Below are 272095 nucleotides of genomic sequence, written 5' to 3'. Positions count from 1 at the left end.
TTTTCATTTTACGGGTATACCCCCCCGTATCGAATTTTTCACCAAAAATTGATTTTTTTCGAATTTGAATTAACTATACCAGCGGCTTGTTCCCATCACCTACAACACGAAAACACCGGGTTATAATGAGTTTCGATAAAAAACTAAGGGAATTATAGCACTTTGAAAATGCGAAAAATCGATTTTCTTTAAACCCAAAAATTGCTATCGAAACCCCTATCAGCGGCTTATTCCCATCACCTACATTACGAAAACACCGGGTTATAACGAAATTCGACCAGAACAAGTGGAAATATAGCTCTTTGAAAATTCGGAAAAAAGTCAATTTTTTACCCCGTTTTTGAGCCCAAAAATGGGCCACAAAAATGCAAGATCTCAGCTAATATGGGAGCTACGACCTTGCAAATGGCCTTGTTGGATTCAGAAGGACGAAACTAAGACAAAACCGTTGGAGTTTTCCCGATAGCTTCCATAGAAGCCGAGATATAGACCTTCAAAGTTTGGGTTTTTTCATTTTACGGGTATACCCCCCCGTATCGAATTTTTCACCAAAAATTGATTTTTTTCGAATTTGAATTAACTATACCAGCGGCTTGTTCCCATCACCTACAACACGAAAACACCGGGTTATAATGAGTTTCGATAAAAACTAAGGGAATTATAGCACTTTGAAAATGCGAAAAATCGATTTTCTTTAAACCCAAAAATAGCTATAGAAACCCCTATCAGCGGCTTATTCCCATCACCTACATTACGAAAACTCCGGGTTATAACGAAATTCGACCAGAACAAGTGGAAATATAGCTCTTTGAAAATTCGGAAAAAAGTCAATTTTTTACCCCGTTTTTGAGCCCAAAAATGGGCCACAAAAATGCAAGATCTCAGCTAATATGGCAGCTACGATCTTGCGGATGGCCTCGTTGGATTCAGAAGGACGAAACTAAGAGAAAACCGTTGGAATTTTCCCGATAGCTCCCATAGAGGCCGAGATATAGACCTTCAAAGTTTGGGTTTTTTCATTTTACGGGTATACCCCCCCGTATCGAATTTTTCACCAAAAATTGATTTTTTTCGAATTTGAATTAACTATACCAGCGGCTTGTTCCCATCACCTACAACACGAAAACACCGGGTTATAATGAGTTTCGATAAAAACTAAGGGAATTATAGCACTTTGAAAATGCGAAAAATCGATTTTCTTTAAACCCAAAAATTGCTATCGAAACCCATATCAGCGGCTTATTCCCATCACCTACATTACGAAAACACCGGGTTATAACGAAATTCGACCAGAACAAGTGGAAATATAGCTCTTTGAAAATTCGGAAAAAAGTCAATTTTTTACCCCGTTTTTGAGCCCAAAAATGGGCCACAAAAATGCAAGATCTCAGCTAATATGGGAGCTACGACCTTGCGGATGGCCTCGTTGGATTCAGAAGGACGAAACTAAGAGAAAACCGTTGGAATTTTCCCGATAGCTCCCATAGAGGCCGAGATATAGACCTTCAAAGTTTGGGTTTTTTCATTTTACGGGTATACCCCCCCGTATCGAATTTTTCACCAAAAATTGATTTTTTTCGAATTTGAATTAACTATACCAGCGGCTTGTTCCCATCACCTACAACACGAAAACACCGGGTTATAATGAGTTTCGATAAAAACTAAGGGAATTATAGCACTTTGAAAATGCGAAAAATCGATTTTCTTTAAACCCCAAAATAACTTTAGAAACCCCTATCAGCGGCTTATTCCCATCACCTACATTACGAAAACACCGGGTTATAACGAAATTCGACCAGAACAAGTGGAAATATAGCTCTTTGAAAATTCGGAAAAGAGTCAATTTTTTACCCCGTTTTTGAGCCCAAAAATGGGCCACAAAAATGCAAGATCTCAGCTAATATGGGAGCTACGACCTTGCGGATGGCCTCGTTGGATTCAGAAGGACGAAACTAAGACAAAACCGTTGGAATTTTCCCGATAGCTTCCATAGAAGCCGAGATATAGACCTTCAAAGTTTGGGTTTTTTCATTTTACGGGTATACCCCCCCGTATCGAATTTTTCACCAAAAATTGATTTTTTTCGAATTTGAATTAACTATACCAGCGGCTTGTTCCCATCACCTACAACACGAAAACACCGGGTTATAATGAGTTTCGATAAAAACTAAGGGAATTATAGCACTTTGAAAATGCGAAAAATCGATTTTCTTTAAACCCAAAAATTGCTATCGAAACCCCTATCAGCGGCTTATTCCCATCACCTACATTACGAAAACACCGGGTTATAACGAAATTCGACCAGAACAAGTGGAAATATAGCTCTTTGAAAATTCGGAAAAAAGTCAATTTTTTACCCCGTTTTTGAGCCCAAAAATGGGCCACAAAACACATCTCGTGAGAGTAGCTAATATGGGAGCTACGAACTTGCGGATGGCCTCGTTGGATTCAGAAGGACGAAACTAAGACAAAACCGTTGGAATTTTCCCGATAGCTCCCATAGAAGCCGAGATATAGACCTTCAAAGTTTGGGTTTTTTCATTTTACGGGTATACCCCCCCGTATCGAATTTTTCACCAAAAATTGATTTTTTTCGAATTTGAATTAACTCTACCAGCGGCTTGTTCCCATCACCTACAACACGAAAACACCGGGTTATAATGAGTTTCGATAAAAACCAAGGGAATTATAGCACTTTGAAAATGCGAAAAATCGATTTTCTTTAAACCCAAAAATTGCTATAGAAACCCCTATCAGCGGCTTATTCCCATCACCTACATTAGGAAAACACCGGGTTATAACGCAATTCGACCAGAACAAGTGGAAATATAGCTCTTTAAAAATTCGGAAAAAAGTCAATTTTTTACCCCCGTTTTTGAGCCCAAAAATGGGCCACAAAAATGCAAGATCTCAGCTAATATGGGAGCTACGAACTTGCGGATGGCCTCGTTGGATTCAGAAGGACGAAACTAAGACAAAACCGTTGGAATTTTCCCGATAGCTCCCATAGAAGCCGAGATATAGACCTTCAAAGTTTGGGTTTTTTCATTTTACGGGTATACCCCCACGTATCGAATTTTTCACCAAAAATTGATTTTTTTCGAATTTGAATTAACTATACCAGCGGCTTGTTCCCATCACCTACAACACGAAAACACCGGGTTATAATGAGTTTCGATAAAAACCAAGGGAATTATAGCACTTTGAAAATGCGAAAAATCGATTTTCTTTAAACCCAAAAATTGCATATAGAAACCCCTATCAGCGGCTTATTCCCATCACCTACATTACGAAAACACCGGGTTATAACGAAATTCGACTAGAACAAGTGGAAATATGGCTCTTTGAAAATTCGGAAAAAAGTCAATTTTTTACCCCGTTTTTGAGCCCAAAAATGGGCCACAAAAATGCAAGATCTCAGCTAATATGGGAGCTACGAACTTGCGGATGGCCTCGTTGGATTCAGAAGGACGAAACTAAGACAAAACCGTTGGAATTTTCCCGATAGCTCCCATAGAAGCCGAGATATAGACCTTCAAAGTTTGGGTTTTTTCATTTTACGGGTATACCCCCCCGTATCGAATTTTTCACCAAAAATTGATTTTTTTCGAATTTGAATTAACTGTGCCAGCGGCTTGTTCCCATCACCTACAACACGAAAACACCGGGTTATAATGAGTTTCGATAAAAACCAAGGGAATTATAGCACTTTGAAAATGCGAAAAATCGATTTTCTTTAAACCCAAAAATTGCTATAGAAACCCCTATCAGCGGCTTATTCCCATCACCTACATTAGGAAAACACCGTGTTATAACGCAATTCGACCAGAACAAGTGGAAATATAGCTCTTTGAAAATTCGGAAAAAAGTCAATTTTTTACCCCGTTTTTGAGCCCAAAAATGGGCCACAAAAATGCAAGATCTCAGCTAATATGGGAGCTACGAACTTGCGGATGGCCTCGTTGGATTCAGAAGGACGAAACTAAGACAAAACCGTTGGAATTTTCCCGATAGCTCCCATAGAAGCCGAGATATAGACCTTCAAAGTTTGGGTTTTTTCATTTTACGGGTATACCCCCCCGTATCGAATTTTTCACCAAAAATTGATTTTTTTCGAATTTGAATTAACTATACCAGCGGCTTGTTCCCATCACCTACAACACGAAAACACCGGGTTATAATGAGTTTCGATAAAAACCAAGGGAATTATAGCACTTTGAAAATGCGAAAAATCGATTTTCTTTAAACCCAAAAATTGCTATAGAAACCCCTATCAGCGGCTTATTCCCATCACCTACATTACGAAAACACCGGGTTATAACGAAATTCGACTAGAACAAGTGGAAATATGGCTCTTTGAAAATTCGGAAAAAAGTCAATTTTTTACCCCGTTTTTGAGCCCAAAAATGGGCCACAAAAATGCAAGATCTCAGCTAATATGGGAGCTACGAACTTGCGGATGGCCTCGTTGGATTCAGAAGGACGAAACTAAGACAAAACCGTTGGAATTTTCCCGATAGCTCCCATAGAAGCCGAGATATAGACCTTCAAAGTTTGGGTTTTTTCATTTTACGGGTATACCCCCCCGTATCGAATTTTTCACCAAAAATTGATTTTTTTCGAATTTGAATTAACTATACCAGCGGCTTGTTCCCATCACCTACAACACGAAAACACCGGGTTATAATGAGTTTCGATAAAAACCAAGGGAATTATAGCACTTTGAAAATGCGAAAAATCGATTTTCTTTAAACCCAAAAATTGATATAGAAACCCCTATCAGCGGCTTATTCCCATCACCTACATTAGGAAAACACCGGGTTATAACGCAATTCGACCAGAACAAGTGGAGATATAGCTCTTTGAAAATTCGGAAAAAAGTCAATTTTTTACCCCGTTTTTGAGCCCAAAAATGAGCCACAAAAATGCAAGATCTCAGCTAATATGGGAGCTACGAACTTGCGGATGGCCTCGTTGGATTCAGAAGGACGAAACTAAGACAAAACCGTTGGAATTTTCCCGATAGCTCCCATAGAAGCCGAGATATAGACCTTCAAAGTTTGGGTTTTTTCATTTTACGGGTATACCCCCCCGTATCGAATTTTTCACCAAAAATTGATTTTTTTCGAATTTGAATTAACTATACCAGCGGCTTGTTCCCATCACCTACAACACGAAAACACCGGGTTATAATGAGTTTCGATAAAAACCAAGGGAATTATAGCACTTTGAAAATGCGAAAAATCGATTTTCTTTAAACCCAAAAATTGCTATAGAAACCCCTATCAGCGGCTTATTCCCATCACCTACATTACGAAAACACCGGGTTATAACGAAATTCGACTAGAACAAGTGGAAATATGGCTCTTTGAAAATTCGGAAAAAAGTCAATTTTTTACCCCGTTTTTGAGCCCAAAAATGGGCCACAAAAATGCAAGATCTCAGCTAATATGGGAGCTACGAACTTGCGGATGGCCTCGTTGGATTCAGAAGGACGAAACTAAGACAAAACCGTTGGAATTTTCCCGATAGCTCCCATAGAAGCCGAGATATAGACCTTCAAAGTTTGGGTTTTTTCATTTTACGGGTATACCCCCCCGTATCGAATTTTTCACCAAAAATTGATTTTTTTCGAATTTGAATTAACTATACCAGCGGCTTGTTCCCATCACCTACAACACGAAAACACCGGGTTATAATGAGTTTCGATAAAAACCAAGGGAATTATAGCACTTTGAAAATGCGAAAAATCGATTTTCTTTAAACCCAAAAATTGATATAGAAACCCCTATCAGCGGCTTATTCCCATCACCTACATTAGGAAAACACCGGGTTATAACGCAATTCGACCAGAACAAGTGGAGATATAGCTCTTTGAAAATTCGGAAAAAAGTCAATTTTTTACCCCGTTTTTGAGCCCAAAAATGAGCCACAAAAATGCAAGATCTCAGCTAATATGGGAGCTACGAACTTGCGGATGGCCTCGTTGGATTCAGAAGGACGAAACTAAGACAAAACCGTTGGAATTTTCCCGATAGCTCCCATAGAAGCCGAGATATAGACCTTCAAAGTTTGGGTTTTTTCATTTTACGGGTATACCCCCCCGTATCGAATTTTTCACCAAAAATTGATTTTTTTCGAATTTGAATTAACTCTACCAGCGGCTTGTTCCCATCACCTACAACACGAAAACACCGGGTTATAATGAGTTTCGATAAAAACCAAGGGAATAATAGCACTTTGAAAATGCGAAAAATCGATTTTCTTTAAACCCAAAAATTGCTATAGAAACCCCTATCAGCGGCTTATTCCCATCACCTACATTAGGAAAACACCGGGTTATAACGCAATTCGACCAGAACAAGTGGAAATATAGCTCTTTGAAAATTCGGAAAAAAGTCAATTTTTTACCCCGTTTTTGAGCCCAAAAATGAGCCACAAAAATGCAAGATCTCAGCTAATATGGGAGCTACGAACTTGCGGATGGCCTCGTTGGATTCAGAAGGACGAAACTAAGACAAAACCGTTGGAATTTTCCCGATAGCTCCCATAGAAGCCGAGATATAGACCTTCAAAGTTTGGGTTTTTTCATTTTACGGGTATACCCCCCCGTATCGAATTTTTCACCAAAAATTGATTTTTTTCGAATTTGAATTAACTGTGCCAGCGGCTTGTTCCCATCACCTACAACACGAAAACACCGGATTATAATGAGTTTCGATAAAAACCAAGGGAATTATAGCACTTTGAAAATGCGAAAAATCGATTTTCTTTAAACCCAAAAATTGCTATAGAAACCCCTATCAGCGGCTTATTCCCATCACCTACATTACGAAAACACCGGGTTATAACGAAATTCGACTAGAACAAGTGGAAATATAGCTCTTTGAAAATTCGGAAAAAAGTCAATTTTTTACCCCGTTTTTGAGCCCAAAAATGAGCCACAAAAATGCAAGATCTCAGCTAATATGGGAGCTACGAACTTGCGGATGGCCTCGTTGGATTCAGAAGGACGAAACTAAGACAAAACCGTTGGAATTTTCCCGATAGCTCCCATAGAAGCCGAGATATAGACCTTCAAAGTTTGGGTTTTTTCATTTTACGGGTATACCCCCCCGTATCGAATTTTTCACCAAAAATTGATTTTTTTCGAATTTGAATTAACTATACCAGCGGCTTGTTCCCATCACCTACAACACGAAAACACCGGGTTATAATGAGTTTCGATAAAAACCAAGGGAATTATAGCACTTTGAAAATGCGAAAAATCGATTTTCTTTAAACCCAAAAATTGATATAGAAACCCCTATCAGCGGCTTATTCCCATCACCTACATTACGAAAACACCGGGTTATAACGAAATTCGACTAGAACAAGTGGAAATATAGCTCTTTGAAAATTCGGAAAAAAGTCAATTTTTTACCCCGTTTTTGAGCCCAAAAATGGGCCACAAAAATGCAAGATCTCAGCTAATATGGGAGCTACGAACTTGCGGATGGCCTCGTTCGATTCAGAAGGACGAAACTAAGACAAAACCGTTGGAATTTTCCCGATAGCTCCCATAGAAGCCGAGATATAGACCTTCAAAGTTTGGGTTTTTTCATTTTACGGGTATACCCCCCCGTATCGAATTTTTCACCAAAAATTGATTTTTTTCGAATTTGAATTAACTCTACCAGCGGCTTGTTCCCATCACCTACAACACGAAAACACCGGGTTATAATGAGTTTCGATAAAAACCAAGGGAATTATAGCACTTTGAAAATGCGAAAAATCGATTTTCTTTAAACCCAAAAATTGCTATAGAAACCCCTATCAGCGGCTTATTCCCATCACCTACATTAGGAAAACACCGGGTTATAACGCAATTCGACCAGAACAAGTGGAAATATAGCTCTTTAAAAATTCGGAAAAAAGTCAATTTTTTACCCCGTTTTTGAGCCCAAAAATGAGCCACAAAAATGCAAGATCTCAGCTAATATGGGAGCTACGAACTTGCGGATGGCCTCGTTGGATTCAGAAGGACGAAACTAAGACAAAACCGTTGGAATTTTCCCGATAGCTCCCATAGAAGCCGAGATATAGACCTTCAAAATTTGGGTTTTTTCATTTTACGGGTATACCCCCCCGTATCGAATTTTTCACCAAAAATTGATTTTTTTAGAATTTGAATTAACTATACCAGCGGCTTGTTCCCATCACCTACAACACGAAAACACCGAGTTATAATGAGTTTCGATAAAAACCAAGGGAGTTATAGCACTTTGAAAATGCGAAAAATCGATTTTCTTTAAACCCAAAATTTGCTATAGAAACCCCTATCAGCGGCTTATTCCCATCACCTACATTAGGAAAACACCGGGTTATAACGAAATTCGACAAGAACAAGTGGAAATATAGCTCTTTGAAAATTCGGAAAAAAGTCAATTTTTTACCCCGTTTTTGAGCCCAAAAATGGGCCACAAAAATGCAAGATCTCAGCTAATATGGGAGCTACGCACTTGCGGATGGCCTCGTTGGATTCAGAAGGACGAAACTAAGACAAAACCGTTGGAATTTTCCCGATAGCTCCCATAGAAGCCGAGATATAGACCTTCAAAGTTTGGGTTTTTTCATTTTACGGGTATACCCCCCCGTATCGAATTTTTCACCAAAAATTGATTTTTTTCGAATTTGAATTAACTATACCAGCGGCTTGTTCCCATCACCTACAACACGAAAACACCGGGTTATAATAAGTTTCGATAAAAACCAAGGGAATTATAGCACTTTGAAAATGCGAAAAATCGATTTTCTTTAAACCCAAAAATTGCTATAGAAACCCCTATCAGCGGCTTATTCCCATCACCTACATTACGAAAACACCGGGTTATAACGAAATTCGACTAGAACAAGTGGAAATATAGCTCTTTGAAAATTCGGAAAAAAGTCAATTTTTTACCCCGTTTTTGAGCCCAAAAATGGGCCACAAAAATGCAAGATCTCAGCTAATATGGGAGCTACGAACTTGCGGATGGCCTCGTTGGATTCAGAAGGACGAAACTAAGACAAAACCGTTGGAATCTTCCCGACAGCTCCCATAGAAGCCGAGATATAGACCTTCAAAGTTTGGGTTTTTTCATTTTACGGGTATACCCCCCCGTATCGAATTTTTCACCAAAAATTGATTTTTTTCGAATTTGAATTAACTATACCAGCGGCTTGTTCCCATCACCTACAACACGAAAACACCGAGTTATAATGAGTTTCGATAAAAACCAAGGGAATTATAGCACTTTGAAAATGCGAAAAATCGATTTTCTTTAAACCCAAAAATTGCTATAGAAACCCCTATCAGCGGCTTATTCCCATCACCTACATTACGAAAACACCGGGTTATAACGAAATTCGACTAGAACAAGTGGAAATATAGCTCTTTGAAAATTCAGAAAAAAATCAATTTTTTACCCCGTTTTTGAGCCCAAAAATGGGCCACAAAAATGCAAGATCTCAGCTAATATGGGAGCTACGAACTTGCGGATGGCCTCGTTGGATTCAGAAGGACGAAACTATGACAAAACCGTTGGAATTTTCCCGATAGCTCCCATAGAAGCCGAGATATAGACCTTCAAAATTTGGGTTTTTTCATTTTACGGGTATACCCCCCCGTATCGAATTTTTCACCAAAAATTGATTTTTTTAGAATTTGAATTAACTATACCAGCGGCTTGTTCCCATCACCTACAACACGAAAACACCGAGTTATAATGAGTTTCGATAAAAACCAAGGGAATTATGGCACTTTGAAAATGCGAAAAATCGATTTTCTTTAAACCCAAAAATTGCTATAGAAACCCCTATCAGCGGCTTATTCCCATCACCTACATTACGAAAACACCGGGTTATAACGAAATTCGACTAGATCAAGTGGAAATATAGCTCTTTGAAAATTCGGAAAAAAGTCAATTTTTTACCCCGTTTTTGAGCCCAAAAATGGGCCACAAAAATGCAAGATCTCAGCTAATATGAGAGCTACGAACTTGCGGATGGCCTCGTTGGATTCAGAAGGACGAAATTAAGACAAAACCGTTGGAATTTACCCGATAGCTCCCATAGAAGCCGAGATATAGACCTTCAAAGTTTGGGTTTTTTCATTTTACGGGTATACCCCCCCGTATCGAATTTTTCACCAAAAATTGATTTTTTTCGAATTTGAATTAACTATACCAGCGGCTTGTTCCCATCATCTACAACACGAAAACACCGGGTTATAATGAGTTTCGATAAAAACCAAGGGAGTTATAGCACTTTGAAAATGCGAAAAATCGATTTTCTTTAAACCCAAAATTTGCTATAGAAACCCCTATCAGCGGCTTATTCCCATCACCTACATTACGAAAACACCGGGTTCTAACGAAATTCGACAAGAACAAGTGGAAATAAAGCTCTTTGAAAATTCGGAAAAAAGTCAATTTTTTACCCCGTTTTTGAGCCCAAAAATGGGCCACAAAAATGCAAGATCTCAGCTAATATGGGAGCTACGAACTTGCGGATGGCCTCGTTGGATTCAGAAGGACGAAACTATGACAAAACCGTTGGAATTTTCCCGATAGCTCCCATAGAAGCCGAGATATAGACCTTCAAAGTTTGGGTTTTTTCATTTTACGGGTATACCCCCCCGTATCGAATTTTTCACCAAAAATTGATTTTTTTCGAATTTGAATTAACTATACCAGCGGCTTGTTCCCATCACCTACAACACGAAAACACCGGGTTATAATGAGTTTCGATAAAAACCAAGGGAATTATAGCACTTTGAATATGCGAAAAATCGATTTTCTTTAAACCCAAAAATTGCTATAGAAACCCCTATCAGCGGCTTATTCCCATCACCTACATTAGGAAAACACCGGGTTATAACGCAATTCGACCAGAACAAGTGGAAATATAGCTCTTTAAAAATTCGGAAAAAAGTCAATTTTTTACCCCGTTTTTGAGCCCAAAAATGGGCCACAAAAATGCAAGATCTCAGCTAATATGGGAGCTACGAACTTGCGGATGGCCTCGTTGGATTCAGAAGGACGAAACTAAGACAAAACCGTTGGAATTTTCCCGATAGCTCCCATAGAAGCCGAGATATAGACCTTCAAAGTTTGGGTTTTTTCATTTTACGGGTATACCCCCCCGTATCGAATTTTTCACCAAAAATTGATTTTTTTCGAATTTGTATTAACTATACCAGCGGCTTGTTCCCATCACCTACAACACGAAAACACCGGGTTATAATGAGTTTCGATGAAAACCAAGGGAATTTTAGCACTTTGAAAATGCGAAAAATCGATTTTCTTTAAACACAAAAATTGCTATAGAAACCCCTTTTAGCGGCTTATTCCCATCACCTACATTACGAAAACACCGGGTTATAACGAAATTCGATTAGAACAAGTGGAAATATAGCTCTTTGAAAATTCGGAAAAAAGTCAATTTTTTACCCCGTTTTTGAGCCCAAAAATGGGCCACAAAAATGCAAGATCTCAGCTAATATGGGAGCTATGAACTTGCGGATGGCCTCGTTGGATTCAGAAGGACGAAACTAAGACAAAACCGTTGGAATTTTCCCGATAGCTCCCATAGAAGCCGAGATATAGACCTTCAAAGTTTGGGTTTTTTCATTTTACGGGTATACCCCCCCGTATCGAATTTTTCACCAAAAATTGATTTTTTTCGAATTTGAATTAACTATACCAGCGGCTTGTTCCCATCACCTACAACACGAAAACACCGGGTTATAATGAAATTCGATAAAAACCAAGGGAATTATAGCACTTTGAAAATGCGAAAAATCGATTTTCTTTAAACCCAAAATTTGCTATAGAAACCCCTATCAGCGGCTTATTCCCATCACCTACATTACGAAAACACCGGGTTATAACGAAATTCGACTAGAACAAGTGGAAATATAGCTCTTTGAAAATTCGGAAAAAAGTCAATTTTTTACCCCGTTTTTGAGCCCAAAAATGGGCCACAAAAATGCAAGATCTCAGCTAATATGGGAGCTACGAACTTGCGGATGGCCTCGTTGGATTCAGAAGGACGAAACTAAGACAAAACCGTTGGAATTTTCCCGATAGCTCCCATAGAAGCCGAGATATAGACCTTCAAAATTTGGGTTTTTTTCATTTTACGGGTATACCCCCCCGTATCGAATTTTTCACCAAAAATTGATTTTTTTAGAATTTGAATTAACTATACCAGCGGCTTGTTCCCATCACCTACAACACGAAAACACCGGGTTATAATGAGTTTCGATAAAAACCAAGGGAGTTATAGCACTTTGAAAATGCGAAAAATCGATTTTCTTTAAACCCAAAAATTGCTATAGAAACCCCTATCAGCGGCTTATTCCCATCACCTACATTAGGAAAACACCGGGTTATAACGCAATTCGACCAGAACAAGTGGAAATATAGCTCTTTGAAAATTCGGAAAAAAGTCAATTTTTTACCCCGTTTTTGAGCCCAAAAATGGGCTACAAAAATGCAAGATCTCAGCTAATATGGGAGCTACGAACTTGCGGATGGCCTCGTTGGATTCAGAAGGACGAAACTAAGACAAAACCGTTGGAATTTTCCCGATAGCTCCCATAGAAGCCGAGATATAGACCTTCAAAGTTTGGGTTTTTTCATTTTACGGGTATACCCCCCCGTATCGAATTTTTCACCAAAAATTGATTTTTTTCGAATTTGAATTAACTATACCAGCGGCTTGTTCCCATCACCTACAACACGAAAACACCGGGTTATAATAAGTTTCGATAAAAACCAAGGGAATTATAGCAATTTGAAAATGCGAAAAATCGATTTTCTTTAAACCCAAAAATTGCTATAGAAACCCCTATCAGCGGCTTATTCCCATCACCTACATTACGAAAACACCGGGTTATAACGAAATTCGACTAGAACAAGTGGAAATATAGCTCTTTGAAAATTCGGAAAAAAGTCAATTTTTTACCCCGTTTTTGAGCCCAAAAATGGGCCACAAAAATGCAAGATCTCAGCTAATATGGGAGCTACGAACTTGCGGATGGCCTCGTTGGATTCAGAAGGACGAAACTAAGACAAAACCGTTGGAATTTTCCCGATAGCTCCCATAGAAGCCGAGATATAGACCTTCAAAGTTTGGGTTTTTTCATTTTACGGGTATACCCCCCCGTATCGAATTTTTCACCAAAAATTGATTTTTTTCGAATTTGAATTAACTATACCAGCGGCTTGTTCCCATCACCTACAACACGAAAACACCGGGTTATAATAAGTTTCGATAAAAACCAAGGGAATTATAGCACTTTGAAAATGGGAAAAATCGATTTTCTTTAAACCCAAAAATTGCTATAGAAACCCCTATCAGCGGCTTATTCCCATCACCTACATTACGAAAACACCGGGTTATAACGAAATTCGACTAGAACAAGTGGAAATATAGCTCTTTGAAAATTCGGAAAAAAGTCAATTTTTTACCCCGTTTTTGAGCCCAAAAATGGGCCACAAAAATGCAAGATCTCAGCTAATATGGGAGCTACGAACTTGCGGATGGCCTCGTTGGATTCAGAAGGACGAAACTAAGACAAAACCGTTGGAATTTTCCCGATAGCTCCCATAGAAGCCGAGATATAGACCTTCAAAGTTTGGGTTTTTTCATTTTACGGGTATACCCCCCCGTATCGAATTTTTCACCAAAAATTGATTTTTTTCGAATTTGAATTAACTATACCAGCGGCTTGTTCCCATCACCTACAACACGAAAACACCGGGTTATAATGAGTTTCGATAAAAACCAAGGGAATTATAGCACTTTGAAAATGCGAAAAATCGATTTTCTTTAAACCCAAAAATTGCTATAGAAACCCCTATCAGCGGCTTATTCCCATCACCTACATTAGGAAAACACCGGGTTATAACGCAATTCGACCAGAACAAGTGGAAATATAGCTCTTTGAAAATTCGGAAAAAAGTCAATTTTTTACCCCGTTTTTGAGCCCAAAAATGGGCCACAAAAATGCAAGATCTCAGCTAATATGAGAGCTACGAACTTGCGGATGGCCTCGTTGGATTCAGAAGGACGAAACTAAGACAAAACCGTTGGAATTTTCTCGATAGCTCCCATAGAAGCCGAGATATAGACCTTCAAAGTTTGGGTTTTTTCATTTTACGGGTATACCCCCCCGTATCGAATTTTTCACCAAAAATTGATTTTTTTCGAATTTGAATTAACTATACCAGCGGCTTGTTCCCATCACCTACAACACGAAAACACCGGGTTATAATGAGTTTCGATAAAAACCAAGGGAATTATAGCACTTTGAAAATGCGAAAAATCGATTTTCTTTAAATCCAAAAATTGCTATAGAAACTTCTATCAGCGGCTTATTCCCTTCACCTACATTACGAAAACACCGGGTTATAACGCAATTCGACCAGAACAAGTGGAAATATAGCTCTTTGAAAATTCGGAAAAAAGTCAATTTTTTGCCCCGTTTTTGAGCCTAAAAATGACCCACAAAAATGCAAGATCTCATCTATTATGGGAGCTACGAACTTGCCGATGGTCTCGTTGGATTCAGAAGGACGAAACTAAGACAAAACCGTTGGAATTTTCCCGATAGCTCCCATAGAAGCCGAGATATAGACCTTTAAAGTTTGGGTTTTTTCATTTTACGGGTATACCCCCCCGTATCGAATTTTTCACCAAAAATTGATTTTTTTAGAATTTGAATTAACTATCCCAGCGGCTTGTTCCCATCACCTACAACACGAAAACACCGGGTTATAATGAGTTTCGATACAAACTAAGGGAATTATAGCACTTTGAAAATGCGAAAAATCGATTTTCTTAAAACCCAAAAATTACTATAGAAACCCCTATCAGCAGCTCATCACCTACATTACGAAAACACTGGGTTATAACGAAATTCGACCAGAACAAGTGGAAATATAGCTCTTTGAAAATTCGGAAAAAAGTCAATTTTTTACCCCGTTTTTGAGCCTAAAAATGGGCCAGAAAAATGCAAGATCTCAGCTAATATGGGAGCTACGAACTTGCGGATGGCCTCGTTGGATTCAGAAGGACGAAACTAAGACAAAACCGTTGGAATTTTCCCGATGGCTCCCATAGAAGCCGAGATATAGACCTTCAAAGTTTGGGTTTTTTCATTTTACGGGTATACCCCCCGTATCGAATTTTTCACCAAAAATTGATTTTTTTCGAATTTGAATTAACTATATCAGCGGCTTGTTCCCATCACCTACAACACGAAAACACCGGGTTATAATGAGTTTCGATAAAAACCAAGGGAATTATAGCACTTTGAAAATGCGAAAAATCGATTTTCTTTAAACCCAAAAATTGCTAAAGAAACCCCTATCAGCGGCTTATTCCCATCACCTACATTAGGAAAACACCGGGTTATAACGCAATTCGACCAGAACAAGTGGAAATATAGCTCTTTGAAAATTCGGAAAAAAGTCAATCTTTTACCCCGTTTTTGAGCCCAAAAATGGGCCACAAAAATGCAAGATCTCAGCTAATATAGGAGCTACGAACTTGCGGATGGCCTCGTTGGATTCAGAAGGACGAAACTAAGACAAAACCGTTGGAATTTTCCCGGTAGCTCCTTTAGAAGCCGAGATATCAGCCTTCAAAGTTTGGGTTATTTCATTTTTCGCTTTTTTTTTCAAATTCGAACTAATCATACCAGCGGATTGTTCTCATCAAGTAGATCACGAAAATACCGGGTTATAAGGGAGTCCGAGCAGAACTAAAAAATCGAGTATTTCTTTGACCTCGTTTTTGAGGCCAAAAATGAACATCAAAAATGCCATATATCGGCTATCGTAAAAACTACGACCTTGCGGATAGTCTCGTTGAATTCAGAATGACGAAGCTAAGACAAAACTGTTGGAATTTTGCCGATAGCTCCTTTAGAAGCCGAGATATCAGCCTTCAAAGTTTGGGTTTTTTCATTTTTCGGGTTTCCCTCCCCGTTTGGATTTTTTTCATAATTTTTTTTTTTCCGAATTCAAACTAACTGTACCAGCGGATTGTTCTCATCAAGTAGATCACGAAAATACCGGGTTATAAGGGAATCCGAGCAGAACTAAATAATCGAGTATTTTTTCGTCCTCGTTATTAAGGCCAAAAATGGGCATCAACAATGCCATATCTCGGCTATCGTAAAAACTACGACCTTGCGGATAGTCTCGTTGAATTCAGAATGACGAAACTAAGACGAAAACGTTGGAATTTTCCCGATAGCTCCTTTACAAGCCGAGATATCAGCCTTCAAACTTTGGGTTTTTTCATTTTTCGGGTATACCCCCCCGTTTGGATTTTTTTCATAAAATTTTTTTTTTTTCGAATTTGAGCTAACGATACCAGCGGATTGTTCTCATCAAGTAGATTACGAAAATAACAGGTTATAAGGGAATTCGAGTAGAACTAAAAAATCGAGTATTTTTTCGACCTCGTTTTTGAGGCCAAAAATGGGCATCAAAAATGCCTTATCTCGGCTATCGTAAAAACTACCACATTGCGGATGGTCTCGTTGAATTCGGAATGATGAAACTAAGACAAAACCGTCGGGATTTTGCCGATAGCTCCTTTAGAAGCCGAGATATCAGCCTTCAAAGTTTGTGTTATTTCATTTTTCGGGTATACCACACAAAAGGTGATCCTGTCGTGTATCGCCCAGAGCGATGGTTTTCAAGAAAATTAAAGACAAGGACTTTACTCTGAATAATCAACATAAACTTATAAATGTTGTCCTGACAAAATTAATCAAGTAGTTAATAAATAATTAATTAAAAAAAATTTCTATGGGTTTCTAAAAATAAAGAAATATTATTTATTTTAAACACATAACTAGTGAATATTTAGATATGTGATTGTCTTTAACTATGTTTTACCCTTTTAGGCAATAATCTTAGCAGTAAAAAAGTTTCTTTATATATGTATAATCATAAGTTATAAAATAAATGACGTAATATTCAATCTTTTCCTGTTTTATCAGAAAAAATGTATAAGGAGATAACATTATCGTAAAGAAGACATGTATTTCATATGGAAAAGATTAGAAAAATCTTTGATGTTTGCGTAACATTTATATTCATTTAAATAATTTTTAATGAATAGTAAATAGTGGACTATTTTACAACCTCCTGCTTGTAAAAAGAAAAACAAAACTGCTGGATTTCATCAAATGTTCAGCAGAAGTAAAATCTGACAGGGTAATAAAATAGAATCATAAAGCACAATTCATATAATTAAACCATAAACGCTTATCGTAATATATGTGTAGCCAGGGCATTGTCTTTTTATGTGTTGATCGTAAATAGTAACCTTAAGAATAAAAAAATGTTGAAAGAGATACATGTTTAAGATAAAACTGAACGGTAAAAGAAAAAATATATTTGTATACACTGAAAAAAGTACGTTTTTATATATCAAAGACATAAAATCTTGTACAGTTCTTATGACAGCATCGACAAGGAGTTGCCGTACTCCTAGATAGCGTCTAAACTATGGCACATAGAGCAAAAAAGTAAAGTTGTAGAATTGCCAAGATTCTACAAACCAAAAATATATTTTCATATCTAGGGTGGGTCACAAAAGAGTTATAGAATAAGTATTCTTTAATGGAATGCCCTGAATATTATTTTAGAAAAGGATTAGGCATGAAGAGATCTTTACTTTGATAGCTTTTTTTTAAATTTGCATGCGGCGTTGCCAGGTAATAATTTTTTTATGTTTTGGATAGTTCGTTTAAAAAATTATGACTAAATACAGATTCCACCTAGACTTGCGATTTTTGTACCATAGTTAGTCCTGCCAGTCTTTACCAGGAATCTTATAAATTTTATAAGTGTAAGCTCTTTTTATAACTAATAATTTTGTAAAATAATATACAGGGATTTTATTTAAAAAAAAAACATTCTTTATGATATATTTTTTTGTGATCTACCCTGTATATGTAAATATATTTTTAGTTTGTCAATTTTTGGCAATCCTACAAATTTTCTAAAGAAATTTTTACTCTGCCTCGTATGGTTTAGATGCTAACTTTTTCGTCTTCCTTGCTGACGCATCCTGTATATTCAAAAGATTTTAAAAGGAAGTTTGAACCATAACCAATCAATGTTATTAAAGAAGCCCGAGTAGAAATTCCTAATAGTTTCTCAGACGGAGAAATTAATATCAGGGACTGAATAACGAAAATGTCTTAGAAATGAAAATATCTGCTTTAGACTCTACAAAGAAATCTGGAATATTGACGATATTAAAAGACTTTAATTACAGATTTATTTTAGCAGTTATTTTAGAAGTTCGTGGAATAGAAAACCGTAAATAAATATCCAATATATATAGTTTGCCGAACCAGTTAGAGGAATTGTTTTTGATGTTATTTTTAGAATAAATGTGTACCCTATTTATTAGCCTTCTATAATTTGAAGTTCAGCGATAAATAGTAAAAACATTGTTTTTTGAGCTTATATATGCGAATCTCTTCAAAAAGTATATTCTTTTATTGGTTTTTATTCAAACATAATTAATTTAACAGTTAAACTAAAAAAAGGTTTGTTAACCAGCAACCAATAAAAAGAAAATCAAAATATATTTCACTTATCGGTACAAGGATTTAAAATTATTTTTCAAGTCAGCATTCAACCCAAAAATATCTAGTTTTTTTTAAACAATATCAGACAGCCGTTTGCACTGCGCTCTAAATTGGGGAGATCTAATACAATCAGTAATTATACAATTTTTAATATAACGGAATTGAACCTATTTTTTATGTGTTAATTTTCTAAGATCGGAAATAAACCACTTCGGAAAATAATAATTATAATATTTATAAGGCACAAAAAAAGCAATACTTGTGGAAACTATTTCATAAAATAAACATACGGCCAAATCAATGTCCTAACTAAAACAATCCCGTCAGCGAATGATAGCCAGAGAGTTGTTAAGCTCTACAAGAAAAAAATTATTTTAACAGTCATTTTAGAAGCTCGTCGAATAGCAAACCGTAAATAAAGATCCAATAAATATAGTATGTATTTAGTTTTCACATCTGACCACATACAAAAATTCATCATACATCAGATCATTCCCTTAAACCTTATCCAATTTAAAATTTATGCTACATCTTAATCCACATGATGGACGCTAGACTCAACAAGAGGATCTCTGTTTTTTAAAATGTTTAACTCCCTAACATTAAAATGTGCAATATCCAATGCTAAATCGCCTCCAGGACAATAAACCATTACCCCATATTCGTCATTCTCCCATGTTGTATTTGGCAGGTTATAATCTCCATCCACATATATATTCAGTGACCCATGCTTCCACAGACCGGCTATGCAAATTATATATATTACGAGGAGACTATGTATGTATGTACACATCACCTACAATACACTATCACAAACCTCCCAACTGACTTCAGGATGTCACTGTCCTCCATCATGAAAATGCTCTATGACTGTACTCTGGTTGTTGGCAAGAACAACAACCCTGCTTTGTACTAGATTTCTGAGATCTATCACATCTGTAGACGTTGAAATCATTACATTTAATTTTATCATGACTAATATAAATATTTAAATTGCTCTCCACCATAACAACTATGGACAGCAAGAGATATTTTTCAGAACATCACACATTTCTATTTGAAGGCCTCAGTTACCTTTACCAGACGTTTTTTCATTTTCTAATTCCTTTTTGGCATCCTTATATGTTTCAGCATTTTAGTTTGATCCCTTAAGATACTGTTATTAGAGTTTCGAAATTTATTACTTGATTTTATTGCCGCGAGTTTCACTCTATTAGTATTAGGTTTGTTCTAGCATCAATTTCATACAGTTGGAAACTATCGGAAGCATGCGCATTTTCCTGATGGCGTTCAAACACACAAATCGCTCGTTTGAAACTTAGTCGAGCGTTCTAGGAAATGTAAATTTTGATTTGGAAACTGGCTGGAAACTGTCAAAAGAGTTTGCGGATTTTGCTCGGATTTTCAGTTTGTGACTTGCGCAGTAGATTTGTGTATGTTTTTTTTCTTGTTTGAGTTTATCATAAACTTGGGTGAATTTGCTATAAAAGGAAAAAACTTAAAAAGAGAATAGAAAATCGGTGAATATACAATATAGGGTACTTTATGTTCGTTCAAGTGCAATTTATAAAAGGTTAAATATAGACATTTTTATCATTAATGGTTAATGAATTAATATTTTATTTAAAATCAAATTGTTGTCTTTTAATCTATAATCTATGACGATATGATTAATCTATAATGTCAGACTCATCAAGTTTGGATACGGATAACATTCTTTTTGATTTCGACTTGGTAGATGATGATGATTATGAGTTTTTTTTCCATTATGCAAAGCGGTCCAAAAATGCAGGTTATGTTGATGTTACTATCCCCCTTTACAATGATATAGAATTTATTGAGCATTTTTGACTTACTAGAGAATTAAGTCATGTTATTGCTCAAAAATGTTAAATTTTTGTTTCTATTCTAATGTTTCGTTCTAGCAAAAAACCGTTTGCTACCAGTTTGCGGATTGAACATGCGCACTAAAGTAGTACAATGAACTGGTGTTAAACCATCCAAAACTATACGCCAGAACAAACCTATTATATATTACTTTGACTGACCGAGGTATATTTACAATTGTAGATTTTCCAACCCAAAGTTGTGTATTATAGTGGTGCTGCTGCAAACTAATAAATGGAAAACCCAGTAAACCCTATTTTTTATCGTGATTAATAAAATCAGACAGTATGTTAGAGTTGGACTTTATAAACCATGAGATTTTTGCGCTCTATTTAGGCGTTCTTGTACTTTATAAAAAACAGTAATAGCTGGGGACCGAGCGGATTTGCCATTCTCCAGTAATATAATTTTTACCTCAAGATTAAAATTTCCTCCTTCATCTGGACCAACTTTTTCACAAAAATAGGAACACATTTGAAAGCATCACGGCATCTATTGCAAAAATACATACCTGCCCTCTTTTGCAGAAAAACTGTCCGTATTTCGGATGTAGACAAGCCAGAGCATCTTTCAGCAGTATGATTGTATTTGAGACTTGTAACTAATGCATGCCATTATTTGCTTTTCAAACCTTGTATACAAATAAGGTACCTGCAGGTAATAAGGCCTGTCGGGTAATAAGGCCTATATTCAAAAAAACCGCTTTAAATTAATCGCAAATCGATTGCGTTGGGTCCGCGTCTCTTATTGGTCCATTTACAAACGACATTCGAACGGACTACCCGCGAGCATACGTTAAAATACAAATATGCCTAGCCAATGAGAGCGCTTCGGCATCCGCGAGGGCGTGGTATGCGAACCGCCAAATTCAAAATAGGAAATTTTCAATGTATGTAGAGTTTTTCTATTCATATTTATATTTAATAAGGTTTTTATGATGCGTATAAATTTTAGATGAAGAAAAGTGCAATATGCATTAAAAACATTTAATAAGAAGATATTTTAGCTATTATTAGTAAATGGATTATTGATTTTTTTTAATATTTACAGCGTGTGATCAATTATCATTTTAAAAATATTTTATACATACTTGCCAAATTTGGTTTTTATAGCAAATTATCTCTTTTATTGACGAAATTTGTTAATCATTTGATATAGCGATACGTGTAAGCGCCATGTATGAATTATTTAATTATTATTGTTAGTTAAATATTAAAAATAGGGTGATACGAAATTGAATTGGTGTGTAGAGCTGATAAATTAATTGGTTAATAGGTGGATGAGTGGATAAATAAAAAAGTTAGAAAATTAAAATAAATGGCAATTAAATTTTTTAATAATATATGGTGAACATTTTAAAGTTCGCATTTTTACATACCTCTATGTCATAATTCTAATATGCATCTTATTAATATAATAATTGTCAATAGTTATTTGAAAGTATATTATTTTAATTATTTTAAATTGTCCACTACCACTATCACAATACATATTCTATACATTATACTTTAGTGGTTGATATAAAGTATATATTATATGGTTGGAAAAGCTGGATAAAGGGTAAATATGACTAAAAAGTCAAAGTATAAGAACAGAAAACAAAAAAAAAACATAGAAATTATATTTTAACTTTGTTTATTTCAAATAATAAAAATCTATAAATTTATTTGCTATTTAAATATAATAATTTATGGTATTTTTAATATCAACAACCTCAAAATTAAATGCAAGGAGGCTAAATGTATCAATCTGGTATATAGTATGTAGACTCGCACTTCTTTAGCTTGTCATCTCTGCTGATCATGTATATACAGCCCAAACCATTCAAACTTCCATTCAATAGTAACATGAAAAAAAAATTACTGCTCTGTATACATTTTAATTAATAAATATATACTCACAGAGAATCTTCCCCCTCGTTCCATGTCAATTTCAAGTTAATTTAATTAGCTTTTCTGCACCCTAAAAAATATTAAAAACATAGCAAACAAAATGTAATAGAAAATGATTAGTTGAATATTAATATACAAAATAAGCTAACATTTTAGTCTTAAAATAAAAGATATAAAAATAGTTATACAGAAACCAACACCTATGACGTCTTAAAATTTGTTTTTACAATTTGAAACCTACACCAAATTAAGCCTTACAAAACCTATACCTAGTTATGTATATGACCTCTTACATAAAATTTGTATTTACAATTTGAAACCTGCACCAAAACCTTACAAAAAATATACTTAGTTATATTATACCGATTATAACACAAAATACCATATAAAATACCACATCCTATTTTTGTTAACTTCACAGCTATACAAACATAAAAAATAGCTACAATTCAAATATTATCTAGCCATTAAATACACAAAGAAATCTAGCTTATTTTTTATTTGGATAGTACATTTGTTTTTCAATTTTTCTTTTCTTTTCAATGCCCTGAGAATTTTCTTCCTCCACTTCTTTATTTTTAAATTTGTTGATTACAGCCATAAATCTGGCAAATGCATTTTTATCTAAACTTCTGCTATAGCTACAAATTTCTTGCAATGCAATCTTAAAATAAGTATAAACGATGTAATAAAAATGTAACTTATATTTTACTCAAACTACTTCTCGATTTTCTTCAAAGTCCATTGCAGAACTATTGACTTTCATTTTTGAACTCTACTGAATAAAATGGTTTACATCCTCCTGATAATTGATTTGGCTAGTTGTGGGTTGATCAACAAACAAAACATTATCCTCTTCCTCTTCACTCACAGTTGGGGAACCTACAACAAACTCGCTCCTCTGCTTAAAAATGGCTACAGCATGTATATGTTTACAAAGTACTGGTTTGAATTTTCTGGACACTCAGATCTGTTTTTATGAAAACATATTTTACAGATGTTACAGTATCCAGTGCGACATTGCTCATCACATAGTTCATGACAAGACACAACATAGAACTTACCACTTACCGAAACACTTTGTACTTTAAATTTTCTAAATTCTAAAAATTCTACCTTACCATTCATTTTTTCGGCTTTGTTATGGGCTTCTAGTACAATTTTATGCTGATAGCTATTTGAGTTTGGTCTTGTTGACATGTTCCTTGAATGCGAATGTATGTTTGATAATGATAACTAACACTTTGTACAACCTCTGATATCGCTCCTATTGCAATTGTAAAATATGTGTTCTTCCCCATTCTTAAACTTGTCTTGGGTCTGACAAGCATAATCTACTTCCCTATTATCTTGTGCCCTCCAAGATGTGAATTCTTCAAAATTCCTAAAATTTAAAATTGATTCTTTGACAGTTATATGGTGAATATCAAGCAAATGTTTGTTTAAACAGTTAAAATATGAAAATGTTTGGATATCATTAGTACACATTGGACATAATGTGTTTTATTTGTTCCTTCCCAACAAATTCAGGGTGAAACTTTTTCCAATGCCTGTTTCTGGTAGATGTGCTTGAAAATTCCTTATCACAAACTTCACAGATTGCATTTTGTTCACTGCAAAATAAATAATTATTCAAATTAGAATAAAAAAAATTATATGTATCTTACCTTAGTGATGCCATAATTGTCTGGCAAAAAACAGACAGCAACAGATAAGTGCAAATATTGGTTTAAGTGGAAGGAAATTATGCACTAAGAAACACTGGCAAGTTTATTGAAAGGTAATGAAACTCAAACACTAACTTGCTTGTTTTTTAGCTTAAAACCATCACAGATATGGATTGTGTAGATAATGGAGTAAACACTCAACACTATACACCATGAATTTTCACTCAAATAGTCGCAAAGTTGATATAATTGTTGATAATTAAATCAATTATTAGGAAGCAAGCAAAGCAAATAAAATCTGCAATATAGGTTAAGTTAAACAAAACCAATGCCTTGATTTTCAATTTCCGTAGCTAATCGGCAACGAAATTTGACGTACGAACTTTCACGAAAGGATCAGCAGTGCTGCTCCACTCTCAATTTCTCTGATTGGCTGGGCATATTTGTATTTTAACGTATGCTCTACCCGCGTTCCTGGCTTTCGGGCGTCAGTAAGTTCCAACAAGTGGTGTCGACGGGTCGCCGCGTGTGATATTATAAGGATACAACGAACAAAAACGTAAGTATTTTTAGTATTTATAATTTATAACTGCAGATATTTTGGTTAGACTTTATGTTTTGTGATTTCAATAGTTTATTACATTAAATTTAGCCGACAGAATTTAAATAAATTTACATAATATTTCGTCATGGATGGGTAATAAGGCCTATAAAAATAAGCTATAGGCCTTATTATCCTCATGACAAATTAATGTTTTTATTAACATATTATTAAACTTCTAAACTATTCTCGTTTTATTTTCAGTGATTTTTAACATCACGCCTCCTAAAAGGGCACCTTGGTGCGAGGAGGATTTAATATCAGCAGTTCGATCTGTTCAACACGGTACTCTTGAGTTCATATAGGGCTGCGGCAAGGTTTAATATTCCCAGAAGAACCATTAGAAATCATGTTCAGAATGGAATCCTAATAAAAAGACTAGATCGTAAATCTATTTTAAAAGAAGAACAAGAAGCTGATCTCGTTAAAAGAATAATAAGATTTAGTGAAGACCTATTTCACTAAATCTTATTATTCTTTTAACGAGATCAGCTTCTTGTTCTTCTTTTAAAATAGATTTACGATCTAGTCTTTTTATTAGAGTGACTTTTTACCTGTGACTCCACGGATCCTTCGTCGAATGGTATTCAGATTCTGCGAAGATAATAAAATTGCTTATCAATTTAATACAACTTCAAAACTTGCTGGTAAAGACTGGCTAAAGGCTCTTATGAAGAAAAATCCTGTAATTTCTAAAAGAAACGCACAGTTTATGAATCCAGCTAGGGCTCAAAAACTTAATAAATTTATAGTTGATAATCATTTTTCAAAAATAGGGAAAATGTATGATGATCTTGATATAATTAATCACCCTGAAAGACTTTATAAAATGGATGAAAAGGGATGCCGCTTGACTATTCACCACCAGCCAACTGTTTTAGCTAAGAAAGGGGTAAAACGTGTTCACTTTCAATCGTCAGAACATGCAGAGCGTGTGACAATTGCAGGATGTGTCAATGCCCTTGGAATACCAATACCTCCTATGATTATTTTTAAAGGAAAGAGGCTAAAGCCAGAATTACATGATAATTTGCCACCAGGAACTCTAGTGGAAAAACCAAGTAAAGGCTACATGACTAACGAACTTTTTAAAGAATTCCTCAAGCATTTAGCCCGATACAAAAGTCCAGGAAGTTGCCTCTTAGTTCTTGATGATGCAGCTTGTCATCTTGATTTGTCAATTGTTGATGTTGGAGACTCACTTGATATAGATCTCTACTGTTTGCCATCGAATACAACTCATAAGCTTCAACCCCTCGACAAATCTGTATATAGTTCATTTGAGCATCATTGGGATAATGAGGTATTATTATTCTTGGATCAGAATCCTAACAAAAAGCTGACCAAATCACGTTTTAACATCATACTTTCAAATGTTTGGTGTAATTAATGATACATAGTAACATTATAAACGGTTTTAAGGCTACTGGTCTGTTTTTATTAAATCCCAAGGCAATTCCAGAAATAGCATTTGCTCCTTTAATTCTCTCAGACGTACCGGCACCGGATGATACCAACAAAGAAAATAGGCGTCCCCCTGAATCTCCTCAACCTGGTCCGTCTGGAATGGCATCCAACAAGTCTGGCAAAATTTTGCTATTCCAATGTTTACTCTTCTGACTCGGATTCGACTGACGACCATATCTCTCTTGCTGAATTAAAGAGACGAACAACAAAAGTCACTTCTTTTAATGAGCTTTTGCCACACCAGTAAAAACTAATGAAAAACCTAAAAAAAATCGAAAAAAAGCTCTAAACTACAAAGGGACTCGAGTCACTAGAGATCTTTTTACCGAGGAGAACAAAAGTCGTGCCGAATTGAATAAAGATATTGAAAGCTCCAGGGAAAAGTTAAGTACCGAATGGTATTGCCATGGATGTGAGGAAGACAGGCAGGCTGATATGAGGCAGTGCAGCAAATGTCTTAAATGGTACCATGAGGAATGTGTTGGCTTAACAGTCAATGACATGGATGATTTTAAGGGTCCCGATGGCTGCTAAACTTCGCCCAATTACCGAGTTGTGCCATTTTTATGTATAGGCTTTATTAAACCTCCATCGGATAATAAGGCCGGATTATTTTTTTAAGTTTGTTGAAATTAATATAACCTTATAAGCACTTTGGTGTATTAAACTAGATTTTAACATTACAGTCTTTCACTTTCTTCAATTTTTTTCTTAGCTAGGCCTTATTCCCCTCAAGTACATTACTACAATTATTATTACATAATGTGGGTACCTCCAAGATAAATATAGATAAATATACAGACTTTTCTCCACTTAAATGACCTTTTCTTAACTTCTTAACCCGCTATATTATAGCCACTCCATTTCAAGGATAGACTTCTACATACATACCAAAATAAATATTGCAGTATTTTGGCAATACTCAGGTATTTCCGCTTTCTAATAAAGGCGCAGTAATAGCCAGTAACGAAAGTAACTAGTATACACAATATTTTTTTTTTATTAATAAGCCTTAAAACTTGGAAGAAAAATAAAAAAGTGAGAGAGTAAAATTATGTTTGTTTTGATCAAGCTTTAAGCCCATAAGACTGCTGCGCGTTATCTTGATGATATCCTATAACCCATTTTACTGCCTTACCTAAAGGGCCGTCCACATGTTTTTTTTCAGTAAAACAACGCACGTCTCCATATTGCTCGTCGTACTACGAACTTTCTTCAAGAAGCAGGCGTTACTGTTCATCAGATTTAAATCCCATTAAAGATGCTTCAGATATGAGACACTTTACCATCCGTCACAGACTTTAGCACAGCTTATCTGGCAAGTTCGAGGTGCTTAGAATAAAGGGCCACAACCAGATATTGATCATCTCATTTTATCGATGCCGAGAGTATACGCGAGTGTATTCTTGCAAATGGTCCCATTTTATTTTTGATGTAAGGCTACCTCATGGTCAAAAAATTAAATTAAAAAAATTATTCCGTTTGAGTGTAAGACTGTCAGTGAGTATATAATATTGCATCTGTGATTAGATATTTATTTTAACTTACATAATATAACAAGTAAACATGTGTTACTATATCTTGTGAAAATTCTCAATTTTTAACGAAAAGTTGTTTCAAGGTTTTTCCCTTGTAAACAACTAGAAAATTTAAATAAGTTTATTGAAAATATTTAATTATTTGTAAAACACAACTAGTTATTTTCTATTTAGTACTGGTTATTTTTTTTAATAACCTACTAAATTTTAATAATTTATTGAACATGCTTTATTTCTAATCGAAAGTGAAAATTCTTAAAAATTTCAATAAGTTGTAATACCTTAGCAGTAATTTAAAAATTTTCTTGATGTATAACCAGTATATATTTTCTTCATACAGTTTTGGTTGGCCAAGTTATAGGAAGCCTTACTAATTGCATCAAAAATCTTCAATTTATAATAAAAATTACAAATAGGAGTATTTCCATCACATCATTTTTCACGTAAATAAAGGTTAAATTATTTATTAAAATCGTTTAATTATTAGTCTTGACCCTAAAAATTTTCCGGTGATTGCCTTTAGACCCAATTTAAAAAAAAATTCTTTCAGTGTACCCATAACGCAATTAGCCGCCTAATAATCACAATTGTCTCTGACACAAACCCAAACTGATTATCTGACAAACGCTCATTTGGATCAAAATTCTTTTCTGTTGCCAAATAGATTGTCACTATATGGTATTACGAAATTACCATTATGCGAGGGAGTGCAATATTAATAACCTTTTTGGATTAATCGTTTTTTTTTATTCGGTCGAGGTGCGGTGGGTCTAGCCTTGCTCTTCAAAAATACAATATCAGTGATTGTTTTAAGTGTCTAATGATGGCCATTGTAGACTAGTTTCAAAGAGTTTTTTTCTTTCTCTGTTCATGTAGATTTGTGCTGTCAATTATTGTCACTAATATAATAAAAATAACCATTTTGCTACTAAAATTGATTAATTCATCTTATAAACCAGCAAATCACTTATTCACTTTTTTGTTGTTTTTTTTTATAACTCATATATTAAACATTTATTTATTTACTTTAACTATCATAATTAATGACTTATAAAGATCCAACTAAACCCCCGGAAAAATATTCTTAAAAAGTTTTTATATAAAGCCCGCTACCTTTTTTGTTGATATAATAAAGATCTTCCGCATTGACCGGGTTATATGATTTATTTCTTTTTGTTTCATTATGTTTAAATTACTAATAATTATATAACCAACGGCTATGTTATTAATATATTTGGTTAATTATCCCGGAGAACAAGGCCTTAAACTAACTTACTGACAATTTCAATATATTATTTAATTCGTAAAAACTAATGACTGTTATTATCATATGAGAAAAATAAAGGTGTGACCACATGACCGCTGAATTTATGGCAACTTTAATGACTCATGTTTTTTAAGTCATTTTTTTAAATATGCCTAAACAAATTTATTAATAATATTCCATTTAATGCAAGTTTAGTTGCATACATTTGCAGCAGAGGTACACGTGATAACCTCGAATTCATTTTGAATTTGACTGGGAAACTTCACGTGTGTCATGATAAAACCATGCATCTGCCAGGTCACACGGATATCAATGCAAATTCCCCATCATATTTGCCTCGCTAACACTGCACCGAGGAGTGCCGCGTTTGTGTCACTGATTTTTACAACAGCGATTAAATTAATTTCTCTCTTTTTTCCGCGTATTTTCGGGATAAATTTAATCACATTTTGCTATTTAATTTAATTGGTATTGATTTTAAATGATTTAATTTAATTAAAAATTAATTTTGAAATAAATCGGTTGTTAAAAATTGATCCAAACTGAAAGAGCCTAAGCGGAAAGTCATGTATTAAACGTAATTTTTGAAAAATATTTAGACAGTAATTTAGAAAATAATGTAAAAATATAGAAAAAGGTTAATTTTTTATCTTTCAGTCTACAGTATTTTATATGCCCTAATATTAACATTTTCTTTATCTTTTAAAATACAATTTATATTTGAAAAATTTCCATAATTAAAAAGAAAAGTTTTAATGTAGATTTTTTTTAAAACATTAATTGATTTTTATATGCCCTTAAAATTATGGTTCTTCCAAAAGATGAGTTTTAAAGATTGAATTTGAAAGTAAATGCTATAAATGATTTGGCCCTAATAGGACCATCAGAGAATAGTATGCGGTACTAACAAACAGTGGAATGACAATAATATTCTGCAAACTATATTAGAAAAATAAAATTTTCAGAAGAGTAATTTCGGTATGATTAATGATATATTAAATAGATTTTAGTCTCCGATATCTTAATAATTGGTAATATTATGATGTTTTTCTTGTATAATTATATAAATGATCCTATATAAACAGCATTTGCATAGGTTTGAAATAGTGATATAGAAAAAAAAGAAAAGGTCAGTTTTCATACTTATGTATATGTATACCCATCCAACTCTAAGCCTGAAAATTAAATAATATTTTTATACAAATTTTCCAAGTTAAAAAAAGAAATTAAAATAAAATGATAATATAGAAAAGAAAGGGAAATATTTAATATTAATTCTTGTAAGCCCATCTTAGTCAAATATATCTTAAACAGTAGTAGTGTAATTTATTATTCGTCATAATTTTGTAGAGCATGCCAAAAATACACTTTCTAGAATATTAGTAATTTTGCAAAAAACCCAGTCAGGTGACAAAATGGTTATCATAAATATAAAACATATCATCTTTTAAAAATTGTATGCATATTTCAAGGGGAGCACAAACACAGATTTGCAACGTTGACTCTAAAATGTCCTACCTATGGAGAGCACAGTGTTCCCTATTAAAGAACACTGTTACATTTGCTATATGTTTTGTCACATGTAAACACTTTTTTATTTTATCTATATCTCAATAGATAAGGAGCATTTTATCGATGGAATTGTAATAAAATTTAGTAAATTTTATCCTTTTTTATAGGATATAATGATTTCATATTTAGTTTGGTACATATATGTATTTTGGTTCTATGCAAGCGGATGGATTTGAAGCAAAATCATGAAAATTTGACCCTTTAGTCATATCATAGAAATTTGTCTAAAATATTGTCAAGGTAGTTCCGATGGTGGCAGGTAGCAAATAGATGATACGAAGTCTGCTCCTTTATTTAAAGTGAATTATTTTGTAAACTATACTAACTCTATTCAGGTATATGTACAGGCTTGACTTTGTGTATAATGTCCTATACCCGAATATAAGGTATAAAAAAACCTCTCTACATAACCAGATGTGATATATTGGAGATATTTTAGCACTTACTTCTTTTGATATTACTTCACTGTCAAAAATTCAACATTTTCTAATAATAATACAACCGCTAGCTAAGATCCTGTGTTTTTGAGAGCTCCCCGCAATATTACAATTGATAATGTTTTCTTAGTTCATTCTAAGCATGTTTTGGTTTGTTACCTCTCAAGATTCTGGCACATTAAGTTTTTCCAACTTTTCAATGCATTTTATATGGACGTTTTTAATCTAATGCATTAAAATTGCATGTTATGTGCTTTAAATTTAATTGGGGCCGTAGTTTAAATTCTAAATAAGTTTGTAAATGATCTTAATAGTATTTAAAAAACATTTTGTGCATTTTAAGTGAGGGTGTGCAGCGTAATGCGAAACGTATGCGAAAAGTACAGACCAAATTTCTATACATAATATTATGCTTAAAGTTTAACATCTAAATTTTTATTTAACGTGTTTAATTGATATATTATGTTTACTTCGTCTAATAACTCAACTGCGCCTATGAGTTATGACCTGACTTTTGTTTCTTTAACTCCCGAACCAACGTTTACAATTCGAAGCATTTTTTAAAGAATATGACTCATTTAATTACGAAGAAGAAATAATTTCTATTCAAAACTTACAAGACACGTTTCTTGAAAAAAATTTGGAAGAAGCACATGCTATTAATGAAAAATTTAAAGAGACCACAAAAAAATTCTTAGTAGATTTTAAAACATTTATTCTTAAAAGATGCGATGAATCCAATCTTCTTAATTACTAGAATAATGTTTTAGTTTTAATAGGATTGGTACGCAATTTAATTCGAGCAGATCGCATGGCAGACTGGAATTTACATTTACTTACAGTCCAAGGAAAAAAGTTTTGGCGCTCTACTGAAAATAAAATTCGACTTCAATCCTTTCTGCGTTTATTTATTTTAAAAAATGGTGACCAATTCTGACCTGGCGTTCAGCTGGTTTGTAGTGCTACAAATACCGAAGCGTTTCAATCAACATCAGAGATTAAGGAAGCTGATATGAGAATAATGATTTACATAGCTCAGAAAAATCTTAAGATAATATGTATTTTGTCATCTGATACTGACATTATATCACTTTAGAAAATTTGAATCTGTTGGATTACAGGTAAAGATTTTATCGACACTATTGGTTTTAAATATTAAATTTAATCTTTATCAGGAACTATGGATAAAAGCAGAAACAGGGGCTACAAAACGAGACATCGCAATACATATTATGGCATTGCGTTGTGGCACAGAAACCTGTTTGGTACTTCCTGCACTTTACCACTTGACTGGAGCGGATTATACGAGCAAAGTTGGCACAAAACGTGCTGCTTTTCAAGCCGAACCAGAAAAGTATCTTTTGAACTTTCCACAAGGTATAATAATATATAACCACTATAATCCATAAAATTATACCACTTATTTATTTTGTTTTTAGGTTTAACCAAAAGTGAAATTGAAAGCTCTGTTCGGCATGCAAAAAAATTTTTGGTAAAAATATACCGCAAGGACAGTTCATGTAAAAATTTTAATGAACTGAGATATTCGATTTACTATCACCAAAAAAATGTTTCTTTAGAAAAGTTACCCCCAACTAGTGCAAATATTAGATTTCAATTTTAAGAGCTTTTTTTATTGTTTATAATCAAAACTTTTGTTTAAATATATTGGAACATACCACTTTGCTTGATCCACTTTGTTTTGGATACAAGATCGAGAATGGTTGCGTCTTAGCAATATTAGTAACTAACCTTTTTTCCCCGAGTGACGATCTTTTACCAAGCTGCAATTGCACGAAATGTTCGCGGCAAAATAGTTGCCGTTGTAGAGCTGCTGGGTTAGAGTGTTGTTTATTTTGTTATTGTAAAAGAGGAATAAACCAGTATAAAAATCCGTACAATAAATAAATAAAGGTAAAAAGTATATTGTGTTCAAATTATTTTAACTGCAATTATTTTTCTAAAATTTGGGCCACCCTGTATTATTAAACTTGTTTTGCTATATATTATTGTCCACTCTATTTTACAATTAAAAGACACATTAAAAGTTATATCGCAACTAAAAACTTTATATATGCCAAACCATATTTTTTGCAAAATTTTAGACTGTAATTAGGGGACCACCCTGTATAAAAACTTAATGTGCCAAATTTGGGCGTGGTAACAAACCGATTCGTAATAAGTACTCATATTACAACAATATTCTGCAAAAACATTGCGGGGAGCTCTCAAAAACACAGGATCTTACCTAGCGTATGGACTATAAATGGCTATTTATAATATAGACTTTATAATTTGATTTTTGATGAACTCGGGATACACTAGTGATATAAAAAAAATTGATTAATTTTCTTATTTAAAAATGCATATGCTTATCACATGCCATATTGTCTTTTAGAGTCACGGATCTTATATATAAAAGAAAAATTTGAACTCCTAGATTTTCTCTTACATTCCTTTGAAATTGACGGACCTAGAAATGTTAAATAGCTGGAGCTACTTTCTATTTGAGATTTACTTAAACCTTTTTTCTTGAGTCCTTTTAACTAAACCTGCAATAATTGTTTACATACTTCAAGACAAATCAAGTTGAGATAGTCCAGTAGAATCTGAGATAATAAATCAATATTAAGTAATTCTAGTATAGTAGGTAACCAATAATAATCTTAAGCTCTCACCGGTCCTTTTTTGTAAATTTATTTCTATAATATTACAATATTATAGGAAGGTCATTCTATTAGTAATGTAATCTCTTTACTGAATATACCTATGACAACCAAAGTAAATATTGTGACCTTTGACACCTGAGATAAAGGCTTGAGCAGGAGCATCACATATTATTGCTTTAACTTTAACTGAATATTGCCTATTACCATTAGTTAAACCTTTTCTTAAAATAACTATTAAATCATCAACGAGGAAAGGTAAATAATTATTATGAGTATTAGGCTTTTTCATAGCATGGTAGATACCAAGTACAAATGGATTTATAAATTTATCCAAAAATTAGCCGAAATTGGATACCTAAACTTATAGATATTGGTAAGGTATTAACATTTATATAAATCTGTATTACATCAGAAGTTTGATCTAGGATAAATAATTTTTTAATTAAAGTGAGTAAAGAAGATTCTAAACCAAAATGGTAATAAAATCGTGGTTCCATTATAATATTTTTTTTCTCACGAGAGACATGAAGATAAATTCTTGGATTAGTTGCTAGGCCAGTATCAAAAAAATATATTCCTCAAAAGTGATTTAACATGAACTATACTTATACAGAAACGTAAATCATCTTGAACCAAAATCTGTGATTTTTTATTATAACCTAACCAATAATAAACATTATTGAAAATGATTATATAAATTAATACGTTGAAGGCGAGGCGATGCTTCAGCAGGATGATGCGCTCCCTCATTAGGCAATAGCTGTCTAGAGCTATCCTGGTCGGAGAAACTCTGTTGAATGGCCCGCGCGATCCCCTGATTATTCACCTCTTGATTTTTTTCTGTGGGGTTCAGCTTTAATAGAAGAATTTCGCGAAAGGATTACATTTGGATGCCAATAAATAAGTCCTGATATGATACGAAATGTGCGATGTATCCTGCGTGACCTGTATTATTGCATGGAGGTTCATAAAGGCCATTTTCAGCATTTGTTGGACTAGTATTTGTGTGTGATTGTAACAAATTAATAGTTTGACAAAAAATTACAATTATGTTCCTAAATAGTGTATTAAATATTAAAATAGATAATAGTTTGAGAACCGCTGAAGTAAAATCCTTTAAGCAAGATATAGCCGTTAAGAGAATTGAATGACCTTTTTGTTAAGCTATGACTTGACCCACTATTCTAGTTAAAATGTTGGAGGGGTAATTTTATGCTCTGAAAACATTTCTCCCTGGTAATCTAAATTGACATGTCAGAGTTGACGTTTTCGTTTAGCCACTTTGTATATTTTTAAAATAATTATATATAATCTCTTTAGATTCTGGATATTGATAAAATCGGTATTCTAAATATTTTAAACCAATACCAAGGCTTATTGATGTTTTTTCTAATTAAAGCACTGAGGAAATAATTAAGGCCTCTCAAGAAATACGGCTTTCTCTTTAAGACCCCAACAAGTCATGATAAAAAATAACCAACTTCCTTGTTAATTTCCAAAGTAAAAAAGCAAGTCGTATATTTTACTTTGCCACAATAATACTAATAGCAAAAATCATTATTATAACAATATTAAATTTATAAGGAGAAAGGTAGGTATTAATTCAATTTACCGCCGCTTTAATATATATATATATATTTAAAAAAATCGTATTTAATCTGTTTGTATTTTACCTTGAAATTATTCTAATTTACTTTTAAAATGATAACGTGCGTTTTTGTGACCTAACCCTTTCTCGATCGGCTGATATTTATACCGGTTAAAAGTTCACTTGCGTCATGTATTGCAAAAGGGATTTTTTATTTCACAGCAATAAATCTGTCGATAACCTTTAGGTTTAATATAAAATTGTCTTACGTATGTCTTTGTCTTTAAGCAGTATGAGGATGGTACAGAAAATTAATACTTATACTTTTTTTTCAATTGTTGATTGGCCCATTTAAGTTACTTTAAAGACTTTCTGATATACAATATGTAATTAGTTAATATAATACAAGAATTAATAACAATAGTCTACTCTCTAATAGGGTTAATGCAAGTCTGTAACGTGATAATGCACGATCCATGCCTTAGAACCAATAATTTCAGTATGTATGAAGATATTAAATTACATCATTATGTGTGTTTGCAAACAGCGAAGCAAACCATACATACAGTAATATTTTTCTTTTTGATTTGAAAGAAAGTGATACGGTTTGGTTTGGAATTGGAATATGGAAGCAAATAATTTTCGAAGGGAGCTTATAGATCAATAAGAGCCGACAGGTACACTGTAAAAATTTAAAAATAAAATAAATTATACAGGTTGATTATCCTGATTTAGGATGTCTAAATTAAACTAATATTTTTGTAAAACTTAAGTCATAAACTCTTTTTTTTTGCCCTACATTACTAGGATAAAGTAAGAAGAAGAAAGAATAACGTTTAGCGTTAAAGGAATGTTAAAAAGAATCCATTTTTCTTCACAAAACTGCCTATGAATATTATAAGAATGTAGTTCTACTTAGGGTTATCCTGGTAGACAATATTGTCACTTTAGTAGCGTTTAAGTTAAGCATCGTTGTACCAAAATAAGTTAGCTCTAACCGAACTAGAAAACTTTAAGGAACTAGAAAACTTCTAGAATATGTCATGAGTTTTTTTTAAGCTTCTTAAGAGACATCCTGTTACTTTATTTTCCGGTTAAAACTATTGCAGTCACTATTTCATTGAAGCAGAAATCTACACTCATAAATTAAACATAAATGTGACATAGTTTTTTGTTAGGCAAAACAGTATGAGCAGCTTGTGAATTAATCAATTAAAGCTATTTTAAAAATATTATAATTTGTATTATTAAGATATTTTAGTGATTCACTGGAAAAATGGATATTTAAAAAAAAAAATAACTTTGAAAAGGGTATATAAAGAATATATAAATATAACTCTTTCTTCAACACTCTTAGAGAACATTCCTAAAATAAGGATATTACGCTATATATTAATATATAAAATAGTGTCAACTGGACGCAAACAGAGTTTATTATATTTTTCCTAGATTTTGATATTTTTGTATTATCTTATTCTTATAATTCAAAATAGTTGTCGTGTATTAATAAATTGCAAAAAATTATTTTAGCAATTTTAAAATCATTAAACAAAAGTTCAACATATTAAATTTTTTTTAGGTTTAAGACCTATTAAGTCGTAAATAATTAGTTAAATAATGACTTAATAATAGTAACTACTTTCCTTGTTATATTTATTTAATTGAACCTAAAGGTAATTTAAAATTTTAGAAAGTCGGATATTGATATAAATAGGTTTATGTATCAAGCATATTCTGTAAAAAAATTCTATTAAAATGAAATAACTGCATATATACTTACATCTATTTTAGATCGCCTTCGATAATATTAGTGATTGAAAAGCCATTAGTACAAAGATTTATAGAATTCTCATGGTACAAAGTTTTTAATTTTTAATTTTTTTAACAGTCTGCTCTAAGAAATGAATTTGGACAATAACTATGAGGTAATCGTTTTTCAAACAGCAAATCTTCTTATCAATTATTAATAGAGAAAAAATTGATAAGCTGTATGTTGGTATACATTTTTAGGATAAATACAGGGTGTCTCACGACGAATAGACGCGATCGATATCTCGGAAACTAATTTTTCAAAAATTTTGAAAATTTGGTAACATGGCACAGTCGATGGGGGCTACACAACTAAAATATTTTGACAGTTGTGACGTTTCCGGTTATACCGGAAGTAGGTGTCAACTTCGTTATTTTAAATGGAACACCCTGTATATTTTTACATTTTTGGCTCTTACGTGAAATTCTAAGTATATTTTGTGTATAATGTTCTATACCTAAGTGTAACCGTTTTTGACATATTCTTAATTTCATGTGAAAAACTATGTTTATAAGCCCTAACATAATTACCGATTACTCCCTTTTAGTAGCCTTTATTTAATGGTTAGTCTTGATTTTATTTTAGAGAAAGGACCACTTTAAAAGACTATTTTAATATTTGGCTAAAAAAAAGATACAGGGGGGTCAAAAACTAGCATTAAAAATTAAAATGAAAAAATCATTAAAAGTCAATTTTTTTAAATGGAAACCCCCTATTTTTATAATTTTTTCATAAAGATAATTAAAAATAAGGTTAACTTTGTATAAGGTTATCTAGTCCAAAAATTGATAGTTTCCGAAATATTGGCAGTTTAAATTTGGCCTAATATTAAAACCCGTATAGTAACACGGCTTAAGGATTGTTGATTAGTTGGGCATGACGGTTGTCATAGTAACCGCTAGAAGCGGCAGTAAGATAATGAATTATAACAGAAATGTACACTTTTTAATTAAATTACACTTTTACGAAGAAAACTTAAATAGCAAGTAACTTATAAATTTAATGCATATAATCCATTGTCTTACTGCCGCTTCTAGCGGTTACTATGACAACCGTCATGCTAATCAACAATCCTTAAGCCGTGTTACTATACGGGTTTTAATATTAGGCCAAATTTAAACTGCCACTATTTCGGAAACTATCAATTTTTGGACTAGATAACCTTATACAAACTTAACCTTATTTTTAATTATCTTTATGAAAAAATTATAAAAATAGGGGGTTTCCATTTAAAAAAATTGACTTTTAATGATTTTTTCATTTTAATTTTTAATGCTAGTTTTTGACCCCCCTGTATCTTTTTTTTAGCCAAATATTAAAATAGTCTTTTAAAGTGGTCCTTTCTCTAAAATAAAATCAAGACTAACCATTAAATAAAGGCTACTAAAAGGGAGTAATCGGTAATTATGTTAGGGCTTATAAACATAGTTTTTCACATGAAATTAAGAATATGTCAAAAACGGTTACACTTAGGTATAGAACATTATACACAAAATATACTTAGAATTTCACGTAAAAGCCAAAAATGTAAAAATATACAGGGTGTTCCATTTAAAATAACGAAGTTGACACCTACTTCCGGTATAACCGGAAACGTCACAACTGTCAAAATATTTTAGTTGTGTAGCCCCCATCGACTGTGCCATGTTACCAAATTTTCAAAATTTTTGAAAAATTAGTTTCCGAGATATCGATCGCGTCTATTCGTCGTGAGACACCCTGTATACTTAAAGACTCACATAGAATACGATCTTATGGTATGAACAAATGTTTTAAGTTTTTTCTTAATTTATTTCTTTGTATTCTTTAGCATTACGTTAAAAATCTACAACGTTCTGTTTTTTTTATTTATATTTGGTTTTTGAATAACTTTTAATAACTATATGAGGTTTTGTACCTTTGACCGATATAAACACATTTGCATTTACAATATGGAATTTTAAAGATTGCATTACTTTCTCTAGCTCCTTTGGTGCCTTTGATTTTAACTAAAAAAAAAACCTTTGATAGTGTTTTCTTTTTAAAAAGCATTGTTATTATTATCGTCAAAAAGTTCTCTCGCATTCTTTAGAGAGAATATTTGGAGGGTATTTAAAAAAACAAAATTCAAATATTTTAAATACTTTTTGAGTTGTTTAATAAATATTATTTAAAAGGACGTTATATTAAAAAAATATTTTTTCTGTGTATTTTTTAAAATATAAATTTTTTGATTGAAAGAGGGATTAGAATGATAGTTTAAAAATCTCTTTTAATTGTTGGCTTTTGGCAAAAATCTGTTTTAATTATATTTTAATAAGTTGAAATAAATAAAATGTCAAGGAAAGGCATTAAAATATTAGTCTTTATTTCAATCGGAAATTGCAATTTTTAATGAAAACTATTTAACTTGTTAGGAAAAAATTATAATTTGGTCAGCAAACACGCTAGTAAAAATAATGCCATTGACTTATCGTATGAAAAAATGCAATTTAAAGGATTTTTGCTTATTCCATGTCTTTTGCAGTTCTCAATATTGTTTTCACATCAAATAGGTGATGAAGAATTTTCCATACCTAATCAAAAAATGTCAGCAAGACTGACCATTAAAATTGAAATAATTGGTTTAAAAAACAAATTGAAAGAGCTATATAACTTCTTGCAAAGATAAAGTACATCGGTTTTCTATTGGTGCTCGGTGTCTTATTAAAATTGCAATAACAAGGTCTACTGGAATATTCGTAAATAAAGAAATAACATCTAATGATACTAACATAATATTTTGTGGTAATTGAAAATATTGGAATAAGTTAACGATTTCAAAGGAATTTTTTGTAGAGTGGCCTCTATTAAAAGAACCATCAATTACACTAGCTAAGGACTTTGTTAACTAATAATTTGAGAAATCAATAAAGCTTGCTATGTGTTTACTTACTTTTTGTTTATTTTATTCTGTATAGTGATTATAGGATCTTTATTTAGTTTTAGATAAGTATTTTGATCCAATAAAACTGTTTTACTTGTTTCGAGGTATTCATTTCTTTCCATTGTTAAAACTATGCCAGAGTATAGGATTTTGTTTGTATATTTTCCTGTGTCTTTTAGAGTCCTAAGGATAATTTCATAGAGATCGAAGCGTGTGCTAAAAAATATAAATCCATCGTCTGAAGCAATTTTTTTATCTTTATCTATACTGGCCGGCACAAAATTCCACCACCCTCAAATATTGGCCAAGTTTGATGTTTTATAATTTTTTTATTTTTTATCAGATTCTCACGATTTTACCATCAGTTTTTAGATACATTTGTTGTGATTTTTTAAAATCATTTTGTAAAGTAGCATTTTTCGATTAGGCTATATTATACAGGAGTAAAACAAACTGTTATTTTTTCTCGTAATTTCAAAAGACCCTGTAGGAAAATTATAGTGGATATGTCTGTTTACATACAGTTCCTGGTAATCTTTGATATATTCTAAACATTTCGATTTTTTATTCATTCCATTATCTCATTTTTGCTGCGAGCTGCAAATTTTTTGTTAAAACGCTAATTTGAAGCTTATTTTTAGATAATTAATGTCAAGTTTTCGGTTAAAAATTATCGACGTTGGCTAAGGACGCAATTATAATGACATAAAGTTTGACAGTGTCACTATTATAATTTGTTGTGTGTTCATATGGTATTAACTCCAGCAGACGTGGGTAGAATTGTTGCGTTAATAGAGGATGGTCGTAGCAAAAGTTATGTTGCCCGTACTCTGAGATTTCCGCGGTCTACAGTTCGAGATGCCTGGAATAGGTATTTACAGACGGGAATTTTTACTAGACGGCAAGGCTCTGGCAGGAGAATGACCACTGCAGCTGATGATCACTTTGTCACCATTAGTTCTTTAAGAGATCGAAGATTTACTGCCATGTGTCTAAAAAATGACTCGCGAATACTTCATGGAGTAAGTGTAAGTGAAAAAACGATACGTAGAAGATTAGCAGAAACTGGACTTTATTCACGAAGGCCAGCAAGATGTCCACAATTACTTCCTCGGCATCGACAACACCGACTGAGGTTTGCAAGATCGCATTTTGAGTGGACTCTAGAACAGTGGGCAAACGTACTATTCACAGATGAATCCAGAGTTTGTTTAAGGACGCCGGATGGTCGTGAGCGGGTATACAGACGTAGAAATGAAAGATATGCTGACTGCACCATTTCAGAACAAATCTCATATCGTGGCGGTTCAGTCATGATTTGGGCGGGTATTTCTACCGAAGCATGCACCAATCTTATATTTATTGAAAATGGAGCCAATTTACATTAATGCATGATAATGCTAGACCTCACGTTGCACATGTAGTGAGCGAATATCTGGATGAAGTTGGACTCCCAAGATTGGAATGGCCCTCATGTAGCCCGGATCTCAACCCAATAGAACATCTTTGGGATCAACTTAAAAGGGCCGTTCATCGTCGTCCTGTACAACCACAAACCTTGCACGACTAGCACTGATCGAAGAATATGAGGCTATTCCTCAAGAAAGAATAAGAAACCTTATTCATTCGATGCCGCGAAGGCTGCAAGCTGTTATTGCTGCGAGAGGAGAAAATATACGCTATTAAAATTGTTTTTTTTTAATTAACTTTATGATAAACCTAGTGTTTGTTTCTCCTAATAAAAATACGCTTCATATCAGCGTTTTAATAAAAAAAATGCAGCTCGCAGCAAAAATGAGATAATGGAATGAATCAAAAATCGAAATGTTTAGAATGCATCAAAGACTACAAGGAATAGTATGTAAACAGACATATCCACCTTAATTTTTCTACAGGGTCTTTTGAAATTACGAGAAAAAACAACAGTTTGTTTTACTCCTGTATAATATAGCCTAATCGAAAAATGCTACTTTACAAAATGATTTTAAAAAATCACAACAAATGTATCTAAAAACTGATGGCAAAATCGTGAGAATCTGATAAAAAATAAAAAATTTATAAAACATCAAACTTGGCCAATATTTCAGGGTGCCGGAATTTTGTGCCGGCGAGTATATATAAATATTTAGTTTTCATTTAAAAATGTAATATTTTTTATGCAACATTTAATACCAATTAAATATAAAAATATAGCCAAAGAATAAAACTATATTAGGTGTAAAGATTTTGAAATATACAATTTAAATAATTAAAAAATTGTAATTTGGAATATTAAATATTATTTAGACTTAAGGTTTTTAGGTCACTAGTAAAGAACTAATATTAATTTATTTATAAATTAACTACTAATTATTATTTTCAAATATTATATCTGCTAGCAATATTTCTAATTATTTTAAAAAACACGCAACTATCCTTACTGGTTTAAAAAAACAATTAAAATCATCATGTAGCTGCTTTTAGATCTTTGGTCTAGCAACTTACTATAAAGTTTTAAGGTCATTTAATATTGCTATTGATTGTTATTTACTATTTTGTAACAATTTTTATTTATTTAAAGTCTTGATACTTCTTTCCAATATCAAGGGTTTATAATATAATACCGCAGCAAATACTGAAGTGATTATTTTTAAAACATTAAACCTTTTTAGTATTAATAGGTAATTTTTAGGTACAGCTTACATTTATATTATGAAATACTAAATTATATAGGAGATTTCAACAAAATAGTAATATTTACATTATTAAACTTTTATAGAAGAAGCAAAACAAGTTTTACTCGTTATATACATTAAGTATAAACTTAAAGTGATAAATGTACTACTACTTTTAATTTTTCTCTTATGGTGTATTTTTTTTTAGGTAATTCAAATATTTATTAAAATTTTAAGTTTGTCTAAGAGAGTGTAAAGTGCAAAAAAGAGCAGTTTTTATTTAAATATATTTTTAAATCAAAAATAACCAAAGCTGCGGATAACTTAAGTTATTCAAATATTTTAAAACATTTATTTAAATTGCTAAAAGTGTCTTCTTATAAAAAACATTTATTGATTGAATTTTTTTGAAAAATACATTTTCTTAGTACAAATAGGTGATTTTTTTTAAGCAACATCACCAAAATAGTAATATTTACTTTAGGAAGCCTTATAGTAAAAGGAAATGTTAAATATATTGTAAAAAAATATTATTATTATTGATATAGATCTTTTATAGCTTTAGGGGTTTCAATCTTTATTTTCATTTATAATATGCTTAAAGTAATGAATGTATTAGAATTTTTAGTTTTTTTTTGCTTATGGCGTGCTTTTGTAAGTATCTTAAAAAAATGTTGAAATTTTGAGTTTAGTTTTTTTTGTGTAAGCGCAGTTTTAAATTAAGTTTTTTAAAGCGTATAAGTTATGTATCTTAAGAACAAAAAAGTCTGTGAAATCAAACTGCGGACTGCTCAACTTAATTAAATATGGTCCACGGTTTATTTAAATTAATATTAGTGCCTTATAAAAATAGGGTCTTAAAACCTTATAACTGTTTTTGTGTAAAAACATCTTTTCCTCTAATTTCATTGACTCTCAACACATTTCATAACCCTATAATTTAAAAAATCTTAAACTCAAGAAATATTTAAGATTGCAAAGGCAGGATTAACTTTAACGTAATAACTGAAAATCTCACAAAAAAAAACACTTCACTTCTCTGTATTAGAACAAAACAAAATTACATAATACATACAATGCGCTCCAGTTCATCAACAATAATAACAATTAAGAATCTTAACGCACGATGCTCGAAATAATTAATTAACGAACTCATCCAAAAAAAAATGAAAATTACACAAGCCGGCATAGCATTCACTGGGTACCGGTACTGCAAACAACGTGCTGCACAAAACAATACCCGCTGAATATTCTTATAACATGACCTAGAGAGAAAACTGTACTCGGGAGTACCACAGTCTTCGCGCGAAGTCTTTGGCTTTTGATTCAGTCGCCGTGTAGACACCAATACGCCTAGTTCTCCTACTTTCGTAGTCTTAATACGGGTTAAGTGTTTCCACTCGAGTCTCTTCAGTGCTTCCGGTGAGTACCTTGCCCTTATTTACTCATTGTCATTATCCCCCACTCGATATCCCCACTGCTCAATCATTTGGTGACATTTATAGTTGTGTTGCATTAAGAGCAATTGATGGTATTGTTAATGATGAAGGTGCTTTGCCCTTTATTTTGCTATTTACTATTGCCATTTTTTATTGCATGAATCTTTATATGGAGTCGCTCCTTATTTATAATTAAAATTTTTGCTTAGCCCTTTTTGCGTGTATATAATTAAGATTTTTAAAAGAAGATATGCAAAGAGGTAGAAGAAGAAAGTGTGCTGGTTCGGTAGGCCTGAAGCGGAAGATCGCCGGAGATATCGGTGATTATTCGACGAGAGAGAATCTGAAACTTTTACTGTCGATGAGGTCAACATCTGGTTATTGATGTGTATTTGTGCGGTTTTTTACTATTTATGTTTAATAGTCATTTATAAATAACTCTTATATATTCATGAGGATGTTTAATTTGTAATTATTTCAAGGATCACTATTGATGTTAGAGTCGAGTTTACCTTACTGGCTGAAGATATTAAGACGTATATATAATTTTTTTTTTATCTTTTTAGGATTTTTTCAATTATAAAAAGGAGAGGAAAACAAAGACATAATTATTAATTAACTAGGTATGCTTTATTTTCATTTTATTTAAAAATTAGTTTTTTTTATTAATTAGATTAACTTAGATCAACCCAACTGCTTATATACATTACTATTTCAAGTTAAAGGCACATATTTTTGAGTTTTTTGCTTAAGTAGTATACCTTATTGCAAACAAAAATTATAATATTACTATATATTATTAGAGATTGCGATAAAAGTATTCTGAAAAGATTAACATTATAAAACTTTTAATTTTTTCCCTATTCCATTTATGTGTCACTTTTAAAATCTTTTGAAAAATGCATTTTTCTTACGTAATTTATTTAATTGTATATAAAAATCATGACCTAACTACACTTTTATATGATTTCTCAGATAGGGATATGGATATAAAAAGGACAAATGTAATAAATTTTTTCTAGAGTTCGAAATTCTAGATCATATATAAGGCCAAAAGTGCCTTTTAAAATGAATATCTGATTACATAAAAATGGTACTTTCGAAGATAATTTAAAATCATTTTTTAAACTTTTAGTTTATCTGAGACCATCATCAATTTTTTTTTGACCTAAATATTTTTCTTATTTAATTACTTTAGTTGTACTATTCTATCATATAAAAGTTTCAAAATTTATCGCCTTAAGCAAAATAATTATATATTTTTTATATCATACTTTTGCCTGAAAATAAGGATTTTATAGCTTATTACGTCTTAGACAGTCCGTCCCAAAAGTTGTCTAAATTCATTGCAAAATTAGGCGATGGGTTTTTTGCAAAAACACACGAACCTTGAAAGCGTGAAAAACGAATTTTTTGTGCGTGAAGTTTATATATATATACGACGCGCACTTTTCTGCAAGTCACCTTTTTCAAGTCATCTAGATTATTTGGTCTATTAACAAATACCTTCGACTTAAGGTATCTCCACAGATAAAAGTTCATTGGTGTTAGGTCAGGCTATCTAGCAGGGATTGGATGCTCTATTCTTATGAAAATACAGGCTCACCAATAAAAAACGCTGAATGAATTGAATTTTGCTCTGTTTATAAAAATTCTCAAAGATAAGGTGCGACTTTTAATAATATTGTTCAGCCGTGTTTTTTTTCGATAACTTTATGTATAAGATATGATGGATGAAACATATGTAGAAATCTACGCGAAATTCAAAAATGAAATATAAAAAGGTGTTTTCATTCGAAAAAATTCAGTTAATGCTTGAAATGTATTTTTGAGCAACCCTGTATATACAAGCGCCAGATTTGAGCGTTTTTTCAAAAAACCAATTGCTTAAATTTAAATGAATTTAGATATACCTTTCGAGGTACACTGTACATTCTTTACTTTAGAATATTAAGGTAAATGAATTAACTAATAAAACTTACCGATCCTTATTAGAAAAAAAGTCCCTTAACTCTGTTTCAATTAATTTGCTATAATATTAGTGATGGCCCTGAAATTAAATTTTTTTTAATTAATTCTTTTATTTCCTTTTTATATATAAAAAAAATTTAATATACATTTTCAGGTAGCAAAAAAAACTTTATTTTATATAAAAGTACCTAAAAGAAACTTAAATTTCTTGGATCAGAATAAAAATATTTTCATGCAGTATTTATTTTTTATTTATTTTAACGTTAAAAAATGTGTTGCAAAGGTGATCAAAATATCTCAAAATGTCGATTTTTATGTGATAAGATATTCATTTATGAAAAAGTCGTCTATTTTAATAAAATACTGTGGAAAAGTGGTAAATTTCCTTAAACGCTTATATTAAATTTAATCAATTCGATTACTTATTTTTTTGTTTTATTTTATTATTACTTTGCTTATCTTTCCTTAAATTTTGCAACATATATATATATATATATATATATATATATATATATATATATATATATAACACAAATATTGTTTTTATAACAAAATAACTTTAATAATAATGATTATAATTAAATTTTTTTATTAAATAATTTTAATACATAACAATTATTTAAAAAAAAACATACTAATACATACAAAAAAATAAAATACCTACGTTTACTAATAATTTTATAATACAAATTTACCTTGATGCCGCAGACTAAATTTATATACAAGATTTATATTTTATTTTAGAATTTTTTCCTTAAATTAAAAATATTTAAAACGCCAGTGGGATCAGGTAATCACATGTAAAAAGTAAGTGAGGTTTTCCAGCAGAAAATACTTGATTTCCCTGTTGAATTTCTTTTTATTATTCTCTTTAGTTGTTTGAGCTCATATGGAAGTTTGTTGAAAACTAAGGGAGGATGATAAGTTATTGGCAAGAAAAAGTTACCATAAATGGAACTATGATATTCTCTTAAAGAGTAAATTTACTTAAACTTTAATTTTATTGTATAATTTGTTATTTATTTTATTATATTTATGCTATTGACATATACATTTTTTATATTTAAAATATTATTTTCATAACAAATGATTGTTAGAATATCTAAAGTCCATGTTCAACAGAATTTTTAAAACACCAGTTGGCAAATAGACGGTTTTCTTAGATTAGAATTTTAAAAATTGCGCCAAACAATAATACAATATCTTAGCATTGATTCCACCAAGGACTCATATAAAATTAGCAACAATTTTAAATCAGGTATTTCACGTAATTGAAAAAATCAGTTTTCTAATTTTCCTTTTTAAATAAGTAACGTGTTTGTCCTATTTGAGACGTTTATTCAATGTATACAATTAATATCAATGGCCAATTAATATCAATTCAGCTGCAGAGGCATTTATTAAAAATTAATAGGATTAATAGGAATTTGAATATGATTTTTATAGTAATATTCTATATTTATTTATTATTATTAAGTTTCTTGCAAGTGTTTTCATGATAAAGGAGAACAGCATCATCTATCTGATAGATAATACTGCAATTTTGGCAAACGGTACCAATGTTGTTTATATACAGTAAAAAGAGTGTATCTTGTAGTATACTATAGTCTATTGTTTTAAAAGTACCTATTGTTTCATTAATTTTTACAGCTTTACTTTTAATTTTTTAGATAATTTTTAAATTAATTAAGAGGTCTATTTCGAGTCACATCACTTTTGATATAATATGTCATGCGCGATGGTGTCAAAGGCTTTAGATAAATTTGAAAAAAGTTTTTTTGTTTATTTTAATTTTTCAAGTAGATATTATGTACCAGTTTAAAAATTGGATCTTCTATACTTTTTTAATGATTAAAGCAACAGTTTTTTACTAAAGATTTATTTATTATCAATTTTATTCTTAATGACGTTTTCTAACATGTATATATAAATGAGGCGTTCAGTTGCAAAACTGCTTAAATCCATTTTTATTCAAAAATGACATATGTGTGGCGCTGTCTTGTTTAAGACGTTTGACATAAGATGTCAAATTTATTTGGCCACAAAACTTGATAAATCCCAGAGAAATTGCCTTCGAAAAAGTAGTAACGGTAGCAAAACTTTTTTAATCCTATGTAAATAATGTTTCAAAAGTGTTTTAATCCATTAATCTGCAACGTTTTCAAAACTCTTTTCTTCCATTTACACTTATACTACAGTAATAATACGCGGAATCAAAACTGTTTTGTTACGCGAGATCTTACAGGCATGTATTCCACAAATAATATTTTTATGGTTTAGTTTTGTTTTGACTGCATTATAAATAGGTACGTTGATTTTGTTTGTGCAGTGCTTGAAAGTTAATTTGTGCTGTTTTTGTTAAAAATTTATTAATATAAAGAGTCTTACACACATTGTGATATGGAAGACTCATTTTGTGTTGCTACACCTGGTAAGAAATTGCGAAATCCATCAAACTGGAAGAAAGCAAAAGATAAAGTTCAAAGGTAATATTTTAAACAAATTTTTAATAGTTAGGTAGGTAGGTACTTAAAATATTTTTTTATTGCAGGTATAAGCCTAAAACTCTACCTAGACACCCCAAATGTCATCATAAAAAAAGTACTTTTGCCTGTGAAAACTTGTCTATGCAAGATATTCGAAGATTTCATGAAAAATTCTATGAAAATACTACGAAAATTGCGCAAGATAACTTTATTCTTAAATATACAGAACCAAATGTTCCAAAAAGACGCCGTCCAATAAAAGGAACTCGAAATAATTCCGTTTCGTTAAAATATTTTATTAAAACTTTCCAGATTTGCAGTAAGGCCTTTTTATCTATCTTGGACATTTCAAGGTTTCGGGTGCAAAATATAGCTAAAAATTATTTGATTGACACTATACCACCCAAAGAAAATAGAGGAGGGGATAGGATAATTACAAAATATGCCGAAAGAAGAGAAAATGTAAAAGCATTTATTTTAAAGTTAAAATGTGTTCTCACTACACCAGGAGTAAATCTCAACGACAGTATATGCCAAGTGCTCTATCCATAAGGCAGTTGTGGAAAATATACCGTGATAAAAACAGCAGATTGGCTGTAAAATATGACTATTTCCAGGAAGTATTTACAAGGGATTTTAATATTAGCTTCAAGAGTCCTGCCACCGATGCTTGCTCGGAATGTATAAGACTTAAAAGCTTAATTACTGCCGAAACCAACAGGGATAATAAGGCAAAGCTAATATGCATGCTACGTGTTCATAATCTAAAAGCAAAGGCATTTTATGAAGCACTTAGAAAACCTGAGGAAAATACTTTAAAATTATCCTTCGACTGTCAAAAAAATATGGTGCTGCCCCGAGTCCCGAATCAATCAGCTTACTATTCCAGGCAGCTCTATTTATACAATTTCACAGTATGTGAAGGAAATTCCAATGACAAACAGACTAAGGAAAGTATCACTTCATACACTTGGACCGAGAATGTGTTCGCTAAGGGCTCAAATGAATTATCTTCACTAGTTAATCATAAACTTTCTATGGTAGACTTGACTGATGTTACCTCAATCAAACTTTTTTGCGATGGGTGTCCTGGCCAGAACAAGAACGTAACAATGATGGGTATGCTGATGTATTAGCTGTATCACTCTAACTCTACAGTGAATTAAATTATTGTGACATTTCCTGTGGTTGGTCACTCTTTTTTACCGGCGGATCGTGTTTTCGGATGAATTGAAAAAAGAGTTAAAAAAGGAAGTTATAGTTCATCCTGATGAATATAGGAATTTTTTTTTCGAGTTTTCAACTGTGCTTGATATCAAAAAAAATTGTCAAATTTTTAACTGGAGAAAAGCTATAGAATCGGTTATAAAGCCACCTGGGCAGTGGATTTTAAGTTTGCTTCATGTAAAAGAATTTCAATTTTAAAGAAATGGAACTCAAAAGGAACTCAAGCAGTGTTCGTAAAGGGGGAAGTAAATTACAAAAGCGATTTAGGGATATACAAGTCCGTTTTAAAAAAAGGAAAAACCTTGGCTACCTTAAATTTGGAGCCTCTTCCTAAGGAATGTACAGTAATATCAGCCAAGCTTAAGGATGTAGATGCTTTATTAAAAAAACATTTTGATTTAGAGTGGAGAAACATTGAAGAAGTCGATTTAACATTTTATAAAAAAGTAATTGACAACGCTATTGAATCACTTCATGATACAGAAGTTGAAGAAGAAGAAGAAGAAGGAATGGAGCCCATGGAAGAAGACGATGGACTAAGAATTTAATTTTTAAGTTTCATTTAAAAAAAAATATTTGTTTTTAAATTATGAACTTTTACTTATTTAAAACTCCCTAAATCCTACAGATACTGAAACAAAACTTTTTAGTTCCATGGTGCCGTAGCAAAACTTGTTATATCCCTATTATTTTTGTCCATAACTACTTCTTTTAAACAAAAATTTACTACTTAGTAATAAATATTTAAATAAACAGTTGTCATAAATATGTATTTTCATTTTAAACCACAAAAATTTGTTCTTACAAGAAATCCGAAATTTTTCTCTTCTCCTGTAAAATTGGTTAGCACGGATCTAAAGAGTTTTGGAATTGGGCGCCTCAAATGTACTATACAATTTGGATTAGCAAGTTACACCAAAAGACTATAAAGGAATTGTAAATGCCTTAAAGAAAGTAACGCTCTAGCCGTTATCAATATTTTGCTTAACATTAATTGCAAACCTTCTGGAATCACTTTTTTTATCCGACAATAACATTTCCTTTATCTCCAGGCTTCAAAACATGTAACACGGAAATAAACCTTTAGGGAATCTAAGTTGTTCCCTAGTTAGGGTAGATCATAATACCTGGTCTCGTATGATGTCCATGATTTGGAAAATAGCAAAGAACACTACCAAACGGTTTGTGTATAAATATAAAGCATTCAAGTATAATTATTGTCGGCTACGTGAGAACCTGTTATTTCCTAAAGTTACATCGTACATAAAATTTGTCTAATGACAGTCTTTTGCAAAAAAAAATCGCCATTTGACGTTTCTATTTGAATTAAATCATTTGTAAGTTAAAAAATTAACTTATCTCTACTTTGGGTATTTTCGAAATTTTTTTTGCGAAATTGTCTATTACCGAAAAAGGTATTTACGCATATTTCCAGTTTTAAAAATTGGATATACTATAGAGCGTTTCTAGACCGATAGTATGCTAAAAGTTTTAAGAGTAAATTTATTATATGCATTAAAGCTTTAGCAATTTAAATACGTATGTTTTTTATAAAAAATTAATGAGATTTTGTCAGAGATGATAAAAAAAAATTGTGTGGAGGTATGTTTTATAAGCTCCCCTTCTTTTATCGGTCTTAAAAGTATATAATTTTTTATCTGGTTTACACCCACATTTTGTGCAGCAATTATTTGATATTTCATTTTGAATATTTCTACCAAGATTTGTAAAGAAATTATTAAATATTCCTATATGTTTCTTCTAATATTGACAGTTTTTCCATCGACCTTCAATACTTAACTCTTAAAGTAATTTCTTTTCAAATTCGTGACCTCATTTATTATGTTCCATATCTCATTAATTCATTAATTGAAATTTTGATTTTGGTTAGTAATTTATAATCAATATGGGTTTTTCCGTTGCTTTATTATTAGTTCTCTTGATTTTTACATTTACCAATATAATACAATTTTTTTTAATGAACGTATTTTTCTAGTACTTTTTACAGGTTATTATTAAATATATTATATATATTTAAGAAAAGCGTTAAGTACCATCGTCAGCCTCTTTAAATATTTTCAAGATAGACAAGTCTCATTTATACCTAACTAATATTACTCGAGAATAGAAAAAGATATCTGCAGCATTTAGATCTCATATTATTTAATAAAATCAGAAAATAATAATTGCATAGTGTTTCTTCAAACGTGATAAAGATTTATTTTAAAATCATGTGACTTATTTTTGTAATTTATTTTTTATTACAGTCTATTTGACTAGCAGTTATTATACCTACTTTTTTAAACCACTAAATAATATTATCAAAAGAAAATATGTCTATCACGACTAATGAAGAAACTATCGTTTCTGTCACTAAAAGTCATTCAGATTGCAAAACTGTAGCACAAGAAAAATTCCAAATAATATAGTTTTTACTTCCCGTAATAACCAGATGTAATAATTGTTACTAAACAAGATAAAATTTATGGTTGCAAAATAAAACGTTAAATGGAAACGGGCATAACAGTAATTTTCTTTTTAACCTTAACTCGGAGCGATGTGCAGGTTAAAATTTTCTTGATTCTGTCGATAAAAGAGTTATTTTCTTAGATGGTTTCGACATAATTTTATTGCCATTTCACGCTGAGGCAGTCTTTAAGATTTTATCCGTATTGTTGCCTTGTGGCGTGTAGGAAGACGTAGGTACTATAATAATATTTTAGCAGTGATGCAATCTGATTTTATGAAGTAAACTGACAAAAACACTTACTCGGAATCTATCAATAGAAGAAAAAACAATAAAATTTAAAGCAACAGTAAAAACTACTGCTAATTAAGTTGAGTTAAAACCACAACACGAACTTGAACTTTAAAATGTTAACACGAGATCTTCATTCATGCTTGAATCCGCAATGCAATATTATATTGAATATTTTATCGTAATTAGGTATAACGTGACGAATCTAGGAATATAAGTGAAAGCATCTATCAAAAAAAAAGCGTGCGTGCCCTGACCTATGGATGATGAATGTCAAGGCGAGATTTCGTTCTCTGAAATGGATTTATTGAACTCTTTGGTTAAATGATGCTTTTTTGTTGATTATTTTGTATTTAGGAGATGACAATTAGGATATTTAGAGAACCTTGAAAACGTGTTAAATAAATACTAAGTGATGTGCAAAGTATATTATTTTGAAAGTTTTAATAATACCATCATTGTGATTATTTGAACTGGTAGTCGCCAAGGGCATTGGCTGATCGGGATAACATCTAATGGCATTCATTTTCATCATGATTTCTTCTGATAGACTCTAGAATCAATAGTTAAGTTTCTATTTACTCTGGGATTAATTGGAAATGTTCCGTTTGTAATATCAGCTTCTGGTAAAGTTTAATTTTCCCTAATTTCTTAAACTATTGTGGCATGCAATTATTTATCTAGGTTTTATTTTTTTCCTTCTGCTTTAGATCACCGAAAAGATTTTCTTTGAAAACTTGTAAATTTTCGGTTGCAATTTCAGTTTTCTCCTTTTTATCTGTAACAAATATTACTAGTTTTATTAAATCGCGTTTAGAATTTTTTTTGCACTTTACGAAAAGTAATCTAGTAAATTGCTCTAATTGATTTTCTTAACAGGATACTAATTATATACACACATACAGCATAACTTAAATGGATATTATAATCATTTTTTTATAAATGCATTATTAACCAAAAAAGCTTTAAATATTCATTAAAATTCCAAACTGCAAGTTAAGTTTACATGAAAATTAAAACGTGAAAGTTAAAACCGAATCTCTTATGAATCAGGCAAAAAATAGCTAACGGTCAATTAGTTCAGTAGTTTAGAAAAAATAATATTCATCTATTAGAGGCATTTGCATTTAGTTACGTATACTTGTAAAAAAAGTGTTAAGTACCAAAGGATCATATCGACAAGGTAAAGGATCATGTGACATTTTTAAGTTTCTTGAGTAAATAACTTAAAGTTAGGTGTTTTTGAAGAAAAAATATTATATGATAAAATATTATATAATTTGTGAAAAAGATAGTAATCGAGCCCATGCACGTTATAGTGTTTTATTTCCCATGCGTAACTTACCAGACCGAAGCTACTTTTTGCTTTTATATCATAAGTTTGGATCAAATGTCACTTTTGGAGACCACTAGAACTAATAAACAATTCATATTAATATGTAAAGCACTTGATAATAATGTTTTAGCTTACTTTGAAGTTCATTCGACTAATTCAGTCAAAGATATAGTGCAAGAAAATGGATAAAGTTTGAAAAAGACTTACATCATTCTAAAAAAGCACAAACAGGCAAAAACTTTGTGCTCTATAGATACAGACTTACAGAGACACTTGCGACTGGAGATCAAGAAAGATGCATTCAGTTTTGTCAATGATTAATCAAATCAAGCTTGTTGCTAAGTATTAACGCTGAATTCTTTGGAACAGTGAATTAAATTTTATCAACAGGCGCATGTTTAATAGGAAAAACTCCCACTATTAATTGGTGTCAAAAAAATCCAACGAACTTCTATCTCTGAAATTAGCAGAGACGCTTTTTCTATTTTATCAAAATATATTGACTGGTGAGTGGTTCGTCGACTGTCATACTTCGAAATTTCCTAGATAATTTATTGGATAGACAATAGATCTACTTCCTACAGGTAAACCTTCTACTTCAGATGACCGTTTTTTATTAACTAACATATGCCTCCTTACTTATCTGACATAACGCCTACAGCCTTTTTTGCGGCTATTTAAAAGATGTTGTGTATAAGATATTTTTATATGATCTTTAACGTAATTTATACAATGAATACAATGATATTTTTCTTATCTTCCTCTCTAATGATAAGGCAATAATTACAACTAACTCCTTAACGCAAGCCATTATGACGACTTTGAAAAATAATATTTAATAATAATATGAGTAATAATAAATTTATATTTAATATTATTATAAATGAAAATTATAATTCTCCTTAGCCTAGCAAACTAGAGACATTTCAGTGACAAAATAAAAGACCAAGAGGTGTTAAAATAAAGAAGAAGAAGTAGAAAAGTAAAAAAGTTTTTTGCTTTTTATATTTTTAGTTATAATTTCACTAAAATGGAAAAACTATGTTATCGATAATATTGCAATCAAAAAAAATTTTTAACTAACACGAAATTAGAATAGCTTTAGCCAAACCTAAAATGAAATAATAGAAGAAGAATGAAAATAAAAAACTGTCCGAATAAAGAGTGCTTTGAATTGTTTTAGGGATATTCTAAGGAAATTAGTTAAGAAATAATAAAGAAGAAGCAGAAAAAGGGGAAGAAAAAGAAAAAAAATAAGGAAAAAAAAGAAGAACGAAAATAATAATCAGTTTAACCTTAGCCATTAAAGTGGCTCAATTTTAATTTAATTCTGAATTGTTAGAAATTTGATTTGTTGTACCTTAAATTTCAATATTTTTCCAATGCTGCTATAAAAGTAGATTTTTAAGAGTTTCTTTTGGCATTTTCATATTAAAGTCAAACAAAAATAAATACGTAAGGAGATTAGAGCAGACACTCATTTAGGTCATTCTTTAGGGACTACAGCTCACCTTAAAATAAAAACCTGGCCTGATAAATTAATTCGGAAACCTTTATTATTAAACTTATTTTTGCGACATTTAAACAATAGAAATAACAACATTTAATAAACAATAAATAAAAGTGTAGAGCTTTTTCTGTGTAAATTTAGCAATCATTTTCGATTTAAATCAAACGCAAAATTCTACGAATACTTTTTAGCCAGTTACCTTTTTACTAATTAAACGTATTTTATAACTCGAAGTTGATTTTAAATGAAAAATGAAAAAGGAGCGCAATGCGCGAAATAAAATAGTCACTAAAACAATTAAATATTCGTTTCGATTTTACCCGGTGGGCAATAAAATTTTATTTAAATAATTATTTTAAATTATAACCCGCTGCAACCGTTTTAAATAAATCACTGAAAATTTGTGTTTGAGCCCGATTAAAATAATATATTTTTTGATCTATTGTATTGAGCAATTTAAATTATTTTGTTCAATTTTAAAGCCAGCACTTAAATTTCTTTTGTTTATTCAATTGATTTCATCCTGTAAGCTTTTTTTTTAAATCACGCCATTTATAGTGCGTTCAAGTGTTTTCGTTCCTACTTATAATAAAGACATCAATCAAAGTTACAGAAACATAGTTAAGTAATATTACGGATTTGAAAGAGGTGCTAAAATAAAAAATAAACCTGCTAATTGTTAAATAAATACTATACTGTTAAAGTTATTTTGAACATAAAGGATGCGAGGTCATTTTGTGTACGTCAGATGGGTTTTTTAATATTATTTCTGTTTTAATTAAGTAATAAGGTAACAAAATTGTCTTTTAGTAAAAAAATATTTAAGACTATTTAAGAAGATATAAGATATCCATTTCCTTTTGTTCCATTTTAAGTTCAATTTAAATTAAAAAATATATCTGTAAAATAGAAAATAAAATGTCACTCAATGCCAATTTTCTAATAAATAAATATGCATCTTGATTTTAACAGTATTGCTACATAAAAAAAGATTTATGCCATGCACCTTTTACATTTTAATTTAAATACATAATTTTTTTTATTAAGAACGACCTTTGTGGGTACTAATGGTAAGAGAAGGCAAATAACAGAAGAGAAATGCGCAAGAAACTGCTGCTAGTTACGTAAAAACAAAAACTACAAAAGATTACTTTAGAATATACAATTTAGTTCATATCATTTTATCCACAAGCAATTTTTGGAAAAAACATGTGTACCAATGTTTCAACTATTGCACAAATTGAGAGATATTTCTAGTGATGAAGAAGAAGCTTGCATTAGAAAAATATTTTTAAAATGCCTGATTTTACATAATATTTTGCAAAGTTTTACAGCAATAGTAATACAAGTAATGAAGTAATCCCCATCAAAGTCACGTGCTTACTAACGATGTAGTGTAAAACAACGATTTAGTAAGTAAATATTTCGCCTTTAAGCATCTGTCTACGTAATGATCGATTCTCCAATCTGTATAACCATTATAAGGTATGATAGGAAGGTAAATAATATACTTCAAGTAAACGGATATTGCCAGTTGTAGTAAGTTAAAACATAACAAATCTAGATATTTGCCAACAAAATTATTAAATAAGATAAAAATACTCCAATGTAAAAACTAGTCATAAATTTTAAGATTAGCTCAAACATGCACATAAGAAACCTTATTCTCCGAACTCGTAACAGATGCTGCAGGAGGAGTTGAGAAGTGTGTGTAACTTTACGGGAGATTCTACTAACACTTTCGCCCTATCAATATACACGGGTCCTTCTAAATCAGCAATTTTGTAATTAAATCATTATTGCCAATAAACAACTTAAATAAAAATAGGGAAAAAGAAAACTTCCTAACTTGGCAATTCTACCTCCAATTGAAGAAAATGCTTCAAATTTATTCATGGAGTGGTGATCTGAAGGAATCGCTTCAATTGGGTTGGAAGGTTACTTGAAATGCTCCCAGTACCATAAGCAAGTAGGACAAGCTTTGCAAGAACTGCTTAATAACACTGGGTGCAAATGTTTGAAGGGGTGCCAAAATTCTTGTAGTTTTAGGAAGTAAGAAATGAAATGTTGCCCAATCTGCTATAATTGCAGGGGAGCGTCTTTAATAATAGACAGGATTAAATTTATGACGAAATATTTCTACCAAATTATGACGAGGATTTAGAACGTGTAAATGACGAGGACCTCAAATCGGACCAAATGCTTCAGTCAGCTTATACCTCCAAACGCAGCAAATTCAATTAACGTTGTATGTTTATATATATTTTTAATATCAAAACTTACTTTAAAGCGTTTTGTACCTTCAATTCACTTTTTTCAAATTCACTTAAAGCTGAATAAGCGTTTTTATTTTTGATATTAACTATTAATATAAATTATATAATATATACATATACCATGCTTTTCTTTGAAGTCCCCCCCCCATTTATTTTTTGAATGGGTCAAAAAAATTTTTTGAAACTTGGCATAAGTAAATTGGTCTAAAGATACTATTTTTCACGTCGAACTAGGTAGTTGTAAATTCCAAGATGGCGGCTGGGCGACATCTTGAGTAAAAATTTTAAATAGAAAGGGGGGTCGTGTGGTACCTCATTTTAAACGTCTCAATGAGAACTTTATAACCCTGACATATTAGACTCATATCTTAACTCGTTTCAAAATGGCGGCCTAATAAAAAAGTATTTTTTTTTATTTTAACGTTTTACATTTTTATGATTTTTGAATAGGTAAAAATCAGTGTACGAAAATAAATGCGTCACTATTTAATTTTGACATAAAAACGATAGTTCTAAATGTCAAAATAACACATAAGCGCCATCTTGAATAAATGCATTAAATAGAAATCTTGTGTTACCTCATTTAAAAGGTTTTATTGAGTACTTTTAATATTTATTACATGGACTCGGTGGACTCCGTTTTGACCTGTCTAAAAGTAACAGCCAAAAAAATTCACTGTTGCGATTTTATTAACGTTTTTAATAATAATATACAAATAATTTATAATTTTTGAATTTTGGATTTAAAGATTAACTTTTTGGTTTCTAAAGACTTACTGAACCGCCCTCGTATGTCACATTTCACGTTAAAGGTTATTGAACATTATTTAGACATTCCAAAAACCAAATAGCTATTAAAAAAACTCGAAAAAAAATTTTAAGATATTTTTCCTTAACCGGTAAATTACTCTTGTATCGGTGATTGTTAGATATTGTTTTGTGTGTTTGGCAGTTTGAATTTATTGTTTTTTTCAAAATGGTTAATTCTCGTCCATTGGAGGAAAAAGTAGAAGCAATTTTTATTTATGGAGCAACGCGTAATTTTCATGAGACTGAAAGGGTTTTCAACGAACGTTTTCCTGATCGTCCTATTTGCCGTAAATATTTAAGGGAACTTGTAAATAAATTTACAACTACTGGTACTGTCCAGGATAAAAAACGCCCAGGCCATATGTCTATTTCAAAAGAAAAGCAAGTCCAAATAATTGGCGAAATAATAGAAAATCTCCAACATTCTACTCCAACTGTTGCTGATATCTGTGAAGTTTCAACTTCGACGGCATGGAGAGTTTTAAAAAAAAATAAGTTTCACCCATACAAGATCCAAATGGTCCATCAACTGACTGAAGATGATCCTGACCGAAGAGTGCAATTCTGTGAAATTATGGCAGAGAGAGTAGAAAGGCAACCTACGTACGTGCGCAACATTTGTTTTAGCGACGAATGTACTTTTTTTTTAAATGTCCACAGACAAAATTGTCCATATTGGAGTGATACCAATCCACACATTTTTCGTGAAACCCGATCTCAGTATCCGCAAAAAATCAATGTATGGGCAAGAATATAAGAGAATCATATCGTAGAGCCGCTGTTTTTAGAAGAAAATTTAACAGGTGAATTGTACTTAAATATGCTGGAAAATGCTATCGATCCTCTCATAACAGAAATTGTTGAGGCTAATGTACATGAATTTGACATGGAAATTACATTTCAACAAGATGGTGCTCCTCCGCATTTTGCCAGGAATGTGAGAAATTATTTAAATGATAATTATTTTGGTCGTTGGATAGGTCGTCGGGGTCCTATTGAATGGCCAGCTCGGTCACCAGATTTAACGCCGCTAGACTTTTTTTTGTGGGGATACCTAAAGCAAAAGGTATACGAAACAGAGCCTGCCTCAATTTTTGAGCTACGACAAAGAATCACTAACATTTGTCAAAATATTGAGGCAGATGTATTTGAAAATATTCGACGTGAATTTTCAGATAGGTTATTTATGTGTCAAGAGGTACAAGGAAATCATTTCCAGCATCTTTTAAATTAAGTATTGTTTTTCTTTTGATAAAATGTTTATTTGCTAATTGTAAATTAGTATTTCATTGTATTCTATTAAAAACGTTAATAAAATCGCAACAGTGTATTTTTTTGGCTGTTACTTTTAGACAGGTCATTGAGACCTTTAAAATGAGGTACCACACGACCCCTCTTTCTATTTAAAATTTTTTCTCAAGATGTCGCCCAGCCGCCATCTTGGAATTTACAACTACCTAGTTTACAGTGAAAAATAGTATTTATAGACCAATTTACTTATGCCAAGTTTCAAAAATTTTTTTGACCCGTTCAAAAAATAAATGGGGGGGGGGGACTTCAAAGAAAAGCACTGTATAAATTTGATCAGAATTCATAATAATATAGGATTTCTAAGCATCATGTTATTATTTTATATATTACATTTCATATTGAAAAAATAAGTAAAAATGCATTCATTTTTTAAATTAAAAATATCGTTAATTTTTGTCCTGACCTATTTTTATAATAATTTGGCGAACTATTATGTATATAGATAGTACTCATTCAACGCAGAACTTCATAAATTTTAATTTACGAAAAAGTAAAATTTTCACAGTTTAGGAGTTAGTAGCAAAAGACTGGAAAAAGTCTTATCGAAAATTATTAGAATATACAAATTAATAATACAAGATCGACCTTTGAAAAACTTACGAACAACGGAAATAAAACCTCTGACATGGCAAAAGCAAGATGTAATATAATTTCAACGATCTATTAGAATTGCAGCGGATTAAGATTTGCATGAAGTTGACTACCCTGGTCAGAGGCCCCTTTCTTTAATACGGGCGATATTTTGGTAAACTTCCATATTCTAGGATTTGCTTTTAATTAAGTTAAATATGCGAGTCAGTTAAGACAGTAGGCTTATTTTCAGATATCTAGAAATGCTCGATACTAGTAGACGTTATAAGAATTCCCAAAGAGTGATGCAAGTGATGCAAATATCATCGTACAAAGTTATTGTACCATAAAGCATAAAGCTATATAAAGCCCAGAAGCTGAACGAGTCAGCAAAAATGCATATAATTTGTAATCACTCCATATTTATAGGAAGACCTCTTGAGAGAATAAAATTTATTACGATATAGATCTGATATAGGTGGCTTTTTCAAATAGGTTATTGTCCTTATAAGCCTTCAAGTCGTTTTATCAGATAAAAAACTTTTTCACGTAAGAAACGATATATGAACAAAAACATCCCTGGTCTACGTTTAACTGCTGTAGATAATTTTCATCAAATTTGCTGGTAATAATTTACACTGATTTTAGTTGACAATAATTATTGCAGTGTAGACATATCCTGCGTCCTTTTGGCGATTATATGAAAAAGTATGCCACTATGATCTACGGATGTCTGATACTTTGATGAATTAATCCTTAATTGATCCACCTTCTTTTTAAAATACTTTAAGTTTTCCAAGTACCTTTTGTCTAACTTTGTAAACTCAGACATTTTGTTAGAAGCATTCTTTTAGATGGTTAGAATATTTAAGCATGGTAAGATCTACTGTAAACATGGGCGTCTTTAATGTGCATACTAAGGGACTCAATATAATTACATTTTATATATAATAATGCAGGGAAATTGCAAAAATTTACGGGACAGACAGAAACGATTTGTTACTCATGTTCACCCATACGCACCAATAATCTCTTACCATCCGTGTCCCATAAACTTGAAAGTCTTATTAATGTCCAAGAGACTTAAAGCATCTTGCATAAAATTAATAATCAAATAAAGTTTCTTCTTAGTTTAAACAACCTGTCTGGGATCATAGAAACTTGCAAATGTAAAATACTCGATGGAGAGACTTTGTTAAAACCTTACTTTGTAAGAAGTTTTTTTAAAGGACTCGATATAGCGTGCTCTCCTACGGCTTAAGTTTGAAAGTTTATTAAACATCGGTCGACGCTAACAAGAGAGGCGGGTTCTTTTATGTTTGACAAGGAATTACTTTTTGTGCTAAAGTGTGTTATTAAAAATGTAAAGCTCACGGAAGTCGTGCGCTTGTTTTATGCGTATTTTTTTACAAAACTGATTGAAGTAGTATTTGCATAATAAAGGAATCGTGAGTTCGCTAAGAACATTTACATTGTATAGAATAATCGATATATTTTGACCTAAAAAGATTAGTTTAAAGTCTAGTAACTTTTAAACCTTATTCGATTTTTGTAATATTTTAAGTTTTTAAGATGTTTTAAGGTGATCTTCCTATTCAATTTTCTCAACCTTTTATAATCTGTAAGTATTACATTTTTCCTATATAGATGATTATAATTATATTCTTTAAAATATATAAAATCTCGATAAATGACTACAAAATTATAAAAATTGACGTTTATCTTACGTTGACTTGATTTCTTAGAATTTTTTCACACATAAATCCACTTATATTCTTTGGTTTCTTATCTGCTATTTCCCAGATTTCATCTACTTAAAATAACCGAGAAAAATCTCTATTTTATTTCTTTAAAATCTGAAAATCTTAACAACCCGAGACACGTCAAGCCATCAAGACACCGAAAAGTCTATCTTGTCCCTGCGAAATGACTACTGTACCCAATCAGCCTATAAGACGAGCAGCAGCTAAATTGTTAAAGTCTAGACGAAAAATAATTTTCCGGAAGTTGCATCGGAGAAAAACGTGACTTCTCTCCCGTATATATACGGAAAAAGGGAAAAGCTTTTGTGTTCCCGATTCTCCTCTAGCATCTATACAAGAAATGTCATCAGATTATTGCTTGATAATATGTGAATAACACGATCGCCTTTGACAGATAGAAATAAGAGGAACACAACAACATCTGGATGTCAGATAGGAATTGGAACGTGACTGGAATGAAAACTTTCGCAATGACGCAATATATTGGTTCGGATGGATTTGACAATCTTCGCTCCTTTACCCTTTTAGGGAAATTGCTTTCTGTTATTAAAAACTTAGATATTTAATATGCTTTCAGCTAAAAAGCGACTAGAAAATCATTTTACTGAGAAGAGCTTTTTCACTCGAAGTAAGCGTGATGGAGAAAAAGCTCACTTAAATTCTTTTTTTTTTCATTATTTTTTTCAAAAGAACCCAATCACGAGTGACATATAAAAATGGAACAACGACAATAACAGCGAAAAGCCAGATAGCGAATCGAGCGTGACCGGAATCAAAACGTAAAAAAATTGTCACGGACAGGTCGAAAACGTTAAAATTGGAACTGAAGCAGTTATAACGGATGTCTGGTCTTTTGGCTAATTTTTTTATTACAAATAATTACAGTTATTTCTCAATAATTCATTGTTTTATAGCTATTTTGTAAATATTTATGAAATAATAGAGGATTTGTAAGGAACTGCCTTGTCAATCAATTAAAATAATATTTTGAAAGATATATTAGTTGAATTTTTAAAAGATTTTAATTTTCTAAAGGATTCTAAATAGTTGCATGCGTTTTTAACTTACAATTTTTCGTAATAAAAAAATCATTTTAATTAAATAGCCTATAGGTCCTACACTCATTTCCAAAAATATTTAAAAAAAACCTTATAGTATTTTTCACAAATATTCGATAAACAAAACATTATAAAAAAGTTATGTAGAAAGAAGATTTCCAATATTAAATCCTGGAATATTTTATAATATTTTGAATAGTTAGAATGTCTTAACTAAAAAAAATTGCCTTAAACTCGAGTCTTTAAAATGACGTTTTTAATTACAGTTCAAAATCACCTTAAACATTATTTTTATAATAATAATTGGAATAACCACATCTGATGAGCATAATTTTATTAAATTATTTGCAATCTGCGAGAGTTTTACAGTTAAAATAATTTTATAGTTAAAATTATGGTAAAATATAATTTTTTTTCACAATATTGATAATTGAATTACATACGACAAGCACCATTTTATTGTGATTATCCATTAATATTAAGTCAAAGAAGTAAAATCATATTTTGTTTTAAGAAAATCATTGACAAAATATTGTTTTTTGCTTTTTTTATGCATTTTAATACATATTTGCAGCTTAAGATACCTGGCAATATTATTTTGTAAAAAATACATTGAATGTCGTCAAGATGGTTAATTTTTGGGTTCAAAAGCTGGTAAAATAACTCGTTTTTTTATTTCGAAAAATGTATTCGTAATCGTTCCAAAATATAATTAAATAATAGAGTGTATAGAGGCTTGCCCTGCCAGAAGCGCTTCTAGAAGTACTTTTGTACAGAGACACATGTCCTGCCGGTAGGACTTCTTTCCGCTCATAAGATTAGCCTGCAAGCAGAACAAAACGTCCTTCTGGCAGTACAGGTGCAAAATAAAACATGCAGCCTCATCATCTTAATCAGTGCATGTCTTGCTGGCAGGACTCATATTTAGGCATATTTGTACTTCCAGAAGTTCAATGTTTAAAAACGATTATTTTTATTAACTTTATCTTGATATGTAAGTACAAAATAAAAAATAAAACATTTTAAATGAAACGGTAATATTTTAATCAACTTAATATATAAGGATTTTATAAAAAAAAGGAAATAAATTTATGTTGATAGAAAATTAGGCTGTAGTTGGAAAACACATTACTGCTCGGATTCCACAAGCGCTACATTTGTAACTAGACTTCTGCTGCACATTTCTTATTCTACTGCAGATAATACACTTTCTTTGCACTCTTTGCCATTCATCTTCTTTACTCAGGGTAATGAGAGTGTGTTCTCCAGGAAGCCAATCTTATCTCGGGGGTAGCCGTGCTTCATTATGTACTTGCCGCGGAGGCAGCGGAGTTTCTACTACAGCACCTGTCAATTGGTTATTAATTAATAAGTTGTAATGCCAAAGCTGCAGTAAAATCAGAATGCTTTTTATTAAAATCTTTTTTAAAACATTTATACGCTAGAAAGGCATTTGTCTCTATAATTCCAAACATGCTAGCAAACATTTGATGCTGCCTTCTCTGAGTATTCCATGTAGTTTCTAGAGCTAAGCCGTTTTGACGAATATGGTTATGAATATCGTCTGCGCGGACTCCATCAAAATAATCCTCCACTAGCTTGATTCGCTCCACTTCTTTGATAATGGTTTTTCCGTTAGCATCTGTCCTTTTTTTTCTCGCAGGTTCACCTGGCAGAGTTGTACTGCAAGAACCTCTGAATGTGTGAACCTTCTTGTCACGCCAAGCAACACATGTTAGTTTGATGTATGGATCTGCGATCACACAGGTGGCAGCAATAGACTTGTCTTTTTCTTCTGGGCAACGTATTTTTGCGTCCTGTATTGGATAATTTCGGGTTGCTGTTTTTACGATTCCTAAAAAATTCAGGCCCCTTTTATTGAGCTCTATAGCCGTCTTGACAGAAGCAAACCACGAGTCGCCTACTACAATACGTCCAGATCCATGCCACGGACGGGTAAGTCTCAGAGTTGTCGCAGTTCCTGCGCCCAGTTCTCGTTGCCATTCCTTTTTCTGCATTGCTTCTTTTCCTTCGTTTATTTCAAGCCCTATCATGATTCCAGACTGAACATCAGCAATGGTTTTGCATTCGCAACCGACACCTTTTGGCTTTCTTTGTATTTTTATTACAGCTGGCATACCATCGCGTTCATTATGAAGTCCTTTCCCGTACCACGCAAACATCGATTCGTCGACGGTTACCTTATAGCCCGGGCTGTAAATATCATTCCATTTAGATGTTGTCATATGGAAGAACGCTCTGACTTGGTACCCGTTATCCATATTTTCTTCATTGTTAAGTTCTTCAGCAGTAGGTATTGCAAATGCTAGGCAATTGATGATTTCTTCGAATCGATGTAATCCCATCCCAAACCTTTGACCAAAAGCAGGAGCCGGAAACAAACCAGATTCGGTACTCCAATACTCTCGCTTTGTATGCTTTGTATGCAGTGAATTCAGAGTCATCACATATATAATTCCTAAAGCCTTGTACAGGTCGCCCTTGGTTACAGCTCTTTGGCGCTCCCTCAATCTTGCATTGGTACTTTGGATAATAAGATCTATATCTTCAGACGGAAAAAATGCTAGCCAAAAATCTAACTCAGTCATGTTTGGTATGTTATTAACATGTAATTGGGGCTTATATTGCGCATCTTTGAAAGCATTGATGGTCACGATTTCTCCAAAAGTCCAGGTACAGTCATGAACTGTACCTGGATTACTGAGAATAACTGGCATATACCTCTCAGATTCTGTGTCCATGGTGGATACTGCATAGTCGTCAGCTGAATCTGAATCAGATGATGCAGAGAAAGACGAAGATGACGTTTGGTGAGGCTCATCATTACAGCTGGATATCATGGCATCCGTAATTTTGCGTTTGAGTGGTGGGGCTTTTGTCTCTTATACGCCTTAAAAGAAAAATAAAACTAAAAGAATGGCAATTACGGGAAGTTAGCTATTTATGAGTGAGACACCTAATATTTACAAAATCACCTTCATACCAACCAACAAACACCAACCAACAAAGTTTTTTTCAACACTAAAATCTTAGCCATTCCCAAAAATTAAATTTGTATTTCATAAAAAGAGTATTTTAGCCTTCATTAAATTTTTCTAATTTTTAAAAAACATGTACCTGTAATCCTTACCAAAATAATATTGGCTAGCTCCCTGAATAAATAAAAAACGGGAATGTACGCCGAGATAAAATACAAATGAAATCCTGTACCCCTATTTGCTCTAAATTACAAACATATGCCACTAAAAACTTACCATTATTAGCAAGTCGCAGATGTTTGCAACTAATTTTTGTTTGGTTTCCATCTAATTTCCACTGTACTAATGCCATATTTGTTGTTTTAAACATTTTTTTCACAACGCCATAACACACTGAAGTTTGCCATTTATCCCCAAACTGTGATTTACTCCACGAATTATCATTTTTTGAATCAAAAACCGTAGCGGGTGTAAAAATACGACTGCCGACTTCCATTTTCACGCGTAACTAATTGACAAGTTTAAACTCTTTTAAAATCGGACTCAATACAGATATTGGCGTCATTCAAAAATTCGCTTGTAGGACAATCTTTTACAAATCAGAATATATGCACATTTGTCCTGCTGGTGGGACCTAAAGTCCTAATATTTAGCGATTTCTTACGTACTCAAATGTGCCTCATACGTCCTGCCGGAAGGCCGCTATACTTTTTATCATTAAGTTTCGTAATTACCATTATCATAGACCACAAAAATTGATTCTATTTAAAATATCTGATATTGTTAGATCTGGGAACAAAAATTTTAATTTAAAAGAGAAACAGATAAAATATTAATATTTATGCATTAATTAATACACTAATTAGAGCCAATTACATCCTAAATTATTATTTGTCTATAATAAAATATAATTCCGATCACGGTAAATAATGAGCCTAATTTTATTACTTTTTTTGAAAATCCTTAGAGATGAGAGTAATATTTATAATTAGGAATGGCAAAAAAGTTAATACTTTTACACATACATTTTATTCCTATTGATATAGTTCAAGCTTTCCAAAAATGTTTTTCTTCCGGTGTAGTGATGACACCGGAGACACCACAAATGACCAACAATTTTATTTCAATCCTTTATAATAGATGAGTGAGATCAAAAATTATCATATAGAAAATATGAGTCATAAAGAAAAAGTAAAACAAGTACTAAATTTAATAATTTAGAGGGCCGAGCTTTAAATTTACGCACCAATATACATTTTATCATATAAAGCTAGTAACCACTTTAATATTGATATTATGATCTTATTATAATATATGGTTTCTAAAACTGCATTTTCTCAAATTACATTCTTTTTACCTGTTACATTTAGTTGATGGTATTAACATGTATATCGTTTTTTGTAACTTTTAATTTAAATTAAAATTTTTTTTTTACAATACATGTGAAACTAAAACTCTATTAAATACATACAGAGTACCCCATTAGGCAAACTTTAATTTATGTATCACCAGAAATACTATTTTAAAGTTTAGTTGAATGATTAACATATTTAAGCTAAAAGTATTATCGGATCTAAATAAGGAAATATTAATGAACTCTTAAAATATGCAAATATTTTAAAGAATTGCAATAAAGCAACATTATAGAACATAAAAATCAGATTAAAGTAGTTAAATGTTATTTGCCAAAGTGCTTTTTTTTAATTAAGCAAATGAAGTAACGCCAGGACGTATAGCCATGTACATTTTTTAGCTTGTTTTAAAAAATAGTTAAAGTAATTTGTTTTACCTTAACGTGGAATCGATTTTTGTGGAAAATATGGTGTTTACCTTTATATTTGCTATGAAATGGAAATAAACCCAACTCAAAACAATAATTATGGACTAAATTCTCAGTGCACTTGCTATTGAAAGTATTGAAAGCCTAGATTTTAGCGACGATGATTTAGAAGATGTTCTCCTTTAGGATTTATGAGAGATTCCACAGTCTCCTTTAGGATTTACGAGAAGTATGTAATTTTAGAATCGTCCGTGAAGACTATATGCCTACGTATTTTGTATAGTGGTTACGTGAAAGAGGTGAAACTGAGCATGTCATGAAAAGGGATTAAATTGTTAAAATCTATTTTAATCGTAAATCGCAGTTTTGAATGGAAACTAATTAGCGTATTAACAAAGATAATTATACTAATGAAGTTATTATAAGATGTTAGATGAAGTTATTATATGAAGTTACGTAGTTTACTATTATTTTCTTTGGTATTAAGAAGAACATCAATTGGATCAGTAGGTATGTACGTAGTAATAATGTCATAGACGCATCGTTAAAAAAAAGTATTTTAAAATGTAATTAATCAATGATAAAGAATTGATAAAGAATAACCCATACTTATTCCAACATTTTCCTAATAACTATTTAAAAGAATGTCAACGCTGTTAAATTGAATGTTTGATTTTAATTGTGTATGTTTTACATTCCTGAGCATGATCTTATAGATATCGAAACGTCCATTAAAATATATTAATCGCTTGTATCAAATAGTTTTTTTTGACCTATATTCAACAAAAAAAAATAGCCAAGATTATAAGTTAGGTTAAAACTCACCTAATATTTAAAATTGATATAAACAATTTATTCTGATAGAAAATGTAAATATTTGTAATTTTTGTTAAACCTTGAGCCTGACTATTTACCGTTTTATTTCGGTACACAACAACAATAAGTAAACTTGTGCAATTTCTGTAATCATAAATGTAATTTTCTTTTGAATACTTCTCGTGCTTTATTTTGACATATAAACTCATTCCATATATGCTTTTTTTTTATAAGAAATTCTTCTTTATTTTTTTTACTTAATGGCTTTTATTTGAGATGTTAGACATTAGTGAAGCATTTTTAAAAACAATTTTAACGATATTTAAAATTATACACTTTATACACTATCGGACAAAAGTAGAGCAACACTTCCAGTAATATTTGCAAATACCGATTTTAAAATTATAAATGCATGATAATGTATACAAATCCACTAAGTTTTAAAATTACAAAATAGGCTATGATTACCAATGTTAACAAACATTTTCGCAATCAAAACAAATGATTTTATTTTGACGTTTAAGTTTAAATACTTCGTAGTAACGCGTCAAAAGTAAAGCAACATTCAAATAATTTGTTCAAAAGAAGGGTTTTAGCAAAAGTAAAGGGATAAAATAATTGTGTAAGGTGATTTTTATGTTTTTTTGAATATTTCTGTGTAAGATTAATCATACCGAGACAAATTCCAATTTCAAAAGACTTGAAGCAAAGAGTTGTGAATGGATTCATGGAAGGTAACAAACAAGCTGATATTTCAAGACAGTTTAAGTTACCCCGGTACACTGTGTCTAAAATAATATCATCGTATAATGAGAGGGAACATCTAGAGAAGTTGCCAAAATCGGGAAGGCCCAGGAAAACATCAGTAATGACAGACAAAAGGATTTCCCAAAATGATCCTTAGAAGTCCGCACCTCGAATTATTGCCGAAATTCCAGAAATTACGGTTGGTATACGAACAGTACAAAGAAGGTTAGTAGACGCAAAGTTATTTAGTAGACGTCCAGCTAAAAATCCGTTAGTGTCAATAATAGAGCAAAAATAAGTTGGCATTTGCACACCGGCATTTAACTGGACCGTTAATGACTGGAAAAAAGTTCTATTCAGTGATGAAACGCGCTACAAAATATTCAATTCTGATAGAATGAGGCGTGTGAGGCGACCAATCAATACAAGGTTTAATCCTAAATACGTAACACTTATAATTAAGCATGGTAAAGGTAGTGTATTTTTATGGGGTTCTTTTTTATGGAATGGGATAGGCCTTATGCACTTTATTAATGATACGATGGACCGATTTGCTTATAAGGATATCATGCAGAATGTTATGCTTTCTTATGCAAAATGGGAAATGCTATTGCGTTTTATTTTTCAACAGGACAACGATCCAAAATATTCTTCACAAGCTGTTCAACAGTGGTTTCGGGAAAATAATGTTCATGTTTTACAGTGGCCAGCACAATCCCCAGATCTTAACCCTATTGAGAATCTCTGGGAAGAAGTAGAACATCGTATTCGTACCCAAATATTTCCAAATAAACAATCTTTATTAAATAAAATTAGTGAAGTTTGGCCAATTTTTCCCGTAAATGTCATTCAGAAGTTGATTGCTTCAATGCCGCGCCGTGGTCAGCAAGTAATTAATAATAATGGATATTCTATCAATTACTAATGTATTACTTTCAATTGTTTTTGTTGGTAAATGTGTTAAATATTTTTTGTTGAACTAAAGTAAAATAAAATACTGTTAAATACAATTTGTTGCTCTACTTTTGTCGCCCCCATTCTTATCAATTTTTATAATCATTAATATTTACCGTTCTTAAAATGATTAAAAGTACACCAAAATGTACTGAAATATTACTTTCAATGTAAGGATAGTGTGACATTAAGCTTAGCCAAAAATCACAACCCAATAATTTTTTTTATTCAAACATGAATAAAATTGAACTTTGTTTGTTGCCGTTCTTCCCTTTTAAAATAAGTGTGATAATCAATAAATGGTTCTAATTATTTTCTAAGTCTAATATACCCTACTTTAACTGCACTTTAGCTGCTTTTCTTAACTTTATATGGACATTACAATATCATTCTCATGAAACCGCTAAAATCTAAGAGTAAGTATAAATAATTAAATACTGTAATATTTTATATAAAAATCTTTGTATTTTCGATAAAAAATAATCTAAGCATTTAAGACTAATTAAGTTCACATTCTAGGAACATTCACGAAAGATTTCTTATTTTAATAGAATTAAATGTATTTAATAATATATTTATGAGATACTTTAAATTCCTGGAATACTCCTATTCCTTTAATTTTGGAGTTATTAGGGTATGAGCTCAACTATAACATACGTTAAAATATTTGTAAATAATTTTTTTTTAAATATATAAGTTTTAAAGTAGCGACCAACTTTATATGTTCCTATCATGTGCATTTTTAATATCAAATTAAGAAATATTTATTAATGGTCTTATGAAAAGTTTTGATTAAAATTTAAACATTTTAAATACAATTAAAAGAGAATCTAAACAATAATTATATGTTTTTTCCCAAATCATGTAAAATCCTATAAAAAATTGCAACATTTTTGAAGAATTCATGGGCTATATTAAAAACTTTCTATACTACTAACACAAATTTCCATCTACCTACTACAAAATCGAAAGATAATAATTAATAGAGCTAATTTTTTACACATATTAAAAATTTATTGGTGCACCTGTTGCGTCTATCCTATAAAGGCATATCAGCCGGTAGACGTACATACTTAAATAATAGTTTTATTTATTGAACACTGCACTAAGTAAGAGATCTCATGCCTAGATAAAGCTCATTTGTGCCGCTCTACTACTTCTTGTCCACTAGGATGGAAAGTAATTTCAATAAGTTCGATCGTGTGCTTGTGACATGCAAAAATTTAAATGGACAAATTATAAGAAATGTCGACTGGTATTTAGATTAATGTAGTTTAATGCCTGATATGGATTACATGAAATTTATTATTTATTTTTTTCCTAAATAAGCGTTTTTTATCCTATTGCACTAATAGTTATTGTTTTTAAATAATAGCCATTCAGTTTTCACTTTAATGTTCGATCAACTTTTATTAAGTGATTTTCAGTAAAATTTAATAAAAAAAGTCACAAATATTACCGTCAAGACCCTCTGTCTTAAAGATACGTGATGATTTTACAAAAGAGGCCGTAAAGCAGCAAGGTAAATCTGAGTTAGACAGTTTACATTAATACTAAGGAGTGATGTCTTCACTTATTTTCCGATAACAACACACGCCGTATTGACGGCAGTAATAAAAAAGTGTAACGTGACGAAAATAAAAAGGAAAAACTGAACTGAGAAAATGTTAGTGTTTTCAAATCAATTTAGAGATTGCAAGTAATTTGTATTGTTGTAGCAAAAAGTGACCTACTTACCCATTTTCGAATAATATCACGTAACTTTGAAATGAGTTATTCTAAAAGCTTTAAGCCGCTAAGTCCCGCTCCTTTCCGTCGGATAATTTGAAAATAATCTCAACTTTCATAAAGTCCGAAGACTCAATTTGGTCTTTTTCTGGGTCGCCTAACTCCATAAGCCAGAAAATTGTTTTCGTCTAATTTTTCTGATAAAGTTTACGGAAATGGGGTAGTTTTGTGCAGTTTGTGCCGCTCGCTGCAGTTTTTAGTTTGGGGCGGTTTTAAATAGTCGAAACGTTTGTGCTTGACAGAAAATGCAAATGGTAATAATCATGTTACTTCTTTTTTTTTTTGGAAAAAACATGCGAAATTTTAGGATGAAACTTTTATTTAAAGTATAGTTAGTTTGTAGGTATATAAGAAAAAGAAAATCGTATAGGCATTTATACGATAATAAATTCATATTCATTTATTCATGTCAACTTGCAGGTGCCTAACACAATTCAAAAGCATATTAAAGAAAATAAAACAAATTATCGATTAAAATATTAATTTAAAGTAATACAAAGTATTACCCAATCAATACTTAAATATAAGTAAAATTAACAGACATATACTAATGCATTTAAACTGAAAAATCCTAAATCTATATTAAGTATGCCAAACTCACATGATAGATGCTCCTCATATGAACAGAATGTAAAGGCTAAAATCTGAAACATTTTATTGGGAGGTAAAAACTTTAAAAACTTTAAAAACTCTGGTACTTTCTTAAAAAACCTAATCCCCAATACTCGGGCGTACTTTGAGACCTCTTCAGTATATAATAGAATGGAACGAGATTGTGCTTGTTCTGGATGTTGTAATTATGTAGGTCTTCATGGATCCTAAAATGCCTCAGTCTACTTCTAACAAACATGAGGCATTCAATAATTCAATAATAAATAAGCATGGTACAGTCAAAACTCTTAAGGTAAAAAAAGCCTGTCTGCAGTCATCCTTGAATGATGAACCTACAAACACCCTAATTATCTTTCTCTAAAGCCCAAAGATCCTACATATATCAATAGAATGACTCCAAGCTAAAAATGCATAACTGATGTGAGTATGAGGGTTTTTAAGACTTTCAGACGCACATGTAGTCTTGAAATCTGCAATCGAATCATTGAGTGCATTAGCTGCAAAGGAAACAGGTTGTTATCAGCAAAGAGTGTATAGTTGCTTCAGTATTAGGTAGGTACAGCAAGATCATTAATATAGAGTAGAAAAAGAATGGTATCTACGACTGACCTTTGAGGAACCACTCTCACAGCCTGCCCTCAATCCTGCAGGTGTGACCTTATAAGCTTTAAAGTCTTAGGACAAAAATTATATTTTTAAAGTTTTCACAAGAGAATCCTATAATCCACACAGTCGAATGCCAAACTTAAGTCGCAAAACAATACTGTGTCATATTGAAAATCATGAAAAAATTATGTAAGATAAGATCAAGAATTTGAAGCACAATAGACCTATTTTTCCCAAAGCCAAACTGGGATTCAGTAAATAATTGTTTTTTTTTCAAGTAATTAAGTATTTATAATGCCATGGTTTTACGATCAAGTTTTAAAATCATGGGGAGTAGACATAAGAGACAGGTCTATAGTTTTCTCGCTTATAAATGTTTTCCTTTTTTAACTAGGTTTCATTACTGCTTTCTTAAGAACGGATAGAAATTTGTTTTCTTTAGAGTATACGTTAACCAATTTCGTCAGTGAACTTGTTATAAAATTTTAAACAATTTTTACTAAATCTGTATCTAATCCATAGATACTACCACTATTCTTATTCTTAAATTTATTTTAAAATAAAATAATAATAATAGTAATAAAAAAGTTTATTTTTCATCAATTTTAATAAAAACATCACAATTGTCAAAAATTAGTAATATAGTTAATATAGCACTGTCAATATAGTGAGTCTTTCAGTATGTGATATGCAAAATTCGGTAATTTCTTACTGTTGATTTTTGGGCTAATATAACTTTATCTACATTAGCTGAGTTGTACCAAAATATTAAACTGTACTGAATAAATAAAAGAGAACACAGATAAAAGAGAAGAAGGTTTGTAATTATTGCAGTTCCCTTTATTTCCTTTGTTTTTATAGATCGTGATAACTGTAGTTTTTTTAGCCTATTAGGCAACACTGATTGATCGAAACATGCATGTAGCTAATGGATAACATATTATGTCTATAAACTATCCCTAATGTGGTTGCTGGTATATCATCAATGTCCATTAAATATTTAGGTGGAAAACGTATTGGAATACCTTAAACGTCTTCCGGTGTACAAGGATTTAGATGCTTTTATTTAATTTCATGGAGAAAGCATCAGAGAAAACATTGGGTTTGATGATCTATAACTTGGCTCGAGACTTTGGTGGTATTGATTGACTTGCCTAAAGTTATTCCCAAATATTTCAGCCATGAAGAAGTTCTTTACATAAGCTTCTTTACTTAAGTTCTTAAGCTCTTTATAATATTTATTTGAAAATTGCTCATATTCTTTTTTTCCCATTATGTCTATCCAAATTCACTTAAAAAATGAACTTCTATTTCCAAATATAATTTTTAAATCAATATATATTTCAATACTCTGCTACATAAAACCATGTTTTGTAAATACTACATTTTTGCGCTTTTATTTACTTTTACCTGAAAATCTGAATAATTAGCTATACTTACATAGGAAGACTTGCAATGGTAAAATACATAAATGAAATATGAATCTTTAAGGATATCTTATTCATCTCAGTATAATATTTGTTATGAAAACCATAATTTAAGTATTAAATTCAAGCATATTTACTAACATTAAATGCCTTTCAATAATTCATTCAGGCAAATAAAATTAATTTTAGATACTTTTACGCTTAATTAAATTAAAAAAAAGGATGAGAAGAAAAAATACGAGAGTTCGCATGCATGAAAAAGACAAAAATTTAATATATCAGCTGCATGGAAGAAAATGTAAAAATTACTCTAAATACTATCAAGAATTTAGAGTATTTAGAGTAATTTTTACTCTACACTATTTTATACTACTCTATAAGAATTCCTCAGGTATTTGAAAAAAGTAAGTAAAGGTATTTTGAAATTTCTTTCATGTAACAGGAACATTTACTTAAAGGCTCTTTTTCATCTCTTTGAATAGATAAAGTCAATTTTGCTTACAAACATGTTTAAACGAACCTAAAGGAGTATAAAATATCCTTTTATTACTTCTTCTTCTTCGAGTGCTATGCAAATTCTTACCTTAGGCATTCATTATATGCTTCTATTCATTGCAGCATTTCAGAGTTCTTGAAAATTACTTTTTATCTATGATATTTCCAGCATTGTTTTCAGACACCAAATCTCAAATGCTTTTAATTAATTTATGGAACTTGCTTTTAATGTCCAGGTCTCTACATTGTACACAAGAACTGACGAGACTCGACATTTTAGTGTTCTGTGTCTTGGTTTAAAGTTTAGTTAGATTTAGGTTTAAAGTATTTTTATTTGTGAGCAATTTTTTGAGTTTAAGGAAAGTTGTTCTTGATTGTTTTATTCTACATCTCACCTCTTATTCTGGGACACTTGCTCAATATTTTTTACATTTTTCTAAATTATGCTTGATGGCTTGTAAGTCTTACTCACTACTTAAAACGTCGCTTTTCTTATATTAATTTTCAGGCCTAACACCTGCATATCTGATATTGTTGATATATCCCGTTTATTTTAATACCTATATAATAGTGTTATTTAAAACCGACTCAAAAAACACTTTTTCCGAATAAAGATTAAACAACATGGGTGATAAAACAGTGTTGTCTTACACCCTTTTTGTGTCTAACTGCTTAGTTGTTGACCAGTTGCTTATTTGAATATCTGCTTTCTAGTTCCAGTCAGGATTGCTAATTAATCGAATGTCTGCACCATCAGGACCAGACCTAGATCCTGAAGATATGCTGTTAGAAGGTCACGTTTATTTACTAAAAGAAATATAAAAATTTACTTAAAATTTAGCTGTCTAAAAAAAGTCAAAGTTAAATAGGAAAATTTGAACAAATTTCCTTAATCATCTGGAATAATTTTTTTTTCTTTTCAAGAAAGAGAGTTTGAAGTAAATATTATTTTTACTCTAAAAAGGGTGATAGAAATTGACTTGGCTTACATAAGAATAATAAAAATTAGTATAAGTGTCCAAAAAAAGAAAACAGGAAAACGTATTTTTTTACATCGAATTGGAAAGCGGAACTGTTAATAATATTTTTCAAATAAATGAGAAATTGTTTAAAATTTTTTAAATTTATTTTTAATTTCTTATTTGTCGACAATACAAGTTCTATAAAATTGTGTCCTTACAAAAACAATTAAATATGGATATTCTAATTAAGTATGTACAACTCAAAAGGTATAAACCTGCATAACTTATGTTATATTAAATGAAAGGCGAAATTAAAATTTTAGTTTTGAGAATTGCGTAATAGTTTTAAATTATATGTTTTTTTCCACCTTCGGATACTGAAGCATAATGTACAATTCAGTTAAACAGTTATAAAATAAAAATTAAAAAATTTAAAAAATAAAAATTAAATAATTAAAGTTTATGATCTATCACCTACTAAGTTTAAAAACACTATAAATATTTCTAAACAAATTAAACTATGACGCTAACCTAATTAACTTACTTAACCTTAATTATTCCTTTAATTAATAAAATCAAACTAGCTGATTTAGAGAAACAGAATTATTGTCCCGACATTAAAAAATACAGTAAATTAATTTATAGACTAGTTATTAATTGTTATTTAAATTAAAAAAAATAAAAATACCTCACACCACAAATTTCCTTGAAAACTAAAAACGATTTAGATTTAATTTTTATTATTACCAAGAATATAATTAATACAGTATCCTAGAGTGGTAATAACATACTACAATGTGATTCTTGTGACCCTTAAAAACCTTTATATAAGAATACTTTAACCTCTAAAGACCTTTAAAAACACTAAACTCTTAAAACTTAAGTAAACCCTTCTTTGCATTTGATAAATGCGTCACGATGATAGTAACCATATATTTATTCCAAAGTCTAATTTTAAAATTTTCTAACATGTTACTTCTAAGAATTAAAAAGAGAAATTATAGCTGACTGGATTTTGAGAATAAGCTTAACAATAATCCCTCTTATTTAAATAAAGCTAAAAAGACCTTACGTTTTGTTACATGGGAGACTGCACAATTATTAATTTTATAATCTTTTTTGATTGATGTTAATTTAAGTTTGCCTTTACACCATTAAATCAATTATAACGATTTTCAGGTTCTTTACCTGGACACACAATCACTGTTGACGTCTAGTTTGTTCCACCACTTTGTTTTAAGATGCACCTTCTGTAATAATTTTGAAGTCAATGTTTTTTGACCTGTCTGTCTGATTCTACGTAAAGTCACGTTGACAGTAGGATAATTCTAACCCTATTCTAATTTTCTTTTACAATAATTGGTGTGTTACTTGTAGTCTTCTGAATGTTCTTGCACTATGTGGTACTCCTGTGTATAACTAACAACTGAGTACATTTTATCTATTTATTTTTAATTTTAAAATAAGAACCACATTCGACTGAGTTTTAGTTAGCACGAATGGCTCATGCGCCGAAAGTGTTCTGCTAAGATGATAATAAACATTTTGCTCCGAATATATGTGGTTTAATTATTTCGTATTATCCTCCGAGAAACACAGCCACTTTCCTCTTTTAATGTAAAATTGAGTGTATTTTCTCATTCATGATCTTTATTTTTTATTTTCTAGTTGACTTGCCATGAAGAAGCCATTAAACAGATACATGTGTTAGCAAGTACTACTTTTTCTGTTTCTCTACTTAAGCAATATTTTATAAGAACCTATCCTTTTACCATTAAACTATTTGTGCGAACGCTAGCTTTTTAGTAATATAATATATAAATCATGGATTAACCAATTTCCATTTTTAAATTCTAAGAAGACACTTATATTACCGAATAATAAACTATGTCATTATTACCTAAAAAAAACTACGTATTTGAATTCAAATCAGCATTTGACGACTGTTTTCGTTTCTTTTTCGTAAATGAACTACGTGCCGAGCTTTCTAAACGCCCAACGAAGGTGCAATCCCGCATTTGTATTTCTTTTAAAATTTTCGCCTTAAAATTGTATGTGAACCGAAACCCAATTATACGTGTTACATATAATATTATAAACCGTAAAACAATTACTTGTGTTGTGTAAAAATTACACTTGCAAATGCCTTATTATTAATTATCAGGTAGCTTTCGTTTTTATTTTCTCAGATAATTGGGTTTAGTGATTTAGTATTCCTTATGCTATAATTGTTACGTAAACTCCGCGTAACATGGAATGTTATGAGCTTAAATGAGTTCTTTATTTGAGAGCGTAATTGTTGTAATAAGTGACCTAATGGTTTTATCTAATTTGTTTATCGAGCAATTCTATTTGTTTAGTACTTCCGTTTACAATGGATGGGGAGACGTTGCAAAATTGCTTGTTAATGTTAGGCATCTTTGTTATGTATGAAGATTAGCAGATATGTGTGAGTGATTTATTATTTCAAGCAAACATAAAAGTTATTTCACGCATTAGGTCAACAGTAAACAATCTACTTTTTACTATTTTTTATTGCCTCAATAATACCTTTATTGCCAGTGTACTATAAAACGGCAGTTGGAATAATAGCTCCCCGATGTGCAGTAAAGTCAGTTTGTAGTAAAACACGCAATTGCCACACTGATATTTTAAACCTTCCGAACGATGGTTAAATGTCTAAATTTTAAAGTATTACGGTATTTGTTGTGGGGCTAAAGATTAACTTTATAATGCTTTGGGTTCTACTTTTTTGTTTATTTTTAAAATTAATATTTTTCTTAGATTTTATCATGGATTTAATGAGTTTTATAGAAAATTTTAACAAATAGTGCAATACTCCTAATGCATTATGGTCCTGATAAAAAAAATACAAAAAATATGCATTTCTTATCCTGAGTTTTAAAAATTAAAAAGCAAAATTGACTAATCATATTTATAGTAGAGAAGTTTAACTTTTCAAGACCTAAACTTAATAACATTTCAGAAATTACAAGGCAATGAGATTTTCTTGATAAATATCTAAGGAAGATAAACAGTTATTTTTTACGTATATTTAGAAAAATGAAATTCATGGTTATTTAATTAATATGTCACGACACATGTCTAAAATTTAATAAAATTAAACCTATTAACAAGATCTAGTGTGTCTGCTATAGCTATAAACTATAATTAAATAAAATGAGATTTAAGGAATGCTCAATCTTAAATTATTCTAGGATCGCCTCTCGAAATTCCAAATTATGTAGGTAATTATTAAATTTTATTAAATTAGGTTTTATTTATGTTAACACAAAGTCTATCAAAAATTGACTATAAAAAATGCCAAATTCGAAAAGGGAATATAAGTAAACCTAAGCAAAGTCAATCACAGGTAACTCCATAGTTACTTGTGCTAGGCTTTCAGGTAAATCTGGAATTATCCAGGGTAAAGTTGTAGAGAATTTAATTTTAACCGTTTTTAAATATAAGCTGTAAAATCGATCTATGCATAAAAGATATGTACGGATTTAATGAATTTATTTTATATGTTACGATTAAAGGCTAAAATCGAAATAAATTAAATTTAAGAAAACTTAATATCGAGTTACTATATTTTTCTACAATATCCAATTAAAGGTTTTTTTGTTAATTTCAAAAATCTACTACATTGTGCCTAACTGTATTTAACGATTAACGTTTATTCAGTGTAACCAATATTTCATGTATTTTTTCAAAGTTTAAAAAATAACTATTAAATGTATATATAACGGTTAAATTTTAAAAATTAAATAAATTACACTTTTAAGTAATTTTAAAATGGAAGAAAATCGCTCAGAGGAATTTGAAACTGGGGTTTTCTGTAATTATATAGCATTAAAGTTCCATTCGGTATATCTTTAACTCTTTTTGGAATTAACATCTATGTAGTAAGATCTACTATAAAATTTATTTATATTCATAAAGTTTATTATAGAAAATCTTTTATATAGGTTAGGGCTAAGGATAAATTTAAGAAAAAGAGATTAAGAACTCCAATCTCAGTCACTTTTTAATATCTAAATCAAGTTTTTAGCTAATCTTAGAATTAACAGTGATTAGTAAATTTAGCTGGAAAATGGATATGTAGCGAGAGAACGAAGGTATAATTAATATATTATTAATATATATGTGAAAGTTTAAAATTAGGTAAAATGTAACTCAACACAGAAGCGTAATTGGGTTGAAAAAAAGTCTGAAACCTAATTAAGATTATTTTTGGTTCAATCTATTTCTTAGAAATATATTAATTATACATATTTATTGTACATGTTAGGTTAAATAACTAATTACCATTAAAAATTGTATTCTAGCCAAATTGAGTTTATGGTAATTCGTAAAGTACCTAGGTGGAGTTATATTACTTTTTCTCTTTCTCTTATATATCCTTTACTGTGTACATATTCAAGACTTACAAATTTATAGTTATATATCGTGTAGCGCGTTTACTTAAAGTTTATGCACTAAGTTAATATAGGACTGTGTTAATATCAGTACTAGGGTTAATTTGTAAAATTATTTTTTTTGTAATATAATAATGCTAATTTAGTCTAAGATTCTACCACTAAAATCGTAATACTCATAATATAAATAAGTTATATAATACCAAATTTAATTTCCTGATCTATTATTGGGATAAGTTAAATTTTTTCCATCCACTATATCCGAAAAGTTGCAACGTGGATATCTTAATCTTAAATTATATGTATTAAATTTTAATAATATTATGAAAATCATTCTAATAATCGGCCTTGTGTAATACGTCGGTTTCGATAATTTAATTATAATTTATCAAGGGAGAAAATCTTAAATTGTTGCATGCACTCGAGCAATAGCTAAATTTTAATAAACTAAATTAAAAAAGAAAGTGTAAAATATTGCAACACGAAATGCCCAATTGCGATAATTTTTTTTCATTAAAAGAAAAATAGCTGTCCATGTGCATACTGAAAAAATACAAAGCTCAGATTTAACACAGAATGTAGCTCAAAAATGTTATATTAAATATTCGAGTTTCAAGCTGAATAAAACCGCCCTCATTTTTGTATTCAAGATTACACCGTATTGAGCTCTATCCGGGCGTTATCTTTTAAAAGTGCGATAAGCAGGATTCCGACGAATTTGAATTTAAATTTTGTATTTAAATACAAAATATGGCACGGGATTCTATCCACATTTTGATCGAATGCTAAATGCAAACGAGGCTGAATCGTTTTATTTTTACGAAAACGTGAGATCGTTATAGCTCATTTTACGACTGCTCTGCGTACACTTAGTGGAAAAGTATATTTTTGTAGTTTATTTTATGAAAACATTTTGCTTGGGAAAGTAGGAAACGCCTTTATCAACTACCAAATATGGTGCATTCTGGATATATATTTGCGAAAAAAGTAGATTTTTGGAAACTTTTTAAAAGTATAATAATCTTGACAAATTCGCTCTTCCTGTATATGACCTTTTAAAAATTTAGAATTGATATTGCTAGCTACGGTTTTAATCTAAATATTTTTTTTTCACTTCCATAATAATTTCTTATTAGCAATTTTCAGTAGATCATATAATGGGAATCTAAAAAGTCTTATGGTAAATAAATATGAGATCATTTTGAATTGTGCATTTTAAATACAAGCGTATAAAATTCAGGCTACAAAGTAAACTTAAAATTACATTAAATACTTTTTATTATCCAATTAACTCATTTATTTTAATAAAATATTTTCTGTTTGTATTTACCTAATTATGTTCAATGTCACTGCAATATAAAAAATTTTAGGTTGCATTAATAATTCATATATTTTAATTATGTGATTTCAATAATCATTAAACTTGGCTCTAAAATTTAAATTTATGATGATTTGTACTTTAAAATATTTTATTAAATTAATAAATAAACAAGTTTCAGATACGTTTAGTATATGCTATCAAATAATAAAACCATAGATCTTTTGAAATTTAAAATAATTTGCACATAATTTTTCATATTACAATTTCGTATCGTATGTTACTAAGTTCGATAATTGATAAAATAAAATAGAGTTCCAAATTTATTTTATATAATATCTTTCCAATAAATTTTATTAGCTATATCTGATAGCACATAATAAAACATTATTTATTAACATCTGCCATAATGGGCCCTATTATTTATAAATAAATTATTATTTAATAACAAAGACCGCTCTCGTTTTAGAACTATGCATTTTGTGATTTATGTCGGTATTAATAAATTTCAATAGTAACTCGTATAACATAACATGCTGGTTTTGACATGTCCATATTTAAAAATAGATGGCCATAGCATAGGGGAACATGTTATGAACGAAACGTCAATAAATATTACTATCAATAATTTTGGGTCACAATACGTTCGTTTAATGGGAAACTTTATATACATATTTTTATCAATATTTAGTAAGTATGTAATAGTTTTATTACGTGCATGATATAATTTCCTAATTAAATTTTCACTTAAGTAATTAACCCACATTCAAATGACAAAGGTGTCACCAGAATTGAAATTCGTGCAATAATGTCCTAACGCTATCCTGTACTAATTTGAGATGTTTTTCGTGTAGAAAATTAATTTGACCATTTGTCATTTTGTTACAAGACAGGTGAGATACGCGTCCGTATAACGAGGATTTAGTTGCTAAAACCAAGTGGTGTGACTTGTGTGTGCGAAATAAATGAAAAAAGTGGGACAACATAGCACAGTTATTTGACAAAAATGTAAAACCAAGAAAATATTCGATTAAAAAAAAATTAAGAGAAATTCCTTGATACTTTTTTGTATTATGATAACTTATTAAGTGAATAAGTACCATAGCTTTAATAAAGGGATACTCAAAGAGTCAATTAAGAAGCTAAAAGGCTCCTAAATTATGTTCTTGATAGGCATAACACTTACTAAAATAACCTACTTTAGCTAAAATCAAAAAGAAATAAATAAGAATCTTAATTGTTCATATGAGTTATCGCTTAAATCCATAACTTAAATGGGTATAGTTTAATTTTTTTAATGTTATAATAATTAGAAAAATTAAGAAATTTTTGTGTTTATATTGCCATTTCAGAGACGTGTAGTTTTAACTACACTGACATTTATTTGTAATTATTATTGATTTTATTAAAACAACAAGTAAAAATGTATAAGTTATAAGTTATATTCTGTAATCGTTTAAAATTTAACAAAAATATATTTAATTAGCCAGTAATTAATTTATTTAATCCAAAGTTATTATATATTTGCACCTAAAAGTGAATATAGCGTCACATAATTATAAATTTAATATACTATGTTTACCATTATTCAATTTTATTTATATTTTTTATTGATAATTTTATTTAAAAGCTTCTGTTACATAGCTAAAAGATAATAATTATAATAATTACTCAGTTTTAGTTTTTTGTTTTAACATTTTCAATTATTGTAATAAATATATAATTAAATGAGTATCAGACTCATTTAAGTTGTTAAAAATTCCATTTATGTATATATTGCGTTAACTATAGCAATGATGTAATTTTGATGGAAGTAAATTAATATCCAGATTTTAAGCTATACAAATATAATTTTTTCTAATAAGCTTTTTAAGTTTAAGATTTTGAATAAATTTTAAAATATAAACATAAAGGATATCTTACTTTGTTAAAGTAAAAACTAAGTTAGTAAAATTCATTTATATGTTATTAACTAAAAATCAGTAAAAAAAAATGAAGATAATAATTAGTAATGATAAGTTTCATATACATATAAAGGAGACTAATGTTTATCTAAATTATGATACATAACTAAAAATAAAAAAAATACAGTTTATCAGTTGTTCCATATATTATTCAATGTGTATTTAAGTTAGGCATAGTGAAATTTTTATTTAATTTTTTGATTAAATATATTAATATCAGGTTTTAATTAAATTTTTGAAATACATTTTATGTTTAAAGTTAATATTTATACTGATTATGCAAACAGTAAAAAATCAGAATTTATAGGTTGAATTTGTAGCTCAGGCCTATGTTTAAAGATACAACATTGCCTATTTGAACTCATAAATATATTTTTATTTTCCCTAAATTCTTTTAAATCTAAAAGTAATATATCTTATAATCATGTTGAAATACACGTTTACTTTAATAAAAAGTTAAACTTCTTTATATTTCCAATGAAAACAAAGAAAAGTTAGTAATTAGCTAAACAACCGTCTACGTAGCACCTTGTTTATAAAATTTAAATTTGGGAAAAACGTTTAGTATTGTTTAAAAAAAGAAAAAAAATGTTTATAAACCTGCTATAAATGCAAGAAAATATGACCTATAAACCTTCAAAAGTTAACTTCCTTCCGTACATAAAAACAGCATTATATATCACACGTTTACGAGTTCCACCTTCTTTAACATCATGCTCAGCCTTATACTTTTGTATCACAGCCGGTTTAAAATTGGCAAACTTAAATTCTGCCGTCGTCCCTTTATTCTCCAACAAGTGCCATATATACCAAGTGCAATAAGTATCTGTCCGCAACACAACTGTGCTTTTTGTCACTTTTCTTAATATTAAGTCCCGTATAACGCCATGAAAATTACGAGCCTCGTACAGTAAAGTAATACGGCCTTTAAGTGACGGCAGCGAGTTTTCTTGCTCCGGATAGAGTTTCTTACTTCGTATATGAGAAGTTCGCAGTTGTTTGTTTTTAATACGTACAGTGCACTAATGAAGCAATTTTATGGTTCGCTTGTATAGTATTAAATTACAGTTTTGTAAGCCAAACTGATAATATATTAAATCATATTTAGCTGAAGTCTTATAAAATTTTTGAATAATAATATTATTAGAACTATAGAATTACATAAGTTTAAAACATTATTCACTTTAATAATAAAAAAATATATAATTCATTGGTTTTTAAGTATTTACCTTTAAGCATTATAGTTAATCATATAGCTAAATACTAATATATAGTTAAATAACAATAATAAAATAAAAAATGCACAACCTTAATAGAAAATAAATAAAGGATATATTTTTTTTAATACCAATAAGTGCATATATATAGGTGTAAATTATAAGCATTTAAATTATACATTTAAATCTTATATTATTTAAAGGAATTTAAATTAAATAATTTATTATCAAAGGTCCCACTTATCAAACCTTAAAATTAAACACATTGTTTATTAATTGCCTACCATTTTAAAATTTGCCATATATGCACCTCAGATAATTTTCGCTCTTAAGCTGAAGCATGAAACTCACTTCAACATTTTAATCGAATCTGCTATCGAATCGCAAGGGGGTAATTTCAGTTTAAGGGAATTTCCCATCAGTTTTATTTTACAGTCCCGAAGCGGGTTCGCCCGAAAACGGAAATAGTAGTTTTTAAAAGGTATATACGGGTCAACAGCCCGTTGACGACCAGAGGGAAAACATTTGAAAAATTTTAAGGAAACTACCTTAAAGTGCATTTATCAAAAAATATTTTGCTGCTCTAAAACTATATTTTTATTTCGTTTTTCGCTCTTTTAAGTCAGTGACGTCAAAATAACTTTAGCTTACGGACATATTTTTAGTTTATTAAGGCAAAACTTTACCAAACATTTTATAAATATTCACTTAAGATTAAAAACTTTTAAGAGTTGATAGAACTTGTGTGTTATATTCCTTAACCAATAATCAGGTTATTTTAAAATAGTCAACTTTAAAATTTAACAATTTTTTCTTTTTCAAAATTTGGATACTGATTTCTATACACTCATAATTACTAACCTGGTAAGTCATTATTAATAATAATAATTTGATGTCTAGATACATTGATTCAAATAAATTGCAAATAATGTTAACAGTCTTCCTAAATGTGATTTTTTTAAAAAGAAACGCTTTTTAAGGAGCCTAACTTCAATATTTTATTATACACTACACATATTTACAAACGTGTATTGTATGGAAGTCTCTTTTTCATTATTGCATAAATTTTCAAAGGGAAAATCTCATCGCTAATCTTTATAATAATGGTTTCAATCAGATGCTTTACATTAATAGGTCTACAGAAGAAGACTACAAAGACTTTAAAATTAAATTTATATGAAGCGTATGGACTTTGGAATTTGTAAATAAGTCGCAACTAAGTACGCAATTTAAGTGTCATCTGCATACTTTTGTATTTTGCAGTGTTTCTAAAATTTGACACTACATAGGATAAAAATAATTGGTCTGAAACTTGACGATTAAGGGACACGTAAATTATCCCCAAGATAGCATGATTTATTTCCATTTAAACTTACCCTTTGCTGTTGATTCATAAGGTAATTTTGAACTAATCTTATTGAATTCAGATTAAAACCAAAATATTGCAAGACTAGTAATAATACATCATGGTCTATGGTATCAATAGCATTGGAATAATCGAGTAGAACCAGAACAGTACAAGCTGCCAGTTTGCATCTAGATGAAAATACAAAATTTCCTATACTAATATTTATTAGATAACAAATATATTTTAAAATAAAGAGAGATCAAAATTTAAAAAAATGTTTTTCATTAGAACCAACAACCAACTCTTGTTTAATTGGGATTAAATATTTAGAAGCATTAGTTTCTAAATCAATGACAAGCTTAAACTTTAACTAGTTTATTGTAGTATTTCTAAATTTCTGCAAAAATATGCGTATTCTTCAAGTTACGCCTCCTCATCCGAGGTTGGATCTCATCAGAGCAATTCTTATTTTTTGAGAGCTGCTCTAAATAGTTTGTCTGATATTAGTCTTCTCTGGCTTCTTTTTTCTTTAATTTTTCCCTGCATTATGTTATGAATTAATGCATATTTACGTCTCCGTATAACATTTCCTAAGTACTCAAGTTCTTCTTTTTAGCGTATTAACTACTTCCTCCTCCTTTTAAATTCTTAGACGCAGTGCCAAGTTTGTGACTTTATCTTTTTTCATAAGCATCAAATTTATCCATTTTGATCTTTTTAAGACCTCAAGCCTTAGCTCCATAGAGCAGAATAGAAATTACGTAGTAATTAAGCAGTTAAATTGATATTCTTGCTACATAGACATTTATGTTATTTCGACGAATGATAATCTTGCTATCTCTATTCAGAATCTTATTTCAATTAACTGATTTAACGTGTCCGTTATCCAGCAACCCAGATATTTATATTTCCTTACTCTCTCTAGAGGTATATGGTCGATGATAAGGTTACGTTGGATATTCTTTCGTTTGGTTATAACCATAAACTTAGTTTTTCTTTAATTCATTTTTAGACCGTAGAAGTCTAAGTCTAGCGTAGCTGGTCGTAAGATGCTTATATCCTCTATAAAAATAATATGACCAATTAGTTTTGACGGAAGTTTGAGTAAATATTGTCAGTTCAACTTGTTTCATATAGAGTACATAAAAATCAAGATTTATTAAACTATTAATTAAAGGCAGATTTTTAAAATCCTAATTTTGAACATAAGTCATTAAAAATATATTAATTAAGTCGAATTCAATATATTTGATATTCAGTAGCTTAAAAATTTTTTTTTTATTTTTCGTTTATTTAAAATATACTAAAGGACTGAAAGCAATAAATCAAATAATAGGTGATCCCATACACAAATCTAATAAACAATTATACTGAATTAATCACGTAATATATCACATATCTTACCATTAACTTACTCCAAAGGTGTTGCCCTTGCCATCACGTGTTTCCAACTCCAGTAGGGGAGACTTGTTAGGCAGTAATTTATACATTACGGTTCAATTTTGCTAATTAGATCATTAATAATGATTAGTTTAGTAATTAATGTGCCCGGGTCGCCTCGACCGCAAACTTTTGAAATATTGGCTAGAGGTAGCATATTTTACACCTGATGCGTTGTTTCCGCTAGTTGTGGGTCATTTTCATTCGTAAATAATTTGGCAACCAACTATGTAGGCACCTTGGTGCCGAACGGTTGGTTAAGTCGGTTTTGATTAATCTTCAATCACGATTTTGTCGAGTTTACGTAATAAGCGCAGATTATATTTTTGCTTAAAATAAGCATGAAGCAGTTTAGTTACTCGCTTATTTATATTTATTAAATCTACTTAAAAAAACGGCAATTTTGTTAGTAATTTTTAAACAATTAAATTTTGTTTGAAATGCATAACTTAAATGGATATGAATAATAACGTTAAATCTTAGAGAAATGTGATACTTTGCCTATCTTTCAAAACAGTAATATAAAATATCATTGTGTAGATCAAATTTCAATAATTTTAATAGGCATTACGTAAGTAATGTGCATGCAAACTCACTAAAAATTATGCATTAAGGATTTATTTTTGATCCTAAAAGAGTTAGGTAACAGCGTTATTTTAAAAGTTTCTGTTCGATATTAAGGTTAGTGAAGTTTAACATATTTTGTATTTTGTATAAAATTACTTTTCTAATCTTGTATTTTACAAGTTCTGCTATTGCAAGACTAAGTAAAACTGAGAATCCAACAGTAATAGTGAAAAACCAGGAGTAATTTTAATACAAATATTCGTCTGCTCCACAAATCGACTATTACTGGTTTTCACAGTTTTTGTGACAAAAATTACTTAGTAGTTAGTTTAATTTAATAGTTTTGACTAACATACTTCAACTAAAAATAAAAAATAGTACCATTTTAAGGTCAGTCTTGTTCCCAATATGTTTTTTTTTGTACATCATTAGTTGCATAAACCTCACAAACACGCTACCAAGCGGTAATTAATATTATTTGCACATGTTACCACTTTCTTGACTCAATTCTTTCACCTATATTATATTTAAAATCGCAAAATATAGCAAATAAATTTAAGTTGTAGCATACCATGCCTTATAAGCATCTCCCTTTGAACTAGACTAGAGTTCCGGCTTCAACAAAATTTTCTGACTTGCGACGCAATTCGCGTTCTATTAAGCTCGACCAAATGCCTATAGCTGTAAGGGTAATGTAATGTAAGGTTCAAGTTTAAAAGGGTAAAGCATTAAACTTTGCCATATTTACAAATGGTTATTATTACGATAATAAATTCAGTTTCACTTTACTTAAGAATGATCATGCAACACGAAAGTCTGATTTCTACCACCTTTACTATTTGCGTTTGCAGTATAGTCTACCAGGAACTATTTTTTTTTAAATAATGTTTCTATATCAACTCTCTAAAAAATATATTAAAAAACAGTCATAAAATGAGAAGATACAGTAGGGATAATATTTTTTAATCAAGGAATTTCTAGAGGATTTACATTTCTCTGACCGCTGACTGCCGTGTTCTTATAGTTTCATAATAAATTAAATTTCCTAGTATGCAAAGAAATGAATTAAATATATATTCTAATGTTCTCATTTTGGAAAAAAGATAACGCATTATTTATTCATTTGTAGCTCCTAAAGAAATAAAAACATTTGGATGGAATTTGAGAAAGTGGAAGTGTTAGACAAAAACAATTAGACATACTTAACAGTAATCACCGTAAGTGAAATTCAAACAAAAAAACATCCTTTTAAATTACTTTGTACATTTACTGCAACGGTACTACAATAAGACTGTTGATTCAGATTTTTTTTTGGATGATTTCACCCAATATCTTTTGTATTGTTCAAACTTTTTATTACAACCTTATTTCATGCAGTTAAGTAAGACTCATTTAGTTTGTTTTAGTAAAACCTTTTAATGTTTTTTGTTTTTAATAATTAAACCGTTAAAAAAATTGAAATGTAATACATATGCCAGCAAATACTTTTTATTTTTCACGATCCCAATAAAAAAAATGACAACGAATTCCTTAAACTAACTGCACCCAAGATTTCAAAAATAATCAATAATGACGGTACAATTTTCCTTATACAGATTGCATCTTGTAAAAAGTAGGGCAATAATTTTTAATGTGCCATTTAATCTTGTCTTGGGTAACTAAAAAATGCACAAGAATTAATACGCCTACCCACAAAGGATAACTGGCATAATACAAATTACAATTACAAATAAGCACGATAGGCTCGATCTAATATTAATTCTAATGTACACAAGGAGAAGTGAAGAATAGTACTGTGAAATTATGGGTACTGCTTAATGTAGAGCAGACACTCCTATCTGCCTGACCTAGAACTAATTATTGCACCAAAAACACATACGTTAGTATAATAGTAACTAGAGCAGAATGTTTTAAAGATATCATCGATCGAGTTACGCTTCATTGTTTATTTTTCTTTAAATTTATAGTGTTATTTACACCTACATATAAAACAGTAGTAAACATTTCACTAGAAGTTAAAATCAATTAGTGCTAAACTACCTTGTGATTAATTAACTGTGAAATGCATTGCCTTTCTTGCAAACCAAGTTATATGATTTGTTAAGTTTGGTGTTTATGTATGGCATTTAATTATAATTTTAAATATAATCGATTAAAGCCAATGAAAAGGCTTATTATTTGGTTATGCTTCAATGGGCATATTTGTAGATTGTTTTCATTAATTTAAATATTTTATATTAGTTTGGAGAATTTAGGTCTCAGCAATATAGATCTAAATTGTTGTTTTTTATTCCTTTTTATTTTCAACAAGAAGCACAATTTTAGAAAAAAAAATTAACATTTTATATTAAATGTATTTAACGCATTTCATGCATCTGTTATTTATTAAAATAAATATTGCTTTTGCACAGAACTTTTTGGCTTAATCAAGCTGACTACTTACAAACCGGAATTAATATTCTGCGGCATTATAAATGCATAAGCAAGTTTATTGGCTTTGATGAAACTGATTAAAGTTTGGATCATGTAGGGTAAATCATTGTAGAGTAATTTCCACTGGAAATATCGAATTCTTGCTATTGCTTTAAAGACGTAAATTTTAAAATATTCATGTAAATTAAAAATAAATTAAAATAATAAAATATCTTAATTATCTCTTAATTAAAATACCCACTAAAATACTAACTTAAATCTCTTAAAGTCTTTTCAATTATTTTGCAAGTAAAGGAAAAGCCCTATCCTCTTCTTCTCCATACTATATTAACAAAACTAACATTTCGTACATTTCTGTATTTTCTGGATACAGTCATTATTGCATCAAATTATTTAAAAAAAGTGACAAAATATCATCAGCATTAAGAATGATATATCATTTGCAAAATATTTAAATATTATATATATTATTTTATATTCTTTCTGTCGGGATCAGGAAACATTTAGAAATAGTTATTTTCTAGCCTCTATTTAAACCTATTTTTTATACGTTTCTAAAAATCTTTTTTGTTACGTTAAGGTCTAATTATTTAGTTTTTAAATAAAGTAGCTTTTTTATTTTAATTAAATATAAAATATTTCTTTGCAAAAATGTTATGTCCTCAGCAAATTGAAAAATCTTAGAATATTATTATTGTTAACATAACCTATGAAGATTAAATTTATATAATTAATATATATAATAACAATATAACAATTAGTTTACTTATTTTTGATATTACAACAAGAACTTCCATCCTTTTCTATTTCCCTTCTTTTTTCCTAATGCCGTCATCTCCCTTTTTGCAATTGGCAATCATTCTGGCTATCTATATTTTGGATAATGCTGCTTAAAATCAGGATCTAGTACTTTTAATGCTACTCTCATAAGTTCCTAAGCCACAAAATCCATTTTCGTCCCATTGCTCTTCGTCCTTTCAATTTTTCCCTGTACTGCTAGTTAAAGCGGTATTTCTTGCCTCTCCAGTTTTGAAGGATAAATTATTCCAGTTTTCATGTCATTGTGTTTAGGACCTTAGTCGTTGTATAATAAGCCGAAATTTAAAGGCAAGCTTCTTGTAATGCCGACCAAAAAGTGTACATAAAGCAAGATGCAAAATATGTAGCATTTGGCTAGGCATAGTCTTAAACTTAGATTCAATTATCTACACATAAGAAGCTTTTATTTTGATAAATAAACTTCAAGCTTTTTCAATTTATGTCCAATGTCCTATTCAGTGCTAAAGCAACATCCGAGGTATACATAGTGATCAATTATTTCTATTATTTTTTGCCCAACAAATGTCAGTTTCAGTTACAACATACGTTTACAAAAAACATATATTTCAAACTTAATACATACATTTTCAACTTAATACATATATTTCCAATATTTTACTTGCTAAGTAATATAAATTTGGCCTTTTCTAAATATTATCAAATGTATGGTTTTTTACTTAAACAGAATAAACTTGTTTTTTTTCTGTATAAACTGACAATAATTTTTAGGGTGATCCAGATCAATGCTTCGAAGATTTTGTATCATTTTATAGCACTGTATTCTTTTAAAAGCCCTTTAAAAATCTATAAGACACATGTATACTGATCTAAGCATCTCTGATCTACTTGTATGCTAAAAATAGCATCTCTGGTTCCAAGACTATTTCTGAAACAAAATCCTAGTGTCGGACAGTTTTTTTAAACTTTATAGTAGATTTTGAACTTTCAGGAAAAATTTTAGTATATAATTCATGTTTATTATCATTCAAGTTTATAGTATGGTACTCTAAACTTTAATCAGTCCTGATGTGGTATTTTTCCTGACATGTATATCGTTTTAAATTAATAAGAACCTTGGTGATACTATCCTCTGCTAGTTAAAGAATATCAACACATATAGGCAGGCCCTGCAGCTTTACCATTTTTTGCTGACGGGTGGCCTGTCTATTTTTCTCTTTTAAGATATTTGTACCAGTACTTCATTCTTCCAAGCCAGTTGTTGTATGCTATTGACTGTGTCTTTAATTAGCTTGTAATTAGGACGTGTCCTGTTCATTTCCAATGTTGTTTTTAATGTTTTCTTTAGGTTGAATAAGTCATGCTTCCTCTGTATTATTTGTGTTAGTTTCCATTAGCTCTTATTTAAGTTGTTCTGAGACCATTGCTCTTATAGCTGGATCTTAAAGTTCTATAAGATCGTACCTGGGTATAATTCTTCTCTTTAACGGTATTAATTTAACGTTTATTTGAGCAACCATAAGACTGTGATCGTGATCTCAGCTCCTGGATCTAATTTTGCTGATTTAAAACTATTTTAGACTATTGAATAAGATGAAATCAATTTTATAGCTCTAACAATTTCTTAGTTTTCTGTTTTTTGGGAAATTCAAGGGCAATTAACAATATAATCACCTCATTTATTATCAATTCTCAGCTTCAAGTCTTCAAACATTGCTACTACTATTACCGGACAGATCTTGACAACAAATTCTCCTATAGTAATATTTAATTCGCGTTTTTTTAAAAATTTTAACTCATTCTGTAACTCATGATAGAAATCTTTGATATCATCATTCTTATCAGGTGTTGAAACGTATACTTAGAAAATAATAATTCTTGTTGGATCGCCCTGCCACTGAAATAAAGCGATTCGATCCGAAATTGTTAAAAAGTCAATAATCGAGTTATTCAATTTATTGGAAATAATAAAAGCGACTCCATGCCTAGAATGGAGGTTATTATTACGGCTCTAATATGGGTGACGGTTGTTACTTGTCCCAGTTCTGGCTATTTCGCTAACTTTCAAGGCGTGAATTTGCAATATTGTCATTTTTCAAGTATCGTTTGCTGGTTTTCCTGGTTGAAATAATTTTCTCACATTCCACTAGACTTTTTTATCCATAGTGATTTTACATAAGAAAAATAATAGGGTAGCTTTCTCTTGCTTTTCGTATAGTAGAACATTGATCATACCATTGCTCCAACTTTACCCACAATTATGCGACTTCTAAACCTTTCCAGTATCTTTTGGTATTAACGTTGCTGCTGCCTCGCGTTGGAAATAACCAGCTGCTATTATTCAGTGCCAGTTTTAGTCCGCCCTAGATATTTAGTTTCTTCCGGTACCACCCAGATCTAGGGCGCATTCCCCTATTCGCCACTCAAGAAGGCGGCATTTATTTTTGAGTATTTTTTCTTAGTGAAGAAACCAGCTTTCTCTTATGCTTACTGATCATAGTTCTATCAACTATTAAAAATTAACATTTGTTACATCATAAAATGGTGCCATCATCTGCATATTAAAATCTCTTCATTAAAGCCTATTAATATAAATTAATACTGCAATTAAAATAGAACAATTCTGTGTAAAACTTAATACATTAATATAAAAAAGTAATTAAAAAGTAAAATAAGAATTGAGATAAGCTTAATTTATGTATACGTATGTATTTCTTAAATTTTTATTTATTATTTGTAAAAGATTGTCATGTTCTATTTTTGCAGCTTATTATACGTAATATACAAAATTCTTACTTAAATAATTTATATTTCATGAAAACTTGTACAAACCATTATTTTGTTTTTAGTCAATCTTAGATCAAATCTTCGTATAAGCTACAAGATTGGTCTGCCATATTAATATACTCAAAATGATTTTACAATTTTATGCAACTTTAACGTTTAAGTTTGGACTACCCTTGAACATTATTCTCTCAAGTTATGTAGAGTAAGAGTTAATTTTTTCTTTATCCCAATTAAAATAAGATTGGTGAGTTTTTTTAACGATATTAGTGATTTTTCTTACAGCTATAATTATTATACAATCCAAAATTGAGCACGAGAGGATATATGTTAAACTACTTCAGCCAATGTCATTACAGCATTTTTTCAAAAGTTCAAATCTTAGCACTAAAGCACAATTTTACAAAGACGTTGCATCTTCCAATTATATAAATGAAAAGCCGTAGGACCATAAAATGTTCGAACTTTTTCTGCACAAAATGTGATGTATTTCCCGAAGTCGAAAAGTGGCCATTATAATACTTTACGAAGCATGTAATCGAATACGTTTCCGAATCATTCACCCGTGTCAACGTCCAGGTTTAAGGTCAAAATGACAAGAATATTTGAATTTATGATATTTTTATATAATATATAGGATCTTTTATATTTGAAATATCTATTTTTTTAATATAGGTAAAAAATATTTCCAAATTAATAAATAGTATATGTTAAGAGTAAACCTGGCCTCCTACAATATATTAAATCACATGCTCGGTCAAATATAATGACTATCATATTATGAACTTCATTTAGGAGAGAACTCTTTATTTATTAAGATAAATGTTATTATATTTAATAAAAGAAGATAATAAAGGACTCAGGCTTATTTTTTTAAAGGTTTTGTTATTTCATGATCCTTATATTTATTTTATATTTGCTGTTAAGTTTTTCTTTATAGGAAAAATTTTAAAACTAACAGAGCAGAGAAGAACACATAAAAGTAATCAATAAAATACAAAAAAAAAATTACTTAGATTAAGAAGCAGCAAATAGAGACAGAAATAGAAATACTGCAAGCCATATCTGATAGCTTCAACATACATAAATAAATAAAAGAGGTAACTGGAATCTTGAAAAAACGAGAAGTTTTTCAAAGATTTCAGCCTTTTTATGAAGATCATAGACACAAGTGAAAAAATTGAAGAAAAACAGGTGGCTCGGAGATCATAAATTCACTGTCAGAAGAAGCTACAGGCGCACCAATACTAAATGTTAAATAAGATAACAGTAAAACCGGGTAACAAGGAATAGCCTGGATCATCCACAACTTCAACAGAAAATATCCTCAAAAGACAGATGCAATAAAAATTTATAGTGTTGCTCAAAACAGCTAGTGTAAAGAAGTGACGAATCTTAAAATAAAGATCTTAAAATAATCTACAGAAGACTGTAAGGAACAAATATCTGAACACTGATTTAGTTTTATAAATGCGGTTGAAACCAGAGAGTCACTTTTTGGAGTTTAAGTTCCAATCCAGAGATGCAGAGACGTAAACTGTGATGTATACACATGCGTTATTATAAAATGATCAATGTGTCAGAAGAGGATTAGACAATAAATGTATCAGATTCAATCTCTACTGGAATCAGACAGCATGCTAAGACTTAATGGAAATCCAATGGACCAGGTGAAAATACAACATGAGGTTGGATATATATATCGATGGAACTAACTAAAATTGAACGTGTTCAATATTATTGCTATATTCAAAATATCATAAATGACCAATCGGACCGTGAATAATAAAATATTGGGCAAAAAAAAGCAAGAACTGTATTTCAAAAAATGAATGCCATCTTACAAAACATAGAAATGCTAAGAAAAATAAAAGAAGATCCAGAAATCATTTATACTATTAAATGGAAAAATTAAGATATTGGATAAAAGAGCATTCGAAAGAAAAAAAAACATCATGTTGGCGAAACCTACTGACTTAGTATGAAAAAAGCTCAGTTGAGCTGTTTCAAACTATTACGAACAAAGTTTTAACGGTCAACGACTATTCGAAACTAATTAGTACCTGAAGAAGAAGAAATAGAAAAAGTTTTTCTACAAATAATCAAAATATACGTCCTTTTTTAAATGCCCCGTGTTTTTTACTTCTATTTTTTGACCCTATTGGTAAAAAACACTTTTTAAATATTAATTTAAACATATAGTGTACTCCCGTTAGCTCTTTGCGTACCATGACAATAATAAACTCTTATAAACCAATAAACTCACTTGCAAATACATTACATTATATACTGCATAATAAATACACATTTGAATAACCTTTAAATGAAGTAAAAAAATCAACCCGCCTGACCTTGATTACATGCAATAGACTCGACAATTTTCACTTATGAATACTTAAGTTAAAATTAGAAAAAAAAGTTTAAACGGAATTCATAATTTATAACAACCTGGTTTACCTTTCAAGTTCATATCGATTCTATGTCAATGTTACTGAGCAGGTTTTTTTTATTATTTATTTAAATATATATTAATATGGCTGCATTGATATTAACGATTATGATTACATCCAAACATTAAATAAATTAAAGGCGTCAATTTAATTCGGGATAATTTGCTAATGGCCTCTATCGGCAACAATAATAATTATTCAGTCTGTCAACATCATCTGGATTTAGAGTATTGACACAAGTGGAACATTTGGGATTATCGTAATAGAGTGCTCGGATTGAGATTTGGTGTTTAGCATTTTGTTGTTTATTTGTTTATCTTCGTGAATGCCTAACTAATTATGGTACGTGATGTGTATATTGAACAAACCTAATATGAGACTTACAGTTCCAATGAATTCGGATAGTTTCACTTGACCGTTCGGTTGGAAATAGTCATTGTTTATATAGGCAATTAGATAAAACGTAGACTCAAGAAATTAAGAAGTAATTTAATAATGTTAATGAATTATGATCGTACAATATTAGATTCAATTACCAAATTCATACATAAGAAAACAAAAAAATTGCTTATCCACGTTGAAATATGGTACTAGTTAATAAGTCGACGCTACTATAAAATCATATTTGAGATAAATGCAGACAATAATTTCTTTTTATAGATTTCAAGTCATTGTCATAGTTTATGGCTTTTGAAAAATAATTTCCAATGATATCCCTAAAAAGCTACATTTCAAAAAAAATCTTCTCTGTTAATAATGAAAACCCATTTTTGGGTTTTTTTATTATTATTTAATTAAATATTTAAATTGGCGGCTACCGATATACTAGTATGTCTCTTCAAAATTTTAAACATATCAAGCTTGTAGGTATTTCGTATTTGTTTATTTGCTATGATGTTTTATCGAAAAAAAAAACGCTGTTTTTAAATATTTGCATTTTATTATCACATAATTTACTGTGAAAAAACTTATACTATTATTATTGTTTTAACTACAGTTGACTATTGGTTCGAATTGAATGAAAAGCAGCACTTTTTATATTTAACAATGGTGTGCCATTTTGGGTGCTTTTGCGGAGTATCTCCGTTATTTTTAACGTTAACGGAATGCAGCTTTCGTAACAGCTACTTTTTCTCAAAAACAAAATATTCATAGTTCTTTTAGTTTTTAACATACTGGATTTGGCTGACCAATAGGCATTGTTGAAAATGTTACATTTTGGGACTCCCCTCATATCTCCGTTATCCTTCAACTTACCGAAAAGGTAAAATAATATTCTTATAGATTTTTCTTCGCACAATGCAGTGGTGTAGATAATTGTTGTAATATTTACTGGTTTTGAGTTATAAAGCAAAGTTAAGCTTTTTAAGTGAAATATCCTGTACATCCATGATCTTTTTTTTTTCGCAAACACATAAATTAATGACAATTTTTTAGAATGAAATGCATAATTTGATGGTAGGCCATGGCTATTATCTATGACAAAAAACGGTAGTAGATTTAATTACTGTAAACGTTGTTTTAAATTGGGTAGTCAGAATTTTAATTTTATAACTTAGTGACGGTTTACCCAATATTTTTTTAAGAAAATGTGTATGTATCGTCTTCTTTATTTTATTTAGTAGGTCAGTAGACTTGACAGTTTTCGCATCCCAGTGGAAACTCAGTCTTTTAACGTCTATACTTAAATATGGTACTGCTAATGAAATGATCATTTACAGAAGCAGTTTTACTTATAATTAAAATAATTTTTATTGCAAAGAATATCTACTACGTGAAGAGCTTAGCTTTAGTCGTGGCAGGTCTAATTTTAAAAACTTTTTGTTGTATCAGGGTGATCGGTTGAATGCTTTGGAGAAAAGTGAATAAGTAGATGAAATATATACAGACTTTTCCACGCCATCTGACAATGCCGTAACTTATTACTGGAAAAATTCAGACTTTTTGGCTTTTCAGATTATTTAGTGGCTTGTTTTGTAAGTTTTCTTTCTGGCATATTTCACCAGGTACATATTGGTGACTCTAGGTCATACGATATTAGTGTGATTTGTGGGGTTTCACAGGGTGATCATTGTTCTCCTCTGTTGTTCAGTACTTATATTAATGATATTTTGGTTTAAAATAGTAATTTTTTGTTGCTTGCTGACGATTTAGAGTTTTGTAAGGTGATCAGCTTAAAACAAGACATAGTTCTCTTGCAAGATGACCGGGATAAGCTGTGTGAATGGTGTTTTGGGAATGGTTTGGTTTTGAAGGTGAGTAAAGGCAGTTATATTAGTTTTTACAAAAGAAACGATCGGGTAATTTTCTGCCATACTATTGATCATGTTTATCTTAGGGTACACTGTAGTAAAGGACCTTGGTATCTTTTTTTGATGAACAATTAAATTTTAATACTTTTGTAAATTTAATTAAACTAAAGCATCTAAGGGGCTTGGATTTATCTTATTTAACTGTAAAAACTTTTTGGCTGAAACTTGCAAAAAGGGTTATCATGTAATTGGGGTTGAGTCCGTGTATCACTTAATTTTTATTCCTAGGTTGGAATCTTTGGTGAGACGCTCATATAAAAAAACAGTCTTAACACTAACCAAAGCTCTTTATTTACTTTAGATACGTATTTCGCTAACGATGTTATTATTTTCGGGAGATTTCAAAAATGGTTTAATAAATAATACATTTAATTAAAAAAAAATTAAATTCCTCGTTAGTAATATGTAACTATTTATTATTAATTATTTTTACTCATAGCCTCCTATTAAATTATGCATTTAATTTCAGAAAATTGTCATTTATTTGCATATTTATAAAAAAATGGTGAATAATCGACTAATAAATGAGATAAAACTGTGAAAAAGAGAAATATTTGATATTATTCACCATTGAGCGGAGAGACAAAGGGACCTTAACGACTTATCCGTGTGGATCTAGTTGCTGGGTCTTCGTGCACTTTATAGTTCTCATGAATTTGAGGCGCCTCTGTTTACATTAATTTTGAGTTTGCAGAATTAAGGTTTTTGCGGTACCCGAAAAGATGGTGGTACTTTCAACGAACAAAACGAGAGAGATACTCCTGCTTATTGAAATCCAAAATTCTTCGCGCATGTCGCATAGGCCATCTTTTTTTACTAACGCGCAAAGATACCGGGTGCAATGATATATTAATGTTACTTTATTCATTCTTTGCAATAATCAATTTTATAATATTAATTTTACTGATATCAATCCCGACAAAAATAATTCTCCATACTATAAAGTATTGACCATAACCGCCCACTAAAATGCAAAGTATTCTACTATGCAAAAAAAAAGAAAAATTGATTCGAAAAGAAAGAAAACTAATGACTATTAAAAATATTTTTAACACTAAGAGAACTACTGGTTTGGTAAGGGGCACAATTTTACCAATGGTCGCTTATATACTCCATTGGCTGTATGCACCGTAGCCACTCTATTTGCACTATCTGCATCAGGATGGAGTGTAATAATACGCCCAATAAGCCATTTTAGAGGAGGAAAAAGTTTATTTTTAATTACCACTAACATCCCCTCTTTAGCTTGAAAATTAGTTTCCTTATATCACTTTTACCTTTGTTGCAAGGAATGTAGGTACTCGGTATGCCACCGATTGCAAAAGTCGTCGAGTCTAGAAACTTTTAAATTGGTGACATCTGGCTCCGGAATAGAAGATAATGAAGACAGCGTTAAGAAACGCCCGGGAGTCAATACAGTTAAGTCATTTGGATCTGAACTGATAAAACACAACGGACGGGAATTTAAAAGCGATTCTATCTGAACTAAAATGGTATAGAATTCTTCATATGTAAATATTTGCTCTCCCACAATTCTAATAAAATGCCCCTTTACTGACTTGACTCCTGTTTTTCACAATCCTCCAAAATGAGGAGATGAAGGAGGGTTAAAAGTCCATTTAATGTGATCCTGTGAGCAGCTAATTCAAAATAAGATAATATTTGTTTGTGAGCACCAATAAAATTGGTACCACAATCACTAAATAAATATGTGACTTGACCTCGTCTTGCCACAAAACGTTTTAAAGCTGCCAAAAAAGCATCACTGCTAAGATGAGAAACAGGATCTAAATGAACAGCTTTAGTAGTAAATCATACAAAAATACAAAAATAAGCCTTAAGGACTTTGGCACCTCGGGTCCTGGTAATAGTTATAGGTCACACCCACACATAAAAATGCCTTAACCTGGTTGATCCTATAATAAGAAAAGCCCGAAAACAACGATAACATTTCGACAAATTTCGACGAATTGCATTTTTCGAAGAAATAATCCAAAACTGTTGAACTAACAAACATTGCATAGTTTGCAACCCAGGGTGTAAGTATTTTATGTGAAACTTTTCAATTATTAAGTCAGTTAAACGATGCTTACTGGGTAACAAAATTGGATGTTTTTGTTCGAAAGTAAGCCCAGAATAGATTAGGCGATCGCCCACTCTGAGCAATCCAGTTGCATCAATAAAAACTGCAAGTTTTCTAAAATGTTTTGAAACTAAACGTGACCTTTTAAGGTTTTCTATTTCCTCGTTAAAACAAAAATTTTGCACATAGCCAATAAGAATCATAAATGCATTCTCAAATTCAGTAATGGAAATTTTGACATCTGTGCAACATAAAGTTTTATCTCAATTTTTATTTTTTATTTTTAATACAAATCTAAGACAATAAGCTAATACTCGAATTATTTTATCAAGTTTTAAAAATCGAGTTAATAAATTATGAATATTATCTAATTCTTTTGCTATTAACAATGACATTTTTCTTTCTTCTGACAAAATTATTTCATTTTCAGTAGCTTTAAGATTATCTCATTGATGGGGAGGCCAATGCTAAGGCGATTCTTTTAACCAAAATGGTCCATTCCACCATAGCGAAAAATGTATTAATTCGCTAGGTAACATTCCCCTACTCGCACAATCAGCCGGATTATCTACACTAGAAATATAATGCCAACAGTAAGGATTAATTATGCCTTGAATTTTTGAAACCCTGTTGCTAATGAATGTTTTCCATTGTTGTGGAGCTGACTTGATCCAGGATAATGCAACCATGCTATCTGACCATGCGTAAATGTCAGACAAACAAAGCTTTTTACCATACGTCTTTATTACGAATGATATTAAATCTGCTACAAGAACTGCAGCACACAACTCTAATTTGGGAAGTGAAACTTGCTTTAGAGGAGCGACTTTAGATTTACCTACAATAAGAAAAGTGCTCTGAGAATTTTTAAAACAAAACCTAAGATAAACACATGCGCCATATCCTTTGATTGACGCATCGCCAAATCCACTAATTTCACATGAATTAACTAATTTCAAACCAATTCTACGAGGAATTTTAAGACAACTAAGAAAGGAAAGTTCATTCCTTCATCTCCTCATAAAGATTTTTGTAAAAATATTTTTTTGGTCAAAATTTAATGCTGAATTTTTTATGTCATCGAGAAGATCTTTTAATAGTTTAGGCTCATTACTAGTCCATTTTATTAATTGAAAGCCACCGGTCTTGAGCAGTTCAATAAGTTGGTTTTTTAAATGTAAAGCTGCCTCTAGGCTGTTTTCCCCCGAGCATTCGTCGTCGACAAAGGTTTGAGTTTTCAAAGGCTGACACGCAACAGGAAAGTTATCTTTCTCATCATTAACCAACTGTAATTCGTAATGCTAAATAAGGCGAAGATGCCACTCCATACGTAACAGTATTCAAAACGAATTCCTGAACAGGTTCTTGACTTGAAAACCTCCACAGTATATGCTGATAGTCTCTTTGATGGAAAGATATAAGTATCTGACGATACATTTGCCTAATATCGCCTGTAAAAACAAATTTGTGAAGTCAAAAAAATAGCAATAAACAATTTTTTCAACGTAATTTTGCGTTTGAGTGGTGGGGCTTTTGTCTCTTATACGCCTTAAAAGAAAAATAAAACTAAAAGAATGGCAATTACGGGAAGTTAGCTATTTATGAGTGAGACACCTAATATTTACAAAATCACCTTCATACCAACCAACAAACACCAACCAACAAAGTTTTTTTCAACACTAAAATCTTAGCCATTCCCAAAAATTAAATTTGTATTTCATAAAAAGAGTATTTTAGCCTTCATTAAATTTTTCTAATTTTTAAAAAACATGTACCTGTAATCCTTACCAAAATAATATTGGCTAGCTCCCTGAATAAATAAAAAACGGGAATGTACGCCGAGATAAAATACAAATGAAATCCTGTACCCCTATTTGCTCTAAATTACAAACATATGCCACTAAAAACTTACCATTATTAGCAAGTCGCAGATGTTTGCAACTAATTTTTGTTTGGTTTCCATCTAATTTCCACTGTACTAATGCCATATTTGTTGTTTTAAACATTTTTTTCACAACGCCATAACACACTGAAGTTTGCCATTTATCCCCAAACTGTGATTTACTCCACGAATTATCATTTTTTGAATCAAAAACCGTAGCGGGTGTAAAAATACGACTGCCGACTTCCATTTTCACGCGTAACTAATTGACAAGTTTAAACTCTTTTAAAATCGGACTCAATACAGATATTGGCGTCATTCAAAAATTCGCTTGTAGGACAATCTTTTACAAATCAGAATATATGCACATTTGTCCTGCTGGTGGGACCTAAAGTCCTAATATTTAGCGATTTCTTACGTACTCAAATGTGCCTCATACGTCCTGCCGGAAGGCCGCTATACTTTTTATCATTAAGTTTCGTAATTACCATTATCATAGACCACAAAAATTGATTCTATTTAAAATATCTGATATTGTTAGATCTGGGAACAAAAATTTTAATTTAAAAGAGAAACAGATAAAATATTAATATTTATGCATTAATTAATACACTAATTAGAGCCAATTACATCCTAAATTATTATTTGTCTATAATAAAATATAATTCCGATCACGGTAAATAATGAGCCTAATTTTATTACTTTTTTTGAAAATCCTTAGAGATGAGAGTAATATTTATAATTAGGAATGGCAAAAAAGTTAATACTTTTACACATACATTTTATTCCTATTGATATAGTTCAAGCTTTCCAAAAATGTTTTTTTTCCGGTGTAGTGATCACCACAAATGACCAACAATTTCATTTCAATTTTTTATAATAGATGAGTCTGAGATCAAAAATTATCATATAGAAAATGTGAGTCATTAAAGAAAAAGTAAAACAAGAACTAAATTTAATAATTTAGAGGGACGAGCTTTAAATTTACCCACCAATATACATTTAATCATGTAAAGCTAGTAACCACTTTAATATTGATATTATAATCTTAATATAATATATGGTTTCCAAAACTGCATTTTCTCAAATTACAATCTTTATACCTGTTACATTTAGTTGATGGTATTAACATGTATATCGTTTTTTGTAACTTTTAATTTAATTTTTTTTTTACAATACCCGTGAAACTAAAACTTTATTAAATACATACAGAGTACCCCATTAAGCAAACTTTAATTTATGTATCACCAGAAATACTGTTTTAAAGTTTAGTTGAATGGTTAACATATTTAAGCTAAAAGTATTATCGGATCTAAATAAGGAAATGTCAATGAACTCTTAAAATATGCAAATATTTAAAAGAATCGCAATAAAGCAACATTATAGAACATAAAAATCAGATTAAAGTAGTTAAATGTTATTTGCCAAAGTGCTTTTTTTTAATTAAGCAGATGAAGTAACGCCAGGACGTATAGCCATGTACATTTTTTAGCTTGTTTTAAAAAATAGTTAAAGTAATTTGTTTTACCTTAACATGGAATCGATTTTTGTGGAAAATATGGTGTTTACTTTTATATTTATATGCTATGAAATGGAAATAAACCCAACTCAAAACAATAATTATGGACCAAATTCTCAATGCACTTGCTATTGAAAGTCTAGCTTTTAGCGACGATGATTTAGAAGATGTTCTCCTTTAGGATTTATGAGAGATTCCACAGTCTCCTTTAGGATTTACGAGAAGTATGTAATGTTAAAATCGTCCGTGAAGACTATAATAATATGCCTACGTATTATGTATAGCTGTTACATGAAAGACGTGAAACTGAGCATCTCATGAAAAGGGATTAAATTGCTAAACTCTATTTTAATCGTAAATCGCAGTTTTGAATGGAAACTAATTAGCGGATTAAGAAGAACATCAATTGGGTCAGTAGGTATGTACGTAGTAATAATGTCATTGACGTATCGTTTAAAAAAAGTATTTTAAAAGGTAATAATTGATCAATGCATGTTTTTTAAAGTTTACTTATAATGATGTTGAAGCAAATATTTGATAAAGAATTACCCATACTTATTCCAACATTTTCTTAATAACTATTTTAAAGAATGTCAATGCTGTTAAATTGAGTGTTTGATTTTATTTGTGTATGTTTTACATTCCTGAGGATGATCTCATAGAGATGGAAACGTCGATTAAAATATATTTATCGCTTGTGTCAAATTGTTTTTTTTGACCTATATTCAACAAAAAAAAATAGCCAAGATTTTAAGTTCTCTTAAAAGTTTAAAAAGTTAAGTTTAAAACTCATCTAAAATTTTAAATGGATATAAACAATTTATTCTGATAGAAAATGTAAATATTTGTAATTTTTGTTAAACCTTGAGCCTGACTATTTACCGTTTTATTTCGGTACACAACAACAATAAGTAAACTTGTGCAATTTCTGTAATCATGAATGTAATTTTCTTTTGAATACTTCTCGTGCTTTATTTTGACATATAAACTCATTCCATACATGCTTTTTTTATAAGAAATCCTTCTTTATTTTTTTTACTTAATGGCTTTTATTTGAGATTTTAGACATTAGTGAAGCATTTTGAGAAACAATTTTAACGATATTTAAAATTATACACTTTATATGTATATATAAGTTGTTAATTTACATAAGTTATGAATTTAAAAAATTGATTTCAGGTTTTCCGTTTTTTTGTCTATTTTGCAACTTTATATATAATTAAAAATTAAAAAATTTTGCCTGAGAAAGAACGACAAGAAAAAAAATTAATTACCAAGATGTAATTTTAAAAAAATAATTTTTTTCGAATCTTTTTATTAACTTTTTATTAAAAATATATTTTAATTGTCAATTTGTTTAGTTATGAGATATTTTATTCTTGAATGTTTTAGAAATTAATTGCAAAAAAAGATCGTTCTTTAGGAGAATTTCTCTTTTTGTTCTAATAAATAATTCCCTTTTAAAATAAGTGTAATAATCAATAAGTGGTTCTAATTATTTTCTGAGTCTAATATACCCTACAGCAATAATTAATTAGTCTTTAATTTATATTTTGTTTTCTTAACTTTATATGCATATTACATTATCATTCTCATGAAACCGCTAAAAACCAAGAGTACGTATTTTTGATAAAAAATAATCTAAGCATTTAAGACTAGTTTCGTTCATATTCTAGGAATATTCACGAAATATTTCTTATTTTAATGAAATTAAATGTATTTAATAATATATTTATGAGATACTTTAAATTCCTGGAATACTCCTATTCCTTTAATTTTGGAGTTATTAGGGCATGAGCTCAACTATAACATACGTTAAAATATTTGTAAATAATTTTTTTTTTAATATATGAGTTTTAAAGTAGCGACAAACTTTATATGTTCCTATCATGTGCATTTTTAATATCAAATTAAAAAATATTTATTAATGATCTTATGAAAAGTTTTGATTAAAATTTAAACATTTTAAATACAATTAAAAGAGAATCTAAACAATAATTATATGTTTTTTCCCAAATCATGTAAAATCCTATAAAAAATTGCAACATTTTTGAAGAATTCATGGGCTATATTAAAAACTTTCTATACTACTAACACAAATTTCCATCTACCTACTACAAAATCGTAAGATAACAATTAATAGAGCTAATTTTTTACACATATTAAAAAAATTACCGGTGCACCTGTTGCATCTATCCTATAAAGGCATATCAGCCGGTAGACGTACATACTTTAATAATAGTTTTATTTATTGAATAGTGCACTAAGTAAGAGATCTCATGCCTAGATAAAGCTCATTTGTGCCGCTCTACTACTTCTTGTCCACTAGGATGGAAAGTAATTTCAATAAGTTCGATCGTGTGCTTGTGACATGCAAAAATTTAAATGGACAAATTATAAGAAATGTCGACTGGTATTTAGATTAATGTAGTTTAATGCCTGATATGGATTACATGAAATTTATTATTTATTTTTTTCCTAAATAAGCGTTTTTTATCTTATTGCACTAATAGTTATTGTTTTTAAATAATAGCCATTCGGTTTTCACTTTAATGTTCGATGAACTTTTATTAAGTGATTTTCAGTAAAATTTAATAAAAAAAGTCACAAATATTACCGTCAAGACCCTCTGTCTTAAAGATACGTGATGATTTTACAAAAGAGGCCGTAAAGCAGCAAGGTAAATCTGAGTTAGACAGTTTACATTAATACTAAGGAGTGATGTCTTCACTTATTTTCCGATAACAACACACGCCGTATTGACGGCAGTAATAAAAAAGTGTAACGTGACGAAAATAAAAAGGGAAAACTGAACTGAGAAAATGTTAGTGTTTTCAAATCAATTTAGAGATTGCAAGTAATTTGTATTGTTGTAGCAAAAAGTGACCTACTTACCCATTTTCGAATAATATCACGTAACTTTGAAATGAGTTATTCTAAAAGCTTTAAGCCGCTAAGTCCCGCTCCTTTCCGTCGGATAATTTGAAAATAATCTCAACTTTCATAAAGTCCGAAGACTCAATTTGGTCTTTTTCTGGGTCGCCTAACTCCATAAGCCAGAAAATTGTTTTCGTCTAATTTTTCTGATAAAGTTTACGGAAATGGGGTAGTTTTGTGCAGCTTGTGCCGCTCGCTGCAGTTTTTAGTTTGGGGCGGTTTTAAATAGTCGAAACGTTTGTGCTTGACAGAAAATGCAAATAGTAATAATCATGTTACTTCTTTTTTTTTTTTGGAAAAAACATGCGAAATTTTAGGATGAAACTTTTATTTAAAGTATAGTTAGTTTGTAGGTATATAAGAAACAGAAAATCGTATAGGCATTTATACGATAATAAATTCATATTCATTTATTCATGTCAACTTGCAGGTGCCTAACACAATTCAAAAGCATATTAAAGAAAATAAAACAAATTATCGATTAAAATATTAATTTAAAGTAATACAAAGTATTACCCAATCAATACTAAAATATAAGTAAAATTAACAGACATATACTAATGCATTTAAACTGAAAAATCCTAAATCTATATTAGGTATGCCAAACTCACATGATAGATGCTCCTCATATGAACAGAATGTAAAGGCTAAAATCTGAAACATTTTATTGGGAGGTAAAAATTTTAAAAACTTTAAAAACTCTGGTACTTTCTTAAAAAACCTAATCCCCAATACTCGGGCGTACTTTGAGACCTCTTCAGTATATAATAGAATGGAACGAGATTGTGCTTGTTCTGGATGTTGTAATTATGTAGGTCTTCATGGATCCTAAAATGCCTCAGTCTACTTCTAACAAACATGAGGCATTCAATAATTCAATAATAAATAAGCATGGTACAGTCAAAACTCTTAAGGTAAAAAAAGCCTGTCTGCAGTCATCCTTGAATGATGAACCTACAAACACCCTAATTATCTTTCTCTAAAGCCCAAAGATCCTACATATATCAATAGAATGACTCCAAGCTAAAAATGCATAACTGATGTGAGTATGAGGGTTTTTAAGACTTTCAGACGCACATGTAGTCTTGAAATCTGCAATCGAATCATTGAGTGCATTAGCTGCAAAGGAAACAGGTTGTTATCAGCAAAGAGTGTATAGTTGCTTCAGTATTAGGTAGGTACAGCAAGATCATTAATATAGAGTAGAAAAAGAATGGTATCTACGACTGACCTTTGAGGAACCACTCTCACAGCCTGCCCTCAATCCTGCAGGTGTGACCTTATAAGCTTTAAAGTCTTAGGACAAAAATTATATTTTTAAAGTTTTCACAAGAGAATCCTATAATCCACACAGTCGAATGCCAAACTTAAGTCGCAAAACAATACTGTGTCATATTGAAAATCATGAAAAAATTATGTAAGATAAGATCAAGAATTTGAAGCACAATAGACCTATTTTTCCCAAAGCCAAACTGGGATTCAGTAAATAATTGTTTTTTTTTCAAGTAATTAAGTATTTATAATGCCATGGTTTTACGATCAAGTTTTAAAATCATGGGGAGTAGACATAAGAGACAGGTCTATAGTTTTCTCGCTTATAAATGTTTTCCTTTTTTAACTAGGTTTCATTACTGCTTTCTTAAGAACGGATAGAAATTTGTTTTCTTTAGAGTATACGTTAACCAATTTCGTCAGTGAACTTGTTATAAAATTTTAAACAATTTTTACTAAATCTGTATCTAATCCATAGATACTACCACTATTCTTATTCTTAAATTTATTTTAAAATAAAATAATAATAATAGTAATAAAAAAGTTTATTTTTCATCAATTTTAATAAAAACATCACAATTGTCAAAAATTAGTAATATAGTTAATATAGCACTGTCAATATAGTAAGTCTTTCAGTATGTGATATGCAAAATTCGGTAATTTCTTACTGTTGATTTTTGGGCTAATATAACTTTATCTACATTAGCTGAGTTGTACCAAAATATTAAACTGTACTGAATAAATAAAAGAGAACACAGATAAAAGAGAAGAAGGTTTGTAATTATTGCAGTTCCCTTTATTTCCTTTGTTTTTATAGATCGTGATAACTGTAGTTTTTTTAGCCTATTAGGCAACACTGATTGATCGAAACATGCATGTAGCTAATGGATAACATATTATGTCTATAAACTATCCCTAATGTGGTTGCTGGTATATCATCAATGTCCATTAAATATTTAGGTGGAAAACGTATTGGAATACCTTAAACGTCTTCCGGTGTACAAGGATTTAGATGCTTTTATTTAATTTCATGGAGAAAGCATCAGAGAAAACATTGGGTTTGATGATCTATAACTTGGCTCGAGACTTTGGTGGTATTGATTGACTTGCCTAAAGTTATTCCCAAATATTTCAGCCATGAAGAAGTTCTTTACATAAGCTTCTATACTTAAGTTCTTAAGCTCTTTATAATATTTATTTGAAAATTGCTCATATTCTTTTTTTCCCATTATGTCTATCCAAATTCACTTAAAAAATGAACTTCTATTTCCAAATATAATTTTTAAATCAATATATATTTCAATACTCTGCTACATAAAACCATGTTTTGTAAATACTACATTTTTGCGCTTTTATTTACTTTTACCTGAAAATCTGAATAATTAGCTATACTTACATAGGAAGACTTGCAATGGTAAAATACATAAATGAAATATGAATCTTTAAGGATATCTTATTCATCTCAGTATAATATTTGTTATGAAAACCATAATTTAAGTATTAAATTCAAGCATATTTACTAACATTAAATGCCTTTCAATAATTCATTCAGGCAAATAAAATTAATCTTAGATACTTTTACGCTTAATTAAATTAAAGAAAAGGATGAGAAGAAAAAATACGAGAGCCCACATGCGTGAAAAAGATAAAAATTTAACATATCAGCTACATGGAAGAAAATGTAAAAATTACTCTAAATACTATCAAGAATTATCAAACAAAATCCCTCAGGTTTTTGAAAAAAGTAAGTAAAGGTATTTTGAAACTTCTTTCAAGTATATTGACTTAAAGGCTATTTTTCATCTCTTTGAATAGATAAAGTCAATTTTGCTAACAAACATATTTAAACGAACCTAAAGGAGTATAAAATATCCTTTTATTACTTCTTCTTCGAGTGCAATGCAAATTCTTACCTTAGGCATTCATTATATGCTTCTATTCATTGCAGTATTTTAGAGTTCTTCAAAACTACTCATCTCTTTTTATCTATGATATTTCCAGCATTGTTTTCAGACACCAAATCTCAAATGCTTTTAATTAATTTATTGAACTTGCTTTTAATATCCGGGTCTCTACATTATACACAAGAACTGACGAAACCCGACATTTTAGTGTTCTGTGTCTTACTTTAAAATTTAGATTTTTATTTGTGAGTAATTTTTTGAGTTTAAGGAAAGTTGTTCTTGATTGTTTTATTCTACATCTCACCTCTTATTCTGGGACACTTGCTCAATATTTTTTACATTTTTCTAAATTATGCTTGATGGCCTGTAAGTCTTACTCACTACTTAAAACGTCGTTTTTCTTATAATAATTTTCAGACCTAACACCTGCATATCCCGTTTATTTTAATACCTATATAATAGTGTTATTTAAAACCGACTCAAGAACACTTTTTCCGAATAAAGATTAAACAACATGGGTGATAAAACAGTGTTGTCTTACACCCTTTTTGTGTCTAACTGCTTAGTTGTTGACCAGTTGCTTATTTGAATATCTGCTTTCTAGTTCCAGTAAGGATTGCTAATTAATCGAATGTCTTCACCATCAGGACTAGACCTAGGTCCTGAAAATATGATGTTAGAAGATCAGGTTTATTTACTAGAAGAAATATAAAAATGTACTAAAAATTCAGCTCTCTAAAAAAAGTCAAAGTTAAATAGGAAAATTTGAACAAATTTTCTTAATCGTCTGAAATGAATTTTTTTTTATTTTAAAGAAAGAGTGTTTGAAGTAAATATTATTTTTACTCTGAGAAAGGTGATTGAAATTGACTTGGTTTACATAAGAATAATAAAAATTTGTATAAGTGCCCAAAAAAAGAAAAGAGAAAAACGTATTTTTTTACATCGAATTGGAAAGCAGAACTGTTAGTAATATTTTCCAAATAAATGAGAAATTGCCTATTATTTTTTTAATTTATTTTTAATTTCCTATTTGTCGATAATACAAATTCTATAAAATTGTGTCCTTACAAAAACAATTAAATGTATGTACAACTTAAAGGTATAAACCTGCATAACTTATGTTATATTAAATGAAAGGCGAAATTAAAATTTTAGTTTTGAGAATTGCGTAATAGTTTTAAAGTATATGTTTTTTTCCACCCTCGGATATTGAAGCATAATGTACAATTCAGTTAAACAGTTATAAAATAAAAATTAAATAATTAAAGTTTATGGTCTATCACCTACTAAGTTTAAAAACACTATAAATATTTCTAAACAAATTAAACTATGACGCTAACCTAATTAACTTACTTAACCTTAATTATTCCTTTAATTAATAAAACCAAACTAGCTGATTTAGAGAAACAGAATTATTGTCCCGACGTTAAAAAATACAGTAAATTAATTTTTAGACTAGTTATTAATTGTTATTTAAATTAAAAAAAATAAAAATACCTTACATCACAAATTTCCTTTAAAACTAAAAACGATTTAGATTCAATTTTTATTATTACCAAGAATAAAATTAATACAGTATCCTAGAGTGGTAATAACATACTACAATGTGATTCTTGTGACCCTTAAAAACCTTTATATAAGAATACTTTAACCTCTAAAGACCTTTAAAAACACTAAACTCTTAAAACTTAAGTAAACCCTTCTTTGCATTTGATAAATGCGTCACGATGATAGTAACCATATATTTATTCCAAAGTCTAATTTTAAAATTTTCTAACATGTTACTTCTAAGAATTAAAAAGAGAAATTATAGCTGACTGGATTTTGAGAATAAGCTTAACAATAATCCCTCTTATTTAAATAAAGCTAAAAAGACCTTACGTTTTGTTACATGGGAGACTGCACAATTATTAATTTTATAATCTTTTTTGATTGATGTTAATTTAAGTTTGCCTTTACACCATTAAATCAATTATAACGATTTTCAGGTTCTTTACCTGGACACACAATCACTGTTGACGTCTAGTTTGTTCCACCACTTTGTTTTAAGATGCACCTTCTGTAATAATTTTGAAGTCAATGTTTTTTGACCTGTCTGTCTGATTCTACGTAAAGTCACGTTGACAGTAGGATAATTCTAACCCTATTCTAATTTTCTTTTACAATAATTGGTGTGTTACTTGTAGTCTTCTGAATGTTCTTGCACTATGTGGTACTCCTGTGTATAACTAACAACTGAGTACATTTTATCTATTTATTTTTAATTTTAAAATAAGAACCACATTCGACTGAGTTTTAGTTAGCACGAATGGCTCATGCGCCGAAAGTGTTCTGCTAAGATGATAATAAACATTTTGCTCCGAATATATGTGGTTTAATTATTTCGTATTATCCTCCGAGAAACACAGCCACTTTCCTCTTTTAATGTAAAATTGAGTGTATTTTCTCATTCATGATCTTTATTTTTTATTTTCTAGTTGACTTGCCATGAAGAAGCCATTAAACAGATACATGTGTTAGCAAGTACTACTTTTTCTGTTTCTCTACTTAAGCAATATTTTATAAGAACCTATCCTTTTACCATTAAACTATTTGTGCGAACGCTAGCTTTTTAGTAATATAATATATAAATCATGGATTAACCAATTTCCATTTTTAAATTCTAAGAAGACACTTATATTACCGAATAATAAACTATGTCATTATTACCTAAAAAAAACTACGTATTTGAATTCAAATCAGCATTTGACGACTGTTTTCGTTTCTTTTTCGTAAATGAACTACGTGCCGAGCTTTCTAAACGCCCAACGAAGGTGCAATCCCGCATTTGTATTTCTTTTAAAATTTTCGCCTTAAAATTGTATGTGAACCGAAACCCAATTATACGTGTTACATATAATATTATAAACCGTAAAACAATTACTTGTGTTGTGTAAAAATTACACTTGCAAATGCCTTATTATTAATTATCAGGTAGCTTTCGTTTTTATTTTCTCAGATAATTGGGTTTAGTGATTTAGTATTCCTTATGCTATAATTGTTACGTAAACTCCGCGTAACATGGAATGTTATGAGCTTAAATGAGTTCTTTATTTGAGAGCGTAATTGTTGTAATAAGTGACCTAATGGTTTTATCTAATTTGTTTATCGAGCAATTCTATTTGTTTAGTACTTCCGTTTACAATGGATGGGGAGACGTTGCAAAATTGCTTGTTAATGTTAGGCATCTTTGTTATGTATGAAGATTAGCAGATATGTGTGAGTGATTTATTATTTCAAGCAAACATAAAAGTTATTTCACGCATTAGGTCAACAGTAAACAATCTACTTTTTACTATTTTTTATTGCCTCAATAATACCTTTATTGCCAGTGTACTATAAAACGGCAGTTGGAATAATAGCTCCCCGATGTGCAGTAAAGTCAGTTTGTAGTAAAACACGCAATTGCCACACTGATATTTTAAACCTTCCGAACGATGGTTAAATGTCTAAATTTTAAAGTATTACGGTATTTGTTGTGGGGCTAAAGATTAACTTTATAATGCTTTGGGTTCTACTTTTTTGTTTATTTTTAAAATTAATATTTTTCTTAGATTTTATCATGGATTTAATGAGTTTTATAGAAAATTTTAACAAATAGTGCAATACTCCTAATGCATTATGGTCCTGATAAAAAAAATACAAAAAATATGCATTTCTTATCCTGAGTTTTAAAAATTAAAAAGCAAAATTGACTAATCATATTTATAGTAGAGAAGTTTAACTTTTCAAGACCTAAACTTAATAACATTTCAGAAATTACAAGGCAATGAGATTTTCTTGATAAATATCTAAGGAAGATAAACAGTTATTTTTTACGTATATTTAGAAAAATGAAATTCATGGTTATTTAATTAATATGTCACGACACATGTCTAAAATTTAATAAAATTAAACCTATTAACAAGATCTAGTGTGTCTGCTATAGCTATAAACTATAATTAAATAAAATGAGATTTAAGGAATGCTCAATCTTAAATTATTCTAGGATCGCCTCTCGAAATTCCAAATTATGTAGGTAATTATTAAATTTTATTAAATTAGGTTTTATTTATGTTAACACAAAGTCTATCAAAAATTGACTATAAAAAATGCCAAATTCGAAAAGGGAATATAAGTAAACCTAAGCAAAGTCAATCACAGGTAACTCCATAGTTACTTGTGCTAGGCTTTCAGGTAAATCTGGAATTATCCAGGGTAAAGTTGTAGAGAATTTAATTTTAACCGTTTTTAAATATAAGCTGTAAAATCGATCTATGCATAAAAGATATGTACGGATTTAATGAATTTATTTTATATGTTACGATTAAAGGCTAAAATCGAAATAAATTAAATTTAAGAAAACTTAATATCGAGTTACTATATTTTTCTACAATATCCAATTAAAGGTTTTTTTGTTAATTTCAAAAATCTACTACATTGTGCCTAACTGTATTTAACGATTAACGTTTATTCAGTGTAACCAATATTTCATGTATTTTTTCAAAGTTTAAAAAATAACTATTAAATGTATATATAACGGTTAAATTTTAAAAATTAAATAAATTACACTTTTAAGTAATTTTAAAATGGAAGAAAATCGCTCAGAGGAATTTGAAACTGGGGTTTTCTGTAATTATATAGCATTAAAGTTCCATTCGGTATATCTTTAACTCTTTTTGGAATTAACATCTATGTAGTAAGATCTACTATAAAATTTATTTATATTCATAAAGTTTATTATAGAAAATCTTTTATATAGGTTAGGGCTAAGGATAAATTTAAGAAAAAGAGATTAAGAACTCCAATCTCAGTCACTTTTTAATATCTAAATCAAGTTTTTAGCTAATCTTAGAATTAACAGTGATTAGTAAATTTAGCTGGAAAATGGATATGTAGCGAGAGAACGAAGGTATAATTAATATATTATTAATATATATGTGAAAGTTTAAAATTAGGTAAAATGTAACTCAACACAGAAGCGTAATTGGGTTGAAAAAAAGTCTGAAACCTAATTAAGATTATTTTTGGTTCAATCTATTTCTTAGAAATATATTAATTATACATATTTATTGTACATGTTAGGTTAAATAACTAATTACCATTAAAAATTGTATTCTAGCCAAATTGAGTTTATGGTAATTCGTAAAGTACCTAGGTGGAGTTATATTACTTTTTCTCTTTCTCTTATATATCCTTTACTGTGTACATATTCAAGACTTACAAATTTATAGTTATATATCGTGTAGCGCGTTTACTTAAAGTTTATGCACTAAGTTAATATAGGACTGTGTTAATATCAGTACTAGGGTTAATTTGTAAAATTATTTTTTTTGTAATATAATAATGCTAATTTAGTCTAAGATTCTACCACTAAAATCGTAATACTCATAATATAAATAAGTTATATAATACCAAATTTAATTTCCTGATCTATTATTGGGATAAGTTAAATTTTTTCCATCCACTATATCCGAAAAGTTGCAACGTGGATATCTTAATCTTAAATTATATGTATTAAATTTTAATAATATTATGAAAATCATTCTAATAATCGGCCTTGTGTAATACGTCGGTTTCGATAATTTAATTATAATTTATCAAGGGAGAAAATCTTAAATTGTTGCATGCACTCGAGCAATAGCTAAATTTTAATAAACTAAATTAAAAAAGAAAGTGTAAAATATTGCAACACGAAATGCCCAATTGCGATAATTTTTTTTCATTAAAAGAAAAATAGCTGTCCATGTGCATACTGAAAAAATACAAAGCTCGGATTTAACACAGAATGTAGCTCAAAAATGTTATATTAAATATTCGAGTTTCAAGCTGAATAAAACCGCCCTCATTTTTGTATTCAAGATTACACCGTATTGAGCTCTATCCGGGCGTTATCTTTTAAAAGTGCGATAAGCAGGATTCCGACGAATTTGAATTTAAATTTTGTATTTAAATACAAAATATGGCACGGGATTCTATCCACATTTTGATCGAATGCTAAATGCAAACGAGGCTGAATCGTTTTATTTTTACGAAAACGTGAGATCGTTATAGCTCATTTTACGACTGCTCTGCGTACACTTAGTGGAAAAGTATAGTTTTGTAGTTTATTTTATGAAAACATTTTGCTTGGGAAAGTAGGGAACGCCTTTATCAACTACCAAATATGGTGCATTCTGGATATATATTTGCGAAAAAAGTAGATTTTTGGAAACTTTTTAAAAGTATAATAATCTTGACAAATTCGCTCTTCCTGTATATGACCTTTTAAAAATTTAGAATTGATATTGCTAGCTACGGTTTTAATCTAAATATTTTTTTTTCACTTCCATAATAATTTCTTATTAGCAATTTTCAGTAGATCATATAATGGGAATCTAAAAAGTCTTATGGTAAATAAATATGAGATCATTTTGAATTGTGCATTTTAAATACAAGCGTATAAAATTCAGGCTACAAAGTAAACTTAAAATTACATTAAATACTTTTTATTATCCAATTAACTCATTTATTTTAATAAAATATTTTCTGTTTGTATTTACCTAATTATGTTCAATGTCACTGCAATATAAAAAATTTTAGGTTGCATTAATAATTCATATATTTTAATTATGTGATTTCAATAATCATTAAACTTGGCTCTAAAATTTAAATTTATGATGATTTGTACTTTAAAATATTTTATTAAATTAATAAATAAACAAGTTTCAGATACGTTTAGTATATGCTATCAAATAATAAAACCATAGATCTTTTGAAATTTAAAATAATTTGCACATAATTTTTCATATTACAATTTCGTATCGTATGTTACTAAGTTCGATAATTGATAAAATAAAATAGAGTTCCAAATTTATTTTATATAATATCTTTCCAATAAATTTTATTAGCTATATCTGATAGCACATAATAAAACATTATTTATTAACATCTGCCATAATGGGCCCTATTATTTATAAATAAATTATTATTTAATAACAAAGACCGCTCTCGTTTTAGAACTATGCATTTTGTGATTTATGTCGGTATTAATAAATTTCAATAGTAACTCGTATAACATAACATGCTGGTTTTGACATGTCCATATTTAAAAATAGATGGCCATAACATAGGGGAACATGTTATGAACGAAACGTCAATAAATATTACTAACAATAATTTTGGGTCACAATACGTTGGTTTAATGGGAAACTTTATATACATATTTTTATCAATATTTAGTAAATATGTAATAGTTTTTTTACGTGCATGATATAATTTCCTAATTAAATTTTCACTTAAGTAATTAACCCACATTCAAATGACAAAGGTGTCACCAGAATGGAAATTCGTGCAATAATGTCCTAACGCTATCCCGTACTAATTTGAGATGTTTTTCGTGTAGAAAATTAATTTGACCATTTGTCATTTTGTTGCAAGACAGGTGAGATACGCGTCCGTATAACGAGGATTTAGTTGCTAAAACCAAGTGGTGTGACTTGTGTGTGCGAAATAAATGAAAAAAGTGGGACAACATAGCACAGTTATTTGACAAAAATGTAAAACCAAGAAAATATTCGATTAAAAAAAAAATAAAGGGAAATTCCTTGATACTTTTTTGTATTATGATAACTTATTAAGTGAATAAGTATCATAGCTTTAATAAAGGGATACTCAAAGAGTCAATTAAGAAGCTAAAATGCTCCTAAATTATGTTCTTGATAGGCATTTATAACACTTACTTAAATAACGTACTTTAGCTAAAATCAAAAAGAAATAAATAGGAATCTTAATTGTTCATATGAGTTATCGCTTAAATGCATAACTTAAATGGGTATAGTTTGATTTTTTTAATGTTATAATAATTAGAAAAATTAAGAAATTTTTGTTTTTATATTGCCATTTCAGAGATGTCGTATAGTTTTAACTACACTGACATTAATTTGTAATTATTATTGATTTTATTAAAACAACAAGTAAAAATGTATAAGTTATAAGTTATATTCTGTAATCGTTTAAAATTCAACAAAAATATATTTAATTAGCCAGTAATTAATTTATTTAATCCAAAATTATTATATATTTGCACCTAAAAGTGAATATAGCGTCACATAATTATAAATTTAATATACTATGTTTACCATTATTCAATTTTATTTATGTTTTTTATTGATAATTTTATTTAAAAGCTTCTGTTACATAGCTAAAAGATAATAATTATAATAATTACTCAGTTTTAGTTTTTGTTTTAACATTTTCAATTATTGTAATAAATACATAATTAAATGAGTTTCAGACTCATTTAAGTTGTTAAAAATTCCATTTATGTTTATATTGCGTTAACTATAGTAATGATGTAATTTTGATGGCAGTAAATTAATATCCAGATTTTAAGCTATACAAATATAATTTTTTCTAATAAGCTTTTTAAGATTAAGATTTGTATTAAATTTTTAAATATAAACATAAATGATATCTTACTTTCTTAAAAATAATATAGTAATTAACAATAATAAAAAATAATGATTTATAGTATGAAAACGTAACGGTAATGACTCTTTTATACGAATATAAAAATATTTTTATTTTTTTAATATATCATTAACTTTGTAGGTAAAAGACTAAGTTAGTAAAATTAATTTATATGTTATTCACTAAAAATCAATAAAAAAAATGTAGATAATAATTAGTAATGATATAAAGGAATGTTCATCTAAATTATGATATATAACTAAAAATAAAAAAATACAGTTTATCAGTTGGTTTAATATATTATTCGATGTGTATTTAAGTTATGCATAGTAAAATTTTTATATATTTTTTTAATTAAATATATTAATAACAGGTTTTAATTAATTTTTTTTGTTTAAAGATAATGCTTATGCTGATTATGCAAACATTAAAAAATCAGAATTTATAGGTTGAATTTGTAGCTCAAGCCTATGTTTAAAGATACGACATTGCCTATTTGAACTCTAATAAATATAAATTGAAAAAATATTTTTATTTTCCCTAATTTCTTTTAAGTCTAAAAGTAATATATCTTATAATCATGTTGAAATACACGTTTATCTTAATAAAAAAATGAACTTTTTTATATTTTCAATAAAAACAAAGAAAAGTTACTACTAATTATCTAAAGAACCATCTGCGTAGTATCTTTTTTATAAAATTTCAATTTGGGAAAAACGTTTAATATTGTTTTAAAACGGACAAAAAATGTTTTTAAACCTGCTAAGAAAATATGACCTATGAAACTTCAAAAGTTAACTTCCTTCCGTACATAAAAACAGCATTATATATCACACGTTTACGAGTTCCACCTTCTTTAACATCATGCTCAGCCTTATACTTTTGTATCACAGCCGGTTTAAAATTGGCAAACTTAAATTCTGCCGTCGTCCCTTTATTCTCCAACAAGTGCCATATATACCAAGTGCAATAAGTATCTGTCCGCAACACAACTGTGCTTTTTGTCACTTTTCTTAATATTAAGTCCCGTATAACGCCATGAAAATTACGAGCCTCGTACAGTAAAGTAATACGGCCTTTAAGTGACGGCAGCGAGTTTTCTTGCTCCGGATAGAGTTTCTTACTTCGTATATGAGAAGTTCGCAGTTGTTTGTTTTTAATACGTACAGTGCTCTAATGAAGCAATTTTATGGTTCGCTTCTATAGTATTAAATTACAGTTTTGTAAGCCAAACTGATAATATATTAAATCATATTTAGCTGAAGTTTTATGAAATTTTTGAATAATAATATTATTAAAACTATAGAATTACATAAGTTTAAAACATTATTCACTTTAATAATAAAAAAAAAATATAATTCATTGGTTTTTAAGTATTTGTCTTTAAGCATTATAGTGAATTATATGGTTACAAAAATAAAATAAAAAATACAAAGCCCTAATAGACCATAAATAAAGGAGATATTTTTTTAATACCAATAAAAGCATATATATAGGTGTAAATTATATGCATTTAAATTATCCATTTAAATCTTATATTATTTAAAGTAATTTAAATTAAATAATTTATTATCAAAGGTCCCACTTATCAAACCTTAAAATTAAACACATTGTTTATTAATTGCCTACCATTTTAAAATTTGCCATATATGCACCTCAGATAATTTTCACTATTAAGCTGAAGCATGAAACTCACTTCAACATTTTAATCGAATCTGCTATCGAATCGCAAGGGGGTAATTTCAGTTTAAGGGAATTTCCCATCAGTTTTATTTTACAGTCCCGAAGCGGGTTCGCCCGAAAACGGAAATAGTAGTTTTTAAAAGGTATATACGGGTCAACAGCCCGTTGACGACCAGAGGGAAAACATTTGAAAAATTTTAAGGAAACTACCTTAAAGCGCATATATCAAAAAATATTTTGCTGCTCTAAAACTATATTTTTATTTCGTTTTTCGCTCTTTTAAGTCAGTGACGTCAAAATAACTTTAGCTTACGGACATATTTTTAGTTTATTAAGGCAAAACTTTACCAATCATTTTATAAATATTCACTTAAGATTAAAAATTTTTAAGAGTTGATAGAACTTGTGTGTTATATTCCTTAACCAATAATCAGGTTATTTAAAAATAGTCAACTTTGAAAGTTATCAATTTTTTCTTTTTCAGAATTTGGATACTGATTTCTATACACTCATAATTATTAACCTGGTAAGTTATTATTAATAATAATAATGTGATGTCTAGATACATTGATTCAAATAAATTGCAAATAATGTTAACAGTCTTCCTAAATGTGATTTTTTTAAAAAGAAACGCTTTTTAAGGAGCCTAACTTCAATATTTTATTATACACTACACATATTTACAAACGTGTATTGTATGGAAGTCTCTTTTTCATTATTGCATAAATTTTCAAAGGGAAAATCTCATCGCTAATCTTTACAATAATGGTTTCAATCAGATGCTTTACATTAATAGGTCTACAGAAGAAGACTACAAAGATTTTAATTAAATTTATATGAAGCGTATGGAGTTTGGAATTTGTAAATAAGTCGCAACTAAGTACGCAATTAAAGTGTCATCTGCATACTTTTGTATTTTGCAGTGTTTCTAAAATTTGACACTACATAGGATAAAAATAATTGGTCTGAAACTTGACGATTAAGGGACACGTAAATTATCTCCAAGATAGCATGATTTATTTCCATTTAAACTTACCCTTTGCTGTTGATTCATAAGGTAATTTTGAACTAATCTTATTGAATTCAGATTAAAACCAAAATATTGCAAGACTAGTAATAATACATCATGGTCTATGGTATCAATAGCATTGGAATAATCGAGCAGAACCAGAACAGTACAAGCTGTCAGTTTGCAGCTAAATGAAAATACAGAATTTCCTATAATAAAGAGAGATCAAAATATTTAAAAAAAAATGTTTTTCATTAGAACCAACAGACAATCCTAGTTTAATTGGGATTAAATTTATTTTTAAATTTATTTATTACCTCTAAATTTCTGCAAAAATATGCGTATTATTCAAGTTACGCCTCCTCATCGGAGGTTGGATATCAATAGAGCAATTTTTATTTTTTGACAGCTGCTCTAAATAGTTTGTCTGATATTAGTTTTCTCTGGCTTCTTTTTTCTTTAATTTTTCCCTGCATTATGTTTTGAATGAATGCATATTTACGTCTCCGTATAACATTTCCTAAGTATTCAAGTTTTCTTCTTTTTAGCGTATTAACTACTTCCTCCTCCTTTTAAATTCTTAGACGCAGTGCCAAGTTTGTGACTTTATCTTTTTTCATAAGCATCAAATTTATCCATTTTGATCTTTTTAAGACCTCAAGCCTTAGCTCCATAGAGCAGAATAGAAATGACGTAGTAATTGAGCAGTTAAATTGATATTCTTGCTACATAGACATTTTTGTTATTTCGACGAATGATGATAATCTTGATGTCGCTATTCAGAATCTTATTTTAATTAACTGATTTAACGTGTCCATTATCCAGCAACCCAGATATTTATATTTCTTTACTCTCTCTAGAGGTATATGGTCGATGATAAGGTTACGTTGGATATTCTTTCGTTTGGTTATAACCATAAGCTTAGTTTTTCTTTAATTCATTTTTAAACCGTAGAAGTCTAAGTCTAGCGTAGCTGGCCGTAAGATGCTCATATCCTCTATTAAAATAATATGACCAATTAGTTTTGAAGGAAGTTTGAGTAAATATCGTCAGTTCATCAGTAACTTGTTTCATATAGGGTACATAAAAATCAAGATTTATTAAACTATTAGTTAAAGGCAGATTTTTAAAATCTTAATTTTAAACATAAGTAATTTAAAATATATTCATTAAGCCAAATTCAATATATTTGATATTCAGTAGCTTAATTTTTTTTTTAAATTTTTCGTTTATTTAAAATATACTGAAGGACTGATAGCAATAAATCAAATAATAGGTAATCCCATACACAAATCTAATAAACAATTATACTGAATTAATCACGTAATATATCACATATCTTACCATTAACTTACTCCAAAGGTGTTGCCCTTGCCATCACGTGTTTCCAACTCCAGTAGGGGAGACTTGTTAGGCAGTAATTTATACATTACGGTTCAATTTTGCTAATTAGATCATTAATAATGATTAGTTTAGTAATTAATGTGCCCGGGTCGCCTCGACCGCAAACTTTTGAAATATTGGCTAGAGGTAGCATATTTTACACCTGATGCGTTGTTTCCGCTAGTTGTGGGTCATTTTCATTCGTAAATAATTTGGCAACCAACTATGTAGGCACCTTGGTGCCGAACGGTTGGTTAAGTCGGTTTTGATTAATCTTCAACCACGATTTTGTTAAGTTTACGTAATAAGCGCAGATTACATTTTTGCTTAAAATAAGCATGAAGCAGTTTAGTTACTCGCTTATTTATATTTATTAAATATACTTAAAAAAACGGCAATTTTGTTAGTAATTTTTAAACAATTAAATTTTGTTTGAAATGCATAACTTAAATTGATATGAATAATAACGTTAAATCTTAGAGAAATGTGATACTTTGCCTATCTTTCAAAACAGTAATATAAAATATCATTGTGTAGATCTTTATATCAAATTTCATTAATTTTAATAGGCATTACGTAAGTAATGTGCATGCAAACTCACTAAAAATTATGCATTAAGGATTTATTTTTGATCCTAAAAGAGTTAGGTAACAGCGCTATTTTAAAAGTTTCTGTTAGATATAAAGATTAGTGAAGTCTAACATATTCCGTACTTTGTATAAAAGTACTTTTTTGATCTTATATTTTACAAGTTATGCTATTGCAATATTAAGTAAAGATAAAGTAAAACTGAGAATCCAACAGTAATAGTGAAAAACCAGGAGTAATTTTAATACAAATATTCGTCTGCTACACAAATCGACTATTATTGGTTTTCACAATTCTGTGACAAAAATTACTTAGTTCTGACTAACAGACTTCAACTAAAAATAAAAAATAGTACCATTTTAAGGACAGTCTTGTGCCCAATATGTTTTTTTTTGTACATCATTAGTTGCATAAACCTCACAAACACGCTACCAAGCGGTAATTAATGTTATTTGCACATGTTACCACTTTCTTGACTCAATTCTTTCACCTATATTATATTTAAAATCGCAAAATATTGCAAATAATTTAAGTTGTAGCATACCATGCCTTATAAGCATCTCCCTTTGAACTAGACTAGAGTTCCGGCTTCAACAAAATTTTCTGACTTGCGACGCAATTCGCGTTCTATTAAGCTCGACCAAATGCCTATAGCTGTAAGGGTAATGTAATGTACGGTTCAAGTTTAAAAGGGTAAAGCATTAAACTTTGCCATATTTACAAATGCTTATTACTACGATAATAAATTCAGTTTCACTTTACCTAAGAATGATCATGCAACACGAAAGTCTGATTTCTACCACCTTTACTATTTGCGTTTGCAGTATAGTCTACCAGGAACTATTTTTTTTAAAATAAGGTTTCTATATCAACTTTCTAAAAAATATATTAAAAAACAGTCATAAAATGAGAAGATACAGTAGGGATAATATTTTTTAATTAAGGAATTTCTAGAGGATTTACATTTCTCTGACCGCTGGTTGCCGTGTTCTTATAGTTTAGTCATAATAAATTAAATTTCCTAGTGTGCAAAGAAATGAATTAAATATATATTCTAATGTTCTCATTTTGGAAAAAAGATAACGCATTATTTATTAATTTATAGGTACCAAAGCAATAAAAACATTTGGATGGAATTTGAGAAAGTGGAAGTGTTAGACAAAAACAATTAGACATAGTTAACAGTAATTACCGTAAGTGAAATTGTTCAAACAAAAAAACATCCTTTTAAATTACTTTGTACATTTACTGCAACGGTACTACAATAAGACTGTTGATTCAGATTTTTTTTTTGGATGATTTCACCCAATATCTTATGTATTGTGCAAACTTTTTATAACAACCTTATTTAATGCAGTTAAGTAAGACTCATTTAGTTTGTTTTAGTAAAACCTTTTAATGTTTTTTGTTTTTAATAATTAAACTGTTAAAAAACTTGAAATGTAATACATATGCCAGCAAATACTTTTTATTTTTCACGATCCCAATAAAAAAAATGACAACGAATTCCTTAAACTAACTGCACCCAAGATTTCAAAAATAATCAATAATGACGGTACAATTTTCCTTATACAGATTGCATCTTGTAAAAAGTAGGGCAATAATTTTTAATGTGCCATTTAATCTTGTCTTGGGTAACTAAAAAATGCACAAGAATTAATACGCCTACCCACAAAGGATAACTGGCATAATACAAATTACAATTACAAATAAGCACGATAGGCTCGATCTAATATTAATTCTAATGTACACAAGGAGAAGTGAAGAATAGTACTGTGAAATTATGGGTACTGCTTAATGTAGAGCAGACACTCCTATCTGCCTGACCTAGAACTAATTATTGCACCAAAAACACATACGTTAGTATAATAGTAACTAGAGCAGAATGTTTCAAAGATATCATCGATCAAGTTAGGCTTCATTGTTTATTTTTCTTTAAATTTATTGTGTTATTTACACCTACATATAAAACAGTAGTAAACATTTCACTAGAAGTTAAAATCAATTAGTGCTAAACTACCTTGTGATTAATTAACTGTGAAATGCATTGCCTTTCTTGCAAACCTAGTTATATGATTTGTTAAGTTTGGTGTTTATGTATGGCATTTAATTATAATTTTAAATATAATCGATTAAAGCCAATGAAATGGCTTATTATTTGGTTATGCTTCAATGGGCATATTTGTAGATTGTTTTCATTAATTTAAATATTTTATATTAGTTTGTAGAATTTAGGTCTCAGTAATGTAGATCTAAATTGTTGTTTTTTATTCCTTTTTATTTTCAACAAGAAGCACTTTTTAGAAAAAAAAATGAACATTTTATATTAAATGTATTTAACGCATTTCATGCATCTGTTATTTATTAAAATAAATATTGCTTTTGCACAGAAGTTTTTGGCTTAATCAAGCTGACTACTTACAAACCGGAATTAATATTCTGCGGCATTATAAATGCATAAGCAAGTTTATTGGCTTTGATGAAACTGATTAAAGTTTGGATCATGTAGGGTAAATCATTGTAGAGTAATTTCCACTGTAAATATCGAATTCTTGCTTTTGCTTTAAAGACGTAAATCTTAAAATATTCATGTAAATTAAAAATAAATTAAAATAATAAAATATCTTAATTATCTCTTAATTAAAATACCCACTAAAATACTAACTTAAATCTCTTAAAGTCTTTTCAATTATTTTGCAAGTAAAGGAAAAGCCCTATCCTCTTCTTCTCCATACTATATTAACAAAACTAACATTTCGTACATTTCTGTATTTTCTGGATACAGTCATTATTGCATCAAATTATTTAAAAAAAGTGACAAAATATCATCAGCATTAAGAATGATATATCATTTGCAAAATATTTAAATATTATATATATTATTTTATATTCTTTCTGTCGGGATCAGGAAACATTTAGAAATAGTTATTTTCTAGCCTCTATTTAAACCTATTTTTTATACGTTTCTAAAAATCTTTTTTGTTACGTTAAGGTCTAATTATTTAGTTTTTAAATAAAGTAGCTTTTTTATTTTAATTAAATATAAAATATTTCTTTGCAAAAATGTTATGTCCTCAGCAAATTGAAAAATCTTAGAATATTATTATTGTTAACATAACCTATGAAGATTAAATTTATATAATTAATATATATAATAACAATATAACAATTAGTTTACTTATTTTTGATATTACAACAAGAACTTCCATCCTTTTCTATTTCCCTTCTTTTTTCCTAATGCCGTCATCTCCCTTTTTGCAATTGGCAATCATTCTGGCTATCTATATTTTGGATAATGCTGCTTAAAATCAGGATCTAGTACTTTTAATGCTACTCTCATAAGTTCCTAAGCCACAAAATCCATTTTCGTCCCATTGCTCTTCGTCCTTTCAATTTTTCCCTGTACTGCTAGTTAAAGCGGTATTTCTTGCCTCTCCAGTTTTGAAGGATAAATTATTCCAGTTTTCATGTCATTGTGTTTAGGACCTTAGTCGTTGTATAATAAGCCGAAATTTAAAGGCAAGCTTCTTGTAATGCCGACCAAAAAGTGTACATAAAGCAAGATGCAAAATATGTAGCATTTGGCTAGGCATAGTCTTAAACTTAGATTCAATTATCTACACATAAGAAGCTTTTATTTTGATAAATAAACTTCAAGCTTTTTCAATTTATGTCCAATGTCCTATTCAGTGCTAAAGCAACATCCGAGGTATACATAGTGATCAATTATTTCTATTATTTTTTGCCCAACAAATGTCAGTTTCAGTTACAACATACGTTTACAAAAAACATATATTTCAAACTTAATACATACATTTTCAACTTAATACATATATTTCCAATATTTTACTTGCTAAGTAATATAAATTTGGCCTTTTCTAAATATTATCAAATGTATGGTTTTTTACTTAAACAGAATAAACTTGTTTTTTTTTCTGTATAAACTGACAATAATTTTTAGGGTGATCCAGTTCAATGCTTCGAAGATTTTGTATCATTTTATAGCACTGTATTCTTTTAAAAGCCCTTTAAAAATCTATAAGACACATGTATACTGATCTAAGCATCTCTGATCTACTTGTATGCTAAAAATAGCATCTCTGGTTCCAAGACTATTTCTGAAACAAAATCCTAGTGTCGGACAGTTTTTTTAAACTTTATAGTAGATTTTGAACTTTCAGGAAAAATTTTAGTATATAATTCATGTTTATTATCATTCAAGTTTATAGTATGGTACTCTAAACTTTAATCAGTCCTGATGTGGTATTTTTCCTGACATGTATATCGTTTTAAATTAATAAGAACCTTGGTGATACTATCCTCTGCTAGTTAAAGAATATCAACACATATAGGCAGGCCCTGCAGCTTTACCATTTTTTGCTGACGGGTGGCCTGTCTATTTTTCTCTTTTAAGATATTTGTACCAGTACTTCATTCTTCCAAGCCAGTTGTTGTATGCTATTGACTGTGTCTTTAATTAGCTTGTAATTAGGACGTGTCCTGTTCATTTCCAATGTTGTTTTTAATGTTTTCTTTAGGTTGAATAAGTCATGCTTCCTCTGTATTATTTGTGTTAGTTTCCATTAGCTCTTATTTAAGTTGTTCTGAGACCATTGCTCTTATAGCTGGATCTTAAAGTTCTATAAGATCGTACCTGGGTATAATTCTTCTCTTTAACGGTATTAATTTAACGTTTATTTGAGCAACCATAAGACTGTGATCGTGATCTCAGTTCCTGGATCTAATTTTGCTGATTTAAAACTATTTTAGACTATTGAATAAGATGAAATCAATTTTATAGCTCTAACAATTTCTTAGTTTTCTGTTTTTTGGGAAATTCAAGGGCAATTAACAATATAATCACCTCATTTATTATCAATTCTCAGCTTCAAGTCTTCAAACATTGCTACTACTATTACCGGACAGATCTTGACAACAAATTCTCCTATAGTAATATTTAATTCGCGTTTTTTTAAAAATTTTAATTCATTCTGTAACTCATGATAGAAATCTTTGATATCATCATTCTTATCAGGTGTTGAAACGTATACTTAGAAAATAATAATTCTTGTTGGATCGCCCTGCCACTGAAATAAAGCGATTCGATCCGAAATTGTTAAAAAGTCAATAATCGAGTTATTCAATTTATTGGAAATAATAAAAGCGACTCCATGCCTAGAATGGAGGTTATTATTACGGCTCTAATATGGGTGACGGTTGTTACTTGTCCCAGTTCTGGCTATTTCGCTAACTTTCAAGGCGTGAATTTGCAATATTGTCATTTTTCAAGTATCGTTTGCTGGTTTTCCTGGTTGAAATAATTTTCTCACATTCCACTAGACTTTTTTATCCATAGTGATTTTACATAAGAAAAATAATAGGGTAGCTTTCTCTTGCTTTTCGTATAGTAGAACATTGATCATACCATTGCTCCAACTTTACCCACAATTATGCGACTTCTAAACCTTTCCAGTATCTTTTGGTATTAACGTTGCTGCTGCCTCGCGTTGGAAATAACCAGCTGCTATTATTCAGTGCCAGTTTTAGTCCGCCCTAGATATTTAGTTTCTTCCGGTACCACCCAGATCTAGGGCGCATTCCCCTATTCGCCACTCAAGAAGGCGGCATTTATTTTTGAGTATTTTTTCTTAGTGAAGAAACCAGCTTTCTCTTATGCTTACTGATCATAGTTCTATCAACTATTAAAAATTAACATTTGTTACATCATAAAATGGTGCCATCATCTGCATATTAAAATCTCTTCATTAAAGCCTATTAATATAAATTAATACTGCAATTAAAATAGAACAATTCTGTGTAAAACTTAATACATTAATATAAAAAAGTAATTAAAAAGTAAAATAAGAATTGAGATAAGCTTAATTTATGTATACGTATGTATTTCTTAAATTTTTATTTATTATTTGTAAAAGTTTTTCATGTTCTATTCTTGCAGCTTATTATACGTAATATACAAAATTCTTACTTAAATAATTTATATTTCATGAAAACTTGTCCAAACCATTATTTTGTTTTTAGTCAATCTTAGATCAAATCTTCGTATAAGCTACAAGATTGGTCTGCCATATTAATATACTCAAAATGATTTCACAATTTTATGCAACTTTAACGTTTAAGTTTGGACTACCCTTAAACATCATTCTCTTAAGTTATGTAGAGTAAGAGTTAATTTTTTCTTTATCCCAATTAAAATAAGATTGGTGAGTTTTTTTAACGATATTATTGATTTTTCTTAGAGCTATAATTATTATACAATCCAAAATTGAGCACGAGAGGATATGTGTTAAACTACTTCAGCCAGTGTCATTACAGCATTTTTTCAAAAGTTCAAATCTTAGCACTAAAGTACAATTTTACAAAGACGTTGCATCTTCCAATTATATAAATGAAAAGCCGTAAGACCATAAAATGTTCGAACTTTTTCTGCACAAAATGTGATGTATTTCCCGAAGTCGAAAAGTGGCCATTATAATACTTTACGAAGCATGTAATCGAATACGTTTCCGAATCATTCACCCGTGTCAACGTCCAGGTTTAAGGTCAAAATGACAAGAATATTTGAATTTATGATATTTTTATATAATATATAGGATCTTTTATATTTGAAATATCTATTTTTTTAATATATGTAAAACATATTTTCAAATTAATAAATAGTATAGGTTAAGAATAAACCTGGCCTCCTACAATATATAAAATCACATGCTTGATCAAGTATAATGACTATCATATTATGAACTTCATTTAGGAGAGAACTCTTTATTTATTAAGATAAATGTTATAATATTTAATAAAAGAAGATAATAAAGGACTCAGGCTTATTTTTTTAAAGGTTTTGTTATTTCATGATCCTTATATTTATTTTATATTTGCTGTTAAGTTTTTCTTTATAGGAAAAATTTTAAAACTAACAGAGCAGAAAAGAACACATAAAAGTAGTCAATAAAATACAAAAAAAAATTACTTAGATTAAGAAGCAGCAAATAGAGACAGAAATAGAAATACTGCAAGCCATATCCGATAGCTTCAACACACATAAATAAATAAAAGAGGTAACTGGAATCTTGAAAAAACGAGAAGTTTTTCAAAGATTTCAGCCTTTTTATGAAGATCATAGACACAAGTGAAAAAATTGAAGAAAAACAGGTGGCTCGGAGATCATAAATTCACTGTCAGAAGAAGCTACAGGCGCACCAATACTAAATGTTAAATAAGATAACAGTAAAACCGGGTAACAAGGAATAGCCTAGATCATCCACAACTTCAACAGAAAATATCCTCAAAAGACAGATGCAATAAAAATTTATAGTGTTGCTCAAAACAGCTAGTGTAAAGAAGTGACGAATCTTAAAATAAAGATCTTAAAATAATCTACAGAAGACTGTAAGGAACAAATATCTAAAAACTGATTTGGTTTTGTAAATGCGGTCGAAACCTGATAGTCACTTTTTGGAGTTTAAGTTCTAATCCAGAGATGCAGAGATGTAAACTGTGATGTATATGCATGCGTTATTATAAAATGATCAATGAGGCAGAAGAGGCTTAGAAAATAAATGTATCAGATTCATTTCAAATCTCTACTGGAATCAGACAGCATGCTAAGACTTAATAGAAATCCAATGAACCAGGTAAAAATACAACGTGAGGTTGGATATATATATATATATATATATATCTATGAAACTAACTGAAAATGAACGTGTTCAATATTATTGCTATATTGAAAATATCATAAATAACCAATTGGACCGTGAATAATAAAATATGGGGCAAAAAAAGCAAGAACTGTATTTCAAAAAATGAATGCCATCTTACAAAACATAGAAATGCTAAGAAAAATAAAAGAAGATCCAGAAATCATTTATACTAATAAATCGAAAAATTAAGATATTGAATAAAAGAGCATTCGAAAGAAAAAAAAACATCATGTTGGCGAAACCTATTGACTTCGTATGAAAAAAGCTCTGAAAAAGTTGAGCTGTTTCAAACTATTACGAATAAAGTTTTAACGGTCAACTACTATTCGAAACTAATTAGTACCTGAAGAAGAAGAAATAGAAAAAGTTTTTCTACAAATAATCAAAATATACGTCCTTTTTTAAATGCCCCGTCTTTTTTACTTCTATGCATTTTTTGACCCTTAATGTAAAAAGCACTTTCTAAATATTAATTTAAACATATAGTGTACCCCCGTTAGCTCTTTGCGTACCATGACAATAATAAACTCTCTTAAACCAATAAACTCAGTTGCAAATACATTACATTATATACTGCATAATAAATACACATTTGAATAACCTTTAAATGAAGTAAAAAAATCAACCCGCCTGACCTTGATTACATGCAATAGACTCGACAATTTTCACTTATGAATACTTAAGTTAAAATTAGAAAAAAAAGTTTAAACGGAATTCATAATTTATAACAACCTGGTTTACCTTTCAAGTTCATATCGATTCTATGTCAATGTTACTGAGCAGGTTTTTTTTATTATTTATTTAAATATATATTAATATGGCTGCATTGATATTGACAATTATGATTATATCCAAACATTAAATAAATTAAAGGCGTCAATTTAATTCGGGATAATTTGCTAATGGCCTCTATCGGCAACAATAATAATTATTCAGTCTGTCAACATCATCTGGATTTAGAGTATTGACACAAGTGAAACATTTGGGATTATCGTAATAGAGTGCTCGGATTGGAATTTGGTGTTTAGCATTTTGTTGTTTATTTGTTTATCTTCGTGAATGCCTAACTAATTATGGTACGTGATGTGTATATTGAACAAACCTAATATGAGACTTACGGTTCCAATGAATTCGGATAGTTTCACTTGACCGTTCGGTTGGAAATAGTCATTGTTTATATAGGCAATTAGATGAAACGTAGACTCAAGAAATTAAGAAGTAATTTAATAATGTTAATGAATTATGATCGTACAATATTAGATTCAATTACCAAATTCATACATAAGAAAACAAAAAAATTGCTTATCCACGTTGAAATATGGTACTAGTTAATAAGTCGACGCTACTATAAAATCATATTTGAGATAAATGTGATATAATTTTTTTTTTATAGATTTAAAGTCATTGTCATAGCTTATGGCTTTTGAAAAATAGTTTCCAATGTTATCCCTAAAAAGCTACATTTCAAAAAAATCTTCTCTGTTAATAATGAAAACCCATTTTTGGATTTTTTTAATATTCTTTAATTAAATATTTAAATTAGCGGCTACCGATATACTAGTATGTTTCTTTAAAATTTTAAACATATCAAGGCCTGTAGGTATTTCGTATTTGTTTATTTGCTATGATGTTTTATCGAAAAAAAAAACGCTGTTTTTAAATATTTGCATTTTATTATCACATAATTTACTGTGAAAAAACTTTTACTATTATTATTGTTTTAACTACAGTTGACTATTGGTTCGAATTGAATGAAAAGCAGCACTTTTTATATTTAACAATGGTGTGCCATTTTGGGTGCTTTTGCGGAGTATCTCCGTTATTTTTAACGTTAACGGAATGCAGCTTTCGTAACAGCTACTTTTTCTCAAAAACAAAATATTCATAGTTCTTTTAGTTTTTAACATACTGGATTTGGCTGACCAATAGGCATTGTTGAAAATGTTACATTTTGGGACTCCCCTCATATCTCCGTTATCCTTCAACTTACCGAAAAGGTAAAATAATATTCTTATAGATTTTTCTTCGCACAATGCAGTGGTGTAGATATTTGTTGTAATATTTACTGGTTTTGAGTTATAAAGCAAAGTTAAGCTTTTTAAGTGAAATATCCTGTACATCCATGATCTTTTTTTTTTCGCAAACACATAAATTAATGACAATTTTTTAGAATGAAATGCATAATTTGATGGTAGGCCATGGCTAATATCTATGACAAAAAACGGTAGTAGATTTAATTACTGTAAACGTTGTTTTAAATTGGGTAGTCAGAATTTTAATTTTATAACTTAGTGACGGTTTACCCAATATTTTTTTAAGAAAATGTGTATGTATCGTCTTCTTTATTTTATTTAGTAGGTCAGTAGACTTGACAGTTTTCGCATCCCAGTGGAAACTCAGTCTTTTAACGTCTATACTTAAATATGGTACTGCTAATGAAATGATCATTTACAGAAGCAGTTTTACTTATAATTAAATTAATTTTTATTGCAAAGAATATCTGCTACATGAAGAGCTTAGCTTTAGTCGTGGCAGGTCTAATTTTAAAAACTTTTTGTTGTATCAGGGTGATCGGTTGAATGCTTTGGAGAAAAGTGAATAAGTAGATGAAATATATACAGACTTTTCCATGCCATTTGACAATGCCCTAACTTATTACTGGAAAAATTCAGACTTTTTGGCTTTTCAGATTATTTAGTGGCTTGTTTTGTAAGTTTTCTTTCTGGCATATTTTACCAGGTACATATTGGTGACTCTAGGTCATACGATATTAGCGTGACTTGTGGGGTTTCACAGAGTGATTATTGTTCTCCTCTGTTGTTCAGTACTTATATTAAAAATATTTTGTAATTTATTGTTGCTTGCTGACGATTTAGAATTTTGTAAGATGATTAATTGTAATGATGATTATTGACAGCTTAAAACAAGACATGGTTCTCTTGCAAGATGACCGGGATAAGCTGTGTGAATGGTGTTTTGGGAATGGTTTGGTTTTGAATGTGAGTAAATGCAGTTATATTAGTTTTGACAAAAGAAACGATCGGGTAACTTCCTGCCATAATATTGATCACGTTAATCTTAGGTACACTGTAGTAAAGGACCTTGGTATCTTTTTTGATGAACAACTAAATTTTAATACTTCTAAAGCATCTAAGGAGCTTGGATTTATCTTACTTAGCTGTAAAGACTTTTTCGCTGAAACTTGCAAAAAGGGTTATCATGTAATTGGGGTTGACTCCATGTATCAGCCTAACCAGAACTCTTTATTTACTTTAGACACGTATTTCGCAAGCGATGTTATCATCTTCGGGAGATTTTAAAAATGATTTAATAAATTATATATTCAATTTTTAAAAAATAAAATTTCTCGTTAGTAATAAGTAACTATTTATGATTAATTATTTTTACTCATAGCCTCCTATTAAATTATGCATTTAATTTCAGAAAATTGTCATTTATTTGCATATTTATAAAAAAAAGTGGTGAATAATCGACTAATAACTAAGATAAATCTGTGGACTGTATAAAAAGAGAAATTTTGATATTATTCACCATTGAGCGGCGAAACAAAGGGGCCTTAACGACATACCCGTGAGGATCTAGTTCCTGGATCTTCGCTCACTTTATAGTTTGAGGCGCCTCTGTTTACACTAATTTTGAGATTGTAGAATTAAGGTTTTTGCGGTACCCGAAAAGATGATGGTACTTTCAACGAACAAAACGAGAGTACTATAAAGTATTGATCATAACCGCCCACTAAAATGCAAAGTATTTTACTATGAAAACAAAAATGAATTAAAAAGAAAGAACTAATGACTATTCAAAATATTTCCAACACTTAGAGAACTACTGGTTTGGTAAGGGGCACAATTTTACCAATAGTCGCTTATATACTCCATTGGCTGTACGCACCATAGCCACTCTATTCACACCATCTGCACCAGGATGGAGTGTAATAATACGCCCAATAAGCCATTTTAGAGGAGGAAAAAGTGAATTTTTAATTACCACTAGCATCCCCTCTTTAGCTTGAAAATTAGTTTCCTTATACCACTTTTGTCTTTGTTGCAAGGAATGTAGGTACTCGGTATGACACCGATTCCAAAAGTCTTGGTGCATTCTTTGCAACAATTGCCATCTGTCGAGTCTAAAAACTTTTAAATTGGTGACATCTGGCTCCGGAATAGAAGATAATGAAGACAGCGTTAAGAAACGCCCGGGAGTCAATACAGTTAAGTCATTTGGATCTGAACTGATAAAACACAACGGACGGGAATTTAAAACCGATTCTATCTGAACTAAAATGGTATAGAATTCTTCATATGTAAATATTTGCTCTCCCACAATTCTAATAAAATGCCCCTTTACTGACTTGACTCCTGTTTTTCACAATCCTCCAAAATGAGGAGATGAAGGAGGGTTAAAAGTCCATTTAATGTGATCCTGTGAGCAGCTAATTCAAAATAAGATAATATTTGTTTGTGAGCACCAATAAAATTGGTACCACAATCACTAAATAAATGTGTGACTTGACCTCGTCTTGCCACAAAACGTTTTAAAGCTGCCAAAAAAGCATCACTGCTAAGATGAGAAACAGGATCTAAATGAACAGCTTTAGTAGTAAATCATACAAAAATACAAAAATAAGCCTTAAGGACTTTGGCACCTCGGGTCCTGGTAATAGTTATAGGTCACACCCACACATAAAAATGCCTTAACCTGGTTGATCCTATAATAAGAAAAGTCCGAAAACAACGATAACATTTCGACAAATTTCGACGAATTGCATTTTTCGAAGAAATAATCCAAAACTGTTGAACTAACAAACATTGCATAGTTTGCAACCCAGGGTGTAAGTATTTTATGTGAAACTTTTCAATTATTAAGTCAGTTAAACGATGCTTACTGGGTAACAAAATTGGATGTTTTTGTTCGAAAGTAAGCCCAGAATAGATTAGGCGATCGCCCACTCTGAGCAATCCAGTTGCATCAATAAAAACTGCAAGTTTTCTAAAATGTTTTGAAACTAAACGTGACCTTTTAAGGTTTTCTATTTCCTCGTTAAAACAAAAATTTTGCACATAGCCAATAAGAATCATAAATGCATTCTCAAATTCAGTAATGGAAATTTTGACATCTGTGCAACATAAAGTTTTATCTCAATTTTTATTTTTTATTTTTAATACAAATCTAAGACAATAAGCTAATACTCGAATTATTTTATCAAGTTTTAAAAATCGAGTTAATAAATTATGAATATTATCTAATTCTTTTGCTATTAACAATGACATTTTTCTTTCTTCTGACAAAATTATTTCATTTTCAGTAGCTTTAAGATTATCTCATTGATGGGGAGGCCAATGCTAAGGCGATTCTTTTAACCAAAATGGTCCATTCCACCATAGCGAAAAATGTATTAATTCGCTAGGTAACATTCCCCTACTCGCACAATCAGCCGGATTATCTACACTAGAAATATAATGCCAACAGTAAGGATTAATTATGCCTTGAATTTTTGAAACCCTGTTGCTAATGAATGTTTTCCATTGTTGTGGAGCTGACTTGATCCAGGATAATGCAACCATGCTATCTGACCATGCGTAAATGTCAGACAAACAAAGCTTTTTACCATACGTCTTTATTACGAATGATATTAAATCTGCTACAAGAACTGCAGCACACAACTCTAATTTGGGAAGTGAAACTTGCTTTAGAGGAGCGACTTTAGATTTACCTACAATAAGAAAAGTGCTCTGAGAATTTTTAAAACAAAACCTAAGATAAACACATGCGCCATATCCTTTGATTGACGCATCGCCAAATCCACTAATTTCACATGAATTAACTAATTTCAAACCAATTCTACGAGGAATTTTAAGACAACTAAGAAAGGAAAGTTCATTCCTTCATCTCCTCATAAAGATTTTTGTAAAAATATTTTTTTGGTCAAAATTTAATGCTGAATTTTTTATGTCATCGAGAAGATCTTTTAATAGTTTAGGCTCATTACTAGTCCATTTTATTAATTGAAAGCCACCGGTCTTGAGCAGTTCAATAAGTTGGTTTTTTAAATGTAAAGCTGCCTCTAGGCTGTTTTCCCCCGAGCATTCGTCGTCGACAAAGGTTTGAGTTTTCAAAGGCTGACACGCAACAGGAAAGTTATCTTTCTCATCATTAACCAACTGTAATTCGTAATGCTAAATAAGGCGAAGATGCCACTCCATACGTAACAGTATTCAAAACGAATTCCTGAACAGGTTCTTGACTTGAAAACCTCCACAGTATATGCTGATAGTCTCTTTGATGGAAAGATATAAGTATCTGACGATACATTTGCCTAATATCGCCTGTAAAAACAAATTTGTGAAGTCAAAAAAATAGCAATAAACATACAGTATTGGCCATAAAAGTTGGAACTTTTAAAAATTTAAAATTTTTCCAATGTTTTAAATTTATATTTTATTTTTGTACATCCAATCAATAAACATATTTATAAGTAAACAGAAAAGCATACCAGAATTTCAACCTTATCTTGTTTCAGACAATAAGAAATACTTTAAATTTTTGTGCTGGATAAAATGCTTGGAACTTTTTATAAAAGATGTATTTTACAGGCAGTTTTTGACACACCAGTGTGCAAGTGGATTCTTTTTATTTATTTTATTTTGTGTTACCATGGGAAAAGACAAGGCTTATTCCAGCGACATTCACCAAAGAATTTTAGATTTTTACAATCAGGGTGCTAGGCAGCGTAATATTGCTTAAAGACTAAACGTTCCTAAGAACACCGTGTCACGGAAAATTAAGAAATATCGTATATTTGGAAATGTGGTACCAGGTAAAAGCACTGGAAGACCTATAGCCATGACTACCCGTGTAGATAAGCGAATTTGAAATATTTCCCGGAATGACCCATTTTTTCATCCTCCAAAATTTTACAAAAATTAAATGAAGGTGAGCGTTCCAATATCCCTGCAAGAACGGTAAGTAGGCGATTGTGTTCTGGTGGACTTAACAGCTACAGACCTGCTAAAAAACCTTTGCTGCGGAAGAAAAATGTCAAGTTACGCCGACAATTTGCAATGAATCATCTTAACTGGACTGTATAAGATTAGAAAAAAGTGCTATTCAGTGACAAATAGTTCAGTGTTCAATCTGTTTTCCAGTGATGGAGTACTTCATGTAAGACGACCGAAAGGTGACAGACTCAAGAAAAAGTTTATCCGACCTACGCTTAAACATGGAGGTGGTAATATGATAGTATGGGAATGCTTTTCTTGGTATGGTACTGGGCCAATACATAAAATTGTGGGGAAAATGGATCGATTTATGTATCGGGATATTTTGCGAAATATAATGGAGCCTTACACATTTGAGTCTATGCCAGTAAGCCAGTAAATTTTGAATTCCAGCATGATAACGATCCAAAACATTCGTCAAAATTGGTAAAAGAATGGTTGGACCAAGAAAAGATCACAGTTTTAAAGTGGCCGGCCCAAAGTCCAGACTTAAACCCGATTGAAAATTTATGGGAACATCTGTATCGCAAAATTCGGGCATCTGGAACAGTCAAAAATGCTGATGAACTATTTCATAAGCTTGTTGAAGCCTGGACTCACATTGGCAGATACATAATTGAAAATTTGATTGAATCAATGCCCAGATGAATGCAGGCAGTAATTAATGCTAGGATTACCATACTAATTATTAATTATAATATTATGGTTTCAATAAGTTATGTTTTATGTTGTTTTTGAATAAAAATCATTTAGTGCCAAGTATTTTGTTCAGCTTTTTTTAAATTTTTATTCCGAACTGCTACTGGTGCTGAATTTTTGTCAACATTTAAATTAATTAACACTAGTTTTTCGTGTACAACAACTTTATAAAAGAAAATAAAATGCTAATTAAAAAGCACACAAAATATAATAAATTTTCAAAAGTTCCAACTATTATGGTCAATACTGTGTATCTTGTTGCAACTTGGGACCTGTCAACAATGTGTCATTCAGTGATACGCTATTAGTTTTAGCTGAGGCATCAAAGACTACCCTAAAATTAGTGGTAGTGCTTTCAGGGCGAAGCACACAGTGATGTGGGATATAAAATGATTGATCAAAGTTTTCCAAAGGGGTCACTGACATATGTCCTGAGTCCAAAATTCCTTATAATAAACTTTATATAGCTCAGGCTCACGCTGTGAACGCCGTTCTAAGTAAAGAAATCTACAAAAGGCTGTATTTTTTGAATTGGGGAATACAGAATTTTGCTCTTTAAAGGGCAAATCGACAATATATCTACCTTGAGAATTACGAGATATAGAATTTTTATAAATTTGTTCACATTCTAATTCTGTTTGGCTAAGTGGACTTTTTGTCGAGTGGAAATTTTGGAATTTCCTCAAGTTCCCAAAACTTTTTTAGGATTGCATTAATATTATCTAAAGCGATTAAGCTAACAAACGAAAATACTAAATTAACAGTATGAGGACTAACATTTCCAGCTAATATCCAACCAAAAGTAGTACTTACGGCTACAGGATCCCCTTGGCCCCCCAACACACGACCATCGAGCAATGATTAAAAAAATATATCAGCATTTAACAGCAGATCGATAGATCCGGGGACAATAAAATTGGGGTCGGCTAATTTCAAATTTGTAATATGTGACCAATTTTTATTTTCTATATGCATACTTGGTATGTTGGAGCAAATACGAGGCAAAACTACAGCTTCTAACTTTATTTTTGGTAAATTCGAATCAGTAGGGCTAATTGTAGAATTTACGCGAGCATTACTAACAAGACTATTTTTTCCTATCCCTACTATAGGCAAAGAACACTCAGAAATAGACAAGTTTTCTATATTTTTCAGTCATAATGTTAATTTGTGAACCACTATCAAATAAAACCCGAATATGTTTAAAGTTTCCATTACTATCAAGAACTTTTACAATAGGTGTGGATAAAAGAACTACTTGATTACTATTATTAATAGTGCTCGATAAAACTGTTTGCTGATTTTCACTATTAACATGAATAACTAGTTAATGGTACGTCCTGTATAGGCACGACATTTTTATTTGCAATAAAATTGTTTTCACTAGAAAAATCTAACAAAGTGTGGTGGGGGTATTGACAAATACTACACCTTCCATGTGACCTACATTCGGAAGATTTATGAAAAGTACCCAAACAATTGAGACAAAGTTTCTTTTGTTTAACTAAATCATACCTTTCCTTTGGGCTTTTGTTTTTGAAAAATTCGCATTTAAAAATATTAAAATTAGCTTGACAAAAAACACACATTTTTTCATGTTTATTAAATTCCTTTTGAGTTGCTAAGTTAACAGTATTATTATTATTAAAACTTGTACGCTTAATTTGTACATTATTCTGAGACAATTTATTTTTATGTATTATGTCTGGACGTGTAAACGAAACTGTATCAAGAGCAGAGCATTGTTTTTTGTAGGTAGGTATATCATTATTAATGTGTATTACGTTATACTGAATTTCAAAACGTTTAATAAGACTAGAGTCAATTTTTTGGCTTAGCATATTAAACAAAATAAAATCCCATTGGTTTGTAGGAAATGCAAGCTGATTTAAAACATTAATATCTTCAGCAAAACTATCTAAAATAAATCTAAGTGATTCAAACTTTTTCCTATAATAAGACGTTGCTAACAAACGACGATTTTAAAAACGTTTTTTTAAAAGTTTCATATGCTATAGGGTAATTAGTAGCTTCTAAGTGTATTGATTTCTTTAAACTCAAGGGTTCTCCAGTAAGAGATAAACACAAGTATTAAAATTTTTCAATATTTTGTAAAGAATTGTTATTATGAACTAAAGACTCATAAAGATCTCTAAAGGCTGGCCAGGCTTTCCAATTTCCGTCAAAAGTTGGTAAAGTAATTTTTGGTAACTTACCTGACATATTATTTGCAGTTTCCGATTTTAATCCTGGTTTAATTTTATCAGATAATTCAAGAAAACACGAACGAATTTCTGCCACATAAGAATCAAGGTTTCTATAAGTTTGTTGATATTCATCAAAATCACTAGTAATATCCGTTAAAGATTCGAAAGCTGCTTTAAAATCCATATGTTTCCGACGGTCACTAGATTGCCGCGCTTTAACCGCACAATTTTTTAATTCTCGCACCCGAGTTATTGGTACGTCTCGTAAAGCTGTATATTGTTTTACCAATTTCGCGACTTGAGCCATTTTACAATTTAAATGTCTCCAAATTAAATGAAAATATTAAATAAATAAATAAACAGAACGAGAGGTCAACCAAAGTTTCCGACTACGATAACCGGTATTTGCAAAGACCTACGCATTTATTTTTACACTAATCCCAGTCCAAATAATTGAAATTACTCTTATTGCAGTAAAACAATCATTGGTATGTTGTGGAATTTAATAATAGCCTCGAAGCGAGGTATAAACCAGTTATTTTCGTATCTATTTTTTGGTTCTATACAAATTGTTTATAGATAGCCCCGATGCGAGGAGCCTTTCACGTGTACTAAAATGTATTTTAAGGAATTATAATGTAAGTTTTAAGCTAAAAGGAATGAATAAAGATTAGAGATTTAAAATTCTTCACGCATAGCGCATATCGCATAGGCCATCTTTTTTTTACTAACGCGCAAAGATATCGGGTGCAATTATATATTAAAGTTACTTTATTCATTCCTTGCAATAATCAATTATAGATTAATTTTACTGATATCAATCCCAACAAAAATAATTCTCCATACTATAAAGTATTGACCAAAAAAAACACCAAAAAAAACGAATATTTTAGTCAATAATTATATAAAAAAATATAAGTTAGGCTTATAACTTAAAGATGGAAAATATGTAACTCAAATTATCTACACCACTAACATATACAGTGCATCCCAAAAGTAATGTCTAAATTTATTTAAAATTCAGGGGTGTGTTTGAAAAAAAAACGCTCGAACCCGTCGATTTTTATTTCGAGTTGCGCATTTTTGTACGTGAAGTTTGAATATACAGGGTTGCTCAAAAATAAATTACGATCATCAACTTAATTTCTTTAATTGAGAGCGCCTTTTTTTATTTAATTTTTGAATTTCGCGTGGAATTCTACGTATGTTTCATGCATCATGTTCTATACCTAAAGTCAACAGTTATCGAAAAAAAGACGACCAAACATTACTATTGAAGTTCACCTTACGAGTCACCTTATCTCTGAGAATTTTTATACAGAGCAAAATTCCATTCATTCGTATTTTATTGTTGTTGGCTGGTGACCGTGTATTTTCATAGAAACTGTATGACAGTTGTACTCCAAACAGATATTATCAAGTGTGAAGTGTACGAGCAAAGTTGCGGTTTTCACAATGGTAAAGTTAACGGAACGAGAAAAAATAGAAATTCTGTGCATGGTTAGGTGTGGTGAATACGTACTCAAAGAGAAGCTGCTCAGTTATTCAATGAAATCCATCCTGATCGTCTTCCGATATGTCAAAAGGTGGTGAGTAGAATAGAGGCTAAATTAAAAGAATTCGGTCATGTTAGAGATCTGCCGAAATCTGGTCGTCCTGCTCGAGATAAAAATGAACAACTTGACATTTTGCTTTCTTTGGGAGAAAATTCATGCATTCCTCTGTCGCAAATTGGGGCAAATTTACCCATGGCGAAATCTATAGTTCACCGAATAGTTAAAAAGCACAAATATCACCCCTACAAAGTTATTCCTGTGCAAGAGTTATTTGATGACGATTTCGATAGGCGAAATGAGTTTTGTGAACGCTTACAAAACATGTGCAATCTAAATAATAATTTAGTAACAAATATTATTTTTTCCGATAAAGCCACATTCTGTTTGAATGGTAGTATGAACAGACAAAATTGTCGATATTGGGCAACAGGAAATCCGCATTGGATGATGGAGGTAAACACCCAGTACCCTCAAAAACTAAATGTGTGGTGTGGAAGAGTAATAGGTCTCTTTTTCTTTGAACAGACTTTAACGGGACAAGTGTATCTCAATTTCCTCCAATTTGAATTAGTTCCAGCATTACTAGTTTTATTTCCAAATCCATTGGACCCATACTATCCTGACGAAGAACTAATTTTCCAGTAAGATGGCGCTCCTCCGCACTAGGCTACCACTGTGCGTACATTTTTCGATAAAACCTTTCCCAATCGGTGGATAGGAAGGAGAGGATCCATCGATCCATCGATCCATCGATTTGTGGGGATACCTCAAGTCGAAGGTATTTGTTAATAGGCCAAATAATCTAGACGACTTAAAAGAGAGAATTCGCAGAGAAGTGCGCGCTATAACTCCGGAAATGATTGAAAATGTGCAACAAGACTTTATTGATCAAGCCGTAAATGGCAACCATTTTTAACATTTAACCTAATTTTTGTTCTTTTTTTATTTGTTACATGAATCGTCTTTTCTTCGATAACTGTTGACTTTAGGTATAGGATATGATGCATGAAATATACGTAGAATTCCATGCGAAATTTAAAGATGAAATTAAAAAAAGGTGCTTTCATTTGAAAAAATGAAGTTGATGGTCGCAATTTATTTTTGAGCAACCCTGTATATACAAACTTCACGTACAAAAATGCGCAACTTGAAATAAAAATCGACGGGTCCGAGCGTTTTTTTTTCGAACACACCTCTGAATTTTAAATGAATTTAGACATAACTTTTGGGATGCACTGTATAGAAAAAAGTCTATTAGAATTGTGTTTCATTATTGTTTCTATGAGTTGAAGAATAACGCAGACACAAAAAAAAGTCCCAAAATGTAATATTTTACAAAATGCCCTGTATCTTAGATGCTAAGAGAGTCATAAAAATTCTGTTAACAATATCTTTTACAAAAAAAGGACACACTATCGCGAAAACCGAATCCTAATAACTTTAAAAATTAGGAAGCTAGTCCATATAAAGACTTGGAGATACTCTGTACAGCATTGGTAGACATGCAGACATTATCCAACTAGAGTTCCCAGGATAGATATTTCCTAAGGACAGCTCAACGTTTTAATGAAAGGCATCCTGGTCAAAATGTAAGCATGAAGTATGTTCGCTAGTAGCCAAATTTGAAAAAACTGGTTCTTTTACGAATAAAAAGAGAGATCAACCGAGATTACTCGACAAAACAGCGCTAATTTAGATTCTGGATCAGTTTGCAATTAATTCGATTTTATCAATTCGTCAAGCAGTTGTAGCCACTGCATTATGTCAATAATCAATAAGCAAGTTACTTACATTTCAATAACTTACATTTTATTCTTATAAACCAAGTACTGCAAGAACTTGAACGATAACCCGGACAAAGGAATCCAGTTTTGTGACGTAATGACGGACAGGATTAGGGCAGAACCTCGGCTAGTTTAAAATATTTGCTTTAGTGATAGATGTATTCTTTATTTAAATGGGTATGTTAATAATCAAAACTATCGTTACTGGAATGAGGAGATTCTATAGGTATTTAGAGAAGGGCATACTCAGTACCCCCAGAAAATTAATGTTTGGGCTGATCTATTAGGAGATGGTATTATCGACTCAATATTTATACCATAATATTTAAATTGCGACATGTATTTGGAAATGCTACAGAGGTCTATCAAACTACTAATAGCGTGGGAATTAAAAAATCAGTAGGACATACCGAGAATTTTATCTTTAGAAGAACGCTTCTACATGTTAGGCAATGATTGGATGATCATTATCCTAACGAATGAATTGGAAGGAAAGGTCCTATTGAACGGCCACCTAGATTCCCCGATCTAACACCTCTTGACTTCTTTTTGTGGGATCACTTAAAATCTGTGGTTTTTAAAACCCAACACAATTCACTAGAGAAATTTCAGCATGGAGTAGATCAGGAATGCCTCCCTATATCCAGTAAAGAGACTCTCCGTTCTAATTAAGATTTTAGAGTTCTTTCACCCTGTCATTGTTAAACGTAAGTAAAAAATCCTAAGAATCTCAAAAAATATAAATATTTTATTATTTTAATCTAGATGTTTTCTTGTTTACTTATGAAATTTTTTTAAGTGTTTATCGAGATTACTTAACACTACCCGTAATATATAATATAATAAAAAAGTTGAAAAAGTCATATTTCTTTTAACCGTAACCGAGTTAAAAACCCCCAAAATACATAGCTACAGCTAAGATAAGTACGCTTATACACTGGTGGCCAAAAGTAGATTGACAACTACTTATTTTTCAAATTTGTTTATCTCACGGCTTAGGAAATGATAAATTCGGTGGGACAGTACCTGATTAAAAAACAACGGAGCCTATTTGTATTGTTTATTTATATTTAAACTATTTATTCATAATACGCAATTTTATTAAAAAAAAAAATTAAAAACTAAACAATTTTCAAGTGGCCAAAATTAAATTGACAAATTCAAAGCTTACTAAAATAAAAATAAATATAGAAAATTTAAAGGGTTTTATTCAATAATGCGTTGCATAGCCTCTATTTCTTCTCACTTCCACCAACCTTTTGGGCATTGACCTAATTAAATTGTCAATATAGGACGTGTCAATGGATATCCAGCATGCCTTCAAAGCTTCAAAAAGTTCTTGTTTATTTTTGAAATTTTTACATCGGATGTGACGATCAATATAATCCCAAATGTTCTCGATCGGATTTAGGTCCGGTGACTGTGACATACTACACTCCTGCTTCTTCCAAATGCAGCTTGATTTCTTTTGAAGTTGCGAATGGGTCAAGTTTTGCTTTTATTAAAATTAATTTGTCAACACGACTAGTGGTCTTCTTTGGTCGGCCAGTTGTTTTTAGAGGAACAACACTTCCACGGAGATTAAAATTTTTTATTATGTGACTTACTGTTGCCCTCAAAAGAGAAAATTTTCGAGCAATATCCGCCTGTTTAACCCCTTTCCAGTAATCGTCGATTATTTGCATCTTAATATCGATCAATAAAGTTATACCACGTGGCATTGTGAATATTTTTCAAAAATAATAGTAAGGAAAGTCAAATCAACAGAAACCAACGCATAAAACTCAGAGACTGAATAAATATGTTGTTTGTCAATCCAATTTTGGCCACCTAGCAGTCAAACAAAATTATTGGAATGTGATTAAAAAAAAAATATTGAGAAAAAGTGCAAGCAATAAAAATCTATGGAATTTGTTTCTTCAAACTATGTTGTTTACATTCCTGAACACTAATAAGCTCAACCGGTTTTTCCTTTGCTTCAGATAAAATATATCCAAAAAAATGGAATTTGTCAATCTACTTTTGGCCACCAGTGTATATGAAAATTTGTAATTTTTTTCTTATTTAAGAATAAATTTAATTTTGCTCCTAAAAACTAATCTCGTTTTTCGATTCTTAGTTAATAAACTGGTAAACCTATTTATTCCAAAATATTTTTCTTTACTAATTAAAAAAACTATTAATGTGATTTTTTTTTGCTTCTTTAAGGATGATAAATTAAAACTAACTAAACTATTTCTATTTTTCGATTAGGAAAACAAATTCCGTCATAAAATATGATTTAAAAAAAAAATAGCCACAGGTGAATAAACACGTCGCCAACTAAAAAAGAAGGACCGTCTCTAACGAAACCATTAAATACTCGCGCCTTACATAAAATTTCCAAACAGAAAAATTTTAATTTAGAAACAATAGACTTGGTAGGTGGTCAGGCTAAATAATCTAAAACCTTATTTCAACACGAATGTAAAACAAATTTTTGGTTTGCCAATTTTTACTTAATTGGAGCGTATCATTTGTTCGGCAATGACGATTAATAATTTTATTCTCTGTCAATGAAAAACTGTTTGTAGAGTTTTCAATTTCACTGAAAAATTGCATTTTTACGCAAGTTATTAAAGGGCGGTGACGTAGCTGGCGCGCATATTGTTCTGTGTATTTTGACGACTGGTTTTCGGTGACAAGGATTCAGATTTGTTATTTTTGTAAAATGTTTGAATTGCGTGTAAACGAAAACGTGAATTTGCTAAACGTTTATTCGCTGTGACATGGAAAACTAAAATATATTTGTTTTGACATCATTATTAAAACTTTTATTAAAAAATATATATGTAGTTTTAAAAAATAATACAAAATACAGCTGATAAGTCTTTTTTTAATTTACATAAATTCATCCAATTTAATATGATAATATATTCATTAATTAGATTCATTTTAAATTTAAATATCCCTGAAATATAAAAAAATTATCATAAAGAATTCTCACCTAATAAGAACAATAAAAGACATTTAGCCAGATAAGCTAAAGTACCATAACAAATCATCCTCGTCGTCTTGGTGAAAGTAAGAGTTATCTGCAGGTATTTCCTTAATCGAAACCAGTTTGGCAGGTAGTAAGAGTTCTTCGGACTGAAAAATATTTCTGCAGTGCAGAGAAGATTCCTCGGTCACTCGAGATCGTTGACGTTACGTAAAGGCTGTTGACGGTCCTTTTGTAGGCGTTGAACAGTTATAATCTAAAATGGTCAAGATAATAAAATTAATTATAAATGTAAATATGTTTTTATCTGGTCATAACTTAGATTTTAAAGGATTATTTAAGAGAATACAATTTGACGAGTTTTGTGTTTTTTGGGTTTAAGATACGCTGCCTCGAAATTAAGTTAACTTAAAATGAATTAAAGTAACTACAAATTGTTTTTGTTCTACCAATAGGCTTTATTTTATAATAAATGCTAGTAAAGTATTTATTAGTCACTCGTAAATGCTTCAATATTTTAAGTCTAATTATTGACAGGGAAATAATAATGTTTGGTTTTTTTTTACTGTTTAAATTTTTTTAAACCTTCGTCGATCTTTCGAATTTAATTAAAAAAAAAACACTATTTTATATGATGCCTTAGACCCAGGTGGATACAAAACTTTCCAAATTTTTCTGTCATTCTGTTCAAACTAGATTTAGGGACTTTTAGACTAGCCATAACTTTTTTAAAAACTCTCTAAAGTTACATATTTATATTATGATACTGTGTTGTGTAAACAGTCTATAGCCGTTCTTTTTGAGAAGTTCTTCAACTTTGCTCCAATATTTATTATTCGCTGAACATATGCGGGTTTTGATGGATTGATATTTGCAACGCATTTTTTGTTTTTAGTCCCAATATTTATAGGTGAAAAAATACCAAATAACTAACTATAAATGTATTTGTTAATAAATAGAGTATAAGGTGCATCATTGTTCTTGATAAATTTGTTTCAGCTCAGCTTTTAAATGCTACTGAGAATTTATACAGATTACTCTAGAGTCTTTGATACCAGCTTAAACCAGTTAGATATTATATGGGCTGCTTTGAATAGGTTTTGGGGCTTTTTGTTTGCCTGAGTGCAGTCTGTTACAATTGTAAAGCATTTTGCAGATAACCTAAATGATTTTTGGAGAAATAATATTATCCACTAATATTACCATTATATTACATAAAGATATACAACATATGATATTTACATATATGTTACACACATTAATAGATTTGCTGTCACTAACTATATCTCAAAAAAGAGAGTTAATTACAGTTTATTTTACTATAGAATTTAAAAAAATATCCTCTCTACTTCATGGATAGAGTCAAGTGCAGAGATTCAATACTAAGACATTAAGTCCTTTGGAACTCCCACAGCTTCGCATAAATTTTTATAATATGGCAAAATGTGAATAAACATACCAGACCTCCCGCTATCTATAAATGCTTTTCAAATTAATACAAGGGTAGGCTTATAACTAAATGATATAACTGATTTATCTTAATATTGAAGTATTAAGCCTATAAGACTTTATATTTCTGTACACCTATTGCTTATAATAAATTAAATATTAAATAGAAAGTGTTGAGCTTAGGTGGTACTGCTAATTTTATTTTGTCACTTTATCAAGTTTAAACTTCTGCTATATCACAGGTACCCAAATGTATATTGTATATTGTAATTATTATTTCATTTACCAGGCTACAACTCTTAACTTTTCGTTTAGAAGTTAAAATTTGTCTTTTAATCCATGTATCTACTTGTTTTGAATTTAAAAAAGAAATTTGAAATATAGAGTGACGGAAAACTTTTAATCCTGTATGTATTTTTTATCTAATTATTGACAACATGAAACAATATTAATGGGAAATTGTTTTTTACTGTTGTATGGGAAATAGACTACTTACATATACAGGGTGTCAATTTAAAAACTTTCAAAGCAAATCAAATTAAAAAAGTTAGAAAAGTACAATCACCATATTTTGGACCCGATGCACCTCTACCCCGAAATCTTGAATAGCACCACCTCTTTTGGTTAAATCTTATGTTAAAGGTCCTTCGAAGTAGTATTCACTTGCACAAGAATTTTTCCTAAAGTTTATACAGCTTCAATGTAAGGTATATGTTTAATAAAATAAACTTTCTTTTCATAAAGTGTTATTTTATTTAGTTAGATGCTCAAACTGTATTCTGTTTTGGGATAAACAAATATATAATCTATTTTCAAACTCACTTTTTACATTTTGAAATACTTCTCTTGGAATAGATGCACATTCTGTAGTATTTTGTTGCCGTGTTAAGATCATTAAGTGAAGCTGGCTGTGTTTTAAACACAACAATTTTTAAGTAACTCCAAAGAAAAAAGTCAGAGGGTGTTAGATCTGATAATGTCGTCGGCCATTCCACTAGATGTCTTCTCTCATTCCATTAATCTGGAAACGCATCTTGTAAAAATAGAAGAACATAGTGGGGTGGCGCTCCATCTTTCTTTCAGATTATAAAAAGTGCAAGAACATATTATAATTATCGACTAAAAAATCTAAGTAAGACATGACATTTCATTAATATTATTATTTATATTGTCTATATAGTACTTTTTTCAAGTTTTCGAAAAATTGTTTTTTCATCAGTTCATTCTTTATATTTTTCAAATTCAAGGTCTTAATTTTTAAATTTCTTTTATCTCTTTTTATTTTTTTTTAAGAAAAATAGCATAATAGAAGAACCTCAAATTAAAAAACAGAATTATAAAGGACCCCTCATTGTAATAATTGTTTACATCTTGTACACATGTAAAAAATATCGTTCTTTAAAAATAATTTAATTTTTCAATTCTATTTCTCTTCTAGATTTTTGGATACAACTTTTTTTTTAATTCTTTAAAGAGAAAATTGCAAATTTAAAAAAAAATAAAATTAAAATTATTATTTATTACTAAATACTTAACCTTACTCCTATAACCGTAGTTATTATTTATTAATTTTTTTTTGGACAATATTTTTTCTCTTCGTATAAGAAACAGGAAGCATATTTTTGTTACCATTCCTTATAATATCACGTACTGAGAGGACAATGTAAATATGAGAATTCAACTTGTTGGTATATTACTATGTTTTCGCTTAGCTACTATCTAGATTCTCCAAATATAAATAAAAACACACAACCTTAAACCTTAATCATTGTATATGATACCTTAGACTGAGATAACGATGTATGAATGAAAAAGAAACCAAAGATACAACAGATAAAATGTTTAATAAAAAAACCTTGCTCACGCATTTTAAAAGGGAATTAATAAATTATAAAGATTGCATCAAATGACATAAAGTTTTTTTAGTATGTAATTTAATTATGGACATCGACCCATTCTGTAGAAAGGTTTCACAATACGATTCAAGGAAAACGTTTAATTCATTAGGTATTTTACATATTAGCTAATTAAAAGGCGTAACAAGCTATTATTTGTCTAACTAGTAATAACAATAAGATAAATCTACAAAAAAAATTAACTGCGCTTACATGCACGCACAGCATGCCACCTAGTATGAGCTATTGATCATATTTTATAATTACTAGTTATTTCTTAGGCATATTTTTCTTAAATTTATTGCTTTATTATTAAGTTGGTAATAAATAATGACCATGTATAAACCATGCGCTTAAGGTGTTTTTTCTTATGATACTCAAATATTTTAAAACACAAAATAAACTTTTAAATGACACGATTTAATGTGAAAATATATAAGAAGTGATGCATAAGTTGATCGTTTGTATTCAAGTACCGTCGCAGACGAAGACTTTCATGCATTTTTTTTAATGAAAAATGCATGGAATCATATAGGTGCCATCTCGGTTCCCTCGAGGCGGGTCAGTAAAATCCTTGTTTTAAAATTTAAAATTTTCAGACGGTTCAATCTGCAAAGATATAAAATAGCAAACGCTCGGACCATGTTACTCTAAAAAAAGTTGCCGGGAGGGTTTTCTACTGGGGCATCAAAAATGCTTTATTTATGTAAATATATTTTTGTTTTTTTTTACAGTTTTACATGTAAAACATTTTATGCGATGTCTAGACTTCATATTTATATCAATACCGCTGATGTCTTTCATCCTAAGCTATTCTTTTTTTAGTTATATTATTAAAATATTTACCTAGCATTTTTGGCAATACAATTTTTAAGAATCCAATAGCAAAAATTTTTTTTTACAATTTTAAAACTTTTTCTGTATTTTTTGAAATAATATAAAATTAATTTTAAATTAGACTAAAAACACATTAGTATTTCTGATTTATTGAATATACTTACTAATAAGCAAGAAACTAATTATTTGTATCCTTTATAGGAAAATACATAAAATAGCCATTTAAGTTATGCATAATAAGGCTTTATATTTTGATAAAAAAAATTACATTTTTAGAGGTTTACTTAAACTTTCAGTAATTTCATCAAATATGACGTTTCAGTAAAATAGCAGTTGTCCTTAGAATAATATTAGAAAAATATCCTTTTATGTTTATTTATTTTAATGAATTTTATTTCTTTTTTTATTTTATAGAACTAATATTATAAGCAATATAAGTTAAAGAACTTCTTTTAGAAGAAAGTTTTTTATAAAACTCAACTATTTTAAGCTTAGTTAAAAGATTCTCTTCCACTGAAAATACATTCAATATAGAAGAAAAAATTAAGATTTACTTATGGTTTATTGGGTAAGACCTTTAAATTATTTCCCTTGATGGTTTTTCTAATTATATATCTACTTGATATAAAAAAATTACTTGATATTTACGTAATTTTAAAACTATACAAAATTTATTTGTGTAGGATTGTTATTTTCATTGTATTTTTAACTTGACTTGAAATTTGATAAAAATATTACAAATTAATATTTTTTGTTTAAATTTAAGTAATAATAAGTCTCTACTCCTTAATAACTTAAAAGCATATACCAAGAATTGGTTTACCTTTCCAAAATAGCACATAAATTATATATATCACATTTACACCTACGCGGTAATTCACAATGCTAATTCACTTTTAATATCGTTTTATGGGACCTTGATGATTTCAAGTGTAAATACATCATCAGCTACCTATTTTATCATTATCTACGTTTAACCTTACCCATGAAATTTCTTTTTAAGATGGAAAAAAATGCGGCTTGTAACCAAAATTGTGGGTTGATAAATTTGGTATTCTTGGTTCAAAGGGGGATCAATGACATGGTTACGATGTCATAACATTTTATTGGGATGTCAGCGATTTTAGAATTTTTGCTATGACGTAAATAGATGGACATTATTTAAAATGGCCCTGAGGTTTCCTTAGAATGCTACTATAATTTATAGTGTTATTAAACTGTAAAAAAATATAAGAAAATATAAAAAATACATTAATTATTGCAAAAAGGATAAATACATACAACTCGTATTTTCCCACATAAACATATTATCAATCAATGCCGGTAATTGGATGAGTCATTAATGGCATTTACGTTTATATTGGGTCTTGCAGTACTTCAATATGGTTTTCTTGATACTTATGCCTTGTATGCATTGTGTTATTATAATCCCTAAAAAAATTAATTAATCATAGAGGAATTGCTTTAAAAACTATTCATAATAAATAAACAAATTTTTTTTTTAATATTCAACTATATAAAATAGTATAAGTCCAATATGATGCATATTTTTAAACGAACTTTATATAAGTTATAATAATGTATTTGATATAAGTTTTTAGAGTGATACTCATACTTCATAAATTTTTATTCTAATACTTAAAATAATTTCTTTTTACACTGTTTTTTAAAAAAATTATTTTTAGGTATATATTTTTACGCATTTTCCGATGGTTTTTAGACTCTTAAATTAATAATCCATTTTAAAGGAAGTAGTTAGTGCATTTATTATATAGTAGGCATTTAAATCACTTTTAAGTCATTACTTCTCACATATATAATCTCTGACTTGCTTTGATATATGAAACAATTTTTTAGATCCATGACGGTCCAAGTGTCTTAAATCAATTTAAGTTATTTTAAAATATGCCAAGGTTTTTCTATACATAATAGATAAAAACATATAGGAGTATATTTTTAAAATCTTATATAAATATAGGTTATCAACATTCACCGATAAAATCTACATTTTCAAACCATCACAGAACATATCAATACCCACGTTGCAACATGCTTCTTAGCAGAATCATCCTCGGTAGTAAGTCACGTGTTGACCATAAACACCATCATGTTTTCCAACACGAGACCAGCTGGGTACAGAAAGTTCATGCCTATGGAGACCTTCGAATCAACGATGCAAACTTTAAGAATCGACATGCCATACGGTTTAATATGAGAGAAATGTAATATTCATCTCGATACGACCTAGATTGCGGTCACGCGTCAAGTTTGCATGTCACGTGTAATCAGGACGTTAGTAAAAAGTTGATTTTTTTCCTGAAAAAAATTAAAAATTCTATTGACTATTAAAAGTATTAAACTATGCATAATTTAAATGTGCATGATTTTGACAATTTAAGGAATCATAATTATAATAGTTATTATTTTTATTTACAAATCCAAATATATTTGTTATATTTTTACTTGTTAGGCAAGTTTTATTAGTTCAATATTCAATATAGAAAACTTAAATTGTTTTAATGTATTTTTAAATCAACGATTACTTTTAAAAAAATATAACAACGATTACTTTTTAATTTTGGCAAAAATTGAATATTTATTATAAAGCTTTTATTACGTTTCTGCTTAAAATTGCACTAAAAAATACATGTTTTTAAATCAACTTACTAAATAAAGATACTAGTCTTTATGGCTTTATGAGTCGTTCGTATTATCATAAAAATATAATATTTTTTACTAGTAATTTTCAGCAAAGAATCATTTATATGTAAATTTTATCGTTTACTTTAATTTTTCTCATTTAAAAAATTTAAGTTTATTACTTTAGGTCATACATAAAACTTTTTTTTCAATTTTAAATATCTGAAACATAATCTAACTTTTTATGGAAGATACTTATCAAACAATGCATAATCTAAAAAAACCCGATTGCCATTTTCTGTATTTTTATACAACTCAGGGAATATAAAATGTATCTTAAATATTATTAAAAAAAAAACAAATTATAATGTGAAAAAAGCATAGTTTATACAATTAATATTATAAAAATAAGTTTTTGACACATAATTTTATAATATATATATTTTTTTTTATTACCTTATTTTTCATAAATTTATTTGTTTTCTCTTTAGGCTATTTAGGCTTTACTTTTATATATAATTCTGTATTCAACATTCTTTTATCTTACAACAAAAGATATTTTGTATTACGTAATAGTTTGTTTTAAACAGCCTTAATACCTTGATTTAATGTCCAATTGACTAAAATCTTTAAATGTTTTTAAGAAGCATTACAATTCTCCAGAGCAAAATTCCCAATTTTTATAGAATATCTAAAATAATTACTAGATCTTATTTAAATTGCAAAACAGTCGTTCTTTACTGGTATCAATAAACATACCTGTTTCTCCTTTGATAACATGCGACACTCTCTCTTTTATTAGTTAGTTTAGTGCGGAAATTCGAACAAGCGCTTTTGCGACGTATAGTGCGATAGTTCAAAAACTATTAATTTTGAATAAAAAAGGTAAATGTTTGTAAATCAGTTATTAATCTTTTTTAAAATTTAATCAATATACCTTACAATATTTTTGTCCCTTAATAGGTTTATTTTATTTTAAGCATTATTTGCTTAAACAAAACAAAATCTAATTATTCCATTTAAATTGGCAATAATTGTTCAATTCAAACTGTGTTTAATGCCACATAAAAGTTCATCATAATGCAATAACATGGCTGGTATTGACATATTTAATTATTATTAACAAATATAAAATCAGCAGTGTATTGTTGAATATTATCGTTTTGGACATACCAATATAGAAATTTTATTTTAACTTATATTTATGTTACTTTTATCTACCTGTTGCAGGTCATATTATTGTTTGCACATTTCAAATTAAGGTAAGTTTTTTACTTGTATAAAACTAATAGTTAATATAATTTATTAAAATGATATCTATATACACTTAGGTTATGCAAATTTTTAAAATAAAGAGTGAAATAAAGTAGAATTTTTTTTAAGTGAACAGTATTTCAATCATTAATTTATTTTTACTCAAAAATTTCCTGTTAGCAAAAGATCGTGATCAAATTAAATAAAACGTAAACACGTGAATTAAAGGTATTTTTGGTATTAGAGAGAACTCGGAGCTTTTTACATTGAGTTTATAAACTAATTACGAATTCTATACACGTATAACCTGCAAAATTGAACAGCAGGAATAGCGCCGGAATTAATTGAGGCAGATTGTGCTATTTGTTAAAAACAGACGGAATTTGCATACGGTTTTAAATATAGTCCTGCCCCGGCAGTGAATCGTGAATAATTTGGTTGGCCAAATGTGTCGATGCCCGCCATATTTTATTTTTTAATTAGCTACTCTTGCGCTCTTTATTTTATAATTAATAAAATATGGATATTTATGAGACGCCTCTGCTATATTTGTATAGTTTTAAAATTATTTTTTATACTAAAGAAAATCAATGACCATATTTATAAATTTTAGATCAGCCATATTTTACGAAACAAATTTTAACTGAAATATGTTAAATATGAGCCATTTTTTATAGTGTAAAGAAATTTTTAATGGTTTTCAGGTCTTTTGTTAAAATTTCTGACTTATTTAGGTCGCTCTTTTCATTTAAGTGGATGATCTGATAAACAATATTAATGAGTTTATTAATTTTTTTTTTAATCAAACAGTTTTGCAAACTACAGCTGGGTAAACTTAGGCTACTTGTTAAATTTAAAGGTTATTAACATTTTTTCAAAAAATTACAGCAAACTAAGATTAACTGACCTTTATTGGTTAGCCTTTTATTTCACTTTACTTAGCTTTACTTGTTTTTTGACTACTTAAGTACATTTAAAGAATTCGTCATTATCAGACCTTAAATACAAAATCTAAGTGTAAGACAGAGATAAAAAAATATTTACATACACGTACTAACTACACGGTAATAGTGGGAGTAAAATTACCTAACGACAATAACATACTATTTATAAAAAGTTTTTATATTTAATTAAATTTGACAAAAATCCTATACTAAATTTAGGAATAAAAAAAGTTATTGTGAAACTAAGTACAATTATTAAAGATGAGCCTCTGCTCAGTTATCAAAAAACATCATCAATTAAAGTTTAAAATATAATCTGAGACTATTGATTTTGTGTCCCTCCAATCTCTGAATTTGGGCTATTTTTTGCCTTAGTGATTTCCATTTTATCAGTTTAGTTTTCTACACTTACTACAATACTGATGAATAACTGACACATTTTTAGGAATCGTAAAACTGTGCCCTATGCTCAGAAGATGGATAACAAAAGCTTGTTGGTTGGGTATATAAAAAAACCAATTCCTCGAAGGGACTTTTTAATTGATTCCTTAACCGGGAAACTATCTATGATTATTTTGGGCAATTTATACAAAAGTGGTATTATCAGACAAAAGAATTTCAGTCGTCTTAACAACTTAATAAAATTTATTTATAACCACCAAACAAGCACCTTAAACTTCTTTCTGAGAAAGTAACTGCGTCCTATTAATATTATTGAATGGAAAATCGTAACCTACTGATTTAAGAAATCTAATGATACTGGCCCCTTATCATGTTTTTATAAGGAAGATAATGCTCTCAGCCTCCACTGCCACAAGTTTCCTAATACTCTATAAGTATATCTTCTTTTTTAGGTGCAAAGGAGGAATTTTATAATTTTAAAAATCCTGAGAAAAAAAAACACACTTAAGTATGTTTCATAGATATTTAGGTTACGCATAGTACTTAATAATGTGAACTATATAAATATTTTAGTGAGTCTTCTGAATACTTTTACTTTTATGATGTAATTCTTCTTCTTCTTCTCTAGCCTGTATCTATCCACTCCTGAATGTAGGCCTCTTCCAGTACTTTCCATGTTTGTTTATCTAGGGCAGTTTGGAGCCAGTTTCTCCCTGCTATTCGTTGGATGTCGTCCCGCCACCGCGTTGGTGGTCTTCCCGCATTTCTTTTTGTGGCTTTTGGGTGCTATTGCATGATTTTGTTAGTCCATCTAGGTAGGTCTTGCCTTGCAACGTGACCTGCCCATCTCCATTTTAGTTTGGCTACTCTTCTCATAACATCCGTTACCTTTGTCCTTCTTTGAATCTCGTCGTTTCTAATGTGGTCATACGTTGTAACAGCTAATATGCAAGCCTCGTAGACTTTCCGCTTAAGATTAATTGGGATTCTTTGGGATTTAAAAATGTATCCTAGTCTTCCGAATGCTGCCCAGCTAAGTCTTGTTCTCCGGGATATTTCGGCTGTTTGGTTTTGTTTTCCCAGTCTGACAGCGTGGCCCAGATATATGTATTCCTCGACGTTTTCGAGAGCGTGGCCTTCTATATTTATTACTGTTTGTTCGTTGATCATTATTTTGATTTTGTTTAGATTCATCTTGAGTCAGATTTGTTTTGATGTTTCTTGCAGTTCTTCCAACATATCTTTTAGCACATTGATGTCATCACTAATGACAACAATATCATCAGCAAATCGAAGGTGACTTAGTCGAGCTCCATCTACGTTGATACCTTTATTTCCCCATGGCAGCTTTTTAAACGAGCTTTCCAGAGCCATCGTGAAGAGCTTAGGGGATATGGTATCTTCTTGGCGGACTCCCTTTTCTATCTTGATCTTATTTGTTGATGCTTCTTCGTTGATGGTCACTTGTAGTGTTGCATTGTCGTAGATGTGTTTTATAAGTTTGGAGTATCTTGTGTCAATTCTTGCCTCGTCCATTGCGTTCAGGGCAGCCCAGGTCTCGACAGAATCGAACGCCTTCTCGTAATCGACGAACGCCATGTGCAGAGTTATGTTATACTCAGCAGGAGCATTTCTCTATTAGAGTACAGGCGGTTTGTAGAAGGTCATTTGTACTAAATTCCTTCCTGAATCTTGTTTGCTCGACTGGTTGATAGAAGTCAAGTTTATTTGTCAGCCGGTTGGTCAAAACTTTTGTGAGAAGCTTGTACAAGTGTGAAAGAGGACTGATCGGTCGATAGTGGGCAATATTGGTGTTGTTCCCTTTTTTAAAGATTAAAACAACCTCGGCATTTTGCCAAGATTCCGGTATTTTCTCTTCGCTAATACATTTGCTTAAAAGGAGACAAAGGGCATGCTCAAGCGCTGCTCCTCCCATTTTTAGCATCTCAGCGATAACGCGGTCTTCTCCAGGTGCTTTTCTATTTTTCATTTGTTTCAGGGCCTTTCTTAGTTCGCTTCTGTTTACTTCTGGTATATCTTCGGATCTAACGTTTCGAATTTCTTGCCATGCGATGTTTGGTTTAGGCAGAGTTGATGTATACAAGTCCTTGTAGAAGTCTTGAATGACATTAATTACACCTTGTCTATCTGTAACCATTTCCCCATTTTTATTTTTTATTTTAAAAAGTGTTTTCCTTCCTCCAGACATATTTGACCTGAGTACTTTCATGTTTGAGTTTTTTCAATAGCTCTTTCTATTAGCTAATTACTATAAGATCTTATATCTTTTCGACATTCCTTGTTTATTGTTTTACATATCTTTCTGTATTCATTTGAGTCTCTGGCAGTTCTTTTCCTTTGGTCTATTAGCTTCAGTGTGTTTGGGCTTAGTTTGGATGGTTTTTTTACTTTGTAAACCCTCAAACAGTTATTAATAGGACCTAATTACACTATGGTTGTTCCGTTTTCTTCAATTAGGTCCTATTAATAACTGTTTGAGGGTTTTGCATCGTACTTTTATTAATTTATGCTTTAGTAGTCATTATAAAAGAGATATCTTCTTTAAATTATGTACTTTATATGATAAGGAGAGCGACCTTTGCTGACTATGCAACAGTAAACCACTAACAAAATTATAAGAAAAATCAGCATTCCTTTTAACCCTGCGGTTGCTACGGCTACCTCTAATATTTTGCTGATATATACAGAAAGTTATCTTAATGTTACATGTTCATTTTAAAGGCTTATATAATACCTATTTAAATTATGCATAATATGCATCTGTGAAATATACGGTAGAAATAATGCCAGTCTAATCTAACTTAATAAAAAGCTTGTATCATACCCATTTAAGTTATGCCAAAAAAATGTCACTGATAAAAAGAAAATTTTTGAAAACGATGGTAATTTCTAAATTGAATTGGGTAATTTCTAATAGAAAAAAAATTTAAATTCTTGAGCTGTACTATATTCTTATTAATTTAATAATTATTGGATTTTCAGTTCTAACCAGTAGCCTCTGCATTAGACGCGTTACATATATTACAAGAAAAATATTATGTAAGCCTCAAATTTTTGTTACAATAAAAACTATTAATAAAGTGTGCTTTTATTTTAGATAAAGCATACTGAATTTCTTGGCTTCTCTTCATCTCTCAGAAGACGATATTTTTACTTCAATTAAAAAAACTTTTACGCCTAGTCAATTCCTTAACAAATATTTACAACTGTTGCTTATTTTTAATAAATGTGCATTCTTATACTTTATTATATATGACATATATAAATATAACATATATATGTCTTAGGTTTTGCTTAGGGAATTATTTATAATTAAACTGAATTCAAACCACATGACTTATTTTAATTTTATATTTAATTAAATTATTTATAGTTTTTAAATAAGAAGTATCTTATTGTGGTTAGGCAATTTTACTCCTAGTATTTTCATGTAGCTAGTATATAGCAGGTGTGAATAGCGAGGTGTATTTTATATTTATTATCTGATGTTGCTTAGTTTAGGCCTAACGTATTAGCTTTAATGTATCTAAATATACATTTTTTGAAACACAGACTTGCGTTTTTTATTTATTTAATTGTAAAATGATTATGATAAATGACTACTTCTTACTTACTGACTTACTAATGCAAAATCTGTAAATAAATTGATAAAAAGTTAGGTGGTATACCCATTTAAGTTATGCAAAAAAATAGTCGTTGATATAGAGCATATTTCAGAAAACGTTGTGAATTCTTAAAATGTTGAATAAGGTAACTTAAGAAAAAACAATTATTTAAGCTTTAAGTTCTAACCAGTAGCACCTGTAAAAAGTATTAATATCATCTTTTTATTTTAGTTTTGGCATACTGAATTCTCTCCCTCTAAGTTGAGCTGGCATAAACATTTTCGAATAAAATGCATAAAGAAGAGAAATAGGGTTTTTTCCTTAGATATTTAGTTGCCTTGCGCTAAATAATCTGATAAGCCGTAAAATATGTTGGTCTATTATTTGTTGTTAAGTATTTTTTTTTCTTTTTATCGATTTTCCTTAATATATCCTTTTGTTTAAAAAGAAATTTAAATGCATATTTATAGCAACCTACTTGCATCATGAAACATGTAGCAATAGATTTTAAATTGACTGCTCCCACAAAGACAACCTTCGTTGGTTTATTTAAAAAAATATGAACCAAGTAGGTGTCTAATGCTCAGATATGCGCGACTTGTTCGCAGTCTTTTGATTTAATTAATGGCATAGCATAAAGAGAAGTTTAAGAACCGATAAGGAAATGCAAGTACTTGATATGCCCAATCATTATAATTAATTTAAATAATTTTGTAAGGTGTGTTGCAATACGGAAATATTTAAAATTAAAATTTTCATTGTGATTCTGTTTAAATAAAAAACTCTATTGCTTAAGCTACATTTTCCAAATATACGAAAATGAGACCGTAAAATGGGTAAATCTTTCCCCTGTCTGGCAAAGTTTATATTCAAATCCGTATTAGACCATATCCAGATTAGGTTTTAAATTATAAATGAAGTCGCCCCGAACCCGAATTTATATGAAGCACGGATTAGCCACGGGATTAATAATAATATCCTCCGTACTAATTATTATGGATTATTATACGCCTGCTTGTTCGCTCCCATAGCTATAAATACATTGTCTCTATAGCAAATGCTGTATTAGTTTTCAAGTTGCGGTTAAATAGTTTATTCTCCCGAGGGTAGTATCAGATTAATTAATTTACGAGATTTGTTTAAATCGGTTTCTAGATATGAAAATAGATTTTAAAATAGATTTAGAAATTGAATAATAGCTTATGCAATGAATACCCTTTTGTCTTATATTAGATACAGAGGTTTCTGTTAGAATATATTTTTTATAGATGCAATCCTGACTTGTGGTACATAGTTAAAGTTTTGCATTAAAATATGAACCACTAAATCGTTACAAGTAAATGGATGTGGATAGCAAAAAGGCTTAATAATGATAAGAAAAAAAGAAACCGTGAATTTCAGTTATCATTCAAAAAAATATAGAGTGAAAGAAGCACGTCAATCCAGATCTATAGGCGGGTGTTTACTTTTATGTAAGAAACATAATTAAAACCTCCATTCAACAGTGTCAAAAGAATTAAATCATTAATGCGGTTTAATTACGGATTAGTAACCTAAAATGTCTGATAATAATAAATATTTTATTAACGTGATACTTCGGTACATCAAATGGCTATCCTATAGTAAGATATTATTTTAAAGGACGTATGGTCTACCACCCAACGGTGTGGATAAGTAAGGATGGGTAAGGATGTAAAAAGCTGTTTTTTAAAATATAAACAATTTAATCAGTTTGTAGCATTTGTTTTATTAAGTGCTTAAAATATTATTATGAAAATGTAAATACGTTAATTATTCTGCTAGTTTTTGTACAATTTTATTAGTATTGTGTAGTTAAAGTTGATTCGTAGGGTTTCTTTAGGGTTCTACTTACGTTTGCTTTATTATTTTCATCTATAGTGTTTAGTTTTTAGGTAGTTCATCTTGTTTGAGAGCCCCATTTTGGCCCCAATTTAGGTTATTTAGGTTATATTATTGTAAATCCCTGTAGTTCTAATTTTCTAGAATTTGTATACTTGCTTGCTTTGACTGTCAGTATTCTCCTAAAATTATTGGTCTCTTTGGGCAAAAACAATGAAGATAATTCTAAATATTTCGAAACTGTTCCATCGGGTTTTAAAAAGGACGCGCTTCGTGACAAATCATTCAGTTTTAATTGTTTAGTCAGTTTTTACCTTGGAAACAATTAAACGACAGTCAAAGCGAGTTAGGTTAGTGTTTTTGACGTTGACAATAAAAGTGTGTTCCCGAATTTCGTTACAATTGGTGTCAGAAGTAAAGGATATTTGGAAGCTCATTTTAGTGGATGCCTTTAACAAGAAGTCAGGCCAAGATGGAGACCGAGAAATTGATGGAGCTGCTATTAAGGAAGTTTGACGAGCAAAAAGTAGAACAAGAAGAACGAGACCGTAAACTGAAGGAAGAACAAGAAGAACGAGACCGCAAACAAGAAGAGCGAGACAAGAAACAGGAAGATTTACTAAAGACAATTAAATCTGACCTGAAGAAGGAAAATGAAGACCTGATAAAGACCATGAAAGATGACCTAAAGAAAGAAAATGAAGACCTGATTCGAACCATGAAAGATGACTTACTTAATTTAAAAAATAATCTTAAAAAGGAGCAGGAGGAACGAGACAGAAAACAAGAGGAACGAGTTTTACAACTTAAAGAAGATCTGGAGAAGAATCAGAAACAATTAATGACTAACTTTGAAGCAACAGTAGAAGAAGAATTGGGGCAAGTACAAAAAAAGATCCAAGAACTAGAGATGAAAGTAAAACGGACTCCTCTTCATCCCGATCCTGGAATGCAAACAATGATGAAAGTAAAGCCACCAAAATTCGACGGCAAAGAAGCTTGGAGTACCTATTTGAATCAATTTGAGGCCGCTGCTAGGGGAAATCGCTGGGATAACGAAGAAAAGGCAATCAATCTTAAGCTAAGCCTTAGAGGAGAAGCTACAGAAATATTAAGAATGGTGCCATCTGAGGATCAGCTCAATTTCGACGTACTGGTGCGTACCTTAGAGATGAGATACGGTGAAGCCCATCTACAACAAGTGTACCAGGCTCAATTGAAATCTAGAAGACAACAACCCGAGGAAGGACTCCAACAGTTTGAGGCCGATGTTGCTCGATTAGTAAATCTGGCTTACCCTTCAGCCCCAACAGAGTTCCGAGAACAAATTTCTATAAATTGTTTTATTGACGGAGTTCGAGATCCAGATACTAACCACGCTCTAAGGATGGCTCATCATAAAAGTATATCAGAAGCTTTGGCCCATGGACTAGAGTATGAGGCAGCTTTTCAAGCAACTAGAAGGCAGACACGAATAAGACAAATCAGAACTTCGGAAAGTGATCTCGAAGACCGCCTAAAGAAGCTTGAATCATTATTAGCGAGGAAACCTAAAAGACCATTGCAATGCTGGAATTGCAATGAGGAGGGGCACCTTAAACGTCAATGCCCCAAGCCTTTAAGAGATCCAAGGAACCAGGAAAACTTCAACTTCAAGCTGGCTGGGTGCTACCAAGCCCCACGTATAAAACTAAACCGGCTGCCACATCCTGGAGAGAGCTTGGTAGTACCGGGAAAAATATGCGGCCGTGAATGTGAGATGGTAGTGGATACAGGATCAAGTCATACTATCGTGAAGCCGAACATCGTAGCACACTGTAGGCTCTCAGCACCACCCAATTTAATTCTGGAGTCTGCAAATGGAAAAAGGATCCCGATTCTTGGATTGCACGAAGCTACAGTCACCATTGGCTTAACAACATTCCAACAGCCAGTACTAGTGGCAGAAATCATGGATGATGTCATATTAGGATTAGATGTTATGAATGCTCAGCAGTTTAAAATGGATGTATATAACCGGATATTGACGACGAGAAATGAAGAGATTTTTATGCACCACCTATATGAAGATAAAGTAAATACCAGAGTCGTTAAGGTGTTCAAGGATGTTACTATACCAGGTAATTCAGAGGTGGTGGTTTATGCTACAACTGGAGGAAAAGAGGGAGAAACTGTTTTGATTGAGCCCATGGAAAACTGCAAACTATATGGTCAAGGAATTTTTCCAGCCAAGACATTAACTACGCAGAAGAAATCTACTATTTTGGTTCGAATGGTAAATTTAAAAGGATATGATCAACACCTGAAACAAGGAGAGAACATTGGCGTATGCTCTGAAGTAGTGGCAGTCATGAAAAATGCTGATAGAAGTCGTTATTCAAACAGACCTTTTCCTGTATGTTTACAAAACCTATTTGAAGAATCTTCTGCCAATTTAACCATGGACCAGTGTAGTAAATTGCGACGTCTTCTTGAAGAAAATCAAGATGTGTTTTCCTTGCACGATAAAGACCTGGGAAGAACTGATTTGGTGCAGCATCGAATTAACACTGGAGACAATGCTCCGATTAAACAAGCACCTCGAAGAATTCCGATAGCTAAACAAGGAGAAGTTTCCTCAATGCTTCAAGAAATGAGGACACAAGGAGTGATAGAGCCTTCTCAGAGTCCTTGGACATCTCCAGTTGTGCTAGTGAAGAAAAAGGATGGATCCACTAGATTTTGTGTAGACTATCGGCGACTGAATGATATTACCAAGAAAGACAGTTATCCCCTACCAAGAATTGACGACACCCTGGACACGCTATCAGGTTCACAATGGTTCTCAACACTCGATCTAAAGAGTGGATACTGGCAGGTAAAGATGCACCCAGAAGATAAGGAAAAGACCGCATTCTCGACTGGAACAGGACTTTGGCAGTTTACAGTAATGCCCTTTGGACTCTGCAATGCTCCAGCTACCTTTGAGAGACTTATGGACACAGTTTTACGTGGAATGACTTGGGAATCATGTTTAGTTTATCTGGATGACGTTATCATACTGGGGAAAACATTTGAAGATCATTTGAAGAATATTCAAAAGGTATTTGTTAAACTGCGAGAGGCCAACCTGAAGCTAAGTCCTAAAAAATGTTGCTTATTTCAAAAAGAAGTTCGATACCTTGGCCATGTAATATCAGAAAAAGGTGTCAAGACTGATCCAGATAAAGTAGAGGCGATCGAAAAATGGCCACGACCCACTGACAAACACCAGTTAAGAAGCTTTCTGGGCCTTTGTACCTATTACAGAAGATTTGTAAGAAATTTCGCTAATCTTGCAAAGCCTCTACATAAGCTCACGGAGGACAAAGTGGTATTTAGTTGGTCAACAGACTGTGAAGAAGCATTTCAACAGTTAAAGAGAGCACTATGCACATCTCCAATTTTAACATATCCGATTCCTGGACAAACTTTTATTTTGGATACCGATGCGAGTAATGTTGGAATTGGGGCCGTTCTATCACAAAAATATGAAGATGGCGAGCAAGTAATAGCTTATTTCAGTAAAACATTATCAAAACCAGAAAGAAACTATTGTGTCACTAGACGAGAGCTATTGTCAGCAGTAAAAGCTATTGAACATTTCCATAAATATTTGTATGGTCAACGATTTATCCTTAGAACCGACCATGCTTCGTTGAAATGGCTGTTTCAGTTTAAAAACCCCGAAGGACAAATAGCAAGGTGGCTTCAACGATTACAAGAGTATGACTTTACAATAGAACATAGGAAAGGCGCATATCACCAAAATGCCGATGCTTTATCGAGAAGACCCTGTATTGAAACATGTCAACATTGTTTTAAAAAGGAATCAAAGCAGCATCCAGAGATATTTACTTGTAATCGTATTGGCCTTCACAGTTCTAAAGAGTGGGATGTAGCTAGTTTAATCCAAGATCAGTGTGATGACCCAGTATTTGGTCTTATTTACGAACTGAAATCTCGAGAAATTTCAAAACCAGAATGGAAAGACATTTCTGACAAATCTCCAGAACTTAAAGCTTATTGGTCTCAATGGAATTCATTGGTTATAAAAGATGGATTATTAAAAAGAGTCTGGGAGAGCGTAGATGGAAAAGAAAAGACATATCTGACAGTCCTTCCTCGAAAACGTATTCCGGAAGTCCTTGAAGCTGTTCATGGCGGTGTCGGCGGAGGACATTTTGGAGTTAGTAAGACCTTGGCAAAAGTGAGAGAACGGTTTTACTGGCTGAACAGTCATCAAGATGTTGAACGCTGGTGCCGACAGTGTGAGCAGTGTTCGTCAAGCAAGGGCCCAAAAACCCGGACAAGAGGAAAGATGATGCAGTATCTTGTTGGTGCACCTTTTGAACGAATTGCCATAGACGTAGCAGGACCCTTTCCTACTAGTAGCTCCGGAAACCGATATGCTCTTGTTGTTATGGATTACTTTAGTAAGTGGCCCGAGGTTTATCCGATTCCAAACCAAGAAGCAACGACAGTAGCTGAAGTGCTGTTCCAGAACTGGATTTGTCGATTTGGTGTACCCAGAGAGATACATTCAGACCAAGGAAGGAACTTTGAGTCACAAATATTCCAACAAGTATGCCAGTTGCTGGGAATCAATAAGACCCGTACAACCCCACTACACCCTCAGTCTGATGGAATGGTTGAAAGATTTAACCGGACATTTGAAACCTATTTAAGGATGGTAGTAAACTCTAAGCAAACCGACTGGGATACCTGTATACAACCATTCCTATTGGCATATCGTTCTTCTATCCACAAGTCAACTGGAAAAAGCCCGGCAAAAGTTGTCTACGGTGATGAACTTCGTTTACCTTTGGACATTATTACTGGAAGACCCCAAAAGTCTGAAACCCTGGAGGAGTACGTCGACCATTTACAAGAGCGTTTACAAATTGTTCACGAACAAGCACGGGATAAACTTCATCTAGAAAGTAACAGAATGAAATCACGTTATGACATAAAGGCAAATTCTACCGGTTTTAATCCTGGGGATAAAGTCTGGTTATACAATCCACGGAGGACGAAGGGCAAGTCACCAAAGCTCCAGAAGGATTGGGAAGGTCCATTCAATGTGGTCACCAGAATCAACGACGTGGTGTACCGTATCCAGCGACATCCGACAGCGAAGATGAAAATTGTAAACATCGTCCGGCTAGCGCCCTATCATGACTCAGGTGGTCCCATGTTTGATCGGGACGATCAAAATTGAGAGGGGAGCAGTATTATGAAAATGTAAATACGTTAATTATTCTGCTAGTTTTTGTACAATTTTATTAGTATTGTGTAGTTAAAGTTGATTCGTAGGGTTTCTTTAGGGTTCTACTTACGTTTGCTTTATTATTTTCATCTATAGTGTTTAGTTTTTAGGTAGTTCATCTTGTTTGAGAGCCCCATTTTGGCCCCAATTTAGGTTATTTAGGTTATATTATTGTAAATCCCTGTAGTTCTAATTTTCTAGAATTTGTATACTTGCTTGCTTTGACTGTCAGTATTCTCCTAAAATTATTGGTCTCTTTGGGCAAAAACAATGAAGATAATTCTAAATATTTCGAAACTGTTCCATCGGGTTTTAAAAAGGACGCGCTTCGTGACAAATCATTCAGTTTTAATTGTTTAGTCAGTTTTTACCTTGGAAACAATTAAACGACAGTCAAAGCGAGTTAGGTTAGTGTTTTTGACGTTGACAATAAAAGTGTGTTCCCGAATTTCGTTACAATATACTGCATTATTCGCGAGACAATTGCATCAATTATTTCTTAAAGGGAGTAAGTGATATTAAGAAGTTTAGAGAAAAACAGAAAAATGTTGTTTATTTTTTAACCTCTTGATATTTTAAATTGATTACTCGTTTTTTTTATTAGTATGGTTCGGTTAAAGGTGAAAATTAATAAAATCGATGTAGAATTTTGGATTTTCTTTATTAGACAGATTTTTCAAAAAAATTAACTTAAGTCCTTTCAAAAATATACATTTTATAAAACAAAGTTACCTTTTTAGGTTTTTATACAATCCCCTAATATGGTAATTTTATTGTGAAAAACAGCCGCAAAAATATATACATATAATCAAAATTAAAGTAATATTATAATACATATAAAAAATAGAAATAAAACATTATTCTCACAAAGTTTAAAACAAAATCGAAAAAACCATGGTTTTCAGTTCTATTAAGATGGTTCAGGTTATTTAGCTTTGGATTTCGTGGTTTTCCAGGAATTTATAATGTGGACGTAAAATTCCTGCTTATCTTCTGGTACCCATTGATTAAGGCTTTGCAAATGGGCTATTTTTGTTTCCAAAATTGGCACCATGTCTTCAGGATATGCTGGTATTTCGGGCCATTCAATACTAAATTGGCTGTTGTGTTTCGGTAAAGCCAAATGGAAGTGATTAACACCAAAAATGCTAATAATATAATCCGATGCCCTTACATAACCTGAAGTTTTAGAGCTATATACATAATCATTAAATGTTGAATGCAAAAGAAGCTTTTTGAGATCGAGGAACATTTATTTTTTGAGATTCAGTAGACAAGCTTGTCTTTTTATAATACTTAGACCACCATTGCTTAAAATCAAGAATCTCTAGGTTTAACTTCTTTTACAGTAAACTTGCGTTTGGCACTTGAATTGACAATAATTTCTGTGTACTTATGAATTTGAAATATTCTGTCAAATTTTTTTAGGTATCTTTTTATGACACCAAAATCCCTGTCAAAGGGCAAAAAGGAGTGACCTCTAATGGGAAAATAATGCTTAATTTTATTGAAGCGCCTCATATCTATAAGGGCCAAACATAATCTTATAATAGCGTGGTTCTTATTTTGCCCAGGGCAGTTGTCACAAAAAAGTCTTAACTCTTTTATGTTGGGTGGTATAATATTTTTTATACAATCAAGCAAAAAGGTGCATACTTCATTACGACCCTTATTGGCCTGTCCCTCTTGATAAATATAAAAAAAAGAATTTTCCGTTTTAAGATTATGTATGCAAAATACATTAACCGTTAGTTGGGTCTTATAGAAGACTTCTTGTACAGGTATATGTGGTAAATGAACATTTTGCATATAGTCAAATGCGAGCCCTACCACGTCGTCCCTATCGTGACACTCTTTAATAGTATCCTTTAGCTTCGTATAAAACTTGTTGGCCCTCTTTTTGTGTACCAACAATTCAGCAACAGCCACTTTTTTGAGGCATCTCCTAGAGAGGGACTTTTAATTTTTAAATTCAACTCTTCATATTTTATGCATGTGTCTATTTGAGGACGCCCAAATTTCAGTAAAGTAAAGTTTTCGCGAAAAAATTTATAATAATAGCTGTATTTAATTTTCGTTTCAGGATACTTGGATCTAAACATTTCGTACATAATTTTTATATTAAATCTACTATCTAGATATTTATATTCTTTTCCCGAATAGTGACTTTCTTTTACTGGATAGCTTTCAATGTGCTGACGAATTTATATGTTTTGATCTTCCGGCATTGCCCGTTTAATATTTTTTCCACGTTTATCTCTGGGAGTCACATTATTTTTAATCAATGATTTTATTCTCTTGATTCTTTTTTCAGATAGAGAATGTAAATTTAAAAAAGCCTTAAAACATACTTTTACTCTGAGTTCCCAACGCGAATAAAATGATCAAAAGATACTTCCCTTACTTTACTGTTTTAATTTTTCTGACTTCTTCGGTTTGCCATATTTTTCTGATGAATCAGACCTTGAAGATATATATCCTGTTCATCCTTGTTATGCATTTTGTAGAAATTCTCAAACACTATTTGCTTTTGCTCATCATTTAGCTTAGTAAAACACTGCATTTTACATCTAAGAAATAACTTATCTATATACCTAGGCTATTCAATGTATAACTTTTATTAAACTTACTTGCAAGCACCTCTGATTTGCCTGGCAGCAACCATCTTGCCTTAATAATCTTTATACGCAGTACCACTGATTCTAGCTTTTTTGATTAAATTTGTTTGATAATTATCATCATTTCTCACACCTCGTCGTCTCCTTCTAAGATTATCTGATTCAGATAGCTTCTCTTCACTTTCAGCGCTTCTATTTTCGTCCGAACTAGACATATTGCCACAAAAATGCGATTATATTACTCTTAAATACACACAGTATCCAAGCCAGTAAATCACTAAAAATATTTCGAATCACGAGGCTTGCATTTTAAAACAAAACAGAGCGCAAGGTCAAATACAGCACAACACACATTTTAATATTTATTTCTTAAAGGGGCTAAGTTAGTTTACTTATAGTTATTTATAGTATTTTACTTATAGTATTTATAGTATCCCAACACCACACTAAAATATTAGGACTCAATGAACTGTTTATCACCACACATTTTTGCTTACTATTCGCTTATACGTTAGCCTATTTTGTTTTTTTTTTTTCGATTTGGTTAGATTGTGAAGATCAGAATTGAATTAGAAGATTGTGTGCTCTTTAAATGATGTATCACGGTTAGGGTAGCTATTTGTAATACAAAAGTTTGAGGTCGATAAATTATCCATTATTCACAGGCATTTTTGTCACTATTTGCTGGTATGTCACCGATTTATTTGTTTTTTTGGCACTGTTGAATAAACATTTTAATACTGCTTACAATGACAACTCATACAATGGGGGTTTTCCATTTAACATATCAAAGTGAGGTTAGCTGAGAGTGATAAGGTGACAGAACTTTTTTAAATATAAAATTATACATTCCCTGTATCCCTTAATTAACATGTTTTTTTTAAGAAGGTATTGAGTGTGGTTCATTTTAAAAAAAAAGCCCTATAGTATATATATACATATTACTTTAAAGCCTTGTAATTCTGTTTGCTGGCTTGGCTCATTAAAAATGTAGTTTTATGATAATATCAAAAATAACAAATCATGACTATATTAATCTTTGCAAAGCTCCTGTTATATTTATTACTGAGACATAGTTACTTGAATCAATAATTATACATCCTGTATAATAAAACCAAAGAAGAGAAGGATATGAGAAAGTTATATATAATCTACAGTGATAAGTAGATTACACGTTTTCTCTATTCCAACTTATTTATTTCTTGTTATGAAATCCTTTAACGTATAGTCTTAGTATCGATAATACTCCCTTTAATTTGATTTATTAGTTATGGAACAAAGGTCTAGGCTCAGCTCTTCAGGAAACATCTAAGACAGACAGGCATATCAAGAAATACCCCGTAGCGTCCGATATGTTACGCGGGTTTATATCGGCATTGTTCTTGAATTTAACGCCATGTCAGAACCTTAATACACCCGACCTCAATTAGTAATCTGTTTTGCATGCACTTTGGACAGGTATTAGGTCGATCTATTATTCCTTTATAATATACCAGCTTTATGACCCCGGATATCGATTCCATTATGGAAAATTGGGTTTTAAACGCCATAGAAATGTTGTTTATGAGCGGAAACTAAAATCCGAACCGTTTTTACGTATATGTTTGCAATTAAGGAGAACCTTATCGCTCCATAGCCATGAAGCCGGGCCTATTGGATCTGTATATTTCACTTCGGATAATCCAGACAGGCGTCTTTGTTGTACTCGGTTATCTTAGCGCTCCAGTTTATTTTCTTTATAGCTTTTCGTTCCAGGATATCCAGGCCTACGCTTCCTCTGTTTTTCCAGGAGCTCTAGGCCCTGGCTTAAATGTACGTTATTGAATGTCTTTACCCTTTCTTAACCTGGATTTTCTAAACAAAGACTTGCAGAGTGAATAGTTTCTTAGGAAACTGTTACCATTACTTATCTACCTTTGATTAAATTTTCACACACCTTTTTCATAACTTTAAATTTTAACAATTTAAAGTCATTTTCTATAAGCATCCAATTTTTATATTTAAAATTCCTTATTTTTGAAAATTCCATTTATAAATATACATTTAGTATTAATTTCTTTTTAAAAATCTCATTTTCAATTCAAAGTATCTGCTGAATATTCATAATAGTAGAGTATAATTTAAGCAGTTGAATTTAGGGCATTTAACAAAGACCCTTAAAAAATTAGTAAGAACTTAAAAGAACTTACCTGCTACAGTTTTATTTGCAAAAAGTCTCTCCCCGTGACTCTTTAAGTGCTTGGAACAAAAGTTAACGGAAGTCAAATTAAAAAAGTCCAGAAGTTATTACTTTTGCGAAGTGCAAATTTTTATTTTAGTTGAAAAATATTAATTTGGCCTTTAAGTGCATACAATCTCAAGTTTAAATAGTAATTTGTATAAGGTTAATATATAATTCAATTTTATTAAGTTAGCAGTTTAAGGTTTATATTAAATAATATAAAATTTATTAAAAGTTACTTTAGGCTCCATCTCACTTTTATTAAAACACTTTTCTGCTCGGAGGATTTAAATTAAATTTTAACGCTGTTAACTGATGCAAGTTAAAAAAGGAATTTTTCTGGATGCACAGTTTTTCGTAAAATCCTATTAGCAGTATACAGGGGCGAGCCTTATAATTAGATTTGGTTTTATAATAGGAAACCTGATGGGTTTTTTAACATTGGCGAAAGACTCAATATCTGCTTGCCGCAAAATATTTAAAATATGCATATTGGACGTACGTGTAATTAACATTTAGGATTTAGGATTAAGCGTATAATTTACATTACTTTTTCATATAAATGTAAATTTGAATTTATGTTGTAAATTAGTTATATTTTTAAAATCACGGCAACAATTTTTTTTACTTATTTTTAGCAAATTAATTTTAATTTATGATATTTTCTTTGACAAATTTAAATTATTACCCTAAAACTTGAAATTAAAAAATATATAAAAATTGTACCAGGTTCCCTGCAATAATTAAACAAAGTATGACACTTAAAATTATATTTAATTTTTTTTAAAGCATCTAATGAATTTCTTTACTTATGCTCAATTAAATTGAACAGCGCATTAGGATGACTAATCAATTATCTATTTTTAAAATTCTTGTTCAATTTATATCTGATTTCTCTTTGGATGAAATTTATTTATATATTGTAAACTAACACATTGGCTAGAATAGCGGACAATATATAAATATTTTGATATATAATTCTACATGTAGTTGTCCTATTAGGAACACGTAACAACTGCATTAATATTTCGCGAATTTTTACTGAATTATTGCAAAATATAAAGTTGTTTAAAATGTATATCCCTTAATAAATATAAAGCAAAATTATACAAAGTTTTTTTTGTAACCGTAGTTGTAACTATTCAATTTATTTTATTCGTTGTAAGTAATAAATACTTTTCCTATTATTTAGTTTTTTAGCAAAAAATTGTTTTTAGGCTTTTTTTTTTTTAAATCAACATCCCAATACAAATTATAATTTAAAAAATTGCCCACTTTTTTTTTGAATTTTAAATCGCAATGCTTTTCATTTAACAAACTTAATTTCCATAATGGAATCGCACTAGCCATTTTACTAAAATTGGTTAATGGCGCAACCGTATTTCTACTAGAAAACACCATTTTGTTCCCGGATATCCATGAATATGTAGGCTCTAATAAAATTACCATATTTTAGTGAAACTTGCTCTTGCAAAAACTAAAACAAAATCGCTTTATTAAAAACAACATTAGCAAGCCAACCGAAAAGGTTTTTTTTTAAGAGGTGACCTATTTTAGTTCATTATTTTAGCAAAATATATACTTAATTAAAATTGTTAAGTGTAATTGTTAAGTATATATTTGTTTGTAGGTTAGAATATCTAAAGAATTAATGTGTTGTTTGTATAAATATTAATCTGTGTAACTATGACCATCTATTACACACATTCCCTTGACTCGTAAAATACTTATTAAATTTACCTAAATTATTCAAAGTTGACTCATTTATTTTAACTGCTTATAAGATTTATCAAAAAGAGTTGATATACCAAAAATCACCTATGTAAAACTTGCATAATGAAAGTGATAGTAAAACAATAAATAATGGAAAAACCGATATGTTAACAATTGCGAATGTCGTAAATATTCTTACCTAGAATTTATTCATTCATTTATTTATTAGAAGATTTTATATCGACAGGTTTCCTTTAACAAATCACCCCTACGTAAATTCGCAAAATTAGTTGTTAGATTTGGTGATACAGAGTATTTAAAAAAACAATGAGAAGACCAAGCTGAAAGATTTGCTTAACCTGAAATGTTACGAATTGAAAAAAACATTTTAAAAAAGATAGACATGGTGCATTTCTTGTCCTCCTCGATTCTTAAATTTAACGCCTTGTGATTTCTTCTGTGGCGATACTCAAAAGATCGTCAAGATTGGTATTGTAAAGAAGCCATAAATACTCCGAAAGAACTTCAAGAGCACATTGAAAATTTTTGTTAATTTTTTGAAATAGAATTTTTAAAATAAATGATTTTTGTAATACTAATTTATTTTGATGAGCTATACAAGGTGTTAACTCGATTCTTAAAACATTATGTATATTGTGTTAAATTTATCTCATATATTCAATTCTTAGGCATTAAAAATTATATTATTCTATAACATGTATTCATGCAATGATAATTTACTTAAAAACTTAAAAAAAAAATCAATCAAACTGTAAACCAGTCGTGAAATGAAAAAGAAGTTATTTGTTATTGAGTCTGCGGCTTTTGTATTTATAACTACATCAGATACGCTTTCCGTATAAAATTGGTGAATTTGTTTGTTATAAAGCAAACAAAATCAACATCTTTTCTTTTCTGTTTACTTTCTACGTGATTGTTATGCTATTTAATTTATTTTGGTATCGTCTAATTTTTTATCAGTATTTTCGATTAAGGAATAAACAAGAATATTTTGCTTTGATGGATTTTTAATGAATAATTGAAAACGCATTTATAGACTTAAGACAATTTTAAAAACTACCAGTTTAAAACCTAAATTTTTTTACTTAAATGTCTGTATTTAGAAATGACGTTCTTTATATCAGAAAAAAATGCTTTTTTAGACATGTGATTAGGATAACTTTAAAATATAATTTAAGAAAATACAAATATTAAAAAAAATATTTTTTTTTTAAGATTATAAATATTTCCTCTTAATTATTGTTAAACTTATGGTGATTATAGTATTTTTATTTAATACTAATAATGCAATTCTGCTTTTATACATATTTACTTTTTAAATTAAAATGGCTAATATTTTTTTGACATTAATATTTTAATTAGCTTGAGTTAAAATTACTAATATATTTTAATGAAATTATAATAAATGGAGATTAGAAAAAGCAAATTAAATTTATATATTCTCTAGGTTAATAGTAATTTCTTTCTGAACCTATACATTTTTGACCTGAAAAATTCCAAAATTTGCAAAAAAAATTACGATAATAAATTTTAAAACATATTTTTAGACAATCTAAGAAAATAGAAAACTTAGTTAATAATATTAAAAGTGAATTTTAATTACTTGAATACCTTTACTCTTTAATACACTTAAATAAGGTCTTTTATTCCAAATAATATACTTTTAATGAATACTAAAATTTATATTCTTACTTTATTAGAAATTGAAATTGAAAACTTATTTGAAATTATAAATATATATATTATATTATTTTTTTTAATTGTCCTTTTTACAATATGTAATTTTAAATTTCCAAAATGAGTTTTAGAAGATTTACTTATATTAAGTTAATGCCGTAATTAATTAATTTTAAGGTAAACGAATTACTAAAAATATAATTTTCCAAAAATATTTTTTACAGTTACAATATTACACGGATGGTCATTAATAATTAATTTAAATCTTTAAGTTAGTAAGTATATTTTTTTTTACCAAATTTTATAATAAATATGAATAAAGCAACTTTTTTTTTTCTTTGTAATTCTTAAATTACCAGTGGATGAAATCTACTTCACACAAATTTTACCTTTTTCGTACAAACCCTTTTACACCTACATAAAGCTCCTCTTAACTTGCATCAGCATTAATTTTATCCTGTAAGTAGTAAAGCATTTTAATAAAAGTGGAAAACTGGTATGTTCGCTTAAAGTAAAGTTTAATTTATATAAAAATTTTATAACTTACACTTTAATTCTCATATCCAGCTCATTTAATAAAATATTCAGATTAAAAGTTAAGCCTCGTAGAAAATTTTTAGAAGTTGGTATATTAAATAGTAAAACACTTAATTATATATCTATTACTAAGATGAAATTTTACAATAATAAACTGATATTTTTTTATTCAAAGATTTGAAATGTTTTTATTAACTTTAAGACTATTTGCTTATTAAATACACCTTTATTAATAATTTAACATTTAATTGTAACAAAACTGTATCATACTTACTAAACAGATTTGCATATTTTTGTTAAAGTTGCTTTTGTTAATTTAATTTTGAATTATTTAAGTAAAAATCTGTTTTAATAAAAAACCTTTATCAAATATTAAATTAGTTTGAAAGTATATGAAATATTTAATTAATTTTTTTTTTATAAAATTTTATCCTTCACAAAAATTCTTTTTAATATTAGGTTTTTGTAAAGTATATTTGTAATAAAATGATTGCGATTTTAAAGTTTTATTTAATTGGTGAATAATGTCTGCTGTAATTATAAATGTATTTTGTTAATAGTTTTATTATTATGTTAATAGTTAGATATGAATAAAGCAGGCAATTTCTTTTTTATTTGTTGGTTACTAGTGGATAATATTTGCTAAATATTAATTCATTATGTGTATAAGTCTCTTAGTATAAATAATAATAATTTATAAATCTCTTAATTTACAATGGCATTAATATTTATATTTGTACTGTAAATAAAAAACCATTTTGCAAAATTAAAGTTTAGTACATTTAAAATTTTTAACAACACACACTTTTATCCTTCTATCCGCGAAACTTAATGGAAAATTCAAGTTAAAATTTAAATCCGTAGCAAACTTTAATGCTGTTGTAAAATACTAAATGATTTATTTATTTTTTTGACTTTTTTATACTAATTAAACCTTTAACTAAAATATAACTACGCAGTTTTTTCAATCTCCAAAAAATTACATTAGTATTTATTCATTAAAATCGTTATAAGTAATGCACAATCTCATTAAAATATAATTTATAAACTAGCACTAACTATCCATAAAAATTTTAGAGTCAATAAAGTATATTGCTAAACTATCGTATTTTAGGCTTAACGCCCCTAAACCTAAATCAATTTTTTCTGCCTCACGTAAAAGTGTTGCAGCGGCAATAACTTTTTTGGATTTTTTAATATAACTTCTTTTAACTTTACTGTTTTAATTTAATAAGCATGGTTAAATTACCAAGAACGAAATTAAATAAAATTTATTACGATAACTTTACTTTTGCTTAAAAAAACTTAGAAACTTCTGAACTTTAACCAAATTATAATTTGGGAATATGTCTTTCTATAAATACGCCTATATACACATGACTTTCCAGACAAAAGATTACATGGTAATGAGGATTAGGCACCCCTTCAAATAACTTCTTATTCATCATATTTAAATTATTCTACAAAAGCTAACAATGTGGCTTATCAACATGATTATCAAGCTTACTGTTTTAAGCTAGCACTTAAAATAATCCGCAATCACATTGTTTCCTTTTTTGGATATAAATTACAAAAGCTTATTTTTAGTAAAAACTTCATCTCTGTTAGATGAAAGTTTCTAGCGTATACGTACGGACATATTAAAACACTTTACATGATTTATAAGGTTTAATGTTGAAGTAATGCACAGAAAGTTCAGCACAAATAGCCATTAGACACATCTGTCTCGGTCGGGCAGAATGTTTTTTTAATAAATTATTTCTGGCAAACTAAATAATTGGTTAACACGGGCGCTCGGTGGAAATTTTCAAAGTTTTAAAGTACATATGGCCACACAGATGGATCACTGATAGATATAAATTTTGCGAGGGCTTTATTTGGATAAAAACTTCTTTTGGGGTGATTTAAAGAGTTGAATGGTTTGGAAACCGTAAAAAAATATAATATTTGTTCTCTTCTTGAGTCAGCTGGATGACTCAGGATAAAATAAAAAAAAATTGGATTCTTTTTTAATTTAAAAGATTCTATGAAAACAGAGAAAAATATATTTTCACTTCTTAATTGTTGATGTCATCAACACGATTTTTCCCCTAATCGTTGCGACTCTTTTGCTAGCCTTATCCAGCTCTTTGCAATCAGTCGCTTGAAATCGTCTATCCATCTGGTCCAGTATTGTGCTCTATTTCTCTTACTAGTTTATGGTCTGCACTCTATTACTCTGAGTATCTAAGTGAGAGTCCTCCTTTACAGGAGATATTTCTATGCCCTTGAAAAATTGCCTAGGGCATCGGTATTCTTCGAGATAAATTTACTTTTAATATACCTTTTGATAATTTCAGTCTTTGACCTAAGTAAATAAATGAGTCTATTCAAGATTAAAAGCAAGAAAGAAAATGTACGATATTACATGCGACAAAATATTGTGTACAAGCATTCTGAAATATAAAAAATTATAAATTAACAGAAAAACCAATACATACTTTTAAACTACAAATTAAAAAAAAATTTAAAATTTCGAAACTTATATTATGTAAGTTATTTTCGTTTGTCACGTATTTAGTTTTTTTATGTTTAAATAAAGTTTTCTTAATTACTTGCTGATTTTTTCCTATTTATCTGTATTCCTTTAGTATCTTTATCAATTTTCCTAAATAAACCCTCGAATGCAAGTGTAAACAACATTGTTGAGATAGATTCGCTCTGCCTGACTCCTTTGCCGAGTTTAATTTTGTTTGTACAGTATTTTAATGCAACTTGAAAAGTTGCTTTATCTTAAATATTTTAATTCAATGTTGGGTATCGATGCTCTACTCGGCAGTAAATTAGCGTGATTACCACATCCTATAGCTTGATAGAGCCGAACGTTTCTTTATAATCGATAAAAGTTTTCCAAAGATTGTATTCAATTTGTCTTTTCTATGATTGTTTTTATAATTTGCAACTATATATTTGAAACCAGCTTGCTTCTTGGGCTGATAACTGTCGAGTTTTTTAGTAAATCTATCTATTATCATGTTTATATGACATATATTAAACTAATTGATCTTTGCTTTCTCGCCCTTTTTAAAAAGTAACACTAGCAATGTAATTTACTATTCCTCATTCATAACACTTATTATAGCGTATTTTTAACATTTACATATTAACATTATAAACTCATATTAACATTTCCAATATGATCCCATTTTCTGCTGCGGTTCTTCCTATTGGGATATTTGATATTTTAATGTAATTTTAAATATCCGCTATTTTAATCTCTCAACTGGTCATATCTGGGTCTCCTTCTCAGTCCACATTCACAAGTATCATTTTTTCGCTTTTCGTTTAATTCACCTCACGGTAAAGTAACTCTGCTTTCATATTGTAATCGATAGAAGTCTTATTATTCTCTAAATTTATTTTTTTCTTTTAACTTCGATATTATCTCGTTTAAAAGTTTTGCAATGTGGCCACCAATACGAAATTCTCTTTTAAGTATTGTAAAACTCTTTCCACTTTCCACCAATAAAATAAATCTATCTCAATAGTTATTTTAATTCATTTTCGACGTCCCATAACTGATGAACTTTCTATGGCATTACTTGCGAGCAGATTATTTGCTCCCGAGTTGATCAAACCAAAGAAAGTCTGTCCAAATATAAGAATATTTACCAGGATCTACATGAGACAAAATATAATATAATACATGCCGTTGCCTAAAATTGAATCGGTGAGTTCGAAAACTGTACAAGTCCAAAATTTGACATTTGTAAGTAAGATAGCCATTTTGTTTAAAGTTTGTCTTTTCATCGATTGAGCTTAAAAACCGTACTAGATACTTAGTCGTTAACGTAGCACGGCTGCTAGTGAGGAGAAAAACCGTACATGTCCATGTCGTACGGTTTTTCATCTCAACAACAAAATAGTGGCCAGTTGCTTATTTGCACGCACAGCGTTCACTTCGTGTGTATGTTTATCATAAAAAATAGCTTGGTAGCAGCGTTTTATTAACAATTTAAAGTAAAATTATGTTATCTAGTGATAATGAAGAAGTTAGTGAAACTAGTAGTGCCAGCAGAAAAAGGAATGTTGATAGTTGGAAATATAATGCAGTAAAAACAGCACGTTTGCAAAGTCAAGCATATGTTTTTAAGACGGGTAAACATGTCAATGCAAAGCTGTAGGCCCTGCGTGTAGGTAAGTTAATAAGTTTAACACTTTGACTAGCAGCAATTTGGAAGAACGCATTATACGTACATCATTTGATAACCTAGTGGACTTAATTTTTTTTATCTTAATTTATTTATTTATTTTCATTTTTTTTTTTTTTTTGAACAAATAAATATTTTTGTATAGGAATTTGGGTTAGTATGGTTAGTTTTTTTAGCGCATATTAAGTACACTCAATGTACTTATAATACGCTTACACCCGAAGTACTGCTAGTCAGGGATAAGTCAGGCTAGTAAATTTTAGCAACAAGTTGGGTTTAAATCAAAATAGCTATTTTATTTTTTAGTTGTACAAAGAAATGCATGGAACAGTTTACTGAGGAAGAAAGAAAAAGTGTGTTAACTAATCTACTTAGCCGTACGACAAAAAAAGAACAAGATACTTACTTACAAGGACTAATGGAAGCTAAACAAATCGAGAGAAATCGCGTGAGAAGTGCGGAAAACAAACAAGAAAGAAAGTCAAACTTTTCGTACTTTGTCTTAAAAGGCTCAAATAGAATTTCCGTATGCAAACAGGCATTTATAAGTTTTCATGCCATATCGCACTAGCAAGTTCAGCGCCTGAACACCCTACTTTTGGCAGGTAAATAACCAAACGATCTTAGAGGTAGGCATAATAATAGACCTCGTACATTATGCGATGAATGGACTTAAAAAATTAAACAGCACATTCAGGCGTTTCCGGTCAAAGTTTCATATTATTCCTCCAAAACTGTACGTTATTTAGATGCATCTTTGACTGTAAAGAAAATTCATAGCTTTTTTGTCGAAAAATATCCAGAGTTGGAAAACTTAGTTAAATTACGAATTCTATTTAAAGTATTTCAACGAAAACTTTAATTTGAAGTTTGGAAGACCCCAGGTTGATGTATGTTCGGAATGCTAAAGACATGGAACGAGGCTTAAAGATGTTAACCTTAACGATAACGCAAAGAGAGTGGTTGCAGCTGAACTAATAGTTCATAAAAGGCGGGCGAAAAAGTTTTATAACAAAATTAAAGAAGTGCAAACCCTTTGTACTGAACGACCACAAGTGATGGGACTAGCCTTTGATTATATACAAAACATGCCACTCCCGCATATTCCGGTCCAGGAAATATTTTATTTTAGGCAGCTCTGGGTATTCGCATTCCAAATACACAACCTTAAGGATACAACTGGCCATTTTTATACTTACCATGAAGGTTAAGGTCAAAAGGGACCTAATGAAGTGTGTACATTTCTTAATGAATACATAATGAAACATATACCCCCTGAAATCACTGAACTGCATTTATTTTCCGATGGATGTGCAGGGTAGAACGGAAACCAAACAATGGTTCATTTCCTCTTAGCATTACAGGCAACCAAGAGATTTAACAAAATTTATCATTATTTTCCAGTAAGAGATCATTCGTTTTTGCCGTGTGACCGGGATTTTGGCAGTGCAAAACGGAATTTTAAAAAACATGATCGAATTTACACTCCAGAAGAATATGAGGACTTAATATTGACCGCCAGGAACAAGCAGCCATTTACTATGAAGCAGATCCGATACACTGATATTACTAATTTTAAGAACTGGTGGCCTGATTACTATAAAAAAACATGTAGTACTCGAGGTACCGGTGCTAAGAAGGAAACGTGCTGTGTCAAATTATAGGCAGTTTCTGTATGAAAGTTCAAAACCAGGATATGTTAAAACGTGGGAATATATAGATGGTTTACACTCCCAAACTCTTAAATTGCTTAAAAAACATAAGAACAGCCTACATCTGCCCAATAATAAGGCATATAAAGAACCTGTTCTGATTATTGAAAAAAAAATTCTGGACATCAAGGAGGTAATCACTTATACCCAAGGTGAAGCATTGGAATTTTATTACGACTTCACTTCATGGTAAACTACAAACGCTGAAAATGATGATTAAAATGCTTGAGATATTAGTTTTCAAGTTGTATTTTTCCTCTGTATTGAATAAATATATAAAAAATCAATAAATGTTTACCTATATCTTTTTATATACAGAATTGAGTTCAAAAACCGTACAAGTCCGTCCCCTCTTTTGATCTGTCATTGGTAGTTCTTTTTTGTTTTCTGAAAAACTACCCTTAAAAACACATGCCAACCATGAGATGTACAACTTTTCTATGCATGCCGATAGTCTATGCTAAGTAGTTTTAGCTTTAAAAGGTTTTTATTGATTGATTGATTTTGGACATGTATGGTTTTCGAACTCACCGATTCAATTACTATAGGTATTACTGATGTAAAACTGACCTCTTCTTAAATTGCCCCAACGATAATTTCTGGGTAAGGTTTTTCTTGCGAAATTATTTTTCTTACGCGAAAAACATCTGGGACCACCAAATGTATAAGATTTTATCGAAGAAGTTGTATAGGGGGCAGATACATCTCTTTAACTACAAAATATTTCGATTTTCCAGAAGAATCGTATTGCAAGTCAGGTTCTAAAGAAAGATCTCTAGTCTTGGAACTCGTTAATAAGTCTTCAGATATTGCTTGAACCATAGTACAGAATATGGAATATGGTAAGGTTGGGGGACATACTTTACAGAAAAAGAACCATGCAAACTAACGCGAACATACACATATTTTGGATAATTAAAAAGCTGGGATGCTATGCAGGAGGTCCATGCCCGAATTGAATAAACCAGAGCATTATTTGTAAAAATAAAATCCGAGTTGTGTTTTCGAAGTAATTTGCTATTCGCATAAGCTCAAGTATTATGTTGTTATGGCTTCAGTATTTTCTATTATGGAATTGAGAAGTGTACTCGGATGCTACGTATAAAAAGACCGAACCGAAATGTGGACATGATGGATGTTGAAGATATCGAGGATGGACAAAGTGCAATTGTGAATATGATTGTGAAAATGTCAAAGGACCTTAAAGGCATGCTCACGTTTAAGAACGAAAGTTAGAATCATTTGGATATATTCTCAGAACCAAAAAATACGAAATTTTGAAACGAATAATAGAAGGTAAAATCAAAGAAGGAAGAGGATCCGGGGGTCATAGAATATCGTGATTAAGAATTTGCGTCAGTGGTATGGTAAGACTACGACTAGTCTCTTTAGAAAAGCGGGCGAAAAAGGACAGAGAACGCTAATGATTGCCATTGCCAGGATTGCTACGTAGTACCTACATTTTATTATTATTCTGTTATTATATGATATATATCATGTCCATTGCACTAGGGTTATGGAATAACTTGAAACTATTAATTACCCAAATGATGATAATCTATTTGATTGGTTTTTTTTATAGGCAATAGAATAACAAATTTACTTACAAAGTATTTGAATTATTACATAACTAACTTGAAAAAAATGTTTTCCTCGTGGGCAAAAATATGAGAAAATCTTAATCACAACAGCATTTTTAATGAATAAAAGCCTATAAATTATTTATTTATCTCAACACCGATTTATGAAAATTCATAACAAATTGGAAAAAATATTTTATTTGTTATTGACTTTGTTTGATTTAGATTTAAAGCATCGACTCTAATAAGAAATAAAATATGTTTATTTATAATTTGCCTTGATATAATTAAATTTTACAATTATTATTATTAAACTTAAATAAATATAAATTTAATAAATATTTTTCCATTGGAAATTAACAGTAAAAAACCACAAAATTTTATTTTATGGTGATACAGGTAATACATAGGGATTTTAAGGTTCAAATATAAAGATGCAATCATAAAACATTATTTATCTCTTTTTGACTACAATTTTATACATATTTACCTGAATCGTGATTCAAAAGTCTTAACGAATTAGAAAAAAAAAGATCAAAATGGCAATTGATAACATGGATATTAGAAAATAATTCTAAATAAGTTGGTTTATTTACTAGTGCTGAAAAGTTAATAAAAGTTAAATTACAAATATAATAATAATTTAAAGTAAGAAATTTATACATCTAGAGTAAAAATATTACATAAAAAAATTTAATTTTTACTTACTAATATCTTTTTATACTGAAAAACAATTATTTCTAAAATTTAATCTTTTTCAATGGCTCATAACATACAAGTAACATAGGAAACCAAAACAAATTAACTTCCTCTATAAAGTTAAGTTATATCCGTGACAAATTGAGAAGTTCCCACCACAGATGCCCCTAACAGGATTAGTTTTGGGTACGGTATTCCGCCAACTACGGAATATTAATAAAAGACAAAGTTTACACGAGGCAATTTGTCTCGAACCCTGTTACAAGTTGCTTTTCGAAATTGCCCTTCGGACCTGAAATTATATCTACGAATTACGTACCTGGCAAAGATTATCCCCGAAAGTTATGCATTTCAAGTGAAACTATTTACATTTTTTATTATATATTTTAACAATTGCTTCGATAACGAAATATTTTCATGCGACCAGAAATAAATTTCGTCATTTTTAAAACCCAAGTGTGTCATTTAGACCGCTCACCAATTTGTTTTTATGGGATTCACGAACCTATTACAGGCGAAATTACGACATATTCAGACATGCAGAGATGAATTTATTATAATATTATGTTATTATTTGGAGACTGTAATGTGCATTTTGTAAGTTATGTTGTTATTTTGGTATTGAGTAAATGTATATAGGTGGTACTATAAAATTTTAAGTGATTTTTTTAATTCTCATCAAAATATTCCTAGCTTTAATAAATTTCACATTTCCGTAATAAGTCGCAACGGAGTATGATTTTTATGCCAGACTAGGTATTTAAATGAAAATTTGCTTAGAGACCTAGAGTAGATTTGCTGCATTTAAACTTAAAGGTAAATTTTTTCATTATTCTGCTTTTATGATTAGACTATGGAGCTTATGTAATTTAAAAGCTTTATCTAGAGCAACTAACTATCTTTATAGAAGAATTATTAATGTGAATCTGTTTGGCTGTGAAAAAATTCCTATTACATATTTTAAAAGTTTCTAATTGACCATCCTAATTGAACTATCTATATAAGTAACTAAAATGAAGTTTTTCATTTGAGCTGAATGTGCTTGTTTAATCCATACTTTTATTAGCTTAAGAAGTTAAATCATCGAGCCAAACCAATTTGTTTGCCAAGAAATTTTATCGATCAAATTTCGGAAACTAATTCTAAAGTAATCGACTTCACAAAGTAACAAATCAGCTTTTCCCTTCTAAACTTTTTGAATTTAAAACTTTTTCATTTGTAGTAAAATGCGAACGCTGTTATAAGAGTTCACTCAAGAATCAATTACAGTAACACTCTTTTGTCGAATATAAGAAGTAGTAAATTGTCTGGGGAGTTCTCGGATGTATTCAGATGGTTTTCGAATTGGAGACTGTGAGTTTCTTTTTAGTTTCATATAAGAGAGATATTATTTTTAGAGCAAATTGAAAAGGAAAAATATGAAATTATGATGTTGAAAAATTGAATTTTTAAAGATTTTTAGATAAAGTTATAATAGCGTGCTGCGATATTATCCTATTTTTTGGCTTTATTTTTTTCAAGCACTGTCAAAACTTTCAATCAGATTGCAGGTGAAAAGAATAAAAAAAATCTTTAATTAAAAATATTTATCTAAGGGATTTGATAAAAAAAAATTGAGGAAAATAACTGATTAGGAGACAGATAATTTTTTTTTATACAAAAACTATATAAAAACAATTTTTAAGTTATCTAGACATTAATATTAGAAAATATGATCTAATAAAAGTAAAAAAGTTTTCAATTTTCAATTTAATGCCTTTTTACTAACCCAAGATTAAATAAAGAAAACTATAAGACTGTTTTTCATATGTAGTTGTGCAAATTATATAAGTAAATCAAAATTTCTTCTTGATAAGGTATAGGGATAAATCCAGACAGAAACTTTAAAAGCATCAAATTAAATAAAATTAATTTATAAAGCCCAATTAAACCCTCTTTGTTATTTAAAAAAAATATGTAATAAAAAAGACAATAAATATCTCTCTTTATAATTAACAAATTAAGGGGTTCCGTCGATACTTCTTAGAGATCTAGTGCCTCAGACAAGGTTAAAACGAATTAAGATACATGATATATCTGAAACATTGTAGAATTAATATTTTAAATAAATTTAGTGGGGGATGATTGAAGTATCTTTAGTTACCCATTGATCTATTAACTCCACTGTAAGAATGGGTAGTCCATTCTTGCAACGCTTCGTCCATTTTTCAATCTTGTCATTGTTCGGTGAAATCTGTTTTGGTTATGGTATATGAGAAAGTTTTTTTTAATTTTGATGAAGATTTGTCTATTTAAAAATAAAGTATATACATCAATTGGTCTGTTTAAAGGAGCAGGAGTTTTTAAAATTCAACATACCTTAGTAAATTAAGAAGTAAGATTTTTATGCAGTAATAAAATTAGTCAAAATTGACTTAAACTAATTATAGTAATAGGATATTAAAATGTTTATTACTTTTCCAACATAAACTTTTCATTTATTAAAAGATCTTTGGTTTATATAGCAACAGAAATTAACAATTTGAAAGAAGTCGTCCATATTCTCAAAGAGACCCTGATCTAAATAAATCAAAGGAGAACAATACAAAGTCTCTCAAAAAAATTATTTAATTTGTTAGAGTGGTGACACGTGTTTCGCTCCTAAGAGCATCATCAGACCCAAACATAATGTAAATAAAACCAAATAATATTACAAAAAGACCTTAAAGTAAAACAAAAAAGTATACCTCAAGAAGGTTAAAAACACGCCCGACTGGGTCAAATATATACACACACTGAACGGTAAAATATAAGTTTAAAAAACTGACGTCACAAATATATAAAAAACAATAACATAGAACTTGAATACAAGAAAATAATAAAAAAGTAAAAAGGAACTATCGGGATTTGAACCTACAACCTTGCAGCAAGATTGTTGCCGTTTGCTGCGTTGACCACTAGGCCACACCGATAGCTTGAAAAGAAAGGAGGGTTCAAAATTGAACACGTCGTTAACGCAAAATATTAGACAAAAAATTATTAACAATATTAGACCTCTTAAATTTAGAAAAAAATCCTATTTTAAAATTAAGTATAAAATCAGGACTTGGATCCTCTTAACAAGTCTTAAGCAATTGCTTTCCCAAATTAAACATGTATTTTAATTCTCTTTTTTTATTTATTGTATTTCCAATTACACTTATAACTGCTTTGTAAAACTAGTTTTGAAAAAAACAATATTTTCTTATTTTTTTAATAAATATTTAAGAAATAGTATTAACCTTATAATCACTTACAAAAAGTTATTTTAATTTAATTTTAGGGAATGAAAGCAGCAAACACTATGGAAAGGGTCAAAAAATTTAAAAAATGAGTAATGTTAAATATAATTTTTTTTTTCTTTATTAAGATTAAACAAAAATATATATACTTTTTAAATAATATTCACTATTATATTTTAGAATAAATTTTGCCTCAGCAAAGTGTTTTATATGTAAAAATGACAAATACATCCCCTGGCTCTAATAGCTTATGTATATTATTAAAATTAACTATATTCTGTAAGTACTAAGTATTATCGACACCATATCTAAAAATTTGGAAACGTGCTTCTTCATATTAAGTACTAAAAGGAATATCTAAAGGCTTTTTATGATTTTAAGCTCATGATACATTTCAAGTTGTTGACTATAGCAATAATTCTACTATATTTATATTATTGAATTTTAGTAAATGGTTTAATACTATAAATAGTCTTGGTGCCGTGATATAGTTTTAAAAAAAGTACGAAACTCGGGTATCCGATTTATGTAAATATATAAAAACGATAGAAAAATGTATCTATTTTTCTATCGTTTTTACCTTAGATCATTTCGAATAAATATTTGGCAATAAATTAAGGGAAAAGTTATTTTAACAAATCCCATGCAAAAAAAGCTTTTTTTTTATTTTTTTATTCTACATGTTTATTTCATTCTAGGAAAACGTTAACAATAGTTATAAATTATAATATTTTATATAATAAAAATACAATTTTCAAATGATATATATAGTAGTAGAGTACGATTACAAAGTTTCAGTTTTTTTAAATAACTAATAACATGAAATAGCTAATATTTGAACTATTTATTTAAATTAAATATTTAAACTTAGTTAATAGACATAAATATTTACTGATCTAATTTTTATTCATTATTTTGTTCAGCAAGCAGTCGTTAAGGTAATGAATTTATCCACATTATTTCACACGAAACTTCCATTTAATACCTCATGTTTTTTTTATTTACGTTTATTATTGCTTGTTTAAACACATCGTTTATATGGACGAACATTTGAAAGCATTTAAAATACATTGGGGCCCACAAAACAAAAATACGTCAATTATTTTTTTTTACTGTCGATTTACTTTCATAATTCATAATGTGTTTTTGGAAAAATAAACATACAGGATAATTAATTGGAAAGTCTGCGGGGGTACTTTTTTAACCTGGTAATGGAAAAGTTGGAAAACCAAATATTTGGTGTAAACTAGAAAAATGGTGGAAATATTGTTAAAACGCGAGCGCTTAAACCAATATTATAATAATTGTTATTAATTTCTCTGACAACAGCTTTATGTACCACTAAAAAAATACGATTTTTTTAGATGCAGATAGAAGATATAGAGAAAATAGGAGGTGTATGCTTTTGTTGATGCTGGCACTAGAGTTAGTTTAATAAGAAAATTTTTGCATTAAATTAGAATTTTTTGAAAAGGAATTATTAATGGTCATATAAGCAAAATAATTAACACACACAGACTTCATAACAATATTTGTTAAACACATTAACCAAACAGAAAAGGTTAAATTATTTAACAAATCCCTACGTTAATAAATAAACTGTTCCATTAATATTGAAATTAGAGAACGAATAACATGGTAACATTATTCCCTTGTTTCTCTAAAATAAACCTGCAAGCCATATCTAAATTTAATAATTTGGTGCGGCTGTTGATTTAATTTCATTAATAATGATTTTGACAAAAGAGCTATTAAAGATAAATTAAATTTCCTAAATGCCTCTGGGCCTTTAAATTAGAGATATACTATTTTAGTAATATCTGAAATTTGAGTAAATAATATCATAAAATAAATTTTATCAAATTGAAGGATTAATAAAGAGAACCTGGAAATGTAAAAAACTTTTTATATGATGTTTGAAGTAATTTCGCAGTTTATTATTTAAATGGGAGTAAAATATCGCTTAATAAACCTAAGATGTGTTGATTACTAAGAACTCTTTTATATCTAATTTATTTTTTTTACGTTTATTATTGCTTGCTTAAACACGCGAATAATACAAAAGAATCATTTAAAATACATTGGGGCACACAAAACAAAAATAGGCCAATCAATTTTTTTCCTGTCGATTTACTTTTATAATTTATAAGTGCTTTTGGAAACATAAACATACAAGATAATTGATTGAAAAATCTCGAGGGGTGTTTTTTAACTTGGTAATTGCAAAGTTGGAAAATCAAATATTTGGTGTAAACTAGAAAAAGGGTCGAAACATTTTAAAAACATTAGCGGTTAAACAAATATTATAATGATTGTTATTATTTTGTTTGACCATAGCATTATGTAATACTTAAAAAATATGTTTTTTTTTTTAAATGCAGATATAAAATAGAGAGAAAATAGAGTGTCTACGCTTTTTCAAAAAATTGAATGATTTTGGCACTAAAGTTAGTTTAATAAAAAAAATATTTGTACTAAATAAGAACTCTAGTTTTTTGACAGGGAATTATTAATGGCCATATAGGCAAACAAAATTTGTAAAACACATTAACCAAATAGAAAAGTTTAACAAATCCCTACTTTATTAAATATACTATTCGATTTATAATGAAATAAGGGAACGAGTAACGTGGTTACATTATTCCCTTGTTTTGCTATAATAAACCTGCATGCCACATCTAAATTTCATAATTTGGTGCGGCTGTTGATTTATTTCCGTTAATAATGATTTTGACAAAAGAGCTATTGTACATAAAATAAATTTAATGCCTGTGGCCCTTTAAATTATCGATTAATTAAATTATTTAAAATAGCATTAATAATACCTAAAATTTAAGTAAATATTATTACAAAATAAATAATAATAAACTTGAAAATTAATGAAGTGAACCTGAAAGTGTAAAAACTTTTTATATAATATTTAAAGTAAAAAAGGCATTTTTTCATTATACCAGTTCATTTACGTTTTCATTATATGAGTTTCATTATACTCGTATATTTAAATGTGAGTAAATTATCGCTCGAGAAACCTATTAACCTTTTTAAAAAACCCTTTAATATCTAGTTTATTTTTTCACAGTTTATTATTGCTTGTTTAAATACGTCATTTATATGAACGAATCATGAAGGAGGCACACAAAATAAAAATATGTCAATTAATTTTTTTTTTCTGTCAATTTATTTTAATATTATATATGTTTTGGGTAACACAAACATAAAGGACAATTGAAGTCTCTGAGGGGCTTTTTTAACCTGGTAATTGAAACGTTGGAAAATCAAATATTTGGCTTAAACTAGAAAAATGGTGAAAATATTGTTAAAACGCGAACGGCTAAACAAATATAATGAGTGTTATTATTTTGCTTGACAACAGCAATATGGAGCACTACAAAAATATGATTTTTTTTTATACGCAGATATAAAATAGAGAGAAAATATGCTTTTTCGAAAAACTGAAAAATTGTAGTTATTTTATTAAAAACTTTAAATTTTTAGAAAGAAAAAAAATAGTTAAGAATTTTGAACAAAACTGGAAATTTTCCAAATATCTATTATTTGACCACCAAACAGCGGCTAATATTACAACTTTACAACTTTACAGGAATTTCATTTTTGTTGAGAAATTTTTTCAAACTCCAAGGCTAATTTTCCAATTTTTAAGATTTATTAAAAAAAAACGGCAAAATTTTGTCCAATGATTTTAATTAGAGAATCGATGATTCAAACCTCAAATCTAGCTTTATTGGATTAAGAGATATCTTCATAATGTTCCAGGGATTTCAATTTTTTTAAGGAAATTTGTCCAACTCGTCCAAGGCGAGTTTTTAAAATTTAAAAATATTTTTTGAAAAAAAAAAAACATATATTTAATAATTTTATTTGAATAACACAAATTTTAAACCACTAGCTTTTTTAATGTTTATTTTGTCCCAAAAATTTTAATTTTTCTTAAGGAAATGTTTTCAAATTCTAACAACAAAGGCTAATTTGTCAATTTTTAAAATTTATTTAAAAAACTCATATAGATGTGCAATGATTTTAATTAGACAATGTATGGTCCAAACTTCTAATCCCTAGCTTTATTGGAGTCATAGATATATTCATTTTGTTCCAGGGATTTCAATTTTTTAAAGGAATAATTTTTCAAATTTCAATACCAAATAGAGAGATAATATGCTTTTTTGAAAAACTGAAAAATTGTAGTTATTTTAATGAAAACTGAAAATTTTTAGAAACTTGTAAAACACTATACACCGGAAAGTATTTGCAAAAGGAACTCTAAAAGCATTAAATTATAAATTCTTAGACTCTTTTTATTAATTTAATAGCAGTTTTTAACACCAGAAACTTAAAGGAAAAAAATAGCTAAGAGTTTTGAACAAAACTGGAAATTCCCCAAATATCTAGGAGCTGCCAGTTGCAAGGATATTAGCATTCTTTAACCACCAAACAGCGGCTAATATTACAACTATAACGGATTCTTTAGCATTGTTTTAGTGGTAATTGTTAATGCTAATGACGAGTTTATATTACTTGATACGTACTATACAGGGTGTCCCGAAATTACATCGCAATATTTTACCAGCCGCATCTTTGTCTAAAAATAAGACAAAAAGTGCTTATACAGTATGGTTCAAAAGTGCATCGTTTTTAAGTTACAGGGTATTTTATAAATCATGTTAAAGATGGTTTTTTGTTAATATATCCAGAACGCCTAGTTGTAATCTTTTGAAATTTTCAACATTTACTATTGGTTTTATTAAAAACTGATATTGCAACCATTTTTGCCAAAATGTATACAGGGTCGTGTAAAATAAGTAATAGTAAATGTTGAAAATTTCAAAAGATTACAACCAGGCATTCTGGATATATTAACAAAAAAACCATCTTTAACATGATTCATAAAACACCCTGTAACTTAAAAATGCACTTTTGAACCATACTGTATATGGACTTTTTGTCTTATTTTTAGACAAAGATGCGGCTGGTAAAATATTGCGATGTAATTTCGGGACACCCGGGTGTCATTGGAACAAATTTAGCTTTGTTAGTTTTAGAGATACGTTCATTTTGTCCCAGGAATTTAATTTTTGTTAAGAAATTTTTTCAACCTCCAAGGCTAATTTTTAATTTTTAAAATTTATTAAAAACGCTAAAATGGGTGTTCAATGATTTTAATTAAAAAATCGATGGTTCAAACTTCAATTTATTCAGTTCAAACTTAAATATGTAGCTTTATTGGATTTAGAGATATCTTCATTTTGTTCCAGGGATTTCAATTTTTTTTAAAGAGATTTTTCCAACTTCCAGGCTAGTTTTTCGATTTTTAACATATTTTTTGAAAAAACGCTAAAACATGTGTTTAATAATTTTATTTAAAAACCACAAATTTTAAACCTCTAATTTTTTTAAATTCACAGATATGTTCATTTTGTCTCAAAAGCTAATTTCTCAATTTTTAAAATTTATGCAATGATTTTAATTAGCAAATTTATGATCCAAACTTCAAATCTCTAGCTTTATTGGATTCATCGATATATTCATTTTGTTCCAGGGATTTCAATTTTTTAAAGAAAAATTTTTCAAACTTCAATGCTAATTTTTCAATTCTTAAAATATTTTTAGAAAAAACGCTTAAATACGTGTTTAATAATTTTATTTGATAAGTCTATGGTACAAATTTCAAACCTCTAGCTTATTTAGGTTTAGAGATATGTTCATTTTGTGGTGTTTCTGATGGTGGTCGCTTGGAAAATAGCGATTTTTTTCCCAAACTGATTCATAAATCTCTACATATATCAGATATAATAAGTTGGTTCTAATCAAGTACATATATTATTTGTATTTATGGGCGATGAAGCCTTTGTATTGCGAGAAAATTCTTTAAAACCCTATAATCTCAAAGTTAATTACTCAAAAAAATTATCATTACCTTTCTTAAGTTAGAAACGTAGTAAAAGTTACTTGTGGTATTTTAACTACTACACGTACAAAGAAACATGAATCCATATAATAAAAATCATAAAGCTCACGGTTTTAGAGTACTGTTTATATATAAAACCATTAAACTTGTAAGTATAGTGAGTCTTATCATCATCAAATGCAATTTTTTTAAATATTTACATTAAATGCGAACTTTAGATATTTTTGTAAGAAATTATTAACGGTGATATAGACAAACTACTAACGCATCCAGATTTGATAGAAAAATATATTAAAATGCATTAATTAAACAAAATAGTTAAAATAAACTCACAAATCCTTATATTATTAGGTAAACTATTCCATTATTAATAAAATTAGAGACCGAACATTGTAACAATATTGCCTAGTTTAGACTTTTTTTAGACTATTTTAATATTAAACAAAATTAAGGTAAGTCACATCGTAAAATAAATAATATCGCACTTGCAAATTAATAAAGAAAACTTGGAACCATATTAAACTTTTTATATAATATTTAAAGTAAAAAAAAGGCGCAGTCTACTTTTTTTAAATATGTATTTAAATGGGAGTGAAATAACGCTCGAGAGAACGCGAGACGTTTTCATCGTTTTAAAGCACCCTTTAAAAATGTTGTAATGAGAAAACAAGGGTGCAATTAAAGTAAAATCATGAGAATTATTCGTTGGTAACTCACAGACGGTCTCTCGGCAAAAAGCTTTTAAGTTAATAGGCAAAAAGAATTCGGGACGTTTTTAATTTGGTTTGTTAGTTAAATTAGTGGCATTTTGATAATGCATTGTACGCTTTCAAAGGGCTATATTATAATTTTGTACCGCTGTATGTTTTATTATTAATAAAAAACTACAACATAAATACCAATACTGACAACACGTGAGAACAAAATAAAAGAGGACAATCATAGGTGTTAAATAATGTAAAAGTTAATTGAAAAGCATACACATTTTAGAATAATATAGTGAGGCACTTAAATTGATAATATATAATAAATTTTCTATTATAACTATTATAACTTTTGTAACTATATTATAACTATTGAATTTTTTAAACTTTTTATTTAATGATACGGTAGACATTTTCTAATTGCTTACACTAATAATTTCTTGCATATAAGTTATGCCGCAATAAACGCATAACTTAATTGGACCTGATTTCCTAAAAATATCTCGAAATTTAGCCGATAGGTAGTTCATTTTAATAATATGTTTTATAAGAAATTTTTAAATAAAAATATTTTATATTTCTTTATGAAACATCATGCTTTTTGATTCAAATATGGAGCTTAGTAATTTCACAAGGGTTTTTTAGATTTTATCTAAGCCACTGAACATTTTAGTTGACCTCTCAAAGTTTATATAATATATATCTCCCTTTTATAAAAATGGCATCCAATCGAAAAATATAAAGCTTAGTATATTATATTTCAGACCAAATAACTGTCTTATTTTCTATATATAAGAAGCAACACATAATGGTCAACGCCGGTTTAATTTGATCCTTTGGGACTATGGTATTAAATTGAAGCTATAAATAAATAGCTTTTATATTGGCTCTAGATTTAATATGGCTTTATTATTTTTTTTGCAAAAAATATATAAAATCAGTTTTTATAAACTTTAAAGTTAAAAGATATAAGTATAAGTACTTATCTAAACGGCTAGTCATTTTCCAAAATACATACTAATAAGAGATAGAAAGCTGTATCTATGGCTCCAGACACTGTACTATAGAAGAAACTTTTTGCCATAAAAACTGTCGTTATGGGTATCTTTGTCTTACTGCAGTCTTGAGGGGGAAAATAGTACGTTTGTTTTATTAGCATAAAGAGAAATAGGGGCAACAAACTAAATACGAGTTACTAAATTAAAATTAGTTTTGTTTTTACTGTATGTTTGTTTCAACTTTATAAACGAAAGTTTACTTTATGCATCAAATTATCGACGAAACAAACTTGTTTTTACAATACGCTTCCTAATATTCGAGCACAATTACCACCCAAAACTTTACCCTTTAATAGGGCTCTATATTCTCGGGGTAACAGTAGCACCAGTGTTGCTACAACTAATTTGATTCTGCGATAATGTAATAGAAAGGTGTGGATGACATCCCTTGCAGCTACTGTTCCATTTGCAGTTTAATTTGCGGTTTATATACCAGGGAGATTTAAGTGACTTATACAGTTTAATCGTTCTTGTAAGTTAAACCATTTAAATAAAAAGGGAGTACTTCTTTTTGATATGACAGCGGCATAGATAACAAAGGGGAATTTTCAACGCTCTCTCAACAATAATCATCTTTTTTTTTAAAGCTTTTTGCCGGCCCTAGAATACAATAAAACCGAAAACGATCCTTTGTAGAAAATGAATAAATGATAACGCATGTATTGTTTTCATGACATTCTCATTGTTGGGGTTTCACGGTTTTCCATTGTTTATTAAGGAACCCCGCTAGTAATGAAATTTCCATTTATATGCGTGGTGAAGCGCGGTCATAAAAATCTTAATGCGCTAGACTAGAATAGACGGTATATCATTTTAACTTACTGGTATTAAGTAATATTTATTTCTTTTACCAGGGCCAGTTAACGAAAAATGTAATCTTATAATAAGGCATAACTTAATTGGATGTAATTCACATTTTCCATATTTATCTCTTAATTTATTTATACTATGATTTTAATGTTTTTTATTTATAACATAATTAAGAGGAAAATACATTGGGCAATTTCAGTGGTTTAAGCTACAATAATGAATCTATCTGAGGAATATAGTTGATTATACGTAGGTTTTTTGCTTTTTTTGTGTGACATTTAAAATTAAAATTAAATAATAAAATATAGACTTTGCTATTTTTATTTCACACTTTTTTTAAGATTTTAAGTTATATTTTAGTTTAAGTTAATTTTTTTATAAGGATTTTGCAAGGAAAATTTTGTATATTTAATTTGGTTTTGTAATAAATAAACGGATGTAATCACCATTTAATTTCAGTTTTGAAAATTGTCATATTTTCTGTATTATACAAGTTTATTTTAAGCTATTAAATTTTATTTTTGAAATTACAATCCTCTCATAGAGTCTTGTTTCTAATATACATGCACAAATTCTTTATCTTACTCCGTTGTATATTTAGGATAATGAGAGTACTTATAAGCTTTAAACTTTATAAGGAGTTAATTCAGGTAACACCTCACCATAAGCAGTCAGTAAGTAATTTTAATAAAATATTTAATTTCCTGTGTGCTGTAAAGATTTAATCATAATATAGTAATAAGTGAATTTTCTCAACTTCCTGATGTAGAATAAAAGAATAAATATTATTTTAAGACAATCGGGATTTTTTAGAAGCCTTAAGTAAAAATCCATTTAGTGTACATAGGTTTACATAAAAAAATGTTCATTTAAATTTATAAATACAGGAAAAATTCAAAATATAAAACACAATATGAAAATGCGTAAATTATTTAAATAGGATAGATTATTTATGCATAACCTTGTTGTATATAGTACACATTTTTTTAAATTGGTAACTTTAAATATACAGCAACTTTAACATGCCATATAGAAAAAATACAATTATACGTAATTTTTTAAAACTAGTTATTTAATATTTAGCTTAATTGATATTAAAATATATAATCTTTATATATTAAAATTTTTACAAAAAATGCAGATTGTGATCTTTTATTTAAGATCCCTTTTAAGGTACTTAAGTTACTTAGATACATCTGGATATGGCAATCTTTAATCGTAGGTTGATTAATTCATTCAACTTACTTCCTCCAGACATCTAAAAAATATTTTATTTTAACATCTAAAAAATATTTTATTTTTTTTAACTTTTTGCCTAATGAATATTATTTTATGTCGTATGCAAATTTGTGCTTAGCTATAATTATCTTTAGGTTCAAAATTTCAAAGAAACAGAATTTCTAAGCAATCTATATACTCGTAGAACTCCTTTATATCTTGTCTCTTGACAGCTTGAAAGTACTTCTTAATTGCTTTCTATATAATTTCTAGATCGAAGGGAGTAATATCTTTTACCTGAACTGAATGCAGGCAAAAATATAATTTTAGAATAAAGTCGTAAAACGATTAAAATTCACGATTAAGAATAATATATAAGCCTTTACGTTATCTCCCTTATTTTGATCCAATCAACCAGGTAATTCAGTAAAAAATAACTTTATTCGATCTAATAGGGATATTCTAGAAGCAACTTAAATTGCTTAAGTCAACAACGCCTTTTAACAAAATTTAGATATTGCACGCGGGCAGCATTTTAAAACTACCCGAATAGAAATAAAATTAAACGGTCTTGAGGCGGCTCTAAGATATAAATCTGCTCTATTATTAGAGCCGAGACTCAACTAGCTCTAGTCCGTAAGAACGTTTTGGGAATAATAATAATATTCAATTTACGAGAGAATCTGAAAGTAAAATTAAGAAAATGAAAAACAAGAAGAGAAATCTTAGATGGTAATAGAAGGAGACATAAATCAAGGAGCTTAGCGTTTAAAACGAGCGATCATTCCTATAGGGATTAGTCTGTAATGCTAGTTAATAATTCGGCATTATAGGACCGTTTGAAGTGATTAAACGACAATTAAAAGGGAGTTTTGCATTCTGAACACAAATAATTGGTAGGGATTAAATATGTGTTTTCTGTTACGTGAGCAAAGCTACAAATTTTCACGTTTTTACATTCGTGAATAATTAATCTTTTTTTTTGTTTTAGGGCTGCGTGAAATTAGGATGATTTAAGCGTTAACAATTCAAAATGGAGTCGAGAATATCACCAGTTTTTGCATCTGTAATATTAGGTGAGTTGAATAAATTTATATATTTTTTTAACAAAAATAAAATTTGTAAATTTGAAAACTAGTTATTAATCCCATAAAAGAAAAACATGCATTTTACAGTCAACGAATAGTACAAAATCCTTTTACAAGGATAATTAATCATACCTATTTGTTACTATGGAGCGACACAACTCAATTACCGTCGGCAGTTGGACAGATTCGCAGACAACATATATCATTTATACATTCAACGAATCTGCTCGATGCAATAATTAGCTAAGCCGAATTTATCAGTAATAATGGTTCGCAAAATGAGTGAGTGTGACTGAATGCATTTACCAAACAGCGCCATCATAAATTTTAGTAAAATTCAGCCCATTACTTTTGATAAAATTTGACACCGGATGTACAGGGATAAAGTAAAACTGTAAGTTTTCAATAATGGGGTTTTCCAGAATATACCTTTTTATTGATTTTTTATAAACTTCTCAAAATTTAAAAGTTTATTGGGCAATAATTATAATTTGAATATAATCTCTTTAGTAATTAAGCTTATGGCTTACTATATATCAAAAAAACTTAAATTCACCTTTATATATTGGTATTACTTTATTTAGTAACTTATTTGTTTTTTATTAATTAATGTAATTAGAAAATCCTAATACCATTTTAGCCATTTAAATCTAATGCTAAGTTAGCTAAAAATAGGATATAATGGGGGAGAACTGCTGCCTAGCTTCTTCCCCAAATTGTTTAATTATGCCACTGGAGAATACTGGTGCATTGTATTTATTTTCTTTTTATTGTGTTGTTGGGTTACATCCAAATAACTAGTAAATTAATTATTTTCTTTAAAAATTACCACTTAAAAACGATATATTGACAAAACTACAAAGTAGTTGTGAAAGAAGCGTGTTTCTTGGAGTTTTTGTGAACATATGTCCTAAACGGCTTAGATTTTACCCTACTAGTAAAACGAAATTATTATTGATTAATTCTATAAATAAGCTATTTTTTTATAATTAAAAGATTTTTTTTTTGCTAAGAGTGTCAAGATTCTAGGTTTACCTATTGATTCTTCTTTAAGATTCTAAGGATATATTAATACTGTCTTGCAAAAGGGTTATTGTGAATGCACTTGGTGCATTATATTTTTAATTTTAGGGCGAAAAAAAACTCACAGTATTATGAGAGTTATATATTGTAAATTACTGTTTTATTGTTTCCTATTCTTGTCCTGATACAACAACTAAGTAAAGACTACAACCTATACAAAATACATAACATCGATTTGTGTGAACTCAAAGAAACTCTGATCATGTAGCTCTATATATATTTATCGATTGCAGTGGCTAAAAATGTAAAGTTTTATTTTCTTCCATTTGTAATAATAATAATAAATATAAATAAAAAACTAAATCTAAAACAAAAGTATAGGGTACCCATTGGCGCGGTCCATATAACTTTACTAAACCACTAAAGCATCCCATTTCGTTACTAAAAAATTATAATTTACGAACAAAATTATAAACTAGACTCAGTGTCCATGAAAAAAATATATAATATATTAAATAAAAAATAAGAAAATATTTCTGCTATAATTATAGCAATAGTAACATTACAATAGTAATATTACAAAATACCCTGTACTTACAATAATAGTCTTTTCTATGAATATTTAATTTTTTTCTCTTAAAGTTTCTAAACTCAGTCGGCCATAATTTAAAAAGCCTAATAGCTATAAACGTAAATCACCTATGTATGTATTGGCTCTATAGAAAAGAAAGACTAAAATATCTCTTAAAGAAATCCGATTCATGTTAGATTCATATACGACATAAAATACTGACAGTCCCACACCTTAATACAGCTCTTCTCTTACATAGTTAAACTTCTAACATCGTGAAAATTTATACGTGGATTAGACCTAATTTTTAATTTTAATGTTTTATAAAAAAAATATAAAACTTTATTCTTGAAGAAACAATTTTTTTTCTATGGATTTATACGTTTATTTAATAAGATTGTGTTCATTTTCTTTAATTTTATTCTTTGATTCAATTTTTATATTACTACTTGTTTTTCAAAACATTTGTAATTATTATTAAGAGATAAAGCTAGTTTTCGATTTTTTGAGCAAATATTATATAATTGATTACCAAGTAAAGACATATTTATTTATTTAATCTAAGTATCCCATTAAACAATATCACCAGCAATATGAGAGTGAAGCCAAAATTCCGAAATACCGACCCTGAGTTATATTTATCTAAAGTGAAAGATTCTAATCTGTCTCTACTTACCTGAGATATTCTGTTTTAGAAAGTCGATATATAATTTATATGTTTTTGTTGGTGAGTTTTGTTATCGACCATTGACTCTCAGAGTCAGACTCCATTTTGTAGCCGCACATGAACTGAGTATTTTTTACATGAGTTATCTGAAATGATTGATCATATCAAACTTGGTCTAAATATTCTATCTCTTTGCCTTTAATTTTATGAAGATAAAATGATATTTTAATTAATATAATAATTTAAAATAATAAATTTTAAGTAAATGTAAAATCATATTTAAATATATAAAAAAGAAAGCAGGTAACCAAACGTTTTAAACAATCACCGAAACAGGAACAGTTCGCCTGTCATTACCGTTTATTTTCAGTAATAATTGTTTTAAAACACTACTAATTCAAATTTATTAACACAAAAAAATATATAGTCACAATTATGACATTATTTGGGCAAAAAACGTGATTTAATTTTAAACGATTTTTGCCCCTTTAAAGGTAAATAAATTTAAACCGCCCGCTGCTTTTTTTTGCATATGAAAAAGGAATAAAATAGGGAATAACGGCTTTTGTATTTTATATTTTCGATGCGGGTTTTGTATAGATTATATATAAAAAAATTTATATTAAAATAGCGCAGCCTATTTATAAATTTTATTTAGAACGTAGCACTAAAATTAAAATATTTAGCATGTGCATTATTTCCATTTCAATATTAACCAAAGAAAAAAGTTTTTTTTTGCAAAATTTCAAACCGAACAGTTAGTTTTTTGTTTTGCTGAAAGATGTCCTGTCCTTTTAAATTTATTATTGGAAAACCGCCCCTCTGGTGCCTGGAGAATCCCACTAAATTATTGCTTTTCTCTCTGCCGTTTGTTCGTTGCCTCTCTAAATAATGATTTTTAGTTTATTTCACTCTAATACCCGGATGAATAATTTTCATAATTCTAAATTTTTTTCATTTAGTTTAGTAGAAACAAAAGACGACTTGCTCATCGTAAGAAAGAATAGAAAATTCTATGACATGTCGCCGAATAAAAAGGGATCATGATGACAAAGGTCGGTGAAAATTCGTTGGCTGTATTGGAAGGGCCGGGCACGACTGAAGTTAATCGGAAGATTGGAAAGTAATTGATCCATATTGTCGGAGCACGAACTTTATCCTCAATAGTAGATAAGAGCCTGAGATCTGCTCAGCAGGGACTCGATTAAATTTAGTTTGGATTTTGAGACGGATAGAAGAGAGATATTCCGTACCGAAATGAAATAAAGATTGGTTATTTCGTTGATTCATTTAAGTTAATATTATTATATTTAATCTCCTAAGTACTAAGGCCTGTGCATAACCGACGACTCTATGTAATACCAGCATTATAATTCATTAAATGTGAAATGATCAAATTTTTATTTTTTGGAATATAAAAGGTAGTCGATTTCGTACAACATTAAAATCTTTAGATTTTCGAAACTAAAAATTAATGGAAATAAAAATAAACGCTTTTTAATTAAAAACAACGAGAGGTTACCTCTTATTTATCGTGATTAAAAAAATGCAATATTAATTTAGATAAAAATTCAATAAAAAGCAAATGGATAAAATAATTATCATTTCTGATATTATTATTTTACACATGGTAATATCATCGTAATTTTTTTTCATTCTTTTAAGTTCTTAAATTGGTTGTGAATGAACCAATAATTATTATAATTCTAAGATAAATAAATAAGCTCTTATTTATTTGGATTTTAATAAATAATCAATATAGCTGTCTTAACGGGTTACTGACTGGAGGCTATAAAAAAATTGTCAAAATTTCAGTAAGCGATTTTCGGTTGCGAATTTAATATGATAATTTCAACTAAAAAAAGAATCGTTATGATTACTCTAAATCAACTTAAATTTAAGAAAACCTATTTTGGAATAAGGAAATTTAATTAAAAAAATATTGATATATAATTATTATTAAAATGTTTAGTAGGGATTTTTTTACACAAATAAAATGCCAATTCTAATGTCAGAAGTGATGTGTTTTGGCATCATCAGATTCTAAAATAAATTACAAATAATTCGAAAAACATTTACAAAAATTTTTTTGTGACAGATAATTTCAAGAAGTAGAGATTAAAATTGGAAAATTGTAAAAATGTCACAGGAAGTTAATGATTGCCTTTACGTTCACCAAACATAAATAATAGCAAATAATTCTAGAATTGTACATTGCAAGACATCCGGTATACAATTATATTTACAATAAATTAAACAATATTTTATTAGCAGATTTCTACTTATTACTTAGAACGAGTGAGAGAAAACAATCGGGTTTTGAATTAAATATTGGAGTTATTATTAAGACACAAATGATTAAAAAATAGGTTGTTGTCAAATTTTGTTTACTCATTAAGGCAAGTGTTCTAGGGTAATTTAATGGCTTTATTTATTTACAAGATATCTATTCTTTTAAACCTCTTTAACAAACGTGGATTACTTTCGTATTCGCTTTATTCATTCGAACCTGTGTCCAGCCTTAATAATATGATCGCCGAAAAAAAAGAGGTATTTGTTAGACATTTTAGGGCCTACTATATTCTTTGACTCTCGTCTCGATTCTCCTTTCGCTTGTCCGATGTAGCATTACAGTCAGGGTGAGAACAACTTATCTCTAAATAACAAGTCTGTGTGTGACAGAAATTTTGCCTTTGCTGTTGACTAGACATTTAGACAAATTATTTGAGGTGCTAAAACAGATATGGGGTCCCTTACTAGAGTCTCTTGACATACATTTGGCAACTTGATGGTACAAGTTTCCAAAATAAGATATGCTTCTATAGACAGCGTTTTCTCAAATATATGGCTTATTTAAATGTTTGTTAATATGTTTAAAATATAGATAATTTAATATATTTTCAGCATAACCATTGCTCTGAGCAATGTGAAAAATTAGATTTAAAAATGTCGCATATTAAAGAGACGATGGAAAAGTAAGTTGAATACGAGAAACTTTTGATTATTTGGATGGATTGAAAAGAAGGGTATAATTTTATCTGTGGTCGTTGGTTTTCTAGAAGTTTCAAATTCGAGTTTCATGTTATTTATTCTTTTAGTTAAAAGGTCTAGAAAAGTTTCATTGTCTAATAATTCGCCAACTCCAGAATCACCCACCCCTCTCTCAATGTGCACTCTCAATGTGCGGTCTTCACTGAGTCGGCCCGTCCTTTTAATAAAGGCTTGCACGTTGTTCCAGTCCAGATCTTTAAGATCTTCCCGCTAGAGTGTCGTTGCTCCAAAAATTTTCCTTCTTAGGCGACTTAGCCTATCACAGATACCTATTATATGGTATGAAGTTTCCTCCCCTGTACCGCAATTCGGACAGAGTGGGCTTTCTCTTATACCAAGAAGGTGTAGATGCCTGTTTAGACTGTTGTGCCCGGTCAGGATTCCCACCAAGTCTTTGATACTTTGTCGAGTCTTTGTTAGCAGTCGCCTTGCTTTAGAGCCGTCATGGTCTGGTATCATTTCCTTGGCCTGTCTACATCCTTTTGTCCTTCTCCAATTTTTCATATTTTTTCCTTGTTTTTTCCCAGGCCCAATTATTAAGTGCCTGGGAGATTTGTTTTTTGCTAAGACCGAGATAAGGATCGGGGCCTACGAAGGGGTTAACGGAACCTTGTCTTGCCACTTCGTTCGTCGGCCCGCTCATTGCCCTCAACACCTTGGTGTTCTGAGACCCACCTCCGTCTCACTTCCTTGTGTGTTGCAAGCCTTTCCAATGCGTCTCTGCATTCCTGGACTACCGCGGAGCTGTCCCTGGGTTTCTGAATCGTCTTGAGGGCAGCTTGACTATCGGAGGAGATGCAAATCATCCCGTCACCTTCCAATGCCTCTTATTTGTTCGCTACTTCGAGTATAGCAAACACCTCCGCTTGGAAAACTGTGGTGTGTTTCCCTAGCGGGAAGGATTCCCCTGTGCTCGTTTTTATCCTGTACACTCCGGCTCCGGCTGAATTTATAGGGTATATAATTCATAGTCTTCTGGTAGGATCCTTCAAAATAAGTTAGAAACATCATAAGAAACAAGAAGCGAGTTAGAGAATATTTTTGTTTTTATTAAATTTTCGTTAAGTTTATATGAGTTTTAAATTGATATATAAATCTGCCGATCTCACAGGATAGTTTTGTTTCTGGAGTTTAGATATGCAATAAAGAAGTGGAGTAACCGGATTCATTTGAAAGAGTTATTAGTGTGGAATAAAAAAATTATCAAAAGTAGCTGCACTAGTTTTAAATAATTGTTTAAAGTAAAGAATAAATCTAAAAGTTGGATTGTTTAGGAAAATCATTACTGCTAAGGAATTAACTGATTTTTTGAAATATCCAGGCTTGGTCATAAGTAGGATGCAGTTACTATATAGAATAGGGCCATTTCGGTCCATTTTGACCTTAAGATCCTTAAGTTTGCTTCTACTACTTCTTCTACCCAATATGATATGATTTTGAGTTATTTGTTTTGAATTTAGAAATTTGTTAACTTTTAAAGAGATGTCGGCTCTAAGTAGATCTCGGTTAGATAAGTTTGTTTACTTTGTATAAATAAAATCTTTAATTTAATGCAATTCGAAGCTTTTCGCTCTTACATGTACAAAGTTCCCAATATTTTCGTTAATATATACTTAAGCTAATTAGGAGTTGCTAAAATTATCACTATTATAGTTTTTAGTGCTTATCTATTACACATTGACAATATTATTAATATAAACGTGATTATACAATTTTAAATACATAATCGAAATATTTTTTCAGTTTTTCAGAAGATTTCTTATTGATCATAAATTATTAAAATTATTATGTTTATTCTGACAGTAATATTAATCTACTTTATTGTTAGGTAAATATTTCAAACTTTCTAGAAAAAGCTAATAAAATAATAAAAAATATACAAAAAACAAATAAGACCTCACAATTTATGAAGCATAAAATATAAATACATAAATTATTGTAGAATAAAATAAAACTTGTACGTGATTATACTATAAAAGTATGGTCTTACACACGACACAAAATATAAAAAAAAAATTAAGAAAAAAATAAGAAAATAAAGTAAACGGTTAAAATAAATTAATATTTATAACCTTTTAACATTATTTTATATAAAAGTGGTTCACTACATAATTATATTGATCTCTCCAGGAATTGCAAAGATATGAAATTAATTTCAAGTAGCAGATGATTATGCATTATTTTTTGCTTACATAGTATAAGGCTTTTAACTAGCTCTGATCGTGGGGTGGGAAGATAAAGATCATGCGTCACTGTTCTAAGAGAGTAGTTGTGAGATGACTTTTCTGGATTTACTAATGTGTGCTGACGTATTAAGCAAACGGATTCAAATATGAAAAAAGAAAGTCGAGTTATTATTTGATATTTTTTTTTTGAAGAAATCTTGACATGCAGTCCTACTACTAGTATTAGTGAATAACAAGTCGCCCTCTTTTGTAGTTTAAAAATATGCTTTAATTAGGTCGCACAACAGGTACCTCAGAATGGAAGAGCGTATCAGATAAACTCCTCTTATGAACGTTAAGGCACAAAAGATTTGAATCCCACCATGATTTAATGATAACTAGGTCATTTGATACATTTTTGTGTAGTCATTAATTATATGGGTTGCTCCATAATGCTTCTATCGTCTACAAACATGCAGGTCTTACCACTACCAATAGTGAAAACAAAATAGGGCCTAAAATAATTGAATCTTGAGGTACCCCATATTCTATTAACTTACAAGAAGATCTTAATTATAAATCCTTCATTATAAGTAGGTCGTTATGTTGACTCCTACAAGCTGACTTCTCTCATTAAAATAAGTCCTTAACCAGTTAAGAATTGTTGTTCTAAGCCTGTAGTACTGCAACTTCTTAATTAAGATATTATGATTTCTACAGTCGAAAGCTTTAGAGCAATTGCATTTATGGCTGCTAAGTGATAGTTGTTTAGATAAAAGTATTCTCTACTAAAAATGCAAACGTAGCATTGCTGATGCATTTATACCTCAAGAATTTAAATTGATGAGTGGTAAGTATTTTATTTTTAAGTAGAAGAGACAACACGTTTTTTAACCAACTGTGTCTTGGGAAGATCTGCGATTAGATGATACTTCAAAACTTGTTCTATATCATCTCGTTTATGTAGCGGATAAATAATTTCAGTCTTTAGATAGCTTGCAAAGGCTCCATTTTGAAATGACTTATTGATTAAATTTGTAATATGTTTTAAGATTTAATCTGGCAAATTTGAAAACATGTTTAGAGCAAGTCCATCAAGTCCCTAAGTAGGAGCAGTCTCAGATATTTTGTTTCTATATATTACTTACATATTAAGGTTTTTGGAACATTCACAAAATCACTGTTAAGGGGCTCAGGTGAAGAAATACATAAGCCAGATGAAGAAGGTATAATTCTCAATTAATTCACAACAAGCCTTGATTGGGCCAGCCTCTTTTATAATAAATATTCTGGGCAGCCCTTATGCTTCTATGCTTAAAAGTTTTCTGCAAAGTCTGTCCGACAATTTAATAATAATAATAATAATAATAATAATAAATATTTTTAATTTGCATAGAAAGAAAAAAAATACAAGTTTACAAAATCTAGTAATAAATTTACGCAAATAAAAGGCCTACAAATTCAAAATTCTGCCATAGCAGATTCTGGTCTTTAACATTGTGGCCTCACACTTCATTAAAAAAAATGGTAATTTCAGTAACGCTTAACCAATAACTAATTAAACATAGCTTTTTCTTTAATCATATACCCAATAAACTTACATATAAAAGCTCTAAATTATAAATTTGACAGTTTAACATCAAGCAAAACAATACACATTTCAAACCCCCTAAAAACAGATTAAATTTTTTGTTAAATAACAAACAATAGAAAAATTATTACAGACAGTAAATAAATAAATAAAATGATCCCTATACCAAAAATTGTAATAAATTACTCAAGAAAACAACCATTCAAAAAGTTAAAAAAGAAGAACCTAAATTATAACTAAATTATATACTCTGCTGATTTATTAGATGTACAATCATCCTATTACGAAAAGTATTACAAGAAATTGATAATCGGACCGGATCCAAATTTAACGTCCGCCATAGCCGAAGTACAACTATAATTTGCTCTAAATCCAGATTGTTTAGGTGGTAAAATATCATTATTATTAAGAAAACTACGTTGGTAAAACACTGATAGACCTAAGTTGACTAAAATCTGTTGGATTATGCAGTTTTGGCAATGGCAACACAAAGGCTTCTAGGTATATAATATAACAAACGCAATTTTTCTGCGAATTAACATAAGTCTTTAGCATACCAGGGTTTGTGATGTTTTATTTTGATAGACCAAAGAGGAAAGGCCTGGAAATTAAGGCTAAAAGAAGGCGAAACCTCAGTATCCACAACGTAAGAGAGAAAGTCCCAATCAATTATTTAACATAAGTGCTTGAAGTTAGGAAAGTGTTTATCTCCAAAAATACGGCGTAATTTGCGTGTGTTATTTCTTTTTTTTTGGATTTTATATATAATTCAGATATTACTGTTTCACAATCAGAAACACTAGAATTAAAAAATTACAGTCAGCAAATTTCGGATTAAAAAGAGATTCGATAAAAAGTAGATTCTTGACCAGCAAATACACTGAATAAATCAGTATTGAGATCGCTACAAAATATGTATTTGCTTTTCAAAGGCAGGTATGCTAGAAACCCTAGTAATTTTTGATAAAATTCATGTATATGAGAATCAGATATTTTGTAAAACAAAACAATAAAAAGGTCATAATATTTATGGTAGATAATGGAAAATTCAGATATTTTTTAACTTATTAGATTATCAAACTAGATAATAATTGATAAATAAAATTATCGTTATCGCCAAAAGAAGTCATTGTTACTATACAGATCATTGTCTATATAAATCCAGTTACCATAGAATAATTTGAAACAAATGCAGACTCATTTACATTTAACTAATGTTCAGTTACAGCGACAATTTCTCGAAAATTAAGCTTTTTTAATAAAAAAAATAAGTTCATTGGTTTTTAGTTTAAGGAAAATACACTAACCTTGCTACTGTCTGATTTTTCAGATAGAGCCTTGATCTTCTGATAGCGTCATATAGTATAAAAATTTGTAGCTTGTATTAGGGAGCAACTATTGCCTATTTTAACTTCATCGGAACATATATCATAAGCAATTTACAGCCCGTAAATTATGATAATTATCAATATGCTAAGACAAAGAGCTTATAGACGAGGAAATGATCACATCAGGATTACAAAATTCTAATCATGAATTCTTATCAATTATCGGCCGCCAATATCACCACATTGGATGGCACTTGAGACTAACTCAGATGTTTAACCTTGATATTGCTGATATTTTTGCCTGTACTTGTATCAATTTTAACGTAACTAATATTCTGCATTTGGTCTAAATCATGACCTTTTTTTGACCTTTCAGAAGCAATATTTTACATAAAAAAAAGATGCTTAAACATTGACAATAGCTTTTATTGTATATGATTAGTGTTCCGAATTTTCCTGGAATATTTGAGCTTAAGAGCTTTTCATAATGTAAAATTTGCGAATAAAACATCGAAGTTTCACCTATTATGATCCACAAATCGAAGACAATAGCTGCCTAAACTCATTATAGCTGACTTCGACCAAGTAAAATTTATCTCCCGCGCCAGTGTCAAATTCTGCTTAGTCGACTATTCAAAACTGAAATTTCCAAAGCCGCGGCTAACAAATCTTATTGTCACAACTTCCCGGCATTGAACCCAAGCCGCTTTAGAATTATGGACGTTACTTTTCGAGATGCGAAATTTCAAACTTGTGTCACTTAATTAATGGTTTTCACTGAGTTTCTCATTGGAAGTTTAAAAACTTCTTTATTTAATACAGTTTTTATTGTTATATTTAGCTTTTATTTAATTAAAATTCATCCTTTATAAGTTGATATAGTATTGAAACCTGTTTAAGGCGTAGCCACATTTGTAAATACAATAATATATTTTTTAGTGTAAACGTAAACACTAATTTACCATTTTCTATTTTTTCGTTTTTTTTTTATTACAAAACAACATGTTAATTTGTCTAAAATCAGTCTTATCTTTTTTTCTCATATATCGTATCGTTCTCGTTTATTTTGTGAATAAACCCTCTTGCCTGCCGAGCAATTTGTTAACAACCTTTGAGACTCGTTCCCTCTGCCCGGATCTCTTGACAGATCAACATCTATTTATATTAGGAAAGACAGAGACAGTATATTTGAAAGAATTTTTGATATTTTTATCCGAAAAGGCCAATGTTGATTTTTATTAGGTTTTGGATAATAAATATAAATCTTTAATATTCGTTAAGGCTAATCCATGTTTTTTTTATTTTTTTTTATTAAATGAAGTATTTGGAAATTTTTTTATTATAATTATTTGTAATTAATATATATAATTTTGTAACAGTTCAGATCTTTATTATTAATGCTTTTAATAAATTATTTTTTTTTTTGAATCGTGCTTCTTAAGTGACTCCAAATTTTGTATTTATAGTTTTTAAAAGACTTTGAATATAAAAAAAATAATATTTTTTTACAAGATTTTTTTTTTATACAAATATGGTACACGTGGCTCACTAAAACTAATTAAAGGTAATTGGATAAACTGACAAACAGATTTAAAAATCCCGAAAATTAAATTAGCGGATAATGTTAATAGGGGAATACAATGCTAAATTTTGAGGTTAGAGGGCAAAAATTTATCTCTCTCTTTAAACCCAAATAATTTATGACAGTGTTCTTCTTAGTTTTTACTTTTAATTATATATTCTGGTGTTATTCTAATTAAAAACTATTTTTTTAACATTTTTAAATTTTTTAGTGTACCTAACATATTTCAAATTTAAAAGCTTTTATTAATTATTTTTTATTTTATGATATACAGTGATAAACTTACTATTTAATTCCAAGTGATATAAGTCATTTGAATTTAAATTAACCCGTTCCAGATCACTTTTAGTACGCCAGTCCATAAAGTTTACTCTTTCAAAATATTTTTATAGTTGTTGTGTTGCAGAAACAGTTTAAAATACGCTCTAAAATTAATTTTTATATTAATTAATTTCTTTATTATTTGTATTACTTTAATAAATAATTTGTCATAAAAAATAAAGCATATTTATTAAATAGTATTAATACATAAGAAACAAATACGTGAAGTCAATATAAAATTTGAAATATGCTTGACATGTAAATAAGTGTGTTTTGTAGTTATTGCTTTGAATATTTTTAATTCCAATATTTAAATATGAGAATTGGGTGGGTTATTGAAAATAAATTTTGTTGTAATTCTATTTTTCATAAAGATAGAAAGTTCTAATATTTATTAAAAAAGTGTATCATGTCCATTTTGGTTATGCATAATATTATGCAAAAGCTATATTTCCACTTTTAAATCATTTAGAAACTACTTCTCAGTAATTTTTCCTCTTTTTCACCACCTGTTTAGGTTTTTCAATTTTAATGGAAAGAAATTGACTTAGGTTTTGTTTTTCATTGTATGTGATTTGCAATACTCAATATTAGACTGCAGTACCACCATAAAGCAGAATATATACAAACGCACTTGACTGTAAATATTGTTCATAGAGACACTGTCTTAAGTCTTGACCAAAAAGTGTAAAAATTGTTTCAATGCTAATGAAAGATCTAAACAAAATTGCACTCTCCTTAAAACTAGTGATGTGAATTGTCCATCCTATCATAACTACATGACTAAGGAAGTATCAGAAATAATAATTTTACAAAACCTAGAGTCACAGGACATTACTACAACTTAGGAAAGATTATGGGCAAGTAAAGTGCAGAACAGGTGAGTGAGCGCAACAAACTATTAAATATTAGTATTAAAAGCATTCATAAAAAATTTAACGAGTTTTTTAATGCTTTTGAAGTACACAATCTCAAGTTCGTGAAATTATAATTTTTAATGGAAGTTTTAAAAGTCGTGACGATCAATATATTATATAGGGATACCATATGCTTTGTAATCAGGTTAAACATTATAGAAATTATAGTTTTTATTAAGCACCTTGGTTTACGAATCAGAACATATTTTAATAGATGAGTGTAATGTACCTGTCAGTAAAATCCTGGTTATAAAAATAATTTTACTTTTCACAGTAGGCTTTTTATACTTTGAATCAAATCATTTGTTTTCTGGGAGATGTACCCACGATATTCCATTGGACCTAATTGAATAAAATTTACTTTCATCAGTAAAAAGAACTTTTTCCAGTCGTTAGTTGTCCAATACACATATTTTTTCGCAAAACTAAGTTGGGGGTTCTTCTGGTTCTACCTGCTGATCGGTTTTTAAGCGGCTCTTTTACTAAATAATCCTGCTTCCCTAAGACGTCTTTATAAGGTCTTAAAACTAACATTAAAATCAGGAAATTCACTTATTTACTAATTTGTGTAGATCAGACCGGTCAATTTTTTCATGATAATTTCAATTTTTTGGTTTAACGAATTTTGTATTTAAAACTTTGAAATTGTCTTACTTATAACAGATTAATGCAAACTAAGCGTCTTGCGTATGTCACTTGTCGTACACCATATTTGTCTGCATCAACTATTTTTGTAGCAAGATTTCCTTATATTTTTTTAATGTAAGGAATTTGAAAAAGTTTACCTAATTTTGACCGATAGTGGAAGTATGTACAGTGGGTCGCAAATAACCCTGTATATCTTTGCTTCATTTGAGACAAGGTAAAATCTGTGTATATGAAAAATTGTATATATTTGCGGTCCTGTCAAAGTTAAAACGCAAGCACAGCTGTTTTTCCGTAACTTAAACATACGGGAAAGATCTTACGTCTTGTTTAATTTATTGCCATAACACCACCCTAGCCGTGGCGGCCCAAAAATTATTGCTCTTTGCTTTTTCCCAGGGACTGTTTGCTGCCTGGGACTTTGAATAATGATTTTTATTTTATTTGAGGCAGAAAAAGCAAACATGAATCATGCAGCGGCCGCAAAAAAAAGCACTCAAGGGGACGATAAACTTGATTTTTTGTGGTTCGTTTTTCCCTTTTTTTAAAATTTAGATACGTATACTGTACCTAATTTCAATACTTGACCTAGTTTATTATGATTTTATAAAAAAAAAACACTATTAAGATCCTATCGAAAAATTCAGACCTAAAAAAACACTAAAATTAACATAGATAGATCGCTTGTTATTTGGTTCCTATCGTATTCTACTATTATGGTATAAATGATAATTTACGACAGCCATTTAAATGGCGAATGCGTTTGCCTCATGCCCATTTATTTTAGGAAATATTATGACTCTGAAATATTTCTTGGTTAATTGCACCGCACTGCTGTGTATTCATTTGTTCATATACGTCACTGTCGCATCGAAATAGGATAGATCAATTGAATATGACAAAATATGGATTTTGTCTTTGTTTTATATAAATATGTATATTCACTGGTATATAAAGTGGTACACACAGAAGATATAATTTCTTCAATTGAATTATTCGGTAATGAGAAAGGGTTTGCAAGACTCTTTATAAACAAGTAATAAGAAAACAATTGGTATTGTGTTTGGCGACCCGAAAGCTGAATACACTCCTATATACATCTAGGCATCGACAAAATGAGATGATCCATGTGTGGTTGTGGCAACTTATTTCAAGAAACTTGAACTTTATGGATTAGCTGTGCCAGAGTCGGTGGTCCCATCATATCCCATAGAATTTAAATCCGGTGAATGGGGTGGCTACGGCAAAACAGTTGTGCTTTTTTTTTTTTAAAAAAGTTATACCTTCTGGATACGGTAGTAACGTGAATTATAGGACAACATCAACATAACGCGCAGCAGTTATATTGCTTGTATAGGTAAGAGCCCCTCAACTATTAGTAATAGCGTCTACTCTTTATAGTAACCTCTTCTACGACCATCGTGCATAGACAGAAGATTCTTCGATGGAGGTATTGGAATTTATTATAAAATGAAACTAAAACAATTAAAAAATAATGAAAGAGTGAAAGAATTTATTTGTGTTTGTTGTTGTAAGTATTAATAAATTTAAATCTTGCATTTTAACTTAGGTATAAATGTAATGTGTATATTCATTTATTTAAATTCTGATTTGCCTTGATTAGAGAATCTAGTGTATAAAATTACATTTTGCTGGGTCTTTGTTTAGTGGACTTTTAAATGTTTATTTATTATTAAAAATAACATTCACTTAAATCGGACCACGCTCTATTAGAGAAAGCCTATGCGCTAGAATATGTGAGCCCGACGTTCTTGTATTATGTTTCTGAAGAGGTTACGACTCATTAAATGATGAAAAGTTTTTAAATAGAAACAACATGCATTTCAAACTATATATATCTAGAAATATCAATAAGTCTAAATTTCTAAACCTTTTTCTACATGAATTTTGCTTTAATACCAGTCTCAATAAACTGGTTTAAGGAATTCTACATTCTGAGACAAATTAAAGATGATTTCTTGGTATTGATCTTGAGATTGGATGATTTTAAAAGGAACTGAACGCTGATTCTAAATGCAGACTTCATAGGAAGACTTATTCCATAAAGATAACATTATATCATTCCGCTTCCCAATCTTGCTGTTCTCTGCTCTAGTTCAAACGTTGACGATAGTGATGCGCAGTCAGAGGAAGCACTAACCATGACAGTAACCATGAAAGAAATTTAAAAGCTCGATTGCGACTACAGAAAGTATGCAGAGTAATAGGTCTAGTTTCTTCTCCAAACCATTGGTCAGCCATCTGATGCCTGGTAGCAAAATAGTCTGAAGCGCATATCTTGACGCACTGTAGAAAGCATTGGGTGTTTTGTACCAGTTGGCCTTCATCGGGTTTCTTTATCTTCTTTTATTGCCACCGTGTTTATTATAGTAGTAAAATTAACACGATGGACAATTTCGAGATAGAATAATTAAAAATTTTAGCAGATGTAATTATTAATTATAGATTAAAAAAAGAAATACAATTCTTATTTTTTTTTAAAGATTCGTGAAACTCACTAAGAGAAGTTTAGCCATAGGTTACTCATGCTCAATCCATAAATTTCCGTCATGTGACCTAAATTACCATTACGATTTTCATAACAACTAAAAACAACTACAAAAATGTACTTATCTATAAAAAATACAACAATCCTTAGCTTAAGCAAAAAAGAATTAATAAAAGAAATATTAATTTTTACAAGCCATTTAAAGAATTCAAAGAGCCTAGCGAGTAATGATATAATAAGTATAATAATGAATTTTAGAATATGATAATGAAGTTTAATCGAGTTGTATGTGAAAAATCTTTGAAAAATTATAGTATGATATTTTAGAATAGTGAATGTATATTTCTTGTCTTACATTAAAGTGATATACCCTATTCCTAGGGCAGAATCTATTTTTTTGAGATGAAAAGGAGTTGCGGACTGAAAGAAGCTCATGCATAAAAGTTGCAACGTAAAGAATTCTACGCCGCTCTATATTTATTCATTTGCACTCAAATATTTTACGGGATATATAATCGTATTTTTTTATTCTGTATAGGAGTCTACAGCATGCGTTTTGTACTCTTTATATTTTATTATTGTCAGTGATATAGAGGCAAGGTCCATATTAAAATCGCAGTATTTAAAGTTTGAAAGAACTAGGGTTTCGCAGAGTCTTTTTTAATTAGAAAAGATTAAGGAGAGTTTTGTAAAGTAAAGAAAAAATTTTAATTTTACATGTTCTTTTCTTTTCTTAGGAGAAACACAAAGTACTTTGGTTTTATCACAATTATATTTTAAATGGTATTATAAAGGAAGAGAGCTAACAATAATTAGTTTCAAAACCTTTGATAATAATTACTTTGGGCTTGTTGTATTTCTGATAAATGAAATGAGTGGTTGAGTTGTTTGTCATCAACATGCTATAATTTTTAAGGTTTCTATAGGTGTTATTATGTAAATAGTATAAACGATAAAGAGAAGAGAGGATGATATACAACCTGAAGGAGATCCAGACAGAACATTTGCAGTTTAGAATTCTTTATTGTTTAATAATATTTTTTGTTTCCTATAGCTTAGAAAATGATTTACAAGTACAATAAAATCTTCGTCAAAACCGTAGTACTTTAACTTTGCGATATAAGTACACTTACTAAACTATCGTCGCAGGCCTTAATTACAACATCCAGAACTAGAGTTAGTGCTACTGCAATGCTATAGACTTTACGAAATTCGCATTCAGAGACAAACAACTTTTTTTTTTAGTCAAAAATTTCAATTTTAGTTATGTTGGGTATAATGCTAATTATGCGCAGAAAATTCTCTGGACTGGCTTTTTTACATCGAGGCAAACCTGTTGCAATTTTCCAAAATCTGGAACTCTATTATATTCAATATAGCTATTTACCAAATATAAAATTACATGTTCAATACATAGACCTGGACTACATAGCTTAAGCATTTTGATGTTAATGCTATCTGATCCTAGCGCGTCGGTTTTAAATTGGTAAGTTATTACTGGTATTCTTTTACTGTCGCTAGTTCAACCTCAAAGTGATTCCTATTATTATAAGTGAAAGACAATATGAAGAGTTGGTGATAACTTTAAACAACTTATTTAAATTAGAGAGGACGAGATTGGACTAATTTTATAACATTTTGGCAATGCAATTTTTTTATTTTTCGGTTTTTTGAATAAAGTTATTTGAAAAAAGTGTTTATTTTACCGAGTTCTATACACAGATAAAAAAAAAGTATTAACTTAAACATCACCCTGTATAATATCCTAGTTACTAATAAGAATTAAATATAATAGGCTGTCGTTTAATAATTGGCAAAGATCATAGGACTCAAAAGTGTCCAAGACAGGGTTTCGTAAATTTACAACGTCTATGAACTAAAGGTATTTTGTTAACCTTGACGCTAGTAAACGGTCGAGTAAAAACTAGGAATGTCTCTGCTAATTAGCTCTTAAAAAATTCTTTCTTCACAGAAACTAAAATAAAGTATTTAAAAAATAACAAACAAAAACAAAGATAAAATATTGTCGTTGTTACCATACGATACAAATACAAAAAAAAATTATTGTTAGTTTTATAATCAAGTTACAATTTTATGTTCACAATCATGTGCTGACAAAGGGGAATATCTATTTATTAAATAAATCTCAAAAAACCAGTAAACTATAGTACAGGTCCGTCAAACCTTTTAAATAACTTAACCAACTATTTCCACACCTATTGTTATGAATTTTAAATATTTTTAGTGACACCAAAACTTAAAGAACCTATATTTGAACAAAAACGTAAAATCATTTAAAAAAAACTTAAGAAAAATGACAAAAAAAAATACACCCACACGCTCACGTAGTTACTAGTATAAAAAAAGAGGCAGCGCTAATACGAGAAATCGAGATGGGGAACCGGCACGCAGAGAAATGCAGATAAATGTGCAAAATTAGTCAGCGATACACAACTGTTATTATTTTTTTGCAAAGACATATAAAATTAAAAAAAAACTTAATTAATATTTTATCCCAAAAGCATTTTTAATTTGACTTGCTTAAAGAAGATTTGCAGAGGTAATTCCTTTAGTTCATGGAATAATCTTTCCTCCACTGATGAACAGCAATAGATTTAAAAGGATACCTTAAAGCTGCTGATCTGTGCATAGGTAAAACAAAATCCTTATTTTGACTTAAATGAGAATGCTCAAATTCTTGAAAAGCTGGTGTCTTATATAAATATGCCGGTTATCCTATTTTTATGACTCTGTATACAAACATGTGTATCTCCAGCAGTTTTCTATTATTTATTCTTGGCTGCCCACTGTTTAAAAAAAATTTGAAATTTTTATTCATAATAAGAGTTTGATTAGCGTTAAGATATGGTGATATGTGATGTCTATATAGGATATTATATGCAAATCTCAAGCAGGAATTTTGAGCTTTTTGAATGGCTTTTTTAATACTTAGAGATAAGGAATATCCGTAAACTGTTTGATTATGGGGACATCATAATCGAACAAAGACAAAACCATATTTTCGCAAAGTAAATATTTCTATTTTGAGGTTAGAAATGTTTTATCTTAATCTTATATACACAGCTTAAATACTTTTAACTTTACTTTATTTTACTTTTAATATGAGATTCGAAACCCATAGATAGGTCAAAATTATAATCAAGTTTTTTGCTTTTGATACTATTGGGATTTGTGTATTTTTTATTTGAATAGTACTGGTAATTTTTATATTATTCCTTAAAGTTAGATTTGTCGACATTATTACAATTTTTAATTAAGTGGCAGTCAATAAGTCTAAATTAAAATTTTATTGCACTATATTTAAATTTTTGCAGCTCACTGGTATACTGGTTTGGAAGTCATCAGCATATTATTGTATTTTGACTGAATTATTATTATATTGTTTTATGAAAGTATCGACCTCTGGTGTACTCTTTAATTACATTACATAAATGTAAAATATTTGTCCAGTAATGCTACACAAGTAGGATGGTTTTGTTCCTCGTTCATCCTTATGTCGTTTAATATGTTTACTAAAGCCGTCGAAGTACTGAAATATTTGCTAAATCCATATTAGCAAACCGCAATTATATTAAAAAATTCGGCAAAACTAAATTTCTGGTTATAAATAAGTTTTTTAAAGGCCTTAGATATAGCTGGCAGTATACTTACTAGTTTTAAAAAATAATATTCTTTAGTATCCAATTTTGACATTTCCTTTAGCTCTACTATTTCTGCTATAGGTTTCTGATCTAAGATTTTCAGCAGGGCTTCAAAATTTTTTGCATATTTTGGTTAATTATTTAAATAACAAATGTGTTTTTCTTTTCACGAATTATTGCGGGTTTTGTATTATTTCTTAATTGTTCAACAAGGCTACCACCTATGGTAAGGCCTAAATATTATAGGAGCTACACCTAGGTATGAATTTAATTGAATGCTATATAGAAAATATGCAAGCACATTTATTTCTAATATATAAATACTATTGTAAGTGTTTCGATTGCCTTATTTCTCTTGACTCTATATATGTTGATCTAAAATCGTTGCAATTTGCATGATATGTGGTTTTTAAAAATGCTATTTTCCCAAAAGATCGTAAAATTAGCATGCCCTAAATATAGTCTGTATATTGCCAAAGAAGCAAGTTGAATGTTTAAATCAAGTTGATTAACCTTTCTGGTTGTAACATTACTTTCGTTAAAGTAAAACTAATGTTTGCACTGTAATATATACATTCAGTCATATTAGTTTCTAAAAAAGGAAACAAGAGTTTTTATTAAATAACAGATATAACTTGACTAATAATTTTTAAACAATCATTTCAATATAAATTAATTTGGTTTTAAATTTTTTTTTTTTATTGTTGATTTGTCGTCAGTATTTAAGATGAAACATTTTTGCTATGCAGCATTCCTTAATTTACCTAAGGCATTTTGGTTTATATCTCATGATATTATAGCTTACAAAATAGTCAGATTTAATTTTCATGCCAAAACTCTAAATATGACTGCTGGGGTACATCCATTGAACTAACTGGAATCTTCTTCTTAGTCGCTGTTTTTTTCACTGGGGTATTTAATGATTATTAATAAAAATAAATTCTAGGCATCTAACGTGAAAAAAAAATTAATTTGGTCCATACAATTTGCTTGTCCTAGTGATTGTAAAAACATATAGAAGCTTATTTGCAATTCAATTTTTAAATCGTATCTTTTTTAAGTAACTTTCTATTACAGCAACTTTCATTAGATTGCAACTGGCTGTATGGCAATCGCATAATTAAAAAAAGAGCATCTGTTATACATTGTTTAGGATTTCGATAAGATTTTTAAGGTTTAGAAAAATGACCTAATCGTTCAATATGAGTGATTCACTATGGATTTTTCTTTATAATAGATTGCCTCAATAAACTCAATAAACAGTCTGGGCGTTATAAGATTGAAAAAAAAAGAGAAAAAGTTACCCAAAGGCTAAAACAATTTATTTTGTTACCAAATTTATGCAACAAATATTATATAGTACTTATATAGCACTTAGGTATGAAAAATATGCTTGATCCATTCATATAAAATGCAAATAATAAAAGAGACTATCAAATTAAAAACTAATTTAAAAGCTTATAATGATACCAAAACTGCAGATGTATATACAGTTAGATAAAATCACCATCAAATAGCCAAAAAAATAGTAATAAGATATTTCAAATCAAAATAAAAAGTGGAAATAGCTTACTATAAAAATTGAGTTTATAGAAATCTTTACTTTTTGACAGCATTTAATTCTTAATATAACTTGTTTTTATTAATAACTGCTAATTTTAAATTCTATATACATAGAACTTTTAATAAATGTAGCCTCTCCATTGATAAACACTTGCTCATAAATTAAAACTCAATTTAATATTCAAAAATACCCCGTTTACGGAAAATAATTTTAAAGGAAAAGTTTTCCTCGCGAAATTTCAAGAAAACGTTCTCTATTCTCGGGGTAATTAAATGTTTTGCAAAATTGTGCTCCCTAAGTGAGAAAAGTTTATAAAATACTTCAGTTTCAAGTTGGTCCTTTTTTCGTTGCCCCAGAGAATCATTTTAAAAAGTTAACCTTTTTCATATAGTGGCGCCCATAACAATACGGGACAAAAAGCAATTGGGTCATGTTTCCTGTTACTTCCTGAGGATGCTACACAGTTACGTCAGGACTTAAGGCAATGCTCTTTTTTATTTTATATGGGTTTATTAAACTGAATGGATTTAAAAGTTATTTTAAATTATACTTCTTTCTTTTAATTTTATTATATTATTTAATTTTTAATTATGTTCATCTGCATCATTTCAGTTCTTACCAATCTCTTAAAAGTATCTTGATTCTTAAATACTATTGCTTTGATAATATTTTTATCTGAAGTATAACAACTAAATTGAGATTTATTCCTGAATGATCGTAATATTTCGTTATTAACGCATGAAAGGCAATTTAAGACAATATTAAATATTTTTTCAGGCATAACTAAAGTGTATTTGATCTCCATTTATTTATATTATTAAAAACTATATATAAATCATTATTTATCTAACTCTACTTGTCTTTGAACAATACAACATGATCCAGTTTCGAAAGCGGAAACTGAAATGGCAGATAAAAAACCTCAAAATTATATCAGTTTATAGTGTAAACTGTCAAAATGTTAATTAATATATTGAAATTTGAGGATATTTTTAAACCTGCTTTGGATATTTAAATGAAATTCGCCTCATTTGGTTAAGTAATAAAGGTTTATCGTTTTACGTAAACATTTTATTTTTACCAGTGGCGTGAGTATGGAAATATCCTCGAAGAATTTTATCAAAAAAGAAAAATTTACGTCCCTGGTTTTTGTTTATCCTCGCTTAGTTTACAACAAAAAAATAGAAAATGTTTGTCTGCAAAGTGATTTATTTTCAAAATAAATATTATTAATATTACGATTAAGGTTGTCTGTATTTAGAAATTAATCTAAAAAAAATTGTTTTCTAATGACGAATACGTAGGTGGAAGCAGCAGTGCATGGATATTATAGACGCTACCCTAATAAAAGAATTTTAGATGTTCGCGTTTTAATTTAAACTCAATTTAGTTTTCGGCACTTTAGTCTGTGGAGTAATAATAAACAAACGAGGAGGAACAATAAACACAAGATTCAAACTTTTTAAATATAGTTCTTGAGTCCTTCTTGTGTGGGGTAACAAATTACAATTATATCCCTATTTGGGTATATCAAATTTCCAGAGAAATTCGGCCAGGATCATTTCAAAGTGAGTTTTCAGTATACGTATACTTGGGCATATTAGTGGTAATGTTTGTGGTCCAAATTTTCTGCCTTCAAGATTTTGGAAGAACTCGGAACTCTTTATGGAGTTTCTTAATAATGATCTGAAATATTGGCGAGACAATTTACCCATTAATTGGACTTCAATTATAGAGAGATCCTTGGCATTTTAGATTAGGTGTGAGAGAATGAACAAAGTATCAACAACGATGGATTGGCCGGCTAAGAAGAACTGACTTAAATAATGATCTTTTTAATAGTATTGAGTCAGTGGCATGGCCGCCCAGGTCACTGGATCTTTATCCGCTAGACTATTACGTATAGGATGCTATTAAAGGTAAAGTTTACGCAAATCTTGTATTTACAAGGAACGGTTTGATTCTATGGTTTCAGCAAGCCTACAAGGATATGGAGTAAAATCCTCATGAATTATCAGCTGCAATACATGCTTTTTTTAGATATTAAAAATTTACTATAGTGGGTAGACTCCATTTTGAGAAATTTTTGTAATTTTACGTTTAATTTTATTTTTTTATTTTTGCTAAATGTCATTAGTTTACAAAAAATTTCGTTTTTATTTAAGTACTGACGTAAAGTCTTCCCAGAGCTTATAATGTTTAATTTTTTACGCACTAGTACCTAAAAAAGTATTTCTCTGCACTAGTGCGTAAAAAGTAATTTGACGTTTATTTGACATTTAATTTACAATTTGCTAAAAATATTCTTAACGTTTTTTTACGCACCAGTGCGAAAAGTGATTTGGTATTTTCTTTTTTTTTATGTCTTCTTTGATAGCAGAAAAAAATTGTATGTTACACGTGTGTAAAATCTTTGTTTTTTATTTACGGGAATTTTAGCATGAGCCGTAGGCGAATTTCCCATTCATAAAAAAAGGATCATTTTAAACCCTTGTTACATAAATATCTATTGGGGTAAATGGCAAGTCAAATTCTGCGAAGGTGTATACATACGCACGTCATTGGTTACATTAATCTATTTAAAATAATATTGTTTTCATAAACATTATATTTTTGCGACCTATCTAAATGCACCAAAGTTTAATTAAATATCCAAAGGAGTTTTACAAATATAAAGCTCCTAAAATAATCTAATTGGAGAATGTGGCAAATTGCTGATTACATGCAAGCATATTTCAACTTTTAGTTAATATTGCAAAATTAATTACTTACAAATTTTATTTACATCAAAGTTTAATTTTAATAAAATATTATGCATAAAATTTAGTGAAAGGGTAAAATATTACTTAAATTAAATCGGGTATTTCAATTAAAGTACTCAAAGCTTTATTACGCATAAAAAGATTTTACTGTGAGCCAATTTAAAAATTTGTTATTATTACTCACTATAAAAATAAGGTTATTTTATTTTCAACACCGGATATTTTATGTTTCAATTTATGCCTGTCTTGTATTGTTTGATATTTTACAGTTTTATTTATATTGCAAGACTTCTTTTACAAGTTATAAACATTTCATATAAAAATGAACAAAAAAAATTAAATTTTTTCCGTATCTAAGAGTCGTTATACGAGAAAAAGCAACAAATCATGTCCAGACAGTTTATTCGATGGATGCCATTTTCCTTGGCTCCGTGCCGTGATAAAAGATTTCCAATCTAACTTTTAGACAGGGGTTACTTAGAGTTCATCTTCGGTTATTTGTTTTCTTGATTTCTTTAGCGCTGCGATCGCTGTAAAACGTTTTTATAAAAGTTCGTGTGGGACGCGGTTAATAGTTCTTTTAAAGTTTTTAAGAAAAAAACCTAAAGCTATTTTCCAAGTTTCCAAACAATATCTTATCAAAAAAGTGCTCTTTTTATACTTTCCCTTAAAACTTCTTAATATTATAAAATAATTATTCGTGTAAATCCGTTTTAATGTTAAAATTTTATGTTTTTTTTGAAAAGTAACTTTACACTTATTAACCGTTAAACCGACGACAAGATCGTCGTTAAATTACCACAGAAAATCCGAACTCTGACAGAAACTCCTTGACAGGAAGATAAAAGTGCATTTGGCTTTTACTAGCCTCGTAATGATAACACGCTTAGAATGGTTTGGAGTAAAAATTTTATGCAGTTTGTTACGGTTTATTCTTCGCCATGAAAGACAGAAATAATATAACTTTATCCTCTTTTTAGAGGTTCTTGTTGAAGTTATTATGAATTTGGTCAAAATGAAGTCATAAAAAGATTCTAAATAAAATGAAAAAATAGTTTTACAGGGTAACCAGTTCCATATATATCACAATTATTACATAGTTTCCTAAGGATCGACAAACTTTGTTTTAAATTAACCCTTTCAGTCACGAATTATAAACGCTTTATGAACATTTTTTTTTTCTGGTTTTTTTAACTGTTGGTAATATTTTAAAAAATTTTAAACTATTTGCAGGTTTCTATGACCTTGGATAGTCAAGGTCAGAGATGTACACTACAGTGAACACCATGACTAAGCACTGACAAAGTGTATATAAAAAATACTCTATAAGTTACTTTATATCAGTTTATTTAGTATAAAAACCGTGAAAACAGTTTTTTTTCTCTTCTAACGCAAAGAAATATATTATATTTAGAACATTTTATATATGTGCGAGACTTACAATGAGCTTCTTTACGCCTCCCTATTTTGTCACAAAATATAGGAAAATGGCCGATATTATCAAAATGTACATCTAAGACACGTCTAATTTGTTTATTGGTTTGAGTAGTATCAACGGAGTGTTTTGAGGACTTGCCGCACCTGAAGAAGTCGTTGGTCTTCCTCGTTTCTTTGTAGGTATTTTTCCACATAATATAAGAGATTTAGCCAAATCTTGACGAAAATGAATTAGATCAATGACATTTTTTTTAGGTACACCAAGCTTTTCAGCATTTTTCTTGTACTCTAACCATGAATTTGCAACAGCCATATCTAAGGCATGTGAAATAAGTTGAACCGTCTATTTTCTTGATCTAGTAAAGGACCTATAAAGGGAGATCAGAAAATCGCACTTATCCACACCTCCCATTCCATTATTGGAAAGTGACACTACTTTTGGTCTTTGAACTTCTATATATTTTTTGTTTTTCTTGTCCCATCTTTGACACATGTCATGTGGAGAAACTCCAACAAAATTGGAACCAAGAGTAACCACACTACTGTCGACCCATTTGGTCAAGATAACACCGGAATTTTGACACATGAGATTTTCCATGAATCCTCTCTCTAATTTTTTCTTATTTTTCTGGCGGTCCGTAAATGGTGGCTTGGAAAATCGATCTTTTCGAATCGTCCCGGCTGCATAAATTTGCTTTTTAGATAGCCACTCAAAAAGCCAATACGAGCTGAAGTAGTTGTCAAAAAAAAGTTTAGATTGTAATGGCATCCGTTTTGACAATTGCATAACAACAGCAGGTCCTTGGCCAAATAATTGATATTCTGCTTTTAATTCTGTAGCGGCACCCTGATAAATGATAAAATCATAAATTGTTCCAGACTCTTCCCATAATAAAAACAACTTTATGCCCACTGTGTTGGCTTATTTTTAATATATGGTTTTATATTTAGGGAGCCTTTGAATGGAACCATTTGTTCATCCACACTGTATACTTCTTCGGGATCCAACAAGTTGAACCTTTTTTTTATGGAGTTATATAAAGGTCGTATTTTCCATAGACGATCTGCGGAATTTTTGTCTTCCTCTGTAGTAAAATGCATGTTATTTCTTATCCTAAAAAATCGATTCAAAGGCATATTTTCAGATATTAGAGATATAGAAAATTTTGGCTCCCAGTACATGCGCACTCTTGGAAAACTTAAATTTCCCATAATAAGCAAGATTCCAAAAAATGTCTTCAGCTCAGGAACGGCTGTGGAAAGTTAGCTACAGCATTTTGTACTGCGTAAGAATTTGTTTTCTCCATACAGGACTCTAGTAATTTGTCAGTAAAATATTTGGAAAAAAAATCCAAAGGTGATGGCAAATGTCTTACCTCGGATTGAGAGGGTTGAAAAAAGTGAATTGAAGGTGACATTTCATACATTCCTTTTATCCACCTTATATATTTTTTTTGTATAAGATTTTGTGAATCAAAATACTGCTTGGCATATTCAGAGGCTGTCTGGCAAGAAGCAACTTCAGATTTTCCGGAGCTTACACTCGGGTCTGGGATGGCTTCATTGAATAAAGAATCTTCCACGTCATTGAGACAAGGGCTAGTAGGACTCTCAAAAAGTTCATCTAAAATACAAGAATTTATTTGCAATAACTCGAAAAATAAAACTATTTTTATGTTATTATACCTCTTGAGGATACATTATCTATTTCTTCCCAACCGTCGTCATCCTCTAACCCCAATTCCTCTTACTCGGATTCATCCCCATTGATGAGTTCAAACAACTCGTTGTCCCCTAATGGTTTAGTCCAATATCTGTCAGTCATGACGTACACTACAATGTACATAATTTTTATTCATCATATCTACTTTTCTAATAATCTTTTTGCAAAATACTTTTATTTTGTGCTTACTTGATCCAATAATTATTATAATAAAAATATCTAACGCCTTTTTGTAAAAAAAATAGCGTAAAAAACTTTGTAAACATTAAAGAAGCACGTGTCTAATGTTTCACACTGTAAAACAGTTTCGTGTACAACGTTACCATCACCTATTCGAAACCAGCTACACGGATTAAATCTCATGAAAGTAGACGTACACTGTAGTGTACACCGTGACTTAAGGGGTTAAAGTAACAAAACACAAATTACAATAATGAGGGTTTTGACTTTAAACATCATAAATGCATAACTTTAATGAGTACGATTGATTTTTTTTACATATTTTCTATTTATTAGGTGTCTTGTTATTATTTTGCATTTGCAAATGATTTGTAAAAGCAGAGATTGAATTATGTGTCCCTAATGGGTTTTGTTTTTATTAAAAATGAGAAAGTAAGAGAAATACACCTTTTAAAGTTCTTTTATATAATACTGGTTTTAAGTTTTAAATATATAACGAACATATACATAACTAAAGTGTATAAATGTTGCTGTTCTTGTATATTTTTCTTGTTATTTTATGTTTTTTCAGTAGTTCTTATTATAATCAATAAATAGATTGCTAGAAGTTCTAATAAAGATTTTTTCTTAGTAACGTGAAACAAATACTTATTTGTTTTTTTAAAAATAGGAACAGAAGTACAAGAAACCAAGAACCAATTCTTCTAAATTCATCCTTTGATTAGAAAAAGTCAAAACCTTTTTTGTTTATTAGAAGTATATACTGATTTTCGTTTAATATTTCTTTAATTATCATTTTAGTTTAATATTTAATTAAATTAGCTACAAAGATGACATACGTGATAAAAACTATTATCTCAATCCTCATAGTTTTAATCAGTTTCTTATATCTTTCAACATTTTAATTTTTTGGGATGGTGAAATACTGAAAAATTATATATATTTAAAATCGATATTTCTAACGACATTTCCCCTGGTAGGTTTCATAGGTATTCTTTACAATTTCTTCCACCGTCTTTAAGTCCTTCTTAGCTTTCCTGATTTTACTTCTTTAGTACTCATTTACAAAAACAATACACGAACCTCACCTCCGTAGACTTTTATATTTAATGCCAGTAAAAGTTTTCATTTTATTGAGTATATTTGCATAGCTAATATGACTACAATTGGTCTTTTTACTATTACTTCCTTATTTTATAAGATGTTTTAGTTAACTTTTGGATCAGTATAAGATTTTACAGATAGATTGTAAAAAGTGTGTACGAATATGGTTCGATAGCGGCAGATTTCTCGCCATACGGGTTGTTTGAATATTTAATATATGAACTTTAAATGAATATAATTTTAGTAATAAATTAACACAGATCAACAAATGCTGGTCCTACAAACAGAGCATTTACATGGCTTTTCTAAAGAGATTTTTATTATCTATTGGATTAAATGCTTAATGTTATTAATTTAATACTTAATGTATTGAATATGCACTAAAATGTATGCAATAACTTAATTGTTAAACATTATAGTAATAGCGTAAGACAAAATATTTAAAACATATTTGTACTTGTTTTCAAATAGACCTGCTATAGGTTTTAATTTTACTAAATATATTTGTATAACTTAAGTGGTTATGGTTTACCTAATTATATAAAGAAGTTTCAGCATTTTTGTTAAATAACTTTATATATGAATTGACAAATGTTTAGTTTTCTATGTACATTATACTAATTCTTTTAAGAAAACGCATAACCTCAATCGATATTAAAAGCTCTATATGCATAAGTAAAATTGTTATTTTTGTTACTTTACTAATAATATATTGATTGTTACTTTTACCAACTAAAAACCAAAAAAACGTCACTATAAGTATTACTTTTTTAAAATATCTAACACTCCATCTTGCTTACTAAATATTTATAATAAAAAGAGATACAATAGACATTTTCTTTAAAATTGTTTTTCTATGCCATATTTACTAAGACTAAAACGAGAATTTAAAGACAATAACATAGGCCCACTGCCTACTTTTTAACATTCATACGTTTTTCTTTTTCAGCATTTGTAACTGATGCTATACCAATAAGAGCTGAGAAATCGATCACGATCACACTTTCACATGATCAATGTTTACTTCAAAGGCAATACCCGTATCTCGCATTTTTCTTAAAAAACGACCCTGACTCTCTCAGACATAGAGGGATTATACAGAATCAATATCATGTTATTTCTGGCAGAAACAAATGACCAAAATGAAACCTTGGGTGACCCTTGTGCAAACTTGGCTGGAAAATATTTCATTCTGACCCAGCGCAGTGACAAATGGGATGCACTGGCGCCAAACGACCTGGTTATATATCGACACTGGTTTAGCGAAAAATGCTCGCGGAAGCAGAATTTTTTTCAGCGAATATTATGTCGTTTTCCGGTATTTTTTTTTCCAGAAAACTACTTTATAGCTTATCCTAACCGTAAATAAATCACAAGAGTTTTTATTTTTTCAAACGACAAAACAAAATTAAAATAATTGTTAAGCGTACCATTTTATTTCTTCCGTCTCGAAAAATTCGCGTTTGTTAAATTAGCGTAAATTGTTTGCGAGAAAACAAAAGCGATATCCCGACGAGAAATCAAATGAAGGTGGCAAAAGTATCCAGCGTAAATTATTGCGAGAGGAAACGAAGGCAACGTTTAATGAAAACAAATTGTTTTGTTTCTTTTTGGCCTAAATTAAATTTTAATTACATTTACAAGAATTTATTTGGCCGTTGCTGCTGTTGAATATTTAACAGTGTTGATCTGGTTAAACCCCCATCCAGCTTTCTTAAATAATATAAGATAAGATAACGCTTTTACATCTTTAAAGCACAATAAAGGGTATACCCGTTACAATTTCAAAGACTTTATGTTTTGCCGATGACTTTAACATGTACATGGAAATAAATTTGATGGAGGATTGTCATAGTTTATAAGAAAATTCAGAAAGAGTTGTAAATATTGCAAGAGTTTAATAGGCTTTCTTTGGAAAATCACACCAAGATTTGTCTTGTATATATGAACATGATTTTAACCAATAAAATTAATTTTCCCGAAATCCTTTTAATGCTTTTATTCTTTGCCAATGCTGGTAGCACTAGGCAAAAAAAGACTTTTACCTTGGACTTTCCCAGGACAAACATTTTTAAGGGATCACGAATTTAAAAAATGTGCAACTTTTTTAATATTTGTGCAAGTGCTTTAGAACTGGATTTAAATAGCTCAGATGGGTCCACAAATTGTAAACGAGAGATTGTTTGATTCTCGCATACAGGCTTTGAAGTTATAGTTTGAATTATTTATTAGTATTTCTTTGCTAGATGATTGGGTCGTTGTATATAATATTGAAATAATAATACTTATTATTTCTATCTCAATTTTTAGTACTATCAGAATTGTAATATTAATTATTGAATTGTATCTGTAATTGGCCTTTTCGCTGTTGATTATAAAGAAATAAATAATCAATGTCTTAAACTACATTAAATACTTTAATTATAAAATTATTTTTTGTAATATATATTTATACAATATGTATGTATTAAATGCATATTATAAATTAGTTAGTAGTATAGAAAACTAGGGAGAGTAAAGAACTCTTAGCTAAATGTAAAATGATAATGTTATGTATGTATGAGAAATTCGAAATGGAATGGAAAATTTAAATTGCACCAATATCTTTAACAAAATAACAATATTCTTGTAGTACTACTAATTTAACTTGCAGGTTCTACTCAAGATCTTAAATACATAATTAGAATTACTAAATTTTATTATGTTATACTATAAAAAAATTGTAAGAAAAAAAATTAAAATGATAACAGACATTTTTTTTTATTCATGTCAGTAGAGTGAGTAAGTTAAAATGAAGACATTAAAAATAGAGCAGTGGCCTGTAGAAATTGATCCAGGACAAATCTAAATCATTTAATAAAAATCATTGAAAAAAACTCTACAGTGGCATAGCTATTAGAGCCTTAAACTCAAAGATAAGACAAGACAAGAAACTTTGCAAGCATGCAATTAATATTAAAGTAGTTGACTTTTAACATATAATAAACGACTTTTTTATTTATTTTGATATTAGGTTTAAATGTCGACTTCTTAAACTCATATAACCCTATGCTGGATATTTGTTATTTATGGCCTGGGGCAAATTACAAATGAACCCACTCAAATTTCTTATACCGCTAGCAGCCTGATTCACCCTCTAATGAAATAACCGATCATAACCTTGTTTTTGTTAAAATATCTATTACTTTCAGAAAGCCTTCTGCACGCTTTTTTGTTTAATAAAGGACATTTGAGAACTTGAGAATAAACGCTTTTGAAACTATATCATAGCATGGAATTTTTTGAAAATGAAGCATAATAAAAAAAGTTAAATATTCAGCGATCTTCTTATTTTGCTTTTTGATAAATATTCTGTAATAGTTGGAAGGTTAGTGCAACAAATCTTAAAGCTCCTTGGCTTACCAGAGATATTTGTGGACTGCAGAGATTAAAAGAGTTAAACAGAAACTGACTACAAGTATTATAAGACTTAAAGAAATCAAAAAAAGAAATGATATATTAACTATTTTATAGATTAATAATCCTTCTTACCTTTAGAATACCTCATAAGATGAGAGAATAAAATATTATGGTCCTCCAAACTCTGCCGTCAAATTTATCAAACGCTAAAAATATTAAAAAAATGTCACCTCTTATTTACAAACAGTAACCGAACAATATAGGCAGAGTAGATAAGATAACAATAATGCTTATAATTTTAAATCTTTATTTAACTTTTTGATTCTAACAACTTTGCAGAAAATACTTTCAAATTTGCTTACTCTTAAATCAAATGCTGTGAGTATAGACTTAACTAATTTGAAAATATTAAACATTTGTTGCCCTTTCATAGAAAATATTATTATGCTTATGATTACTTTTATAATAGAAACGAGCGATATACGTACCGATTTTTAATTTTTTAATTGCAATTGGGGTTTTTTTACCTAAAATTTATGATCCTTAAGTATTTTACCTACATTGTCTACTATTTCAATTAAATCTGGTGTACCTCAGGTTGCAATCTAATTCCCGCATATACTTACTCTTTAAATAATAGATTTTATTGCTGCTTCTTTATATTGTAATACACATGACTATGCTGAAGATACTAAGATATATTTTTCTTTCAATTATTAGGATATTCAGAAAGCTGCTGGAAAAATAAACCCGGGGGTTATCATACCAAGTTAACACTTAACTTGCGAACATAATCTTAACTTAAACAAGACCAAGTTATTATGTTTAGGCATTAAAGCCAAAAAGATATGGTATAAAAGTCTTTAAACCTAGGCACACGATGCCACAAGTTTATCATTTGTATCCTGTATAATAAAATTAAGCTTATTGGTAGATAATCTAAGATTTTATTAACACGTAAGAATGATTATTAAAAAAGGATTTTATGCTCTTAAAGTAATTTATAACAACCGTCAACTTGTAAACTGGTTTATCGCACTTTAATTATTATAGATTTCTCTACGGGCCCTATCTAACTACGGAGGATAGATAAAACATTTAACAAATTCCAAATTCTTGCTGTAGAAGTTTATATGAAACACGTAAATATGACCATGTCTCTCATTTGATCTCTGAATAAAACTGACTGAATATAAAAAACTAATGAAAATAACATCTCTTAAATTTCGTTCATAAATTTTTAACTAAACAAGAAGCATCTCAACATAATTATCACAACATTAACATTTCGAATTGCTATGCGTGGTAAATTTAAATTTTTACCACCCATAGCAATTTACAATGTTAACGTTAAATCATGCCATGCTTTTACTGCACCATAAAACAGCCATGTTTCGGAGATCTTTTACTATAAGGTATTATAAATAAGGTATTGGTATAAGGTATTGTAAATTTTTTCTATAAGGTATTATAATAAAAGTTTATTTATTTATTTTTATTTATTTATTATTTAATTTTTTTTCTTGTACTATTATTTTTAAGCCTAAGCTGAACTTAAAATGTTTGTTTTTTTACAATATTTTAAGTTTGATTGTTGTTGATCATTTTCTAAGTGCATCAATTGCTAACAATTTATTTAATTATATTTTACTGATTTGCAATATAAAAAATAAGGAATAGAAAAAAACTACGACCTATACATTTATATTCTCTTTACATGAAAAAAAAATCACTCAATTCCTTTTAATAATAAAAGAAATATTAACAGAAAAATTAAAAAACTATAACGAATGGCTTTTACGCTTTATACCGAGAGAGTTATGGTTTTAATAAAGGCACCAGAACAATACCGACGCCCTTGTCGAACATTTCCGCAGTGTCAAAGGTGAATTACACTTATAAATTAGGTGATTATCTTCAGTTATCGTGCCTTTTACACCTTACTTTTATCTTCTGCGAGATTTATGTGAGTAGCAGGCGCTAGCATATCCCACTTACAAAATTAATTAAATTTTTGACAAACAACCCGCTTATTAAATTTACGCGTGTGAAGTATTTAAGGATATTATTAAATTCTTTAGTTTTGATAAATGCGGTAAAAGGAATAAAGTTTTTGTATAAATCAAAGGTGTTAACAATTATGCCCTTAAAATGTAATTTTTGATTGGTGCAAAGCCTAAAATAAAATCTGCTAAATATGCTTAAAAAACGTTAATACGTTTTTTATAATGTAATACGGTACGAATGTCAATCTTAACAACTTGCCAAGTATGGCTCTAAATTAAAAACATATCTAGGCAATATCCTTTTCTGTAATTTCCTCGCGTAGTAAAAATCTAATAAAACAGATATTAATCACATCGTCCTTTATATGGAAGACTGTGATTTATTTTATTGGAATGCAATAATGAATATACGGGAAATACGATACAAAAACTCGATTTTTCAATTTTATTTTAACGATACCTATAATGGCTATTTAAAACTTTTTAGCTCAATATATTCCCAATAGATTTTAAGTGCTACTATTTATTTAGCTTTTATTTACACAAAGCTTATTGATAGGCGGAATAAAATATTTAATCACTTTTATAATTGACCGATTTTTTTGTTACAGTTTGTTTAATTTCATCAACTCAAAGTCAAGTTTTCATTCCTGATGGAGCAGCACAAGTGGCAACACCGGTAGTACAAGATCTTAATTTGGTAACACAAACCGTTTATGGTTTCTTAGACTTCACGACGACGATTGGTAACACTGTAATGGTATTTTCACCTCAAAGCTCATCGGCACCTTTAACAGGTAAGTAACTATAAACCCTTTTTAAAATAAAATAACGCATTTTTTATAGAAAAGCCTAAAGATGTGTCATCCAACGTAATCGTCGATAACGCCCCACCATTAGCCAATAATGAAGTAATCAATATACAACCATCAAAAACTCAGATTAGCAAAAAAACAGAAATAAGCCAGAAAGTGGCGTCGATAGTGCAAGTAAATCCTGCACCAAAATTAGTTTCAAGTAAAGTAGAGATAAAATCCTCGCCCATCTCCCAGGTGAATGCAATTCAGAGTAAACCCGTACAGAAAGCTCCGATAATTATAAGTAAAGTTGAGGTTATCGAGGAAACTAAACCCAGTGCAGTGCATCAAAATGTAGTCACCAAAGTGGATGTGGTAACTAAAGCTGCTAAGTCGGTAAGTAGGTAGGGAGAGAGTAGTGCAATCCAATTTTAATGCGGTTTTATACTGTTGTTTCAGTAAAAGCCTATTTAGTCGCTCTTAAATTTATAAGGGTTTACTTAGCAAAAATGATTTTATATTAACTAATTAAATTATATAAGGTATACAACATGATATCGTCCTTACTTTACACTAAAAAGCAAAAATTTCTTGACATACAAAACAGCAAACAAAAAACGTTAATATTTATTTAGCGATGTTTCGACCTTCTTCACGTTAAAAATTCCAACTGTGTTACATGTTTTATTAATATGTTTCACATCTAATAACGAAAATCATAAAAACTTAAATAGGTTATAAAAAAAACTAAGTTAAAATTATCTTATTAAGGTATACTTAAACAAACTGGGTTAAGGTAATTGAGGACAATATATAATTTAAATATACTATCATATACTTCAAAAAATTGCATATAACATGCCACCTGGACATTATAATTCAGAAAAATACAGTAAAATAGATGCCTACGAGGTTTTAATTGACGTTTGTTGACGGTTTAAAGTAAAGTAGTAGTATACTAAATTTAATTTGTTGTTTAATTCTATTAACCAATCTCAGTTTAGTTTATTCAATATATTGCTCGACATAATAGCAAGGGACAAAGTACATGTTTCCAGATTGGTCAAAAATTGATGTTACCCCTTTAAATTTAGAGAATAGTTTTGAAACGGTTTTCGTACATAAATGACTAAAGAGAATCCAACATTGTTGAATTTTTTCTCTAATTATGCCATAAAGCCTGGGAAAATGTGCAATTTTTTTTCTATATCTCTATATTCATTTATTCTATATTTATTTAATTCTATATTTATTTCTATTACTCTATATTCAAAATTGCTGGGGTAATATTAGAGAGTTATTAGAAGAGATTTGACTAATAAGTGAAAGATTCGTTACCTAATTCAATGGGTCACAAATTTTGTATTGTGTTAATCTTGTGTTGTATGGGGCTGGTTTAGAAATAATTTAAAAGCCCAAGTTTGGTAGGTTAGTTTTTTTTATATTAATTGATTCTTAAGAAACCATCTTATTTTGTGTACTCTAGTGTATCAAAAAATAGGAGCTGGCCTTTAAATTCAATTTCTATGATAAAATTTAAATTTGCGTCAAAGGAATTAAAATGCTTAACTATGGTATGTGTTTTATCCTTTGTGACAACTAAATATATCATTAACATATAATTTAACAAATTTAATGGAAACAGTATTTCCTTATGGATCTGGTTAAGTACGTCTTAGGTCTGGATAAGAGCTTGCCTGGTTCGCCATTGTAGTTTTCTACAAATGTTGATAAAAAGTGGCTAGTATATAAACAAAAAAATAATCAGATCTACCAACCAGAAATCTCTGTTTACCATTTTTTTTTATAACTTGTTGTTTTGGGATGTTAGTAAATTGATATAGTATAATAAAATATAGTCATTAAGCAAAACATTTTATATAATACTCAAATTTAAAAGTCGTTTTATTTATAAGTGTAGATAAATTTATCAATAATAAAATTATTTTATATAGTAATTAAAAGACTTTATAGGGTAAAGAATTGATGTAACTGGTCTAGGGCTTAAAATCTTTTATTATATATTTTTTTTAACCTATTCAGTTTAGTTTGTGATACTTTTTTAATGTTTTATTTTTAGACTCAGAGAGGCAACCATTTTTATAAATGTAAAAAATCATTCTTTTTCCTAATCATTTACAAATCGAATAATTATTTATCATACGATACATGGCAGAAGAATATTCCTCTTTGGTCATTTTATTCTACTACCCTTATCAGATCCTCAAACTAAGATTTTCGGGTAATTTATATGTTATAGTTTTGCTTTGATATAATAATGGTCAACATATCTGCAGATAATGCTGTTAATTCATTCTTGTTTGCTCCTCAAAATTTACAAAATAATACAGTATTTGATATCTTTAATCAGTGTAGAGATGGAATTTTCATTATAGGTAGAGAAAATTTAGGGCTAAGGCTTATACTGATAATTATTTAAAGGTGCATCCAAACAATAACCCTTTTTTATTCGTTAATTAGTTAATAAATGAATTTTTTAAAAAAAATTTTAATAATAGCCCAATGATCTTAAATACAGACCCAGATTTATGGACCAAATAAAATAAAATTTATCCTAATGGTGAATTCTTTTAAGCCTTTTATAATATAAAAACCGTTCTTTAAACTTAGGATATAACACCAAATTTTGACCAAATCTGAAGTCTATCCCTTGGTTTTATGGCAAATAGCAATATCAAACTAAACAGAAAGCTTAATGTCTATGTGTGGCATGTTCTATATAATTTTTAAGCAAATGACATATGTTGTCTCAGATTACTTTATTCTACTTTGTTTTAGTTTATTTTAACTAGATTATCTTATCCTGTTGTCTTGTTGTTCTGTATCTGAAAAACTTTGGCTCTTTACAGATAATGTTGCATCTCGTCGAACTGTTAATGTATTTGTATATTTTAATTAAGATTAAAAAAAAAGGTTGATTTTATTTTTAATGTCTGTTATATTTTTTATGTCAAAAATAAGATATTTGTTTACTAAATATTTATTTAATATCTGCTTCAAATTTTAAACTTTTATGAACTTAAAAAAGAAGTAAGATAAAAAAGTAAAGGCAAAAAAGAATTTTTAAAACTTAAGTACTAAATTTAAGTAGTAACTTAATAAAACCATCAAACATTAGCGAAATTCAATATACAAAATTACGAATTGTTGTTTAAAAATTCTGATTCGCAATCGGTTCGGATACAAAATAATTCTATAGGTTCAATTATATTATTAATAAATTCTCTAAATGATTTTTTTTTAATAACTAGACCTTCTTTTGGCGATTTCTGCCTTTGTTGGATCTTAAATCATATTTTGGTAAAAATGATCCCTAGTTTTAACCAAAAAATACTTTTTAATAATCAACATATTATAGTATTGTATTTAACTAAAAAAAATTAATTTTACGATTATAGGATAAATTAGTTCTAATTAAACATTTGTTAGTATATTTTCTTAATAGAGTGAATTCATTTAATGCTTTAATCTTCATTTCCTTAACTAAATTGTTTGCCTATTAAATTCCTAGTTAAATTTATTATTGTAATTATTCTTGTCATTAAATAATCGCTATAAAATATAATGTAATATTGAATAATTAAATGTGGCTAATTTAAAATTATCATCGTTTTAACATTTTATTATACTACATTTTATAAGGAATAAAATAATTATTATTTGAATACCTAACAGATTTAAAAATTTTATTTACTTTGTATTTCTTGTACATAATAAACAAAATCTAAAAAAAACTGTTTTAATTTTTATAGTTTTTTTGATATTATGTAATATGTGAATAAATTATCATATTATTATAAGTAGAGATTATTATATTATTAAAATTATATTATTTTAAAAATGTGTGCGCAAATTTATCCTTAATTTCATTTAGTATTACAGAATAACGAAATTATGTTAAAACATTATGTTGCATAATCAATTTTTTAAACGATTATTTTATTACTATTTATTTTTTTATTTGAGAAGTCTATTTTTATAGATAGTTTATAATTATTTATTGACTATAAAGTGCAGTAAAAAAAACATATTAATATAATAACTTAAAATAAAATAAAACATCTTTTTTTATTGTACCTGCTAATCATCAATATTTGTACTTTTGTTTATCTCAAAGAAACTCAGAATATATAAAAGTTATAAATATAAATATTTTGTATCTCTAAATAAAAGACTTAATTTCTATATATAACGAGTTGTCAAATTAAATTACCAAATATGATGCGAGATATAACATAAACTTAATTATTTATAGTTGCTATGACGAAAGTTTTAAAAGCTTATTATATATCTAGAGTTTCTGGGAAATCTAATTTTATATCTCTGTTGTATGCATAAATAACTCAGCTTCATTACTAGATATAGAAGAATGGCTAGAAGGTATAAAATATTAAATGTCAATATTATATGAAGGTATTTTGAGCACCTAATACTAGAGCTACCAATGAAATATGTGAGTTAATACTATGCCATATATATAGAAGATAACATTTTTTATTATTCTTCGAAACCAAAAAACAAAACAACTGATTAGTTTTTAGCAGCTCATATTGTAGACAGGTTTACAATTGTAAATTGAAGTTTTATTTCTACATGGACTTTTTTATTTTAAGTGACTTTAAAGGTTTTATTGAGCCAATAATAACATTATCCCTAGTCGCCATTTCCCCAATTTTATTTAAAGGCGATAAAATTATATAGTGGTAATTTCGTAAAGTTTCTTGTCAAACTGCCGGGCAATAACACTTATCCCACATAAATATAGAAAACTTAACCACTTGAAAACTTCACTATTCCAGATCATAGCGAGTAAGGTCGAGGTAATAACAGAGGAAAAACCAACCCGAAGTGTCGTTCAAGTAAAATCAGACGAGGAAGATCAGCCGGCCGTGATTATCGGAAATAACATCGGCGAGCCCGAATACGATTTCCTATCCAGACAACCGTCGGAGGTCGTGGAGGAGACGTACAAAGTAATAAACTTAAGGCCGAGCTCTAAGTTTCAGTTGAAACCTCGGGCGACGGCCGAACCGAAAAACAAGAAGAACGACCCACAACCTACCGGATTAGTTTCAAAAATGGAAGGTATTGTATCAGTGTGTTATTTGAATTTTACATACAGGATGGCAGTTTAAAATTTGCTAACCTTTTTCTTGCAGTTAAAAATATGCAAATTCAGAAAGACACGTCAATTTAAATATTCCTTTTGCTTTTTGTTTGCTGGAGGTATTGGAATAGTAGCGTTTTAAGGTTGCAGAAACAGCCTAGCCTGCACTAAGTTTTGGTTTTTGAATTTTATTGTTTACACAAAAACTATTGCAATGATTCTCCTTCTCGTACAAGTGATTATTAATTCAAATCCAAATTCAAAACATGGAAATTTAAGTTACAAGATAGTAGTGCATCTCGACTATATGAGATACCTCTGCCCAAATAAAATTGAAATGGCTTTCCAATTTTTACTTAATTTTACCTGCAAGAATGTTATTGATAATATTTATTGCGTTAATAAGAAATGATAAAATTTAGGAAAAATATTTAAAAAAGTTAAGAGCTATAAGCTTAATATAGTTTAATTCAAAGAAATACTCCAAATATTCATGGTGTATATCTTATTCTTTTTTTATTGTATTTACAGGGTTTTTATCTCCTTACGTTTTAACAATTTGTACTACTTATTTATTAGACTTTTAATACTTGTTGGTAACAATAGGGTAAAAATGAATTTCTACATACGAATCACGGTTTTTTAATTAAAATTGAAACATTTCCAAAATTTCTTTTCGGAAGTGATTTGAGGCTTCCGGCAATATACATGGTGTTATAGGACCCATTGTATTTACAAAAAATGGTGCTAGTAGAACACCTAAAGGTTCAAAAAGCGTTTTACGTGAAAACGACTATATTGCGAATATACATTGTGGCTGGTTATTTTATTTTTATATTATTTTTTTATATGGTATCTTCATAAATTCAGTTCCATAATATTTAAAAAATCCACTTTCTTGGATAAATAAACAATAAAATAAGATGAATAAATCATTTTGTATATCCAAAGAAAATGCTAAAAATAATAAAGGAACAGGGACTTAACTTGCTTTCATTATTCTTAATTTTTCTTTTTATTCCATAATTATGTTTAACGTTATATTCATTATTATTGATTTCCCTATTTTTGATAACTTATTAATCTCGGCTTATTGTGAATTAAAAAATAGCACTCTTTTCAAATGCAAATATTAATTTTGTTTATAGATATTATCACAGTAATCACCATATCACCAAAGTTTTGCTTAAGTTTTAAATTATTTAACAAGAATCAAAGGATCGAACTTCTTTTATTGATATTTACATTGAGAGAACTCCAAATGGAAAACCTTTTAAAGAAAACGTTTTGGACATACGTTTTGGCGTGAAAATTTTAAGACAAGTGTTATAAGAACAGATGCTCAATTAAGATTACCACCAATACGCGTACGGCATCTGCTTTAGAAAGAAAAAGAATACCCGTATCATATCTAAGGTAACAGACATAAAACAGACGAATTACATCTTTTATTGGAAGAGCTAAACTTTCCACATATTGGTGCCATAACAGAACATTGGTTAAAGACTGATGAGCCTGTATTTATTAAAAACTATACCACTTTAGCTAGATATAATAGAAGTAATTTATCTCAGGTAGGTACTATGATAATATCCACTAACAACGATTTTTCTGTGGTCACAAAATTTGATAATTTATTATCCTAAAAAGTATTCGAATTTTCCATCGTCTATTATAATACCTTTGACCTTAATATAGTTTCTATTTACAAAACACCTGACGCGGACGTGCAAATTTTCTGCCAAAAATTATTAAGCTTGCTAGAATCCCTGCCCTTAATAAGCAAATTAATTTTGTGTGGCGATCTTGATATTGACTTCTCCAGTGTGTGTACTGCTAAGGAATCCCTTCAGTACATATTTGATTTATTTGGGATGGTTATGCATATTTACTCCCCAACCAGAATAACCAAAACTAGCTCTTATATCATTGACTACGTCGTATCAACCTTTGATCCGGAACTCGTTGATTCAACTTTCTTTAACTCAGGTTTCTCCGATCATGAAACAGTGTTAACTAAATTTTCTCTAAATCACAAAAATAAAAGATTTCCGCGCAAAATGTGCCGTATCTTTGGAGAAAAAAAATTCTTAAATTTCAAAAATCTATGTCTAAGAACGGACCGGGACTTCCTATCTGATGATGTTAACACTGAGTTTTCTCGATTTATAAAGTCACTGTCTGATTTGGCATCCAACTCATTTCCTCTAAGACCCATCAAAATTAAACAAAAAAAACCCTGGTCTACTAAAGGCTTACGCTTGTCTTCTAAAAATATACGCTCCTTATCACACTTAAAAAAATTCTCAAACAGCGTGTTCTTCCACGATTACGTAAGGCTGTACAAAAAAATTTACCAAAACACAATAAAGGCAGCCAAGGACCTCTATTACAATAAAAGGATTTCTAATTCTGGAAATGTTGGTAAGGAGACTTGGTCTTTTGTTAATGAATTAAGGGATAAGGCTTCTCCATCTATCACAATCTCCACTTCACCAGATAACTTTACCAACTACTTTATAAATGTAGCCAAAAATCTCATGAATACCGTAACTCCTTCCCACGATCCTCTCTCATATCTCGCTAATGAGAATTTACATAATTTCTTTTTTACACCCATAGCATTAGAAGAACTACGCAGCACAATAAAAGACATTAAAAACAAATCTTCCTCTGGGGCTGATGGTCTAACACTCAAAATGTTTTCAAATCTCCCGGATATCACTTTAAACCATCTTACCAACTTGATTAATATATCTCTTCAAATTGGAATCTTTCCAAGCTGCCTTAAGACGGCAATTATTATTCCTTTACATAAAGGGGGCGAGAAGGATCAATGTTCAAACTACCACCCAATTGCACTTCTCCCTACATTATCGAAGATTATTGAAAGACTGGTAAAGAAACGACTTTTATCCTTTTTGCTTAAATATAAAATTATAACCCCGCATCAGTTCAGATTCTTGAGTAACAAGTGCACCAATGACGCTTTGTTGTCCCTCTTTAATAATATATACTCCAGCCTAAACAGCCATCTCTCTACAGCAACAATTTTCTATGATTTCTCTAAAGCTTTCGACAGTGTAAACCATAATATCCTAATTAATAAATTGCAGCATTATGGAATTAGAGGAACACCTCGAGTGGTTCAAGTCATACCTGAACAACAGGAATCAGTTTGTTAGGGTTGATTCGATGACGTCTTCGTGCAAGCCAGTAGAATGCGGGGTACCTCAGAGCTCAGTTCTAGGCCCTATTTTGTTTCTTCTATTTATAAATGATATTGCTAATCTGGACATAAAAGGTAAAATTTGTCTCTTTGCGGACGATACTAGTTTTTCTTGGAGCAACTTAAATATAGTGGCTGTTCGTAAAACCATATCTCGTGACCTAGTCACCATTAAATCGGTGCGAATCAAATCTCTTGTGCCTTAACGTCTCAAAAACTAAAGTATTATCATTTCGCGGTGCGTTGCAACCTTTTGTAATTAACAACAACAGAATGGAGGTCGTTGATTTCGTAAAGTTCTTGGGACTGATGGTAGACAACTCTTTAAAATAGGATATCCACATCGATTCCTTATCCAAAAAATTAAGTTCTGTATGTTTTGCTCTGAGATCAGTATCCAGGGAGCTAAGTTTGGCAACGGCTATAACAGTTTATTATGCCCTGTTTGAGTCGCACCTCCAATATGCCCTTCCGTTTTGGGGTACGTGCGACTCAATTTGAGCGCATATTTAAGCTACAAAAGAGAGCTATACGCTATTCATTAAGACTAAATTACAGAACTAACTGCCAGGAATATTTTAAAAAATTTAAAATACTAACTCTTCCTTCCTTATTTATATTTGAATCCGTCTGCCTAATCCGCAAGCACTTATCAGACATGTCAGAAAGGCCATCTCACAATTATCCTTTTAGAAACGCAGAGTACGATCTTCATCTACCAACCCCACGATCAGAACTAGTTAAACATTCCATTCTTTACAATGCAAAAAAAATGCACAATCATCTCCTATTTGAAATCAAATCAATAACAACTTTTACCAAATTTCGGAAAGCTCTGAAATCATACTTACTGGAGAGAGCCTTATACACAGTAAACGACTTTTTTAATAATTAATGTTATCTAATTTTAAGCACGCGCTTCCTAAACACTGGTTAATTTGTTTATGTTGTTATGATAATGTACATAAATAATTAGTAGTAAACAAATTAGTAGTTTGCTAATAATGTTTTTGTAAACAGGTGCCTGCTTTTTTTTGCCGACTTTGTATACAAGTGAATGTATATATATTTTATAGTTTTTAAGGAAATATGACCTCAAACAATTTATAAAATTCTTAAGTTTTTTGTATGTTCTGTTGTATTTTTTGTTTTTTTCTTTGTATATATTTTGTTTGTATGATTTATTTAAATGATTTTGCGAATTTTGTGAATGAGGTCTATTTAACGTAAGATGATATTTTTAATATCAGTAAATTTCATAAAAATCAAATTGCATAAGGCAGATTGATGTGCAAGAAAAATGTGCACTTGCCTTGACTTTTGCCTTGACTTTAATAATATTTATTTGTTTGAATTAACTAGATAGTTAAGTGCTCGTTATTTTAAAAATTTGACATTTCTTAACGAAAAAATTAAATAATATAAACTGGATGCATCGTTACTTTATAAAAATGATTTCTAAAATAATTAGATGTTGTGGTTAGTGTCCAAGCCTTCTAAAATTAGGTCACGTTTTTCTGCATTTTGTTAATTTATTAATTTATTTACAAATGTCACTCATATGTCTGTAAAATTAATTTTTATATCTATACATAAAACTATATATAGTATGAATTAAATGCAACAAAAAATTATTAAAAAAAATCCATAACACTCAATTTATTATTATTGCTTACCAAATTCTATTTTAAATTTAATTTTGTTCCTAATTTATTGTACTTTTATAAACAGTTTAAATATTATATCTACAAAGTGCTTATTTGAAAGGAAATATATTAAAAAATATTTTAGTCCAATCCTAAAATTAAATGATTGTAGGTATACACTAAAGTCATATTGACCAATTTAGGTATCCCTAATAACCACCTTAAGTATGTTTACTGATCACGATATATGGGGTTTTTAGTACAATTTTGAAAAAAAATCTTTAAGTTGAATTACAAATTAATAAAACGATTGAAAAAACAAGATAATCAAACATAAAAACTTGACGAAATTAATATGTTCACAAGAAAAAATTTTACGTTTCTTGTAAATACAATTCCAAAATAACATAAATATGCAAATTTTAAAATGTTTGTTTTATTATATAAGGTATGGTAGTCCACGATGGAATAATGACGTCTTACGAGACAAGTGTAATAGGAACTTTCATTAACGGCAAATATGCCCAAGTACTACAAAGTACTTCGCACGTCTATGGCAGCCCCAAAGACAAGACTTCACCAAAGGCAAAAATTGCTCCGTCCCAGAGTTTGAGGATTTTAAAAACTGCTGCACCTACTTTAAAAAGTAACAAGGTAAGAAATTGTAGAATAATAATAAAAATAAAATATTAGGAGAAAAAAAAGGAAGATTTATTAATTTCATTTCACTCAGAAAAGTTAATCAGCCATTTCACAAATTCGTTTTAAAAGATAATACTTGGCGACAAAGGTTTTATTACAGTATTTACCTATTAGCGTTATCAAGGTAAAATAAACAGGAAATCACTAATAATATAAATTAATATACAAAAAATTACAATCTAGACAAATAATTATTTATATATGTAAAATAAATAAATAATTATATATATAAGTTATTACCTCTCCTTAAGGAAACCATATTATATTTTTAAATTATGACAATTTACTTATATGACAATTTTTTGGTGTTACTAATTTACATTATTATATTTCAAATGAGTTTATGACTAAAATGAGGAACTTTAAAAAATAACATTTATTTAAATTATGTATTTTAATTTATAAATTAAAGTTAAGTCATCAATGAGTAATATAATATTAACTGTATAAATATTAATTTGCATTCAACAGGATGAATTCAAAAATTCTACTAAACCCGTCAATTTTCATATTTATTAAAAAGGGTTTTCCACTTAAGGCGAACTTGATCTGAATAAAATTGGCTTTTATTTTCAAAATATTAAAGGGAAAGAGAGTCAAGTGATGTACATTTCTGCGCCTCAGATTAGAGTTGCTGACATCTACGCTGCCTTTCTCATCTGAAAATCATGAAAAACGCGTTGCCCGTCATTTAATAATTTATAAAAGGAATTAAAGGAGTCAGACAATGTATGATAAGGGTTATAAAATAACATGTTTTTTAGTTTTGTTATTTAGACTTTCTGTTATTTTAAAAGTTAAAAATATAGGTGAAGAATTAAAATTTATTGTAGTGTAGTGTACCTTATTAATAAATGATTTTAAAAAACTGTGCGTAAGCAAACAATCAACAAGCTAGTTAGACCAAATTTGGCTTATGTATACCTCAACATGAATAAATTATTTAAATCCAATTAGGAAAATAAACCATGGCCGGTGGCGATAGCTCTTAGCAAAATTAAATATTTATCCAATTTGCAGAAGCAACAACACCTGGAACCCACACCGGCCGCTTCCATTAACGAGGATGTGTCCATTGCGGCGGGAGATGCTTTTAGCGCGCAAAACTCGATAAAAACCACCAGGAAGCCGGGAAAGAGGTTTAAGAACCGACAAAAGGAGCCCGAAAGTGTGGAACAAAAGCCGGAGAAAGACGCCACTGCTGTTACCGCGACCAGTCAATCCTACAAAAAGTCATCGTCGAAAAATAGAAATCAGTCTCGAAATTCCAAGTGAGTTTTAATACGTTTGGCAACCCTTCTTTCTTGTCTACTGCTTATTTTTTTCCTTTTCTTTACATATACTTTCTTGTTTTAATACCTACTTCTTTTGTGCATGAATGCAACAATATATAGTGTAAATATTGTATATACTAGTCATATATTTACTTATTCAATTTATCAAAAAAAGTTTTTGATAGGCTTCATTTTGTAATAAAAATTTTAGTCAGAGGACATCAAAGCAGAAACCTTAAAAACTACGAGAATGTAAAATAAAATATTGGTTTTCCTTTATATTTTTTTACCTAGTATACAGACTAAAGTTAAAATAAATGCAACAAAGAGCAAAAGCTATTTTTAGAAATAACATGTATGAAAAAGGAAATTTTCACTTATTTGAACAAAATGCTTCTAAAAAAACCCGTTGAAATGAAAATAATATCTATATTAAACTGGCTTTACTCTTTACTCTGGTAAGCTCTAGATAGAAAAAATACATATTTAAATTATGCGGAATTTTTAGATTTAACTTAAAACGAAATAATTAATAATACATTCTTTACTTATGGCAAATTTAATTTTTCTTTAACTACATTTACCATATCTTTTTTGTTATTTATCATTTACAATTTTCTACCTGCTTGCAATGCTGTATAGTATGTCGCCTTGATCATGCTGATATTAAATAAATTAACTAAATTGACTTTAGAGAAAAACTAATAATTAAAAAATGTAATGGTTCAATATACAACAGATTGATAAGTAGTCTTAATGTGGCTTGATATCCCTAAAAGTCGTGCTTACATCATGGTCTATAATTCTCTTTGCCTACTATAGAGATAAAACGTGCAAAGGAGATATATGCCTTAAAGAACCAAGGCCTTTAAAAATAAATGTTTTAAAAAGGAAATATTTATGCGGCTTTTATACGGACAATGTGCTTCTAGTTAAGCAGAAATATCCGCTTTATAAAGACATTTTATAAAACTAGTATTAGGGTTACATCGAAAAAAATATTATCATTTCTTTGAAATCCAATAAAGAAGGAATCATAACTAGTTTACTTATATCTACACTTTTCTATGTATATTATACAAAGATAAGACATGTAAAAAAGAAATATTCATTAAAGAGTCAGAGTCAAAGTTTTTAAAAAATTAAATATTTATGCGATCTTTAAACGGACAATTAGATTTTAATGAATCCTATATAAGCCCATTTATAGAAATATTTTCTAAAACTTGTAATAGGCTCTTATCAAAAAAGATATTAAATTTCTGTGAAATGTAATAAAGGAGGAATCATAGCTAATTAAGTTATGCATATTTATGTATGCCAAGAGATATCAGAGAAAATAAGAATTTCATGCAAACTTGATGTTACATTTTAAATATGTTTTATTCTACAATATTTCCAACAATATTTTCCTTTTCTTTGCATTTGTTTACTTTACTATTTCTTTTGATACCACGTGTGTATTATTTCCATGGTATAGAGCTAAAGATCGAAAATAAATATAATATGTTTAAGTCTAAATAGATAATACAAATTATTTTTACTGTGCATATTTATATTTTGATAAGCATGTATTCTTTTTGTTTGATACTCAAATTTTTAAAATAATAGCATCTTTCACAGCAATTATAACATCTTTTTTAATATATAAACCCATACAAAAGATTAGGTGAAACAATGTATTTAATTTGCATATAAATAATTATATTTAATATATTGAAGTCAAAGGTGAGAACTTTTATGATAAAGCTAAAGAGATGACTATAAACTCTTTAACCAATAAAGTATACAAAAATAAATGTAAAAATAAAATATTAGACAAAAAAAACGATGAAATTTTTACTGAATTAATAAACAACAAAAATTCGACGTGCAAAGAAGAAATATGCTTTAAACAGTCATTATCTTCTTAAAAATAAATGTTTAAAAAAGGAAATACTTATGCAATTTTTACACAGACAAGGTGCTTCTAAAGAAACCTATTTAAGCAGAAATATTCCTTTTATAAAACTAGTATTAGATTCACATCGAAAAGATATTAACATTTCTTTGAAATCCGATAAAGAGGGAATCATAGCTATTTAGGTTATGCATCTTAATGTATGTCAAAATATATCAGAGGGCATAATAATTTTATACAAACTTGATGCAGAAATTTTTAATATGTTTTATATTACACATTTTTTATTAACACTTAATACCTATTTTACTCTTCAAGATAAACAAATGAAATTCGGTATAATAATGGATTTGGTATAAGAGCATCTTTTGACATATTTAATTGTTTTCTGTCACTTCCTATTTAACTGGAAAAGACCCTAACTTTCTTATTTTAAATGAAATACTTAGTATATTATTACGTAATTCGATAGAAAATAATATTCTGAGAACAATGATATTCAATTTGCTACTTGTTATTTTCTACTTAAAATAGTGTTCATTGCATTTTATAACTTAAATCTTTTACCCGCCTATTTAAATTATACAAACCAATAATGTTGGCATTTACTTTATTTATGAATATAAGAATATAAAGAATTTTTTTTTCCAATAATTTAGTATGATTATTTTTTAAATTGGTGGATAAATAAGCCCAAAAGAGGAAAAAAAAAGCGCATCTAATTAATACAAACAGCATTGAAGGCTTTGATTTCTTGACTAAGAGGCTACGTTTTGATGTATTTTTGATTTATTTTTCATTTGATATACTACATCACATCTTGTCAAGCTCAATTATTATTTGTTATTCAAATAAATTTGCCGTAGTTTTTAAGAGAATTTCAATGTTTACTAATATTTGAAATGTTTGCTGACTGTCTTTCTGAAAAACTGATTTAGGTCATAAAATGCAATGAATATTATTTTCTATCAAAAAACGTAATGATATACTAATTGTCCCATTTAAAATAAAAAAGTTAGTGTCACTTTTTGTTAAACCGAAAGTAACAAAAATCATCGAATATGCCAAAAGATACTCTTATGACTATTTTATCGATACACCAAATTTCATTTGTTTATCTTAAAAAGTAAAAAAAAAAATTAAGTGTTCCCTTTTTCTGTGTCACCCGGTATAATAATATACGGCGGTATTAGCAAATCTTTGAATATAACAGCTTATTTTGTTTTAACAAAATGGATGATAAAGATCATTTTTACAGTCCATATTTATATTTCTATAAGCATGTTTACTTTTTCTTTCTATTCACCCTTTCTACACCAATTTATATTTTTATAATGAAGCATGTACATAGCTAGAGCGTTGATGATAAATTTTTTTTAAATAATTTAGAAATATTTTTAGCTATGCCTTACGCCTTTTTTATTTAGATATGAGTATCAACTCTCTAGCTAAAAAAGCATGCGCACATTATTAATAAGCATGTCAGCACCCAGCACTAACACATGTAAATAAATACAGACAAAACACCTCACAAAGACAGTCAAAATCTGGTCGGGGAAATCGCAAATCCAACCGTAAATCAAAGTCTTCCAAATCCAAAACAACTACAACTCCTCCAACTCCCTACAGCGAAGAATCAATAGCGGTGCCAACTGGTAAGCGGTTTTCAGGCAGTGGTGCCAATAGAAGAAAAGCAGCAAGTAGAACTACCGCCTCTTCTAGCGAAGAGAAAAATAATTCTGGATTTAGTAGAAGGGGTTACAAGCCGAAAATTCAAACCTCTACTGTTGAGCAAGGTGGGGACGGTGCGTCGACCAGTTTGTACAAGTTTAAATTAAACAGGTAAGGCGTATTCCTAATTTAAAAATCACTTAAAATATAAAAAGGTTATCGATAGTAGTTTTTTTATTTTAAAACCTAACAGTCGAAAACGTCGCCGCTTCGTTTCGCTTTTGCATTTACAAAATTCCCGGGCTTGATATTGGCATTGGCCGGCTCATATCGCAAATGGATTTCGTTTTGCAGTAACCCCTTTTAGGAAAACAGTCCGACTGAAACGACCGTGGCTCGCAACGGTCATAAATGCAATATTGAAAAAGCATACTTTTTTAAATTATCCGGTTTTTTTGCGCACTAGTGATTTTAAAAAAAAATTATTGAAACACATGCCGAGTGGTCCAAAAGAGCGAAAATTACTAGTGGCTTAATAAAAAAAAATTAGATCTTCTGAAACAGCTAAGATAGGTAACCTTAGATTAAAATTTAGTGTTTAAATTAGATTAACTGATATAATGTTAATATGTTTATAGTATAACGTGTAATAACGAAATAGTTGAAATAAAAGACTATATAATAATATATGGTTCTCAGTAACTTCTTGGCTCTTAATAAAAGTGAAGCAATATCGACTTAAGTTATGCCTTATTTAAATAATAATAAATAATGATTCTTCACTTGGTATTAAATTCACATTACATTACATTTGCTCAAAAAGGCGAAGATCAGCTAAAGCTACTTTTATCTCTTATCTCTAATAATAATTATAATTACAAATGTTTTGACAAACAAGCAGTAATAGTAATATAAAAATTAACCAAAGAACAAATTGAGAAAAAAAAAAAATTAAATACATTTGTAAATCCGCAGAAAACAAAATTAATTGTGCAATTGTTCCTCCAATAACAAACTTTTATAATAATTTTTAAAGCGAGATATTGGAAATGAAAAATTAGGTCTAAATCGATTATAAATTGTTACGGCAATATAAGTATAACTACGTGAGAAAAGAGCTGTGCTATGGTGTGGCAATGTAAGAGTCTTATGTCTTATATCTCTATCATAATTCGCATTTCTTGGAACTAATTTCTCTAACAGATTAAATTTTGGCTTTTGGTTTTTATAGAGCCGATACATAAATGTAAGAAAATGAAACTTAAAAAGAAATTACATTTTTAGCCATTGCCATCGATAGATGTATATGGACACATGATCAAATTTTTTTAAATTACACACAAATCGACAACACGTATTTTGTACACGTTTCAGTTTCTGCTGGGTTATTTTTTATCAAGACAAGGATAGTAAATGATAATACAAAAGTTTTTATTCTTGTCTTAAAATTTAAAATATGTTTGTTAGCATAGAGCAAACGCATACGCAAATAGCACCTCTGCAAGACAGCACTAATATGTCCTTGGATTTCTTAACATATGGGACGCAAAGTAAAAAGTTTACCTTTAGTAGCTAATTTTAATTATGATAGTTATAATCACGAAAAGTACTCTAAACGTAAGCAGTCGATATAGGTATTCAAACTTTAGCAAAATTTGCAGCTAGTATTGGTTGTTCAAATAATATAAGCTTATGAGAAATTAACCTTTTTAGGTCCTACAGGAAAATATGAACAATGAATTAGAAAAAAGAAAAAACTAACAATACACACCATTTAATTCTCACAGGTTACATTTAAATAAAATTCAGGTTTTCTCTCAAATTGTACAAAAGCCTAAGCCTGTCAAAAAATATGAATATATTAGAATATATCAGGAAAAATAATAAAAAGGTTACAATGTGGCCTTTTAAACATTTCTTTGTCTGACGATACGAACGCAACAGAGAATAAAAGCCATTTTAGAAGTAAAATATTTCAAAAGGGAAATTTGCAGCGTTTATTTGAACAAAGTGGTTTTACAGAAATGTTTAAATAGAAATATTCGTTACATAAAGATAACCCAACTTTAATATGAACATATATTAACGCACTTAAAAAAAAAATTAAATTAGTAGGGAAAATCGTAACCAATTAAGCAATTCATATATTTTTTTTAAATATTATATTATTAAAAATTGTATTTATAATATTTAAATTGCAGCATGTCAAAGAAGAATATAAACTAATATTAAGAAAAAAATAATTAGATATTTTAGTTTATTTGACTCATCGAAATATTCTACTTAAAAATTTGAAGCGTTTATTGAATAACGTCGTCTCAAAGAAGCTTTTTTAAACAGAATTGTTCCTTATTTAAAGATAATTCATAAGGCTGATAATCTTTATTATGAAAATATATCAAAGTATTTTATTGATATTTGATTCAAATATTATCGTAGTCATTTAAATTATGCATTATCTCTTAAAAATATGTATTTACTTATATTCAATATGCATCGTTTCCCTATGCTTAATAATTTAATATTTGCAATCACTAATGATTAAAACAATTAAAATCACATTTTAAATTACTCACTGAAAACAAATACCCTAGTTAAAAACAATTTATACACCAATATATATATATCGTCTGGATGATTTGGTTGGAATTTTTAAATCCCAAAATATTAACCATTTTATGCTTTAACTAAAAAACAATAATAATGGAAGTAAAATAAAAAAATAGTACAACACATTATGAAGTTGCCGCAGGTTCAATGTTATTAATAATCAGGTTTTCTCTAAATTAGTACAAATGCTCAAACCTATAAAAGAACATGAATAATTTAAAATAAATCAGACAAAAAATTATACAAAGGTTACAATGTGGTCTTTTAAATATTTCTTTTCCCGACGATACAAACGCAGCAAAGAACAAAAGCTATTTTAGAACTAAAATGTTTCAAAAAGGAAATTTGCTGCGTTTATTCGGACAAAGTGATTCTAAAGAAGCTTGTTTGAATAGAAATATTCCTTGTTTCAAGGAATTTTATAAAGCTGATATCAGCTTTAACAGGAAAACATATTAAAGTTTTCCCCTCAATTTTTAATAATAAAAGGAAATCCTATTCGTTTAAGTTATGCAATATTTCTGAAGATGATAAAATTAGTAAAAAGTTAATATTTAGCATTCTAATTTTGCAGGATAAAGCTTACAACTAAATAAAAAAACGTCAATTGTAAGTTATTTAAGCCGTTAAAAATACCAAAATTCATACACATCAGCAGACTTACATAGATATAATTCGGTGTCCAAGTTACGCAAACTGACGAGACATTAACCCTTTCAGATTATTGATTAATATTATTCCGGAACGCAAACGCTTAATTCATGAGGCAGTTGAATGGAGGCATTCCGGCGTAAACCTATTTGAATGTCCGATATATGTGTCCTAAATTCACACTTCGACAACTGGGATTAGGGCGTCTGTTGGAAGATAAACTACTGGGAGCTATATATAGAATAAAACTATTCAGGGGTATATGGGAGTCAAGCGTAAAATGTAAAATCTTGTCCTGTGCTCCGCATAAGCACCTCATTTCTTTGTTTTCGGTTTGAAATCAACTAATCGGACGGTTATACGTTGACTGGATAATGTAAGAGGGCGAAAACAAAAGGGCAACATATTTAGAATTAGTTTTTTCTTTCATATTATGAAAAAGATTCTCATTAAAAGTTTAAACAGTTTCTTTTATTATTTTTAGAACTCCAGGTAGATGGCAATATAAAACCACTCCAAGACCGCGCGTGTCAATACGCAAACAACCTGAGGACGAAGAAAGTAATACAAATAGTACAAGTGAACATGCTGAAAAGTTACTTAGTGGTAAGCCGGAGGGAAGTGGCAATAATAACCATCAACAGCAACAACAGCAAAACAATGAGGTTGCTACTCCCCAAGCCAGATCAGATGATGTCGATAGTCTCGAAGGTTCAGAGTCAATTGCAACGATTATAGATGATGACAGTGCCACTGAGAATAAACTGGATAGTCCTCAGTTACCCCTGGAAACCCTAAAGGTCGAAATATCAACTCCGCCCGACTTCAAGGATATCTATTACGAAATTGCTACGATCAAATCACCGTACACTTTCCAGGTAAGTCGTTATAATGTATGAAGTCAATTTTTTAAATTAAATATCTTTTTATTATTTATTTTTCTTTACTCGGCTCGGATTTAACTTCTCGTGAGGTAATTGAAGTGTAATTTTAATATCTCTAAAGCACGTCTTGAAGAAATTTTATTCGAAGAGTATGTTACTGTTTCCATCTACTTGACAAGATAAAATTCCAGACGAAATTATTTTTGCCTCGAGTTTTAATAAAGTCATATATTTCAGGCGGTTCCTTCTACACTCTATAATAGCTATTTTATCGTATTACCTGGGACATGGGAGGCAGAGATTTGAAATGAGGCGGTGAATTAAATTTTCGATTTCCTGGATGACAAAGAGACGTGAAATTAAATTTTTCGGAGAGCGTTTAGAAAGTCTTTTTTCCAAAGATATGTCGTTTAATAAACCCATTTTTTATGTTTACGTAAGAATTTTATTGCTCTTACATTTGTATATAAAAAATATGGATAGCTTTTATGAAATTCAATATAATTTCTTTTCAATATATATAAACAATATTATTATGAATATTAAAAGGCGTATGCTTCTTTAAAATTTTGTCCTGATTTATCACAATAAAAGTTGTACCTAACATGGTACCTTGAAATATTTCTTGGGCATTTAGAAGCAATTTAAGCATCTTATATTGCATATCTTAAAATCCTTGAGTTTTTTATTCAGAAAGTTTATAACAGCTGTAATCAATTTTGCTTTAATATTAAAAAAGAGCAAAATGCCATGCCAAAGCCGAACACAAAAAGAAAAGTGCTTTATTTCCTTAACTATTTGTTTTTTATATTGCCTACGAATTAAGTACCTTTACTTTAAAGCTTTCTCACTTACTACATATTTGTATACTTTTAATAATAAAATATCTCTGTTATTATTATTAAATGTCTCGCTCTTTTAATGTATCCTAAACAGTTATGCATGTAGTACAACCTCAGAAATTAAGAAAAAAAGCACTTAAATTTAAATAGTATTGTGCATTTTTTTTTGCAAATAAGATTATTATATTTGCAATGAAAATAATGTTTGGTTTTGTCACTATCGGTTAGACCTTTTTTAAATTTAGTGAAACATTATTAGCTGATAAAAATATGGTCTTAATAAAAATAAAACACAAATAAAAAACCAAAGTTGATTATTAAAAACTACAAGAAAAATATAATTTATTTAAAAAATTATAAATATGGAAACTACCTTCTTCAAATATAATATATAACTTTTATTTTTCTGAATAATATAAAAACTGTTTTATAAAATAATAAAATAGGTTTTATTTTATTTAAAGTGATAATAATAAAGACAACACTATTGTAAGAAAGTTTTAATAAATATTGCGATTTCAAATTAAATTTATAGTGATTCGTAAATATTCAAATACTTTCATTATTTTAAGGCACAATTTTTTTTAATATTTGGCATGATAGATTATCGAAAAATAAAGTTCTTTAGGGACTGCAAAATATAGTCAAAAAATAATTTTTATATTAACGCGCGTTTTTTTTTTAAATAAATAATTGTGCTAATTTTGCTCTCCAAAAGATGACCTTTCGAAACAGTGATAATATAAAAAAGACTAAAAATACACACCATCTCGCAGATTTAATTTAAATGAAATTCAAGTTTTTGCTCAAATAATATAAACGCCTAAGCCTGTCAAAAAATTTGAATAATTCAGAATAAATAAGAGAAAATAATATAAAAAGGTTAAAATGCGGCCTTTTAAACATTCCTTTGTCTGACGATATGAACGCAACAGCGAATAAGAGTCATTTCAAAAGTAAAATATATCTAAAAGGAAATTTGCAGCGTTTTTTTTTTTTGGATAATGTGATTTCAAAGAATCTTCTTCGAATAGAAATATTCCTTATATACAGCTGGATTCAGTTTAATTATGAAAATATATTAACGTATTTTATTTATTTTTTTTTATGCATTATGTTTTCAAAAAAATATATATGTATATAGTAATATTTAGTTTTTATTCTTTACATTATACAGAAAGATTTAGTAACTCTTTATTCTTATAAACCCTTTTATACTTCTACTAAGACTGATAGTAGTAAGACAGAAATTAAATATAATAGTCAATAGTATAAACAATGAAGTTTTTGCAAGATTCATCCTAATAAAACCCACGGTTTCTCTTTAATAGAACAAAAGTGTAAAACTATAAAAAAAATATAAATGTTAAAACGAAATGATTAAAATTACAATGTTGGCTTTTTAAACATTCTTTGTTTGACAATATAAGCGCCAAAAAGAACAGAAGCGATTTTAAAAATTCGATATTTGACAAATGTATCTAGATAAAGTGGTCTTAACAAATATGGTGTAAATGACAGGAATTTTTATAATATTAAATAACTTTATAAAGCTGAGATTATCTTTATATGAAATATGTTAACGTTTTTTAATATTTTTTTACTAAAAAAATATTCCTTAGTCATTTAAGTTGTGCATGTAATTAAAAAAAAAAACATTATAAAAACATAAATAATAATATTTATTTTTTTTTGTTTGCATTATACAGCGAGTGTTATTATTTGTATTTACTAATAGCTAAAAAAAGAAAAAAATATAATCTATATAACTTATTGAAAATACCATAATCCAAAAACCACAATAACACCAAATACTCAAAAGGACTTTAGTGAAGTTCAAAGTTTAAATATGATGAATTTAATTATATATTTGATTATTATGTATTTGAATTTAATTATGCTGTAATATTTTGATGAAATTAATTTTGTTGATGCTTATTTCAAGTATGCAACTTATTTTAAATCAGAAGACCCCTCTTCTTTGATATACTCCGTTGGGTTAGGTGTAAATTTAAAAAAAAAACAATAAATGGAAATTCTGATAGAACTTATGATACAGTAAACTTGAAATCAAAGTTTAATCGGTTATGCCGTAGTGCAAATTAGCAAGATTTGTATCTGTCTTCAGATCAATTTTTTATAACCTTATATGTAAAAAGCTCAATTTAGCACTTCACATAAAATTAAATGAAACAAGGGCGAAAAAACAAAAGCCCCGAATCACAAAAGGCATTAGGATATCAGATAGGAAGGAACCTCCTGTCTTCATGATACAAAAATGTGAAGGAAATTAATATCTAATAAACATTGTTTTTTCTGAATTGATAAATTGTCGATATTGATCAAAAGAAAATCCGCACTAGATGCGTGAAATGCATACCCAGTATCCTGAAAAGGTAAATATTTGGGCAGGTTTATTTTTTAATAAGATAAAAGGTTCAATTTTTATTAAAAATAATTTACTAGAAAATCAGACAGGAGGAAGTTATTATCGACATAAAAAGACTTATTAATGCTAATTTTCAATGAATATGGTTTTAATAAAAAGGCGCTTCTGCCTTTTTTGTAGTTAGTGTAAGAAGATTCTTTACGATACTACGAATACGACTTTTCCAAATCGTTGAATTGGCAGGAGAGAAGAAATTGGATAATCAGCAAAAAGCCTTGACTAAAAGCCTCTTGACTATTTTTTCTGGAAGCAAGTTTATGCGATAAAGCTGAAAAATGAAAACGTACAGTACAAGGCAAAATTAGAGCAAAATGTAAATTGATAACTTCCGATATTTCAGAAAACATAGCAACCGCTTTTTACTACAGTTTGGTACATTGTCAAACCATTCAAGGCGGTCATTTTCAACATTTCATTAATGAGGTGTAGTGTTTAAATAGTTTTTTGTATCATTTTTTTATGGGTTAGTTTTTGCATATCTAGTTTATAATAAACTCTCCAATAAGTCTCTTTTCACTGTTAAAGTTAGGCATAGCATAAATTACAGGAACTTGTGTTCGCATTTTGCGTTAAGCCGGCAATTTTAAAAATTGTACCATTCCATTGAAAAAAAATTAACTTTGGTTTTTACTACTATTGTAATGCCTCCTATATGTGCAAAATAAATAAGTAATATTTTTTGATAAAAGGACGCGTTTACGAATTGTTAAAAAATTTCGGAACTTTTTTAATACACGATATTATATTGTTACAAGGCTTTTTGGCTGGCAAGTTAATATTTTTGTTTTCTTGTAGGTAGCTTTCGTACCAAACTTCTAAGAATCAAATATAAATATTATATATTTTAATTATGATATCTTAATATTTGTTAAGAGTTAGCTTTCTGATTATTTTTCTGATGCTAAATTGGCTATGAAATTTTTAAATTTGCTTCACTATGATAGCTTATCCCTTAGAAGCAATAAATGCAAGGGTGGAGATATATTAATTTACCTTAGAAACTTTATAAGTGCCAAAAAACTTAGATTAGAGTACGACTCTTTTGAGCAATTGTTTTCAGCTTGTAATGTAGGTGAGACTAGTTTCGTAATTGGGGTATATATCCAATCTGTACCTAATACTATTGATAATGTATCCTTTTGTATGTACTATTTTAGTACTCATGTGAATACTATTATGACTAAAGCATCTAGCAGCAGCTAAAGCAGGTTTTTTGTTCTTTTGCTTTTCGTAATAATAAAAACTTGTCGAATGAAACTTGCAAAAGTTTGTACATGTCACTTGTTGCCTCTTTCTTGGAGTATAGATCAATTATTTAATCGCGTGTGTACATTAATAATTATATAGTACTGGAAAGAGTTTAAAGCAGTTTTTTCCGATTTTGTCTTTACAAACTTTTCCAATTCCTGATTGACCTTTGTTATAACGTAAGTAATGAACTTGTTGAATATGCATTACTTCAAAGACGCAGTATTATTAATTTAATGTTTATTAATAAACTTTTGGTTTGTCCCGAGCTACTTAATAAAATTTCATGTCATATTCCATAGCACAATTTAAGGATAAATCGATTGTTTTCTTTGCCTCATCATTATACCAACTATGCTATGCACTCGTCTATCGAAAGAACATTAAGACTCTAATGGAATTGAAGTTTTGGGAACTAACTTACTGCACATTTTTATTATCTTATTTAGAATTTGTAGAATTTGGTCTCTTAAAATAGTTTTGTTTCGTAATTAGTAACTTGAACTGTATTTAAGCTAAATATGACCATTTATAATATCTAGCTTTCATTAAACTGATTAAAATTAAGTCTTATAATTGGGACAGCAAACAAACATAACAGCCAATATGATTAAACAGTGTAATAGTGCCCTTTCATAGATCCTTTTATTATAAATATTGTAAATTATTGTATTGAACAGAGTTATTTTCCAACTTCTTGGAAAAATAGTGTAGGTTTGCCTTTACCAAAAAATAAAAAATCCTACTACATATAATGATTTAACAATTATATCTATTTTAGCGGCTATGTCAAAAATTTGGGAAAAAATATTACATCAGCAAATCTATAATTACTTTAATTTAAATGCGATTATCCCAGACTTCCAAAATGGTTTTCGAAAACCACACTCGACGGTTGGAGCTTTGGCAGTTGTTACACATGATATTATTCAAGCTTATAATGAAGGTTTAGAGAGCGTTCTAATACTTTTGGACTACTCAAAGGCCTTCGATACGACTAATCACGAACTTCTAATCGCCAAGCTAAAATATTATGGATTCAGTGCTGACGCTCTGGCTCTTATGACAGCATACATTTCAAACAGAACACAGCGAGTTAAAGTGGGGGAAGAGTATTCAGAGGAGTGTAGGGTGTTATCCGGAGTGCCACAGGGGCCAATATTGGGTCCACTTTAGTTATCATTTACACTGCTGACGTCTTAAGATCTCCTCAGTGTTGTAAAGTTCAAGCGTTCGCTGACGACAATCAGCTTTATTGTAATTTTAATATTAAAAATCATAACCAAACAATAGAAAACATAAACAGGGATCTTCAAATAATAACAAATATTTCACAAGAACGCTCTTTAAAACTTAATTTATCAAAGTCTAAGCTTATGTTTTTCGGCCGAAAAAAAAGTAAAAATATATTTTCAGTTGTTAGTAATATAAAAATAAATGGTGAAAAGCTTGAATTCTGCGAAGAAGCACGTAATTTAAGGGTAATAATAGATACTGAATTAAATTTTGAAAGCCATATTAAAAACCTTATTCAAAAAGCATATATTTCATTAAAACAATTATATAATAGTCGTCAAATTTTAAGCGTCGCATTAAAAATAAAGCTATGTGAAACCCTTGTTTTTTCTCACTTTAATTATGCAGACATAGTTTATGGCCCGTGCCTCGGACAGTATGACAAGTTTCGAATACAAAAAATCCAAAACATTGTGTTGCCGTTTAATATTTAATATTGGAAAATATGATAGCATATCTTATAAAATTAATGAAACTAAATCTTGGAATTTTTTTTCATAAACGCAAATATATTTCAACGTGTTTCATAGAAAAAATCAAGACCAATGACAGTGTACACTCTAAAAATACTAGAAATGAAACATAAAAGTTCGTGATTCCTAACTGTTCATCTTTATAATTTTTTGCCCGATTATATGAAAGTATTTACAACAAAAAAATTTAAATCTGTGTTAAAGTCTATAATAATGAGTGAGCAAGTGCAGGACTATAATTTGACCCACCGCTAGTCTGTCGCCTGCTGCCCAGAGCGTGAAATTTGTTCAGTAAAGTGACTATTTCTTTTTGAAGTTATTGTTTATTTATTTATTTTTGTTGGGTATATTACGGAAAAATGTTCAGGTTCCTTTATATTTCCTTTTTTGTACATTTTTTTGCTTTAATTACTGTTAACTATAAGTTAAGACTACATTATTTAAAGTGCGTTTCAAGTGCATAATTATTTGGCACATGTGTGTTATTTAGAATTTAATGAAATCTGTTAGAGGGTTGAGTTTGAATAGCCCTAGGCTAGACTTCGCCGACTGATAGGTTAAGAAACATAAATAAATATATATAATACAAATATTATGTAAAGAATTTTTGCAAATAAAAGTCGTTTATTATTATTATTATTATTATTATTATTATTATTATTATTATTATTATTATTATTATTATTATTATTATTATTATTATTATTATTATTAATTACTGTTAATTTGTAATTGGGTAGTTTAGCTTTTATTTCTTTTTCGGAAATATTGATGTTTTTTGTAAGGGTGTTCAACTCGTGTATCAACTAATAAAAAAACAAGGACGATTTTTGAAACATTTATTTTTACTTGCATATTTAGTTTTGTTGCACTAACAATAAATTAAATCAATCATGGGTCTATTTCATGTCTCTGCTAAAACAGAAACATGAAAAATGTCGAAAATCCTTACAAAAAAGTATTTGTTTCAAATGACTTTAGCCACTGGCAGAAAACCATCCACCATTGCAAAATTATTTATTATATCACTTTCTATAGAAACCCGTATTTCTAATTTCGGATAGTAGGAATTAAGAATAAACATCATTGTCCTATACTAGTAATCCATTTTTCTATTTGGACGTACTGGATAATGATTGGACTAATTTTGGATCCATTGGACATTGGACATCTAAAATTATCTCCCAGTATCTGGATTGAACTAATTCTTTTCTTTTATTGATAACTTTTTCACTTTCTAAATAGTATCATTTATTTTTTTTATTTTATTTAAAAATATTATAAAATATTTAGTTAGCACTATTATAATAATATTTTTATGATTATTGTGGTTTAAGATTAAGTTTGTTATGATTTTTTTTAACAAATTTTAATTTTTTTCTCATTTAGCTACATACATTCTCGAAAAAGCCATGAAATACGATATTGATAAAGATAAAAATACGATATGGCATATAGAAATGATAATTTCTACAAATTTTGTTTTCTAGGGATGTTGCTCAGAAATTTTAATCACAAAATAAATGCATGCCAAAACTTATTTTAAAAACTTTTAATTTAAATTAAAAATAAAGGAACTGCAGGATAATTAAAACAAAACAATTTTTAAATTATCGAATATTAGTTTTCTTAAAAATAAATTATTTTTCAAATTATGTTTGATATATAATTTTTATTGTTTTACACAAAAAGGACTTACATAGATCTAAAATTTTTAAATTTTCTCTAAAATTATTATTTTTGCATATTACTACACCACCGTGTTTGAAAAACTTTTTCTACAAAAACTACTACATAAACTTAAATTAGACAATTGAATTTCCTGCAGCTGGAAAAATTGCTGCCAGTACTCCGAAAATAATAAGAAGTTGCAATTATTTTTATTTGTTAGAGCAATATCTAGCTTAATATTTTTGTTTGAATGTTTTGATTGCAAATTTTTAGAGAGCTATATACTTTTTTATTTATCTCAAAAAACCTTTTTTGCATCATCTTAATTACGAAAAGTTAATTTATAGAATATAATAACAAAACATGGACTTCTCAACTAATTTCATTTTTATTTTTCAATTAGGCTGGCAACGTAAAAAACACCAGATACATAACCGTGACGTCAACGTTCGAAAAGAGCCTGGAAAAGGACCCGGAGCCGACCCCAACTCTCTCGCCTACGGAGCCGTTAACCGAAAACATCCTCGCTACGACTAACAACTACGCGAAAGATAACAACTTAGATTCGAGCATCGCCACATTACCACCCATTTATCTCGCATCGGACGTCGCGACGCCGCCCCTCGAAACACTTACAGAGACATTCAGCACGACGCAGACAATGCTCAAGACTCACATTTTGCCGGTAATACGCGGCGTCAACGACACCACCATCTCCACTTTAGTGCAGACGTACTTAATAACTCGGGTAGTTACTGCTACGAAAACACTACCCCCCATGGAGGCGTATCATTTTAACCCCAGTAAGACGCTTAATGAGTTTAATAGTCGATTGGACGAGGCCGGGTCAGAGTTACACTTGGAATTGGAGTTTGGTGATAGCAATGAGCAGGATGAAGATGGAATACCTAGGAGGGCGGTGCTGCCTGCTGACCTAGACCTGGCTAATATCGGAACTGATTTCAAGTTGCCGGAAACCGATAAGGCTAAGATCGAAAAGGAGCTGAAGAATAGAAGGGTGCAGAAAAAGCCTGATTTAGGTTTGAGCCAAGAACAGTTGCAGCAGTTGGCTTTGTTGAGGCTGCTTAACCCGGCAGCTGCTCAGGGGCAAGTAATCACCACCTCGAAACCTGTTATCAAAGTGGAAACTTTATACGAGACTCATGTTCTTCCGGTGACACAGGGCCATAACACGATTCTAAGCACCATCTCAAAAGTAAAAGGCACCTTTACAAAAACAGATTATGAGTTTGGCACCAGTACGATCCCTCCAGCTTTTCAACCACCTATTCCACAATACCCTCAGTTACCACAAATACCTCAAATTCCCCAACTGCCTCAGTTCCCTCAACAACCGCCTGTAAATCCGTTGTTCCCTCCGCAACCTCAATTTACAATCACCTCCTCTCCTGTAACACAAAGCACCATTATTACACAAACTAATAGTAAGGTGCTTAAGTTAACGTTTGGGGCTAAGACAGCACACACGACAGTATTTTCGACTACAGTAATACCAACAGTATTAACGACATACATGACGGCATCGGTACCAGTGGTGGCACCTACAGCGGCGTATCCTGGATATTTTCCTCAACCATATCCTCCACCGTATAACCCGTACGTAGGTTAAAATAACGTAAGATACCAGTGAAAGAACTTGCCAAAAATAAGTGCGGATATGAACAATTCGATGTGCCGCAAGGGCTTATTTATTTTTTGCTTCAAGCGAAAGTGTATTGTACATAGATTGTAAATGGATTTTAACAACAATAAACAATAACTGAGTTATTGTCCTTGTAGGGAAGGTACGAGATTTCAGAACAAATGGTTTTAAATTTCTTTTAAAAAAGTTCCTTAGAATGTATAAGTTTTGAGCATTGATTCTTGGGGCTTTCTTAGGGATTTATTTAACAAGATTAACTTTGCTTGCTTTTCGATATAAAAGGATGCAAAAATACACTTTACGTTAAATATTGTATTTAGATCCATAAAATAAATCATTTTTTTTTTCTTTAAATAGTGAACTGACTTTGCAATTATTTAGGTTAGTTGTACATATGTAATTACTTTAATTACGTTTAAATGCATTTATTATTTTAGTGCTTGTATTATACCTTTTTATATTTTTTATAGATATTTATGTTAATGTCATTTTTTTTAATAAAGATATAAAAATTAAAGTAAAGAATGACTTTTTTTTAAAGAAATGTTATGCAACTTGTTAAAACGCTTACCAAAATGGTTTCTAAAGGTAAGACGTTAATTAATTTAATCATAATGCCCAACATCTTACACCCAAAATAAGTGGGCACTGAAATCTGGTTAAAAAAAAAATGGTCAATATAATAAAATATCAAAAAAAAATTAAAAATATAACTGTTTTAGAAGGGCCTAAAAATGACTGCTTCGCATTAACTGGAATAAGATTATTTTCGCTATTAACTTATTGACTGATACATTTATTACAGATATTAAAAATATTTAAGATCGAATATACTTTAAGATATGTTCCAGAATTATTGAGAAACAAATATGTGAATAAAAAGGGATAACTTTTGATATTATGAAAATGATACTAGAAATGGATGCTTTATATAAAAGGGCTATTCTAAATAAAAGTGAGGGTATTGGGGATAAGAATAAAACAAAAAGAAATGCCATTTTAGCAGGTCTTTTGGATATTAAATCAAGATGGACGTCGGCGATATATTCTATTATTCATAGCGCCTTGAAAAAATAAATTGTTATAAAAGTGGCTCAAAAAAAATGGCGAAAAATTATTTTCATTGGTCAGCCGATAAAGGGCGTTGCAGTTCCTTTAAATCTTAAAATTGCAGTTTTGCCAAAAAACGTCTAATGACGTGTATGTGTCAATATATTATATTAATATTCTCTTCTCATCTAACTTTCTCTCTAGAATCTCTTAAAAAAATTTATTAAAATTATATATCAAATAAAGTGGTAAGGAGTTGTTTTTATCTTGAAATTTAAAAACAGCTGATAATCGGTACAGACTTAACCGATTTTTTGAAATAATTATGGGGTAAAAGTCCTTTGTTTCTTTATTTTTTCTGTCTAAAAAAATTGTTAAATTACTTTTCTTAAAATCGGCTAGAAAGCGTTTACTTGTGATTTACCTTTTTCAACGGATTGCTTCAAAAACTTAAAAGAACTATGTCTACAGGGTGATTTTCAACCTATGCGCATAAACTTGGGAAATGATAGCTGATGAGTAATAATTAGTAATAATGAAAAAAAAAATTAAAATATTTTTAATTTTGGAGATATCCATATTTTTTTAAATAAAAAACGTATATTTTCTAACGTGTATAATTTAAACTAATTTAAAGCAACTGTTCGAAGTTGTTTCCATTATTTTCGATACAGCCTCGAGCTCGTCGAATCCATTAAGACGTACATGCACGGGCCAAACCAGGCTGTTGGCGAATTGCGTCACAGGCAGCGTTTAAGCGATGTCGACGCTCTTGCTCAGTATCAACTTCGTTTACATACACCATTGTTTTCATATGACCGCACAAATAAAAGTCTAATGGATTAAGGTTAGGCGAGCAAGGGGGCCACCCAACTGGATCATCACGGCCTATCCATCGTCCGGGAAATACACGACCTAAATGTTGTCGCCCTGGTCGTGAAAAATGTGGTGGCACCATCATGAAGAAACCACATGTTCTGCCTAACGGTGAGATTCACATTTTCAAGAAGCATTGGTAAATTGTTGCGCAAAAATTCTAAATACCGAGCAGCAGTCAAACGATTTTGCAGAATAAAAGGTCCGATGAGCATCTTGTTCAGAATTCTAGCCCATACATTTACAGAAAAACGTTATTGAAAGTATGTTCTCCGTGTAATATGCGGATTTTCCAAAGCCCAGTAATAAGTGCTATGAAAGTTGAAAATTCCATTGCGCGTAAAATTTGCCTCTTGTTCTTCGATAACTTCTAAAATATCCTCCTCCAGATTTAGAATGTGCCTAGGTCTAATAGCTCCTCCATCTTGTCCAGACCGCGGCCGCAAATTGCTAGTTTCTCTACCCCACTGAATAACACGTAAGAAAGCCCCACGTCTCGAATAATATCTTCGGGGAAATATTTGGGCATACAGATCAGCTGCTGCCACTGCATTCTGATGCGTTTCTCCATAAACCAAAACCATGTCGATAAGTTCTTCGTTTGTAAAAATGTGCGCCATTACATTTGACGCTTTTATTTTGATCGTGTAAAAATAACGATCGAAAACGATCACAGCCACCAACAAACTAAGTACTGCTAAAGATTCCAAACAACAAATTCCAAACATTATGACTTGTTTACTATTAGTTATTAATAAACAAAATAAGTTCGTCTGATACACGTTCTGTTGACATTTGTTTAAATCTATTTTGGAAACCAAAAATATTTTACTACATTTTTTTCTCATTATTACTCATTATTGATCTTCATCTACCATTTCCCAAGTTTATGCGCATAGGTTGAAAATCACCCTGTATTTTTATACGTCATTAAAAGCAGGGAACAATGCCAAAAAAACCAATAGAAACTAGAAAATAAAAATGACAAAAATAGCTATTAGCTCTTATTTGCTTAGCCAGACTGATTAAACTAAAAAAAAAAGTTTTAAAAATTTGGCACCATGGAAAAGTCAATAAAAAACACAATACTAAAATACTTTGACAGATTTATAATACCGCACGTAGATGTCAACCTGCTGATTTCAATGGAACGCCCTATATTAAATCAAGGAGGAAAATAAACTCGAAATCAAAGTCTCACAAATGTAGTGTTTATTAGTCAGGCTACAAGTTTCGCCTTACAGCATCATCAGACCTCATTTTAAGTAAAATACCTTAAATGAAAAGACACTTATGAACACATGAAAAAACATACGTGTTATTTAATGTGAAAATATTATGCTAATCTGTGTTACATTTAAAAATCATTATTATAATTTCCTTCCAACAAATGTTCTATAATTTTAAATTTAGTTATTTCCATATTTAAGTGCATTTTATACTCTTATCGCTATAATATATTATATCTAAATGTAGTACTTATACTAAATATGTACTTATTATTAATATTTGTGAAATTGGATAAAATAACATTAGAACGTAAATCAAAAGAGTTTTTTAATTTTAATGACTTTAATAGTTTAATTTAGAATTGTAATAACTATTTGCTCAGAAAGGAATTGAAAAATAAAGTTATTTAAAAAATAATAAGTTTTTACGTTTCGAGTTCCGACATTATTCGAATTTAGTCCTTTGGAAAAAAAAATATTGAAATTTTTACTTTATCTGAGTAATTGGATAAAGAATTCATGCAATAATTTTTAAAGGTACAGGGACCGGTGAAATGATCTGCCACATTTTGATTTTTAATAAAAACGCCAATGTAAATGCTATTTATATTTTATTTTTATTAACTAAAAATATATGGTATGCCATTTTGTTTTTATTAGGTTTTGAAAATTACAGAGTCCAAGTGGCGACCATTTCTTTCGACACACATTCAAGCTGATTTCTGAAAGTTTCCATTACTCAAGCAGTAATTTGAGGCGATAATTCTGTAATTTCTTGGCGTATTGCTGCTTTCAATTCGTCAATGGTTCAAGGATGATGTTGAAAAACCTTCTCTTTTAGGTAGCCCCAAAGAAAAAAGTCGCATGGGGCAAGATCGGGTGAATGCGCAGGCCACCCAACGTCTCCACGTAACGAGATTGCGCGTCCTGGAAACATTTCCTTTAACAGGTCCCTTGTCCTTCTTGCCATATGAGCTGTAGCCCTATCCTGTTGAAACCACACATCCGGATGTTCAAGTTCCCTAAGTTTTGGTTCCAAAAAATTACGTAGCATGTCAATATATCGATTAGCAGTTACGGTAACTGTTACCCCTCCTTCTTCAAAAAAATAGGGACCCAAACACCAAAAGAACCAACAGCACACCAAACGGTAACACGTTGGCTGTGAAGTGGCCTTTCATGAAGCTGCCGCGGATTTTCTGGTGCCCAGTAGCGAAAATTCTGCCTATTCACACAGCCAGACAAATGGAAATGAGCTTCGTCAGTCATTATTAAAAGCGCATTTTGTGGAACGTTTTTCCCAGTCCCGTTCACTAAGTTCTTGTACGATCATCATTTTGTATGGGTGGTATTTCAGATCGATGTGCAAAATTCTTCTCACAGAACGATCTGATAAACGCAAAGCAGAAGCATGTTTAACAGCTGAACGTCTAGGAGATCGGTCAACTGCTTCTCTTACAGCTGCAATGTTTTCAGGTGTCCGAACACTTCTGGGTCTAGTTAATTTTCTTTTTAATGCTAAACCTGTAGCTCTAAAATTTGAAACCCACAACAGTATTGTTTTGCGATCTGGAACTGGATTATGTCTACCAAGCGCGAAGTGAGTACGAAAATTTCTTTGTGTCGTAATCACAGTTTCGTTACTTTTGAAAAATGTTTCGATAACGAAGGCACGATGCTCGCCCGTCCAGTTCATGGCGACAACAGAAATGGCAAGGCGAGCGCAGCCAACCGACTACGCTAAGCTGGCTCCCTCTTTAGTGATTCGGGCTCAGTGGCGGCGCAAAATGTGGAAGATCATTTCGCCGGACCCTGTATTTTAAGTTAAAAAGAAATATACAAATATTTGACAAAAATACGTTCAGAATAGGTTCAATACTAATAGAGTATGCCTTTACCCTTTACAGGAATTCGAACAAATTTTCCGCCAATTTTAATAGTAAAAAAAATATGTAGCTACATATTTTTATATAAAAAAAAACAAAATAAGAAATAAACTTACTATAATAAAATACAATAAACCTTGTTTCACATTTTTAAAGCAATTTTTTTCGTTTCCTTTATATCTTAAACATTTTTTTTTTAAATTAGAAATAACTTATTAATAAACTCAAAATAAAAAATTCAATCGAACAATTAGTTTAGCACAAATTAAAACTTAAATTTCTTTCTGTTTGTTAAAAATAAATACATACTTGATCTTACAGCCTAATATTATATTTTTAATTATTAAAATAATTGGTAATATCAGTTTAATTTATATACAATATTTAATTATAATAATATAAATCCAAATTAATTTTTTTAATATAGTTTGGTTTATATGATGGAAAAGTGCTAGATTAAAAAAAAACTAATATCTTTAAGTAAAAATTAAAACATTTAAAATAGAAATTTATTAAGCAAATTTAATTAAAATTCACGCTAATCTTATTTGCTCTATTAGAATTTCGGTACGTTTAATATATCCTTAATATGTTCTCCTTAATATGTCTATCTTAAATTTTAAAGTTGGATTAAAATCGAACGGTTTTGTTTTATATTTTGCAATATTTATTTATTTTTTCTATATTTATATATAAATTAAAATATTTGATTAAAGCTACCCGAAAAATAAAACAGAAGAAAACATAAACAAATGTACACCAATCTAATAATTATTTCGCTTTGAATTTATATGTGATTTCACAAAAAACTCTCAGAATATACTAAAAATGCATTTAAAGTAAAATTTAAATCACATTGCAATGATAAGAATAATATTTATTACTTGTTTTAAAGGGATTTATTTATTTCTAATATTTAGCTTCATTGCTGTTTATAAAATTAATAAATAACGATTGAAAATAAATCCCTTTAACTGAGGCATATATACATTTGTAGCTCCATGTAACGAAAATTTAATAGATCATAAATGAAATGAACACGGTATACCAAGTACAATATTTTATTTAATATTTCTGTACCCTAAATTTTACATTACTTTTAGGACTTATTTCAGGAAAACCGAGATTTATTAACATAAAAAAAATTTGTGACTAGAACAAGGCCTAAATTTTTAAAATAAATGAGTAATAAAATAAGACAAATATTGTAAGCTGATTCAGCTTAAATTTTTTTAATCAATATTTCCTATTTTCGTATTTTTCATAAGCTCATTCATACATCAATTAAGGTTTGGCGGCTTACGAAGCCCAATTTCAAGGAAAAAAATATGAAAAAAATGAGTTTGGCTCTAATCTGACAGTTTTTAATAGGTGAGCATTTTTTACCAGTTTAGTGGATATCGTGTCCGACGAACAATTAAGCTGCCCGATGAACTGTACGGAATTAATGTCTATACTTCAGGTATTAAAGTTTGACCGGTCACTAAGCCATTTCATAACAATATTATCTTTCAAACGGGTATTTTTACATAGAAATATGCTAAAAATTTTAAATTAAATATATTTTTAATTATTTTATAAATCATTTTGTTACAACCTGAATTCCAAACTAACTTATGTATCTTAAGTAATAAAGCAGATTCAATTAATATAGGAATTTAATTAAATTCTACCTTCATTTCAAATTAATTAAGTTCATTCAGGACCAAACTTTAACGAAGTAACTCCCCAACTGTGTCACAATGAAGAACAAGTATTATACAGTACGCATATCGAGTATATTTGGTTCCAATAATTGAATTTTCAATTAAATCAAAGTTCTTAACTGGTAAATAGAAAGCTCAATCAATTTCAGCAAACATGTTACACCTACACGATTTAGTTTTAACATTAAATGAGTTCAAAACTATTTAATATGCAACTGAATAATTTTGGCATCCAGCTGTTAAGAGAAGCTGAAGGAAACGCCAAGGAAATGAAAACAATTACACGGGAGTTATTAGCACATGATTTCGTTAAAGCGAAGGAACGGAAATGAGAAAAAGGATAAAAAACGGTCGACTAAGTGTTACAAGGGTTGAATGACAAATACGAGTGAAAAGGGTGAATTTTTTAAGAGAAAAAGTTTAGAAAGGGCCCCCTCTCAAAAGCTTAAAGGTGATGCCAATATAACTGTTATTAGAAGCTTAATTTGAAAAAAAGTAATAAGGTACATGTTTGGAATATTAAATTAATGGTAAGAAGGACGCAGCTTTAAATAAAAAAGCGAGGTTGCTTGTAAGTGTATATATAAAATTTGGTTGCTTTTATAAAATATGGAAAAATTCAAAATTACATTATAACTGTTTAAAGTTAAATTTTTAACTAAGAGTAACATTTTTTGGCAAAACGTTGGATGGTTTAAATTAATTTTTACCTAATTTGGATGGAATTTCAAGATAAAAAATACAAAAAATTAGAAAATAAATCGTATTTAGCCCTTCTTAGGTATGATTATTATTATCAAGTTTAACGATAAGACAAAATCATCATAACATAAAACTCATAGTTAATATAGAGAATAACCGTATTACGCAAATATCATATGTGTTATGCATGATTTTATCTGTGGCAAAAATAACTGCTAAGAAAGAAATATTCGATAATTTATTTAAAGAGATTTAGGTCATATTTTAAAAAACAAAATGTACTTACTGTAAACACTTTACTTAGTTTTTGACATCTCAAAATTAATAGTCGTTAAAAATAATTCAAAGTAATCATAATTACGTATAGAAAATAAATTTAAAGGGCAGTTACAATTTTAGTCTAAATCGTAGTTGCAACAGTCCTTTTTTTACAGTTTGATTAAATTATAAATATTTTTTAAAATTTTTTTGCTAATTCTAATATTAGAAGAAAACATTTGCTTATATAGTGAGAAAAAAACATTAAAAATTTATATTTACTAATGTTTTCGATAGTCATAAAAAATGACAGGGATGATGATGGTCATCTAAGTACTTAGGCGAGTCATAATTTTAAGCCGATTATCCAAATTAAATATATTGTAAATGATAAGGACTCACAAGACAGTTAGTTAAAAAATTATTTTTAACCTTATATTAGCCTAAGTTCTAAGTAGATAATAACTTAAAAATCTTGTAACTTAAAAGAAACAAATTTAATTATTAACCAGACAAATATTTCCATAATCTTTTTCCTAAGCCTCATTTAGAAAGTAAAAACAATTAAACATAGATCCACTAATTATACTTCTAGTTAGACCAAAAATAGCCATAAAGAAAAAAACTGACTAACAAAATTATATAAAAATAACGTGCTTACATAAGCCCACAGCTACGATTTCACAGAAAAAGTTTAGATACTATCTTAAAATGATTTAGGTAGTAACCATGAAGAGAAACAAATAAAAAGATTAAGTAGTACAATGCTGTTGTGTTTTATGTTAAAAATTTCT

At 29.7% G+C, this 272095-nt stretch overlaps 3 protein-coding genes and 2 long non-coding RNA genes across 9 annotated transcripts; 1 reads left to right on the top strand and 4 right to left on the bottom strand.

The window, feature by feature from the left end:
- Positions 1 to 22815: 22815 nt before the first annotated feature.
- Positions 22816 to 24535, bottom strand: LOC126737594 (uncharacterized). The gene is made up of 3 exons (XR_007661060.1): positions 24096 to 24535; positions 23150 to 24041; positions 22816 to 23092 (listed from the first exon to the last, which is right to left on the bottom strand). It is a non-coding gene; the product is annotated as an uncharacterized LOC126737594 (long non-coding RNA).
- Positions 24536 to 43877: 19342 nt separating this feature from the next.
- On the top strand, positions 43878 to 264119 carry LOC126737935 (uncharacterized). 5 transcript variants are annotated; one of them, XM_050443043.1, is made up of 12 exons: positions 43906 to 44025; positions 121572 to 121613; positions 156082 to 156113; positions 199157 to 199241; positions 234072 to 234257; positions 234307 to 234653; positions 239078 to 239363; positions 244709 to 244914; positions 245983 to 246233; positions 249655 to 249978; positions 253553 to 253946; positions 262335 to 264119. In XM_050443043.1, the coding sequence occupies exons 4-12, from the start codon at positions 199199 to 199201 to the stop codon at positions 263559 to 263561; spliced, it is 3264 nt and encodes a 1087-aa protein (XP_050299000.1). In that variant the 5' UTR covers positions 43906 to 44025; positions 121572 to 121613; positions 156082 to 156113; positions 199157 to 199198; the 3' UTR covers positions 263562 to 264119. The 5 variants fall into 5 exon arrangements, with proteins under 5 accessions (XP_050298999.1, XP_050299001.1, XP_050298997.1 ...); XM_050443044.1 differs by lacking the exon at positions 156082 to 156113 and having other exon boundaries at positions 43900 to 44025; positions 249766 to 249978; XM_050443040.1 differs by lacking the exon at positions 156082 to 156113 and having other exon boundaries at positions 43900 to 44025.
- LOC126737627 (piggyBac transposable element-derived protein 4-like) lies at positions 64480 to 65979 on the bottom strand. The gene has a single exon (XM_050442604.1). The coding sequence runs from the start codon at positions 65977 to 65979 to the stop codon at positions 64480 to 64482; it is 1500 nt and encodes a 499-aa protein (XP_050298561.1).
- Positions 158238 to 158645, bottom strand: LOC126737626 (uncharacterized). The gene has a single exon (XM_050442603.1). It carries the CDS (start codon positions 158643 to 158645, stop codon positions 158238 to 158240), a length of 408 nt encoding a protein of 135 aa, XP_050298560.1.
- Positions 169015 to 171498, bottom strand: LOC126737936 (uncharacterized). The gene is made up of 2 exons (XR_007661171.1): positions 170855 to 171498; positions 169015 to 170794 (listed from the first exon to the last, which is right to left on the bottom strand). It is a non-coding gene; the product is annotated as an uncharacterized LOC126737936 (long non-coding RNA).
- Positions 264120 to 272095: the final 7976 nt, after the last annotated feature.

Source organism: Anthonomus grandis, chromosome 6 (assembly GCF_022605725.1).
Source record: "Anthonomus grandis grandis chromosome 6, icAntGran1.3, whole genome shotgun sequence".
In the NCBI taxonomy this organism is placed as follows: domain Eukaryota; kingdom Metazoa; phylum Arthropoda; class Insecta; order Coleoptera; family Curculionidae; genus Anthonomus; species Anthonomus grandis.
This window is presented reverse-complemented; position numbering and strand designations above follow the sequence as displayed.

What these genes read in the sequence shown, in the direction of transcription:
- LOC126737627 (XM_050442604.1), bottom strand. Translation starts at nt 65,979, where the DNA reads ATGATATCCAGCTGTAATGATGAGCCTCACCAAACGTCATCTTCGTCT.
- LOC126737626 (XM_050442603.1), bottom strand. Translation starts at nt 158,645, where the DNA reads ATGAATCTAAACAAAATCAAAATAATGATCAACGAACAAACAGTAATA.
- LOC126737935 (XM_050443042.1), top strand. Translation starts at nt 199,199, where the DNA reads ATGGAGTCGAGAATATCACCAGTTTTTGCATCTGTAATATTAG. An exon ending in TACAAGTTTAAATTAAACAG is followed by an intron (nt 249,979 to 253,552) that starts GTAAGGCGTATT and finishes TATTATTTTTAG; the next exon opens with AACTCCAGGTAGATGGCAAT. An exon ending in AATCACCGTACACTTTCCAG is followed by an intron (nt 253,947 to 262,334) that starts GTAAGTCGTTAT and finishes TTTTTCAATTAG; the next exon opens with GCTGGCAACGTAAAAAACAC.